Source organism: Candoia aspera, chromosome 1, assembly GCF_035149785.1.
Source record: "Candoia aspera isolate rCanAsp1 chromosome 1, rCanAsp1.hap2, whole genome shotgun sequence".
NCBI lineage: Eukaryota > Metazoa > Chordata > Lepidosauria > Squamata > Boidae > Candoia > Candoia aspera.
The window spans coordinates 182051653-182314892 of NC_086153.1; the positions used below are offsets into that span (position 1 = coordinate 182051653).

General features: G+C 39.7%; 3 protein-coding genes across 5 annotated transcripts; 2 read left to right on the forward strand and 1 right to left on the reverse strand.

Annotated features, from left to right (window-relative positions):
• Positions 1-12099: 12099 nt before the first annotated feature.
• On the forward strand, positions 12100-12957 carry LOC134489315 (testis-specific serine/threonine-protein kinase 6-like). Its single transcript, XM_063291932.1, has one exon. The coding sequence runs from the start codon at positions 12100-12102 to the stop codon at positions 12955-12957; it is 858 nt and encodes a 285-aa protein (XP_063148002.1).
• A 19225-nt stretch (positions 12958-32182) lies between these two features.
• Positions 32183-171411, reverse strand: MYO1B (myosin IB). Of its 3 annotated transcripts, XM_063318052.1 has the most exons (31): positions 171225-171411; positions 149154-149297; positions 129062-129177; positions 102741-102835; positions 100325-100429; positions 91901-91947; positions 87833-87896; positions 76417-76515; positions 76109-76212; positions 74444-74591; positions 73136-73254; positions 72016-72102; positions 71751-71816; positions 68305-68409; positions 65870-65932; positions 63792-63992; positions 63166-63392; positions 59425-59625; positions 58170-58263; positions 56926-57075; positions 56141-56209; positions 54179-54265; positions 53810-53896; positions 48908-48994; positions 46288-46362; positions 45516-45650; positions 42313-42419; positions 38809-38941; positions 38180-38332; positions 37849-37976; positions 32183-33828 (listed from the first exon to the last, which is right to left on the reverse strand). In XM_063318052.1, exons 2-31 carry the CDS (start codon positions 149286-149288, stop codon positions 33705-33707), a joined length of 3411 nt encoding a protein of 1136 aa, XP_063174122.1. In that variant the 5' UTR covers positions 149289-149297; positions 171225-171411; the 3' UTR covers positions 32183-33704. The 3 variants fall into 3 exon arrangements, with proteins under 3 accessions (XP_063174122.1, XP_063174123.1, XP_063174124.1); XM_063318053.1 differs by lacking the exon at positions 53810-53896; XM_063318054.1 differs by lacking the exons at positions 48908-48994; positions 53810-53896.
• A 33507-nt stretch (positions 171412-204918) lies between these two features.
• Positions 204919-253288, forward strand: STAT4 (signal transducer and activator of transcription 4). The gene is made up of 24 exons (XM_063318055.1): positions 204919-204965; positions 210544-210672; positions 211766-211910; positions 214048-214146; positions 216344-216436; positions 220166-220244; positions 221749-221834; positions 223825-223976; positions 225593-225751; positions 225968-226060; positions 228289-228348; positions 230232-230249; positions 230347-230440; positions 232737-232781; positions 233523-233606; positions 235453-235551; positions 236725-236860; positions 237097-237149; positions 244558-244652; positions 245549-245685; positions 245970-246161; positions 249597-249663; positions 249969-250077; positions 253043-253288. Exons 2-24 carry the CDS (start codon positions 210545-210547, stop codon positions 253067-253069), a joined length of 2250 nt encoding a protein of 749 aa, XP_063174125.1. The 5' UTR covers positions 204919-204965; position 210544; the 3' UTR covers positions 253070-253288.
• The last annotated feature ends 9952 nt before the right edge of the window (positions 253289-263240 follow it).

Below are 263240 nucleotides of genomic sequence, written 5' to 3' on the forward strand. Positions count from 1 at the left end.
TGGAACTACAGTATCTATCAGCCTAGGTAATCAAGACCTGAGAGATATAGTCTGCTGATTTGCAGATAAGCCTAAGCACTTAAGAGGAACTCCTCTGGATCAAGTTAAGTGACTGTTTAGGTCCAAATAGTAACCAGCCAGGCTGCTGCTTAATGTTATTTTTTTAATGATACCACTGTCATTTTCAGTAAAGAAAGAACAACAAAGTTGTATATATTACAAAGTTGTATATATTCTTGTTTAAGAATTTGCCATTTTGATCAATGCCAGTTTAGCAGGTGTCAGCAGCTAGCCTACCTTGGCAGGGCTTGGACGCTAAGCAGGGTTGGGCCTGATTGGTCCTTGGACAGGAGAATACTGAAGCCATTAGTGGACTGCTAGGACCACTGAATGGAGCAGAGCTTAATACAGCAACGAAGCACGCAGAAAAAGAATATTATTTTAAATAGCATTAATGAGCACATTAGAGAAATATCTTACACACTTAGCCCACCCAAGCATAAAGAATTACACACTTAGACAAAGTAGGTTCAAAAGTAAGTAAAAAGAGTCTTACTGATTTATTTGGTCCAGTTACATCCATTTCAGTAGAAAATGATGATTCTTTCTTTCCCTAAACTGAATTGACCCTCAGCCCTCATTGCTGCTGAAGGCTGCATGGGGAAAGGGAGAACCTCCTGAATTCTAGGCCCACCGCAGGGCCCAAGACAGAAAGAGCTGCAGCTGCATGCTTGTCCTAATAGTCAGGAACCACGCTGAGACGAGGAATAGGTCTCTAGTGTTTATTACTGCTACATAAGACAGAAAATCCTAACAAACTGAAGAAGCATGGGAAAACCCAGACAGATAAACCCCAAAAGTCAAGTCAGGTCTGTTCTGTGTCTCTTTGAACAGCTGCTTAACTCCTCAGTACTACGCATGCGTTTTCCCCCCTGGACAAGGGCCCCCTCCTGCTCACCATCAGTGCTCATGACAATGCTCCCTTCCAGGATGGTGAAGAAGGAGGAAGAGAGGAATGTGGGAGGGGCAACAAACAGCTTCCTCCAGAAGCACATAGAGAATTTGCATCCTAGAGCAACCTCATCTACATGCTAATGAGGCATGCTGATTTGCTCTGACCTCCAACAAATACAAGGGTAGTCCAGAGTTGTAGGCTAAACTGTGAAGTTGAAAAACAACTGAGCACAAAAGAGTCAGAAAAGTGCATTGATGTATCCATGTAGACCTGAGGAGTTAAATACAACCTTTTATCTTTGTGGATTAGATTGAGATTGAAGTCTAATTAATTTTGCATTCTTTGCAGAAATGTCTATAGGCGTTTTCCATCTACTAGAAATGGAACAGAAGTTCATTGGCAGGTCATGATCCTGACCCGGGGTGTCCACAGCAACATGAGATTTTGTCAAAATGACAACACATATGTTGTGACATCATAATGCAAGCACCGCCCCTTACATAGATGGGTGTAACATTGGGACACAACTATGAAAGGGCTGCATAACACTGCAACACACATTTCATCATTTGCCCTCCATTCTTCCTCCACATGGCCTCAACCCACTGTTGTTGCAAACCACTTTTTATGTTGTTGAAAAAGGGAAGAGCAGGCCATAAACTTACTTAAACAAGTTGGGAAGTTCTAAATGTATGATCCAGGCCCACAAAACCTCTTTATGTTCCATGGATTTCAACTAAAATGACTGTTAATCATTTAAATTATTAATTACTGCTATAATGCCAAATCAGTGAGATTTTTAAAAAATGCTGCCAAGATTATGATCCTTGGGGATGAACAGGCACCTGGTTTCAGAGAACTAAAAGTAAACAGATAAGATACTTTGACAAGTAGGTAAGTGATTTACTGCTAAATGCCTTTGCTGGATCAGCAACAAATCTTTCACAATTGTTAGAATGAGGCAAGACGTTTATTCTGACTGAGTAAGAAAAGTGGAAGCAGAACAAAACTTAGGTCTCCTTTGAGTTGAGCTTGACTCATGGTGACTCCATGGATATGGCCATGTAGGGTTTTTTTGGTAACAATGTGGAAGTAGTTTGCCAACACCTTCTTCCACTTCCTTGTCTGGGAGATAGCCCTGGGTTTCGCAGGTATCCTCCCATCCAAATTTTCCCCATTCCCAGTCCTGCTTAGCTTACAAGCCTTACAAGCCCAAACAAGGTTTAGCCAATTTCGGTTACTCACTAAGACTCCCAAACAGATGCGCTGGTTCATTTTTATGCTAAGAGAATTAAGAACATATGATAAGAAAGCAAAAACTTCCTAATTCTAAGGTCTCAAAACACAGCTAAACAAAACACACATGCACAAACACACACACCAAAAAAAGCTAAGCCCACAATACTTTCAATCATCTTATTTTGAAAAGAAGAAATCTATAATTAAGAAGGTATCTTTCCACCCCCATCCCCCAACCACATGCCTATCATACAAACCACATATTAGAAAAGTGGCAAAGAACATAGCTACTGAACAACGTTCAAAAATCCAGGAAACTACCAGGAGTTGGCTTTTGACAAATTAATTTGTCAGGATAATGTAGTCTTAAAAATGCAGTGGTAAACATGGCATTTGTAGAAGATAAAGCTTAACCCTTTCCATACTTTCTCATTTCCCCCCTGCTAGCAAGCCCCCATAGTTGCTTTCATGTCAGGAAGGATCTCGTATCATTTCAAAATGTGGCAATTAAAAAAAAAAAAAAAAGCTTGGCAGAAAATATATTGGCACTCTTCCCCTACCTTCAGTTGAGTATAGGAGATGTTTTCCCATGTTTGCCTTATAGGGGAATCCCACAGGATTATGACTTTTGTAGATCCCAACTCAGTAATAGAAATGTGTGTCAGCATAAAATCATAGCCCTAAAGACTCTTTCCCGGCAGTTTGGATGAGACCGTTCTCATTCAGTGATTCATTGGTGGTATTTGCACTGCTGTGGTAAAAAACAGGAAAGCGGCTTAGTCACGATAAATCAGTAAAACTCTACATTCAAAGGCTGAGTAAGGTCAATGCAGGGTCATTCCAGTCCAAACTTTCCTAAAAAAAATTGTGCCAAATTGCTGGATTTCTACCAAAATGTGTAAGGAAGGGTTGTCATCAGTTACATTAAACCGGAATTTTATCAACCCCAAATGATGACTGTTTCAGGTTGCGATGACATATACAGCGTTAAGATTTTGATTAAATAGCAGCCTGAGATGTGGGGGTAAGATGGAGGCATTGGATTTTTAGCTTAATATATTATGTGAACACAGCTAAAGACAGGAAAGAATCAAGATGGTTTAAAACTGTCATCAGTGAAACTAATCCATGCTTATTGCAACCTGAAAGGTAAATATAATGTGATGAACAATCATCTAATAAGGCTTTGACTAGAGAGGCAGCCGCAAAACAGTGGTGAAACGTAGGGCTGAGTCACTCAATATTTTATTATTTTCTGCTGAAGCAGTGAATTTGTATCATTTTTCTTCTAGTAAAATCCATAGAATTTAATTGCTTTCTTTGCATATCACAGTATTTTATTCCTCAGCAATTCTGTTTGGTTTATATTCTATGTCACAGGATTTTATTTCTAGATCTATAATCCATATACATATGCATCCCCAAAGTGGAAGAAAAGTATTTTCTACATTTCTCAAATAAGACTAAGGAACGGGGAATTCTGACATTCATGAAAACTAGGGGAAATCCCTCAGATGGATCAATTCTGCCTTCTCAGTAGTGTGATCAAGCTGAAAAATGCACCTTCAAGCTCCTCTGAAGTTTCAGTTGGTAACTATGATTCATGGTAAGCAACTCAAATTAACAATCTGCCCACAAATGTGAATGGCTTTCAATATCTGGCTCATTGCTAAGTTTTCTGTTGTGCTAAAATAAGAGTTTTCCTCCCCTGCAGTTTCTAGCTAGAATCTTCTAACTTGGCATGTTGGAAGTGAATTCTTTCTTCTCTTTTCCCTCTGCTTTGGTTTTAATTATCAGCTTTAGTGAATTTAGTTTACTGTTCCTTCCACGTCTCCAGTCTTTTCCTACCAACCCTTCCCCCTCATATCCCATCATTCACTGAAGCCAGGAAGTTGGATGCCTGCCTCTGCAGAAAAGCGTTTATGACTCAACCACTTCAATAGAAAATCTGGGAGTCTGCTGAATGGAAAGACTCTGTGGGTCTGGCCCTGCTGTGGGTTCGAGATTAGGCAGGACATTCAACATCTTCTCCATTTTCTTCCTGCACAGTTAGGAAGTTCCATTCAACCCTTCTGGTTCCGCACCAGTTACTAGGTTAGGGATGCTGTATCATAATGAGAGAATGAGAGATCCAGTTCCTTGGGTCTGAGAAATCAGGGAAGGTACATCTAACAGCTTGACAGGAATAGTTCAGTCCAGTCATGGCTGGGGTGTTAGAGCCCTATCAGACCAAGGAAATCCTAATTAGCCAACTGGGCAGATTGGATCTTGGAAGGATGATTGCCATCAAGACTTTTTAAATCATAATCCTAATATTCTTGAGCAGAACCCACATGATATTGGTGGTTTACTGCATTTTCTAAGATGAAGTCATGCCAGGTACACGAAAGAGCACGAATGCGATTGCTAAAACAAAGACCCAGCTCACTAGAAAGCTTTGTCATAGCATTTCCTATAGCTTTGGTGGTCAGGGCGGGTTATTCCCAAGCCTATGATTATTTCACTGTTCTGGAAGGTATTTTGAATGTTGGTTCTAGCGACTCACTGGTGAGACAGCTACTAATAGCTTCATTATATTCCAAGGAGTGAGGGGCCACTCTAGCAAAACTTCCAACCAAAGAACTGTTTATTAATGGGGGCATGCAGCACCGTTCCTGATAAGCAAAACATCACTTCCCGTTAGCAGCATCACTTATGGTTTCTGGACTGAACTTCAGTTTCCAAACCATTATTGAATCCAAGCAGCAATTCAACCCATTCACATGTTCACCTGATTCTGATGTATGAGGAACCAGGTTATGGTAACATAGATTTTGTAACAAAACCATTTAATAAAAAATGAGAAGAACCTTTCTAAGACTTAAATCCATGCAGAAGTTCAGCATGCAACCTAACTCTAGAAATATAAGAATCCACCACAGCTCTATCACCCATTTGGACAAACTCCCAAATGTACAACATACCAGAATACGGTACAATTTTTCTAGAGGTCCAAAGGCATCTCCAACAGCAGAGACCTCATTCTGCTTCTGCACTAATGCATTATCCAATCTGTTGGCATTGGAAACTTCAGTTCATGCTGCAGCGTCCAAGACCTTTATCTGACCTACAGTATAAAACGAACAATTATACAAAGATTCTCCAGGCCACCAGGCCATCTGTTTCTCTAGTCTTTACAATGTGAATGTAAATGAAATCAAAATATTTTTGGATTTTTTCCCCCCTGAACTATACTGATATTCATAGTATTATAATCATGAACATGTCTCTATTTCTATGAATCTAGGCTTTGCAAAGAAAATCAATCCCTGTCCTAACAGTGTTAAATTCTGAAGCTGAGCAGAGTTTCTGGGAAGCAGGATGTGTAGTGAGAGACTTCCTATGGGAAACAGACCACCTCTGTGGGCCATAGAAGTGCACAAATCTTTTTTTTAATTGAAAATAATTCACATTTCAAAAGAAAAGAACGGTTTTATTTGGTAAGAAATATGGAGAGGGAGAGCTAAAGAGAGGCCTAAACATTAGAGTAGAATTAGGATAGGGTTAATATAATCAAATCTGCCAGTAAATGGGACATTTTTCTGGCAGACGCTTTATCATTTTAACTGGAGGGGGCTGACAGTCATTCTCACCCATTATCCAGGAGAGACAGGGATAAAAAGGATAATCCAGAGGAATAAAGAGTTCTTCTTTGTTTAGGAATTTGAAGGCTTCTTTCTACCTGTAGGCACTCCACATGGAACAGGGAAAGGGTTGAAAGGAATAGAGACCTGGCACCTGGACGGTAGTCATTTAAAAAATAAATAAATAACTTCAGCTATGCAAAAGACTTCAGCAAAGGATCGTTACCTTGTCGTGGTGCTGGAGCTTGAGCACCTCAATGATGCCATGAGCTAAACCGTGAAGGGCCACCCAAGACGGGAAGGTCATGACAGAGAGGTCAGACTAAATGCGATCCCTGGGGAAGGTAATGGCAACCCACCCCAGTATTCTTGCCGTGAAAACTAAATGGATCAGTACAACCAGAGATATGTCGGTATACCATCGGAAGATGAGACCCCCAGGTCGGAAGATGGTCAAAATGCTACTGGGGAGGAACAGAGGATGAGCTCAACTAGCCCCAGACGTGATGACGCAGCTAGCTCAAAGCCGAAAGGACGGCTAGCGGCCGACGGTGCTGGTGGTGAACGGCGAATCCGATGTTCTAAGGATCAACACACCATCGGAACCTGGAATGTAAGATCTATGAGCCAGGGCAAATTGGATGTGGTTATTGGTGAGATGTCAAGATTAAAGATAGACATTCTGGGCGTCAGTGAACTGAAATGGACTGGAATGGGCCACTTCACATCAAATGACCACCAGATCTACTACTGCGGACAAGAGGACCACAGAAGAAATGGAGTAGCCTTCATAATTAATAGTAAAGTGGCTAAAGCAGTGCTTGGATACAACCCAAAAAATGATAGAATGATCTCAATTCGAATTCAGGGCAAGCCATCTAACATCACAGTGATCCAAATATACGCCCCAACCACAAATGCTGAAGAAGCTGAAGTAGAGCAGTTCTATGAGGATCTGCAGCACCTACTGGACAACACGCCTAAAAGAGATGTTATTTTCATCACAGGAGACTGGAATGCTAAGGTGGGCAGTCAAATGACACCTCGAATTACAGGTAAGTATGGCCTGGGAGAACAAAACGAAGCAGGACACAGGCTGATAGAATTTTGCCAAGACAATTCACTCTGCATAACAAACACTCTCTTCCAACAACCTAAGAGACGGCTTTATACATGGACTTCACCAGATGGAAAACACCGAAATCAGATTGATTACATCCTTTGCAGCCAAAGGTGGCGGACATCTGTACAGTCGGTAAAAACAAGGCCTGGAGCTGACTGTAGTTCAGATCACGAACTTCTTCTTGCACAATTTAGGATCAGACTCAAGAGATTAGGGAAGACCCACAGATCAGCTAGATATGAGCTCACTAATATTCCTAAGGAATATGCAGTGGAGGTGAAGAACAGATTTAAGGGACTGGACTTAGTAGATAGGGTCCCAGAAGAACTCTGGACAGAAGTTGGCAGCATTGTTCAGGAGGCGGCAACAAAATACATCCCAAAGAAAGAGAAAACCAAGAAGGCAAAATGGCTGTCTGCTGAGACACTAGAAGTAGCCCAAGAAAGAAGGAAAGCAAAAGGCAACAGTGATAGGGGGAGATATGCCCAATTAAATGCAAAATTCCAGAGGTTAGCCAGAAGAGATAAGGAATTATTTTTAAACAAGCAATGCGCGGAAGTGGAAGAATACAATAGAATAGGAAGGACAAGAGACCTCTTCCAGAAAATTAGAAACATTGGAGGTAAATTCCAGGCAGAAATGGGTATGATCAAAAACAAAGATGGCAAGGACCTAACAGAAGAAGAAGAGATCAAGAAAAGGTGGCAAGAATATACAGAAGACCTGTATAGGAAGGATAACAATATCGGGGATAGCTTTGACAGTGTGGTCGGTGAGCTAGAGCCAGACATCCTGAAGAGTGAGGTTGAGTGGGCCTTAAGAAGCATTGCTAATAACAAGGCAACAGGAGACGACGGCATCCCAGCTGAACTGTTCAAAATCTTGCAAGATGATGCTGTCAAGGTAATGCATGCTATATGCCAGCAAATTTGGAAAACACAAGAATGGCCATCAGACTGGAAAAAATCAACTTATATCCCCATACCAAAAAAGGGAAACACTAAAGAATGTTCAAACTATCGAACAGTGGCACTCATTTCACATGCCAGTAAGGTAATGCTCAAGATCCTGCAAGGTAGACTTCAGCAGTTCATGGAGCGAGAATTGCCAGACGTACAAGCTGGGTTTAGAAAAGGCAGAGGAACTAGAGACCAAATTGCCAATATCCGCTGGATAATGGAAAAAGCCAGGGAGTTTCAGAAAAACATCTATTTCTGTTTTATTGACTATTCTAAAGCCTTTGACTGTGTGGACCATAACAAATTGTGGCAAGTTCTTAGTGGTATGGGGATACCAAGTCATCTTGTATGCCTCCTGAAGAATCTGTATAACGACCAAGTAGCAACAGTAAGAACAGACCACGGAACAACAGACTGGTTTAAGATTGGGAAAGGAGTACGGCAGGGCTGTATACTCTCACCCTACCTATTCAACTTGTATGCAGAACACATCATGCGACAAGCTGGCCTTGAGGAATCCAAGGCTGGAGTTAAAATTGCTGGAAGAAACATTAACAATCTCAGATATGCAGATGATACCACTTTGATGGCTGAAAGTGAAGAGGAACTGAGGAGCCTTATGATGAAGGTGAAAGAAGAAAGTGCAAAAGCTGGTTTGCAGCTAAACCTCAAAAAAACCAAGATTATGGCAACCAGCTTGATTGATAACTGGCAAATAGAGGGAGAAAATGTAGAAGCAGTGAAAGACTTTGTATTCCTAGGTGCAAAGATTACTGCAGATGCTGACTGCAGTCAGGAAATCAGAAGACGCTTAATCCTTGGAAGAAGAGCAATGACAAATCTCGATAAAATAGTTAAGAGCAGAGACATCACACTGACAACAAAGGCCCGCATAGTTAAAGCAATGGTGTTCCCTGTAGTAACATATGGCTGCGAGAGCTGGACCATAAGGAAGGCTGAGCGAAGGAAGATCGATGCTTTTGAACTGTGGTGTTGGAGGAAAATTCTGAGAGTGCCTTGGACTGCAAGAAGATCCAACCAGTCCATCCTCCAGGAAATAAAGCCAGACTGCTCACTTGAGGGAATGATATTAAAGGCCAAACTGAAATACTTTGGCCACATAATGAGAAGACAGGACACCCTGGAGAAGATGCTGATGCTGGGGAGAGTGGAAGGCAAAAGGAAGAGGGGCCGACCAAGGGCAAGATGGATGGATGATATTCTAGAGGTGACGGACTCGTCCCTGGGGGAGCTGGGGGTGTTGACGACCGACAGGAAGCTCTGGCGTGGGCTGGTCCATGAAGTCACGAAGAGTCGGAAGCGACTAAACGAATAAACAACAACAACATGCAAAAGAATTTGGGAAATCCAGCAGGGTGGAAAGACAATTTACAGCAGCATTGAGTTTTAGGGAATTTCTGAGGACTGAACAAGGAATCTAGAGAGGAAGCAGTCATCTGGCTGTCGCAGAACCATTTGAGGACAGCACCATGGAAGAGGTAGGGCCCTAGATCCTATGTTCAAGGGCAGACAGTATTAATTTAGAATTATATTTTCCAGAAGTTCAGCAGAATCTAGTAAAAAAAACCTGATTCTTTAAATTACTTCTGTGGAAGAAGTCAGCAGTCGTCTCAAGTGATATTGTCAAATGAATCATGTGAAATATTTAACAGTCTACGAGTTATTATGATTTGATCCTTAATATCTAGGGTGATCTTCTTGCATAACTTTTCATATTCTTCTTGCTACAAAACTGCCTCACACTTCCTTGACTTGTTGCAAATAGGGAGCTATTAAGTGGCTTCCCTAAGTTTTTTTTCAAGGAGGAAGTGCTTTGCGTTCAGTTCCCAAAAGGTGTTTCAAAGTGCACAAAAGCACAGTTGTATCACTGTGTCAGACTGCTGCACCTTTTCTCAGAATCATGCAGCCAGCACATCCCCATATAACCTGAATAACTTTTGGGGGGAATTGAATCTGAAGGGCTGCCCAGCATATATGTGTCTGTGTGAGGGAGAGAGAGAGGGAGAGAGAGAACAAACTTAAAACAAAGCTTTCATATGATCATATCTCCTTCGTTTCTTTTGGAGCTGAATTTTCAGTTGTTTAAAGATTTGTGTATACCACTGGAATATTACAGTTAACAATAAGCTCAAAATTCATTCTGCCTGAACTGGTTAGCAAGTCATCAGATTGCATCAGTGCGGATTTTAAGTTGAATAGAGGAAGGCGCTGTATATTGTCACACCAGAGGGCTGTTCTGCATGATGGCACTGCAGTTGCAACAAAGCAGAGCAGCAGTTCTGTCTGCACTGAGACCCGGGGAAAGGAGGGAGGTGGGGTAGGGAACACCGTCTTTGGTGTGGCGGAGGCAGACTCAAAGATCTGTTGTCAGTTCTTTGGTCCCACAGGTGAGATCAGGGCACTGGTTCCATTTTTCTGCCTTTGGCGCCATTCCGTCCTGCCTTTCTCCCCCCACCCCCACCCCCGCATGGCAAGAGGAGCAGGTAAGAGCAACTCACTTCCCCTGTCGCTCCCCACCCCCACCCCCCACTTCTCTTGCCATGGGTAGCAAGCAAAGCAGGGCAGTGGAGGGGAAGGGCATCTTCTCACCTTTCCACCCAGAAGTGCAGGTTACAGAGCTGTTTCTCTCAGGGACAACCACTGCCCCACATGGCTTTGGCACAAAGCTGTGGGGAAGGGCATTTTAAAATGTGTCCAGCCCCTCACACACTTTTAGGGGGAGGGACGTTCATGACTTGCTTCCAACGGTCTTCTGAAAGACCGCTGGCCACATCTCCAACTGACATGTGTCCAACACAGTCGTCTTTTGAAAGACAGGGATGGGTGGGTGTCACATGTTTAAAATGCCCTCCCAAGTTTTGTAACTGCACTGTGTAAAATGCGGGGCAGGCGGATGACTATTTCAGAGGTCAGCAGCCAGCACACCTGCAAGAAAACTGCCCTGGGTTTATTACAGCAGCACTGGAGGAAGAACCAGTGTCAAGCTCTGTTTCTTCCCCTGTGGGAAAGTAAGGTGGGGAAGAGTCCCTTAGGCCACTTGGGGATTTGGGGTGGTGGTGGATCTTTTTGGAGGCAGAACTGGCACTGAAAAGACCAGCTGCCCTTTCTTTTCTCCCCACTTCTGCTGCCACACACCGACTGGCAAGAGGAAGAGGGGAGAGGGTTTTTGGCATGGTGGCATAGCTCTGACTGACTCTCCCACTGCCAAAAGACAAATGGCCCTGGAAACCAGTGGCCAGGGGCATGGCTGCAGTAGCCTCAAGGGACCAGGGCACCGGAGCAGACCACCCTAATGTACCTTGGAATGATCCACTGCAGTCAGATGGCTCGACACACCTTATGCTGGCAGAAGCTGAAAACCACCACTTTGAAGCAGAGCGAGGAAAGGTGAGAGGAGTCTGCACTTGCAGGGGGCCACAGTTGGATCGGGTTGTGCATTCTTGGCTTCAACAAACAGCTAGAGGGGTGTCTTTATGCTAAGTCAAGCAGGACCTGCTCATTCTGGCAGCAGCTCTCTGGTTGCAGAGATTTCCCCGCCATTCTGTTTTTGTGAGGTTTGGGTGGGTTTTTTCTGTTCAATCGTGTGCAATCCTCGGCAACTGCCTGGACCAGTCCCTGCAGTTTTCTTGGCAAGATTTCAGGAGTGGTTTGCCATTGCCTCCTTCCTAGGGTTAAGAGAGAGTGACTGGCCCAAGGTCGCCCAGCCAGCTTTCATGCCTAAGGCAGGACTAGAACTCACGGATTCCTGGTTTCTAGCCCGTTGCCTTAACCACTAGACCAAACTGGCTCTCTTGGGAAAGATAAATATCGATAAATTCAGCATTCCTTCGCTATTCACTCCATTGTCTGAACTCCAGCCCAGGTTTTGTTTTTTTTAAAAAGAAAATCTATTCTAATCCTAGTGATCCCTTAGTTTGGTGCACATTTTTATGGAGAAAGGAAATGAAGAAACTAATATCCCAGCCTTGGCAACCTAAATAAGGAATGAGCCGTGACACCTGCAGCACATCACAATACGTGGGCAAGTTGTATAATGCTCCTGTCTTCAGCCCTCAGTGGGAACATGGGAGGGGGTGAAGAGCAACATCGAGCACACACAATGGGTTAAAGCCTTCAATCCTTGCTTTAATATCTAAGTCCCGGGCAAACCCAGCAGAGCTCTCTAAGGCATCCTGCACCATGTCGAAGAGTTCTGGAGGGGACAGATGGCTAAATGAGCTTGGCTACAAGCTGGGCCAAACGCTGGGGGAGGGCAGCTATTCTAAAGTAAGGGTAGCCACCTCAGCCAAGTACAAAGGCCCATTAGCCATCAAAGTAGTAGATCGACGCCGGGCACCCCCTGACTTTGTACACAAGTTTCTCCCACGAGAGCTCTCCATCTTACGGGCCATTCGTCATCCTAACATTGTACGTGTCTTTGAATTCATTGAAGTTTGCAATGGGAAACTTTATATTGTGATGGAAGCTGCTTCAACTGACTTGCTTCAACTAGTGCAACAATTGGGGAAGCTACCCTGCATCCCAGAAGCTCGAGACATCTTTGTCCAGGTCGTGAGTGCTGTACGTTACTTGCATGACAGAAATTTGGTGCACCGGGACCTTAAATGTGAAAACGTACTGCTCACTGCGGATGGCCGTCGAGCAAAGCTGACCGACTTTGGCTTTGGCAGGGAGTCGCGTGGGTATCCAGACCTGAGCACCACTTACTGCGGCTCCGCTGCCTACGCCTCCCCGGAAGTGCTGCTGGGCATTCCCTATGATCCCAAGAAGTATGATGTGTGGAGCCTGGGAGTAGTACTTTATGTGATGGTTACCGGCTGCATGCCCTTTGATGACAGCCACATCCATAGTATGCCCCGCCGCCAAAAGAAGGGGGTCTTCTATCCAGAGAGTCTCCCTCCCTTACCTGAACCCTGCAAATCCCTTATTGCCCAATTGCTTCAGTTCAGTCCAGCTTCCCGACCTGGAGTAGGGCAAATAGCCAAAAACAGCTGGCTGAAAGGAGGAATCTTAAACAAAGAAGCCTCTTCCAGATAAGTCTGACCTAGGACGACTGAACACAGCTGGAGCTTTGACCTGATAGAGCTGATGCCAGGAAAAAGAACCAGTGCTAATATACTATTGGCAAGGGTGAGCTCCAGAGCAAGCTGGGGTTACAAAGAGGGGAAACAACCCTCCCACAACATTCAGACAACCATTTGGGGTTATGGGAGAAAGATTTTGACACAGCAGTATGAAGTTGAGGGAGACTGAATTCGAGGACTTCCATGATGGTAGAAGGGACAGTGAAATAGTGCTTGGAACAGCACCCCAAACCTTGCACAAATGGGCATCAGTGCAACCTGTGGCGGAAGAAAAGAACTGTGACCCTTGCCAAAAGACTTGGACATCATCACAGAACCTACGCTTGCCAATGTGCAGGAGAGGCAATGAGACTTACAACAACATAGTGTTGTCTGAAGTCTAATGCACAAATAAACCCTGAAGCTTCCATCTGCTGACTTCTGTGTGCTTTTAGTCCTTTGCACACTGGGTTTCTTCCCTTTTATTAGGTATGTATGAGAATTTTGGCCTGTTGAGGATACATATCCCTGACGTCTCTTGTTCTCAAAGGCATCCTCACAGGAGATCCATGAGATGCCAAGGTGAGAGGTAGTGGGCTCAAACAAGGGAAACTCTGATTCAGATCTCAGCTCAGCTTCAAAGCTGGCTCAGTGCCTGTTGAAGTCCCTGCAGAAGTCATATAAATTAACCCTCCCATACTGTAATCAGATTCTTAAAGAGATCATTTTAAACACCAATTGCAGCATGTATGAGCATATGAGAGGAGGGAAGGATTCTGTGTGGCAGTCACATGACTAAAATAGGATATTCCCATCCAGCACAGGCTTGTAGTTTCCAGTATCTTTGGTACTATTAAAACTTTCTTAAGGTCAACTGACTTAAAATAATTATTGTGAAATTAAAAGTTTTGTTGGTATCTTTAAAGAAACAGCAACAAAGAAAATGAGCCAAAGTTGCAAGTCTATGCTCACTTATCTAGGAGGAAGCCCAAGCAAACTTTATGGAACTTAAAGACATATATAGACTTATACTATAAACCTAAGCTTTGCTTTAAAAATAACTTAAAAACAAAATTTAGAACAAGACATCCACAGAGGGCTGAGACTGCAATTCTATATTAAGACAAGTGGCTAGGAGTACAGAATGTTTTTGTTTTATTAGATAGTGGCCCTTTCCCCCCTTGCATTTTAGCATGGCAAAATCACACACACACACACCCCAAAATGCCCAACAACTTTCCCCATCTTATTGCCCTCATCTTGCCCCTGGTCCATGAGAAAATAATCCTGAATTGCCAATAGCTGTATTGGTTTCAGCATAGAATTTCCCCCATAAGCTGTTGCCACTGCTTCAAGGTATGTAAAGCCTGTAATACCTAGTCATCTGCTGTGTTGGAGGTGAGGTCAAGTGATCAGCTGAGGTGTGATCAGAGGTATATTTAGCAATGTTGAAAATGCACATATGCCCCCTCTCTTTTGGCATCTAACCAGCCTCTCTACTGCAGCAATTACATAGTATTTAGGTAGTTTAATCCTAGTAGAACATGTATTAATTTTAAATAATTGTATTTTTATAATTTATAAAAGTTATATTCACAATGCTGTTGGGTTTAAAAAAAAAACAATAGCTAGAGCTGCTGATTGGGCTCATTTGGTCAACCAAAGAAGTGCAATTTGATTTTATTTCTTTCTGACAATATTTTTTTATAAGAAACTTAATTTTAAAAGTCCTATCTTATGCTTAAGTGCAATTGCACCTTAAAAACGCTGTCATTTATATCCAGCCTTTTTTCCCTCCCCACACTCACCTAGCCCCTTAGGTTTTCAGGTAAGTTTCTGTTATTTGGCAGCAACAAAAAAAAAACAGACCTTCTCCGTAGTTTTATTTACTTTGGGTGTCTTTGAGTCAGTGTTGACTCCTGGTGACTGCCTGAACAAGTCCCTGCAGATTTCTTGGCAAGGTTTTTCAGAAGTGGTTTGCCCTTGCCACCTTCCTAGGGCTGAGAGAGCGACTGGCCCAAGGTCACCCAGCTGGCTTCGTGCCCAAGGCGGGACTAGAACTCACAGTCTCCCAGTTGCTAGCCTGATGTCTTAACCACAACACCAAACTGGCTCTCTTCTCTGTAACAGAACCTTATTTATAGAATTATCTCCCTTCTGTAGTATGTTAGGCTCCCACACAGATACTGTAGGTTTTAGACACATTTTGAAAACTTGTTTTTAGATACGTTGACTTTTTTCCTCCTAGGACAACTAAATGCAATGAAGGAGTTGTAAATAAGACATTCAACAATTCGTTTCAAGGAACTGGAAAAAATATTTGTCAGAACTTTACTAGTTGCAGTTGACAAGGGATTTTTGTTCAATATAACCTTTGCATCTAGGCAGAAGGAGAATGCCTCATGTTGGCAGCTGCTTGTTAAATGGACTATAGAGAGAAGGGGATCCACAGACCACACACTGACTAAAGATCCACCTCCACAGTCCCTCTCCCTTCCAGTTATTGTTTGTTACCTGAGTTCTTCCAGAATCTAAGGGAAAATCCCTTTGCTCACACTGCCAGAGTTCTGGAACCACTTCACCCACACTCAACCCCTTTGGCTGCTTGCACTGGGGAGAATAAAACCACCAGGATTATATAAATGAGTACAAAATCATAATTATATGAACATTATCCAGCCAACTGAGCAAAATGTTCCACTAGCAATGAAGCATAGTCTCAAGTCACTCCTGAACAGATGGCTGGCATTTAAACATGCTTAATGATTGCAGGCCCATGCCCTGGGTGTTTAGATCCATTTGTAAGGCATTTTAAGCATGTAGCTAAAAATATACAGTACAGTATAACTTTATCAAATCTGTGTTTCCAAGCAAGTGAATCATAAAGTATACCACTCCAGAAGCTAGGAGAATTATCATTTTTGTTGTGGACATGCCTCATGTCAAAACTTGGATATGGTACTGTATAAGGTGTGAAAAGGTATTTAAGAGCAAAAAAGTAAGCTACAATGAGGAGGAGGGAGACGGGTTTCATGATGGTTGGGCCTGGCCAGTGGCTTTCAGTCATCCAAACCACCTATCTCCACTCATCCAAACACCCAGATCCTTTTGTGAGAATACTGTAGGGAGCTTTAAGCCATTTCCTCTATGGCCTGCCCAATCTAGATCTATCTTTTTGTAATTTTGATTGAAATGCTGATTACAAACTCAGGCCTTCACACCATCCAAGGAGGTCTGCTGCATGGGCCACCACTGCAGTTTCATCTTATTACTTATAGCTGTGTGGGCCTTCTTCTGTGGTTGCACCTTTGCTCTGGAGTTTTCTCCTTCCTGCTATCTATGAAGCCCTTCCTATCCTCTTTTATGCTTATTACAAACCTATTTTTCACCCATAACTTCATTATGGCTCTGCTACCACAACAGGCTTAACACAAACAGTCATAATCCCAGTCAAATCTCCCTACCAGTGGTTTTGGCAACAGACAATCCCACTAACTGGTCAAAACCATGATTTTGGGAATACAAAGACCTTGTGTTCTTTTTCCAGGAAGTGCTCAGTATCCCACAAGCTCTTGTGCCAGGAGAGTTTTGGCAAAGCTTCAGTTTATAACTAGACCTTCCCCATTGGCTAGGTGGGAAGCTGTGGGCGGGGCTCCATCACTGCAGCCAATCAGTGTTTAAGAACAGCTGCATTCTGTGCTGCCTGGCCTTAGCAATGGGTTTATAATGGACTTATTGCAAAACTTTCTCCATATGACTTTTCTCCTTTTTTGTGGGGGGTGGATGGGATGGGATTAGTTACTCAAAACAAATCAACTGACTTAATTTAGGCTAGCGTTTTTCAAGCTTGGCAACTTTAAGATGTGTGGACTTCAACTCCCAGCCAGCATACTGGGGAATTCTGGGAGTTGAAGTCCACACATCTTAAAGTCACAAGTTAGGTATATCCACAACACAATTGTGTGCATGGAGTAAGCTTGACTATTAATGAGTCTGCCTGTGATTGTATTTAATAACCGTGGGGGTAATTGACTGGCATTTGATGTGTTTTTATGTCCCCATAACACCCTGAGCCCATGCCCAGTTAAGTGTGTTGTGCAGACAGAGCTGTGTGAATGCTACGGCTGAGCATTTGTGTGTGTCTGTGCAGCTTCTACAAAGTTTTCTCTTCTAGGCTGCCTAAAACACTGAACAAGAATATTTTTTGCTAGAACTGAAATATTCTGAGAGGGGTTCACCACTCATTTTACAAAAAAGTGACTATCAGGAACCTTTAGATAATCAAATATTCATACTGCCTTGTAAAGGAGAAAAAAGCCAAAATCCATTCTAATAGCTTTGCAATCTATGTTTATGCCAGAAATTAAGAACATTGATGTTTAGCAGATCTTAGTTTCTTATGTATGACTTACAAAATGGTGTAACTCCACAATCATGGGAACTCTTAATAGCCAGTGACTCAGACAAATACTGGAACTGTCTAGGTGGAGAAAACCTCCAAAACAGTTTCTTTCTTTCCTCGGGTCTATGACACTTAACATTTCTTTTCTCATAGTTTTAATGAACTATGGTCCCAGACTCTAAAAGTCAGTTTAACAAAATTGTAGTCCCAAGCTTACAGGTAGCTATAGATCTCACTCTGTTGATTGGTGATAGAGCAACTGCTGGATGGTAGTTGTAGAGAGGCAAAAGACAACACCTGGTGCTGTTGCAAACCAACTTTTGTGAATTCTCAAAATTTCACTTCACTTCCTTCTCCTAGCTGTATCCTTAAAATTTCCCTTCTTAGTTTCAGTCTTTTCCGAATTGTGCATTTCCAGACCATCTTGAGGCTCCAGAGTCCAAAGGAATTGTGCAATTAGCATTCCACAAGAGAATATATTGCAGAAAGCTACAACATCAGTGAGTAACATTGCACCCCTCCTCCTCCTCCTATGACAAGCCTTGCATTGATGGCCACAGGCATTAGAAGCACCCCTTGCAGAGATACCTTAATTTTCCTTTATTTATAAATTCTCTGGAGTATTCATTCCCACCAGACAAGAAGATAGTTCAACTTATTTCAGAGTTAGTGAGCATGGTGAAGTTAATCATGGGACCCCTTAACATCTGAATGCAGCCAAACTGTCTTGAGAGAAAAGCTGCTGCTTCTACACTGATCTTGTTCAGCTGTATTTCCTCCAAAGAAAGGTGTAAAGAAAGTGTGTGGATCAGCTTTTTCATCTACACTCTTAATCCTAGTTGGCCTGCTGACCTAACCTTCCCTTTCACAGTTACCTCAAGAAACACTTCCTACCTCTACAGTAAGTCTTCCTGATTTGCTCTCACCATGACAACTAGTAAGCAACCAATCAAAATGTTTTGTTCTAGAAGTCAGGGCTCTCAAGACTAATTGAATTGCAAATAAGCAAAAAAGACAATGGTTCTGCTACCATTATTTCTCATTGGAGGTGAGAAATGCAGAGATGAGAAGAAGTCTTTGACAATCAGGTGAGTAGTTATGATTCCTCCTGATTCTCAGGGGAATGCACCAAATCCTAAATGGGAGCAATAATAGGATAAATATAAAGGATTTCCACTATTATTTTAACTTTTATGAACCATTCTGAAGCTCTATAGGTGAAAAATAACTTATAAATATTAAAAATAACTCAACAACTGTGCTTATTTACAACCTCTTCCTTGTTGTTTTCTAAATGAAGCATTGAAAGGTGAAAGGTCCCCTGTGCAAGCACCGAGTCATGTCTGACCCTCTGGAGGGATGCTGTTTTTGTGGCACAGAAGCATTATACACAAGGATTGCTGGGGGAGGGGGGATAGTCAATCATGGGGGTGATTGGCACCTTGATGGGGCCAATGATAACACCTTATTCACCATCTTGGACTATACATTTTATATTTTGCAATTTCTATTTATGTATTTCTATTTATATTGTATTTATTCTATTCTATTTTAAATTTAAATTTAATTTAAATTTATGTATTCATATTTATATTTATATTGTATTGTATTCTACTTTAATTTTTGATTTTTAACTGTTTGTAAACCACTCAGTCGTCGTAATACAAGATGGGCAGGGTAGAAATATAATAAATAAATAAATAGATAAGCACACACATGGGTTTAAATGCACCCCTGCATCTCCACACAGCCCTACCAGTAGCAACTCAGCAGTATTCCACTACAGCTTGTTAGAAACTGTTTCTTCATCTCCCAGCTACAAACAGCATTTTTCAGAGATGAATAAAAGTGAGGGTCATCCTGTTTTTGTGGGTATGTCTGCTACATCCCTTGCCTCAGATCCATTTCACAGTCAAGGGAAAGCAGTTTGAACATACTGTTTAAAAGGAAAACAAAGGTTTGTGGGCATGTGGGATCTGCTGGCCTAAAATCAGCAGGCTTGTGAAAATGGTGCCACGGTGAAACAAAGCTTTTTTTTCCCTTGGAATTTGTTGATTCGCTTAGATGGAGGAACAGAGACCAACCAGCAGCACTGATTAAGGCATTTGAATACTCTGCTGTTGAACTGTAAGATGAAGATATTTCCAGCAAGTTCAGCTTCATTTAAAAACATTAAATAGTGAGGACAAAGTGAGGAAAATCCTTTTTTTTCTCTTTCCTAGTGTTTTCCACTGGTGCAGGGTCCACTTTTTTGGACCAATTGAATTTTGATTTGTTGGTTGTGACAGGAATTAACCGACTGGATTGTCACCCAAGCCTGACATTGTGGGCTGAGAGAGAGGGACTGGCCCAAAGTCATACTGGTTTTAAGTTCTCTTCAGGATGCTTTGCAAATGAAATGGGTAGATACAGTGAGTTCTAGTCTCGCCTCAGGAATGAAAGGCGCCTGGGTGACCTTGGGCCAGTCCTCCTCTCTCAGCCCAACTCACCTCACAGGGTTGCTGTTGTGGGGAAAAGAGGAGAGGAAGGAGTATTAGGTATGTTCGCCACTTTGAGTTATTTATAAAAATTATAAAGGCAGGATAGAAAATAAAATAAATAATAATAATAATAATAATAATATACAAATAAGTTGATGTAGGAAAGTCCACAGCACTTTCCATGCTTAATTTCAAAAACTCACATCACTTCTTCAGTGAACAAGGGTGAGTAGTAACAGCCTGCAGACAATCGTTAGAAATGATGCCCATTCATTCTGGAATTCTAGAACAAAGGGGAGGGGTAGAAACCATGGAAGCTGGCAAGACAGGAGCCTGTGGTTCCCATGCTCAAGAGAACTGATGTCAGTGTTGATGGAGTTTTTAAAGGTTAATAAAAGAACTCCAAGCAGCTAACAGCAATCTTGCAGAGTAGAAGCGTGAACCAAAAGAGAACTTGCACATTAAGCTTAATTACGTTCAGAAATAAATTCAGTCTTCACACTGTAGTTAGATGAAGAAAATAGAGATAGCTTACTTTTATCCAGTAGATCTGGATACCGGTAGGTTCATAGTAAAAAGCATTTATCATCACTGGTTCTTTGTAGACACTTTCTATGGAAATAGAAAGTCTGCGCGCAGGTGAGATGGTAGGGGGAGGAGCTGCATTCTGCAGCTCTTCCTGCTTGCATATCTGCCAGAAGGGTAATGGAGATTGTTAATCCCCAAGCCCAAGAAAAAGGAAGTGGAAATCAGGTGACCCATATGACATCCCACAAGCACAGTAGAGATGTGTTTGCTAGAGAGACCCACTTATACTTATGAGACAATGTTCCCTATTAACCACCTCCAGCTTCCTGTTCCTCTCCCATTTCCTCAATTTTAAGTCATTTACATGGGAGTGAGTTAAAAAAAACAGTGAAAAGAAAAAGGACAGAACACTGTTTCACCAATTCACCAATGGACTGGTTAAAAAGCAAAGCCCAGGAACTCTGGACAAAATGGCCACCAAGGCAATAACCAACAGGAAGGGATGTCTCCACCAGAGCACATGCTAGACAGTTGGAGCAGGGGTATTGCCCACAATGAAATGAAGTGCAGCAGACAGATCACACAACATGGAGCTTCCAATAATGGAAACCATTATTTTTGATAAAAAGCAGAAAAGATGGACAGAGATTGCCTTCATGGTGGGCTAGGGGCCAACTGAGGACAATTTTGTGCTTTTATGTCCTTCAGAATTAATAAGTGGGCTGTCTTCATACCAGGGCATGCAGGTCATGCAATTAAGCCCAAGTATAGTGCCATGGAATACAGGATGCATATGTTCATGGACTCCACAAGGTCATGCCCTAAGCTTTTAAAAGTTTCTGAAAGCAATTCACAGTTACAATATTGCCTATGATTGATCCTGGAAAAATGCATGTGCTGAAATCCAGTCCTTTTAGCGGTTAAGAAAAATTAGTGTCTTTCTACAGATAACAGCAGCAAAGTCCTCCAGCCTTGAATATGCTTTTCCCCAGTAGTTTTCCAAAGAATCAAATCACTTTAACATATTTACAGAATGCTAGGTAAGTGGTCAGTGCAGGCACTGGAAAAAGGAAGCATTTCTTCCTGCATCTCAGTTGCTATGCTGTCAAAGTATCCCATATTGCCCTTACCAGATGGATGGCCAACAGAATTTAGAATATATTTGCATTTGCTAATTGGAAAGATTAAAGGATGTACATAATCATTCGTACAACGTTAATTAAGCAAAGCCACCTTTCCCTACAGCTGCATTCATTACTTATATTTGTTAACAGTAATGCAAGTAATCCAAAAACACTTTGGATTACATTTGCCCATCATTTGTTTTAACCTTAGAAAGGAAAAGAAAAGCAAGTAAGCAAACAAGAGCAGTTAAGTGGCTTGGCCCAATCAACTGCCATCTGTTGAGAAGACAGGGAAAGACGGGGTGTGTGGCTAACATTTCAAGAGGATATTCCCCTCAAGGAGCTTGGGAAAGCAGCTGGGGTTAAAAGGACTAGGAGACACATGAGGCTTGATACCCCACTGCATTCTTCTTCCCACAGATGGTAATCTTGGAAGCTTGCTGGCTAATGCTATGAGACTGCTGGAGCGGGTGAGACGAACAGGCAGAAAGCAAAACAAAAAGATTCTTCTCTGCAAACATGCAGCTTTTGAAAATGAATGTTAAAACTTTTTTTTTTTAATGCACAGGACCAGTTTTCCTGGGTCAGGTGGTCAGTTAGTACAAAATGGCACATTTGCCTTTGCTCCCTTCTCCTACCTCTTTCCTACATATGTGAAGCCATTCTGAGTAAGCCCTACACTCCTCCTTTCAAGGGAATTCGGCCATTCTTTGGTTTTACTGGATGGAAGAAGGATTTGATACATCAGGTCAAGGGATGCTTAACAGTACCCAAAGCGTTACTTGCTGGATTTCTTTTAAATCTTTGATGCCCTCTCAAAGCAGCCTTCAAAAAGAAGGGAAAGGGGCTGTGGATAATATAAAGATGATCTGATTTAAAAGTTCTAAGGTAAAAGATGGTCTAGAACTACTTGTCAAACTGCCCTGCTGCTATAGCTGCCTTTCTCAGATGGGTACTTCTACACCAGTGTTTTTCAAACTTGGCAACTTTTAGATGTGTGGATTTCAACTCCCAGAATTCCCCAGCCAGCCTGCTGGCTGGGGAATTCTGGGAAGTGAAGACCTCACATCTTAAAATTGCCATGTTTGAAAAACACTGTTCTACACTGTTTAAATACAGCTTAGGACAACATCAGAAGACCACAGATTCCTCAACTTTGATATATGGAAATGGATTTCAGAAACCAGTGGGAGACACCTGGATCATATAGGTGAGCTGCTTCAGTGACCAAGAGGCATCAGGCCCTCTCCTCAGCACACACCACGCTTGTGGTGTAGTGATTAAGCTTTTGACTAGGAAACTCTGGAGATCATCCTCGGCCATGGAAGCTCACTGAGTGATTTGGGGCCAGTCACTCTCAAAAAGCCCAGCCCTCTTCACAGGGATGTTGTAGTGAAGAAGAATAGGAGGATGCATGCTATACATTGACTTGAGCTCCTGTACAAAGGTAGGATATTAATCTAATGAAATGAATGGATAAATAATTGATTATAGGGGAACTTGAGTCCAAATTATAATTCATAGAAGGGTTGGTACTCAGCAAAATAGAAATGTTTGCTTAATTTGCATAAGGCATGGGGAATTCAGCATTTCTGTAAGCAGGTTTTGATTTATTAGAGCGTATTTTATTGCTTTGCTCTTGGATTAATGCTTTTATTTTATATTATTAATGTTTCAGCACATTTAGGGCAAAGACTTTTGTAACTGAGGCTGTCAGTTGCAAGTTAAAATGTATAAAATCACACCATAAATGTATTTCCAGAAGATTGTGGGAAACTCCTGCTCTAACTAGAAACTGCAATAGAGTAAGTCATAAATAATGTGAATGAAGTTACAAACCATGTTATAAATACACAGTCAGCAACAGTGATTTAAATCCCCTTGTAACTACAAATCTGGCTTCTGCAGCCTAAATGGCTGGTTTTGCTCAGAGAAACAGTTTATGCAGACAATATAAAACAGATGCAATACAGTAGCATCTCCTTTCATTTATCCAATATCCAAAGGACATGTTCTTTTAATTTGGGGGGGGGGGTGAGGGATAAGATTATTTCCCCAATCTGGTGTCCTCAACTTCAATACCAATCTTCCCTAACCAGCATGACCCTGGAAGTTGAAATCCAACACAACGAGAGAACACCTACCGCTGTACCTGTGGCTCCCTCCACCTCCAGATTACTTAACACTGTCAACAAATTCTAAAAGCTTAATAAGATAAGACTTACCTTCCCAGAATCCATGTTGATTTTTCTTCAAGATTTTCCTTCTGTTGCTAGATAACTTTATCTTTCATAATGTTTTCCAACAATTTTGCAGAAATACATTGAGTTAAACTCCTTGTAATTACCTAGATACTCTGCTAAGCTGTCTTAGAGAGATGTTGTATATTTGTGTTAAAAGATCAGTAATTTTGTATTTGAATTCATTTAGAGCATTCAGATGGATGCTACTTAGACTCAAATACTTTTCAATGTTTCAGTATTGCCTCAGATGTAATATCTTATCATTTTCCATCTAGCTCCTCAGACTTCCTTCCTGAAATATAAACAGGAATTTGTTTATTTGCAGTTCTTCTTTACTGCTCTAACAGTCTAATCACTCCAAAATTGGTTCCCCACTTTTTATATATTTATTTGTTGTTGTTTGTTTAGTCGCTTCCGACTCTTCGTGACTTCATGGACCAGCCCACGCCAGAGCTTCCTGTCGGTCGTCAACACCCCCAGCTCCCCCAGGGACAAGTCCGTCACCTCTAGAATATCATCCATCCACCTTGCCCTTGCTCGGCCCCTCTTCCTTTTGCCCTCCACTCTCCCTAGCATCAGCATCTTCTCCAGGGTGTCCTGTCTTCTCATTATGTGGCCAAAGTATTTCAGTTTTGCCTTTAATATCATTCCCTCAAGTGAGCAGTCTGGCTTTATTTCCTGGAGTATGGACTGGTTTGATCTTCTTGCAGTCCAAGGCACTCTCAGAATTTTCCTCCAACACCACAGTTCAAAAGCATCGATCTTCCTTCTCTCAGCCTTCCTTATGGTCCAGCTCTCATAGCCATATGTTACTACGGGGAACACCATTGCTTTAACTATGTGGACCTTTGTTGTCAGTGTGATGTCTCTACTTTTGACTATTTTATTGAGATTTGTCATTGCTCTTCTCCCAAGGATTAAGCGTCTTCTGATTTGCTGACTGCAGTCAGCATCGGCAGTAATCTTCGCACCTAGAAATACAAAGTCTTTCACTGCTTTCATCTGCATATCTGAGATTGTTAATGTTTCCTCCAGTGATTTTAACTCCAGCCTTGGATTCCTCAAGCCCAGCATGTCGCATGATGTGTTCTGCGTACAAGTTGAATAGGTAGGGTGAGAGTATACAGCCCTGCCGTACTCCTTTCCCAATCTTAAACCAGTCAGTTGTTCCGTGGTCTGTTCTTACTGTTGCTACTTGGTCGTTATACAGATTCTTCAGGAGGCAGACAAGATGACTTGGTATCCCCATACCGCTAAGAACTTGCCACAATTTGTTATGGTCCACACAGTCAAAGGCTTTAGAATAGTCAATAAAACAGAAATAGATGTTTTTCTGAAACTCCCTGGCTTTTTCCATTATCCAGCGGATATTGGCAATTTGGTCCCTAGTTCCTCTGCCTTTTCTAAACCCAGCTTGTACATCTGGCAATTCTCGCTCCATGAATTGCTGAAGTCTACCTTGCAGGATCTTGAGCATTACCTTACCGGCATGTGAAATGAGTGCCACTGTTCGATAGTTTGAACACTCTTTAGTGTTTCCCTTTTTTGGTATGGGGATATAAGTTGATTTTTTCCAGTCTGATGGCCATTCTTCTGTTTTCCATATTTGCTGGCATATATGGAGCATTACCTTGACAGCATCATCTTGCAAGATTTTGAACAGTTCAGCTGGGATGCCGTCGTCTCCTGCTGCCTTGTTATTAGCAATGCTTCTCAAGGCCCATTCAACCTCACTCTTCAGGTTGTCTGGCTCTAGCTCACTGACTACACCGTCAAAGCTATCCCCAATATTGTTATCCTTCCTATACAGGTCTTCTGTATATTCTTGCCACCTTTTCTTGATCTCTTCTTCTTCTGTTAGGTCCTTGCCATCTTTGTTTTTGATCATACCCATTTTTGCCTGGAATTTACCTCCGATGTTTCTAATTTTCTGGAAGAGGTCTCTTGTCCTTCCTATTCTATTGTCTTCTTCCACTTCCACGCATTGCTTGTTTAAAAATAATTCCTTATCTCTTCTGGCTAACCTCTGGAATTTTGCATTTAATTGGGCATATCTCCCCCTATCACTGTTGCCTTTTGCTTTCCTTCTTTCTTGGGCTACTTCTAGTGTCTCAGCAGACAGCCATTTTGCCTTCTTGGTTTTCTCTTTCTTTGGGATGTATTTTGTTGCCGCCTCCTGAACAATGTTGCGAACTTCTGTCCATAGTTCTTCCGGGATCCTATCTACTAAAATAACGTCTCTTTTAGGCATGTTATTCAGTAGGTGCTGCAGATCCTCATAGAACTGCTCTACTTCAGCTTCTTCAGCATCTGTGGTTGGGGCGTATATTTGGATCACTGTGATGTTAGATGGCTTGCCCTGAATTCGAATTGAGATCATTCTATCATCTTTTGGATTGTATCCAAGCACTGCTTTAGCCACTTTACTATTAATTATGAAGGCTACTCCATTTCTTCTGTGGTCCTCTTGTCCACAGTAGTAGATCTGGTGGTCATTTGATGTCAAGTGGCCCATTCCAGTCCATTTCAGTTCACTGACGCCCAGAATGTCTATCTTTAATCTTGACATCTCACCAATAACCACATCCAATTTGCCCTGGCTCATAGATCTCACATTCCAGGTTCCAATGGTGTGTTGATCCTTAGAACATCGGATTCGCCATTCACCACCAGCACCGTCGGCCGCTAGCTGTCCTTTCGGCTTTGAGCTAGCTGCGTCATCACATCTCGGGCTAGTTGAACTCATCCTCTGTTCCTCCCCAGTAGCATTTTGACCATCTTCCGACCTGGGGGTCTCATCTTCCGATGGTATACCGACATATCTCTGGTTGTACTGATCCATTTAGTTTTCACGGCAAGAATACTGGGGTGGGTTGCCATTACCTTCCCCAGGGATCGCATTTAGTCTGACCTCTCTGTCATGACCTTCCTGTCTTGGGTGGCCCTTCACGGTTTAGCTCATGGCATCATTGAGGTGCTCAAGCTCCAGCACCACGACAAGGTAACAATCCTTTGTTGAATATATTATATATTAATTTAGTATTAATGTTATTAGTGATATGCTGCTTGGGATCCTTTTACCTGGTTACTTGTACTTCCATTTGGACCAAATTTTCTTTTTCTGAAGGAAACGTTCCTTTCTTGGATAGCCTTTTTGACCTGTCCATTAATGTGCAGGTGACTTCTTAGATTTGATGCTAGCCTTTCAGATTTCTGGTAAATATTCTGTCTCTATTGTGATTAAGTTACATATTTTCAAAGTTTTTGGATAGGCCTGAATTTTCTGTCATTTTTTTCCAGCTTCCTTTTGATCCATTCCCTCATTTCCTCTCTTGAAATAAAATGTTAATTGTATGAGACTTTGGGGCAATTTTTCACTAATATATCACCCTGTGATCTGTAGGCTAAATCAGTTCAACAGTACAATCCCCTTCAGCCTTTTCCTCACAGAAGTGGGTGAATGGAATGTGAACTGGATCTCAGCCTTCTTCATGCCAAAACTTGTCTCTTGTTGTAAAATCAAAGGTGGGAGGAGAAAAAATTTGAGTGATTCATTCAGAGTACCTTGCAAAAGGATTTCTGAAAATATTGGCTAATAGCTATCCAGTTCTAAATAGTGGCTTCAATTAAGCATTGTTCAACCAATATTTTTATTTGTGCATATGTAACTGTACTGCAAATATAGGATACTTCTCCAGTATCCCTGGAGTAGTCAAACAGGCGATGAACTGAAGAGGCTAAACGAATGTGTATGTAAACAAGCAACTGAAGATGAGTAGAGCTTGCAAGAGCAGAGGACCGGCACATTGTGTCAAAAGAAAGTTCAGCAATTTTCCCAGAATGCTGAATTGTGGGAACTTTTGCTTTACCAGTGAATAGTCATGCTATTTTTAACATTTTTATGACACTGTTTGTCACAAGCTGTCTCAGGAGACTATCAACAATCTATTTCAAACAAAAATTCAACCCCACACATTTCTCCACTGGCGATACTGAACATCTGGAGTGAAGGGATACAGTTTCCAGGGATGTCAAGGAACAGAGAGCACCAGTTCATTCCTTGGTTCTGACCTCATAGTTGATTCACATTTGCTTCAGATTTGTCACAGTGGACAACTGAACAGGCTGTGGTGATACTCAGCTTTGACAGAAAGAACCCCTCCTCTAATCCATTAAAAATTGAAGTTTCGTCCCATTCTATTATGTTGCTGAATTCTCAAATGTTTGTAAATGATGCCCCCAATAGTTAGAGCATTCTTTCACCTACCCACTATTGAGTTGATGCACAAATCTGCAGCCGTTTCAGGAGATGATGAAGACTGAATATGGAATCCTTTGCATAAAAAAATATGCTTTTTATCACTGACTTAGTTTGTCCTTGTCAAGCGGCTGAGCTGGAAAAAAGCCCTCAGAAACCAACATTCAATAATATTCACATACCCATTAAAACTGATTTTTTAAAAAAAAACGAAAGCGGCAATAGCACATATATCTCTGCGATTCTTTGAATAGTCTCTCATTCCACTTGGGAGAAAAGTTGTCTATTAAAGGTAAAGAATAAGAACTCCAAATCATTCCCTAATAGGCTGCTGTTATTGTTCACCTCCATTTCTTCCTCCCTATGTCCCTTTTGCACTCTGTGTAATCATTTTATTCAAGGTTACAAGAAGTCTCCGAATAGTGGTGGATAGTGGCTGCTTGTGGAATATGAACATCGATTTATCTGATTGTGCTGCATGAGCATCCGGGTCATTGGAGCGACAAGAAGTAAGAGCAAAAGCAGCTGAGGAAAAGAGGGATGGCGGAATCTCCTTCCCTTCTCCCTGCTGGGGGGCTTGTATCTTTTTAAATACGAAGAGGCAGTGGGATGTTGTGAAAGCCTCAGTTAGAACTGTGGCAATCCAACTTCAAGTCTCCACTCAAGCTGTGGCTGTGGCAGTTGGGAATGAGTCGGGACCAAGGGGAGACAGGTAACATCTGAAAAGAGGCATCTATGGATCTAATTCTTGGAGGATTTCCTTCCAAAGTGTGTAATTACAATAGAGGCTGCCCCTTTGACCCACTGGTTAAGGGAACAGCAATGGTGATGCCCCCGTCTCCCTTTTCAATTTGAGAAATTAAGCTTGAAAGTTAATGGGGAAATTATCTCCCTCCTCACCCAGTTTTCTTGGAAGAGAGGTAACTAATCTTATTTCTGACTTAGTTCATACTGCAAGGGGATACTTTGTTTAGAAACTGTCTGCTCAGGATAAATATAACTTCTGGGGAGCCCCTGCATATTTTCTGTGCTCACATATTTAGACTGCAGTGTGGATATATTCAGAATCTAAGCCACAGATGGAGCTGTTGAACTGCACCACCCAGCATACTTCACTAATCCTTGAACCACTGAAAGTTGTAAGTCAGCAAAATCCCCCAAAGCAAAAATAGAAAGCCTGTTAGGTGCTACAGGAAATGTTTGGCGGCTGTCATTTCTGCCAAAGCTGGTGTTACGAAGTAGTGGTTGAAAAGCATCCAAACTTTTGTACCTGCCAAATTCACCGCTCATGAATAGTAAGTCTGCATCCAGATTTGTAGAACAATGTCATATTTTATTTTGTACTGTGTCAAGGTTGTGCAGGCTTCTGTTCCCCTTCATGTTGTTTCTTCAGCCAGAGCAGAAGCAGTCTGGCAAACGTGCTTTGCAACCATGATCCGTGGTTGTGTTGCATCCGTCTCCTGTAAATGGGAACTGCAGCACTTGAAAATTGTATTGTCGGAGTGCCTCATCAGGAGCAGTAGGAGTGTTGGTAAGAAAAACATTCTGGGTCTCCAACCATATACCCGTAAGGCCAGCTCTTAGAAACAGAAATGGAAAATGAAAAACAGCCAAACAGCATGTCCTGTAATGAGAGTCAGATGGCTGAAGCACAGAGCAGCACTTTAGAATTACATGTCAGAATTTATTGCTCTCAGATCCATAATCCATAGAAGCTCAAACACACTGGACTTCCCACAACAATTGAGGAGATGCTGTGGGAAAAGAGGAGAAATCGTCAGTCGTTTCTGCAGGAATGTGTAATATCTCCCCTCCCATGAGGAAGCCTTTTTTTTCGGTCTAACCTCACAACGCCCGCTGGGCTGTCCCAAGCCACACACTGAAATGGATCAAGCAAATTGTAGCTGATGTGCAGCGGTTGCCTCAGCAGCTGCCAGAAACCCTACTCGCTTCTCCCTCAGAGCCACAGAGGGTAGCTGAGGTCAGCAAAGAAAGAACATGGTGGCGCTAGTCTCTCACACCACATTAACTATGAGGGAGAGGATGTGAGTGGGTTCCTGTGGATCCCCAGAGATCCATTCCTTTTCCCAGTCTTTAGCATTCCACGGATGGGAGAACAAGCAGAAAGACTGTCAGTCTATTCTCTCTCATCATCCCACAAGCCATAGAGCCTCAGCATATATTGTGAGCAGGCCTACTGTATATTCGTGAATGCAGTACAATTTAAAACCTTTAACTCCCCTACACACACACACAAACGCACCAGTCCAGAAGTTACTGCAACATGTGCACTGTCAATTTCCATAGTAATATTGGCACGTTCATCTGTAGTTTGCAGCCTTGATTGGGAACACCCACAATTTCACAATGAGAAACTAGGACATGGTTATGTCAGTGTGCCTTGCATGGTACAATGGCTAAAGGTTCTTAATTTGCCATTATCATATTGGCATTTTCCCTTGTGTGTAAAAATACCATGCTTCTAACAGGAGAAGAATGGTAGATCCTCCATCAATAAAATGGGCATTTAAGGGTGTATGGGTTTGTGGTTATTGAGCCCAGATTTCCACAGACTCTCTGTGTGAATCGGTGTACTTGCAAGGGTCAGGGAATACTTTGAGGGTGCTTTTTGTGTAAATAGAAATGGAGTTAATATTACTTTTCATAGCACCATATTTTGCAAGCAGTTAATTTAAACCATAGTCATTAATTCATATTACTTTTTGTCCTGGCTGTTGTAGGTTTGACTTAGGAAGCAGCACAGGCATTTGCCATAGGGTGATACATCCCACGAATCTGGCAGTTCACTGGCAACGTGGTTACAGGATGGCAGTCCAACTCCTTCTCCAACCTGCCTTCTAAGGAGTCACGGCCTTTGCTACCTTCCCCTCCTGCCCTGATCAACTATGGGGGCCCCTGTTAAACCTTGAGCCTACTGGGTTTAACAAGACCTGGAGGACCTATTGTGAGCCCAGGAATTCTGCCCACCAACTCACCCTGCTCCCCTCAGGCTCAGCCTGGCTAGCAGCTGGCACTGCTGCCTGGCAGCCTGGCTCTTGGTTGCCTGCACCCTCTCTGCACTGGCTGCCAGCGGGCCCCAGCCAATGTGCTGCTCACCACCACTGGGCTTCCTGTCCTATTGGGCCTTACACACTGCCTCAGCTGCTGCAGCTTCAGGCACACTTGGCTAATTGCTGTTTTCTCCTTGGCTTTTCAGCTGCTTAGCTCCAGCTCTATAGCTTAAAGGAAAAAAGCATTTCCAGCTCTCCTCATGAAGAACATTTATTTTACTTTCTCACTCCAGCCCGCACTGATCTACAGAGAAAAAAATTCCTCTTGCCTCTCTCATCTCTCTCTGCTGGGCTATAAATTTCTTTTATCTTTCCCAAAGCCATCAGTATAAGTAGGTGGGACACCTGGGGAAGAGGCAACACATTTCTTTTCAAGACATGCAGGCCCTATCCTCCCCACTTGGTTCTATCCTTTTTTAAGTGTGGTCCATGGCCCATACCCTGTAAACACACATGATATACAAGTGTCATATGTGCCTACAATTTTTGGAGGTTAAGACATCCAGGCTTGCATTCAGTAGGATTTGGCAGTTCCCACTGACAAGGCAGTATACCAGATTTTATATGTTTATATTACATATTGTCATCCTTTCTGATGGATACAATACTAAAACTTACGAAGTGCTTCCTTTATATAAGATGTGGTTGATAGATATATGTTATGGAATGGCATAGGTTCCTGTTTAAATTATTGGGAGGGAAGGTCTGGATAATCATCACAATAGCAAAGAAACTAATCATCTTTGCTTAGAAGATCATTTCCATGTGCCTTTGAGTAGTTTTGAGTACATTGCATCTGTAAATGTCTAAATTCAGCTCTAATGCTAATTTGGAATACAGAAGGTTTTTATTTTTCAGATGGTGGGCTACAACACCTGTCATTGCTGGCCATAGTCCACACTAGCGAAGCCAGATGGCATTTAACAACCTCTGAAAGGCAACTAATTTCAACCAATGACGTAGTGAATGGCTTGTCCAATCCAATCTCATTCCATCAGTAAAAGCCATTTCCACATCAGTAGAAACTCACCACTGCATTCATACCTATAAATCTATGTCTGATAAATAACCTAAGCGAAAATCACAAATAATAATTGCTTCAAAGCTTCTCTTTATTTAAACTTGGGCTGTTTAGCATCACACTCCTTGTGCAGTAACTTCTCCTTGACGGCAAGTTCTTAATCAGTCTGAGAATACAACAGATCTAAAATCATTCTTACATCAACAATATAAAACAGTCACATTCAGCCATCTCCTTTAGCTAATGTCTACTTAAACACCTGAAAACAACATTCCAAAAATCAATACTTTTGGCTAATTCTCCTGGTTTATACAAGTCTTTAAGATGCAACTGGTACTTGGAAAGTTTAGAACGCAGTTCTTGATTGTAAAGTGCTTCTGTGCACATTTACATATCAGGCACACCAACTTATATAAAACCAGTTGAGATATAAAAATATGGTTATTACAAGAGTACCAAATAGCACAATATTACAATTATTTATCATTAACATCAAATGTATGTTTGTCCCCCAAATGATTATTTCCTTCAAAGTGATAACTGTAGTGTAGATCCAGAGAACAAACGTAGCATACTATGAAACTAACTTCAGCCCTTATAACAATGAATACTCAGCATGTCCCAACCACCTTTATTACCTACAGATACTATTATAAATAATTTTCACAAGTTGTATGAAAATTTTATTGCACATGGTACAGCATGTATTCTCACCCTTCATTCAGCAAGTTTAAATTACTTGCCCTCTGTTTTCCCATGCAGACAATGGCATGTTTTGGAATTACACGTAAAGGTTATATTAAAAGTTGGGGTAGGAGGAAGCACACAAAACAGAAACCATGTCTTGGGCTACATGGCTATTGTAAGTCCTTAATATATCTGTTGCCTCCTTAACGGGCTCATGTGGCTTCCTCCTCTTCTAAAGTCATTAAAAGTTTTCAATTTTAAAAAATGCAGTACCATTGGCTTTTCCCCATTGCAAATAAAAAAAAAGCATATGCAGGCATGCTGCATATGTGGTCATACATGTGTTCTGCATTGCAGAATTAGGGTTTCCTGGCCTATGTTCTGTTAAAGATCATATTACACATGGCTTAATGCGATTTGCGATTAACGACGGAACTTTCAGTCTCAGAATTTGTCAGCTGCTCCTATGTTTCTTTTTTATTAATGCTTTGGACTGAGTTTTGCCATGGAAGAAAACCAGGAAGAAAATGACACAGTGATCACCATCAAGCTATTGTGACAACCTATACAGCTGGCAGGGCGGGGTTCTAATTTAAGTTCAAGAATGGCCACAAAAGCCTGTGGGTTTCTAACATGCAGCATTAAGTAATGAAAAAGGAATTACAAAACTTGCCTGTTCCTAATATACCGTCAGAAGCCAAAAAGTGTATATAGCAACCCAAAATTACCATATGAAAACTAAAAATGTGTGCACTGAAGAGGTTAGTTGCATCTTTTAGCGCCGGTTTTCCAAAAAGCTATTCGCCACTGACAGAATGTTCTTCACCATTCCCAAAAAATCCCCCCCCCGTGGATAGAATTGCACCATTGCAAGAATAACGTCCATGTAAGGTGTGGATGTATATTACTATGGTACTGCAACTTCAAGAAGTCTGTTATTTTTTCGCTTGCAAGTGGGGACACTGCCATTTTTCTGGTTGCTTCGTACAAATTTCACACATACTTTGTCTTGTCTGAACTGAACCAGGAACCTAGAGAAGACAAAAATACAGGTGCTGGTTAAGGAATGTAGCCACCACATTTGAGGTGAAACAGCAAAGGAAAAGTAGGCAATGTTAATAGTTGACAAATTCTTTTATATTAGTAACAGCACATTGTGCTACAATACAGGTAGCAATTGCCTCAACTTACAACGGCAACTGGGACCATAATTTCCATCCCTAAGTGATGTGGTCGTAAAGCGCAACCACACTGCTTAGGAATGACAATGCCTGCAGTCCCGGTTGCCACAGTTAACTGAATCCCATGGTCATTAGGCAAAGCAACTTCCTGCCAGCTTCCCATAACCAAAGGCAGTGGGGAAGCTGGCAGGAAGCTGCAAGTCCCAGGCCCATGGGCAGGTAAATGGCTGCTGCCGGGTGCAGGAAGAAGCGAGGGGGTGCAAGGGAGGGTGAGTGAGAGGCATGGGGCTGGTGTGTGAGGGTGGGCTGGGGAGGGTGCGTGAGGGCATAAGGGGGTGCGTGGGAGGCGCTGCAAGGGTCGGGAAGGGTGCACGGCATGTGAGAGTCACGAGTCAGGGAGGGTGGATGAGAGGTACAGTACGGGTGCACGAGGGTGGTGGAGACTTACCCCAGCAACTTGTGATCTTCCCTGTTGGCTTCCCCACTGACTTTCTGGGGAAGCCGGCAGGGAAGGTTGCAAATAGCAGTCATGTGACTGCAGGGTGCTTGGCAACCAGCCATAAGTGTGAACAGGTTGCCAAGCACCAGATCACAATCATGTGACCTGGGGGTGCTGGGACAGCCAGAATTCCTAACCACATTTGTTCAGCACCATCATAACTTGGAATGGTCACTGACCAAATGATCATAGGTTGAGGACTACCTATAGGAGGATTTTTTTGTATACTTTGTTTCCAATTATTTTCCATAAGTCAAAGTGTGGGACACCCCCAAATTTGCCTGCAGTAGGACCAATGCCATTACGCAAAGCAAGGCAGACCAATGATCAGGAATAGTATTAAAGGAATGTAAATCAACTTTTTTAAAAATTTCAAAAAGTAGTAGAAGAGGAGTGGAGGAACATATAAATTTTCTAACGCAGCTATCTAAACACCTGTGGTTTATGTAATACACATCCTATGCCCAACCTGAAAAACACAAATCCTTAAGAAGAAGAAAAAAATAAGAGACATTTTCTTCTGTGATACTGCACAAGAGTGTGTATGTGTGGCTTATGACTCTTCTAAGGTGATGCCTATTTTTTTTTAAATAGTAAGATTTACATTAACTAACTTTCCTTAAAAAGAAAATCATGTCCCTATATAATCAGAGGTTCCTTCTACTGAATACTCCTTTTTAACTTTTTACATAAGCACCCCACCCCCTCTCCATTCATAGGTGGCTTACTTTTGAGAAAACAAGATAGGACTGTAGTCTTTACAAAATTCTAGCAAAAACCATGGAACATTAGAAGCTTGAAGTGCAGATGTTTCCACCTTAGCTCCATCACATCAGAGAAGTCCTCCACCCCACCACCTCTATTCAAGATTGCTGCACTGTCCTTATTTCCATTAGCAACAGAGGAGCAGAGATTTTGGACAGGGCTGCCAGGAGAAAGCCTCACTACTCCTCCTCCTAGTGAATCCAGCTCTAGACTGCTGGTCTCCCACCATCATTAGATCATCAGTTTCCCTTCACCTCAAGTGACCTGCTGTAAGATTGCTGGCCACACATAATCTAGCTTCCGATTTCCCACAGTGACTGACTAAATGCCTCTGAGGAGTGTAGCGTCTCAGCAAATGGTATCTAGAAGCATGCTGCTTAACTCTGGCAATAGTACAGAGTCATCAGAGCTAGTAAGGTAATCACACCATCCTCCTTGGAGTTGTCTCATCTCCACATCTTGCAGTAAGGAATGTCATTGGTTAATTACGGTCTATTTGGAAAAACACCCATGTTCTGCTGATCGTTCTGCTGCTCTAACTCTTTATTTTTGGCTTCTCATTGCAAGGGCTGAAAAAGCAGCATTTTGCTGAATTGTATTGTAGCAGCCACACATGACTGACATTACACTAATCTTTGTCACATCCACCTCTCTATGGAAAGGAGAAAGGGAATATTCTTGGGTAACACACCCATTGTCTTTCTGTACAGGACTTAAATAAAATAAAGCAGGCATTGGAAAAATACAGATATCAAATTCTGCTTCACTTTCATGATTGGACCAAGCCTGGTGTGCAGGAAATTCTACCACGGGTCAAAACCATCAAAAAAATTTGAGTCTCCTGCACATGCAGCGGAACAGTATTTTTCCCAACTTGATAAAAACAATGTTTTAAAATGGAATTTTAAACTACTGTGAGATTTTTAAAATTCTCTCTTCCAAATGCACACCTCCCTCCACCTCCCCAAAATCTATTAGTTGGTATATTCTTCTCTTTAGCATAATGATACATATAATTAAGTTTTACATTTCAGGGACAATTGAAAGTAGCTGCTCCTTAGCTTCTTTTAGTTCCCTCTGCAAAAATGTAACCTGGTGATTCATAAGGTAAGACTTAAATGCATGATCTGAAGGGAGTACATGAAAGTACAGCTATCATTTAACCTAGAGAATGAGCCCTGCTATCTATTTTTTTTTCTTTTGTGATGAATTATATTTATTTATAACCTCTTCCCCTGCACTACTGGCTGAAAACTAAATTAATTCTAGGTCAGGGAACTTGCTAAAGTATTTCTATGTTGCTATGTTTCATCTTTCTCATCTAAAAGGTGAACCATGGACAAAATGGACTATATTCTGCAATATTTCATTTTAGTACATTATTTGCAGTATAATGTTTCAGGCCTTTGAATACAAAAGACATCAAGTGAAATTTAATCAATTAATTTTCCCTTTTCATTATGACATTAGAAACTGGCTGACCCTCTGAATATCATGAGAACTGGCATTTCAGTTCATGCCAAAGTAAGCCAACTAAACATTTGTAGGTCTCAGTATGGTAGAGTACCCTCTGCAAGAAAGTAATTATAGCAATAAATTAGTGAAAAAAATGACAGTGAATTAGGCTCTATTTTAGAAGGATATACACTGTGATTACTTGGAGGGTCTGATTTTATCATCTCTTATTTCAGGCAAATCATTCATGCAATAGAATCAACTATTTTCCACAGATAATGAAGTACTAGGCAACGCATTCAAAAGAGATGCATCATAATGCACGTTAGTGTGAATGAAGCATCTCTCAATGAAACATTTAAGCAGCTGTGTGCTTTGGGAAGCTCACACAGCATGGACAGATAACGATGGACAGCTTTCAAAGCATCATGAAAACCTTCCTATGGATGTAGCTACTGAACCCTTCAAGAAGAGGTGTTTTGCTTGCACTAATATAAAAGGACCTCTTTTGAATGTTGCCAAGATGAATCTGGAGTCAGGAATTTCTAAAGACTCTGTTAGGAAACATGAACGCACAAATATTATGCACATTCTTACAGTATAGACTGCTCTGTTAGTGCAAATTACATGACTAATCAACAAGAGTACCATGTGGGGTAGGCTTTGGATAGTTAGAAGCAGTGGCAGAAAAGGGAATAAAGGGATAAGAAAGTTCCTTTGTAAAAAGAATAGCTTTCCAACAAGGGGTCCCACAACTGATTATTGAATTTACAGAGATAGGCAACCTTTAACTCTCCTCTAAACTCCCATGCTGACAGGGGCTGATGACAGAATCCAAAACACTTGGAAGGCACAAGGTTGCTTATCCTGGTTTTCAGTGCCAATGAGACTAGGTGAGAAATGGGTGTGCAGAACAGGGCTTTCCTTATGTGGTATCTATACTATTTCTACTTCTGTAGCTTCTGCTTCCATGTGTTTTCCCTGACTCTTGTGGTGGCCTGTTTTTAATAGCGGTTATGTTTTCTCATTAAAGATGTTAATTTATTTTCATATTGAATACTCTTGTTACATGATTTCCCTGCTTTGATTTCAAGTTATGTAGAATTTCTTTAAAAACAGAAACTATTTAAATTAGACAAGTCCAAACATACTCATCAGATATTTCAATGCTGAGCTTCTGCTTGGTTTGGCTAAGCATTGTGCGGTAAAGCTTTGTGGCCATTTCAATCAGATGATCACTGCTGAACAGGAAATCACCCTTTCCAGCTGCTCCAGATCCCTGGAAAAGAGAATTAATCAAGGTGTTGGGAACAATTCAAATGGATCGAGCCCCCTGAATGTATGAAAGGTACCCAAATCCTATCCTCCTACTCTGTAAGATTACCACAACCAGTTCTTTATTACTGACACTGTTGATGTTATTTTATTCTTACAATTACCAGTTATTTATTACTGACATTATTGATGTTATTTTATTCCTACCTCTTTGAGATGCACAGCAAAGAAACCATCACTCTGGGAGCTCATGGACACTTTAGTAACATCCCCCAAAGGAACCTCTGACTTGATTTGCCCTGACTTCTGATCAGCAAGTAGGACATTATTTTTTGTGAGCAAGAAAATCCTAGCTGTGCACTGAAAAAGAATGAGAATGATTACTTCTGTGCAAATTCAGAAAACATTAACTACCAATGTATTACTGCCTCTATGCAAACTTCTTTAAGTCAAGGTAACTAAAGAGGAAGATGATATGTTTCAGCAAATAAAGCTGGACTCTTAAGCTTCCTGTGAAATGGGAATAAATTACCTGGGTTACAAGATTATTATAAAGAAATAGTTATCCAGGAACAAGATGAATTATTAAGTGTGATTGATGTTTATGTGTTAAATATTGCACACATGGAATCACCATCCTAAACACACAATAAGATGAAAGAGAATTGCATATAACTTTAGAAATATATTATTAAATGAAATAACCACCTTGGGGGCTGCCAATCAAAACTCAAAGAATACAAGGTAACTCAGAAGGACAAAGCTCTACAGGGTGCTTAAGTTTGGATGAAATATTTTATGTATAGCAATCTTTCCCCACGTAGAAATGATTTTACCTTTCCATTTGCTCTATTAACTTTGTTTACTACTTCAGCAATAATAATTTTTTCTTCAACAGCATCCTTCAGTTTCTTGTACTTGGGGTTCTTACTGATTTCAAGGTAAGCCCCCTGGAAAGGCTGTCCAACGCTTTAAAAGAAGTAAAAGAAACATACATGTAATCAAAACTCAAATACACATGCAATACTCTAGGTCTTCTTGACATATATTAAAACTGCAGATCACTATTTCCTGGTTGGATGGTTGCTAGGTGACCTTTGACTGTTTTCATAAACCTAAACAGGATTAGATGGCAGGCCACAAAGAAATATCATGGCTATAGCTAGCCAGGGAAGTAGGGGTGAACTCAATCAATTCCAAGTGTGGAATCCTTGGTGCTCTCTGAGCTTGATCATTTGCTTGCAGATGTTTCATTACTTGACTGGGTAACATCATCAGTGCTAGTGAGTGTGGTCACTTGTTTATATACAGTAGCTTGCCCTGCATGGAGGTGTGGTTTTCTCCTTGGAACTACCACGAACTATCAAGGAACTACCAAGGAGAAAACCACATCTCCACCAACACTGGTAGATGGAAGAGATGCTGCCTAGGGAACGATCAGATAAAGAGAGGGCATAGCCCACAGCTGTATAACAAGAAGAGAAAGAAACTCAGAAAGGAATTTCCCTGACTTATCAGGCTGTAAAAGAGATGGCAGGAGATTTGTACTTTCAGACTTGCAAGATTGATGTCAGTCTTCCTAGGTAGACCAGAGCAGAAACTTGACGAGATAAGCTAATTCTACTTTATGTAAGGCTACATTAACAGAATCTTGCAAGTCTGAAAGTACAAATCTCCTGCTGTCTCTTTTAAGGCTTGTTAAGTCAGGGAGGTTCCTTTCTGAGTTTCTCTGCCTGTTATGCAGCTGTGGGCTATACCCTCTCTTTTCCTTAGGCAGCATCTCTTCCCCCCATCTCTCAAAGTTATTCCCTCATACTATTACACTATCCTTATCCAACAGTCTAAACTTGAAGTCCAGTATATATAGTGTGTGTGGGTATGGGTGTGTGTATACACACACACACATATGTATATATACAGCCACAGGGTTAAGGACAGCTATTTTATGGTTCTGTTGACAAATACATGACCTTTTAGGTATGCAGTTCAAGAGCTTCTACCAGATGGCCCCCTCTGCCCCTACCACATAGTTTCAGAGAACGCTCGTTAAGAAAACAGACAGTAGTTCAACTACCAGAACCATTAGATGAAACTGAACTTGTAAGCTATCATATTTCTCAGAACAATCATTTCTTAAAAATTGCAAAACTCTTTCTTGTTATCTTTATCAATTAGATAATTTTGTCTTTCAAATGAGGTAAAAGAAATGAGGAATGTTGACAATGGACCTGTTCCTTAAGCAAGATGTACTGTCTGAAGCAAGGAATGTTATCTTGGATATCTGAATACGTGGAGACAAGTTTTTACCTAAGAAACTGATAAGATAAAAACTGCCAGGCACTGTACACAAAGAACTTTAATACAAGACTGGGAAAGACTTGACGAGAATGGGGAGGGCAGGCAATATCTGAACAACTCCTGAATTTTTAAAAAATGAGATTAGTATTTTGTTTTCTTCACCATTATGTTGCACTATTTGCCATTGAAAACCAGTGAGAGAAATGGAAGACAGGGCGAAGATTGGAAAGTGGATGGTGTGGGTTGCTCAGGACTGAGGTTGGAACCATGAAGGTCCATTAGTTGGAAGCAGCTCTTCTAGAGATTCCTGGAAGCCAACTGATGGCAGTGGCTGGAAGCTACAGGCAATAGTAAGAGGAAGATTTGCCAGCCTGGGGATCCAATCAGAAGAGTTGGACTTTAACATCTTTATTCCCTGACTGGGATGCAAGGAATAAATAAGATGGCTCACCCTGTCCCACAGTAGTGCACCAATGGGAGGACTGTATGGGGGGGACGGGAGCGCTGGAGAGAGGGGCACTGGAAGAAGGCTTAGGGAAAATGGAATTGGGTGGCAGTAAGGTGGCTGATGTATGCATGAGATAGTGGATTGGGAGTGTGGTGTTAGGTGAGCTTCAGTGGGCCAGAAGCACGTTGCAGCTTTAAAGCTGGTAATGGTCTTCTTCCTGATGGGTCTTCTGAAAGTGGTTGAAACGCATGAAAAATGCATGATGCCTAGGGCAACAGTGGTGAAAGACAACAAGTAAATATGATTGAGCACTGTTACCTGCCCAAGTTTCAGCCTACAGTGTAGCATTAAGAAGCACATCTACTTCTACAGAATGGCAGTAAGAGCAGTGAAGCATGTACGTCTCTCTTATTTTGTCTACAGATTCCACCTAGTGGCCCTGTTCAGGCTGAGGCTCTTTTGTGGGAAAATGGGTGCAGTAAGATGTCTGCAGGCCACTCGGATGTTTTGGCATGTTTCTTTGTGGATACAGTCACTCATGACTAAAAGCCAAATAGGCAGATGATGCTATTTAGTTGTTTGTTTATCTGACAAATTTATATTGCAATGTTACCTGAGGTTCTTGTGGAACTTGAGGATGTGGATAGGTGCTCTGCTACCTATAGATCAGACCCACACCCCGCCTGCTCCCTTTGGGCGACCAGGTGGGATATGTATTACTAAGAGGTGATTAATGCCTTTCTAAAGGAGAGTGAGATGCCACCTGCCTTGAAAAAAGTGGTTCTGCACCATCTCTCGAAGAGGGTATCCCTCAATCCCGCTGCACTGGAAAATTTCTGCCCAATCTCCAATATTCCCTTTCTGGGGAAAGTTGTTGAGAAGACGGATACTAGAAGAAATTGATTTTCTGGTTCCCTTTCAGTCGGGATTCAAGCCTGGATATGGATGAAAACAGCATTGGTCATCCTGGCGAATGTCCTTAGGACCTGAATGGGGAGAGCTTACCCCTCTTGGTCCTTTTATTCGACCTTTTGGTGGAGATCAATACCATTAACCATGGTATTTTTCTGGACTGCATGAAAGATGTGGGGTTTGGAGGCACTGTTTTATGGTGGGGTTCTGCTCCTACCAGAGTGGGAAGTTTAACATTTTAAAAATGTTAAAATATTAAGGCAGCCTATAGCATCTTCACTCTCTGAACTGAACCTTGTCATTTCTTACCCACTGACATGGGTTTAACTAAGCAAGAGAATCAGATAGAATGATTTTCATATCAAGATGATAGATAAACAACATCCATTTTTAACCTACACAGTACCCATGCTTAGTAATCTTGTTTGTAGGCTTTTCTGTGTGCCTAACCAAGTTAAATGCCAATGTTCCAGACATAAAACCATAGAAGAACTAGGCTATTAGGCCATTAATTAATTTAATACAAATTCTCAAGGAAGGATGTTGATGATCTCTACACTGGTAAAGGCTTGGAACTGGAAGTCTCTGCCAAAAAAGATGAATAGGATTTTCTCACAAATTTCTTCCCAATCTGGACATATTATCTTGCAACCTCAGCAAAGTTACCAGAGTGGTTCATTACCTGGCTGGATATAAAGCTTTTCTGTCCTTGAAAAGTTCACTAGCTTCCAGTTTTTCTTCATAAATGAGCTTCTTCTGGTCTGTAAACTGGTCTCTGTACTTTTTACACTACAAATAAAGCATTGCAAATGAATCACAGAACTCCTTTGAAACTGGCTTGCCCTTTTTACACTACTCAAGCTATATATAGCCCAGGTGTTATTGCAGACATAGCAGTCATCATTATCATCATCATCTCTCAATTTACATTTACTGCAACTGTTTCTCTTCTGAAAGTACATGTAGTCCTTGTTTAGTGACTGCCTTGTTTGGTGACCATTCACAGTTACGATGGTGATGAAAAAGTAACTTTACGACCAATCTTTGCTTTTATGACCCTTGCAGGTCTCTAAAGAAAGGAAAGCTGAGGTAAGATCATAAACACAGTTGTGGTTTCACTTAATGACCGCTTGCTTAATGTCTGAGTTGCCTGTCCCAATTGTGGTCGCTAAGCAAGGACTACCTATATGTTTATCACAAAATTCACTAAGTATTATGATATTAAAAATAATATTTTTATGAATGTTTAAGTACCTCATTTGCTGTTTTAAAACTAATTACTTTAAGATAAGAAGTTTCTTGAGTCAAGTTTGTCTCCTGGTGATTTCACGCTCACTCTCTCTCACACACACACACACATTTTTCTTATATAATTTGATTAAGAATGTTGATTATCATAGTACAATCTAATACAAATTAAACTTAAAGAAAGAGAAGAGAAAGGATAAAAAGTGCAAGGAAAAAGAAAAAACAGAAAGGAAAGAAAAAAGTTAAGAATAAAGAAAGAGAAAAGAAACACTGTATATAAAGAAGTGACTTCCAACCTTCATCACAAGTATAAACAAATTTAGTAACTCTTCACCCTCTTTATCCCATATCCCATTCCTTATCTATAGACAAATCCACAAAGCATCATCTTTTCAGTTCCGGTGTCAGCAGAAAGTCCATAAAGCGTTGCCAGAAGTAACAGCATATCTTGTTTTAACCTTGATCAAATAAACCAACTTTATATTCCTTCCTTTTACTTCCAAGAGGACAACGCCGGCTCTAAGGCTTAGAAACGGAGATGAGCACCGCCCCCTAGAGTCGGACACGACTGGACTTTACGTCAAGGGAAACCTTTACCTTTACTACTTCCAAGAGTCTTAATCTTTAGTTCATTCAAATATTGCTGTAGGATGTGATTTCTCTTCATTTCTTCTTTATACCATTGCACAGAGTTCTTCAAGGCTTTAACAAGCCTCTTTTGTAAATCCAATAGGAAAGAATTGTCACTCTCTTGGGTTATCATTTGTATTTCCCTTTTGAATTTTAAAACATCAGCCAGTTTCCTTTGTAGAGCCAGTGAAACATCCTTTTCCAAGTCATTCTCTTGGCCTGTCACTTGTAAATCTACTTTCAATACCATCTTTATCTTGTCTAAAATTTGTTCTACAGCTGTCATTTCTTCAATAACGTATTTTGGACATAGTCTATCCACAGAAGCAGACATCATTACTGACATTGTTGATATTGTGGCTACTAATTTCTGACTCCATTCTTCAAAGTCTCCTTCAGTATTTTCATTTTTATAATGTTTTGCATTTCATAAGCTTGCATTTTTTCCTCTAACCTAAAATGTTTAGTCCCTTCTATTGTCCAGTTTCTAAATCATGAAATTACTTATCTCTATTATGTCTTCCAAAAATCAAAACAGATCTATTTCCCACCAGAAGCTGTTTGTTCTTTATAATCAATTCCAAAGTCTTATTGTAGGTTTCATTAGTCCAAATTTATCTGGACCCTTAGTCTGTTTATAACTTTCTAAGATCAAAAACTTATTTAGCTTTTTGCTGTTTATTCCAGATTCTTTAAATTCTTAAGCTTATAATTCATTTTTATTTTGTTCAGAGTTGAAGATAAACTCACCCAATGAAGACTTTTAAAACTTGTCATTCCGAAAGTCTCCAATAGTTTTAAAATGCTTAACAGGCAATTTCTGAAAGTGGTTAGATAGTGAGGTTTGCAAACTTAGTGTACCTTAAAAGGCTCCACTGACATTGCAAGTAAGATGGCTAATCCCTTTGTCTCCCAGTGCTCAAACCCACAAAAAACTGCTGTGCTGTGGTCTTCTTGCGAGGAATGGCCATCTGGAGCACATGGGGGTCATCTCCTGTCCTCTCCTTATCCAGAGAGGTTCCAAGGAACCAGTCTACTCACCGGTTCCTTGGTCTTTGCCATGGTCATTGGCTCTGCTTTCACAGAGCTGTCTTCAGTTCGCCATACCTCCCCTGGAAGTCTTATATACACACACTTTTCTTGCCCACATTATGTAAGTATTTTGTCATTATTGCCTTCTGAGATTATTTTTCAACTTCCCAGTCAAACCTAGAATGCGAATTTCCTGGTAGTTTTCTATCTAAATGTTAACCAGGTTGCACCTCAAATTTTTTGAGATCAGCCAAGGTTGGCTAGGTACTGCCACCTGCTGTGACCTGCTGACTTACATCAATATATGATTTTTTAAAAGTAAAATGCGTATGGATATGCTTTGATAAAGTGTATCTTAACTGGAAAATATGAGAATTGGCAAGTGAATTGGTTAATGTTTGATCAGGTACACTTTTCATTTTGGTTCTACCACATGTAGTAATTAAACTGCATAATGTGTACATTTTTCAGTTCATGTATGGGGGAGAGACTGAGTGCAATTCTAGTTTCAACTGATTTGTCTGGGGAATTCCACATTTAACACATTGCACATTCCATACCACAAGTTGGACTTTGCTTGAATTATAGCAAATGGCTCCAGATTTTCGTAAACAGGATTTAATGGTGACCTTGACTTATAACATTGATGAGTATACACAAATGAAGATAAATGTCCCTTTCGTAGAAAGTAAATAACACAAAGGCTACATCTAAACTATAGAATTGTGCCATTTAAAGCAACATCATTGTAGCTATTGGATTCTGTATAATTTGATAAAACAATATTAATAAAAACAGAGTACATGAACATGGTAAGAGATTTTACTTCCTGCATCTTTTATTAGTGATTTTCAGCTTTCATGCTTATAGAAGCTTTTTTTTTTACTACTTTGATTCAAATAAGCTTTTAAGTAGGCGACTAATAAAAGTATCCTCAACTAAAATAAATGATTAATTCCAGAATGATATTATTACCCTCCACAAGTGGAATATCCTCTTCAATTCCTTATGAGTTGAATCCAAAAACAGGTAAGGCCTTGCTGGCCAGTTTTTATCTACTGGTGATAAAGAAGGCATCTTATTCTTCATTTCCAAAAAATATTTTTGCATCTAGGTTTGAAAAAAAAGGGAAAAACAATTTATTTTCTCAAGCAGCCTTCATTTTATCAAACATCTGTAAGGATTAAAACATCTCTTAATGCAGTGACATCTATTTTCAGGCTTTTACAAAAGCTGGAACAAAGATATGGCAGGGAAGTGCTGTGCTAACACTTGTGAGAGGTGTAAAACAATTCTTCCAAATCAGTTTTGAAGGATAAAAATAATATTTGTACCAGGAGAAAAAAATACTCATTTTTGGCAATAGTATCTATCATTTTCATTTGCTCTCTTTACAGAAAATTAACTAAATCAGACCTCATTTGCTGGGCTTCAATTAGAAAGCTTCAGGGGACTTGATTTCTTTATAGACTGAAGGAGGTCACTATAAGTGGCAGATGCAAAAATAAAGGCAGTATAATAGTATTAAAAAACCCTTAAGAGGTAGAGATGTTAAAAGTGAAAGTCATGATAATTATTCAATTATACAAAAGAGTGCCTTTTGCCTGTGGCAAAAACAATTCACTGTTATTTTCTATGTATTGTAAAAATAGTGGAATCTTTCAACCGATTTTTTTTTCTTTTTGCCTATACTGTAAAGTAAAATCTTCATACAACTGTAACAGGGTTATACAAGCAAAATACTTACAATTTTCTGAAGTATAAATTCATAAATTTTCCTTCCAGCGTTGGCTCGGAAGAATTTCCTGTACTCTCTACGAACCTGGGTAAGTTAAAATCTCAGAATAAACAGATAGCTTTTGTGGGGCCCTCTACCCTAGCACACAGACATCAGTACTTTACTGCATTATAAGCAGACACATTTCAGTGGTGTTCTGTAAAGTGGAATTGGACACTCCAGGTTTTTATTCCAGTCTTTTTTATAGCAAGTTATGGTGAACACAGGTCTAGTGGAAATGCAGGTAATTACAACCAATAGTTGTTCAGTACTTTCAGGTTTTTGTGAAGCTATTTCTCTTTGTGAGCTGTACACAAGTGTTCACATGATTGTTTATTTCCCCATATAAAATAAAGAAATAAATCCCTTCATTCTCTTTGTGCAGTTTGTAGGGTGGGGTATAAAGGAACCATCAGTAGAATGGGCATTTACCTCATCTGTAATAGTGTACTGCAAGATTAAAGACATTGTTAAACATGTAAGAAGCATCCGCCTGTTTTTTATTTATTCCATACAGAGGGCCCCAATTTGGACCAAGACCACCACAAAGGGCCAAGAAGGTTTAACCTCCCTTCCCAGTGCTTGTTTCCTAACATTTGCCCCCTTTGGAAGTAATTACAAATGCTTCCTTTGATACTAAAGGAGATTTTTCTCTTCCTAATACAGTTTCTCCCACAACATGATTCTGAAGCAATGTGTGGATTCTTTTTTTAAGAATCTAGACGACATACAATTTGATTTTATACTTACATATTTGGAAAAGGAAACTCTTGGGAAATATATTAGCTGTACCATTCATATAAATCAGGATCTTTTTCAAAATTAAAAAAACCATACATACGCAGTAGAGGCACATTAAAACAGCATTGGATCTAACCTTTGAGAGCTTCGTTATCATAGGGTTAAAGCATTAACATACATCTTCTTTCAATTACAGGCACGTAGAAATTCAGAAGCAATGTTCTTAGTGATTTTGAAATGCAATTGCATCTTTATCTAAATGATACTTCTCACACTCACAACTGTCTTTGAGCATGGAAAGGACACATTTACGTTATGGACTCATGGGCTTTTCTAGAAAGTATTAAGCTTTCAAAAAGAGTTCCTTATCACCTTGATTTGACTTTTCTTTATCAGTAAAAAAAGTAGCAGATATGCTAGAAAGGAGAATCATTTTGTTATTTTCCATACCTTATAATGGGGAAGTTGTTAGCAACAGAACATTATTATACTTGGCACTTGACAGTTCAAATTTCCCATTCATTTCAATATGAGTATATCAGTTTAATGTAATTGAAAACAAACACACATGAGGAGGAAATAAAATGCTAAAGGACAATCTACCTTATAACTGTTGAGGGTTATCTTAAGTATAATTTTAAAAATTATCTTTTCAAAGTTTTAAAAATATTTGAAAACAACTGCTGGGGTCCATAATGAATCTCCTAGTGGCAGGGCAGGGTTTATATATCCAAATACCAAAAAGGCAAAAGAAACAGCAGTTGAGATCACAATGAAAGGGAGAAAACTGAAGTGAAACGATGGTCGGTTCTTGAAAAGGCACAGGTAGAAGCTAAGTTAGATAATTTTTAACCTTTCCAAAGGTTCAATGAAAGCACACAGGTAAGGTTTGGGAAAGCAGTGGTGCTCCATTGTCAAGTACAAACAAGAAATTGTAAGACATGTACGTTTCATTGACAAGAAGCGTGGAGGAGGGGTTCCCTGGGAACATATGGAGGTTGCATTTCTTATTGCTTCAAAAAGATATGGAATGGATAGGTGCAGTTCTTTCAAATATGCAATTGACTTCTAGAAAAGTTTGAATTAGGCTGCAGCAGGAGGTCATTTCAGTCAGATTGTGTTTGGAACAAACAATATCTCACCTGAGTTTCAAACAGTTTCAAAAGGCTTCCATAAAAAGAGTGATGCGTATGTCTTAGTCATCTTTTGTAAGGTTGCATACGTGGAGAATCAAACAAGTCCAACCAATACAGCATGAACAGGGGTGCTTTAACCTAGTAACTTCTAACTTGAACCAACGTATTTTACCTTCTCGGTTCTCTCCAAATATGCTCCCCCCCCCCAAATTAAATGCAGGCACTGGAAAACATACTTTCTTGGGAAAGAAACTCCTGCAGAAATCACTACTATTCACCCCAGATTAATTTGGGGCAGACCCACTTGAAGACATTTGTCAAGTTTTGTGTGATTTAACACAACTAACAACTTTGATAATCATTTAAATACACAGTCCAAACTCCTGAAGAATAAGACCCCAAAATGTCCACATTTAACTTTTTTCCTACTTCATTCCAAAATATGATTAATAAACAGCTTATTCATCTTATTTGAATATATTCAGAATATATTCAGAAATTTGGAGCAATAATGTAGACACATATACATACAACTCATAATGTCTGGTGCAACACACAAGAGCGTTTGGTTTTTAAAAGGCCATGGAAGAAAAATAATTTCCTTACAGATCATGCTTGGTACAGCCCATAGCCCCAGAAGTTTATTATGTGTTAGTAGATGCCACGCTTTACTGAGATTATGATTAACATAAGGGAGTTGTTTAAGAGAGTACCTTTAGTCCAAGCCAGTAAGCCCATATGACTGCAACAGCATGCTTACGCCTAGCTTCCTCCTTCAAGCGTTTCAACTCCCTCCGAGCCTAAAATGTTTAGATAGTGAATCACAGAGACAGCCTGATGCAGAAAGAACAATGATGAGAAAGAAAAGGCTCCCCCTGACAGAACAGCTGACATGGGAAGATGAAAGAGCAATAGGCAACCTATGGAACCAACCCAGCGTGTCAGTGTGAAGATAGGATGGAAAGCGCAGCTGGCCTTCATCACGGCTTCCCCAAGGCACATCTAAAGAATAAGTGGCAGACATTCCCTTGTAATAGCATTCTCATGGGACATCACAAAAGGGTGAACAGTTCTTAACTTTAATGGAAAACCTTTTGCAGAGCCACAGCCCAAAGGGATGTTAATTCAGGCTAAAATATTAAAAACCAGCTTATGTATTCCATTCAGCAATGGCAAGTATCTGAAGGAATCCCAGTTGAGGGCACATATGACCTTCTTTAGTTTTATACTATATTTTGATGTCAATGCATTTTTCTCAAAATGTTTTGGGGCGTGGTCACAAAAGACATGCAAAGGACATCACATCACAGTCATAATAACTTCAGTGTAAAACTGCATTGGAAGATACTTTTTTTTTTAAAGAAAAAAGAAAAGCATTTGTGCTCTCTGTAGGGTTTTCTGTTACTCCTTTTGATGCTTTAGTATTAGTGGAGGACATTCAAACTTCTGGATGCAGACTAACACCGGCAACAATAGCCATTTTAGCAATTTTACCATCATTCTGTATTTACTGCAGACAGAAACATTTTAAAGGTTTGTAGTTTCCATTCACTAAGATTTTAAACAGTCAGATGGTAGAATAAAAGATTGCAGTTGATCATTAATAGGTTTAGGTTGGGGGCCCTCATTTCATATTCAAGGTGTTTAAAATAAAATTTAAAAAGGGCAACAGCCTTGCTAATTGCTATGATTGCAGGGTAGTACAATCCCCAAATAACAAAACATCTTTGTGAATATTCTCACAATAGGGGGTTGGTTGTACCAACTTCCTTTACTTTAGATAACTAATCCTCAAATATTTCAGTCAAATCATCAGTCAGCACAACTGTATGCGTGAAATTCTCATTATCATTAAATGTACCAGCTCGGTCCAAAATAAAGTTATAACGCTAGGTTATTTTAACAATACTTCAGCCATCAGTACAATTTCTAATAAATGTCTCTTCGCAATTCTTTAACTCAAATGTGAAATCCTTATGCTACATATTCTGAAGTATCATCATTGTAACTTCAAATAAAGCAAAGTGTTACATTAAATAATACCTGCAGCAAATTATCAGGCTGCAAATAGCTTTATCTTTCTTAATATTGCCTTTTTGATTCAATAGAAATAGCATTTTATTTCAAACATCATTTTCTATTAGCCCTGTGTGAAGAAAGGTGGATGTACTTTGATGAAGGCGTTTGGGCTCTGGAGGCAATGTGATCTGTTCATTAAAAAGAGGAAGCCACTCAGCTCTTCTCAGCATTCTCTCCCAGTGGCAGCCAAAGGTCATCCAGGTTGGATAGCTCTAGCACACATTTCTTGTTCCAGACCAGCCACCAAAAAGTAAACTTGCAGAGGAGGTGCTGCTCACCTTTTCTACAGTATTGGCCAGAGCCTGTGCAGAGTGTAAGGGCCATTTGGCCCAGAATTGGCTTAGGCACAGACTGCAGTACCGCCTGTGATGCTCAGTGAAGATGTCCAACCCAAAAAACCTTCAGCAGATGCTAAGAGGGCTCCAGGCTAGCCACTCTGGTGCACAACATAGGCAATTCAACAGTATTTATTGAGGCCACTCATCCTGCAAGCCTTTCAACACATGCCAAAGACAATTCAAGCTAGCCACTTCAGCACACACCATGTAGAAGCTGCCCAGCCTGGAAGCCCTTGGCAGTGCTAGAAGAGAAGGTTTCATCAAAGCAAAACATCCCTTTGAAGCTTCAAAGAGCCCTATTCTCTAATACTAAACCACACCTATACAAAGAGCCTGAAAGACAGCTACGTAATTACGGCATGACAAGTGTTTGCCAGTGGTCAGTCCATGTCATTCATTTTCTGAAGATTGGCTATCTTCAGTTGGGTAACAGAATGTCCTTTTGGGGGGGGGAGGGGAATGTTTCACAACTAGTTTTTAGATACTGAAATTTCTGATTTGTAACCATTTATTCCTTTGCAAAAGGATTGGAATATGATCTGAGAATGGAATAATTATATCAGTTGTGATTAGTCCAATTCCACCCAAAATGCTTGCAGTTTACGCATTTGGGATGATAAATAAGGAACACCAATCACAAAGCTGCTACTCTTTAAGGTGCTACAAAGCTCTTCACTGTTTTGCTTCAAGAGATTAACAGGGCACCTTGCAGCAATGGGAACTAAACTCTATTTCAGCATTAGGCAGGAAGGTCGAACATTGCATACGTACTATACTTTTCATTTTGTTATATAATCTTACTGGAAGCCTATTCTACAGGTTGGGAACCTTTAAGGTCTAGGTACTTTTGGACTCCCTGATCTACAGCCATTCTGGCAAAGACTACAAGAAAATTACTAAAGAAACTTCTTGATGACCCATGTTCGCCACCCTATTCTGACATTTGTTACATCGAGTCTTTCTGGAGTTCAAATGTTATTGGTTGCTTCTCTTTCTCCAACTTCCCAGTTAACTGTCATGTGCAATACCCCTCAACAGAAAGTCTTAATAAAGTATTATTTTTAATAAATATTCTATACTGTGAGCCAGATAAAGATGCATATTTGCCTTCCAACCTGCTGGCATGTTGGCTGGAAATTCTGGGAACACTTGTCCACATCAACTGGAGAAAGCCAGTTTGGGAGATACGATTTATCCAGAACTCTATGGATTATAACAGGCCCAGTGTCAGGGTCTGTTATCAGTGAACACCTACAAAGGCTCTCTAGTCTCAGAGCCCCTACAATTAGGTGCTATCCTGGGCCTGGCAACACAGGCAACCTTTTCATTTCAAGCCACACTGTTAGCCTTTTAGAGAAAGCCTTCTGACTGGCAGCAGAACTGCAGTGACAATGACTGTCCCACCAATGAACTTTAAATGAAAATGCCTGGAGTCTTCTACATCAAAGCATGGATCATACCATCACTTAGCAGTATCTCTCCAAAATACAAAATTACTGAAATTTGATACCAATCTGTTATGCCCAGAATGGGAAGTTAAGTGATGTTAGTGAGCATATTACTGAGAAGAGATTGCTATCCTTTTAGTGAGATCCAAATCCAGCCTTGGGCTTACACCCAATTAGTTCAGTGGCTAATGAGTCACTGAGGGAAAGAAACAGCAGTACTCACTGCAAATTCCACAGTATGTATTCATATGGGAGGTCCCAATGGGATAGGATTTTAGCTACCCTTCTCTGCATCCTGAATCCCAGAGCCAGCTTAGTTTACGAAAGAGACTTCAATGTATCATCTGTAAGAACAGCTGACACAGGAATTCCTAATTTTTTTTCAGGGCCATAATTCAATTTTTCATATTAACTGACTACTCTTGGAGAGTCTGAACATACTGTTAAACTGATCTTTTAACACTGATCACTTTTAAAAATATATTTCCTTAAAGGAAAACAGTATTAGTTTTTGAGTGACAAACTATTAGAACTGTAGTCTATGTGCTAGCTGTTGGTATCTCCAGCAAACACAAAATGGTAATATTTTGCTATACTTTGTTTAAAGTAGGCCACTATATCATGGGCTTCAAACTCAATAATGGCAAAATAAGACTCACTTTCTAGCAAATGAACAGGCATACTCTTATTTATAAATTTGCATCAAAACCATACCTAGTTTTCATGGCAGGGAAAAGAGATCTAATATGTTTAACCAAATGATAGTATCTAAAGTTCTCCATCATCCAATACCAACATGCAATCTTTCCATGGTATTCTTGCTAAAAGCAACAATTTACTATGATCAGCTCTGCCCTCATTTCCTATGCACTTCCCCCAAATGTGAGCACAAATCTTGCAATTTTTCCATAGCTAAGTGCACATTCCATGTTACATTGTTTGACTCCAAGTGACTGTCACATGGAGGTGGGGGAAGAACCTCCTGCTCTGGAATTTAACAGACTGCATTTTGTCACTAATTCTACTCTTTGGTTGCAACTTGGTAAATGGGCAGTTGCATACAATCCTTAAGATATGAGCTGATGTACTGTATGTGAAATTTGAAAAAGCTAAATGCCAAGCAGTAGCAGCAAGTTGTGGCCTATACTGGGGATGATTTCAACCATCATTTCCTAACCCTTAACATGACATACTACTTCTTACACTAAGTTGCAAAGTCCTATACTGAAAACCTAATTGGATCTGATAGGCTCATATGCCAGATTGGTCATATTCCCCAGTAATAAATAAATAAATAAAATCATATCCTAGTACTTTGTGTGGGATGAAAAAAAAACCCTTTCTTATGTATTAAGACACAATTAGAAGATAGGGACACTGCTGTGAAATTAATTAATGCAATTACATTTTGTCAAACAGCCTTAGTATAGGAACCTGTACAAATATTATAGCATACTAAAGATAATTTGCTTTGAAACATTTCAGTTGAGTAAAATACATCTTAGAGCCACTAGTCTAATTATTTTCTGGCTTATAAACAAGCAGTTAGTGCTATCTAAAGATCGGCATGCTCAGAATTTGTTAGCAGGGATGGTTTTCAGGTTAAGCAGGCATAAGGTGAGAATAGGGGTTACCAGCAACCAGGTGCTCAAGTTTAGTAGCCTAGTAAAAATGATTATGAATCCTTTTTACTAATGGGTAGGCAATTTGGGTAAGGAAGGGAGGGGCACATGACACTTGCATGTAGTACCTTAAATCCAAGCCAGTAAGCCCAAATAACCGCAATAGCAAGTTTATTCCTAGCCTCCTCCTTCAGCCGCCTCAGTTCCCTTCGCGCCTGTGATGTATTTGAAAATGAATTACAGAACATTTTGAGAGAGAAAAGGCTTGCTTCAATTTCCCAAAGGAATGAGGACGTGAAAGAGAAAGACAACATTTCATACCTTATCAATGTAAAGCCTTTGCCGGCTAGATTGAAATTTGTTAAAACTACAGCTGCAAAAGAGGACAAATCCAAATGCGATAAATTAAGCAGCTGGAAAATCATTTCTCTGGTCTATCTAGACAACCTTTGTACCATGAGGTGATTAGGAAACAAACACTCATCTGCTTTTCTTACCTGAGCTCCGTGCCAATAGGCTGCAATGGTTGTAACAGCTTCCTCACAGCGTTTCTGGTGCTTCAGTTCACGAAGCAGCTTTCGGGCCTGTGAAACAAAACCCCATGCCCCCAAGTTAGCATTTAAATACACACACACACACACACAGAGTTGCACAAGCAATCTTGTCTTGTCAGAAGTGCAGGAACTAGAAAGGGGGTATGAGGATGTATTCACATTTTCACCCCATCTCTCTAAAGTGTCAGAAGTGCAGGAAATGCTTGTGATTAATGCTTCATCACTATTTCATTTAAACCCTCTGACTCGATGCAATTCTTTTTAGTGCTCCAGAATGCAAGGTTTAAAATATTAAAAATGTGCAAAACTTATAAAACTGGAGCTGTGGGAAAAGATGGCTTTTGTTTCCTATGAGCTATGACTAGTACTTGAGTAGGACTGGTGCCTAAAGTAGCTTTTCCAGACTCATCAAATTCTGCTGCTGACATGGAATTTTAAGCCACAACCACTCATGTTTTAAAAACAATAAATAGATGCAAGCAATGCAGATTATACCAAAACTTCAAATGAGAATGGAAAAAAAGGAAAAAAGCAGGTTATTTTAAGCATAATAATTCCAACCACATTCCATAAACTGCATTTTATTTAATTAGTTTTGCACTTAGATTCTTTTGGCACATGAAACTGGAGAGGCTGTGATAGTTATTTAAACACTGAGGCTAGAATTACAATGGACATGACCTAGTTGTATTTCTAAAACCTTGCCATTCCTTGCCTATTTGCAAATCAGCTGTTTTACTTCATTAAAGCACAGAATGACATAGAGGGAACAGGATGAGAACTGGGTGATGTTCAATCTTTCTTCTATCCGCTCATTTTCCTCTATGCAGGGGTTGTGACATGTGGTTATACCACAGAGTAAGGACTGGAGGATACATCTCAAAGGGAATGGGATGGGCAGAGGAGGGAGTCTCTGCTCTATCTCCTCTGCAAATCATCTTATGACTACTTATGACTTCTGTGGAGGAGAGGACTGTGGAGGAGAAGCACTTGCGGTTCACAAAGTGCATGGTGTAGGTCTGACCTAAGAAGCTGCATTTACAATTTAGATGCACTAAGAGGAAAATGAGAGGTATTATATTCCTTTTGTGGGATGGGTGAGGGCCTTCAAGTCAAGCTTGACTCCTAGTGATGGCCTGGACATGTCCATGGACTTTTCCTGGCACCATTTTCAGAGGTGGCTTGCCCATGCCTTCTTCCTAGGGCTGACAGAAAGCTGGTCCAAAGTTACCCATTTAGTTTCTGTGTCTAAGGCAAGACTAGAACCCAGGTTTTCCTGCTCCTAGTTCAGCACCTTAACTGCTAGACCAACTGGTTTTCTTATTTATTTATTTCACCAGGGGCAGAGGGAATGGGGAGGTGGAGCATTCTACAGAAAATAATAGATGTTTCTGGCTTCTGATAAAGTGTAACTGGTTAATATTATGCCTCCATGCTCCCCAGTAACAGAATTTTAGGTTTCTAATTTATTCTTAATTTTAATTACTACCAGGACAATCTTTTTGTAGCCAGGAGATGTACTTTTCTCTAAAGTTGGATTCCAAGGACAGTGTAGGGGATGGCAGTCATGTAGTGACATCCCCTGATGAGCAAAGAAAAATGCTATGGCCAGTTTTGGGGGTGGTAAGTGGACATTTTAAAGCTCAATTCTACCAGAGGCTTAACACACTAATTTTAGGACCTTTTCTTTTAAGCAAAAGTTCATGCTACCAAAAATCAGGAATTTTACACCACATTTCTTCAGTGTTAACTTGAAGTGTGCACTATGGTCAAAAATATGGCTAGGACCTGCATCAGCCCATGGGCTGTCTACTCCTTGACACTGGGGTGCCCCACTCAAACTGCTGTACTAAACTCATACAGGATAAGAAAAGAAAGCATACTGAAGTCATTCTCCAAACTCACTTTCCATCCTCTGATGTAAGACTGTACAATGATGGCAGAACACTTGATCTGCTGGTACTTCTTTTGTTGCTGTTTTAAAAAAATTAAAAGTATGTGCATACAGAAACATGAGTTGAGTTTTAAAATACTGTAATACTAATCAAACTGTGAACATTTTCATTCAATCTCTAAGCTTCAAAGGTTCTATTGTGATGTATATTTTATAGGACTATCCTTGAGACCGCTTACTTCTAAATGAACTTGTTTCTAGAAGCATACTAGTGCAACAAGAGCCCTACATCACCTTGACCATGACCAGGCATGAAGTGCAAATAATTAAATTATGGTCAATAATTACAAGGATTAATAACTAAATAAGGGGCATATAAATCATGCTTTTAATTAACAATGATTTTGTTGTATCTGCAATAAGAGAACATCAGTTTCCCGTTACTTCAACCTTTCTGCTTACAGTCTTAAAAGCTGCTGTTTCCAAACATACTTCCTAGCAATAAGACAACCAAGAAATCTGTTTTTTTATATTTCAAATTTAAAAGTGTTATTTTTAACCACGAAAAAAGCTCTACAGTGAGGTACTCCTTAACTGACTGCCTTATAATTATTAAATTATAACAATGCCTTAGTAAATCTATCAAAATCCAAACCAGAGTATCAAAACTGATGTGCATTTTAACTTTCAATTACTTATTTTATTTCACTGGGCATATTATCACTTCTTTTTTAAATTACTGCCAGCCATGCTGAAGGGACAGAAATAGAGCCTGATAAATGAAATCCCATTTTACCGCATATCTTCTGTACCAGGCGGAAATCACAATCTGACTTTTTTTCATGAGAAGGAAATATGTGCGGCACTTCCAGCCCCTGTAAATTTTTTGGATTAACGTAGCCAAATCCTCAAGCCGTTGTTTTCTTAGATCTTCTAATTTGAAGAGCTATCAAGGTTTGGGGAAAGAGAAAAGGGACAGCAAAATAAAAATCAATACATATTCAAAATATTAGTATCTTGTTCTCCAAAGAAAGCTAGATTGATGTGGTGTCTAAAATATCAAGTTTTGATGTACTAATTCCTTTGCTTCAACTATGAAACTCAATGGATGACTGTGGAATATATGCATTTTTTAGTCTGATCTACTTTAGGCCTGGTTTATGGCAGAGAGAAAGAGAATGGATTCCAGTTTGGTCTAGAGCCAGTTTGGTCTAGTGGTTAAGGTGCTGGGCTAGAAACCAGGAGTCTATGAGTTCTAGACCTGCCGTAGGCATGAAAGCCGTGGGTGACCTTGGGCCAGTCCCTCTCTCTCAGCCCAACCCACCTCACAGGGTTGCTGTTGTGGGGAAAATAGGAGGAGGAAGGAGTATGAGGTATGTTCACCACCTTGAGTTATTTGTAAAAATAATAAAGGCGGGATAAAAAAAAATTAAATGAGTACATAAAAATAAATAAATAAATCCACAATTTCAGACTGTAGATGGAGGAAATCACATTTAAATGTTATAAACTATTATCACTATGGAACAAGCTAGGGTGTAGTTCACTTTCCAATGTGCTAGTTTTTATCTGATTTGGTTTTCAAGGAATCTGAAGATAATACTAAAACAGCTTTCTCTATCCGCAGGTCAAACTGGTAAGATTACCATCCTCTTATTTTGCTGCATATACCTTCTAAAGAGTTGCCATGATGCCAAAACACAGTTCTGGGGAAAAAAATAAGATATAAACTCTCTCCCACTCTCACCCTCACTGTCAATATACATATTTATATATAACATTAATATTGCCACCCATCTCTTCTGAAGTTCAAGTCCAAGTAAATAATGTTTTGAGGAATGTTACTCTATATATTGTTACACTACAATGATAAAAATAATGCTGCTCCATTAACCACTCTCTTGTTTTTTCCTCAAGCTAATTAAGTTTGCCCTTCATTGCTTAAATCAAATTAAAACTCTAGTGTCCTAAATGAAATAAAATAGAGGACAACCTTTATTCAAATACTTTGTCTAAAGTGAGCAATATTACTTCACATACAGTTCTTGGATTGCGGATGAATATTTTTGATCTTCCCAAAGAGTATTCTTCTTCAGGGACTTCCAGCTTATTAAAAAGGACCTCAACTCCAGTTCTAAAAGGCAGATAAAAAGAATGCAAACAACCTTGGTCAAAAAGTAGTCTCTCTTTCATATGCTGAGCTTGCATATTATCCAGAACTTTATGAAAAGAAAGCTTGGCTATATAGACACTTTTAAAAAAAATAAAATTGGACAAAAATGTTTACATCTCAGGTTTTCAGAAAATTGTCCAACACTGAAAATGACAGGCCATTGAATAGATGTTATGGTGATAGTGACTGAGAAGTAGAAGTTTTAGGCCATAATGTTTTCTTGGAAGTCACCTACCACTGCCTTGTTCCAGGATGTTTTTTCAATTTCCCAGCCTAGTCTCCCACCCAAGCACTAATCAGATCCAACCATGTGATTAATGAAGGTTGGCCAAGTGCTACCACCTATATCCAAAATATATGTTTATGTTCTATTGAAAAGTATTTTTAGGGCAGGGTAATATAGGTATAGAGTACAACTGTGGGTAAAAAATATGCAATTTAACACTGAGAAGGGTATCAACAATTACACAAAACACTGGGAAAGATGAGAAAAAAATCCAAAAGGATAATGAAAACCATAATATAAAAATAAGGAAAAAATTGCATTAGAGCATTTTTACATGTCCTTCTTGCCATGCTTTCCACACCCATGTGCAAATAAATTGCCTCAAAAAATGAGGATCCAAGTTCAATTTTGCATACCCCTTTAACCTTTATTAGGTACCTGCATGCAACATGCAAAGCTGTAGTCTGTCCTCTGAAACAATGATGCCACAGTCTTTACTCCAGATGTATTTAGCAATTTACAATACGTAAGAAACAGGCATCAATAAAAAGCTACATAGAGGCCCTCGTTTGGCTCTCATTAGGTCAATGGGAGTATAATGTTGCAAGATCCTTAACTATGCTTGCAGATGGTACTTGGGATGTGTTATTTTGCTTTCTTTGCGCACACTGACTTACTTTCTGCTGAATGTAACCCTGGTTGAATGGTTCTATCATCAGCATCAATAATAATCATGGTTCAAGCCAGCTATACTCAAATCATAGTTTCAGATACTGGTTAAACTGTCATGCCAGAAGGAGTATGCAGTGCCACAGTCCAATCTCAACTGTTTATCCAGAGCTAAGCAATGTATGTCATATCTGTACCAGGATGCATCTATTTCTAGTAATTCTTACCTTGCAGGGCCTCTCCACTGTGGCCATGTCTGTTTGCAAAGCATTTTGTATCTTTCCAGGCAAGGCTCATAAGTTTGACGGAATGCATATCCTGCCCTTCTGACTCGGACATTTTCCAGCAGACCCAAATATCGAACCTGATGGCAAACTAGAGCATCACTGAAGATGTGTGCTGCTTTTTGGTCATTAGGTTTAATACACCTGCAAATAAAAGAGTTAATTGAAAAAGTGCAACACATAGAATGGAAATCTACTGCTCCCACCCATTTGTTAGAAATATTATTTAATTTTTGTTTATTTTATTCAAAACGTTTGTACTGTATAGCAGTCATCTTAAAACCAAACTCTGGGCAACTTACAACTCAACAATAAAAACTATAGATGCAGCTAAAACAAAAACAGTAAAACCAAAACCAGAAAAAAAACAGAAAAACCTGGTGCCTCATCCACACATCACTGATGCAACCCATCATATTTTCCTGCCGCTATGACCTCAGCCTATCCCAGGGCCCAGGGGAAGAGCCAGGTCTTGAATGCTCTTTTGAAGATTAAAGGGTGGGGGTCTGTCAGGTCTCCAGGGGGAGGGTGTTTCATAGAGCAGGGGTGCAACAGAAAAGGCATGCTTTCAAGGACCCACAAGGTGACAATGTTTAAGGAAAGGGACCTGGAGAGTGCCTACCCTAGCCAGAGATGGGCAGATACTCTCAGGGAGAGGCGGTCCCACAGACAACTTGGTCCCCTGTCATGTAGGGCTTTAAAGGTGATAACCACCACCTTGAACTGCACCCGGAAGGAAACTGAGAGCCAGTGCGGCTCATGCAGCAGGGGTGTAACATAGGCAGACCAAGGAGCGTCCAAGAGTGTGAATGCCACTGCATTCTGGACCAGTTGAAACTTCTGGGTGGTCTTCAAGGGCAGCCCCACATAGAGCACATTGTAGTAATCCAAACAGGAAGTGACGAAGGCATGAGTAGTTGTGAGCAAGCCCTCTAGTCCAGGAAAGGGCGCAACTGGCACACAAGACAAATATGTCCGAAGGCTCCCCTAGCCATGGTTGCCACCTGCTTGTTGAGCAGTAGCCATAAGTCTAGGAGGACCCCAAAATGCACACCAGCTCCATCTGGGACTGCCATCCTGTCCAGAGTCAAAGATGGCACCAGATCATGGGGAGCCAAAAACGAAAAGCCACTCCACCTTGCCAGGGTTGAGTTGAAAATAGTTCCTCCCCATCCAGACTCTCACAGCCTCCAGGCACTCGGTCAGCATTGTGACAGCATCACCTGCCTGACCAGAGTACAGATGTATAACTGGGTATCATCAGTGTACTCATGAACCACAGCCCATACCGGCAAATGATCTCACCCAGTGGTTTTATGTAAACATTGAAGAGGAGAGGAGAGAGACCTGAGCCTTGAGGAACCCTGCACTGCAGGGCCTAGGGCCTGGCCTCTCCCCCTACAAACACTGATTGAAACAGGCCACGGAAAAAGGAGGAAAACCACCATAAAACTGTGCCTGCAACTCCCAGCCCCTGAAGCAGACTCAGAAGCATACCATGGTCAATGATATCAAAAGCTGCTGAGAGATCCACAAGGGCCAGGGTGGTTGCACCCATCCGAGCCCTCCAGAGTTCATCTGCAAGAGCAGTCAATGCCATCTCAGTACTGTGCCCCAGCCTGAACTGAAAAGGGTTCAGATAATCCGTTTCATCCATGGCCCTCTGTAGCTGAGTGCCAACCACCCTCTTAGCAACCTTCCTTAAAAAGGGAAGGTTGGAAACTGGGTAAAAGTTGTCTAAAACTAGTGGGTCCAACAGTTTGGTTTACAACCAAAAAAACATTGATTACAGCTTATTCATCTATTTTAGCTTAGAGCCAGAGTTTGACTCTTGATGCTGGTAGCATTTTTCCTCTGAAAAGGGGGAAAAATGAAAAATGTATGGGTTCTGCTTCCTCTTGTGCCACCTGGGAGGTCTAACCCTCTAAAGAGCTAGAGAGGGCTGAAGGAAAAAACCTGACATATACATTCTCCCTAGGCCAGTGAGAGCCTCTGCAGGATCATCAACCTTCCATGGAAATCTCTAGGGGTTATATCTAGATCAAGCTCAGTAAGTTGCACAAATAAATAGCTAAATATACAATTTCCATGAATTTATATGCTTCAACATACAAAATTCTACATAACATTTTCCCAAATATGTTATACAAGAATTTATGTCCTCTACTGGGGAGGATATAGTTGAACACAGATATCCTCTGATCTCTATTATTAGTAGTTTTTTATTCTCTCTAAAATATATTCCATGAGTATAAATTCCTAAATTTGTAATACTGGTTTTTCATGTCAGTGAAGAGACTATAGCGGCCAAGGAAGCATTTTTTTTTTACTGAGCAGATTCACCACTTTAAGTTCAGTACATTTTTCCAAGATTACAATGTTCCATGCTTTCGAAAGAACAGTGGTGTTTAGTTGGTGGTTTTAGGTTTTTCCCAAGTTGAGCTATAACTTCCTTTGATTTAACAAAAAGATGAGTTATAAACTCCTAATGAAACTGCTTAATCTGAAGAAATTAAAGACTATGGACACCCACATTCTGAGCATGTGGGCAATTTAGAGAAATGTATCATTAACTAAGAATTGGAAGAAGACAGTCCTCATATGAAAACATACGGCAACTGTTGATAGGCAAATCTTCAACATTCATGACGTATTTTAACTCAGTGTTTATTTTGATGCACTTCCATTGTGTAAACAATATCACACTTAAGCTTCAACACCAACACTACGCAAATGGCTTTATGTCATGGGCAGGCAATTTTTCTGTGGCCAGGCCACACTTTTTGTGATCACAGTCTTCAGCAGCCTAGAGATTTGCAGGAGCAGGTTAGTGACACGACATTACCTGTGTGGGCAGGGCTAACTTTTTTAATATTATTATTATTTCAGGTGCACTTAAATCTCTTGACAAGTTGCTGTTGAATTTCAGTGCACAATCATGGGACATCCCAGAAACTATCATATAGGTGTTTGAAGCCACACATGGCCCTTGGTTGGCCCAGCCCTAGTTTCTGGATAAATGTGAGCAAATTTTGGCTTATTCAACAAACCACAATCAAGCAAAGCATGGTTCAATGTGATGAGAGACCCAATCTGATATATTATGTTACAGATATGTTCAACATTCAAAAGCATCAGTTGTTATTATATTTAGTTCAAGTCAATGTTAATAAATGTCAAATATTTAAATGGATAAGTGCCACTGTGTTATTAGCTGAATTATAACTACCGTGGGAATAGTTCCATAGCAACAAATTCTGGTGCCACATTTGGCTAGGAAGTAAAAACTTCAGCACAAAAAAAAAGTAACAATTTCAGCACAACAAAAGGATCTAATTAAACACAGAATAAATCATGGTTGCAGTAACTTTACAGTACAGAGCAATTAGAACCATTGATTTATGGTGACTTTTCCCCCTTAATCTTTGGAAAGAAAAGATCAGATAAAACAAATTGGATCTTACTTAGATTATATCCACTTTCTTGAGATACTGTGAATTTTCACTCCAAAAGTCTCTTTTGTAATTTGAAACTGGGACACACAAAAGTTAATTACTTTTCTTCCAATAAAATGATATTCAGCTGATCTAAACAAAAGTCACTCCCTTTCATGCTCTCCTATGGAGTATGAATTGAAGATTACCATTGTTGAAAGCACAATTTACTTCATTTCCTGAACTTTACCTTATGTAATTAGGATTTTTTGTTTGCAAGTTCCTCATCAGCGTTGCCACAGAAGCTTTGAACTGGGAACCTGCTGTTGGTGGCCTCTTTAAATTAATCTTGGCAGGGTTTCCTTCTGGAAACAGTGCTTTAATGAGGGAGTGGCTGGCCTTCCACATAGCTTGGGACAGATCACGGTAAAGCAGGTCGTTATTCTTGTCAACAAACCCTTCTACCTGATACATCACCTAAAACAGCAAACCAAGAGTCTAAATAAGCAAAGGTAATCCATTCTGAGAGGGGGAAGAAACACACCGAGGACAAATTGCTCATGTCACCCAAAACAGTATCTTGTAAATTCAACATTAACTATAATAAAATTCCATCACTTTGAGGCTTTGAGTTCAGTAGTTTGCACCATAAGCAAGGAGAGAAAAGATTTTAAATTGTACCTCTCTCTTCAGGTCTGAAATTGCTGTAATGTTTGAGAAGTATTGGAATGAGAACCACTGAAGGCAATCCATCCATGCATGTTGTTTCTCTCAGGTCTTCCCTATTGTACATGGGATTTGAGCCTTTATCTTTTGGGGGGGGGGTGTCAAAAGCAAACATGTTTTCAAATACCCAAGGCCATTGGAACACATTACCTTGCCAGCATAATGCTGAATTCTGAAGCAACTGTGTGGGAGAGAAGTATCGTTCAAGAATCGTGAACATTTGCTCATCCTGCTCTCAAAGTGCTGGTGAGTAGCACAGACCTGGTTCAATTTTTCTAAGAAGGTCTCATCAGTAACAGCCCCTGGCCGCAGACACTCTTCATCTAGCATAGCTAGGATTCCACTCTGGTTCTGTTGGGTAATGTAACAGTTCATTTTATTATTAGGACATAAATATTCCATCATGTGTTTCAAAAAGTACTTACAGTGGACTGTACTACAATGAAAAAAATTGAATCAGATTTCAGCAAGCCAAATTTCAGTCTTTATGTTGTAGTATACTGATTTAGATCAAGGAAACACGAGGAACAGAATATGAGGAGAAATAACAGTTCCAAATATCACTCACCAGAATACAAGTTAGGAATCGCTATAAGAAAAAGCATATACATGAAACTAAGCTGAAAGATTAAGATTCAAAGCTTCCTGTTCAAACCTGTGAGGTCTCCATTCTACTTCCTCAGCGTGAGAATATCTACCTTTCCCATTCTCCTAAAGACAGTATTTCAGATGTACCATGATAGAGGTGGGTCATAGCTTAGTAAGAGAGCCATACAGTCCTGTCACGTGGAGTTTTAAGCAGAGGATATGCAATGGGAACAGCAACACTGACTCCAGTATGAATAATTCTATCTGACTCTCAAGAAAAAAAACGTTTCCCACTGTTTGAAGCTGATTTTAGGGCTGATTCACACTTAATGAATCAGCTGAGGACCCATTTTCTGCAAGTCTCAAGGGATTCTGAGAACGTGTTTAAGAAACAAGCCCATGGATAAGACTCCTTCGGAGGCAGCTGTTGACTGGCTTGGAGAGATGGAACCCCCTCACATATCTTTCATGCAAAACTAAGGACATGGTTTTAGGAAAACATGGGAACACAACACAAGGAAGCAGTTCAGATGGTATGACCATATAATAATTTATCGTAGCTCTCAAAAAATGAAAAACACAGAATACTCATTGAGGAAAACGACATGGCATAGAACAAAGAGCATCTGAATTTCCCCATTACTCATGTAGTCTTAGAGCCTTTTTTAAAGGATGAACTACTACTGTTGGCAAAGCTGTTTTTCTTGCTACACTGTAATACAGAACACAGGAGAGTTGTGCCTGGAACAATGTATTTACCTTTTTTACCTATTTGTCATAGAATAACCTTATCACACATTGGTTTCTCCAAAAGACCGCACAATTCTCTTTATGGCCATACCTTACTAAATATGCATAAATCATCTGCAGGCCTCGTCCCACAAACATTCACTGAATTCTTTCACACAACATACTAAACTTGGTTTATTGGAAAAACCACAACTGGATGATTCTTACAACTTACTATGCCATAATCCAAATCACAAAGGCTGGGTGTACACAATACACGGCCTCAAACAAGTAACTTTATAGCTGAGTGAGAGGTGACCCAGGCCAGTGTGATTTGTTCTTCTAAGAAAAGTTCAGTGGAGACTATCAGTACAGGGAAAGAGCTGATCCTTTGTCATATGCTAATTAAAGTATTTATCCAGTTTCCACTGTTGCTGAGAACTAATATGACATGAGAAGGTCTGAATAGGTAATAGGAATTGTTTGCACATATATGCTTCAGCTATGTATATCATGCATCGGATGTAAGCGTCCCATTTCCAATGAAATGTTATTCACCAAATAACAGAACAGAAAGCTTTTTAAAAGCAATCTCAAATGCTCAGTAATGACATTATTAACCAAATGGCCCTTCTAACATATAAAGGCAAAACATATCATATTACTTAATGGATCAAGGTTTAATGCCTTGCTTAAAAATTTAGCTGTTTTCTATACCTCTGATGTGTGTTTCCCTTTTTTCCTTTCTATATTTCTTTCCTTTCTTCTTTTTATATATCAAAGTAAATAAAAATAAAAACAATAATATCATTCATTGCCAGCTGACTGAATTTTTGATAAACAGGAAAAAATTAAACACACATACAATAAACTAAAAAGCAGTAGAAAAGAATTTTGATTTGAAGACTTACATTCTCTATAAGATCACAAATTATAGCATTGTTGAAGTATTCAATGTGAGTCCATTCAATACCCTATAAAAATAAAGTTGAAAAGCTGAGAAAAAGAATATGGCCAAAATCATTTTTACCCACAACACAAAAATAAAGGTTTCCCAAGCATGCAAAGCTCTACCAAGTTCAGTAGAACTAACATAACCAAAAGCTGACATATATGTAATACAAATTATTGGGTATCTGTAACTGTGTGGTTCCCCACCACTAAGCAATTCAAAAATCTGAGAAAGCATTAAGTATAACTTTGTATTATATTCCCTGAGTATTCTGTACTTTGGCCACATAATGAGAAGATAGGACACCCTGGAGAAGATGCTGATGCTAGGGAGAGTGGAAGGCAAAAGGAAGAGGGGCCGACCAAGGGCAAGGTGGATGGAATTCTAGAGGTGATGGATTCGACCTTGGGGGAGATGGGGGTGGTGACGACCGACAGGAAGCTCTGGCGTAGACTGATCCATGAAGTCATCCAAAGAGTCAGAAGCAACTGAACGAATAAACAACAAAACCCTTGAGCTAATCTAAAAATAATTTCATAGATACGTGTTCAGTCTGCTTCTCTTTCTTATAGGTGGTACCAGCTCTCCAGACTGGTATGTGTCACTTTTATTCAGCACCCATCAAGGGAGATGGCATGATTTAAGTGTACGTTTCATGGTAGTAAGATGTTTATAGCCAGCAATACATAAACTATACTTACACAGCCATGGAGGACTACTTTAATCAAAGGTAGACAACCTGATGCTCTCCGTATTTTCTGGACTATAAATCCAGACAGTTTAGTCAATGGACAGAGATTCTAAACATGTGGAGGGATACTTATGACTGCCTTACATTGTCTCCTGAATAGTTAATCATGTAGTAAGATTCTTTTAAGGGGACGCGGTGGCGCTGCGGGTTAAACCGCTGAGCTGTCGATCGGAAGGTCGGCGGTTCGAAACTGCGCGGCGGGGTGAGCTCCCGTTGTTAATCCCAGCTCCTGCTCACCTAGCAGTTCGAAAACATGCAAATGTGAGTAGATCAATAGGTACCGCTTCGGCGGGAAGGTAACGGCGTTCCGTGTCGTCATGCTGGCCACATGACCCGGAAGTGTCCTATGGACAACGCCGGCTCTAAGGCTTAGAAACGGAGATGAGCACCGCCCCCTAGAGTCGGACACGACTGGACTTTACATCAAGGGAAACCTTTACCTTTACCTAAGATTCTTTTAAGCACAGGAAGAAGACGGGCAATATTTTACTTCTTTCAAAGACCCATTGCTAAAAATGTCAAACTGCTTGCCTCTGTTCAAGCATGTCTTAGTAAATTAAGTCTTGCCTTAAAATACTTCAGTTTTTCCAAATACTAAGAAAACCACTGCTACAAGTTAAGATTGTAAAGACATTTAAGTTCCCTTTTTCCTCATAAGCATTAGGTGGTCCTGGGACCTGTTCTTCAATTTTAGATTATATGGAATTAAAGGGTTCACAATGAGAAAACTATATAAAGAAAATAGTTACTATCAATAGATAAACCTCTATTTTTATAGCCTTTCTGGGGGAAAAAAGTCACAACGAAAATTATTTTAAAACTTCTGATACAGATTAAGGTGTTTGTATCTCAAAAAAAGACGAGAGTTTTTGTTGTTTTCCAGTCACAATTATTCTTTGGGAGCCTCAGCATTTTGTTAGAAACGCAGAAATTGCTAATGCTGCTAAACCAAACTGAGTGTTCTTGAATAACTGCCAGATGTGTTTTCCATTCCCCAATCTGTGTCAATTTCCCATGCACTTAATTGAAACAGATCCAAATTCCTTCAGTCCAAAGCCTTGGGTCAATAAACACTTGGCACATCTTGGAATGTTTCTAGAGAAATGACTGTTTCACCTCACAAACCCCTGAGATTTTTCTGCCTTTAATCTTCATCTTCAGGAGGACAGATGCTCAGTTTAAATGACACCATCAGGACAGATTACAGTTTGGTGGTAATAATTTTTTGTAACACACATGTCACCAATCAAGTCCTGTGCGATACAGAGCATCACCAAAACACGTTTTATATTACCTGTACGCTATCCTGATGCTCACATCTATGCTTCTGGTCCAATCTCCTGCTTTGCTAATCCTTGGATCTCAGCAACCTTTTTGCCAACTCTTACCATCTTCATTTGTGCCCTTCCAATCATTTATTTTGTTTCAGAGCTAACACTTATAGTTCATTAACAGCTTGTCACTATAATGGCATTAACAGCTTGTCACTATAATGGCATAATTGTGAGGTACAGTTTCATACCTCACAAGACTATCACATCTAGCAAGGAACAACTCTTCCAAAAGTTAATAAAGGCAAATAGAAGAAGCTACTCATGGCAGGACTGAAAAGTGAGAACAGTTACACAGGAGACAGATATTACCTCTCGTATATATTCTTCTTGCTCCTCCTTTAGAGTAAGCTCAATGAAGATCTGCTGCAGTTTCTCATTGCAGTAGTTAATAATAAACTGTTCAAAACTGTTGTCCTACCCAATAAAAGAAAAAATGTATCATTAATCAAACTTGGAAGACTTATACATCAAAAGATTTATAGCCTGCAAGCCTATTTTACTATCTCATGAACTTAGATCATATTTATATATTCTACACATAGGCTGATGGACTTCAGTCATACATATAATCACTTTCTTTTTGGTTCTGGTAACACCACACCACAAGTGAAGATTTAAGCCTTTTTTTACTTGACTCAAGAAAGCAATTTCTCTTAAGAAATTCACTGCAAAAGAAGAAAATACATCTTATGGGTCATAATAAATGAATAAATAACTGCAAATATTATTTTAACTTATATAGCTGCCCATCTCAAATACATGACTCTGGGTGGCTTCACAGCAATTAAAACCACATAAAACAAAAAATAATATCTTTGAACCATATATAAAAAAATATATATAAAAAACATACAACAACAACAGTCAGTAGCCAAGCTATAAAAAGAAGTTCCAACAACAATCAACACCGTACAGCTCCTACCACCCACCCAGATCCTCAAGCCTGATAGCACAACCAAGTCTTTAAGGTCTTTAAGCCAGAAGAATCTTTTTATTATTAATGCAAAGAGTTGCTGAGGCTCCAGATGGCAGCTATGGCCACATCAATTCAATTGTTAACAAGGTTCATAGATAGTAATTTTCAAACTTTTAAGTTAGAAGCACAATTGGAAGAACTGTCACAAAAAAAGAAAACTGAGGCGTACATTTGTCTTCCAAAGTAGATGGACAGATCTGAAAAATACTGATCCCTGCTCCACTCAACCAATAACAACCCCGCCTCGCCTGGGATGGGAAGGGCAACAGCTCTTCCTGGGGGTGGCTGGTGATGTAGAGTTCTCCTGACCAAATGGAAATTTCCCACTTGGATTCCATATTTATATTTATTTATTATTTTAGTATTGTAGGTGTTGATTCGGTGATTTTATGATGTTGAGGTTTTAAGGAGAATTTTAGTGTAAACTGCCCAAAGGGGGAGATGGGCAGTAATAGAAATGTGAATAATAAATAAATAAATAAATTGAAAGGGTTGGGCTACCAGTACATTTTAAACTGCATTATCAGCCAATATTGTATTCAAATTTATAAAGCTATAGGCACTGCTATGACTAACAAGTACGCTTTTACAATGATGTATTTCTTACTTTTTGCTGTTCCTGGATAGTCCAACAAAGAAGTTTCAGCCTTAAAAATTACTAAAAGGTACCCTTAAATTGCTCCTACAATACTACCACCACTACTTGAACTATTATCATTCATTTCATGCATGCACCTCATATTGTCTTTCCTAATATTACTATTCATCTTTACCCTTGCTGAGTATCAGTTTATGAATACTGAACTAAAGTTCAGCAGAATCATTTTGAATTCATTATTGTTATTTCTATCTATTCTATTTACCTGTACTGCCCAACAAATAAAGCATTATATACATTTTAAGTATCATAGGATTTTTCCACTGCTTTCATTTAAATAAAAAGGGATGAAAAGTGTTTGGATGAGAGTCATACAGCTCTTCAACTCTAAATAGCTAAGTCTGAATGCAAGGAACCACCAATGTTTTTTAAAAAGGAACACGAAAGCATTCACACAACAGCAATGAAATAAAACTAATTATTTCTAACATGAGGAACTTATAGTGAATCTAATTAACTTGACATCACCCTACAGAGAACAGCAAGGTACACTGTTGCTTCAAGCTAAGTATATCCCAAGCTAAGTATATACTTAATTTTAAGAGAAAAGAACAGGTAGTCCTTGGGTTACGATGGCAAATGGGACCAGAATTTCTGTCGCTAAGCAATGCGATCATAAACTTCCTTATCTAATTCCTTGTCTCATTCAAGATTTTTTAAACAAAAAAAAAAAAAAACCAGAGCAAATAATCATGCTAACATGCTATTAAAAAGTGAGCACCTTACAACATATTTAAACATACAGGTAGTCCTCACTTAGCGACAACTCGTTCAGTGATCGTTTGAAATTACGATGGTGCTGAATGAGGAGACTTATGACTGGTCCTCAAAGCTGTGGCCATTGCAGTGTCCCTGTGGCTACCTGATCGCCATTTGTGAACTTCATTGCTGGCTTCTGACAAGCAAAGTCAATGCGGAAGCCAGCAGGAAGTCGCAAGTCGTGTCACTTGACATCATGCTTAATGACGTGTGATTCGCTTAATGACCGCAACTGGAACTGCCAGAACTGCCATTGTAAGTTGGCATGATCACGTGAGTTTTTCACTTTATGATCGCATCACTTACTGACAGAGTTGCCAGTCCCAATTATGGTCGTTAACTGAGGACTACCTGTATTTAAAATCCAGCGAATTGCTGAATTATAATCTAGCAATTCCATGCATGATATTTTAGAAACAGAGACAGTTCTTCTTTCACTGAATTTTTTTTTATCTTAAACTATATTTCAAAGTCTTGTTCATTCAACTCTAAATAAAACCATTGTTTTAAAAAAGCAATACTCTATACATTCATAACTATAGATTTCCATAACATTGTTATTACAAACGCCCCAGGTCTATACAGTCATTTTATATTTTACAAATTTTAAGTGCACATCTAATCATGTAAAGCATGAATGTAATAACTCTGTGCTCGACGTAGGTGTACTAATTGGAGAATCGTATTGCAGCTGTGTATTTAGTATGCTTTCAGTAACTACCTTAGTTTTGTCCTTGTATGTAGTAACCCTTGTAAAACAAATATAATCTGTTTTGAATACACACACCTTTCAGCCACAAAAGTCACACAACCCTTATTTGTTCAGAGGTTTACCAAGGAGTGGCTTCTAAACAAACATGATGCATGCAACATATATCTAAATCTACCCAGAGTTATTGAAGAGACAGAGAGATTCTTCAATTTAAAAAATTAATTTGCCAACTAATTAACTCTGTGTGTTACAAAACGTCTTGGCAATAATCTTTCTTTCCAAAAAAAAAAAAAGTAAATAGGACCAAAGGGACACAGCTTATAATGCCAACTAGCTTTAATATATGCCTTAAGTCTACAGTATTTATTTCCAGTTCAAAAATTTTTTTTACACAAACAAAATTACTAGCAGCATCAAGTAAAAACATTTTTGTTTTCTAGTTTAAACTGAATGTATATCTGGTCAAAGTTTAGTGTGTTTGATCTCAGACAGTTTAACCAGCTCCGCTTTACTGAGACTTTTCCCCCTATATTAATTGTTGACATATTGTATGCTGATTTCAAAACCTTTTTAAAGATGCAGGGTACAAATAAGTAAATACATTACTGTCTATTTTGCTAAAAAATTACAGTCTGAAGTAAAGAAAATACCTCAAAAATTTCAAAGCCATAGATGTCCAAAACCCCCATTACTTTCTTCCTTACTTTGGACTGTGCCTGTAGAAAAAGTTGTTTTTTTCATGATTAATAACAGATGGCAGTAAGATAGATAGATAGATAGATAGATAGAACTATAAATTAAAAATACCATTGTATTACATACATATTGTTTATATTAATATGCCAGAAACAGATCACCATTCAGTTTATGCTATGGTTATTCACTGAAATTTTATTGTATTTTGATGAACAATACCTTAATGCTTTCATTGATTCTGGTAACAAGCCAACAAAACAGTCTACTGTAAAGGTTCTTCGCCAGAGCATCCCGAGCATAGTAAGCCTAATAAAAAATAAATAAAAGAATTGAAAACATTTAAGATTGACCAAAATATTTTCTGGCATTGAAATAGCACAATGGCCACTCATGGTCTGCAGATGTGCTTTAGATAAATAACTTAATTTCCCTAAAAGGCCTACATCCAATGTTATTTGGGGAGAGTTCTACCCAATTCTCTTCCTGTACATCTCCTACATCTACTCTGTGGATTCCCCAACCTTTGGAAAAACTTGGGTATGTGTGTATAAAGGGGGATTAAGGAAAGAATTCAGTCTATTAAATGATGCCATTTTGTCAGCAGAGACACCAAATATCACTCAAAATATATTTTAACTTCATTAAATTATTTTATTTAAAAATAATTATTATTTTAATTACATTTTTGCTCCATTTTTTCCCATGATGGAACTGCATAGGGACATCCATAGCATTCTCATGCAAACTCCTATTCACAAACCAATTGGCTTCATAAGATTTCTGTATCAGAATACAGCTCTGGCCCAGTTTTCCAGATAATTATGTGCTATAAGCCAAAATGTGTGCTCTGCATTCGAATCGAATCGAATTATCCATTCAGTCTATCCGACCCTTGGCGATTCCATAAGCCAGCTCTCTCCATGTTTTGCATTACAGAATGCCAAATTCTAGTGCAAAACACATTTACACATGCCATTCCCACATGCAGTCAACAATGTGAGACACACTCATGAATAGGTGATCTGTCCTAATGACACATTTGTATCTGCTACAGTACAGGACTACACAACACAAAAACTTACTAATAATACTAAGCACACAAATGAGTGGAGTGGGTGGGGGTTAAAAATATTACAGCATTCATGAAAAAAAAGTTGAGGAGTAAATTCTGTGATAACAATTAAAGGTTTACAGCACCAGAGGTGCCTCTTCATATTTCCAGTATTAAAATAATGAGGGAAAAAAATAGAAAAGAATACTCACCTAAGTCCTTTTGCAGCACCTGCTACTGAAGGGGGAAAAAAAGAAGAACCCCACTACTGTAATCCTCTGGCATTACCTGAGCTACATTTAAAGTTGTAGATACTTTCTCCTGCTTGGCTTCAACAGTGCGGAAGCTAAAGGCCCTTTCCAGAACTGACTGATCAATGCCTGTCAACTCGCATATTTCTTTAAGTTCTGTGGAAAAGAAGAACCATAACTTGAAGTATACACAGTCTGATGTGAGTTTTATTATACTCTCAAGAGAAAAGTATTTATTCATCTGAATAGTACTTTCTTTTAGTAACTGGATGGGTGAAACACTGAAAGAGACTAAACATCTGCACCTGCCATATTCATTATTTCCTTATTTTGCATCTGCAAATAGCTACATAGAAATAATAAGTATGCATTCAAATATGCAGAATGAAGTCATATTTAACCTTCTACCATGTAGAGGGTGTGTCACCTTCTGTTTACTTAGTGATTCACTGAAACATACAATTTGACCAGGGGTGCTTAACTTTTGCACACAACTGTAGCTTTTACTGATTTCCTTTCTAAAACATATTTTTAAATACCTGCTATGTCATCTAAAATTATCTGTAGTTTTCTTAATATAAGAACTGCCTAGTTTAGCTAGATTCCACCTACCAAGGAAACTGTTTTACCCAAGGATGGAAATACTTTTGAATAAAAATTGAATGCTGTATTTTTAACAAAACATGCTGAATTACTGTTGCTTCATCCCAGCAGTTCTAGATAGAGGACTACATGCAACCTAAAACCTCCAAGGATCTGAAAGAATCTAATCTGAATGTTTTCAATTTCATCCCTTATTCCATTTTAAGACTAGGACTATGGACTATTCAAACTCCATGACTGCAACTTCATCTAGCTTTTCTCCTTCTGCCAACCTGCTTTTGCTTCATTCTCGGGTGCATAAACTGCAGTACCTTCAAGGCTTCTGTATGCTTCCAATATCAGCTACTGCTGAAATTCACTAAACATGTTAAAATTAAATCAGTAATTTTAAGACTGCATAAGGTGGAAAAAAGTCAATGAGGTATAAGAAAAAGTGGTTTTTATTTTGGACATGCTTATCTTCTGCAGACCAAATACAACCCAGAAGACCAAATCCTTCCAATGATCTTGAACAGTTGTACATAAGATTTAAAAAAAAAAAAAAAAAAGTCTGATGAAGCGTTCTGAAGAATTCCAAGCTGACAGAAAAATACCTAGCAAGCATACTGTAATAAGGATTCTGGAATAAAGATTCTGGCATCTACCCTGAAATGAGCAGATTTAGAAACAAGCCAAAATATAAGTAATACTTTAAACCAATGGAGATAAATATTATTCAATTCAACTCTACTATCTGAATTACCATTTTTATCTTTGATTTTACTTTCATCTAATCCATTCATCCGAGATTCAGGTTTAAATTCAATGTTTCCCAGTTTTAAGACAGCAGCAACAATTTGAAAAACTGACTGTGTCTCATGGTCCATAAATCCCACGATCTGCATTGCATTCTAGAAGATAGAAATCATGTTTTATTTATTACACTTTCATCTTTTGCTTCTTCCTGGTAATTTTCTCCCACTACACCCAACTTATTTTATTTTTGCAGCCAACTAAGTACTATTTATTTATTTACATTTCTATATCACTTCCATTAATAAAAACATAAACTGAAACCTTTTATAAGAACAGTACAAAATAAAATCAACAAGATAAACATTATAGCAGAAACAGAATGTAAAAGCAGCAATAAGAAAGTTGAAGATCATGGCAGTATTAACACATTATAAAAAGGTCTTGGGGTATTAAAAATGCCTTTGCCTGGAACTGAAAAGACAATACAGATGGTGCTAGGTACACCTTACTGGACAGAGTGTACCAAGATCAGGGGGCTACCACTGAAAAGCCCTGCTTCCAGTAGTCCCCCACAGCACTTCAGCATGGGAAGGCAAGTGGAACAGACCTTTAGGGTATAAACAGGAACATAAGGGAAGAGGTCTATGGATTATACCAGCTTTTAAAACTCAGGCAAGATTTTATTAGAGAGCTAAGATTCAAATTTACATATCCCAGCTGGCCCAAATGGCTTTCAGCAATCATATTATATTCACACTAGAACCTACAGGTGTTACCTAAAATAATTTTTCATTCACAGTTAAATGCGTTATTTTTTTTTTTAAAAGTGTAGATGTATACAGTATATAAGTACAGATCCCCTCTATATTCAATAAACAACATAGCAACATGTTTTCAACACAAAAATCATTAACGACAACCAAACATTCCTAAGCCGCATGCATTTATTACAATCTAATAACTCTTTTAGCGAATGTTACTTTCATTTAGTATCTGAATAAAATACATGACAATAGGAAGATGTAAAATGCAGCATCCTCAATTGATTTCCATTCTCATGGTTTTATGTTCCTGACCCATGGCATTTCCTACAGGAAATCAACCCTGACTGCTCATTGGAAGGACAGACACTGAAGCTGAAGCTCAAATACTTTGGCCACCTAATGCGAGGAGAGGACTCACTGGAAAAGACCCTGATGCTGGGAAAGACTGAAGGCAAAAGGAGAAGGGGACGGCAGAGGTGAGATGGTTAGATAGCATCACCAATGCAATGAACATGAATTTGAGTAAATTCTGGGAGACAGAGGAGGATAGGAAGGCCTGGCGTGCTGTGGTCCATGGGGTCACGAAGGGTCAGACATGACTTAACAGCAGCAACATGGCATTTCAGCATTAAGGTTCGTAAGAGGGAGATCATTGATTCTGGCTGGCTAGAAAACAGTCATAAGGAACGCTGTAAAAATAAAGGAGGTTGATAGAATCAGAGGTGGAAGGGATCCTGGAGATCATGTATGTTAATCACTGATCGATGCAAGAGTGTGCCATGTCAGTTCTACCTGCAGTTCTCAAATCTGCTTGAATGTCAAACAGGTCTCATCGTTAGCTGCAAGTATAACACTTCAAACTGAGATTAAACCAATACCGAATATAGCAGAAGGGCATGAATTCTTACCTTAACTGTCCTGAAGTTTACAGCATCATCTACTCCATTTACTTTTGCAGAGCCCAGACTCAAGTAGTTGTATCGATTGAAGTCCCTCTCCAGCTTAAGCTTTTCTGTTAAAATGAAAACAGCACATCTCTTTACTGGCAAATCCCCATTACCGCTCTTATTTAGCAGCAAGAATAGTCATTTTTCTATGTGTGGATTTAAATAAAAAGTGCACACTATACTGAAATTAGTTATGCCAACTTAAAGTAACTTATCTAGTTCGATATGCAGTTGTAATTTCAATAAATATTCTCCAAAATCGTACTTACTGAGCAAATCTTCTGATCCTCCAGACAGAATTTGATAGAAAATATGAAAATTTCTTTCACCTCTGGGCTGTTTAACAACACGGGACTTTTCCAAGAGATCTAAAATTATATTAAAATAATTATTTATCCTTTCTATAGTCTTTTTTGTAAGTCACTGTTACAATTCTAGAAGAACATTCAGAGAGGCAAGTAATGCCTGGAACAGGGATCAAACAAATGTACACTAACTTTTAATATCTAATTAATACAATGGATGTTTTGGTTATATATGTTATGTCCTGCCTTTCTCTAAGAAACTCATTAAAAAGTTCCCTATCCCACGGCTACATAACTCACAGCATCCTTGTGAGCTACAGCAGGTTCGCCTGATAGTGACTGAGTTAATGTCACCCTAGTGAACTTCATGCCATAGCAGGGAAATTTAACTTGGCATTCTAAGCCAGACTTCCTCATTCATAGCTAAAAATTATGCATGTTACTCAAACATAGCCAGAAGGCACCAGATTAGAAGACTGCTTTAACCATTATACTGTTTTCACCTTTCTCTGCATGAATTCGTCTATCTGTTAAATAAAACTTCAATTAAACTGGGCACTCAGCTATAAAATGGAGAATGCTTACTTGTGTACTGAGGAAGCCTAAAATCAAAATGAATCTCTACATACCCTACTCTAGCATGAGATAACTCAAATTAATATTAAGACATAAAAAACAATGGGTGTATTAGAATTACAGAATCACATCACAGATAAACTCATGCAATTGCACCAAAAGAGTGCTCATTAATGGCTCCAATTCAGCCTGGAGGAACGTATTTAGTGAAATACAACAGGGCTCTGTCCTGGGCTTTGTACTGCTCATCAGTTTTATCAATTACTTGGGTGAGGGAGTTGAGGGAACACTTATAAAGTTTGCAAATGGCAGAAAGCTGGGAAGGATTGCTAATACTTTAAATGAAAGAGAGAGAATTCAAAAAGTGGACTAAAATCAACAGGATGGAAAATAACGGAGAAATGTAAAGTTCCGCATCTGCGTAGGAAAAGTGTCAGGCATAAGTCAATAGGTTATGAGGCAGTTGATGAAAAGGCAAATGCTATCTCAATGTGCATTTACAGAACCATAAAGTCCAGATAACAGCAAGTAATTGTTCTACTCTACTTGACCTGGTTAGACCACATTTGAAGTACTGCATCCAGTTCTGGGTCCCACAGTTCAAAAAGGACAGCAACAAACTAGAGGAAGTTCAGAGGAAGGCTATCAAGTTGGTGAAGGGTTTGGTAGCTAAGCCCTATGGCGAATCATTAAAAAATCTGGGCAGCCTTTCTCAACCTTTTGACCCTGGAGGAACCCTTGAAATATTTTTCAGGCCTCTGGGAACCCCTGCACATTCAGGCTCAAATATAGGCCACAAGTTACAAAATTATTATATTTGTTTCATGTGTAGGCCTGTAGATTAACAGTGTTCTTAGACTAAAACTAAAGAATGAAACTTATCTCTTTAAATGTAAAGTTGCCTGAATTTGAAATAATTTTTTAAATAAATCTCCCAGGGAACCCTAGTGACCTCTCATGGAACCCTGGGGCGCCACGGGACCCTGGCTGAAAAACCCTGGTTTAGTGTATACAAAAGACAACTAAGGGAAGAGGGTAGGATCAGAATCAGTGGGTTAAAACTACAAGAAGGAGTAAGCTATACATCAAGATGAACTTCCTGACTACACAACAGGTCACACTGCCAAACAATGTGGCAAGTTCTGCTCTAGATGTCTTCAAACAGAAACTGGATGTTCATCTGTCCAAGATGGTCTCGTGAATCCTGTATTAAGTAAAAGTACCTCTACAGACCGTTTCAGCTCTAGTGGAGATATCTAATTTAATAATGTCCAAATCCTCTATAATTATCAGCATGTGAATAAATATACAGATATCAAAGCCTGTTCCAAGTATTTCTGTGGCGTTATTCTATTTCACAATAGAATTTGCCAGAATATGGTTCATTTTCATTTTGCATGTAAATAATGACATTAGATTATTTGGGAAACCCTTCAGGTTTAGCACTACAGCAGTATGTTCTTCGTTGTCACAAATAAGGTTAGGCAGGTGCAAATCTGTACCTAAATCTACATTTGTGTCTTTATCCATTCTTTTTAATTTAGATTTACTAAAAAAAATTACCCCCATAATTAGCATATTGCACAATAAGTGTAAGTTGTCTCCATCAAGCTAGTGCTTCGTGTTACACTTTACAAACATTCAGAACAAACAGAAGAACAATGAAGCGTATTAATATGTCAGTAATTTACCAGCAGCGTTTTGTCTCCATGTCACCTACTGCAATTAGCAAAGCACACACAAGCCTTTCTACAAAGCACACTCAGAATGAAAGCAGCTCTTGTTCTACAAAGCAAAACAAGCAGGACATTCAGAAGACACTATTTGGCAACCTAAAATTAAATGAAGACACTTTCAGATGTGCATTCATGTATGAAGACATGTTTTAAGGGATTCTAAGTATTTCTCAAGCAAAATATTTTAAATCTTTGAATCCACTAGCCAAAACACTGTGCAAGATTTGAGTATAGCATTATATTTTTATACCGCATTTTGACATAAGCAATACACACACACCCTAGAGAGGAAATGATAAAAAAGTTTGGAAACACCATTTTGAGGAATGCATCAAATGCACATAAACACAAACATATACACAACATGAACTGTGACATAACTACTTTATAGAATTATCACAATATCTTTACTAAAAGGAAGATGTCTAATTTTATTTTTAGATGATCCTCTCATTTCCACATCAAGACACACAAAGTAAACACATTATTGTTTAATACAATAATTATGCACAATAAATGTAACAGCCTCCTCATAGCCATGGCTGGCAGCTTGCTTTCCTATAGAGCTTGTTCGGCAATAAATGTCATATAGGGAGAGCACGTGATTTCACTATCACTCAGGTTACAGCTATTCCAGCAGCTCACCACCATCCACATTTTGCCGCTGTCTGCTATTCCACATCCTGAGGCTTCAGAAAGGGAAAAGTAGCAATCACAGCAGCAAAAATAACCAGTCGCAGCTCCTAGCAAAATTGTTATTTCTGTGATTTAAAAAAATAAGCTTTTCGTGACTTACACACCCTATAAAACCAAGTAATGATTTCCACATATCTTGCAGCATGCCAAAACACTTGTCAAACAAATAAGCAGTAACAGAGTGGATGGAGAATAGCTATGGATCTTTACTTTGGTTACCTGAGTATTTTACTTAGAATGAGCTTGACAATTAGGAGCTTTCTCAACAAACATTTAGAAAAAGCTTGGTCTCCCTAGGCTTGTAATTGTATCAGTGATGTGTTGACGGTATTACCTACATGCACTTTACCATCCATCCCCCAGAACTGCTGATTCCAAGTCATGACAGTGAGCTGTTTAGAAATTCTGTCCTATTTCAACAGATCAAAAAAGGGCTTTCCCCTTGGAGAGGGATAACTGCTGCATAAAAAATGTTACAAGGCTGAGAGTTAAACTTTTTAAATACTAGATTGGGACACCTAAATGGTGGCATGCAAACTGTATATTCACAAAGGTCATTTTAGCTTCTAAGCCAGAGGACAATCTTTGAGGAGAAATGTTATTTACAAAGACAGAGTCTTTTGAGTGGAAGGGATCAGCTCACTGTTCAGTTTAGGAACCTATTTTAAAACATCTCTGACACATGACTGTCCAGTCTATGAAGACCTCCAGTGAAGGCAAGGCAATCCCATTGCTTCTATGAGAAACTGGTTCCACTATCAAAAACTGCTCTTACTGTTACAAAGATCTTTTCCCCCAGCCTATTCTTATCTCCTGTTCTCTTAAGATGGCAAAGAACCAGTCTTAGCATTCTTCTGTGTGACACCCTTTCTAATACTTGACAGTGCTATCACATCCCTCCTTAGTCTTTGATCTCAAGGCAAAATATTCTAGTCTCTCTCATAGGAGTTTCTGCCCCTTTAAATGTCTATGCTGCCCTTCTCTGAACCTCTTCCAGTTCATCTGAATCCTTCTTAAATGGGATACCAAGAACTAGCCACAATACTTGAAGTGGGATCTGACCAATGTAAAATAAAGTGAAAACATTATTTGCTATGATTTAGAAACTACGCTTCTGTTAATGCAGGGTCAAAGTGCATTTGGCTGTTTGGCAGTCATATCACACTATTGACTTGCAAGACTTATTTTTCCACAGTGACTATTGCCAAACCAGGTATCTCCCATTCTGTACTTGTGCAATTTTTAAGATGTGTTTATTACATGTATAACTTTGCACTTCTCTGTTAAGCTACTCTCAGCCCATTTCTCTATCCCATCAAGATCATTTTGAATTCTGTTTTGGTCTTCTAGGGATCTCACCCAATTGCATCATCTGCAAATCTTGTCATTCCCTTAACCTCTTCGTATAAGTCTTCAATAAAAATGCTGAGGAATACAATGACCAGGACTTAACTTGCAGCATCATACTTGATACCCCACTCGAGTCTGTTGAGGAACTGTCAATGAGTGCTCTACATTTTTAAAACAACTATGTAGCCACTCTTCTCATGCCACCAGCCCACTCTTAAATACCTTGCCACTCAGAATGCCAAGGAGTACTCTGTCAAAAGCTTTGCTCAACATATATCATGCCTACAGCATTCCCCCAACTTACCGAGTTGCCAATAAAAACGTAATAGACTGACAATCCCCTGCTGAGTTCTGGTAATTACAACATTGTTTTCAGGGTTCTTGCAGATAAATAATTTCATGATCTGCACTTCCTAGACATAGGTGTCTGGCAGACTGCTCTGTAGTTCCTGAATTCTCCTTTGCTCTCTTTTTAAAGATAGATAGATACTGGCTGGCAAATTCTGGGAGTTGAAGTCCACACATCTGAAAATTCCCAAGGTTGAGAAATACTGCTCTAGTCAAATGACACTTCACCTGTTCTCCAGGATTTCTCAAGGACAATATATAAACATTCACCTAATTCATCTGACTTTATTGGTTTTAATTTATTCAAAGGAAATTGATAGAAACATGATCAGAAAATATATAGCTCAAATTCCAATCTTGCCCTTTCATCCTATTCTTCATCGTTGCCTGATGGAGTATCTCTTCTCAACGAAGACGGAGCCAAAGAAAGAGCTGAGTAGATCTGCTTTCTGAATTACTTGTTAGCCTTGCGCTTCACTGAAAAAATGGTGTGTTGATTTTTCTTTTTAGTTTGAGCATACCTGAAGAAACATTTTTCTTATTCTTTGCTAACATCCATTCACTCTGAACTTTAGTTTTGGCACTAAATTCACAATTTTGGTCTCCTGTATCCACATATTTTTCCTTGATGATCTGTCCCTCTTTCTACCTCCTTCATGTGTCTTTGTTTTGTTTTCACATTATCAAAAATGTTTTGTGTGTACTCATATTTGCTTCTTCCCATATATTCACTTTTCCTTTTCACTGGAACATTTGTGGTTGTGCCTTTAGTATTCCCATTTTCAGGAACTCCCATCCATCTTGAAAGGGATCCCTTTTTTCTGCCATGGCACCTTACCAATTATTGCTGTTAGTTTATGAAATCTGCTTTTTTGAAGTCCAAGACTGTCTATTAGCTTTAGTTTTCCTTAAGAACTCTAACATAACTCAAATACTTTTCCTTAATGTTCCTACTTTTTTCACTTCCTTGACTGAGTCTCCCAAGGTGGTTAGCATGAACCCAAGAACATTCTTGTGCTTTCTTCCGCCCTCTGAGGAAGAAAGTTGTCAATTTGTAATGCAACCAAATAATTCATATTTTGAAACTGGGCAACATCTTTTATTTGACATAATTATGCCTTTTAAATATAAATGAAAACTTAACTGAAATATAAAGACAGTAAGTAACAAACCAGCAAAATGCTATTTGTGACTTTTGGAGATTATCAATGAATTATGGACAAAAAACATCACTCTATTAATGGTTACACTGCAGAATTCAGTGTTGGGGATGGAATAATTTTCCTTTCCTTTCTTCAGCCACCCCCACACGTACATGTTAACGCTGCTAAATACAGCACTCTACTTTACATCATAGGAGAGAATTTTAAAACTATTTACGTGCACAGAAAGTATGCACTTAAGGATACCAGAAGGATCAGCTTTAAACATGTCCCTAGCTCAGTGATAAGAATCGAGAAGGAAATGTCCTCTCTCAAAAAATTAAACAGAAGCTGCAGAACTAAACCAGTCTTGGCAACAGTCATGGTTCTGCTATCATGTATGACAAGCCTTCCTTTCTCATATACACAATTGTTCTTTGTGCCCATCATCCTCTACCAGTCTTCCTAGTGATCTCCTCTCATATGGCTACACTATGCAAAAAAAATGCTGCCACAATACTGATGGTTTTTGTTTCATGTGTCTTTCCAATCTACTTGCCAGACAAGCAAAAGGCAGGAAGAAAAGGCCTATGTGACTGGCCCTAAACATTTGGCCAGAAACTCCCTCATGAATGCAGCAACATTGCATTACAGCATGAAAAACTGACTTCTAATGACCTTTGAGTATTGCAAAAACCCAGAGACCTGGGACTTAAAATACTTTACTTAGAAGCCTGCTATGCCCCCTTTCCACTCTGATCCCACACAGGGTTATGTGAGGGTAAGACGTACTTTAGCAGGTATTAAAACATTTTTTATTATTTATTATTTCTAATTGGTTGATTTGTGCTTGATGCTTGATTGGTTGATTGTGCTTGATTGGTTGATGTGGCATGCTTGAAAGTTTACGTTACATACTCATAGGTTGGACTGACAAGAACAGTTTGTGTGCTCGATATTATTTCACTTTTACTTAAATAATTGGACACAGTAAAGAAAAGGTAGTGTACTAGATGCATCACTGATCTGTCTCCTAAGACTGTATTTATTATTTCATTATTCCATCAAGACCTGCAGATTATTGTTACAAAGCTTAATTTGCACAACCAGGGTATATTATTTTATGTCAAGAACCCATCCTAGTCCATACATGTGCTTTTGCTTCTGTTGGCCCTTATCTGTTTTTGTTGAAAACAAACAAACAAACAAATAAACAAAAAAAGCAGTATCTGTTATTCCCTCTATAGATATACACAATAGTGCACAATGAATATCAACATTCTGAATAATCACAGTCAAGGGGATACGTTGTCTCCAGATTGATGCATCCTACCTCTAATAATTTATTCAGTAGACTTGCTTTCTGGCCATTCTATATACTGCTCACTCACATGCCTCCCAAGACTTTGATGCAAACGATTTCCTGAACTATTGTTTGCCATTAAAGTAGTCTCAGATTCTTTTCAGAGCAGTTTTGTTGTTAGGCGGGGGAAAATTAAAACAACAGTTTCCAAAAGTGAACATTTCTAGCATTGCTTTCAGAGAAAATTTCCAGAAAGTAGTTAGAAGTAGGAAACTAGATAATTACTAGATCAAGTGACTGCAGTGCATATGCTTATTTGAAACAAAGATTAGATTAGGCCTAATTCTGGTGAACCCCTAAATACGTCAGCCTTAGAAAATAAGAAATCAAACAAGGAAAACATTTACTTAGACTGTATAAAAGATTTGCAGCAGTAAAGAAACTAAGATGTGTTCCTGTACTGTCTAACTAACAGACCTACCAGTTTTTTTCAGTCACCATGTAAAGGGTCTGTGGCACTGTTACTTTCTCATTTGAACCCTAGAGAAACCTGATGGAAAACTCTTAATTTGAATTCTACAACCAGAATAAGTTCTTGACTGCCTTTGATTTGTCATTAATTACAATCAGTTTAATTTACCACTTAATGGGGCAGTTGTAGTTACGTGTGTATTTGATCACACATAGGTGTCTGATATTACCTAATACTTTCCTTACTACCCCATAATGTCTGCGTGAATGCCACAGCTACAAGCATTTTGCAAAGGAGCTGTGCCATGAGAGATCTCTTTTAGGTCCTCTACCCTATTTTTGATAGTTCAACTGTCCTTATTTTCAAATGTAGTACAAATTAAATTCACATTTGGAAAAAAAGAATGAAGGTACATCATAAGCAAAAAATAAACACCAGCTGCATGATATATTCTAACAATCCAGGAACAGCTATTTTTAACTACTTCCTTTTCTTCCATTGTGCAGGACAGACCATCCCAGCCAACCAGCCTTTTTGTGTGTGCAGGCAACTGAGTTGAAAGTTAAATACAAATGTGCAGTCTGACAAACCACAGACTTCCTTCCATGGTGCGTCTGTCATCCCAAAGGGCTACTGAGAAAAGAAAAATTGAAAACTTAGAATAGATGAATTCTGCCCCCCCAATGCTACCTTTTCTGCAGAGAATTTGAAAAGCACAGAATTGTACTGAAGAGACTTAATTCACCCTTCTAAGCAACCAATTAACTAGTCTGATGTATTTAAAGCTTTTAAATTCACACTGTAGAAAAAATAATTATACACATACACACTTTTTATAATATCGTTATTGCATGGGATCTTTTCAAGAACTGGTGAAGCTGGGGGAGAATTTTATAAAGAGAAAACAAATTTTCCACAAAAGAGCCAAAATATCTAACCACCAAATAAAAATAATTTTTAATGTGTGCATTAGAACATCTTCCCACCAACCCGTTAGGGCACTAATAGGAAAAAGGCTGAAAGATTATTTATTTTACTCTTAAATCACCTGGAACTTTCTTGCCATGCTGTGAGATGTGAAGAAAGAAAATATTTTTCTTGACTTTTAACCATGCAGAAAGGGGATAATGGCAAAGCAAAAGAAAAACATCTGTGGGGCATCTGGTCCAGCATACCACTAATTCTCATGTATTTTTCAATGTTTTGAATAAAATGAAGCTCTGTGACACAGGTGCTGTGCAGAGAGGAGGATTGAGCGATACGATCTAGCAAAAACCCTGCAGCACCGAAGAAGACTGGCATGATAACTTGTTTCCTTTAAAACTGGAATTCAGATTGGGAGACCTTCACTATCATAAATGTGGCTGGTGTGAGTACTTTTACTTGGCCATGGGTTTTGACTTCCAGGAAAGGAGAACAGATAGCAAGACATATTTTATAAGCTCAAAGGACTGTACCAGAAAATCCTACAAAGCATCTCTACTCTTGATATGGTACAGCCATAAATGTACTAATGAAATATTTTTGGATTTCCAAAATCACTAGCAAAAACAACATAATCACATTAGAAAAGAGCAGCAAAATATAAATCCTGCAAAATATCTCTAAGGATCATAAAATAGAAAAGAAATAATAGAGGTGATCAGCAATGAGAAACAACATAAACAATTCTTAGAATATTGTAATACTTTGTATCACCAATAATTACATAATAAAAGATCAGAATTAATGAAAGGACATGGCAGTGGCAGGTGATAACAGATGTTTGACTCTCTTGTTCTGTTGCAGAAGCTGAAAAAAAGTCAAGTTGTTTTCCTGGCCAAACAAACATCATACCAACCAGCAATGCTTGCTTATATTTTAGTGTTTCTAAAAGAGATACAGATGTACTTAATTACAGACTTAAATGGCCATTGGGTTGTAAATATACCCATATTGATTAGAAGGTTTCTAAATAACTATTATGTACATCATTCCATAGTTATTTTCTAGTCTATCATTATGGCACAAATTCAGCAATTCTGCTCAGACAGAATTTTGAACTTTCATAACTCTTTTTCTCTGTGCTGCTACCCTAGAAAGGTCAATGCAAACCTTCGTCATATGGTTGAAATTAATGGCTGGATGGAAGCACAGGAGGGCTAATCTGTAGCTGCCTCAAAGCTTTTTGTATCAGTAAATAAACCAGCAAGCTCTGGATAGTTTATTTTCATTACATTTATATCCATTTATATCCCATGTTTCCTTTACCACAGAAACCAAGATAAAATTTTTGTGGCTTTCCCAACCAGTTTCCAGTCAAGCAATTATTAGATCCCAGATCTGCTTCATATAGTTAGGGAGTTGACAGAGGGTATTTGAGCCATCAAGTCTAATCTCTGTTTAGATGGTTAGTTTGTTGCCACCAAATTGAGCTCAATTCCAGGTAACTATGTGGACAAATGGGTATCATCTTAATTTCTCTTCAGTAATAATTCATAGCGCTTTGAGGACAAGCCAGTAGTTTTTTTTGATCCTATCTATCTATCATCTTCTGTTTCCCTCCTCCCCCATTAACCCTTAATATCTTCAAATATAACTATTTTTTTAGTCCATCATTCACCCACATGTCCAACGTATGTGCTTGCTGATGACTGCCTCCAAGGAACAGTCTGCCTTTACCTGGTCCAGGTCTAGTCCTTCTTGCAGTCCATGATATGTTTACAGACCATCTCCAAATCCATGTTCCAAAGAGATCTATCTTCTTTCTCCTTCTCAGTGCTCAGCTTTCACAGCTGTATATTACTACCAGAAAGATCCTTTCTTTAACTATTAGCCTGAAATGTCCTTATCCTCTATAAGGATCCTTGTCATTGCCTGCTTCTTAGAATTAGTCTATTTATGTTTCTAGCGCACTGTCCATATTTATTTAAGCCCCCAAACCCAAGACTATTTACCCCCTTCACTTCTTCACCATCCAGTGTACATATTTCACTTTCCATGTTTACTTTCGCAGCCTCGTTGCAGTGAAGGAAGAAAAGATCTTATGCTGCTATCTGATCTCTGTTTTTTCTGACGTCTGTTTATTGAGCATATTTCTCTCCATGTATGACTCTATTGTTTCTAAGATCTTAAGCAAAACTCTGAGTGCAAAATTAGTGCAATGGTTCAGTAATTTGCACATTTTCTCCTTACTTACATTTCCCAACTTAAGGAAAGCATTTTTCTGGACTAGGCATAATATTTTATCTTTGACATTATTACAGGGACGAAATTCTAAGATCTCATACAAGAAATGTGTTAGCTCATCTTCACAGAAGAATATGTCCGTAGAATGATACGGATCAATTTAGTTGAACTCAAACCAACATTGAATTCATTTTGTCCATCAATATCATTCATCATACACACACACACGGGCATTTTATATTCCAGGATCCTTTTTTCCCCTTATCATCTACCAAGATTAAGAAAATAACTGGGGAAGAAGAATTTGGAATAACTGGAATTACAAAGGATAAACATCCCAGTCTTCACCTCCTTAGTCTGCTTGAATTGTGAAAAGGGGAAGCCCTTAAGAAGAGCCCTCACAGATCCAACATTTAGTTTTCTACTACTTATTCAAAGATATACTGCATTTTGTCAGTTTTCTATCCTTTTTGCTAATTACAGTTTCAAGCAATTATTTCTAACCTAATAATAGATTGTACTTCCTTTTTAACGACAAAATGGAATCCACAAAATGTGCTCTACAAATGAAACCTTTGACAGAACTTACAATTGCTAATGACTCCTCCAAGTGGATCACCTTTAAAATCAAACTCAATGTCCATATATTTTCCCTGGAAAGAGAATACAAAAAATAAGACTGAAATGGTTCCTTTGATTTACACGCCACATAGCAAGTTCAGTGTTTTGAGACATACATTTAAATGTAAAGAATATTTAATAATATTTAACCATTCTAAATTGTTTTACTTTAAATAGATCACATTGTATAAAGGATGCTCGTTTATCTCACAGCCCATATGAACGATGTCATTAAACTAGTTTTTGTAAGTAGTTTTTAAAAATCCATATTTCTAAGGGTTTCTAAGAACACTTCTGTTGTGCAGGTTTCATACAAATAGCTATACAAACACACACACATGCAGACCAATGATCTAATATGGGATAAGCAAATTGTGTGGATTTTCTTTTCTTAACCATCAGATTATAAAGGCTGTTCTTCAAAATGTTCCTTGCTTTATGGGACTGAAATATGACAGACTTCATACATTCATTACAGTTTTGTATAGGGTTATTGTTGATTTATCAGTGATAATAAGTGGGAAGCCACAAAGCCTGAAATTTTCCAAAGAGATGTTTGGATTTAAACTAAATTTAGGCGTATTGTCTTGAGCTCCTGAATGGATGGGTGGAAGGAGGAAAGAGAACAAAGAGGCAAGCAGCTGGTTCTAAAGCAATCTAGTCCAAATCTGGCTGCTTTTTGACTTGTGAAATCTAGACTTTGGGTCACATCTTTAACATAACCCCTCCATACAGGATCCATCATAGTTACCAGACCAGACAAAAGAAAAATGGTGCAAATAGTACAAAGGGGGGTTCGGTAAAACAGCCATTACCTTAACTTCCAAAATAATGGAATAAAGCCCTGTGCCACTGCTGGTCTCGGCAAATATTGCCAGTCCCTTGCTATTGTTGTTTCTGCTACCAGAAAAAAAAAAGTTTAGCCTTTCTCCTTATGATCCAATTTTTTCACTTCAGAGTTCATTTCAGACAGTTGTTCAACAGCTACTTTAAACAAGAGCAATGGGTATTACTATTTACTGTGATAACAACAATAAAGGCCACATCAGGAAAACCTATCAACAAAGCATAATGCCAATGTGGTTTCTACGGATTTTCAGAACAGCAGAGGCATGCCTTTCATGTGATCTTCAACATTTTCTACTTAAATCAGCCAGTTCAAACTTGTCACATGTTCTGTAAGTAGGACCAACAGTTGTATTTTAGGACTATTATACTGTGCTACGCTCAATTGTGTAGAGGGAAACAGCGAGTCATTTGCTATTTGATTTGGGCTTTGATCTGAACTTTGCTCAGATGGATCAGAGTTGGAGGGAGACTAACCAGCAGCAGAATGTTCAGAAACAACGATGCTGATTTGATTTAAGACAGATGCGGCCCACCTGCCGCCCTTTGCAAGCTATCAGTTCATTGTTATGAGAAAAGCCATTTGTCCCTTCCTGGCAAGCACTGGGAAAGGAAAGGGGGTGCCAGAGAGGAAGAAAAGGTGACCTGACATGTTTCTATTTCTAATGCTGCCCACTATTGGCATATAATTTGAACTCAACAGATTATTTCTTTGGAAAGGTAGCCCACAGCTACAGTACGTACAGAGCAGGAGCAGACAGACTAAGAGAGAGAGAGAGAGAAGTAGGAAAAACAAGGTAACAGACTGTCATTTCAGATAGGGGAGCTTAAGCAGGATGGCCTAGAGCCAGCCCTCGTTATTATTCTTACTGCCCTTAACTTGCTCCATTCAGTGGTCCCAATGGGCAGCGTTGCCTAAAAGGGAGGACCACAGAAAGAGGTGGCTTCTGTTGCTACCCCTTCTTTTTGCTGTTGTAACTGCTTGCAAGAGAAAGAGAAAGTGATCATACAGTAAAGAGGAAGAACAGAGCCAGAGAACATTTGGGGAGAGGGGGTGTCTCAAGAAACACCTGATGATTCTGATCTGCTTTGCTTTCTGATTTCTAACATCAGCCCTGAAAAGAGAATCTTGCATAAAACAGCAAGAAAACACTTTGCGATGACCAGGAGTGGGAACAGGTACAAATACAATGACTGTAATTTGAAAGGGTATTCTAAAGTATGTGAACTGAGTGTAAGCATGCAGGAAAGGTGACAGCCAGTGGTTTCACCCTATCTGGGCTTTCTGTTCCATTGGTTATACAGACCCTCTTGAAGGTCCTGCTGTATACCAAGATAAAGTTATAACTTAAATAAACTTAAATAAAAGCCCCTTTTTTAGGGTCAATGGGCCAATGACAGAAACAACCCTTATATCTCTATGGGACAAAAATAACATGTATGCACACATAGTCCTCAGTTAACAACCACAATTGAGACCAGCAAATCTGTCACTAAGCGGCACGGTAGTTAAGTGAGATATCACATGATCATCATTTGAGATTTCACTGCTGGCTTCTCCATTGACTCTGCTTCTTGGATGCCGGTTGTGCAGTGCACAAATGGTGATCACATGACCTTGCGATGATGCAACTGTCATGCCCTGTCTACCGCAGAGTAAAACACTGACGCTGATTCGTGTGAGAGCAGGTTCAGGTTTATTCCTTGTAGTACAGTTGCGAAAAAAGCTGAGAGTGAGTGGAGCGCGCCGGTGCGGGGTTTAAATACCCCGCGCCGGTCAGCGCCCCCTCACCCTGGGTTACGTCATCCCCCCTTTGTCCTGCATGCTGTCTTGCCGGTAGGTGAAGGGTTGCGAGGCCCCAGCTGGTGCCCCGGGATCGCCCATCATCGGTTTCCTCATTCAGCCGGTGATTGCTGTCAGCTGGGCGATCTCCGTTGCGCTTGTGCTAACAGCTTGGGTGTGCCTCGCAATCCGCTTAGCCTTTGTCTTTTCTTCTTTCTTCTTTGTGAGCTGATGGCTGCTTCCTCCGGCTAGAGTCTGTGGCTGTTGTTGTGCATGCTATGCTTATCTTGAGCCCCTTCCCCTGCTTCCTCGTTATTGTCATGTGTGCCATTGTGCTGATGTCTTCAGCTCAACGGCACTCATGACAGCAACCATCATAAATGCCTGCTGGTTGCAAAGTACCTGGATCTTGATCATGTGACCCTGGGGATGCCGCAACAGTTTTAAGTGTAAGAATCGGCTGTAAAGTTACTTTTCAGTGCCGTTGTAACTTTGAATGGTCACTGAACAGGGCAGTCATTAAGTGAGGACTATCTGTATTAAGAGCAACATAATAAATTATTGTGCCCAGTACCTGACTTTGTAAAAGTGCTCATTTTTGCCACATTCTCTCTCTACACACACACACACACACACACACACACACACACACTCATACACACTATTTCTGTCACATGGCTTTTAGACAACCAACTAAGCCAACAATAATATAAATCTAAATCTAAATTATAATTATGCAGTTAGACAGTCCTAAATTTATCCTACTATTGGTTAAGATGTGATATAGCCCTCTAGTCTCTGTGCTGGTACATTTCTCCAGAAGAATGTCCATCTCAAGCACAAAATACTTCTATGATGTATTTTCATTCACAAAGCACTTTTGTTTCAAGCCTAGTTGTTACAGGTCTTAATAAATAGATATTTTTTTCCCAGTTATATGTATTTGTCATTGTACTCAATCCATTGTCTAACCACATATATTAAACTGATTTTAAGGAATAATATATATGTATTATTTGACATGAGTCCATCACATACATTCAGCTTTCAATATTTAGGGTATACAGTTGCAGCAAGCTCTTCACTCTCTTACCCAAGATATTTCCTAGAATACCGTAACAAAAGTCCTGAAAACAGTTATCTACATCTAAGTATGACAATCTGGCTATGCCACAGTATTGGGTTAGATCCAATATTGCTCAATGAGCAGAAGGAGACCTGCATTTGCATATGGGGTCCCAGAAGAATCTGGGGAAGAACTATACACATGTAATTTCCTTAACAGAAAGACTAAGAACTAATCCATATGGAGCATTAATTCTACATTCCACAGTAGTTCTATCATTTCAGCAATACTGATTAGCCCTCTGACCCAAATTACTTGCTTGTTTTTATTTTGATACTTACAAATCTAGATGAGTTATCGTTTCTTACAGTTTTGGCATTTCCAAAGGCTGGTAGGAAGAAAAAAGAAAATTAAATATATGCCTGATTTACCAGTAAAGCTGAGCATATATTCAAAAATACAGTTATTACTTAAGACCGCGCCAAATGAGTTGGATAATTCAAAGTGAAGCAGTCATAATTTAAAGGCGTTTAATGTAAATGGAAATAAAATAAGTAGGATTTCTAGAGCTGGTGTAATGGTCTAGGTACAGCATTTTATTACAATAAATTAGAATCTCTTCAAGATATGGTAGCCTGCTCATTAATACATAGGCAGTTAACAGTTTGCCATTAGCATATTTTTACCAAAGAAAGAAGTGGATTTGGAGTGCTCAGCTTAGAGGGCCAAAGTAATTCTGTATCTGCACATATAAGTCTAGCCGAGTGTCAGAGTCACAAAGAGAGAGAGGGCATACAGATAAAGGGAGAAGCAGTGACTGGCAGTGCATTAGCAGGCCTACTAGGTTCATACTCAGGGATGCAGCCATAATCCTAGCATGGTTTTGCATGCAAATGTCTCAGTTCAAACTGCAGTAATTCCAAGTGGGAATGGGAAAGGATCCTGTCTGGAAATCTGGAAAGCAGCCACCCATCAATGCAATCAATGCTGAAAGGGATGGGTAAAAGGTCTGATTCAGAGTAAGGCAGTTTTATATGCTCATTAATGCCCCTACAGAGTTGTGCTTCTTAGATATACAATTTCGTGGGAAACTCTGACAGTGACGATGGGTAATTTCCAAATGTCATGCCCAACCACGGTACAACAGTGTATGAACAAATAGTTGATTCCCAACTTTGCTATTTCACCCAGACCATCACATTATGGAATTATGGACTGCATTTTCCCTGCAAACTAGAAAATGAGGAGGTGAATCATGAACAGCTAGAGTGAGTATATGATCATGCTTTTTCATGTAACACTAAGCCATAGTTTGGTGTGATGTCTGAACACTACCGTTCTCTAGTACACTGACCTAATTTCTGATTCACAGGGTTTTTAAAAATGATCACAGTAATCCTTCCTTCAAAAGAACTATAATTAGCCCCAAAGTGAACAAATTACCCTTATTTTTTTCCCATACCATATTCCGTGGAATTAATGTGTTAGGTTACTTCGTGCTAACTATATTAAACAGTGACCTTCTATTCTTATGTGACAAAGAAGTGTGCTGATTTTCCTGCTCATACGTGAACATTCAAATCAACTGGATATTTGAAATGTTATTTCTGCTTCACTAAATTTGGATTTTGAGACTTCCTTGGATGAAAGCACTGAAGCCAAAACACGAAGTGTATGCTGAAATAATTGCTTTAAAAATTTAATACAGTGCAGAATTCACAAGCAATAAATCATCTTCCAGTCTTCAGGCTGCATATCATTAAACATGAGGCTAAAACACTAGGACCATTTATATACGCATGCAGAATCAAATACAAATGGTCTATTATAAGAGTTTAGAGACAAATTCTTCATTTCACCATAAGTTCATTGTTTCCCTATGTTCCTCTACAGTAACTGGAATGCAAAACTCAACAATTGGTAACTTAGGCAAGCAAATACATAGGACATTTTTGTACAATAATTTCATGCAGTGGCAAAAGACAATGCAATCTAAATAAAGTTATGACTAAAGCAAAAACTGCTGCAACTTGTTCTTTAATAAAACAAAGGGGTTCAACTCTTACATGACAAATATTTGGAAACACGAAGATATATATATAACAGTGTTTTTGTTGTTGTTGTTTATTCGTTCAGTCGCTTCCGACTCTTCGTGACTTCATGGACCAGCCCACGCCAGAGCTTCCTGTCAGTCGTCAACACCCCCAGCTCCCCCAGGGACAAGTCCATCACCTCTAGAATATCATCCATCCACCTTGCCCTTGGTCGGCCCCTCTTCCTTTTGCCTTCCACTCTCCCTAGCATCAGCATCTTCTCCAGGGTGTCCTGTCTTCTCATTATGTGGCCAAAGTATTTCAGTTTTGCCTTTAATATCATTCCCTCCAGTGAGCAGTCTGGCTTTATTTCCTGGAGGATGGACTGGTTTGATCTTCTTGCAGTCCGAGGCACCCTCAGAATTTTCCTCCAACACCACAGTTCAAAGCATCGATCTTCCTTCGCTCAGCCTTCCTTATGGTCCAGCTCTCGCAGCCATATGTTACTACGGGGAAAACCATTGCTTTAACTATGCGGACCTTTGTTGTCAGTGTGATGTCTCTGCTCTTGACTATTTTATCGAGATTTGTCATTGCTCTTCTCCCAAGGATTAAGCGCCTTCTGATTTCCTGACTGCAGTCAGCATCTGCAGTAATCTTCGCACCTAGAAATACAAAGTCTTTCACTGCTTCTACATTTTCTCCCTCTATTTGACAGTTCTCAATCAAGCTGGTTGCCATAATCTTGGTTATTTTCAGGTTTAGCTGCAAGCCAGCTTTTGCACTTTCTTCTTTCACCTTCATCATAAGGCTCCTCAGTTCCTCTTCGCTTTCAGCCATCAAAGTGGTATCATCTGCATATCTGAGATTGTTAATGTTTCTTCCAGCGATTTTAACTCCAGCCTTGGATTCCTCAAGCCCAGTATGTCGCATGATGTGTTCTGCGTACAAGTTGAATAGGTAGGGTGAGAGTATACAGCCCTGCCGTACTCCTTTCCCAATCTTAAACCAATCCGTTGTTCCATGGTCTGTTCTTACTGTTGCTACTTGGTCGTTATACAGATTCCTCAGGAGGTAGACGAGATGATTTGGTATCCTCATACCGCTAAGAACTTGCCACAATTTGTTATGGTCCACACAGTCAAAGGCTTTAGAATAGTCAATAAAACAGAAATAGATGTTTTTCTGAAACTCCCTGGCTTTTTCCATTATCCAGCGGATATTGGCACTTTGGTCCCTAGTTCCTCTGCCTTTTCTAAACCCAGCTTGCACATCTGGCAATTCTCGCTCCATGAATTGCTGAAGTCTACCTTGCAGGATCTTGAGCATTACCTTACTGGTATGTGAAATGAGTGCCACTGTTTGATAGTTTGAACATTCTTTAGTGTTTCCCTTTTTTGGTATGGGGATATAAGTTGATTTTTTCCAGTCTGATGGCCATTCTTCTGTTTTCCAAATTTGCTGGCACATAGCATGCATTACCTTGACAGCTATCCCCGATATTGTTATCTTTCCTATACAGGTCTTCTGTATATTCTTGCCACCTTTTCTTGATCTCTTCTTCTTCTGATAGGTCCTTGCCATCTTTGTTTTTGATCATACCTATTTCTACCTGGAATTTACCTCCAATGTTTCTAATTTTCTGGAAGAGGTCTCTTGTCATTCCTATTCTATTGTCTTCTTCCACTTCCGCGCATTGCTTGTTTAAAAATAATTCCTCATCTCTTCTGGCTAACCTCTGGAATTTTGCATGTAATTGGGCATATCTCCCCCTATCACTGTTGCCTTTTGCTTTCCTTCTTTCTTGGGCTACTTCTAGTGTCTCAGCAGACAGCCATTTTGCCTTCTTGGTTTTCTCTTTCTTTGGGATGTATTTTGTTGCCGCCTCCTGAACAATGTTGCGGACTTCTGTCCATAGTTCTTCCGGGACCCTATCTACTAAGTCCAGTCCCTGAAATCTATTCTTCACCTCCACTGCATATTCCTTAGGAATATTAGTGAGCTCATATCTAGCTGATCTGTGGGTCTTCCCTAATCTCTTTAATCTGATCCTAAATTGTGCAAGAAGAAGTTCGTGATCTGAACTACAGTCAGCTCCAGGTCTTGTTTTTACCAACTGTATAGATGTCTGCCACCTTTGGCTGCAAAGGATGTAGTCAATCTGATTTTGGTGTTGTCCATCTGGGGAAGTCCATGTATAAAGCCATCTCTTAGGTTGTTGGAAGAGAGTGTTTGTTATGCAGAGTGAGTTGTCTTGGCAAAATTCTATCAGCCTATGTCCTGCTTCGTTTTGTTCTCCCAGGCCATGCTTACCTGTAATTCCAGGTGTCATTTGACTGCCCACCTTAGCATTCCAGTCTCCCGTGATGAAAATAACATCTCTTTTAGGCGTGTTGTCCAGTAGGTGCTGCAGATCCTCATAGAACTGCTCTACTTCAGCTTCTTCAGTATATGTGGTTGGGGCGTATATCTGGATTACTGTGATGTTAGATGGCTTGCCCTGAATTCGAATTGAGATCATTCTATCGTTTTTTGGATTGTATCCAAGCACTGCTTTAGTCACTTTACTATTAATTATGAAGGCTACTCCATTTCTTCTGTGGTCCTCTTGTCCACAGTAGTAGATCTGGTGGTCATTTGATGTGAAGTGGCCCATTCCAGTCCATTTCAGTTCACTGACGCCCAGAATGTCTATCTTTAACCTTGACATCTCACCAATAACCACATCCAGTTTGCCCTGGCTCATAGATCTTACATTCCAGGTTCCAATGGTGTGTTGATCCTTAGAACATCGGATTCGCCGTTCACCACCAGCACCGTCGGCCGCTAGCCGTCCTTTCGGCTTTGAGCTAGCTGCGTCATCACGTCTGGGGCTAGTTGAACTCATCCTCTGTTCCTCCCCAGTAGCATTTTGACCATCTTCTGACCTGGGGGTCTCATCTTCCGATGGTATACCGACATATCTCTGGTTGTACTGATCCATTTAGTTTTCACGGCAAGAATACTGGGGTGGGTTGCCATTACCTTCCCCAGGGATCGCATTTAGTCTGACCTCTCTGTCATGATCTTCCCATTTTGGGTGGCCCTTCATGGTTTAGCTCATGGCATCATTGAGGTGCTCAAGCTCCAGCACCACGACAAGGTAACGATCCTTTGCTGAAGATAACAGTGTTACTCAAATCAAAATAGAAGGGCAATAGATGTTGTGACACCATTTATTTTCCAGAGGTGAAAATTCCTGCAGCTGACATACTTTTTACCATGAATATTTCAAAGATGTACAATCTCTGCCCTGCAGTACTAGCAAGCAGGAAAGCAGTTTTCTGCACACAGTTCATTTTCATTCCCATCCAATACGGTATGGCAGCGATGGGAACGCCTTGGTATGCCCATGTAACATCTCTGCTTCCTGAGCTGCACTTGCTGCCAGTTTGCTTCTGGGTGCAATTCAAGGTGCTGGTTGCTATCTATAAAGCCCTACATGGCTACCTATAGAGCCGTACATGACATGGTTACTTGAGGGACTTCCTGTCTCCCATGGTATCTGCCTGGCCAGTTCACTCTGGCAGGGCTGGGGCGCTTCAGATTCCTTCGATTAAACAATGCCACCTATTGAGACCCCTGAAGTGGACCTTCTCTGTCACAGTGCCTGCCCTCTGGAATGAGGTTCCTCCTGAGATTCAAATGGCCCCCACCCTACTGCTATTTCGAAGGGCCCTGAAGATGTGGCACTTTGACCCAGCCTTTGGCGAGGATGACTGATGCCCCTTTCTTCCTTTTCCTTGTTCCCATCTGGGTTTGTTTTCTTTCCCATCTTTGTTCTTTTGTCTTGTGCTGTCTTTGTATTGTTCTTTGTTTTTAAATGTTTTTAACAATTGGGAATCAGGCAGCATATACGTTTCATAAATTATTAGATGTAACTTGATGTCTCTCTAATTTAAAAGTTAAAATCATATAAACTGGAAGGTGATAACAGCTTTTTGAGGGCAACGGATAATGGCATTCTACAACTCCATCTCTACCAAACAGCTGATTGACAAAATTTTAGCTTTTAAATATACTTCTTGTGCTGGCAATACCAACTACATTGCTTACTCCACACTGACTGCCAGGATCAGTATTTTCAGTTAGGGCTCTCTTTACAATCTCTTCAATCATCAGTCTTTATATTAGTCTTGCCCCCTTAGCCTATGTATGTATGTATGTATATGTGTGTAAGTGTGTGTGTATCCAAAACCTTCATGTTTGTCATCCAGTAGAAATTACCCTAGAGTTTGAGAACATGATATTGCAAAATCTTTAATAACTTTATTCCTGCACTATACTAAAGGATTGGTAGCCACTTCAAACATAAACCACATAAAAAGCTATGTGAAAAATAGCTTCCCTTTTGGTTTGGCTGATTTTTGACAATGCTGATGAAAACTCACCCCAACTGCTCAGAAGAAAAGATCCCTAAAGAGCAAAGGAAGAATGCAAATTTTAACTACTACAGGAGCTTGCTCTGTAGGACTGCCCTGTTGGAGGGAGCCTAGACATGTCTTAATTCTTAAATGTTTATATGGTATTTTTATATACCATTGTTTGTATTTATCCCAAGCCATTTTGGGAAGCATCTTATCCCAAAAGGTAGGACATAAACAATCTCAATAAATAAATGACAACATGCCTATTCACACTTTACCTAAGTTCAAATGTACATGTTTAATAAGATACATAATTCGCAATACAGCATACAGTACATTTGGAAAGTATTCAGACCCCCTTCATTTTTTTCAATTTTGTTATATTGCAGTCTGATACTACAATCGTTCAAATTCATTTTTTTTCTCATTAATCTACACTCAGTACCCCATAGTGACAAAGTGAAAACAGAATTTTAGAAATGTCTGTAAATTTATTAAAAAGGAAAAACTGAAATATCACATGTATGTAAGTATTCAGACCCTTTGCAACAACACTTGAAATTTAGCTCAGGTGCCTCCCATTTCTCTTGATAGTTGCTGAGCTGTTTCTACACCTTGATTGGAGTCCACCTGTAGTAAATTAAATTGATTGGACATGATTTGGAAAGGCACACACCTCTCTATAGAAGGCCTCACAGCTGACAATGCATACCATATCAGAGCAAAAGCTGTGAGGCCAGAGGAACTGCCTTGCAGAGCTCAGAGACAAGATTACTGCAAGGCACAGATCTGGGGAAGGCTACAAAAAAATTCTGCTGCACTGAAGGTTCCCAAGAGCACAGTGGCCTCCATATTTCTCAAATGGAAGAAGTTTGGCACAACCAGACTCTTCCAAGAGCTGGTCACCTGGCCAAACTGAGCAATCGGGGGAGAAGAGCCTTAGTAAGAGAGGTGACCAAGAACCCGATGGTCACTCTGATTGAGCTCCAGAGATCCTGTGTGGAGATGGGACAAAGTTCCAGAAGGACAACCATCACTGCAGCCCTCCACCGATCTGGGCTTTATGGCAGAGTGGCTAGATGGAAGCCTCTCCTCAGTGCAAATCACACGAAAGCCCACTTGGAGTTTGCAAAACAGCACCTGAAGGACTCTCAGACTGTGAGGAAACAGATTCTCTGGTCTGATGAAACCAAGATTGAACTGTTTGCCCTCAATTCTAAACGTTATGTCTGGAGGCACCGCTCATCACCTGCCCAATACCATCCCAACAGTGAAGCATGGTGGTGCAGGATCATGCTGTGGGAGTGTTTTTCAGCAGCAGGGACTGGGAGACTGGTAAGGGTTAAGGGAAAGCTGAATGGAGCAAAGTACAGAGATATCCTCAATGAAAACCTGTTCCACAGTGCTCAGGACCTCAGACTGGGCCGAAGCTTCACCTTCCAACATGACAACAATCCTAAGCACACAGCCAAGACAACACAGAAATGGCTTAGGGACAACTCTGTGAATGTCCTAGAGTGGCCCAGCCAGAGCCCTGACTTGAACCCTATTGAACATCTCTGGAGAGACCTGAAAATGGCTGTCCACCAACGGTCCCCATCCAACCTGATTGAGCTTGAGAGGATTTGCAAAGAAGAATGGCAGAAAATCCCCCAATCCAGGTGTGCAAAGCTTGTCACGTCATACCGAAAAAGACTTGAGGCTGTAATTGTTGCCAAAGGTGCTTCAACAAAGTACTGAGTAAAGGGTCTGAATACTTGCATACATGTGATATTTCAGTTTTTCCTTTTTAATAAATTTACAGACATTTCTAAAATTCTGTTTTCACTGTCATTATAGGGAACTGAGTGTAGATTAATGAGAAAAAAAATGAATTTGAACAATTGTAGTATCAGGCTGCAACATAACAAAATTGAAAAAAGTGAAGGGGGTCTGAATACTTTCCAAATGCACTGTATGTATTACTCTGCCATTTATTGTTTGCAAGTCTGTTTTTCCATTCCTAGTAGCATTCTAATGGCATTGTATTTCCAAAAGGTAGCAAAATATTCTTTAAGAATGTTATTTGAATACTGCTTTGCATGTTTAAAAGGAAGAAGGAAAAATCATGGCAGAAATTCAGGCTAGGACAAAATACGGCCAACCGTGAATCAGAGAAAGGTAGAATGCAAGCAGGTATGTGGGAATTAAAAATAGCTATAAGTAAGTATGTCCCTATTGTGAATGTTTTGCAGAGCTGAACAATTTATCACGAAGTTTTGCTGTACATTCAAGAATTATTAATAATCTACCAAACATCCATCAATATTAATTACTAGCCTCTTACCTTCAAGCACTGGATTAGACTGTAAAAGTTGTTCTTTTACTTGATTAACTTCTGCTCCCTTGCCACAAACTGCTGCTACATAAGACATGACAAGTTTGCTGGCTTCTATAGGTTATAAAAGAGAGAAAAAATTAGGTATTTTCCACACAAAATAATTTATAATACAAATTCCTGAATGAATCACTCAGGTATACAGTAAAGCACTTCTCAAGTTCATCCTTGTTTTCTACAATTATCTTTGTTTGTTTATTATCTTGGTAACATACAGGTAGTCCTTGAGTTATGACTGCAATTGGGACTGGAATTGCAGTCGCTAAGCAATGCAATCATAAAGCATGACATCACATGACCACATTGCTTCATGACTGCAGTCCAGGCAGTCCTAGTTGTTTGTTTATTTGATTTCTGTATCCGCCCATCTCAGCAAGTGACTCTGGGTGGCTTACAACAATAAAGCCACAGAACAGTTAAAAGACTTACAATTAAAACAATTAAAATACAACATAAATACAAGATAAATATACATGGCTGCCAAGTAAGCAATGTATGGATGTTAATATAACCAAGAGGTGGGACCATCCACATGCTCAAGGCCCCAGGCCTGGGCACAAAGCCAGGTCTTCATGGCCTTACGAAAGGCCAACAGGGTTGGGGACATCCTAATTTCTGGAGGGAGGATGTTCCAGAGGGCAGGCGCTATGGAAGAGAAGGCACGCCTTCTAGTTCCCACCAACTGACACTCCCTGGCTGACGGGACCCGTAACATACCCAACCTGCCAGATCAAATTAGACAGGTAGAAACAGCTGGGAGAAGATGGTCCCTTAGGTAACCTGGTCCCCAAGCCATGAAGGGCTTTAAAGGTGACAACCAGCACCTTGAATTGCACCCAGAAGCACACCAGCAACCAATGCAGCTGACGTAACACTGGTGTTACATGTGTCCAGTATCTGACACCATTTACTATCCATGCAGCTGCATTCTGCACCAGTTGAAGCTTCCGAATGCTCTTCAAGGGCAGCCCCATTACAGTAATCCAGACAGGAGGTCACCAGGGCATGAGTGACTGTGAGCAAAGCCTCTCGGTCTAGGAGTGGGTGCAGCTGGCGCACAACTTGAAGGTGTGCAAAGGCCCTCCTAGCCATGGCTGCCACCTGTTCTTCGAGCGGGAGCCATGAGTCTACGAGGACCCCCAGATTGCGCACCGGGTCCATCTGGGGCAGTGCAACCCCATCCAAGACCAATGATGGAAAAACCTTGTCACCAGAAAGCCCACAAAACCAAAGCCACTCAGTCTTGCTTGGGTTGAGTCGAAGCCCATTGCACCCGATCCAGGCCCTTACAGCCTCCAGGCACTGGGTCAGGACATCCACAGCATCACTCAGGAGGTCTGGGGTAGAGATATAAAGCTGAGTATCATCAGCATATTTATGGTATCTTACCCCAAACTGTCAGATCACCTCCCCCAACAGCCTCATGTAGATGTTAAATAGGAGAGGGGAGAGAACCGAGCCCTTAGGCACCCCACAAAGTAGGGGATGTGGGCTGGACCTCTCCCCACCAGCAACACTGACTGGAACCAACCCTGGAGGAAGGAGGAGAACCAACACAACACTGTGCTGCTCACCCCGAACTCCTGAAGCCGGTCCAGAAGGATACCATGATTGATGGTATCGAAGGCCGCTGAGAAGTCAAGAAAAGCGAGGATGGTCGCACTGTCCCTATCTTGCTCCCACCAGAGGTCATCTAAGGGCCAATCTCTCTCTCTCAGCCCTGGGAAGCAGGCATCAATGGCAAACCACTTCAGAATAACCTTGCCAAGAAAACTCCAGGGACTTGTCCAGGTAGTCACCAGGAGTCAACAATGACTTGAAGGCACACAAGCACAAAAAACCCCAGTATATAGGTACCCAATTTATACTCTTGCACTCTTCTTGGCTGCAGGACTCAACTAGTAAAGCTGGAGAGATAGAAATCCAAGAAGAACCTAAGGTTTACTCACTTACTATCTCTTTCTCTAGAATCCTTCCTAGCATACGCCTCTCTTGCATTGACCTCCTTTTGCCCAGTCCGTTCTTCATATGTTATCAAATTTCTGCACACCTTTAATTGCCAGTTCCCAAGTTGTTATGTTTCCCCAACCACGAACATTGATTCCCACATTGCTGCCAAGATCTCATCTTTCCAGGCCCACATCTACCCTCCATCAGCAGCAGACACTCAGTCATTTGAACAAAGAAGGCTCCACAATCTCAAGTGAAACAGATTTATGACTTGAGTAAGAACAAAGTCTGCTATCTGGAAGTGGGCATTTTAATATGGCTAGTCAAAGTCCTACATTTCCAAGACTGGATTAACAAAAGAACATACATGCTAATATCCTAGAATTAAGAAAAGGTCTAATAATAGATACATTACCTGTTTTCCCAGCTCCACTCTCTCCAGTTATAAGTATACATTGGTCTTTATCCTGGTCTCTCAAAGATCGATATGCTTCATCTGACAGGGCAAAACTATGGAATAAAGTATGACATACTGAGATAACTAGGTCACATCCAGTGGTACTCAAGAAGCACCAAAATGTTTAAATACTTCAACAATTTTTGCTGATAAGCTAATATAAAACTGTACAAATTATAGTGGAACTTTAGTTATTACAAATGAATGTCACCAGCTGCCTGTATTCTTTTCTTACAGACTGCTGGCCATTCATAAATATCTGAAGATGAAACTACAGTTTCTGTACTTTAACTGTAACTCATATACTTCAAATATGCAATGGAGAAGTTGGTTATAGGCTCATATTAAGAAGCTTTTAAGAGAGGATAAGAGTGTCAAAAATCTGAACATATTACCTTTTCACAGAAAAATTTAGATATCAGAAGGCACACTTACCTGTACTCCCGGAGAGCAATATCTCTCATTCAACAAGAAAAATTAGGAGAGGTGACACACAAACACCATTCATACCAACAATCCACCACATCTAGGATATGAAATGGCAGCCACTGCTATTTTTCACTATCAGTTCCAAAAATGGGATAGTACAGATCAGGAAAACTCAAGTTTGCTAGCTGGAATACAATAAAAGCTAATATTGCATGTTATATCTGCAGCTGGAGCAAGCCACCCACACACTATTCTTAGACCTCACTTAGATCACCATTAACACATGCTTCAGTTCTAGAACTCATATGGAATTATACACTAAAATATTTTAAGTAGCAGTAGTTAGTTAGTTAGTTAAATGTATTGGCTGCACAACTCCAGTAAGTTATTAACATGTATGTTTCAGGGCTATGTTGGGATTACTTGGATTTATTCTCCAAGATTTTGTCCAACATGCATGTGATGTTGAGACTTAAGCAGTACTATAACATGAAAGTAATTGTATTTTACACTTACAGTAGAATCTTGGTTAACCAAACTCAAGCAACCTGCACTCTCAAGCAACTGGCAAAAAAATGAAGAAATAACACATTTAATAAAAATTTAAATAAAATCAATTTTTAGCAGAAAGGTAAGTTTAAACTTGGTGCGCCACGCTGCACCAATCTGATCCCCCTCCAGCAGAAAGGCAAGTCCAAACCCACCTTTTAAAAGGTAAGCCCAAACCCACCCGCCCCCACGAGAAAAGGACTGGACCGGCACGACACACCAAGCCCAAACCCACCCCTCTGCCAGAAAGGGATCAGCTGATCCCTCTCTAGCAGAAAAGCAAGTCCAAACTTGGGGCGCCTATTTTTAATAGTAACCCTCAAGCAACCGGACACTGCATTTATCCGGCATCTACCAATCCCCTTGGGTGCTGGTTAACCGAGATTCTACTGTATAAGCATAAAGCCTCTGTATTTGAATATCAAATTCAAATAACTGAATAATTTTAAACATTACACATAACAACACAGAGATTAAAATCAAGCACTGAAGTTGTTGCCTAGTGTTGTAGAAACATCTGCAAGCAAACAACCAACTTCAGAGAGCACCAAGGACTCCACAGGTCAACCCTGAGCTACAGATACTCTCTTCTATTGGTACTAAAATCACAGTCATCTGAACATTTTTTTTTCTTACAAAATAAGAAAGGGATATAAACTATAGTTGAAATTTAAGCTGAGATGGTAAGAAAGGATATTTAAAAGGTCTTCATATATCTTCACTTTTTTTCCCTCTGAAATACCATGAGCACACAACAACCTCTAACATCTCTCATCCTCAGCTAGGAGAATTCCCAAAAATTGTATTTACATTAAGAAACATTCCACATGGGGTGGGGTGGGGAATGTCTACCTGGGAAAGTATTGTAGAAAAAAAACTATAACATTACTAATCATGAAATCAGTACACCTTTCAGATAAGAACTCTTAGCTGTCTTTGGCTCAAAAGGCTAAGCCAAGTTGGATTTAATTAGTTTTTGGATGAATCAGGAAATGCCAGAGCTGTTGTCTAAACAGAAAAAATAAAATAAAATCCCAGAAAAAAACCCAGACAAATCATTTCCAAAAAATAGTATTTAACATTATTTAAAAGTTTAAATAAAAATGCAAGTAAGTATAAATGCTGTAGCTCATACCATTCCCTGGTTTTCAAGTTAACTGCTTTACAAAAATTTCGAAACCACATTTAAAGGGAGTAAAACAGTGTGGACTAAAGATTTAAGAAATTATATCCTTCTTCACTGTCAGCAGCCTTTTATAGTGATCTGAACAACTAGCAACCAAAACCACTGGTGTTTTCGAATGGCATTGTTTATTTGGGAAAATTGGATACAATGCCCAACTTTCTTTACCAATATTCATTTTAGGCTGACCAGAAGCAACATTTAGTTCATATCTATGAACACTGCATCAAATCTGCTGATTCTACACTAAGCAATACCTGTGCATTTTCAACTTGACAGGCTTACGTGCTGCTATAGACTTGTGCTGAAATCATTTATGGACTTTGATTATTGTCCTACACAGTATGCAACCACTCAGTTTTAACTGCACTTACAGACTCCATTAACATAAATGAAGACATTTAATCAGTTCAACACTCTAAGGGAACACAGGTGAATCTTAGCAAAGTTTTATCTGGAGAGAACTATAGTGGCTTAGCGGATATGAACAGGACTATCAGCTCAAATTTCTCTTTCACTTTGTATGTAACATTTGGAAACTGTTCTCATCTCTGATTTTTTTTTTCATTTTCTGACACCACTACTACAAGACTATTATCAAGAACAACTTCATGGGTTCTGTGGAAATGAACTTTGATAAACTTAATTTACTGCTGTAGTAGTCTTAGCTTACCATAAATCTTGCCATAATCAAATCAAAACAGTTAATTACAGCCATAAGGCCAGATTAAATTTTGCCATAAATTTCAATAGTTTCAAACTGTTCTTTAAACTTATTCCAAGAAATAAATTTTAATTTAATTTTTAAATCCAAGTGCATACCTATTCAGCCTTGGAGTGCTCTGAATATCATCTCATCTCATTTTAAGCCTGCATTTGGCCAAAATCTTTTCATTTTGGGCACTTTAGTGTTGTTTTAGAATTATTATTATCTTATTGAAACATCTCTAGTAGTAGTGTTTTGACTTCTTCGTCCCTGTGGTTCAGCAGTAGGTTGAAAACATCTCAGGAGACAAATTTTACAATTTATTTTGGATAACTATCGTTATTACTTCTCACAATGCACGATTACATCAGGCATTGTCCTTAAATGGCCTGGACTAGAATTTCAGCTGATAAAATTTGATTCTACTGTACAGGTTTCTTCCCCCATCCCCTACCCAAGGGAAAGGCTCCATTTGGGTAATCAAGCTGCAGTCTGCTACCTCCATATGCTGTTGAAGCCACACAGAATCCCACTTGGCACGGGCAATCACCTTCTAAAATAATGTCACAATTGGCCTAAGAATGGGAATTGTTCCACTGGCAGAAAGAGAAAAATAGATTCTAAACATTCTGCAAGCAGTTTCTGATAAGCAGCAAATGTGAGTATTCATCTCTAAGTATTAAATGCCTCTGTATTAGAGTAACCCCACTGTAAAGGAGTCATCTGAGTCTGTCACTGCTAACTTCAAAACAACACTAGCTGCCACCACTTTCATCCTTTAATTACCTACACAATCCAAACAAGAGCCTGGTAGAAACTGAGATCTGATGCATGGCTTTTTAAGAAGCCACTCTCACTAATACAAGCATCAATAAAGAAAAAGTGCCAAATGGTATGCTACATTTCATAAGATATATGAAAAGCCCAAGTGTAAAGAGAAGTGAAATCTTGTATACAGAAAAGCTCCTGAACAGAGATCTAAAAAAAAGTGAAAGGTGGTGAGGAATCCTTTGTTTGTTTTTTTAACGGGGCTTCTTCATGGAGCCAACAAAGAATGTCAACACCCCTCTTTAAAATTTACCGATGACTTTAACACATCAAATACACTTCAATAGAATCCAACAGCCTTTTCTGTTATAATCCACTGCACTCCTAAAATGCTATTCCGGAAGCAAAGGGAAATCTTAGATTGAAATCTAACGGGCTTGAGCAATTGCAGTAAAAAAGCAAAAGAATATAATAAACTCCAATACAAGAAAATATTTTGCAGGCATGCACAAAGCTTTTAGGATTTTTCCCCCTAATTTCTTACAACTCTTTGGACTAAATTACATATCTCAAGAATTAATTAATTTATCAATCAATCAAATTTTGCCACCACCCATCTCCCCCAAAAGAACATCATCTGTATTTTCAACCAGTGAGAAGCAGATAGAAAGGAGTGGACTGAATTTCTCAGACACAAACGCTACTACAGGAGAGGCTGAAAAGAAGGACTTACATTTAATCACATTTGCTTTGCATGTTGATGAGAAACCAAGGATCTGAGTAGGCTCCAGTCCACACAAAAATTCCAACTCATCCAGTTGGAGTCATCTGTGCATACCACAGAGCACTAAAACTACATCAACTGCAAACTACTTGAGACAGCCACAACCTTCTTTTCCAGTCTGGAGCTGGTGAGGGGGGAATCACCTCTGCAGCTATATGTTGACAGCACAAACAGCAGAGAAAATCCATGCTGAATACGAGTATCAGGAATTGTAGGATTTTATCCCTTTCCTAATTTCAAACTTGGGTTTACAGAGGGGAAAAGTTTTACCTATTTTATTTAATGACAATTACTGAACACCCATTGGACATTGGACAAAACACCCATTGGACAAAAGAGTCCCTTCCAAAACAACTATAAAAGAATACACCGGCCAAGGTATTGAGCTGGCACTGAAGTCTACCGTCAACCACAGAAGCTCACTAGGTCATTTTGGCCAGTCCCTCTCTCTTAACCCTCTACACCACAGGATTGTTTTTGTGGGAAAAATGAGAGGAAGGAACACTATATATGCCACTTTGAAGGCAAGGCAGAATGTAAGACCAAGAAGCACACAAATAAAAATATGCAATGAAGTACAGAAAAACAAACAAACATAACCACTGAAACCAAACATAAAACACTAAAATCAATCATGCACTAAAATTAAGACCCCAGTAACAGCTCTAGGTCATGTGCCTAATGACAGTTACTGAGAATGCATGTCTTTAGAGTCCTTCAAACAGGAGTTCAGAGATAAGGAATGGCATATCCCATCTACAAGTGAATTCCATTAGAATGGTACTGTCACAAGGAAAAAAAAACCTTGTATCTTTCATGGCTGCCAATTTTATTGATCCTAGAAGCTGATAAAAAAGAAGGGCCTCAGGGCCAGATTAACGGATTAATTATATGGAGTGCAAATGATCCCCAATTTTTTTAATTGTCTCATATTTCTTTATGATTTTTTACTCTCATGAATCAAGATGACCATGCATAGTTTGGATATATTAGTTTCTATTAAATTAGCAGCATCCTGCAGCAGCCTATACCAATAGGCCCAATTCCTCCACAGAACCAAATAGTCAGTGTGTGTAAATCTCATGACAAAATGGCCTAGCAAAGACGAAAGGCCAAACCTTAATTCATCATTCTCCTACCCAGCCAAGATCATGAAGTTGTTCAACCTTGCTGTCATTTGGCTCATTCTCACATCTTAATCAGATATGGCAAGTACACCTCAGACTTCCATGACTGACTTCTTTTGATGTACACAATAAATGAGATTTACATGTCTTTGTCACAGGCAAATCCTTTGAATTTTACAGAGCCAATAATACAGAGCTTTTCTTTCTGCCATTCTAATCCAAAAGCATACTAATTAGTCATTCAAAATTGTACAAAAGGGAAGTTCCATGCCAAAGCACAGCTACAAGGAATACATATATCAACACTCATTCATATCTATTAGCATTAGCAGCCCAAAATCCATGTACAGACCTTTTTATTTATTTCCATGTCAAGACCATTGTACCCTAGGCATACCTTTATCTTCCTTTGCTTCTTAATGAAATCCTAGCTCCTGAAACAAGATCTTAAAGAAGTACCTTCATGTAAATGTTTAATTCATATTAACAGCTCTGTCAGCCATAATCTATCACCCACTCTAATCTTTCCTTCCCTTCCAGCTCTGACACTATTATTTTGAATTTGAAAGTTAAACTTCACGAGAACCTAACAAGATATCATTAGCCTTCAATTCCCATCACGGCATTCTTCTGCTCTTAACATACTATCTTTTGAAGGCCAATATATTTAGTGAAAACTCTTAATTTATAGGGCAGTTAGCTTAATGTCAGTTTGGGGTAAAATGGTAGAAAGTATGGTGAAAGGTGAAAGATCCCCTGTGCAAGCACCGAGTCATATCTGATCCTTTGAGGGGACACCGCTTTCATGACGTTTTCTTGGCAGACTATGGCGGGGTGGTTTGCCATTGCCTTCCCCAGTCATCACCTTCCCCAGCAAGCTGGGTACTCATTTTACCGACCTCAGGAGGATGGAAGGCTGAGTCAACCTGAGCCAGCTACCTGAAAATCCAGCTTCCGCTGGGATCAAACTCGGGTCATGGGGAGAGTTTCGGTTGCAATACTGCCGCCTACCACTCTGCGCCACATGAGGCTCTACTTAAAGTATGGTTAAAGAAAAAAAAATAAGGCATATAGCAAAACAAGCTTAGCTGAAAAGGCAGCAACATGGCTCTGCAAGGATAAGTTGTTTCACTAACTTTCTAGACTTTGGAGCCCTAACAAGCATGTAGACAGGGCTAAACCAAAAGATATGGTATACTTAGGCTTCCCAAAAAACTGTAATATTCTCCTGTGCAAACTCAGTAGCTGTTGCATAAAAGTCATGTGCTCTATAAACAGGGGGGGGGGGGGAGTTTTCATTCAGAAAAATGTTCATAAAGTGAGGTGCTCCAAGGGATCACAGCTGCAACTTGTAGGGTGTAAAAAAGAGTTCAAAAGAATAATGTCATCATGAATGATGCACCTCTCCTTGAAGTATTAAAGCAGCCACATCCTTACATCCTTTGGAAGACTTCTCCTGCTGTTTTGAAAGCTGACTCTAATTGCGTACATTTATAACTCCTTCACTTCAATGAAGTGAAATGACTGTGCACACACACATAGGCACAGATGGCTAGAAACTATGTTCAAAGTAACTACATGAGCCTTCTAAAGGATGCAACGTTTTTAATGCTCTGAGGGGACTGCTTCACTCATGTTAATACACTCTGTATAGCAACCCTTCGGAATGCTTTGCACAGTACTGGTAATACTTTTTAATTGGTATATAAATGATCTGGTGAGAGTGAGATGATCATATCTGCTGATCATACCATGTATAATGTAATAAAATCCAAAGGGAAATATGAAGAGCTTTAAAATGATTTCTTCAAACTGGGTGAACAGGCTGCCTCAAAATGACAAATGCAGTCCTATGTAAGTAAATGCAAAGGTGATGCATACTGGCACAAGAATCCACACTTCCCAAATACACTGATGAGATCTGAGTTGGCAGTGAATGATCTGGAGTCATGATGTCCAATGAAAATGCAAGCACAGTGTGCAGCTGCTGAAAAAATAATCTTTGTTTTAGATTAACTAAAAAGGGAACTGGGAAAAAAATGCTACAGTAATGTTCTTATAAAAATCTTTAGAGATCACACTAGGATTACTGCATAGATTACCGCTCAAAAAAAAACATTTTTAAAAAAGGAGGGGAGAAGGACAATCAAAATCATTACTGTACTGTGTGTTTGTGTTTACTCATTCTGAAAAATACCTAAAGTTTTATTTCCTCTATCATAGTGCCATTCATTATAAATAAGCATGTGAATATTCAGGACTGATGAAAGGAAGTACTTCTTTGTACACCACATAGTTTAACTGTGAAATTAGCTAACATCAGAAATAGTTTTGGCCACCAATATATTGTGTTAAAAAGAAACTTGACAGATTCATGGAACATTGGGCTATCAATGGCAACAACTCCTGATTTTGTTTACTGTCACTGGAACTACAGGCAGCATGCACTAGTTACTAGGGAGCAACAGCGGAAGAGTGTATCATCCAGGTGCCTGGTTTTGTCAGCTTCCTGTACACATCTGGTCGACTGCTACGTGACATAGAATGCTGGATTAGATAGGCCACCGCTTCATTCAGCAAGGTTTTCTTATGTCCTTAACAATAGCCTTTAAGAAGTAGTGAGCCAAGAGACTTTACCTTTTCCTGTAAATTTGGTATTCTAGCCACTAAACAAATTTCTGGATTACAACAGGAGATGAAGAAAATTGTCCTTTATTCTCTTTGACTTGGAATGGATAATATTTGCATTTAACAGCTTCTCATTTTAGTCATCCCTTCATTAATTTCAATACGTTTTATCCATGTCTCCACAGGTCCAATAATACGAAGCTCAGACCATCCCAACTAGCCCCCTGAATCTGCCCAACTCTGTGCCATCTTCCTTCTACTTTTGAGCAGCCTTTTTTCTTCCTCAAACCTGGCATACACTTCTCCATTTCAGTCCTCCATGCTCACTTTACCATTCAAATGCTAGTGATGCATATGCTCCTTCCGTCATTACTCTATATTTGATTATTCTAATCTCTGACTTTGATCTCAATGCTCATTTCGCACTTTACAAAGAAGTGTTAAAAATATTCCTTTTCCTCCCTTAGGCATTTCACTTCCTACTGCTGTGCAATGCGGTTTACCATTAAAGACCTACAAGTGTTCCTCCTAAACACACAAACAGTGAATGTGTGAACAAAATCCTAAAGTAATCAAATCCAGAGTAGAGGTTTGTAGCTATAAATGTTGAATCACATGTCCAGAGCTAATGACATGTTGGGACAGCCCCTATGATCTCATGGCAACCGTATCAATATATAATCCCCTTCATATAGTCAGCATTTATAGCTACAAACCTCAATGACATGCCAGTCTTCTGAGCAACCATATAATTACAGAACCAAATAAATCTTTTGAATTCATCTTACTTAAGACATTCAAACATGTGTTTCAAATTTTGTCACGATTTCAGCAAGACTATTCACTACATTAAAAAAAATGAAAGAATGGCTTGTTGCAAAGTTGTTTCATAAAAGATAAACATATCATGTGTTTTTGCCACATCAATCTTTCCTCCTCAGATAACATGGGATAGCTATTTAAATTACTCAGTGTTGAACAGCCATGTTCTCTTTGCAAAACTTTATTTTAAAGATTCAAATATTTGATCAGCTTTTACTTGTCATTCTCTGCACTCCTCTTTTCAAAAGCTGTGTAGCTCCTAGAAAAAGGAAATAGATATTCATAATTCCAACTCGCCATACTATATAGAGGAATGAAAACAATATGGCAAAGATTTGAGCTAACATCACAAAAAGCATTAGTTCACTCATAATCCCACATTACGCAGTTTTTAAAATCTATTTAGCTACTTAACGTCATTAAGATTTGAAATTTTAAATTTTGAAATGTTTCCCTTCAGCAAAATGTCACTGTTCTGTTTTGCTTTATTCAGATCAAGTTAATTAAAAACCTTTCTTTCAAAATGACCTTCAGAATAAGTATTTGGTCAACTTTCTAATTTTATTCTATAAAAATGAACTCAAGGAAAGAAATAGAAAACTTTATATCTTATCACCTTAATATTTATTTCTTTAAAGCTAAATGTCTCAAGGATCTAGTCTGGTGGTGTGGTTGAGGCACCAGGCTAGAAACTGGGAGTCTGTGTGTTCTAGTCCCACCTTAGGCATGAAGCCAGCTGGGCAACTTTGGGCCAGTCACTCACTATCAGCCCTAGGAAGGAGGCAATGGCAAGCCACTCCTGAAAATTCTTGCCAAGGAAACTGCAGGGACTACTCCAGGCAGTCACCAGGAGTCAACAATTACTCAAAGGCATACGGTCATTGGTAAATGTCTCAGGATGCTTCAGACCAAGTTTTAACATTTGCAAAATAGCCATCAAGGATGCTGTAACTTTTCCATGGACTTAATACCATGCACTCAGCCATAATGTGGTTTGTTTTGGTGTTAGAATAATACACAAATGCAGAATAGCTCAATAAACAATTTTTAGTTTGTTTTAGAACAATTACAGTTTGACACCTTACAGTTATCTTAGTGACTGCTACTGTAATTGGGTGTGCTATGTACGTGGAATTGCATGGTTCATTTCTGCTTTCCTGGTTTATTCATTATTTCTTTTTGTGTTCTGCCCAAGCCTCTAACAAGAAAGAATAGCTAAGAAAGGAAAGGGAAATGAGCCCAGGACTTAGCCAAGCAATGAGTAATAACTCATATGAAAAACTGACTCTGGCTTAGTTCTGATCTAAATTTGTGAAAGCAGCAATTGTTAAACAGTCCATTAATTGTAATTGGAGTACTCAAAGGTATCAAAAGCAAAGGAACTATTTAAAATATATTCCCTAAATATAAACCCAACTACTAATTCATATATACACATATACAATATATTCATATATTTGTGTACATACATATACATATACAATATATTCATATATTTGTGTACATACATATACATATTCACATATATTCATATATATATATATATATTCATGCATATGTTCATATATATATATATATATATATATATATATATATATATTCATGTATGTGTCCATATATGTATGTATGTATGTATGCCAGATGAAAAAAAAGAATTGGATAATAATTTTTCACAGACAGAAAGACTATTATCTGAAATCGAAATATGCCACACTTGTGCTTAAAAGGGTCTATCACATATACACTTTTCTGTTTTTTCTGTGAAATAAAGTAAATTAAAATTTACTTCAAAGCTTCAGTGCATTTTTCAATCTAAAGTTTACATTCTGTAGATAAAAAATGAGATTGTCGTCTTAGCATTTCAATGAGCTTTTTTGCAAGGACCAGGACAGTCTCCAAATGCAACCTTTCCCCCAACTCCCCCCCCCTCGGGCTGCCACTTCACATATTCCCTTCATTAAGCAACCAATTGTGCGATCTGTTCTGGCTGCTCACCCACAGCAGGTGGCATATCCTCGCATACAATGCCCCCACCATCTGGAATACCATCAGCGGCTCCAAGTCTAATTGACTCAAGCTCTTTACAAATCCCACATTAAATAATGTACATGCTTATGATAATAAAGAAGACCAATTTCTATAGCTGAGAATTGGAGGAAAGAGAATCAGCTATCATAATTCATTTTCCCTTTTATCCTAGCCTATCTCATAGAGAGACTTACATTCTACATATGTGCAGCAAAAATGGGATATCTTTTTGCTTCCGTAGGAATTTAGTAATTTTGAAGCACAATCTCAAATGTTTGGAAATGTTTCATTCGCTATTCAATAGTGTATTTTTTTAAAAAAAATGAGAAAAATGAGATTTCATCCTTTATAAAAAAAATGTGGGGACAGGAAAAGATAAAAAAGTAGTGGAATTCAAATCCTTGAGATTCCAAAATATAACTACCACTTTTTTTTAAAAAAACCTTCATAAACATATAAACAGAAAAGTAACAGTGAACCTGCCTTTATTAGCTAACTACTTTAAAATTATGTGTTTCTGATTGATGAACTGGAAGCTCTGATCTAAAAATTTAAGAATAAGTTTTTTAAAAAAATATTCAAAACCCAATTGCAAGGATTTAAAACAAAACTGCAGCAGAGCCTGTTTTACATTCTCCTCCTTTTTCTCCTAAAATAAGCATTTCTAAGATAAGCGTTCCTTACCTCCTCTTAAGGTAGATCTCTATCCATGAAGTCAAAGTTAAAAAGTAAAATGGACTACGCAGTGTGGAGAGGAAAGAAGAATTAAGGATCCAGTAATGAGAAGCACAAATCATCACAGTACAGAGCACAGGTGTTGCCCAAAAGGATCCTACATAATTACTTCTAATTTAGAATGGTTATGTAAGTTCAGGCTTTTCATGGGCTTCCACCACCTCTCTGAAAGTGAAGGAGAGGTGCGCATCTCCAGTATAATAAAGATTAGCTTCCCCCTTGCATTACTTAGCTATTTTCTCCCATAGTGCTTCTTTTGCCATTTAATCTGCTCACTATTTCCTTGTAAAATAAGTCTCAGATTGTACAACTACAAAAGGTAGTAGCAACCACAAAGTCAGATCACAGGTGTTGCCAAAGTACTGCTGCACAGCTAAAATTGTTTATCTGCATTTACTTCTTATGCTCCCCTTAGCAGGCTGGTTAAGAAACAAGCGTCAAACTCCTAAGGGCATAACACTTTACTAGATGTGTAAAAAAAAAGCTGTTGTGATGATTTTTAAAGTGTGTGGGAGGTATTTTAATATACACTGTAAACAACCATGAAACCCGTTGAGCATCACCAGTACAAAACTGTAATAAATACATACATCTGTAATTTGACTGTGATAAACTTAAGTGCATAGTACAGTTCCTCACAGGGAAACTGCTTTGCCTCTGATCATTCTGGTTGTCCTTGTCAATAGCTGAATTTTCCACAGAACCTGCACATTTGGACTTGCTTCACGAGCTTGTAAGCCCTACGTTGTCATACTCTGTACAGGTAGGCATCACTAACAACCACAACTGGAACCGGAATTTCAGTTGCTAAGCAAAAGGGTCATTAAGTGAATGAAGTTAACCATGTGGTTGTTAAGTGAATTGTGCAGTCCCCCATTGATTTTGCTTGCCAGAAGTCGGCTGGGAAGGTCAAAAATGGCAATCACGTGACCCCGGGATGTTGCGATGTCAAAAATGTGAACCGAAGTGCAAGGACAGGTTGTAAGCCATTTTTTTCAGCACCATCGTAAGTCCAAACCATCATTAAACAAATGGTTGTTAAGCAAGGACTACCTGTACTGGATTCACATGGTATAACCAGTTGTAACTGCTGCAGATTCTCAGCCTTAAGATAGATAGCTTAACTGGTTGAAGTGCAAGGCTTAGCAAGAGCTACTTCTGACCAGGACTCCTTCTGAGGATGGAAAAAACTTTAACATCTTTGTTATCAAGTAATTAACCACAAAGAAGGGCAGTTGGAACACTCACAAAAGACTTGAAACAATTAAAAGTAGCATATTCTACTTTCTACATCCATCTTCCCCAACCAGACTCCCTCCAGATGTGTAACATCCAGACAATTTTCAGCTGGTCTTGTCATTAATTGTGACACATCTTTGATTAACAACAGTATGTTTAGAACTGTTGTGTTCCCTAATTAATCAATGGGTTCCCAGAATAAAAGGGATTTTTTAAAAAAAAAGAATGTGATTGTGCCTCACACATAAATTACTCAGAGTCACATGACTGGGTTGATAACAAATATAGTAAATAAAAATAAAAACAAATCCAGATGTCAAACATAATAGCAAGCCAATTGTGAGGCATTACCTCACCTGAATAGTTGGACTTGGCAAAATGAGTTACCTGTCTTGATGCATTTGGCTGTTTCACTTCAGAAAAAGATTTTCATATGTTTGCATCTACCACAAATGAAAGAATGAATGACTAACTAAATAAAGCCTCTTCTTTGATTCAGAAACAAAAAACAATAGCAGGTCATTGCCTCAATTCAGTGATCCCCTCTGCTAGAGAGATTTAATCAAAGCTTTACTGTCTTACAAAAATGTAGTTATTTATTTGACCAATTTCCAGGCTACCTGACTCCAAAACAACTCTAGGCAGCTTCAGAATATTAAAAAAAACTTTATATCTAAAAAGAACCCACACCATTATATATTAAAACATAGCAATTGTCTGAGGGAATAACATGCCATCTCCCAACTAAAGAGTCTGCCTGAAACGTCAGGAGGGGGGGAGACACGGGGGGACAGGATTTTAAAGTCTGCTTGAACGTGGGCAAGGTGGGGTCCAAAATGCAGGTGCAGTGACAGAGAAGGCCCAGAGAAAGATGGGGGGAGGAGCAGTCTCTAGCCTCCAGATTTACTAAGAACTGGCTGCTCTATGGATTTCTTGCTACGGCACTTACTGTTACTTTAATTTATGGCAAAAGGCACTTACGGCAGCAGATGGGTACCATTTGTATGTTTTCCCCTCTGAAAGGGGGTGGGGGTGGGGGAATTAAGCCTTAAGGCAATATAAATGGCACATTTTCAGTGAAAGGGATTGACAGCTGTTCTTAATTGCAACTAGGGACCTCAAAAAATAAATAGCCATTAGGGTTTATTAGCATAAGGGAAGGAGAATGATCAGTGCTCTAGCAAAAGATTTCAGCTTGCCTTTGCCTGATAAATACAGAAAATACTTAACTAAGTACTTCGTTGTTTATTCCTAGACATTTTAACCCCTTTGGGTAGACTTCTTTTCCTTTTTAGCTTCCTATAATGGACTGAACTCATCTATAAATCCACAGAACAGGAACTATTAGAAAAATGTGCTTTTGAAAGTCTTCCTCAACCAGATATCCTCCAAGTGTTGGACTTCAGTTCCCATGTCTCCGGCCAGCATGGCTGTTATGCCAGAGTTGAAAGTCAACATCTTTGGGAGGAGCAAGGCCAGGGAATGTTAATGTAAAAGATTTTTACCCTAAAAACCTAACTTGAATGTAGTTCAGGTTTCAGAAATTAACAAAGAACTCCTGTTCCTTACAAAATGTAGGACCAACTCATATTTTGCTTCTTAAGACAACAGGAACATCTTCAAGCCTTAATTAACTGCCTGAAATCACACTGTATAGAAATTTGCCTGAATGTGCATCAAGGAGAAAATGTGATTATGCCCATCAAAATTATTTGCCTGGGAATGTTCAGTGTAAAGTTGGACTGACAATATATAAATGCTGTCTATATTGGGGGTCCCCAACCTTACAAACATAGTATAAAATTGCACTTTTCCTAGAAACATTTGGAACATCCAGCTACTGGATCAAATCAGTTTTCTGCTAAGACAGTGGACTAATCTTTAATAAAACCTATTCTTTCAGGATTTAAATAATTAGTCTGGTCACTGATGGAGAGTCTGATTCTCGTATAAATAAGTCGATGGAAAAGTTTCTATCAATGTTGTTTACGGCACACATAAGTCAATTGTTGCTGAATATTGGTTGCTGATTAACCAGAAAAATATTGGGTTTCACTATGTAGCCAGTAGCCACAAAAGCAGGCAAGAAGGGGTACTTCTCTCAGGTCTTCTTAAGTTGTGACCCTTTGATAAATGGAGAACTTTTGTACTGAGCCTTTCCTACAGGCTAAACTTGAGTTCCACTGTCTGACCCAGAGGACTTTAGGCTCTAGAAGTTTTAGCAGGCAGACCAATATTAATCTTTTAAAGGCTGGCAGATTTTGTTTAACTTACTTGCACTGAAAGATAGTTTAGCATGGAAGGCTGATAGGTAAACAGTGCACATCTACAGACAAACCTGTAATTGAATTTTCTCCATTAACTTGTTCCTGCGTAAGCATAACAGAACATCAAAGTGACATCCTGAATTTGGTAAAACTGTTTCTACAATGTTGTCATTTGTCCCATACCATGAATGATGTTCAGCTGCCAAATTGTCCCTCAACCGTGCAGCTTGCTGATTTAGCATTTGGACAGCCATTCTCTCTCTTAGTTGATTTCTAGGACTACAGTACCAATTAGTAATGGACATGCTATTTTCTAAACCTGTTTAGAGACATTACATGCTTTACCCACATTTTAGTTTAACTGTGGGGTGAAGAGAACTAACTGAATTTCTTGAAATACTGAATGTTACCATTCATCTTCACTCACAGCTCTGTGAATCTTGGAACATTATAAAACGATTCTTTCACTAAAGCAGATTAACTATTTTCCATGAATACTGAGAAAAAAAAAGAACTAACATACAACAAAGAAGAGCAAACACTGTTAAGTATTTTAAGTAATGAGATATGGGAGAAAGGGAACATAATGAATGTTACATAGCAGTGTGGGCGCTGCACTAATTATTTTAGGTCTATAAACTGAAATAATTTAGGAATATACTTTGCTTTAGATTACAAAAGGATAGGAATATAATAAAACAGAATAAAGCCTAATTCTTAAATCAGCTAATAAAAATATATCAGACAAATCAACAGAAGAAACACTTTCCCAAACAGGTTTTTATTTGCCTTTAAAAGACAGGGTGGCTGTAAGGCATGATTGGGTTTCCTAGAAGCAAATTCCACAAAACCAGGGGAACACAAAGCTTTTGCAACCCTGTATCTTAAAACCAGGTCAATTGGTATGGCCTGAGGAAGGTATAAATGCATACTATCTATTCATCCATCTATAAAACATGCAACTCCCAAAAAATGATGTTGAAATTCTTCACGCATTTGGAGGTGTTTAGACAATCAAGTTCAACAGTGAGCCATATTATACCACTCTGTCGTAACTCAGTTGTGAAGACAAAACAATGAAAGGAGGGAAAAAAATACGTATACTATCCTGAGCTTTCACAACTGGTGCATAATGTGGTAAAACAAATTATGTGTTCAAAATAAAGTTCTACAAAAATAACCAAGGGCATACTTTTTACTGGAGTTATGTCATATGTTCCTTGTTGACACTTCCCATGGGAACTGTTAGGCTCTCCGCCCCACTAAATTAAACAGAAAGCTGGCATAGCGCAAAATAAAGCAACAGTTTCTACCACTGCCTTTATATTAAAATGTCTCTGGACCACAGAGCATTCTAAGATAATTTCTGATAAGACTGAACAAAAGCTATAATTTCCAATAAACTGAAAAGAAACAAAATCTCTCTCTGTGCCTCTCTTTCTTTCTCTCTGTGTATATAAGTAATGTGTATCTGTGTGTAATACTAATTAAGAGTAAAGAAAACAGGAGGGGTGAAACTAGACTGTGACTTTTGCTACTTTAACAAAGGAAGTTTTGCAGTTTTGCTCTCTTAGATGTGCTGATAAGTAATCCTACAAGGCACCCTCACCTTTTAATATCAGTGTATGATTGCTTAAGACAATTACCACAGCAAAAGATATCCAGGAAGAAAGGAAGATAACTTCACCTTTTAGATGGAAGAAACCAGGATGCTATTCTCATTTAACATGGTGCTTTCCAATATCCATCCCCAGATAATTGTTACCCACACTATTTAAATTGCTCAAAAAGAAAAGCTAGGGAGGAAGAAAAGCTTTCCTCCTCTTCAAGCAGAGAAGATTAATATTCTTGACATGCTGCATTTGAAATCATGGCAGAAGGTCAGGAAGTAATACCACCTTGTGATTTATTCTGATTGGACATTTCAATGTACCAAAATTTGTTGATCTCTGGTAGTTGCACATTCCATAATCTCCTACTCTACCAGCAATATGTGTCTTATTACTTTCTTAGCAATTTCTTGGCTTCCTTAAGTGAGATCAGGCAGCTTGGAATCAATCTCAAAATCTAGCTAAAACATGTTGGAAATGTATAATGTGGGACCTTAATAAGTGCTTTATAACAGAATATGATTTCAGTAAGGTGTGCTAATCAAGCCTAGATTTTCACAATGAACTTCAGAAGACCAATGTCTCCTGGTTTTCATCAGTATGGCTCAGATCCCAAAAGTAAGTCTCTCTCTTGGAGATTTTCTGCTGATGTATCTGCTGGTCTGATGGACACATTATTCTAGAATGCTGCTGCACTAGACACTATACAACAAAGCATAGGCAGATAACTGGGATATTCACATGGATATTTTTCAAAATGCATAAAGAAGTTTTCCTTCTATCTAGGCTGTAAAAATTTAGACAAGCACTGAATAGCAGCAAAGAGATACAGAAAACTCTAACTCACTGCTACCATTTAGTGGTCATCCAGAACTCTGCACTGCAGATCTGGTTGCCCTATTTTCTGAGAATGGAATATATGGAATTATTAAAAGAACCAAGCTTGCCAAAAAATTAGCAAGGTGATAATAACAAATGCAAGAAAATAATCTGAGAATCAAAATAAATAGTAAGACCATCAATAAAATATATTTAAATACATCAGAAGGCAGAAGCAGGAATCTAGCAAAAGAAATAGTAGGGTTAATGAAAGATAACAATTTACTAATAAACTGAATGAGTTCTTCATGTAAAAATATAATATTGAACATCAACTCTTAACTGAACCAACTTTTTTAGTAATAGCATATGAAGCAAATTGTGATGACAGAAGTTCACTGATTGAAACCAATCATATTAAAAAAAAAACTGGATCTAGATGGAAGCCACTGGTAAACTCTTAACTCAAACTGAAATTACTAAGTAGCTAATCAAAACACATAATCTGTCCCCAAATCAGCTTTCATAGCAAAAGATGTAAGAATGTAATACAAATTTTTAAAAAGAGCTGCAAGTAATTAGAGATTAGGTAACTTAATATCTGTTCCCTCCCACTGGAAAAAAATAGTGGTAAGCATTGTAGTTAAAATTATTAAGCATATAAAAACATAATTTTTCTTGAAAAAAGAATCAGTATAATCCCATTATGGTCACAGTAACCTTTCAGACTTCTCTGAAAGCATCATTTGCTTTCAGAGTCCCCCGTTGGGGGAGATGGGCGGTGATATAAATTTAAACAATAAATAAATAATAAATAAATTTGTGAAATGGAAATGTTCTAGTAACTTTGGGCCCTCAAAGGGGTTTTGACAGAGTCCCCTACCAAAGTCACATGAGCAAACTTAGCAGTGAAGGAGAAGCAGATGGAGCAAGTTAAGGAACAGGAACAGATAGACAGCACTTGCAGGGGAAAAGTTCCCCTCAGCAGTTCTATACTGAGAAAACAGATGGTTCACAAATGATCTCAAGTTAGGAATAAGCAAGATGATCAGGGACTGCTGATAACACAAACTTATTTCTGTAAAAATGAAAAAAGGAATGCAAGAAACATCAAAGATTGTCTCTTACTTGGGAGAGTGATCCTTACCATGGCAAATACAGTTCAGTATAAATGAGAGCAAAGTGATGCACATTGCAACAAAGAGTCCTAACTTCACATATTCCCTAATGGCATATATATGCTAGCAATTAAAAGACCCTGGGACCATAATGGATAGCCTAATGAAAAGATTAAAAAGATTACTTTAGGAAAGAGATTTAAAATATTTGCGTATTTGTGCAAACTGGGAATTCCAGGTACAGTTCTAGTTACCAGATTTTGTAGGGTTGGGGAAAAATTGGTTTATCAACAACAGAAAAAGTCCTATAAAGAAAATTCATAATTTGGGCACTACGAAGTTTAGATAAAAGTTAGAAAAAGGGGAAGATACAACAGAGATCAATAAAATTATGATGGAACGATTCAGAATAAGAAAAAAGAACTTATTTATTTAGCATAGATTAAACTATGGAACTAGGTCATTGTGGAGAAAAAGTTGTTGAATTAGACTAGTCTTTGCTATGATACATCATAGTCCTACATTCATTTAAAATTATCCACAAGATATGGTTTCCCACTTCAGCAAAGGATCGTTACCTTGTCGTGGTGCTGGAGCTTGAGCACCTCAATGATGCCATGAGCTAAACCGTGAAGGGACACCCAAGACAGGAAGGTCATGACAGAGAGGTCAGACTAAATGCGATCCCTGGGGAAGGTAATGGCAACCCACCCCAGTATTCTTGCCCTGAAAACTAAATGGATCAGTACAACCAGAGATATGTCGGTATACCATTGGAAGAGGAGACCCCCAGGTCGGAAGATGGTCAAAATGCTACTGGGGAGGAACTGAGGATGAGTTCAACTAGCCCCAGACGTGATGACGCAGCTAGCTCAAAGCCGAAAGGACGGTTAGCGGCCGACGGTGCTGGTGGTGAATGGCGAATCCAATGTTCTAAGAATCAACACACCACTGGAACCTGGAATGTAAGATCTATGAGCCAGGGCAAATTGGATGTGGTTATTGGTGAGATGTCAAGATTAAAGATAGACATTTTGGGCGTCAGTGAACTGAAATGGACTGGAATGGGCCACTTCACATCAAATGACCACCAGATCTACTACTGTGGACAAGAGGACCACAGAAGAAATGGAGTAGCCTTCATCATTAATAGTAAAGTGGCTAAAGCAGTGCTTGGATACAATCCAAAAAACGACAGAATGATCTCAATTCGAATTCAGGGCAAGCCATCTAACATCACAGTGATCCAAATATACGCCCCAACCACAAATGCTGAAGAAGCTGAAGTAGAGCAGTTCTATGAGGATCTGCAGCACCTACTGGACAACACGCCTAAAAGAGATGTTATTTTCATCACGGGAGACTGGAATGCTAAGGTGGGCAGTCAAATGACACCTGGAATTACAGGTAAGTATGGCCTGGGAGAACAAAACGAAGCAGAACATAGGCTGATAGAATTTTGCCAAGACAATTCACTCTGCATAACAAACACTCTCTTCCAACAACCTAAGAGACGGCTTTATACATGGACTTCACCAGATGGACAACACCGAAATCAGATTGACTACATCCTTTGCAGCCAAAGGTGGCGGACATCTGTACAGTCGGTAAAAACAAGACCTGGAGCTGACTGTAGTTCAGATCACGAACTTCTTCTTGCACAATTTAGGGTCAGACTAAAGAGATTAGGGAAGACCCACAGATCAGCTAGATATGAGCTCACTAATATTCCTAACGAATATGCAGTGGAGGTGAAGAATAGATTTAAGGGACTGGACTTAGTAGATAGGGTCCCGGAAGAACTATGGACAGAAGTTCGCAGCATTGTTCAGGAGGTGGCAACAAAATACATCCCAAAGAAAGAGAAAACCAAGAAGGCAAAATGGCTGTCTGCTGAGACACTAGAAGTAGCCCAAGAAAGAAGGAAAGCAAAAGGCAACAGTGATAGGGGGAGATATGCCCAATTCAATGCAAAATTCCAGAGGTTAGCCAGAAGAGATAAGGAATTATTTTTAAACAAGCAATGCTCGGAAGTGGAAGAAGACAATAGAATAGGAAGGACAAGAGACCTCTTCCAGAAAATTGGAACCATTGGAGGTAAATTCCAGGCCAAAATGGGTATGATCAAAAACAAAGATGGCAAGGACCTAACAGAAGAAGAAGAGATCAAGAAAAGGTGGCAAGAATATACAGAAGACCTGTATAGGAAGGGTAACAATATCGGGGATAGCTTTGACGGTGTGGTCAGTGAGCTAGAGCCAGACATCCTGAAGAGTGAGGTTGAGTGGGCCTTAAGAAGCATTGCTAATAACAAGGCAGCAGGAGATGACGGCATCCCAGCTGAACTGTTCAAAATCTTGCAAGATGATGCTGTCAAGGTAATGCATGCTATATGCCAGCAAATATGGAAAACACAAGAATGGCCATCAGATTGGAAAAAATCAACTTATATCCCCATACCAAAAAAGGGAAACACTAAAGAATGTTCAAACTATCAAACAGTGGCACTCATTTCACATGCCAGTAAGGTAATGCTCAAGATCCTGCAAGGTAGACTTCAGCAATTCATGGAGCGAGAATTGCCAGATGTACAAGCTGGCTTTAGAAAAGGCAGAGGAACTAGAGACCAAATTGCCAATATCCGCTGGATAATGGAAAAAGCCAGGGAGTTTCAGAAAAACATCTATTTCTGTTTTATTGACTATTCTAAAGCCTTTGACTGTGTGGACCATAACAAATTGTGGCAAGTTCTTAGTGGTATGGGGATACCATCTTGTATGCCTCCTGAAGAATCTGTATAACGACCAAGTAGCAACAGTAAGAACAGACCATGGAACAACGGACTGGTTTAAGATTGGGAAAGGAGTACGGCAGGGCTGTATACTCTCACCCTACCTATTCAACTTGTATGCAGAACACATCATGCGACAAGCTGGGCTTGAGGAATCCAAGGCTGGAGTTAAAATCGCTGGAAGAAACATTAAAAATCTCAGATATGCAGATGATACCACTTTGATGGCTGAAAGCAAAGAGGAACTGAGGAGCCTTATGATGAAGGTGAAAGAAGCAAGTGCAAAAGCTGGCTTGCAGCTAAACCTCAAAAAAACCAAGATTATGGCAACCAGCTTGATTGAGAACTGTCAAATAGAGGGAGAAAATGTAGAAGCAGTGAAAGACTTTGTATTCCTAGGTGCAAAGATTACTGCAGATGCTGACTGCAGTCAGCAAATCAGAAGACGCTTAATTCTTGGGAGAAGAGCAATGACAAATCTCGATAAAATAGTTAAGAGCAGAGACATCACACTGACAACAAAGGCCCGCGTAGTTAAAGCAATGGTGTTCCCCATAGTAACATATGGCTGCGAGAGCTGGACCATAAAGAAGGCTGAGAGAAGGAAGATTGATGCTTTGGAACTGTGGTGTTGGAGGAAAATTCTGAGAGTGCCTTGCACTGCAAGAAGATCAAACCAGTCCATCCTCCAGGAAATAAAGCCAGACTGCTCACTTGAGGGAATGATATTAAAGGCCAAACTGAAATACTTTGGCCACATAATGAGAAGACAGGACACCCTGGAGAAGATGCTGATGCTAGGGAGAGTGGAAGGCAAAAGGAAGAGGGGCCGAGCAAGGGCAAGGAAGATGGATGATATTCTAGAGGTGACGGACTTGTCCCTGGGGGAGCTGGGGGTGTTGACGACCGACAGGAAGCTCTGGCGTGGGCTGGTCCATGAAAGCCTGCCTGAAAATAAATTCTTTTTTTTTTAATTACCATATGGTTCTTAGATAAATGTTAAATTGAAGGCCGATATAAGCATTGAATTCTGAAATTGGAAGGGTCCACAAAGATCATCAATCCAACCCTCTGCAGTATGCAGGGAAACCAATTAAACCCTCCTTTAGAGCTGGTGCTCCAGCTTTTCTTAAAAACTTCCTGAGATGAGAACCCACAACCTCCATAGGCTGACTCTTCCACTGTTATATGGGTCTTACTGTCTGGAAGCTTTTCCTTATGTCTAAATAAGGAATCTATGATAGCTGCAATTTATACCCATTACTTTAGTCCTTGTTCCTGTGGCAGTGAAAAATGGTTCAATATGGCACCCTCTGATATACCTGAACACTGGTATAATGTCTCCTCTCAGTCTTCTTCCCTCCAGATTGAACCTCCCGGGTCCTTGAGCCTGTCCTTACAGGGCATGTCCTCCAGTCCTTGTATCATCTTTGTTGCTGGCTCTGAATATTCTCTGTATCAGTATCCTTCTGGAACTGCCGTGCCCAGAATTATACACAGCACTCAAGGTCTGGTCTTGACAGTACCAAGGAATAATAACTTCACGTGCCAGGGCTACTTCTAATGCAGTGCAGAACTATATAGCCCTTCCAGCAGCTGGCTCACACTTCTGATTCATGTTAGCTTGTGGTCAATGGCTGTACTGACACTCTTCTCCAGTGTAGCACTTCCAGGCCATGAATCCCTCATCTTGTATGTGGGCCTTGTATTCTTCCTCCCTAGCTTTACTTTGTAGAGCCAGTACAATGCTACAATTGTGCGCCTTTTTGTTTGCTTTCTCTGTGTAAGCTGTTTTATATCGTGGATGTCTGCATTCCAACTAGTATTTCATGAGTAAGCTTTCTTCTACTCTCCTACACTCTTCAATCCTCAGAAGCACATTTAGAAAGTATATGTGGACATTCATGTTAGGATGTACTTAATTAGATAAATTTGTTCAGAGCAAAAGTATATTAGTATGTGGCATATTTTCTAGAATGAAAATTCGAACCCATTTTATGGAGCAGTGGAATATTAAGCCACTTGATTAAAAAAATAGAAAACTTTAAAATCAATAGAAATCAGAAAGTTTTTTATTAGAAAAATAAAGAACTTGCATATTTAGAATTATCCTATGGCCTTTCTATATGTAACATGTATAGTTAAGGTTCTCTCTTACATTCTGAGGAAAATAATATAGTTGTTATAACAAGTAAAGCCTTTTGATCAGTCTGAACATTTGCTGCATTGTATTGCTGTCTTTAGGCAAAACATAAATTTTGAAATCACTTCTCATTGCCCCAATGCTCTTTTTAGACCTAAATTTGTTGACAAATGCTCACAGGCAATTGGTTCCATATTTAAAAATAATCTAAGAAATATTTTGAATAAGTATTTTTTCTTACACTCATCCTGGACTTAGAGAGGCACTGTGGAAGATGTCCCCAATGTTAAAGGCTCATTTATCTAGCATGCAAAGATCACTCCCAGGTTGTGGAATCCACTTCCTCTGAAGTCTTCTTGGACTCTCCCCTCTCTTCTGCCAAGCTTTTAATTAAATTTACTGTAGTGTTAATCTGTACTGAGCCTTTTAAACTTTTTGTCTTCTCTGTTTTAATTATTGTTAGTCAACTTGAATAGCCATTTGAGTAAAAAGGTAGGATATAAACTGAATGAATGAAAAAAACAAAGGCTTGGATACTAAGTAGTTTAAGTGACAGGCAGCTTATCCAAGAGACTTTTCCCATGATCCCTACCTTCCCCTGTCATATGTGCCCATAAAAGGCCTCTCTGTGAAGTCCACAATGAGATGGACAGCTGCTAAAAAGGGGGGGGGGAGAAAACTAGTTGCAGCAAAACATCCCACTTTTTATAGTATAGTTTGAATTATAAGCCCACTCCAACAAACATGATTTATTTCAAGTCTAATGTCTGGGTTTTCAGATAATTTAGAACACTCATCAAGAGATTATTGAATAAAGGGGAAGAAAAAAGGAAGGTTGGGGAGGAGGTCATTATAAACAGAGGAAGCAGCTAAAAATGTGATACAAAGAAAGGAGGAAAGGGAGTTTACAGAGCAGAGAAATCACATTCCTTCTTAAAGGAAGAATTACTTGGCAAAACAAACCATCCCCTAAGTTAGTTTTCTACATGGTAGAAAACACTGGGTGTGTAGCATTAAATCTGAATCACTATGCATCCAGATGTGTCTGCTGTAGTCCTAAAAGGGAAATTCAAAGATATCCCATTTGAGCTAAGGTTTTGCCCATGTGGCAAAGGGGCTATTAAAACTGCTAAATTGCTAAACACATTTTATTATATTGCCCATTTTATGCTGGTACATGGTCAAGTTGATAACCTCACAATTTAAGCGAATTTCCTGGTCATGCTGATCAATTTTACTTACAATTGGTACTTTCAGATATTCATGATTCTTGTTACTCTAAATGTAACTAAATTCTGCTACATCATATACAAAATGCACAGCTGACTGGTTGATATGCCTATGTATATATACTCTGTTTTATACTATTGAGTTTTATTATGTACTTCTCTTTGACCGAAATAAAGATAGTGAATTTGATTTTGATATGTTGGCTTAAATGTATGCATTTCCTTCCTGTTGCCTTTAAAGAATAGGGCTTTCCTACTTCACCACCACTTCCTGGTATAATCTCAGTATCTGCTTCTGGAAATGCTATGATATATTGTACAGACAGCTGCAGTTGAAGAGGAAGTTAACAAAAATAATTTTCCCCTCTATACATATGGAGATCCATGTCACTCTCTGGTCCACATCTAGATGGTACAGTATGCAAATAATTGCCATCAAAGCAGAAGATTTTTACTTTTCACAGCTCACTGGAAAACTGGCTATAAGTTAACTAACTGTATATTTACAGTAATGCAGCTTAAATGTTTGTGAACCCTTTTGAATTTTCAATGTTTCTACATAAATATGACCTAAGACATGATCTGGTCTCCATACAAGTCCTAAAACTAGACAAAGAGAACCCAATTAAACAAATGAGTCAAAAACATTATACTTGTTCTTTGATTTGAGAAAAATGATCCAAAGATACACATTTGTGTCTATTTATAACACCTGTCTACCTGCCCAGTTCTACTCCATGCTACTTGCTGGGCAGGAAAATCTGGTCCCTATCCTATCCTATCCTATCCTATCCTATCCTATCCTATCCTATCCTATCCTATCCTATCCATAAGTTTGTTGTTGTTTCCACAGGCCATAACAACATTACACAGAATAAAAAAAAGAATGAAATTAGTAATAATAAGAAAAATATAAAGGAAATGAGTAACAACAACAAAGAAAAGGCATGTAAGATATGAACAATATTGCTATTTTTACCTGGGGGAGTTAGGTGGTAGAACAAGGCATATTTTTCGGTGGCCTATGAAAGAATCTGCTCTATAATCCAATTCTGGTCTGAGATATTACTAGAAAATAACTTTCTTCATCTATAAAAAAAATCACATTCTAAAACTTTAATTGAATAAATATCCAATTTCCTCCCTTGGGGGGGGGGAAGCTGCAAATACACCATATTCTAAGTGCTAATCAAAGGCACAATAGATCAAACACATTCTCCTTCTTACAGGAAACAGCTGTTTCTATCTATAACTTATGTTGTTTAAAGAAGAAAATGGATGGAAAGCTTCAGCCTTATACTTACATGTGAGGTCTGAGTTCATAGAAGTTTCTGTTTCTGTATTCTTCCACTTTCTCTGCTGAATAAATGGGAAGCAATCTGTATGGATTTACTGATATCACGACACTCCCAATATAAGTCTGTAAAAGAGTAGGAAAGTAGAGTTTTAGTAGTAGATCCTGCAAATAATCCTACAAAATATATTAGTAACAGTTAGCTCCACTTATACTATAGCAGTATTAGTTGTTGACACTGTCATAAGTAAATATTTCAATACATTAATTCTAGAGCTAAACATCTCTCACAATGGTTGGATGTTTAAACCATTCCCTTAAGGTCTATAGGTTAAGTGCAGATTAAATTAAACTGAGAGCCAATGTTGTCTAGTGGTTAGGATGTGGGACTAGAAATCAGGAGACTATGAGTTCTACTCTTTCTTTAGGCATGAAAGCAGGCTGGATGACCTTGATCCAACCATTCTCTCTCAGCCCAACCCATCTTACAGGAGGAACATTATGTACACCACCTTGAGTTGTACAAACTAAAGGCAGGATATAAATCTAATACTAGTAATTCCTTCCAAGAACATGGTAGTGTACATAGCTAAACATTCAGCAATGCTGGCTCCAATAGTTTTTCAAAAAGGGTTTCTGTTCCTCCAAAGAAGTTGGTTTGTGATCTGGTCATGAACTGGGGGTTCTTCTGAATCCAGCTGGCCCAGAATACAGTGTTGAGTAACACCACTGCTGAAGGCCCTGTACTGGTTACCAGGTGGTTTCCAGGCTCAATTCAAAATGCTGGTTATTACCTCTATATGGCACAGAACCCCACTATGGACCTATTTTATGCTGGAGCATTGTCCTACTGCTCCACAAACAACTGTGTTCAGCTGTACTTTCAACTTTTTTTTTGTCTTGTACATCTTGGGGATTTTTCCTCCTTATTTAATATGTATTTTGCCTTTGTTTTTGTTTGTTTCTTAGAATATTGTTATTTTTAATCACTCTGTTACATGCTGCTATCCAGACTCGATGGATTGGAGCAAGTTACAAAAACTGAGGCAGGCAGGTTGCACATGCTTTGAAAATCATCCAGGAGAAGCATTTCATAATGCACAGCAATGCTCTTTAAAACTGCCATACATTTTTTAAGGTTTCTGTGCATAAACTGCAACAGTAACAGTCACCTTACAAAAATTGTCCAGCCTGATTCCCTTCAGATTTATTCAATAACGTATACCAACTCGGAAGTATGAGAATTGAGTAACACACTGGGGGGTGGGGGCAACAAGCTTGTCAAGCTGACAGGATGTAAGTCCCTATTCCAAAAAGAACTTCTCACAATTAGCAAAACTAAATGATCTGTTGTTGTTTATTCATTTAGTCACTTCCAACTCGTGACTTCATGGACCAGCCCACGCCAGAGCTTCCTGTCAGTCGTCAACACCCCCAGCTCCCCCAGGGACAAGTCCGTCACCTCTAGAATATCATCCATCCATCTTGCCCTTGGTCAGCCCCTCTTCCTTTTGCCTTCCACTCTCCCTAGCATCAGCATCTTCTCCAGGGTGTCCTGTCTTCTCATTATGTGGCCAAAGTATTTCAGTTTTGCCTTTAATATCATTCCCTCAAGTGAGCAGTCTGGCTTTATTTCCTGGAGGATGGACTGGTTTGATCTTCTTGCAGTCCAAGGCACTCTCAGAATTTTCCTCCAACACCACAGTTCAAAAGCATCTATCTTCCTTCTCTCAGCCTTCCTTATGGTCCAGCTCTCACAGCCATATGTTACTACGGGGAAAACCATTGCTTTAACTATGCGGGCCTTTGTTGTCAGTGTGATGTCTCTGCTCTTGACTATTTTATCAAGATTTGTCATTGCTCTTCTCCCAAGGATTAAGCGTCTTCTGATTTTCTGACTGCAGTCAGCATCTGCAGTAATCTTCGCATCTAGAAATACAAAGTCTTTCACTGCTTCTACATTTTCTCCCTCTATTTGCCAGTTCTCAATCAAGCTGGTTGCCATAATCTTGGTTTTTTTCAGGTTTAGCTACAAGCCAGCTTTGGCAATTTCTTCTTTCACCTTCATCATAAGGCTCCTCAGTTCCTCTTTGCTTTCAGCCATCAAAGTGGTATCATCTGCATATCTGAGATTGTTAATGTTTCTTCCAGCGATTTTAACTCCAGCCTCGGATTCCTCAAGCCCAGCATGTTGCATGATGTGTTCTGCGTACAAGTTGAATAGGTAGGGTGAGAGTATACAGCCCTGCTGTACTCCTTTCCCAATCTTAAACCAGTCCGTTGTTCCGTGGTCTGTTCTTACCATTGCTACTTGGTCATTATACAGATTCCTCAGGAGGTAGACGAGATGATTTGGTATCCCCATACCGCTAAGAACTTGCCACAATTTGTTATGGTCCACACAGTCAAAGGCTTTAGAATAGTCAATAAAACAGAAATAGATGTTTTTCTGAAACTCCCTGGCTTATCCAGCGGATATTGGCAATTTGGTCCTTAGTTCCTCTGCCTTTTCGAAACCCAGCTTGTACATCTGGCAATTCTTGCTCCATGAAGTGCTGAAGTCTACCTTGCAGGATCTTGAGCATTTACCTTACTGGCATGTGAAATGAGTGCCACTGTTCAACAGTTTGAACATTCTTTAGTGTTTCCCTTTTTTGGTATGGGGATATAAGTTGATTTTTTCCAGTCTGATGGCCATTCTTCTGTTTTCCAAATTTGTTGGCATATAGCATGCATTACCTTGACAGTATCATCTTGCACGATTTTAACAGTTCAGCTGGGATGCCGTCATCTCCTGTTGCCTTGTTATTAGCAATGCTTCTTAAGGCCCATTCAACCTCACTCTTCAGGATGTCTGGCTCTAGCTCACTGACTACACCGTCAAAGCTATCCCCGATATTGTCATCCTTCCTATTCAGGTCTTCTGTATATTCTTGCCACCTTTTCTTGATCTCTTCTTCTTCTGATAGGTCCTTGCCATCTTTGTTTTTGATCATACCCATTTTGGCCTGGAATTTACCTCCAATGGTTCCAATTTTCTGGAAGAGGTCTCTTGTCCTTCCTATTCTATTGTCTTCTTCCACTTCCACACATTGCTTGTTTAAAAATAATTCCTTATCTCTTCTGGCTAACCTCTGGAATTTGGCATTTAATTGGGCGTATCTCCCCCTATCACTGTTGCCTTTTGCTTTCCTTCTTTCTTGGGCTACTTCTAGTGTCTCAGCAGACAGCCATTTTGCCTTCTTGGTTTTCTCTTTCTTTGGGATGTATTTTGTTGCCGCCTCCTGAACAATGTTGCGGACTTCTGTCCATAGTTCTTCCAGGACCCTATCTACTAAGTCCAGTCCCTTAAATCTATTCTTCACCTCCACTGCATATTCCTTAGGAATATTAGTGAGCTCATATCTAGCTGATCTGTGGGTCTTCCCTAATCTCTTTAGTCCGATCCTAAATTGTTCAATAAGAAGTTCGTGATCAGAACTACAGTCAGTTCCAGGTCTTGTTTTTACCGACTGCATAGATGTCCGCCACCTTTGGCTGCAAAGGATGTAGTCCATCTGATTTTGGTGTTGTCCATCTGGGGAAGTCCATGTATAAAGCCGTCTCTTAGGTTGCTGGAAGAGAGTGTTTGTTATGCAGAGTGAGTTGTCTTGGCAAAATTCTATCAGCCTATGTCCTGCTTCGTTTTGTTCTCCCAGGCCATGCTTACCTGTAATTCCAGGTGTCATTTGACTGCCCACCTTAGCATTCCAGTCTCCCGTGATGAAAATAACATCTCTTTTAGGCGTGTTGTCCAATAGGTGCTGCAGATCCTCATAGAACTGCTCTACTTCAGCTTCTTCAGCATCTGTGGTTGGGGCGTATATTTGGATCACTGTGATGTTAGATGGCTTGCCCTGAATTCAAATTGAGATCATTCTATCGTTTTTTGGATTGTATCCAAGCACTGCTTTAGCCACTTTACTATTAATTATGAAGGCTACTCCATTTCTTCTGTGGTCCTCTTGTCCACAGCAGTAGATCTGGTGGTCATTTGATGTGAAGTGGCCCATTCCAGTCCATTTCAGTTCACTGACGCCCAGAATGTCTATCTTTAATCTTGACATCTCATCAATAACCACATCCAATTTGCCCTAGCTCATAGATCTTACATTCCAGGTTCCAATGGTGTGTTGATCCTTAGAACATCGGATTCGCCGTTCACCACCAGCACCGTCGGCCACTAGCCGTCCTTTCGGCTTTGAGCTAGCTGCGTCATCACGTCTGGGGCTAGTTGAACTCATCCTCTGTTCCTCCCCAGTAGCATTTTGACCATCTTCCGACCTGGGGACCTCATCTTCCGATGGTATACTGACATATCTCTGGTTGTACTGATCCATTTAGTTTTCACGGCAAGAATACTGGGGTGGGTTGCCATTACCTTCCCCAGGGATAGCATTTGGTCTGACCTCTCTGTCATGACCTTCCCGTCTTGAGTGGCCCTGCACAGTTTAGCTCATGGCATCATTGAGGTGCTCAAGCTCCAGCACCACAAGGTAACGATCCTTTGCTGAAGAATGATCTGACAACACCTTTTTATTCTTATTACATTGCATGCAAAAGGTAGCATGATTTCATTTCTCATTAGTGAAAGGCAAAAGCAAAAGATAGCTGGAGGCAAATGTAGTTGAACTGTTATTTGTTACCATGTAATAAGGAAAAGTTTCAAGAAACAGAAAAATGCTCAAGTGGCCACAGAATAAAAGCCTCATCACTGAAAAGTTCTATGGAGAAAATACTTATCTTTGGACAACAGAAGGGAAAAACTTAGCAAGATGTTAAGTTGAAAGGTCATGTCTAATGAGGATTATAAAAAAAAGTTTTTAATTAAGCTTCTCTGATAATCTGAAAATAAAAAACCAGCTGTTCATCAGGGTACAATCCCAATATACTACATTCTAAAATAGCCCATATATTCAGAGGTCAAAGAACTACGCCTAGACAAGGGGTATAGACATGTGCTCATATTTAAGCCAAAGTATGTCAAGAAGTTACTACTTTGGGTTGGGCACTGCTCAGGACTCCATTTCAAATGGGGATGCCAGTACCCACCCATAGTTCCCAACCTCGGGCCCTTTGGATGCCAGCTATGTGTTCTGAATTTGAAGTCCCAGCACATCCAAAGAGCACCAGGTTGGAAAAAGCTGCCCCACATGTTCACTCCACAAATTGTATTCCTTGCAATGGGGGAAGGGGGATAGGGAAAAAGAATTTTCCCACACAACTTCTTCCTTCCCACCAGGATTCTAATATAAACAAGTACAGATATAAATGACTTAATTCCTTGAGCATGGAATGAGTGTAATTACATTCCACTGATGAAAACAGAACTCCTGGGGTAGCTGAAAGAAAATGCCATGACATCTAAGGAATTAGAATATCCTCTGCTTGTTCTTATACTGCTACTATTTTAGAACTGCACCCCCAAAGATGGGTCTCATGATTAAAGTACAGGAAAGCAGCAGACAATTTGGATTCCATTTCCTGCTTTACCACAGGATTGGTTGTGAGTTTGGACAACTATTTAGGTTCTCTCCATAACAAACACTTGAAACTTAAAGACACAAAGAGTAAAATTGTTCCTTCATTTTACCTATATATAGATAACTTCTGTTACCTAATTATACCTGTTTTCAAAACATGCACTAATAACAAGCCCCTATCTCTTTAAATATACAAAGTCAGTACAAATTAATGTAGAACTCTTTGAAAATAGGAGGAGCAAGGAGTATTAGGTATGCTCACCACCTTGAGTTATTTATAAAAATAATAAAGGCGGGACAGAAAATAATAAATAAATAAATAAAAATTTCACCAGAAAGGAAGATGGTGAGGCTATATGACAGTTACTGTCATGAGTACTGATGGTGAGCAGGAGGGGGCCCCTATCCAGGGGGGAAAACACATGCGTAGTTTAGAGACTTTGAGCTGTCATTCAAAGAAACCCAGAACAGACCCGCCTTGACTTTTGGAGTTTATCTGTCTGGGTTTCCCCATGCTTCTTCAGTTTAGTAGGATTTTCTGTCTACAATAGCATTAATAAAACACTAGAGACTTCTTCCTCATCTCGGCGTGGTTCTTGCTTAGTCAGGACAGTTACTTGTCCAAGAATCTAAGACAACAGAGGTGGGAATCAGAGCACCACCCATGAAAATATAACATCTTCTGAATTTATGCACATACTCGATTAATGCTAGCCATACATTTCTACTCCACACCAAAAACGTACTGTATACCCTTTCTACCCCATCCCCATGTCAATTCCACTCATCCTGTTCCCTTGTGTTGGTAAAACATCCCCCATTTCATTCATCCTTTTCCTGGTTTCCCGACTGCTACCTGTACAAGGCAGTCCACCAGGATAAAGCCTTCCTTTCTTCTTTGGGGCAAAGCGGTTGATAGCACTAGAATGGAGACTAAAGATGACAAGCAGCTGGAAGCCAAAGCTGCACCTTAAATGCGGCTAGACACCCATTCCTTTTGTAATTAAATGTTTATTGTCAGTTAAGAAGTGGACAAGACTGAACTAGCTAGACCAATGGTTTCACTGGGTGTAAGATAATTTCCTATGTTTCTACAATGCTTATGCTAATTTGTGTTGCCCTTTCATGAGTCTGGATTTAACGCTGAAAGGATTTCACAGCTGCAATTTGGATACCTTCAAAGCAGGTACCACAGAGCCTGGGAGAACAGGGAGAAACATGTCTGACTTGATTACGAACATATGGAGTTTGCTTGGTCAAAATTTAGATGAAATGTAGAAGGAGAGGCAAGCATTCATAATAGATGCTGCCTAGAACTGTCACTGGGATTTAAAAAGCAAGCAAAAATGTTTTCTTTTTTCTATTTTCTTTCTTACTTAATCACTATTCCTTCTTATTTTCCTTCTTTTCTAATATTTATTGTGTTTTTATCTTGTTAAAAATTTGTCCAATAAAATTATATTTAAAAAAAGAACTTTTCTTATGGCAAATACCACTTACTTGGGTTTGCTGTTTTTTTTTTTTTGTACTTTTAAAGTACCTTTGTAAACACACTACAATAAAAAATAGTTTTTATTACAGTAACTGAGTCTTTAGGAATTATTAACTAAATCTTACATTGGGTGGTCTGAACTATCCACTTGTAGGTGCATCCACAGAATCCTTATTTAATGCAAGAAGCCCAATAAAAACCTCCTACTGTATTGTTTGCAGTGAGTTAACAACTCCACCAAAGGAGACAAGTTGTCTAAACCAAGTATTTATTTATTGATGAAATGTATACATTGCCAGTTGGATTCTAGGTGGTTTACAATTTACATAATAAAACATAATGATAAAACATATGATAAAATATAACAACAGTATGTAACTTCAATCAAAACTAAAATTTATATGAATGGTTCCAGAATCAGTCCTGGAAAGACCCTTTGGAAAAGCCTGGTCTTTACAGCTTTCTGGAAGGCTACTACCCTGGAAGCTACTGCCCCTCCCCCATCAGAAGATAAGTTTTTCCATAGGGGAGAAGGCCAGGGAATGCCCACCTTCAAGACCCATCCTCTCATACCTCCTGGTAGATGGGAATACTGACCAGACATTCTCTGTCTGTTTGGATTGGGTGGAAAGGTGGTCTCTTACATACCCAGGCCCCAAGACATTTAATGCTATAGTGACCAGCACCTTGAATTACACTTGGGAAACATACTGGTAGCCAATGCAGTTCCCACAATATGACAATATTGAGACTGATCAGTAAACATACGGGCTGCTGCATTTTGGACCAGCTAAATTTGCAAGTCATCTTCAAGTGCAGACACATGCAGAGTAAGTTACAATAATCTAAGTAAGAGATTACAAGAGCATGAATGACTGTCCTTCATGTATCCTGTTCCAGGTAAGCCTGTAACATGTGCATCAGCTGAGCAAAGATCCACCTACACATAGCCTCCCCCTGCTCCTTTACCAGAAACCACAAAGACATGAGGACCCCAGACTGTGAGCCTGTTCTCTCTGGAAGCACAACCCCATTGCAAATCAAAGATAGTATAGTCCTGGTATCAGTAGGCTCCCTAATTAACAGCCTTCCCATTTGCTTGTATCTAGTCTGATTCTCCCCATTCAAATCCTGATAGCCTCCAGGTATCAGGTTAGGTTATCTATTGCATATCCCATTTGACCTGGGATGTAGATGATTGGGTAACATCAGCATATTGATGATATCTCACCCCAGATTGGTGGATGCCTCTCCCAATGGCTTCATGTTGATGTTGAACAGGGTATGAGAGAGGTCTGAGCACCCCAAAGTGAAACATCTGAAGGCCTCGCCATTTCCCATCTGCCACCATCAACTGGACCCACGCACTTACGTAGGAGGGAGCAAAACCACTGTGAAACAGTACTTCAAATTCCCAGCCTTTGCAGATGGTCCAGAAAGATACTTTGATCAACATTACTGAAGGCTGCTGAAAAATTCAGGACGATAAGGACAGTTGCATACCCTCTAACTAAATCCTGCCACGGGTCACCAACACAGTTTCTGTCCCTTGCCCAGGCCTGAATCTGGGCACCATGGGTCCAGATAATCTGTTTCCTCCAGAGTCCTCTGTGACTGTAACCCTACCACCTTCTTTTCAATCTTCCCCAAGGAGGAGAGGTTGGAGAAATAACCAAAGATGCATTGCTCTTGGACTGCCCAATCTTATTTTGCAACTCTCTTAACTGCTGCTCTGTTAATTAATTGCTAATTCATCTTTCTAATATTTTGATACTAACCTTATTTTATTGTATAATGTTATTATGATTTTTTACTTATTTTTAAAAAATAAGTGATACTACACATGGTGACTGTTAATGAATTTACGTTATTGTTAATTGTTCTGTCCTGCACTGCTGTGAACTACAATATGCGTGTTCAGAAAAGGGCAATACATGAGACATAGCTACAGATATAGGTGTAACACTCTTTAGAGGACTCCTAGATGGCCAGGACTTCCTTTAGACTACAGAGAAAGAAACCAATTTCTTAAACCAGCTCCCTGCTTTTTTGTTTTTTTAGAAAAACAGCCTCAAGTTTAGTTTGTTGATCAATATAGCTTCATTCATAAGGCTGAATAACTATGAACATTACTATCAAACAAAACTATACTAGTGTACAGCTCTGGGCAGAACTCAAGAGACACATTGTCATGTTCATCGTTCCAATGGTCTGGGTACATCGTAACGTTTCGCATGTCAATTTCCTGATCCGTGTCTGTCATTTGCTGGGAGGAGAATTTCAGCCGTGCCGGGCTGTAATCTCCTTACTGTTACTGAGGAATGTATGTCTGGGTTATTGCATGTGTTCAAGGTTACTTTCCCAGGCCGATGTGTAACGGTTACCAACACCTGGGAGGGGGTGGTTGCTATGGTGGGGCGAGGGGCGGGATCGGGTTTGAAGCGGGGGGTTTTAGTTTGTATTTGGCGCCCTTTTGGTCATTCTCAGCTTTCTTTGTATTTGCACACTATTCTTTCAATAAATCAGTTTTCATTAAGAACCTGCTTGTGAGGCTGAGTATGTCAGAATAAGGCAACCATTACACACATATTCAAATCTCCACTCAGCAACAAAATCCACTGAGTGACTCTGGACTTTTCTCTAATAGTTTCAAGGATAAAATTAGAAGATGGCATACTATGGAGGTTGCTTTGGGTTCTTGATGTAAATGCAGATTAGAAATGCAACAAATAAATAAATATGAAAACCCTTAATTTCCTTTAATCTGAATTCAGCCTTGTCCCTGTGCACCCATATTTCACAGAGAATTAATCTCCAATTAGTGTGAGGGCTGTAATACTCTCTATAACAATATTTAGAATAATGGAGAAATTGTACATTATTTAATAGATATCTGGCTCAATGCAAGTTAGTAGTTTTATTTTACATTTTTTATCCTCCCCTTTATTACTTTTATAAAGTAATAGGAGAGCATCCATCCTCACTCTCCTTTATCTCTCAGCGGCTTTCAATACCATCGATCATGGTATCCTTTTGGGGCAGCTCAGGGAGTTGGGGGTGGGCAGCGTAGTCTTACGCTGGTTCACCTCCTTCCTCCAGGGCCGGTCCCAATCGGTGTTGATAGGGGAGGAGATGGCCCCTTCTTTGTGGGGTGCCACAGGGATCAGTACTCTCCCCTCTCCTTTTTAACATCTACATGAAACCGCTGGGTGAGAGGATCTGTCTCCATGGGATGAGGTATCATCAGTATGCTGATGATATTCAATTGTATATCTCCATCCTGAGTGAAATAAGTGATGTCGTGACCACCGTCTCTGAGTGTCTGGAGGCTGTGGGGGCCTGGATGGGGAACAACAGGCTTCAACTGAACCCTGGTAAGACCAAGTGGCTGTGGGTTAATGGTTCTTCCGTATCTGGGACATTAACATCTCTGGTTCTGGATGGGGTTGCACTGCCCCAGACAGACTTGGTGCGTAACTTGGGGGTCCTCCTGGACTCATGGCTCCTGCTCAAAGAGCAGGTGGCAGCCATGGCCAGGAGAGCCTTTGTGCAGCTACGTGCTGTGCACCAGTTACGCCCCTTCCTGGACTGGGAGGCCCTTCAGACAGTCACTCATGCCCTTGTTATCTCTCATATAGACTACTGCAATGCGCTCTACATAGGGCTACCCTTGAAAAGTATCTGGAAGCTTCACCTGGTCCAGAATGCAGCTGTGCGAGCTGTTTTTGGTGCCCCTAGAAGGGCACATGTAACACCGCTGCTGCACGAGCTGCATTGGGTACCAGTTTGCTTCCAAGTCCAATTCAAGGTGTTGGTTATCTTTAAAGCCCTACATGGCATGGGGCCAGGTTACCTGAGGGACTGCCTCTTCCCCATTACATCAGCCCGTCCCACCCAATCGTGCAGAGAGGGCATGCTGCAGACCACGTCTCTAAGACAACTTCATTTGGCGGGGTCCAGGAAGCAGGCCTTCTCCGTAGTAGCTCCCGCCCTGTGGAACACGCTGCCCCTGGAGGTGAGATTGGCCCCATCGCTCCTGGCCTTTCGGAGGAGTCTGAAGACCTGGTTCTGCTGCCTCGCTTGGGGTGGAGAGGGGAATAGATCTACATGGGGATGGCTGCTATAGACCACTCCTCCCACACTTGGACTGTTTTAGATTCTTTCACCACTTGGACTTTTTATCTTTACTCTCATTTATATTATTTATTATTGTATTTTTATACTGTATATTTTATTATTGTTGTTTGAATTGATTATTGTAAACCGCCCAGAATCCCCCGATGGGAGGGGACAAATTAGATAAATAAACAAATAAATAAATAGCTCAAGGCGGGGAACATACCTAATACTCCTTCCTCCTCCTATTTTCCCCACAACAACCACCCTGTGAGTTGGGCTGAGAAAGAGGGACTGGCCCAAGGTCACCCAGCCAGCTTTCATGCTTGAGGCAGGACTAGAACAATCAGGCTCCTGGTTTCTAGCCTGGTACCTTAACCACTAGGCCAAACTGGCTCTCATTATATTTGATTTTTATACCAGCTTTGTAATTCTGGTATATAACCGGATACCTACATTTTGCAGAGTATGAAAATTATATGAATAAAATGCAACTAGTTTCAGAATGTGATTCTGTAACTGTTTAGGGGCATTTCCTTCCTTTGTCCCAAAAAAGCACATGGTTCTCAAGAACGTACAACTGTTTCCTGTACTCTTTTTGGTATATTTTAATATACATATGCCTGTAATATACATGCTGAAAAAGCACCATGTGTAAAGCCCTTACATCCCCACCCTAAATATCTGTGACATGGTTATATAATTAAAACTCCAAAGAAAACACTAAAATATCAGACCTTCAATTTCTACTTTTTTTTCTGAACCACAAGCTATTTAACTATAATTTTAAATCCACACCTAGCTATCACCTCAGAGGCAACTGCATATTATATGCAAATATGGGCACTGAACTCCTGACTTTTTCTTTGCATGAAAAACATCCCCAGGAATAGGTAGATGATGGAAGGGAGAAAAAAGCTACTCTCTACACTATTCTAAGAATCTGAAACCACTAAAGGAGGATGAAGGGCAAAGTTGGGGATGATTCTGAGGTCTTAAAAAAAGATCCCCTTCATGTATTATACTTTTGAATGGTTTTGTGATGGGAAAATAGAGCTACGCCATGGCCTCAGGTCTATCACTACATAACTGCCAACCCCACTGTTCCAAACGTTGAGCACAGAAGTCTGAAAGAACCACTTCAATGTGTGAACTTTGGTAAAGGATCTATCCTCAGACATTCATGCTCAATGCAAACTCCACAGCTGCTTTAATTACAAAATATATAGAACTTCATACACAACATAGCATTTGCTCCTTCTAGCTTCAAGGTGCACATGTAAATACTAGGACTGCCAAGTTTATGGACTTTGTTTCTCAATAATCCATTACTGCATACTCTTTCTCTGACCTGGAGCTACAAAAAGAGGGAGCAAGAGACTGAAGTAAAAGGGAAAACCAATACAGAAAGAACAGAATCAGCTAGTAATTTACTACAGGTAGTCCTAGCTTGCCAACTGATTGTTCAGTGACCATTCAAAGTTATGATGGCACTGAAAAAGGAGATTTACAACCAGTCCTCGAAATTGCAGTCATCACAGCATCCCCATTGTCACATGATTGCAATTTGGGCGCTTGGCAACTGGCGCACATTTATAACCATCGCAGTGTCCCATGGTCACATGATCGCTATTTGTGACCTTCAGAGCCAGCTTCCGACAAGCAAAATCAGTCAGGAAGCTGGCAGGAAGTCTCAAGTCATGCTTACGTGATGTTACATTTAACAACTGTGGGTGATTCACTTAACAGCCACAGCCAGAATTAATGTCATAATCAGTGTCGTCATGTGACATTTCACTTTACGACTGGGAGTTGCCGGTCCCAATTGCAGTCAGTAAGTCAGGACTACCTGTAGTAAGAACTCAAAGGCTAGACTCAAACTACATCGATAAAACTACTGGAGCCTTCAAGAAGTAGTATGTAAACTGACAGAGATAGAGACAAACAGAGACAGAGATATAAGCCTTCAAGTCTGTGTTGACTTCTGGTGACTGCTGGACTAGTCCCTGCAGTTTTCTTGTGGGCTGGCCTCAATTGTGTCATTTTTTAAATTATTATTCATTGCTTTTATTTTGTTTGATTTTGTACTAGTTTTAATCCTACAATAGCCACGTAGAGTTGCAATGTGAGTTGGGCAGCCATATAAATTGATTAAACAAACAAATAAAACTATTACTGGACCATCAGCCTTTCAGCCAGTTAATGGATGATGTTTAATGAAACTTGCACATCACAATATTTATTTAATTTCTGATACTCCCCCCTAGAGGAAGACCCACAGCGATGCAAAGAAGCAATAAACAACCCTATGTTAAAATGATCTATCGTAAGCCAAGATGATAAGACATTAACGTTACAGTGTTTAGCTGTACAAAATTCATACCAAATTTAGTCTTGTGACCTGAACATGCTACCTTCCAAATGTCTAAATGAAAAAGCATTATCTCAAATTGTTCTTTGAAACTAGATAGCACAAGGATCAGGAAAAAAACCCTTCAAAAGAATATTACTACCAAAAAGTCATTATCCTAATCACCACACTTCAATTTATAGTTGGGATTACAAAACTGACTTGTGCCTTCCAACTGGGCTGAACTACAGTTCTCATAACAACCAAGCTGGAGTACATAGATCCAGACAGCATTTTCTTTGCCTGCACAAGAGTAAAATTCTCCATGTGCTGCTTAATCATTGTCCCAGTTGTGTGCCTTCAAATGAATATGACAAAATTCTCATTTAAATGTGGACATGAGGAGTGTGGCTAGGGGATAAGTCCTTTCCCTCTGCAAACATGGTCCCCACGATTTCCAGGATAACTTCTGAAAAAAGCTTAGGTCTCTTCATTTATGAGAATCCAGGCACAGCTTATCCTGACTTCTCTGCCAGCATGCACTTGCAAGTAGACCTTCAAAATAGGCCTGGTACATGTGGATCTGGCAAACGTGCTTATGTCATGCCACTGTTGGTTACTGAGAGTTTCAGGCAGCTGTATCAGAGTCCAAAAATACAAATCTTATCACCTTTATCTACTGCTGAAATAGCTTTCAATTTTTTTTGTTCCATCACTGAATGCTCAATGCCCTCCAATGTAATAGTTTTATTTGATCAGAAATAAATGGTTAAAAAGATAATAGCTTCTTAAACCAGCTTTAATCGCTATTTTACTTTAGGATTGTTGTACATTGGTTAGGGTTAGGATTGATTCAGTATGAAAGCTAAGCCATACTGCTCCTCTCCCACCCCACTCGATACACATTACTCAATCCTGTACTATGGAATAGGCAATTTGTTAATGTTTGTTTAATTCTCTTGCTCATTTTTCCAGTGTTAAGCTGCTTCAGTCCATTTCCACATCAAACTACAGTTTTGTGCTCATTTCTTGTATGAAATGTATTTTTTACTAAGATCTTCCCTAATGTGTATATATTTGGAAGTACCATTTCCTCATGTAAATATTGTTTTGCAGTTTTTCTGAACTATAACATACTATTTCCATCAATACCTGTGAGTACCTTTATCTAATACATACACATTATGTCTACCCCATTTAATTCAAGAACTGTACAGCAAAACGTTTGAAGTATAGGTGCATTCTAATCTGTATATTGATTGCATTACATTTCTCCCCAACCCCCTCTATATTATGTTATTTTTACTGAAACAAACTGATTACAGAATAAAGCTGATCAATAGCAAAGGAAGGAAAGGCGTGCTTTGGATGAGTCAAACCACCCCAAGGAAAAAGTTATAAATTAGATTATACCAAGAAGCTTAGTCTATAAACAAATTAAAAATGCAATTCACCTTCATCTGTTTAAACTACAATTCCTAACTATTATATTTGTTAACAACGTATTTTTTTGATTTTATGAATACAATCTTAAAAAGTACACAAGTGTTGGTACTCTATTTCTAAAGAACTTTAAAGTGGCAATTAAGTAATATCAGTTTTCCCTAAATAGTACTCTTCAGATTTATGGGGCTACAATTCCATGACACCTCACCAAGACCCTGTAGTCAAATAAATAAACAAACATTATTTATTTATTTATTTATTTATTTATTTATATCTATCTATCTATCGATCTATCTATCTAATTTATCCCCGCCTATCTCCTCCCATTGGAGGCCTCTGGGCAGTTTACAACAATCGATTAAAACCATCACAATAATACAAAAAGTAAAATACACTAAAAAATACTATAAATAGAAATAAAGAATAAAGAATAAAAAATCTGAATTGGACACAGCTACCTTATACCATTAAAAAGCAGGAGGGAAAGCGGACTAACTGAATCAAAGAAAAGAACAAGAAAATCAAACCCAGGATAAACATTTCATGATTTGGAACATTAATTATATCATGTAAGGCCGACTGTTCATGTTGGGCTTGATTCCAGGTAAGTGAATGCAGTATTTGTGCCAAGTGCTCTGACAGATGTTGTAAAAATTAAATACAATTTAGAGATGCACATTCAGAATTTCCAATCAACAGAATCCATCTTAGTGCCAGAAATACAAGAACATCTCTACCAGCTTTAAAAACACTATGAATCCTTGAAAGGTGAGGTGATGAAAAGGAAACACTCTTAAACTGCAAGAACACTAGAGTCTCTTTCTCTTTTATTAACCCATGTACCATTCCTTGCCCAAGTTGGATTTTAACATTCAGATGAGACTGAAAAGCAGTTTGATTGTTTACATAGTTGGTGATGGATAGAAGAAAAGTGGCCAGAACCAATCGTGTTCACTGAAAAATTATGGTCCTTAGCCACTACACACATGCATAGAGGGCTTCTGTTCTAATCTTTTTTTTTTTTAAGGAAACTTTGGAGTAAGTGGTAGTAAGGAATATTTTCTATGTAGTAAAGTTCTGTTTTCATGAAGCAGAACAGAACTGCCATGAATTCATAGGGCCCTGATAAAGCCATCTAAGCAAGGAGTGTTTCAATACTTGAAACTTCAAGCCTTTTCAATTAAACAAAATGTGTTTACCAATATTTTCATGAGCTATAACTTACGTGGGACTGCAGGGAGGAGTTGAGAGAAATATATTCAGTGAAAGAGGGAAACAAAAGAAGATAGCAATAATAAAATTTACATTGCAAAGATGCTCTTGAGTTGAGTTCAGCTCTTGATGACTGCATCCATGCAGCTTTCGTTGCAGTGGTTTTTCCCGGATTTGTTTACAACTTTCCAGTCAATGCCATTAAATTTATAGGATTAATTAGAAAATAAAAATCACAAATCAGGTAGTGAATATTTAGTGTGGCACCTCACTGAAAAAGCTATTATGTTTATATTGGCAATCAAACAACATGTCTAAATACCATCAAGGATTTTGTTTTAATCTTGGCAATCCTACCCTGAGAACATGAGTTAACATTATACTTAAGGACAACCAGATCATTTGGTTCCTTTGTCATTTACTTTTTCTGTTCAAGAGTTGAAGATAGGAATTTAAATACTTGTTTGAAAATTTAAGGAAAGAAAAACAAGGTACTGAACAAAACTTTTCATCATAATAACATTCACTGCTCTCTGGAAGGCAAATGATTCCTAAAATAATGCCAAAAATCATACCTGTGATTTTGCTAAAACAAGCACAATAGCTAATCTTCCTGTCCCAGTGTTCCCCAAACAACATGAAGGTATTCCACAAGCTGGTCCTAAGATACTTTTTGTGGGGTTTGGATTCACAGTTTCACCACCCTAAAAAGTATCTTTATTTTTAAATAAGACACGTTGAAAGATATCGGAGATTCACATAGAAAAAATTGGGGGGGGAAAGGGTTTTAAGTGAAAGAGATATAATGTTTAATTACCTTTTCCTTCATACTTACTTCTGTGAAAGAGAATTTTCTACACTCTTGCAACCATGGCCAAATTTTGAAACAGGCTAAATGTTATACCTATAAGATTTTCTCCAGATACTGAAGAAATATGCCATCATATATAATCTCATACATCCTGTTAAGATTTATAACTGATGTATCATACGTAAGAACACAAGCAGTGCCCTGCTGGATGGGACCCCTGGCCCATCTGGGCCAGCTGTCTATTCTCACAGCAGCCAACCAACTGCACAAGGAAGCCCTCTAGTCTCCCAGCAGATGGCCTTCAGAGGCAGTCACACTCCCATCAAGGCTAATAAACACTGAACCCCATGGCTTCCATGAATTGGTCCAACCCTTTTTTGAAGCCAGCCAAGCTGATAGCCAACACCACATCTTGTGAAAGTGAATTCCAAAGCTGAATTAAGCTTTGTGTATTTTTTTTTCCTTTTTTCTGTCCTGATTCTTCCAGGATTCAATGTCATTGGGTGACCTCTGGTTTTAGTATTTTGGGAAGAAGAAAATAGCTTCTCCTTGTCCATGTTACCCACACCACGCATAATTTTGTATGCCTCAATTATGTCCTCTCTCATCCTGTTCCTTTCTAGACTAACCAGCCCCAAATATTGCAACCGTTCCTCATAGGGAAGCTGCTCCAGCCTCTTGATCATCTTAGCTGCCCTCCTCTGAACCTTCTCTAGCTCTTTTATAGCCTTTTTGAGGTGCAGTGGCCAGAAATGCACAGAATATTCCAGATGCAGTTGCACCACTGATGTATAAGGGTCTTATGATATTGACCTATTTTCAGTACAGTTTCTTATCCTTTATATGCTGTTGCCCTTTTTTTACAGCAGATGCACACTGTACTGACATCTTGACTGAACTGTTTACCATTACTCCAAGATCTTTTTCCTCATCACTCACTGCTAGCTCTGAGCCCATTAGTTTGTAAAATGTTGTATGGGAACACAAAGAGTATGTTTTGTTTCAATATTTTTTGTCCTTCTTTAAAGGAACATTCATGGATCTTCCACATACAGTATAATATATATTTATATTGTTTGATGATCCACGGTCTTGCATAGTTTACTAAACACTGCTCTAGGAAGTTTGACAAGCACCTATCTTCGTGAAAGAATGTGTATAAAAATAACAATAGTGGAAACTATTGGAATACCTTCCTCCAAAACCAAAAACTGAGCAAGGCATTAGGTGTATCACTCAAATCTGTCCATAGAAGGGAATCCCAACATATCTGAAATCCATTTCACACACTGGCAAACCACAATCAAAGCCACCTGCTAGGTGTATACCTAAGACAGGTAGGTGAAAACACTACAGTCAATAGACAGCCAGTTTGGTCTAGTGGTTAAGGTGCTGGGCTAGAAACCAGAAGTCTGTGAGTTCTAGTCCTGCCTTAGGCAAGAAAGCCAGCTGGGTGACCTTGGGCCAGTCACTTTCTCTCAGCCCAACTCGGTGCAAGGACTAGCCTCCTCAAGGTGCACCCCAGGCAACATGACTTGTCACAGCTAAATAGTCTACACATTTGGCTGCTGGACCTCACAAGGATTTCCCAGCAAGAAAAAGCAGCATGAACACCGAACTGCTATGCCATATGATTAAAAAAAAAAAAAACTACAGTCAATACATTCCATTTTATGCTCTCTTAACATCACAACAGTAATTACCAAATAATTATATTAAAGTCTTCAAAATGTTTTTTCTGTTTTCTTGATTCCATTTTATCTGACCAACATAGGTTATGAGCATATTTATCTATGGGCAAACATGCATTTTAATTTAGTGTTATATCAGTTTTGACAAAGTAATCTGCCTTGCCTATGGCACCATTACGGTAAATCTCAAGTCAACAGTAAAAAACAAACAGTAACCTCGGCAATTACAAAAGGCCAACTTGGTTTTAGAAAATACTGCTGACTTCCCAGGTCTTTGATATATTTGTAGAAGCATAACGTTTTTTACAATCCTCCTTTATTAGTAAGCAATCCTTTCAACCACACGAATGAAGTTTTGAAAACCAAATGAAGTATAGCATATAACTCCCATAATTCTCTTATAAGCAGGAGAACAAGCAATTTTGAGAATGTAATCTGGGTTAATGTTAATGCCTTTTCAGTGGATGGCTATAAACTCCAAACCCAGGGTGAAAGAACAGAAGGTAGTTAATTGTAGAGAAGTGAAGGGTGGAGAGAGGCACACTATCCCCAAACCAAGAAAGACTATAATAATATTGAGACATGGGAGATTTTTCTTTTAACCAAAGAAAGCATACCATTTAAAAGGATTTTATGCTGCAACCTCTCTTTGGCAAGTCTAAACAATAGCTTTTTATTTTAAGGGGGTTAAGCGCATTCTGGAGAGGGAAGCCATTCTGTCGTTTGCATTAAGGCAGCAGATGAAGTTCCAAAGAACTTCAAAAGAAAAAGGGGAAATGCTGGATTCACAAATCATGTTGAACTAGAACTGACAATGTGATTTGCTCAGTAAATCATAATTGGCTGAGCATGCGTAATATGCTAAGCAAAACCATGATTTAGAAACACAATGCACTAAACAGAAGAACCTCTCAAACAACATTGTGGCTTCACGTGACATGCTAATCCCAGATGAGAACTGCTCAATAGACTTTCAAGAAACAACAGCATCTTTTTATCCCTATACAAGTTTAATAATAAAGTCAACTATGAAACTTCACGAGTAAAAGATATTTACTTTTAAATGGAATCCTAAACTATCCTTTTTCTCCCGCAATTATTCCCACCTTGGATCTTCCTTTGCTTCTGTCCCTAGGTTTCCTAATCTCAGCTTTACCCATTCTCTTTTACAACCTCACGAGCCATATGTCACTATTAATACTTTTACTAAGACAGAGCAAGGGAAATTTATATCAGTTTAAAATTAGATTGTTAGATTACTCAATCTATCACAGCTGTTAAATAAATCCACTGTTATGCATATAATTATATATTTCACATTTAGTAATCTTACAAGATTTTTGTATTTCACTGGGGAAAAAAATCATGTTTCATATATCAATCTAGAATTTTATATCCATGCCTTTGTGTGAAATGCCTCCCATAGAAACTAACATATGGAAATTATTTATAGCATACTTACATATATTTCACTGTGATCAAAGCGTTGTCTGAGATTGCCGATAAACGTTTCCTCAGAAAGGGGCTCCAGAAGCACCATATCTCCAACCCCAATCATATTGTCAAGAAGAGATGTCTTCACCTCCATTTTTGCCATTTTTCTCTACTACAGAAAAAAAGCAAAAGGGGGAGATTAACATTTAATATAACATTCAGATTACCACAATGGAAGAATGAAGACCTACAATGGTTATTTCTAGCACACAAGAAAACAGGAAAAAAGCATTTGGAAAAAGATCATTCATAGTAGGAATAAGAATAAGAATAATACACAGAACAGAAACGCTCAAGCGGATAGCTTTCAAGGTCAGAAAGCAACTGTTTCCACTGCCTGCTTTTACTATATGGAAATTATGAAAAAGCTGTTAGGAAAGTTCAAAGCACCATTCAAATTTGGATTTCCTTGCTTCTATAAGTTCTTATTTGCAAGAATTGCAGTAGGTCTCATAAGGAAAGTCAGCCTAACAACAACTAGCTTTGAAGAACTGAGTCAGGACCCCTGAAATAACGGAATAACATTTATACAAATGTTATTTACGGAATAACATTTATACAACTTGCTGACAAGTTCAAACTCTACATAGCATCTTATAAACTGCAGATCTATACCCATGACAATTATTTTCTTGAAGACTATATGCCTATAGCGCAAGCACTGACTGGCAAGTTCAGAACTATCTGTGAAATTCTGTCTTGGTGCACATAGTGCTTTTTTGGCCCCTCATTTTATGGTTGCAAGTACAATTCAGTAAGATAGTGAGATAGTAAAGGCAATAATTAGAAGAATTCAATCCAGGATTGTAAATGAATTCCTAAACATTCCTCGCTTTCTTTGACCATATCTGGCTACATTCTTCATTTGTAACCCATACCTTTCAAGTGTTTCTAGCCATTTGATTAATATGATCAACTAATGTTTTACAAACCTGCTATAATGTACCACTAATAATAATTAAAAATATTTATTGAATGATAAACAAGAACCACAAAAAGGAATAAATCAATCTTCTATCAGTATTAGTGCTCAGTGTTTAGGGAGTACTATTGTACTGGCTAAACCTATAATCTTACCCAGAAAGGGTAAATTAAGAAGGGATCTTAATTTCAGAAAAGACTGCATACATTAACTCACAGTAAAAACAACTTTTGAGTATATATTGTTGAACTTTAAATATGAATTTAATCTGTCCTGAGGAACTAAACTTTTTCAGGAAAAGAAAACACCACATAACTTAAGTTAATCTTGCTCATAGAAATCAATAGTATGTCATCTAAACTTGAAAAAAAAGACTTATTTTTCTGAGGAATACAATTCTAGTACATTCACTTGTGGCTTACATACTTAGCTCCTCAGGTTTTACCATTCTAAATCACAATCTACCTACCTAAACGTATCATTGTTAAAGAATTTGGAGAGTAGCTTTAGCCAAACGTAGCTTCCTTTCTTATGCTAACATTATTCAATTACAAATCTAAGATAAATGCATCAAACAATATCTAAAGCACAAACAGACAAGCTTATGAGTCAAACTGTCTGGAGCTCTGCCTATGGCAATATGCATATAAGAGGATAAGAACAGCACTCGTGGGTTAGATCAAAAGTCTACCTCAATGAAGCATTGTTCTCTCTGTTGTGGCCAACCAGATACTATCTAAATGTCCACAAGCTGACCTAAGGACAACAGAATTCTCCACTCTTGCTCCCATCAACAGGTATACTGACATACTGCCTCTACAGAAGTGGGCACTACTGAGATCCAAAGCAGGAAAAGTGCCTGAAACACATGTGGTCACACTCATTGTGGCAGCAGGCAATGCCTTGAAGAACCTGGGCAGCTTTCTATCTTTGCCACCTTGTTGCTGCCCCTGTAACTCAAACATGGATTCTCCTGAGATGGAATGTTTTGCACATTCCTGTACTTCCCTCTTAAATTTCTCTAACTTACCTTCAGAGTGATTCACCTAGATGCCATCAACCTATTTTGTGTCAACAAGTTCTGTAGTTTAATTGGCCCGTGTATAAAGAATTATTTCTTTGTCCTAAATCTCAGATTCATTAAGATTGAATGACTCAGGCTTTAGAATTATAAGCAAGCGGATAAATTGCTTTCTACTTGTTATTTTCCCTGTGTGATGCATAATACTGTAATGGTATCCTTCCCAAACATCTCTAATGGGTTTCCTTTACTCATAACCCTTTGGCTGGACAGAAAAACATATGGCAGGGGTTACTTCCTGTACCTTGATTCCTCCTAAAACAATGAATTTCAATGACCCCACCCCACAAATAAAAATAAACAAACAAAATGCTGTGGTCAGTGGTTGATTTCGATAGATGGCTAGAACCACAGGTTTGTCATATCTCAAAAGTCCCAACGGGCTTGCTACACCCTTTGCCAGTTGTTACAGTTACACACATACAATCTGTGAAACCTGCACATGCTGTAGGCCTTCAAAGCTGCAGCCCCATCTGAACTTGCTCCCTGTCCAGGCAGAATGGTGCAAATTATGACAACAATCCAGCTTTGGAGATGCACACATCTGGCTTGCACACACAGAGATGGTTCACTGCGAGGCCAGGACAAAAAAATAAATGTTTTGAGAGAAAAGCCCTCCACAGGAGCAGTTCTAGTTTCTCTCCCAGGACACTGCAGCTCTGGGGAGGGAGTTACAAGGCGACTGAGCTACAAAGGTAAAATAAAGGTGTAGATCAATGGTCATCTTCCACTGGACCCTCACTGGTGACCGGCACGAGCACGCAAGTTGCCTTTCTACTGCTGCCTGCCCTTTCCTGAAGGACCAGTATCATCCTGTTGGTGCTTTTCTATTGTCGTGGTAAAACCACACATGGGCACTTGGCACAGACCCACTGAGATCTGAGCCAGAGCAGGTGCTGTGCAGTGCAAGAGGAAAGCACGCAAGAAACAACCAGGCAATTCCAAAGAAAATGGTATTGAGGGTGGGGACAGAACTGCAAAGAACTGTAAAATGACTCCACAGAGAGAAAATGGAAAGGGGACTACGGAATGGGAGAGGGGAAGAATTAAGAGGCAACTCCGAGTGGGGGGGGGGAGGTAGACAAAAGAAGGAAGGCCAATTGCAAATACGTGAACTAATTCACATTCCAGGCTAAATACAAGTGAACAGTAGATCCCATATTTCTTTTTCCTTTCTTTTGGCCACCTTCCCCTTTTCTCTTCTTGGTTTGCCTTGTAACAATTTCACTGAGCTTCAATCCAGTGTCAGCATCAATCCCACACAGCACAAAGCAGTGGGCAAAGCTTGCAGGGTACTGAGCTGAAAGTGAGTCTGGAGAGCCACCAGTGAATGCAGCTATCAAGGCTCAGAAGGCCCTCTTTACATACCTCTTCACCCATCCCAGCTATTCCAGGTCAAGCACCAAAACTTCAAGGAAACAAGTATGTTCTCTGAGAGTCAGAAGCTTAGTGTACCAGATACACATTTTCAGCAGACAGCAGCTAAACGTGTAGCATTCTGTGCTCCTGGTGGCCCCTACATGACTGCTAACATTTTGTTGTATAATCAAAAAGTAAAAAATTAACCATATTTCCAAACAGAACCTCTGAGAAAGCATTATTTTCTCCATGATGCTGACCTAGCCGTATTTTTAGCTGTTCCTCCAATTCAGCTTCAGAAAAATCAACAAATTGTTAGACTACATATAATTTGCAGAAATATTCAATCTTAAAACATAATCTGAATCTTATTTTACACTTCTAAAGAACTCTCCACAAATCTGCCCTTACAAAATCTATAATATTCACATCTCAGAAGTGTGTCAATTTTTCAGTGAGAGATAGGCATGTTTGCTGGGGTAAAACCAGAGTCTTATTGCACCTTAAAGACTATATTTATTACTGTTTATATTTACAATACATTGATTCTTCATCAGGTACCTGAGTATTATCCTGACACAGAGATAAGATATACACCTGTATAAATTAGTCAACAAGGAAGCCATCCCTCTGGTTCTGTTCAGTAATAATCATGTATGTGCATGCCCTAAAATCACTTTTATCAGGATAATGTGAGTACAACTGTTCACAGTTTTGAGGAGGGATCCTGAGGGCACTTCAAAGTGCTTCAGTTAATGCTCTGCACAGGTCTAGTATTTATGGAAACACACTGTAGTGCAGGAAAAGAATAATGAAATGCCAACTAGAGGGAAGTGAAATACAGGAGTAATTAGGTTCATACATTTTAGTAAAGGTAAAGGTTTCCCTTGACATTAAGTCCAGTCGTGTCCGACTCTAGGGGGCGGTGCTCATCTCCGTTTCAAAGCCGAAGAGCCAGCGTTTGTCCGTAGACACTTCCGTGGTCATGTGGCCGGCATGACTACACAGAATGCCATTACCTGCCCGCCGAAGTGGTACCTATTAATCTACTCACATTTGCATGTTTTCGAACTGCTAGGTTGGCAGGAACTGGGACTAGCAACGGGAGCTCACCCCGTCACGCAGATTCGAACCGCCAACCTTCCGGTCGGCAAGCTCAGCAGCTCAGCGGTTTAACCCGCAGCACCACCGCGTCCCTTCATACATTTTACTAAGACATTTTGTTTGATTTTGGCTTGGTATTTTGCGTGAACCCAGCTATCATGGTTTGCAAACCATGGTTTGTGGCTCAGTGCAACTTGTGTACACAACCAACTGAAACTTCCTCAATAAGCAACCATAAGTTAGCAAAATATGACGCTGGCCATTCACAAAAGATTTTTTGGCGTGATACAGACTTTTGGGCATTGATGAGACAATAGTTCTCATGTGATAACTGATTCTTTTAGTGAATCCTAGATGTCCTTCGCAATGAAAAATACAGCATGTACAGCACAGAAAAACACCGTATTGACAAATTATGGCACAGCACAGGCATCAATTCATAATTTTGTTCCATGCACGCACTCAGTGGGAGTAAAACAGGAGTAATTTACTCGGATTCAACCCACAATTAGTAAATGTAAAATAAAAAAAATGTGTTCCCCCAACACACATCTGCCTGGACCAGGACAAAATATTTTGTGCTATATATCTTGTTTGTTTCTATTAATGACACACTAAATAGATTTAGTACTGCAAGCCACAAGTATCCAAAGAATATGGAAGCCAACAATATATGTTTCATATTTTTCTCCTGGATTTATATTTTCACAAACTATGCTTCCTAGTAGTGGGAACACTATATAATGTTTATTTGGATGCTGCTTTTCTTCAATAAAATTCTGCCTCACAATATGTCAGAACCACAGCAATTAAGATGAGCCAGTGTTATACCCATTCCCTGTGCAAAGTATGTGAAAGTGCATGTTAGCACAAATGAAGACTTTCACTTTGAACTGTTAAAGGTTCTAGGTCCTTTGCAAGGCTTAGAAGGATTCTTCAGAAGTTGTCCCTGCCAAAATAGCCCAGTAGCGGAGGGCCTCTTACACTGAAGTTATCCCTCATGGGTTTTAGCTCTAGGAGATCTGAAGTACTGGCCTGGTCTTAAATTGGCCTCTTCTTGCCCACAAAAGATAATTAAAAGAGTAAAAGGTTGAATGTATTAAGGGCCATTATAACCTTATTTACTATGGGCTTAAAAGGAACTATTTAATACATACTGACATTTCTAAAACCCAGCCGCAGAGAAGGACAACCCAATATTCAATACACACTCTGCTCAGAGGACCACAATTTTACAAAACTGTACTCCAGAGATGGACTGCCTTGCCTCTGTATGAGTCATATTTAACATTTTTAAGGGATGAGGATCACAAGGGCTTTAGAATCATATTCCATTCATGAGAGAGGCTGGGTTTTGGGTTGGTTATGTAAGCTAACACTATAGTTTACATATTTCCTAGACTGTCCATTATTTTTCAGTAATCTGGGTCAATGGTGGATTTAAGGGCCACAAAAAGGAGACTTATGGATGCTCAGGTTGTTATGATGCCAAAGATACAAACTGCAGCAGAAATTTGGTCTGTTGCATATGACATCCATTGCATCGTGCTCCAGTAAGTTGAGGTTTCACTACAATATAGTTCCATTTTATTCTGCTTTGGTCAGACCCCATTTTAAGTAATGTAACCAGTACTGGACACCATATTTTAAGAAAAATTCAGAGAAACTGAAAAAAGTTCAGAGAAATTAAATCTTATGAAGAGAGACTAATTGTTGTATGTTTAGACATAATACCTCAAAGGATTTCATACAGAAGCTGAACTTGTGTTGCCTGTTGTTCAACTGCAGGACACAGAATAACGGATTCCAACTGAATATTAGAAAAAGCTTCCTAACGTTAGATGTGTTCAAGTGTAGGCAATACGGCCATCTCTCTGGAACTGTTTAACCTGGATTCCTGCGACGATGAGGGGGTTGCACTTGATGGCCTTATGGATCCCTTCTAATTCTAGGGCTCTACAATTCCATGTGCATGTTTTTTATATTAACACTGCAGTAGGTATTCATTCTGACTTGGTATTCATTTGACAGCATCGGCCAATTATGTGCCAGGTTACTGCTGTAGTTCGACCTCACAGTATCCCCTTTAGACGTAGGTATAACTTTAAAAAAGCCAACTGGCCTAAATTTCAGAGATTATTGGACAGTGTTGTTACTCAATTAATGCCTAAACCGAGCTCCTACGATAAATTTGAGGTCGTTAAAAAATGCTCTCGGTTATCGATCCCACAGTGTTGTAAAACCAACTATATCCAAGGCCTTACAGCTGAGACAAAGGACAAATTGCAGAAATATCTAGCTCTTTTTGACGTTGATCCTATGGCAGAAGACACAGTGAATGCAGGCCAGCAACTAATTAATTCCATAGCTGAAGCTAAGAGAGAAACCTGGATTAAATTAACAGAGGAACTAGACATGAGTATAAGTAGCCACAAAGTGTGGAGACCATTGAGTCACCTGAATAATGATCCAACTTGCTCTAGGGACTATGCCAACATGATAGCAGACCAAATAGCCAGCCAGCTCCTTAAGAACGGTAATTCAGATCAAATGCCTCCAAAATATAAGATTAGAATCAACAGAAGTGAGGAGGATGAAACAACTAACTTATTATCCCCTTTTACTATGGAAGAGGTGAGAGATGCTATAAGGAAGTGTAGACCACAGAAAGCTGCCAGCTTGGATGATATCCTTATTGAGCAAAAGAACATTTTGAGCAGAAAGCAAGACAGTGGCTACTAGAAATGTTTAATGATTGTTTGGAACAATGTAAGATTCCTGGTGTCTGGCGAAAGGCTAAGGTTATAGCAGTTCTAAAACCAGGTAAAGAAACCAACAATCCTAAGAACTACCATCCAATTTCTCTCCTGTCCCATACCTATAAAATCTTTGAAAGAATGATACAAAATCGCCTCACTGTAGCTTGCTCATATCGCAGCAGGCTGGATTTCATCCCCCAAAAAGCTGTACCGCACAAATCCTTAACTCAGTACACTGAAGACAGATTTCAAAAAGGCAGCATAAGAGGAATTGTATTTATAGATCTTACGGCTGCATATGATACCATCAATCTCAGAAGACTGAAGCAGAAAGTATATGATATGGCTAAAGATTTTAAACTTACAATCATCATCAGGAACCTGCTTCAGAACCGTAGGTTTTTCAGGGAGTCCCAGGGAAGACAAAGTAGGTGGAGGAATCAGGGAATGGCTTACCACAGGGTAGTGTATTGGCCCCAACCCTTTTCAATATTAACACCAATGATCAGCCGCTTCCTGCAGACACTAACAACTATATAACACTGATGATCGAGCAATGGCTGTACAGGGAAAAACATTTGAGGAGGTAGAACAACACCTAACTGAAGCCCTGGAAGAGCTGGATCGATACTATTGTGATAACCAGTTAAGGCCAAACCCAGCAAAAACTCAGGTACTGTATGTGCCTTCCATCTTCGCAATAAGCAGGCTGCTAGGAAGCTGCAAATTACATGGAAAGGAGTGTTATTGGAGCATTGCTACAACCCGAAATACTTAGGGATTACTTTAGACAGGGCCCTAACATACAAACAGCACTGTATCAATACTAAATTGTAGGTCAGTGGAAGAAACAACATTCTCAGAAAACTAACGAGCTCTACTTGGGGTGCCAAACCAAGGGTCCTTAAAATAACAGCATTAGCCCTTTGCTACTTGGCAGGCAAATACGCCTGCCCAGTCTGGTATAAATCAGCACATGCTGGGAAGGTAGACATTGCTTTGAATGAAACTAGCAGAAGTATTACCGGATGTTTGAAACCTACCTCTCTAGATAAGATCTACCACCTAGCCGGCATTGCTCCGCCTGCTGTTTGTAGAGAAGCAGCAGCAAATAGAGGCTTAAATCATCAATATCCAAACAACATCCTCTTTATGGCCTACAACCAGCTCCTCAGAGACTGAAATCTAGGAAAAGTTTCCTTAGGTCGATGGAAGATTTCGATGAATTCAAAAGTAGAGTGGACCTATGGAAAGCTACCAAGAACCAACACTGGATGGAACCAGCGGAGGAGCTGGCACCTGGGTTCGGCAAAAGCTGGGAAGTATGGAAATCACTGAATAGACCGCGCACAAGCATAACAAGAGCCAGAGATACTCTGAACAAATGGGGCTATCCGGTGGCCTCTGCCCTTTGTGACTGTGGAGACATGCAGACAACACACACATGTACAGCTGTCCTCTGTGCCCTGATCAATGCTCATTTGAGGACCTCATGACGGCATGACAGAACACAATTAAAGTTGCCAGTTTCTGGGCAAGATCTGTTTAACTTTTATATATTTTAACTTTTATATCTTATAGTTAAATTCTATGTTTTACAGTATGCCTTATTTTAATCCTGATGCTTCTGACATGAATAAAAAATTTTTTTTTGACGATTGAACTTTTAACGTTTTGGTAGATCAAAAGGTCTCTTGCCCTCCCCAAAGAAGCATTTCATGTCAGTGGATGAGTCCAGTCAAATCAGATTGCCAGATGGCTTCACCCTTAACAGAAGAATGTTCTGACCTTTTTCAATATACTGGCAAGAAAAACGTTGTAGGCAAAGTGCTTTTCAATATTATTGAAAATGTAACATTATGTTAACATTCACAATACAATGGTCTTTTGGGTCTCTTTGAATTTGACTAGAAAAATTCAAGAACTACCACAGCATCTCTCCAGCAATGTTAAGACCAGGACAGATTTGAGGGAATGCATCCATACTTTTAACATCAGTGCATAACACAGCTGTGCAAGGAAGTTTCCTTAAGAGGCTGAGGAAAAGCTAACCTGATCAGTCATCAAATGAGAACTGGGTATCAGATCAATGCATATGCACTGCTTTTCTTTAAGCCCCATTAAGCCAAATCAGTATCATAATGGAAGAGTTTTTGTTAGAACGCAAACCAAAACAAAAATACAAGCACAGGCATCAACATTCAGGAATGTGTTCAGGAACATCTTCTGAATGCTAATTTAAAGCAGATTCATCCTTTTAGTGGCTACAAATCATGTAGATAAAACATTCCCCCTGCTTTATCTCCTACTGAGTAAGCGTGAAAACCATTTTCATCAGATACAATACACATGCCTGCAAATATTAAAAGTACAACTTCAATTCTCAACATTTGAGAATTTCTATAAATAGATTCTTTTTAAGCCTACCACCATACAATGGCTACACTTAAACAATATCACAATGAATCACAGCAACGTTTTAGCTCATCTGCTCAGTTCTCTCCTCTTACAAAACTGCGAGATGGTGCCCCAAAGTTTAAGTTACCATTTTAAGATTAAAGCTAAATGACAATCTAGTTTTTGATCTGTATTTGAAAGGTTGCATTTACATTCCTGTTGCAGAATAGAAGTACATATGCCCTCTTAAATGAGACACCACCACAACCCCGGGGATCTGTGGGACTCCCATGCTGACGGCATTCTGGAAAGCCTTGAAAGTGTGGCTGTTCACCCAAGTCTCAGGATTGGATGGATGTGGTCTCCCACTCACATATGTTTTTTTGCATACATCTTACATTGCATATTTTATCTTGTATTTTGTGTATTGTTTTGCTTTAGATTTTAGGTTTTAAATTGTGAGCCGCCCATAGCTGCTTTGAGCTAGGCGGCCCCTAAATCTAAATAAATAAAGGATGGCTTATTTTAGGGGTCATAATTTAAAGTGACTAGTAAGACATGGACTGGGGAAGACATGAGCTGTACACCAGTATGACATTTCAGCCAATCTTTACCCATAAGTTATAGCATTTCTTAGGTCAGACCTCATTCCTACAAGATAATACAACATTCGATACTGAGATAACAACCCAATGTCTGTATGAGATTTTTCTTTGCATAGACAGTTCTCTGTCTCAGATGAAAATAATAAATAAATGTCTGTTCTGATACACAGCAGACATTACTGCATACATTCTATCTATACTGGTCAGGGGCTGTAATATGGTATTCTATTCTATTCATACAGCCTATTAAAAGAACTCAGAAATGTATAAAAATTAGAGATTACACAGACACTTAATTATGTTAACAAACCCTTGGCAGATCCTGCCTGTGTTTGCATGACACACTGAATTACAAACAAAATTTTAGCCCAGTGTATTCATTTGTAAACAAAGGCCTTATGGTTTATTTTTGATTCAATGTCTGTGTGAAAGGTGAAAGGTCCCCTGTGCAAGCACGGAGTCATGTCTGACGCTTTGGGGGAACGCCGCTTTCACAACGTTTTCTTGGCAGACTATAGAGCCATTGCCTTCCCCAGCCGTCACCTTCCCCAGCAAGCTGGTACTCATTTTACCAACCCTGGAAGGATGGAAGGCTGAGTCGACCTGAGCCGGCTACCCAGAGAGAATCCAGCTTCCGCTGAGATCGAACCCGGGTCGTGGGGAGAGTTTCGGTTGCAATGCTGCCACTTACCGCTCTGCGCCACACAAGGCTCCCTATGTCTGTACAAACCCCAAAACATGGATTAATCAAGTAAACCATGATTTGGGTAACCATAAAGTAAGGTTATGTATGAAAACAGACACTGACTAATCCCAAAATTAAACCAGGTCAGATTAACAGCACGCTTTGTAAAATTCAGTCATAACATATTAAAAGTTGTTTTCTCGTATCTCACTAATTCATGATCAACTGAACTCAAATGATCACAAAATATACTAAATTCATAGGGATAGTTTGTATTTACAATTAAGCCATATAATTACTATTTAAAATACAGTATCAGCTGATACCTGTTCCATGAGTATTTGACTAGCCTTCCCAAATAAACAAACAATAGGGCACTATCAAAAGCAATACTAGTTGAACTATGTTTATAAGATGAAAAGTCAAGGAAGCCCAATTCATATTACTTGATAATACTAAAAAGGAGAAAGGATAGAGAGACATTAAGCTATGACAAATGCAATCTACAAGTCAGAACACGTCGTCTGAAACACATAATTGACTATACCCCTTCTTTCTCCTGTTTCACATTAGATGTATATGGGGCAAATGTAATCGTTTCCAAAGAAAGACAACAGCCTCATTTAAACAGCTCACCGGCTAGTCACAGACAATCAGGAATTGTGTGCAATGAGTGAACAGACTGGTGGAGGATTACATTCCTCTTTTTGCTGTTAGGATAGTAGAAACCCTTTTAAAAAATTAAAATAGAATTACCCTGTAGAGAGTTAGAAGACTACAGGAATCAGGATCCTCCTCTTCTGCAAGTAACACGAATAACTTCCAAAAAGGCTAGTCACATCATTGGTTTATATACAACACTGAAAACATTTATCATGCAGATACATTCATCAAAAGCCTGGAACTGGCTTCAGTTCCTGCCACATATAGGTAGCCTTCAACTTACGATCACAATTGGGACCAGAATTTCCATCGCTAAGCGATGAGGTCATAAAGCACAATGTCACATGACTGCATTCACAGTCCTGGTTGCTGTTGCAACCCCAAGATGTGCGGGTTGGTAAGCAGCAAGAAAACATAAAAATGGAGCAGGAAACATTTGGTGAAGAATTGTTGAAATGGTATGTTCAGCAATGTTTCTTTATTTGTCGAATTTTATTACCACCCATCTCCCCCCCAAAGGAGGGACTCTGGGCAGTTTACAGAAACAAAATTTAAAATTCAATGTCAATATAAATACAATAATAAATAGACAATAAAAATATAAAATATAATAAAATCCAGATGGCTAAAAGTTGTGTTTAAGTCAGTGAGTATAAAAGATCGTCCTAGGGCGCTAGCCAACCCCACAAATGGCTGTTCCCCATTAAGATGAAGGGCCAGTAAATCTTAGGTGATGCAGTTTAGGCCTGTCTCACATACCAGTCAAATATAGAAGTGGTGCTGAAATAGTACCTCTGTCATTTAATTTAAATCCTTCTTTCACTCCTTCAAGTTTCATTTATTGCCAGTTCATAATGCTTTCTTTTTAAGCCTGTTTGTTCCTTCATCCACACCAAGAAAACAGGACAACTATACTAATTTGGTTAGGCTTTGACTCCTTTAATCAAAGACAGAGAGAAGCACCTTTTCCTAAAGAAAATTCCCCACATTTTTTTTTAAATACAATTTCCCCCATCATCAGTAAGCAAGGAACCTTTTAGATTATAAGCATACGGACCCATGATTTGGGAAAAGCTGTTCTAGCCAGAATTTTAATTTTTTAAAAAAATAAATTTTAAAAGAAGCAGTAACTACGTAATGAATCTCATCTATGTAAATGAGCTGGTCCACTTCCAAAAGAAGAAAAGCATTTGCTACAAATTGATACCTGAATGGTCAATTCTAGATTCTCATGATTTCTGGTTTCTGGTATTCCTATTTAAGCTACAAAAACTATTCCACAAGTTATCACAAGAGATGATCATCTCTAGGAAAAGCAACACTAAGAGGGCAGACAGGAGAGTAGTGATAAAAGTCAGGTTGGCCTTTTGTCACACAATAAAATGTTCAGATTGAGCATCCAGATCTAAGATTTCCCATAATAATAAGGCTTTATAAGAAGTTGCTCACTCCTTTATTAATAGCAAGATACAAAGCACTGACTGCAACAGTGCCTGAAGACCAATATCTGAGAATGGAAAATTGAGGTAGTTGGGAAGTTCAGTTAAAATCTCACCAGAAATTAGGCATTAGTCAATCTGCACAAAGACACAACTAACGCTCAGTGGCCAATGGAAATGTAGCATCTTGTACCCCACTTATTTAATATTCTACTTGTGACTCAAAAGCATTCTTTCCTATTCAGTTCTACATATTTCATGGATGGCATTTCAATTTTAGCAGTTCCTCAAATGTTTGAAAATGGAATAAATTCAAATATCTGCTGCTAACACAAGATGTCTGAACTAATGAGTCAACCCCACATGGCATAGGAGTCAAATGGTTGACACTCAACTGTCATACTATCACCAGGCCAAGAATAAGTATTCAAAGGAAATATTCATAAGGAGAGTGGGTAGAAATGAAATAAAACTTCAGCATGATAAATTGACAATATAAGATCACAGTGCTATTTCTTATCTCACTTTTCTTCCAGGTATCGGAATGACAGCTAGGACTTGGTCAATGACTTTCAAATTGCAGGCTTAAAAGCTCCACACATCCCTATAGCAATTTTGCATGTGTTGATTAGCAAACAAAGGTGTAAGATCATATTGGTCTTATATATAGGTAACTAGCTACCACTTGCTTCTGCTATCTGAAGCTCATAACTGAATTATCTAGTCTAAGTCATAAGTCCCAGGTCAGTAACTACGTTGTCTCCGTCATTGTTATTCCTACTCCTGCAACTGGTATTTCTATACAATTACCATAAGCGACTTTTAAAACTGTTTAAGAGAACATGCAAAAGTGACTCCTAAATTCTGTAGTGCATAAAACTTGCCATGATTGTAGCAAAATGGCCAGTCCAGTTAGGAGATTCAGAAGGACAGAATATCCCACCTCCCATTATTTTTATGTGAACAGCTGCACTGTGTGCAAGATGAAAAATGAGGAACCCTTAATTGCTAAGAGCAACTTAGTCCTAGGGCTGTGTAGTGCTTCAGATCTGATTCCCAAAAGGGGCACTGGAACTCGCAGGGGCATGTACAAAGCATCTGTTTGCAACTCTAAGAACAGCTGCCTTTTTTTTTTTTTTAAGAGATGCAGAGAGAAGCTAAGTGTGAAACCCAAAGCAGCTTTTTAAAATCAAACTCAAAGTGCTGCACATCCCTGATTATGTGCCATCAAGTCAGTGTCAGCTCCTGGAAACCACATGGATAGATTTTTTTCCATGGCGATTTGTCCCTAACTTGGCGCTTCAGGTCTTCCAATTCACTTCTCTTAGTCCCAAAAGGAGAAGTGGGGTATTTCTATCTGGACTGGAAAAAAGTGTTTTGGATTAGTTTGCTTCAGCTTTCATCTGAAAATCTGAAGGTCTTCAGTCTGGGTAAAGAATGATGTTCTCCTTTCTCTCCCCAACCTCCACCTGTTGAGCTGAATGGTCTGACAGAGAAGATACTCACCTTGCCTTGAATGGAAGTATGGTTCTCCATACAATCCAGTACTTTGCTCAGATTATATGGAGGAGTATATTTAGATCAGATTATAGAGGAATGTACATATATCTAACTCTGTGTGAGTACACAGAGTTTAATATATCCAAGCTGTATGCAGGCAGGCAGGCAGAATAGTGAACAGGGCTGGAGGTACAGCTCTGTCCTCTACCTAGTTTGAAGCCCTCCAAAAACTCAAATGAACACTTGAAGAGGGATTAAAAGAATGTCCGAAATATTCCATCAAAATATTTAAGTGCTTTTTCCCCACAAGGTGTCCAAAGCAAAAGCATTAGCTAAATCAGATGAGAGAAAGCAGCACTGCCATTTTTATAATTAATATGGCAATTTTAGTAACTTCTAATATCCCTCCATTTGTCTCTTTTGTTAAAACCTAAAACACAAGGATGAACTTTAAGCAATAATGGAGAAATTGGATATAAAGACAGTCTGCATAGAAGATGCACTTGTGTCATAATAAAATTGTAACTATCTTAGACACAGCACACAATAAGAGACCAATTTAACTTCTCAGACAATAGGATCAAATAGCATGTACAAAAACAATTACTTGAAACATAAAATTGATTGACTGTGCACTTTTCTTAAATTCACTGTAACTAAACACTTTGCTGGGGCAATGTCTCTAAAATTGTAAAGCTAGAAATAAACTTGAAAGCCATCTAGTAGAAATCATGGTTTCCAGGATCCCACCTTTCCTGAAAAATTATTTCATCCCGATTGTAATTATGAAAGCAAAAAACATGGAACATTATAGTGGCCCATGACAGAAATACTCGCAGAATAAGGAATTAAAGTTAACATCTATGGTGAAATACTCATGTGAATGCTTAGGAATACTCAAGTAAATGACAGGGTCATTGTTTTAAAAGAGATGGGAGGGGGGGAATGTGGTACTGCAAAATGAAATTCCAGCTTCACCTTTATTTTTAAAAAATGCCCTTGGGGCCAAATGGGCCCCATAAAAAGGGAAGGAGATTGCAGCCCAGTGCTTTATTTAGAAGTGTCCTCATATGTCCAGGAAAAAAAACTTACATGACAGCTATTCCTGTCCATTTTGCAAGAGTTTTTACAATATGCTTTTAAAAGTCAAAATGTAATCTGGATCTTCTTTAATATTTTACTAACAGTTTGAAGAAAGAGGATGAAGGAATGACTTTTTGCAGATGAAAATTGCAGATGACACAAAACTGAATGGAACAGCGAATATATTAGAAAACAGAAATAAAATTCAAAACAAACATATTAGGCCACAGAAATAGGCTGAAAGCAACAGAATGAAATTTTACCAAGACAAATGCAAAGTTTTTAACTTAGGAGCAAAAGTCAAATGCAGGATACCTGGCTAATGAAAAAGAACTTGGAATAGTAGTCAACCACAAATCAGAGTCAGTAGCGTGATCCAATTACCAAGACAGATGGTTCTCTTTCTTGGATGTTTTAGGGGAAGGCTGAACAGTAATGCTTAAATTTAGATTCCAGCGCTGAACAAAGTGTTGGACTTGATAACCTAAAGGTCTCATTCCAAGCCTTTGATACTATGAAGAGGACACAATACCTTCCTCGTTGCAGATGTTGTTTCAGGAGATAGTTTTTCATATGACATAATAAGAGCCACTATCCCAGAACAAAAGCTAATCCATAATATTTAGAGTAAAATCACATCACAAAGTTAATCTGGAGGAGCTGAGGCTAAAACCAAAGCATAGAATATTAACTGCTCTTTCCTATAAAATAAATCAGTTGTTAAGGCAATCAGTTATAAAACATATAGTTTGCAGAATGTATTTACACATCAAGATCTTTCCATCCTTCCCATGATACTGTGATTGGAGTGACCAATAAGAAATGTTTGACAAGGATCACTCTTTGCAACTATCTTTTTATATATTGCATATAAAAGGATAATTGCAAAGAATGTAGATAAAGCAGGCAACCAAAGGTTAAGATTCAAAGAAGCAAAGAAACTACAGAGTGATTCTGGTGTATAGAAAACAGTGTCGGAAGTGGGTAAACAGGAGTAAGAATGTGCTTAAAGCTGAGTGAATGAAATTAAAAACAAAAGGGGTGAAATTGTTTAGGTAAAACTGAAGTGAGAGAATACTGGGAAGGAGTCCATCAGGGATTTGTATAGGAACGATCATGACAAGTCAAAGATTAGAATTGAAATGGATATATAAATGTTTGCGGAAAAAAAAATCATAAATCCTATGAGAATGTTGGAAATGGAAAGAATGCAAGTATAGACAGTGTAATTGGAGAAATGTTAAAACATGGATGTGTTTTGTTTACAGTGTGGTTGTGCAACTTGTTTAAGACTATACCTTTGCCTGGTCATTGGAAGAATGGTGCTATTATTCTCCTATACAAAAGTAGCAGAACTGAATGCAGAAAGCTAAGAGGGAATAGTTTGTCAGTTGAGCCTGGGAAAGTGTCAGGCAAAATTCTGACTGAAAGATTATGAAAAGTGACAATGAGCAAACTTTGGAAAGTGCAAAGAGGCTTTCTGCTGGGTAGGGAATATATAGACCAGATTTTTGCTGTTTAGCAGGTAAGTGAGAAATGGATGAATGTGAGAAAGTAAGTATACTATATGATTGTTGATTTAGAGAAAGCATCTGATAAAGTGAATGGCTTCAATTGCAGAATACTTTGTATAAGCATGGAGTTGAAGGTTGTGCTGAATATGATAAGAGTGGCATAATAATGGGTATAAAGCAAGGGTGAAAATAAAAGCCTAGTAAATGCTTCAACATCAGCCAGGAAGTACAATAAGGATATGTAATGTCCTTTGGTTGTTTAATGTATTTATGGATAAGTACCTTACAAACATGTGTGATATTAGAAATGTGTTATTTGGGGATTTGAGAACATGCATATTTTTGTATTCAGATAATGCTGTGCTTTTAATTCAGAATCCAAATAGTTATATGAAAGTGAGAGTTGACTTATGACAGGAGAAACATAAAAGTTGAATGCAATGGAATGCAATTGAAATGGGGGGTACTTGAGAAGTATGCATGATAAAACATAAAGATATAGGATCAAGAATGAATGGCCACTGAATTAATCTGAATTAAATTTAATTAAGTTTAATTAATTGAATTAAACTGCAATGGTATGTGGGAAAGACCTTGGGTGACATGGCAAAGAGATGCTGCCTAGGGAATGATTAGATAAGAGACAGCATAGCCCGCAGCTGCATAGTGGGGAGAACAAGAGGCTCAGAAGGTATCCTCCTTAATTTCTCAGGCTGTAAAAGAGACAGCAGGAAAATTGTACTTTCAGATTTGCAAGAATCTGTTAATTAATGAAGTAGAATTATCTGATCTGGTCATGTTTCCTATCTGGGCTACCTGGCAAGGCTGACATAAGCAATGACTGGCCAGTACAAAAATATATATTGAAGTGGTCTGATCATAAAGTGAGAATGAATGAGAATCAAATCACAGAGCAAATATATGAAGGCAGATTGAATGGTGAAAGAGAAAGAGAAAGACTGAGAAAATTGTGGCTGGATGGTATAGATGAGATCTTCAAAAAGAGAAAGGTGATAATTTTAAGGAACAAAAAGCAGTGTACGAATTGGTGTATGAACATTGCAGAAGCAATAATGGTTTGCAGGAATAGAAAAAATATGGATAGGCATAATGAGCTATTTGGTATGAACTAGATTTAGCTAGCTTGCTTGCTTATTTACTTATTTAATTTATATGGCTGCCCAACTTGCAAATGTGACTCTAGGCAGCTGACAACATGTCAGAACAATTATAAAAATTCCCTTCTCACCCCCCCTATGGGTGGTGTGTCTTCCTCAACCTCAGGTCCTCCACCAGAGGCCTGGGAGTTTAAGGGTTCTACACAGTATCTTTGCTGTTCCGAGCACTGCACTCTTCTGGACAGAGAGCTCCCAGATTTTATATAATCTGTGTGTGTGTGTGTGCGCACATACGCATGAAATTTTAAAAACCTACAATGGTCACCAAGTATAAGCCCAAACAAAACAATTAACAGAGACGTCTCAACAGGCCATCTAACCTCCTGACTCCCAGGCCCTGGAGCACATCCAGGTCTTCAAAGCTTTACGAAGGGTCAGAAGGGTCAGGGTCAATCTAATCTGATATTTCATGCCTTAATTCTTCTGAGTTACTGTATCTTATTCTTTTTCTCTGCTTTGCATAAAGTTGCTTACCTCAAAATGGAGTAATATAATGGCTACATATTTATGTATATTGTATATGTTAGTATGTTCTGGCATGTTCTGGCAGCTCTTCTTTATAAATGCATCTAATTACCCAACTTGCATTAGGTAATGAAGTAACACAAATCAAATATTTCATACATAACTTCACAACTCATTTTCCTTTAAAACTAGGGTAGGCAACTTGCAGCTTCCAATCCCATTTTTGTAGCCTTTTGAACCCTTCTCCCATATCACAGTTCTGATAAACAGAAGATTTATTTATCAATGAAGATTGGTGGGAAAGCAAATAAGATATATTTTGTAATCCACAATGTAGACTTAACATGCTTTTAAAACAAAATCTGGAAATTTTAGCCCTACCTATTCATGACATTATAGCATCCTCCCACCCACTCTTGGCCAGCCACCTCCTACCCCTCAAAAAATCTTTGAAAACTAATGTCTGGACAGTAACGTTTCTTTTTTACACTGTTTGTTACAAGAATATCTCAGTGCATATTAAACCATACTACAGCTTGATTATCACTGGGTCATCAGTTTTGAAGTATTAAATGTTTGAAGTGTAGGAGCTTCTCATACAGAGTATACAAAAGACAGTAGGATAAAATTCCATTTATTACAATCAGTTTAACTGTAATTTTCAGCACAACTACAAAGGAACAAGCTCTACTGAAGTCAGTGGCACATACTTCTAAGCGTACTGGTTTAACCTATAAAACCTAGGAGGTGTATTCAATGATCTGCAGCCAGCTAAAATACTTTTCACCAAAAAAAAAGTGTTGCTGTTCAAATTGCTGCTATAAAGTAGGAGCTCTATCCCAAAAAAGCAAAGAAGATGCCGTGGAGATCCGCCATACAGATGTTGAGATCCTGGGCTTAGACCAAGGAGATGCTGGTTCAAATTCTCCCTCAACCGGGCAGCTTACTGATTTAGCATTTGGACAGCCACTCTCTCTCAGCCCAACCCACCTTACAGTTGTGGTGAGACGGAATAGCGGAGACCATTCTACAAATCACCTTTACAATGACAAATAAATACACCTTCTCTTGATTACTTTATTTTCCCTGTTCTACAACTTCTCCCTATATTAATAAACTGAAAAGTTTTATTATTGTCTTATTCACTTCCCAGAGATGTCTGCAGCATTCCGAGCTTGAGACATTGGTGCAGAAGATTTCAATCCATGAATTTCCACTAAGCTATTGAGGACAAAAATATGCCAACTGGATGAAATTAAAAAAAACAAAACAGGCATACCGTATAGGGCTCCAAGGAGAAAATATTTAAAGGAGGTATTGCAGATCATGATTAGACATGGTTGGTAAACAAACTGCTTATAAATCATTTGGCAGCCTTCCTATAACAAAGACTAGTCTTTAGGGAAATCTCCTTAAAATGAAGAGTAGTTGATTCTCTCATAGGAGGGCAGAATGGAATAAATGACAACAGAGATGTGTTAACAGATGGGCAAGTAAGTTCTGACTTAATTGCAAGCCTGCCTTAATCTTTTAAATTCTTCTATAGAAGGAAAAGAGAGAGAGAGAGCTCTTGAAAAATAATCCTATGACAGTGTTACATACTACACAACTGACGAACAATGACCCCTCAATTGCTTTTCCCACAGACATCCCCTCACATCTGGGCTACCAACCCTTTCTCAGGTAATGAATAGTACTGATCCTCTCCCAGTGGACCATGTAAAAAAGCATTCTGGGCTTTAGAGGTGTCTGTATATCCGAATACAGTGAAGACGGCAATAGGAAGAAATAATATATTTGCTTTCTTAAGGACAGAAGGTTGAACTTTCTTCCAGAAGTTCAACTTCTGTCCTTAAGAAAGCAAATATAGGTAGAAAAGCAGGTAAGCTTTTTGTCACAACTGCACCCCTGTTCAAGGAAAAGCTTCAAGAAGCCACTGTGAACAGCTATTTAGTGAATGAAGTTTCTGTTCGCAAAGAAGTTGATAATCACAGTTAAAAACAGAGGCAGAATACAGAGTCCGCCAGCAGCAACTTTATTAATTGCCATGTTGCAGCTCAGCCACTAAGCAGAGAACTTGTTGCAATTAAATTGTTACCTCTGGATTTCAAACAAAACAAATCCCCAATAAAGCACAGATATCCTGAATAAAGCAACTCTAAAGATCAAAAATTGGATGCACACCCTAAGTCGCTTCAGGGCTTAACAGACTGAAATCTGAAATCCTAGAATCTGGTTTCAATCCCTCTGCATGCACCGTGCACACACAAAAGGACAGAAACACATACACACACTAACATACAGAGTCCTTGAGACTAAACAAAGACCAGGCAGGCAAGAGAGGAAGGACACCAGAGAACTAATCCAAATCCAACTTTCCCTGGAAAAAATCAAACAGCTTTCAACCTTTCTTACACAAAAGTGTATACCCTTGCTACATGTTTCTTCACCAGCCTCATTTAAACACTCAAGAAATCTTTATTTATTTATTTATCTGTTTATCTATCAATCAAATTTTACCACTGTCCATCTCCCCCGCAAAAGAGGGACTCTGGGCAGTTTTGCACCCTAAATTGTCCCTTCAGATCTTACCTGCTCTTCCAACTTCCCAACCACCCACCTCTTCCCTATCATCTAATATGCTCAGCCCCTCTCTCTCCTTTCCCCTCCAATTGTTTATTCCCATTCTCTGTCCTGATCCCATCCTGAATTCCTGAACCCCGTTCTTCAGCCCCGCATATTTTTATGTCGCTCCATCTCCTGCTTCCTGTCTGTAACCAGCTTAATTGTCGTCCATGCGCCAGTCCTCTTCCTCCCCTCCAAGTTCCAGGACAACCCCTTTTTCCCGGCTTCTGCAAAGTCGACCCCCTCGTTATTCCAAACGTCCCTGCCTAAATCAATGCAGCTTTCAGCCTCCTTTGCCAGCGCTGCCTCTTAGCAAGACTTTTAACCCAGAAGCCTCCGAGGACACCGTCCCTGCTCCTCCCCCCCCCCCCACTTCTGGAGCCAAATCTCAGCTCTCTGGCCACTGGCTTCCCGAAATCCCCCAGTTCCCACCCCAAAGCCCCTCTCTGTCCATCACCATCCGCAGTGCCCGCTCTCACAGCCCCCCTCCCCAGCACCTCTTTCAGCAGCCAGCAAAGCAAGCCGCAGGCAGCCCTGCAATCGGAGCACCTGAAGGCAAGAGAGCCAAGAAAAGCTGGATGGGGTAACCGCGGGACCGCCCACCACAAAAGCAACTCCGCTGAGGACAAGGAGCCCAAGCGGGACGGCGCCTCTCCGCACCTTTCTCTTTCTAGGCAGTCCCCGCCTCCGTCCAGATGCGCCTCCCGGCCCCCCAAGCGGGAAAAAGCGGGGCACCTCCTGGGGCTGCCCAACTCCAGCCAGCGCTCTCGCCCTCTGTAGCGCAAGGACGCTCCCGCTCAGGCTGGAGCTCGTCCGGCTTTTTCCTCCGAAAAGCAGTCCGCGCTCGAGCAGCTCAGCCTGCTACAAGGACGGCCACGCCCCGCCCCGCCTCACAGAAGCAGGGGGCGGGGCAGTGACCTCGCGGCAGGGAGTCGCCCGGTTCGGGGCGGGGCTGCGACGCCACCGCCTTTACCCCACACCTCCGCTGCGGCAGGCGAGGATCGCGCGAAGGGGAGGCGAGCGTCCCCTAGCGGCGCCCTCGAGTAGCCGCTACCTTTCTGCGCGCGAAAGTTTTGATGCGGCGAGGCGAGGCGCGAGCAACGCATTCAACAAGGTGGACGGGCAGATGGTTGAGTTCCGGAAGTACCCAGTCCGCCCTTCATGCCCCTTCGTAGCGTAGCCTTGCAAGGCCACTTGTCTGGGGATCAGGGGTGAGGAGGTCCAACATTTAGGGCATCAGGCTAGGAAAGGCTGCGTTCTCAATTCAGTGGGGCTTAATTCTAAATGGGAGTAGAATATCGCTTTTATGTTTAATGGACCTCTTTTTTTTTTTTTAATTGACCGTATTTAAATATTTAGGTTTATTGTGATAGTTTTAATTAAGATTGTTCCTATTATCTTTTAAACTGTCTAGGTTCCTCTGGAAGGAATACTGGCATAGTACTGTATTGAAGTAACTGCATAATAGTGTAAATAACTGTTGTGTGTGTACCTTCGAGTTAGCAACTGCCTAGACTAGTCCCTGCAGTTTTCTTGGCAAGTTTTTTTGGAAGTGGTGTGCCATTGCCTGCTGAGAGAGAATGACTGGCCCAAGGTCACCCAGGTGGCTTTAGGCAGGACTAAAATTCACAATCTACACCAAACTGGCTCTCTCAAAGAACTCTGTTGTGATTAAATAGTAAGAGAAAGATACTACGATTCTCATTTCTGTATATAATGTGCCTTGAGAATTTAAGAAGAGCAATGCTGGATCAGAGCAAAAGTCTGCATTTTGTTCTCATGGTGGCCAACCTGATGTTTATAGCACTGTGGATTATATTACATTCTGGAAAGATGGAACATAAAGTCAATAAAGAAATAAATAAGGCTTCCAATAAGAAATGAGTACAACAGGGCCCTTCCCATACCTTCCCTAACATGCTACTTCTAAAAACAGTTAAGAACAACTTTTTACATGTTTTGTAAACCACTGTGATAACTTTGTATTGATTTGGCCATATAGAAATGGTATAAATGAAGAAATGCCACTATTAGCAGTCATGATCCATGCATATAGGAATGAGACCTTGTACTGGCTAAGGATATAATCTAAGCCTTGGGAAAAAGGAAGAAAATCCTCTGGAAACTACCAAAGGATGCTAACTTGGTTTTATTTGTACTAAAGTGTTTGCTGGCAATAGGGAGACCAACCCACCTCAGCCACCAATTCTCAGCCCAACCTACCTCACAGGGTTGTTGTAGGGGAAAAACATGTTTCTCTTCATGGTATCTACAAAGATGGTTCAACATTTATTTGAAAATGGAGTTGCTATCTTCATTCATAATGTATGAAACCCTCCCCTCATCCTCTCACTAACCTGAATAATGTTTACCTCAAAAATGCTACGTTTTGTTTAAAACATGCTAGTACATGTTTATGTGAAAAAGGTTTGCTTTAAACAGGGATCATGAAATGGGAAGACAGAGGGATGAGGACTCCAACTTTTTCCGAGCAAAATCTTCTCCTGAGAAGCTGCAATTAGCCATATGCCTAAGAATGATTTTTATTTTTATTTTATCCATTCAATCTTGTCTGATTCTCAGAGACTTCCTGGACAAGTCCCTACAGTTTTCTTGGCAAAGTGGTTTGCCATTGCCTCCTTCCCAGGGCTGAGAGAGAATGACTGGATCAAAGTCACCAAGCTGGTTTCATGCCTAAGGCAGGACTAGAACTCATGGTCTCCTGGTTTCTAGCTTGATGCCTTAAACCACTACACCAGACTGATTCTCTAGGTCTTAAGAACCAACTTCAAATAAAACAGAATAACATTTTGTGATAATAATCTCTCTCCCATTAACTGGGGAAGGAAGGAATATGTTTTGGGGGGGCTGGGGGGGGCTGGGAAAAAGTCTGCTCCCTTGGTGACAAACACTGGCTCAGCCCAAGTTAGTGCTCATTATTGGGACATAACTCTTGATTTGGGCTAAGAGGAAGACTGTATCTTCAGTGGCAAACTGAAGACTGGCCCAAGGTCACCCAGCTGGCTTCGTACCTAAGGCAGGCTTAGAACTCACAGCCTCCTGGTTTCTAGCCCGGTGCCTTTAACCACTAGACAAAGCTGGCTCTGGGAGAATGATAAACAGGTGTATTTAATTGCTCATTTGCAAGAGAGATTATCAGTGACCATTTCTATGCCTATCAATTCATCAGACCTATTCTGGTATTTTCAGCTAAAGCCAAGTGGACATTGTGCAGAAAAGTGAATGTCTTGCACATATAGACAGAGGCATCATCAAGAAAAGTTTCAAGTGCAGCGCTTTGTGCAGATCCGTTTCAACTGATGCCTGATAGAAAATTTTGAGCAACATTCCACAACAGTAATGCTCAGAAACACAAAACGAGTTTTTTATGAACAGAGAGGGTCCTAGCCATGTAAGCAGCACTACTTCAGTTATCATATTGTGTGACAAAAAGAAGTTTCCCAAGAACTGAAATCTGTGGATAGGCAGCTGTTTAAGGCACAACCCTGACACATTAATACTGCAATTCTATGCATGTCAAAGGGACTACTGAAACAGCAATCTTGAGGATATAAGAAAAGTCCTGCTGAATGAGGCCATAGCTGTCTCCTCCAGCATTGTTTACATTGTTTATTCGTTTAGTCGCTTCTGACTCTTCGTGACTTCATGGACCAGCCCACGCCAGAGCTTCCTGTCGGTCATCAACACCCCCAGCTCCCCCAGGGACAAGTCCATCACCTCTAGAATATCATCCATCCACCTTGCCCTTGGTCGGCCCCTCTTCCTTTTGCCTTCCACTCTCCCTAGCATCAGCATCTTCTCCAGGGTGTCCTATCTCATTATCTGGCCAAAGTATTTCAGTTTTGCCTTTAATATAATTCCCTCAAGTGAGCAGTCTGGCTTTATTTCCCGGAGGATGGACTGGTTGGATCTTCTTGCAGTGCAAGGCACTCTCAGAATTTTCCTCCAATACCACAGTTCAAAAGCATCGATCTTCCTTCTCTCAGCCTTCCTTATGGTCCAGCTCTCACAGCCATATGTTACTATGGGGAACACCATTGCTTTAACTATGCGGGCCTTTGTTGTCAGTGTGATGTCTCTGCTCTTAACTATTTTATTGAGATTTGTCATTGCTCTTCTCCCAAGGCTTAAGCGTCTTCTGATTTCCTGACTGCAGTCAGCATCTGCAGTAATCTTCGCACCTAGAAATACAAAGGCTTTCACTGCTTCTACATTTTCTCCCTCTATTTGACAGTTATCAATCAAGCTGGTGGCCATGATCTTGGTTTTTTTTTCAGGTTTAGCTGCAAGCCAGCTTTGGCACTTTCTTCTTTCACCTTCATCATAAGGCTCCTCAGTTCCTCTTCGCTTTCAGCCATCGAAGTGGTATCATCTGCATATCTGAGATTGTTAATGTTTCTTCCAGCGATTTTAACTCCAGCCTTGGATTCCTCAAGCCCAGCATGTTGCATGATGTGTTCTGCGTACAAGTTGAATAGGTAGGGTGAGAGTATACAGCCCTGCTGTACTCCTTTCCCAATCTTAAACCAGTCCGTTGTTCCGTGGTCTGTTCTTACTGTTGCTACTTGGTCGTTATACAGATTCCTCAGGAGGTAGACAAGATGATTTGGTATCCCCACACCACTAAGAACTTGCCACAATTTGTTATGGTCCACGCAGTCAAAGGCTTTAGAATAGTCAATAAAACAGAAATAGATGTTTTTCTGAAACTCCCTGGCTTTTTCCATTATCCAGCGGATATTGGCAATTGGTCCCTAGTTCCTCTGCCTTTTCTAAAGCCAGCTTGTACATCTGGCAATTCTCGCTCCATGAATTGCTGAAGTCTACCTTGCAGGATCTTGAGCATTACCTTACCGGCATGTGAAATGAGTGCCACTGTTCGATAGTTTGAACATTCTTTAGTGTTTCCCTTTTTTGGTATGGGGATATAAGTTGATTTTTTCCAGTCTGATGGTCATTCTTGTGTTTTCCATATTTGCTGGCATATAGCCTGCATTACCTTGACAGCATCATCTTGCAAGATTTTGAACAGTTCAGCTGGGATGCCATCGTCTCCTGCTGCCTTGTTATTAGCAATGCTTCTTAAGGCCCATTCAACCTCACTCTTCAGGATGTCTGGCTCTAGCTCACTGACCACACCGTCAAAGCTATCCCCGATATTGTTATCCTTTCTATACAGGTCTTCTGTATATTCTTGCCACCTTTTCTTGATCTCTTCTTCTTCTGTTAGGTCCTTGCCATCTTTGTTTTTGATCATACCCATTTTGGCCTGGAATTTACCTCCGATGTTTCTAATTTTCTGGAAGAGGTCTCTTGTCCTTCCTATTCTATTGTCTTCTTCCACTTCCACACATTGCTTGTTTAAAAATAATTCCTTATCTCTTCTGGCTAACCTCTGGAATTTTGCATTGAATTGGGCATATCTCCCCCTATCACTGTTGCCTTTTGCTTTCCTTCTTTCTTGGGCTACTTCTAGTGTCTCAGCAGACAGCCATTTTACCTTCTTGGTTTTCTCTTTCTTTGGGATGTATTTTGTTGCCGCCTCCTGAACAATGTTGCGAACTTCTGTCCAGAGTTCTTCCGGGACCCTATCTACTAAGTCCAGTCCCTTAAATCGATTCTTCACCTCCACTGCATATTCCTTAGGAATATTAGTGAGCTCATATCTAGCTGATCTGTGGGTCTTCCCTAATCTCTTTACTCTGACCCTAAATTGTGCAAGAAGAAGTTCGTGATCTGAACTACAGTCAGCTCCAGGTCTTGTTTTTACCGACTGTATAGATGTCCGCCACCTTTGGCTGCAAAGGATGTAGTCAATCTGATTTCAGTGTTGTCCATCTGGGGAAGTCCATGCATAAAGCCATCTCTTAAGTTGTTGGAAGAGAGTGTTTGTTATGCAGAGTGAGTTGTCTTGGCAAAATTCTATCAGCCTATGTTCTGCTTCGTTTTGTTCTCCCAGGCCATGCTTACCTGTAATTCCAGGTGTCATTTGACTGCCCACCTTAGCATTCCAGTCTCCTGTGATGAAAATAACATCTCTTTTAGGTGTGTTGTCCAGTAGGTGCTGCAGATCCTCATAGAACTGCTCTACTTCAGCTTCTTCAGCATCTGTGGTTGGGGCGTATATTTGGATCACTGTGATGTTAGATGGCTTGCCCTGAATTTGAATTGAGATCATTCTATCGTTTTTTGGATTGTATCCAAGCACTGCTTTAGCCACTTTACTATTAGTTATGAAGGCTACTCCATTTCTTCTGTGGTCCACAGTAGTAGATCTGGTGGTCATGTGATGTGAAGTGGCCCATTCCAGTCCATTTCAGTTCACTGACGCCCAAAATGTCTATCTTTAATCTTGACATCTCACCAATAACCACATCCAATTTGCCTTGGCTCATAGATCTTACATTCCAGGTTCCAATGGTGTGTTGATCCTTAGAACATCGGATTCGCCGTTCACCACCAGCACCGTCGGCCGCTAGCCGTCCTTTCGGCTTTGAGCTAGCTGCGTCATCACGTCTGGGGCTAGTTGAACTCATCCTCTGTTCCTCCCCAGTAGCATTTTGACCATCTTCCGACCTGGGGGCCTCATCTTCCGATGGTATCCCGACATATCTCTGGTTGTACTGATCCATTTAGTTTTCACGGCAAGAATACTGGGGTGGGTTGCCATTACCTTCCCCAGGGATCGCATTTAGTCTGACCTCTCTGTCATGACCTTCCCGTCTTGAGTGGCCCTTCACGGTTTAGCTCATGGCATCATTGAGGTGCTCAAGCTCCAGCACCACGACAAGGTAACGATCCTTTGCTGAAGATTGTTTACATTATATTTTAAAATAAAATTTGATTTTTTATTTATTTATTTTATTTATATTTCAAATTTCCATCACTGCCCATCTCCCCCCAAAAGGGGGGACTCTGGGCGGTTTACAATCAAAGTTAAAACACATAAATTACAATATAAATACTGTATAAAATAAAATAAATATACAGTGGAAAATATAAAATCCAGCAGCGAAGATCTTGTTTGTTGGGGAAAGATCTATAATAGCCACCCCCAAGATGAACTGGTGCCCCTCCCACCCCAAGCAAGGTGGCAGAACCAGGTTTTTAGGTTCTTCGGAACCTTTTGTACATTTTGTGAAATTGGCCTGTCTCTCGAAGAGGGAGGAAAGGGCTAAACCCTCTAGTCACCTTGCCTCTATACTATACAGCCAGGAGGCCACATTATGGAAATTATTTCACTTTTCCCTTTTAATTGCCAGAAATACAGTGCAGGTTACAATTGCTCTATCTCACATAGACTGGTTATGGGGTGGACAGCAGATGAAGTGACTCTTAGAAGGTATGTGGGGGCAGCAGGTATTAGCAAGCTGCTGCCCCAAAACTGGAGGCAGAGCCAAGGTATAATGACCCATAGGGCTTCCACAAGTTTAAGACATCTTGCCTTCTGCCCTATGGGCTAAGCTATTCATTTACATCAACCAATGTTGTTTAGTCAAGAAAATGGGAAAGCAAATTATAGCATAACATATTGAAATCCAAGATTTTGATTATAAATTCCTTTATATTTCAGCCATCTCTCTTGTTACTAAACAATCTGTTATTTAGGTCACAAGATTTTCTATCAACAATCATTTCTTTTAAATGGGATTTTAAAAATATAAAAACAAACCTTGGAGCTATATTGATTCATGACAGTAGGGATCCAGAAGTATTATAACAGTATAATACTTTTATTAAAAGCAACTTAAGAAACAGCAAGCTTTCAGCCTCTGAGAACTATACTCCTGAATTTAAGAGGTGTCATTTTAGCACTGAACAAAGGACCAGTTCTGTGTTCTGTTTCTGATTTCCCAGGGGCCATGCAACTTTTTCAGGAAGCCTATAAGAAAGACATTCCAGCTGCAGTTCTCCCAAACTATTGTTACCAGCAAGTGGTATCTAGGTAAGTCAAGGGTGGATGGTCAAGAAACAAAATCCTTTTGCCGCATGATGGGAAAGATCCTGTCAACGCTTTGCAAAATTCTCAAGACTGAGTACAAGAGGCTCCATGCAAGTTATTCAACTTGACCAAGCCACTTAAAATCAGATTTCAAACTTGTATGAATTCCCCATTTGAAATACAAAACACAAATGACCTTTTTAATGAATCCCTTTGCAAAATATGCATCAGTAAGCTGATGTTCTATAATCTACCACTGCATATAATTAATACAATTTGTGTGTGTGTGACTTCAAGTGGTTTTTGACTCCTGGCAACTACCTGGATTAGTCCCTGAAGTTTTCCTGGCAAGGTTTCGGAAGTGGTTTGTCACTGTATGCTTCTTAGGGCTGAGAGTGACTGGCCCAGGCATGCTGGCTGGGGAATTCTGGGAGTTGAAGTCCACACATCTTCAAGTTGCCAAGGTTGAGAAACATTGTATTAGGTCATCTAGGGGAAAATATTCCTAGTGCCCCATCATCAGGAAATAAAGGGCTAAAGCAAGGAGGCCCTGCTTTTTGGTAGCAAGACCAATCCTTTGGAGCAGCCTCAAGCTGGTACCATCCCTGGGTGCTTTCAGGAAGATGTTGAAGATGGTGTTGTTTCAAAGAGCTTTTTAACCTGTTCAGTGCAGCTTTTTGTTGTTGTTCTTATTTCACTGTTGTGAAGCTTTGCTTTATGTTTTTAAGCTTATCACAGATGTAGCCACTGAGAGTTGAGCTGATTGTGGCGAGATACAAATGCAGTAAACTAAGTCAAAATTAAAATGCCAATTCTAGTTCTATCATGTTCAACATGAGGGGCCTTCTCCACAGGGACATACAGATTCATACACTCAGATTGCACAAGCAATAGCATCTTTTTAAAAATTCAGAATTGTGTTTCTTTTAAAAACAACATTGGCTTGTTTTTTCTGGAAGCAACTTTAGAGGCAAAGAGTGGAAATGTGAAAATGTGTATTTTAAAAAACATTAAAATTCAGCTCTATTTTGACAGATGGAAAACCTTAACAAGAGCTGCTATTGGAGAAGGTAGTTGAAGACTGCCATATTATGCAACGGGGAGAAAGTAATGGAACTTGATTCTGAATCAAGTTCTGTAGGGAAAATTCAAAGCTGTCTACAAAAACTTTTATTTTTTTGCAGTTTTTTGTACGTTGCACTGATTGTGGTATGATTCTTTTATTTGTTTCTGTTTCTTGCTTTGCCGTGCATTGCCCAGCATCATATGACTGGGGCAAATAACAAATATTGTGAATAGACAGGCAGACAGATATACATACAGTGCTTGTTCGTCATATTCTGAATTAGGGATTTGTATGTAAGACAAAATACAACAGTGCAGCAAAAACATTAATTAAAAGAGAAAGAAAACTAAAGTCAGTTTACAATCCATAGTATACTGTGGATGTATACTAGCAGGAGAAATTGGATGTATAATTTGTATGGCCAATGACAGGGACAAATTGAATGCACCTGTATCTGAGTAAAATATTATCAAAAGCTTAGTGATCTTTCACACAGGAGATAGATATTATGTCCCTCATATAACTGTTTTAAAACTGAGGCAATTGCTGAGTGACTATACATAACTCTAGTGTCTCAAATTCTGTTAGCCTACTGCTTGAGAATATTTAGGTACATGCTTGTAGTAAAATGAACTGGAAATGACTGGTTTAAGCAGTAGTCTATTAAGAGGGAACCCCACCTCCATTATAGAATCAAAGAAAAGGAGGAGAAAGAGCAAATTCTCCCTGGCTGTGTTCCCATTCCACTGTTATGCATGGTTAACTGAAATATAATTTGCTCTGGGGTTCACATCATAACTAAACCATAAACTAATGCATGCTGGCTAGGGAATTCTGGGAGTTGAAGTCCACACATTTTAAACCTGCTGAGGTTGGGAAACACTATGCTAGACTAACATTGGTTGAACAGTTTGATGTTCAATGTGTCATGCAAACACAGCCATTAACAGCTGCAATCATCCAGTAGAACTGTAATTTGATTTACCCCCAATTAAATATAAAGTTGCTCGTAATTTTTTTCTAGAATTCTTTGTATTTTTCCTTGCTTTCAGTCTGTTAGCTTTTACTGTTTTAAACATAAATAAACAACTCCCATCCTGTGGAAGATTCTGTGGCTTGATTTCTGTCTTGTAGATTTCCCCATTACTTTTTGACCATATGTATTGTGCTTGAAGATGAAAACAGAAAAGGTGTTTCTACCCCCTCTTGAAATAATGTGAAAATAAGGAGTAGTTGCAGTAAAATGTCTTGAGTGGATCTTGAGTGTAACTTGTTATTTATAATATTGGAAGGCTTCCAAAATCACCAGAAGGTTATATATGTCACAAATACAACTTTGCATCTGCTTAAGGAAGCCATTACTAATTTATGGGCACTATTTAGAGCAGTGTTTCTCAACCTTAGAGCTGGCTGGGGAATTCTGGGAGCTGAAGTCCACATATCTTAAAGCTGCTAAGGTTGAGAAACACTGGCTTAGAGTATTGGCAATGGCTCAAAGTGCTAGAGAATTTAGGTCCCAGGCACTTTAGAGATGGTTTCTCCCATCCCAGTTTGCCCGCATCCTGACCAGCCCCTTTCTGTATTCCTGCTGTGATAGAATTATAGTCGATGGAGGCAAAAGAAAAAGTGTTCAGCTCACACCAAAATGTCAGAACTCCCTGTCATTCACCTATTTATTGTCTTATTTAGGAAGGTATTTTTTTACAAGGACTGAAAAAATTACAGATGTTTTATCTATTGCATCTGTGTTTACCATATATTCCCTTTTTTCTTTGTAAATTTCATTTTTTAAATGATGTTACCTTGTATTGGTTTAACTGTATCAGCCACCAGGGGTGGTGCCGAAGCACTTAGAAAAGCAAGATTGAAATAACGTGTATTATTTTTTATTTCCGTCACAGCTCATTTGATTCCTTTTGAGTCCTTTTCAGTGGAAAGGAAATGCTGCTGCCTTATTTGCCATTAGTCAAAACCTGAAGTTGATAAGTAATCAGATGTCTGTTGAGTGAGTCAGATGTGGTAACTTCCCACAGTTGCAGAAATTCTGGGAAGGTAGAAAGATAAAGGGGATACTTTATAGCCTGCCAAAGAAGAATGAATTGAGCAAATAACTAGCAAGTAGATGGATAGATTATTTTCTATCCAGTTCATGCTGGTGATGAACTGAGGCAGGGAAATGAAAAGCTTGTCTACAAACAGCTATTCCTAACTGAAGAAGACTGACTACTGTAAAAGTGGGTGTGTATCACCCTTCTGCATACATGCCCACGATTGATGTTACATTACCTGGAAGCACGTCAGTTTCATAATTTATCCATCAGGGTCATCAGGGTGAATTAGAATCATACACAGTAATGTACTTCATAGTACATATAGATAAGCCAGGGACATTAGGAAGACTAGCTAGAAATCATCTATCTTTCTTTACCTCCTTTTTATTGCCTTTTCAAAAGATGTTGCTGCAGTTCAGACACTTGGGTTAGAGTGACCTAAGGAGCATTACCCAAGGGAGGTGGGTTCTGTTTCTCAGAGTACCAAGAGGTACCAAACATAATAACTGAGCTTGCATAAATGCAATAAACTTTAGATACAGTGGTTATCAGAGTTAAAGATTGCAACCAGCATACATGTTAAAATAAATAAAAAAACCTTAGCTAAAACATTCACTTATACCTGAGAGAAAACCAGAGTTTTTGAAACAGTGGAATCCTCTTCGTTTCACTGGAGTTCCTCCTAGCTGCATTGTCAATTAAACACTCCAGAGCCTTTCTTCCTTAGCTCCTTTTCCTAACCCTCGTACCATCTTGTTACTCCTTTTCTTTTCCCAGGAAATGTACTCCCGTTACAAACAACAAAGGAACTTTTTGACCAGAAAAGAAGGGGTTGGGGGGGGAAGCTATTACTCCCTAAAAAGGTTGTATATTTGGTATGTCTGAGCTGGCAATTTGGTATCTAGTCTAAGGGGCTGGAAGCATGGGCATCTGGGGTGGGGGGCACAAAGGGATCAAATAGACATACATTGTGATGTTGTGATGCAAGCTCGATCTCTTGTGCACTTACAGTGTATTATGGCATTGCATGCAAGTATGTAAGGGGTGTAATTTACATTATGATATCACAATACACATCATTTTGATTAAACTTCCTGTTTCTGGCTGGGAGGCAGTGAATGTAGGGAAAGAAATGGTCCATTCGCTACAACATTGTTCCTGTTTTTCTGTGGCATAATATGCTGTGCAAATCCAGTTGACTTCAGTGCATTGTGGAATCCAGAGTTTGGGCTAATCCATTAACCAGGTTAAGCATGTCACAATGTATGAATCTATACTTCTAAAAAGGAATGGAATCCTACAAATTATACTAAAGAAAATGAGACCTAGGAATATTTCTTGCAGTACAAAGTGATTTCCTAATTTTGAAAACAGTTGATGTATATACATACATACAGTACATACAGTGTGTGTGTGTGTGTGTGTGTGTGTGTATACTGTGTGTGTGTGTATATATATATAAATATATAAATTTCGCATCATTTTCTCATATTGCTATTATCTGAATACATAAAGAAAGTTGGAGACATTTCTGCAATTAGTAGGTAGCTTTGTACAGTGGAGAGAATGGAGAGAGAAACATTAAAGTTAGGAATGTAACTTTTGTAAGAAAGTATTGCAGAATTGTTATATTTATATATTCACTTTTTTGTTTGGGAATAGTACCCAATAAGAATTACAGCTAAAACAATACATAGAACAGTCAATTAAAAATGAAATTAAAAAATGCAGAATAAAAATATAAATGGAAGATGATGAAAATATATGAATTCCAGGTGTGAGCCTGAGAAAAGTTGTAGGTATTTTAATTAATTACAGAAGGATGCTATTCTTTTGTACAAATCTGGCTTTCAGTTTTTATTTCTGTCAAATATTTCTTAATAGAATATATTTGTGCATACAAATGTATTTTTGTACAAGTATTGAATGTGGGCAGTGCCCTTTTTTATCCCTGGCTGAAGAATCTGATTATGTGCCACTGTCTGGTGCCTGGCTACTGACTGGCAAAATGACTGGATACATGTAGGTCTTTTTTTGAATAAGTTATTCCTCTATAAGGCTTTAATGTCTTGTGGAGTTTTACACACACAGTATGTATTCTTAATATAAAAATATTTCCTATAGATTATTTTACTCAGATATGAAGATATTACAAGTGAACATAAATTTTGTTGCTATAATTCAGTTATAGAGGGTACCACAATTAGAAGTCTTTGAGAGCAAAAAAGCTAACAAAGCCTGAGTCAAGTCTACCTGTTCTTGTCCATCCACTTCATTTATTTATTTATTTAATATCTCACCGCAGCTCAAAGCAGCATGTATGTCACACTTCTCCATTTTTCTCACCGCAACCCTGGGAGGGAGGTTGAACTTCCCTGATTGATTATATATTTACAGTAATCAGAATTATCAGGTGCATCTTAAAATCATCTTCTAAATTGCATCTAAGAATGGTTTAGAATGTTCCCATTTCTCTTTATGATGATATACATAACTAAGATACAGTTACAGTATATATTTTTCTTTTGTTACTTCCTCTCATTTTTTCTCTTATTTTTCCTCACTCCTTATCGAATCCCTTAATCACTTGGTCCATTTTTTTTCCATTCCAAAAAGCTTCCTTTCTTTGTCTGTGTTGGAATTTCATGTCAGAGACTTCAGTGAGGAAGCTTTTTAATAGTAACATACCTGGATTTATTTGGTTTCTCACACTCATAATAACTTAGTTTTCTTTTTTTTGACAATTCAATAAAATAAGAGGTTAAAAGCACATATATTTGGTTTTATAACGTAAATGTTGGGCATCTCTTGACCCATATCAAATGTAGCAGCACCCCAATTAGGATACATTTAAAAAGATATATAAAAGTTCCAAGGATGGCATAAGGGTACAAATTCACATAGATCTTAAAATGTACATAGAAGTACAGGATTTAAAAATGCTGAATTAGCACTGAGCTACAGCTGAGCCATCTGCTTTTTTAACTATCCTTCATACCAACGGACCATGATATATTACTATAATCTGCATTAGTTTTAACACCAAGCTACCAGCTTTATAGCCTGGCACTTACATCCAGGGCTTCTAGCTTCCTCATGGATCAGGTTCAAAATATGCATCCAACAGCAATGCAGACTCAGTCTTGTCTTGCTGCATGACTGATCAAAAGAGTCAGAAGCACCCATTACCCAGGCATTATTATAAAGGAGAAGTTGTAATCTTTCAGAATTATCAGGTGCATCTTAAAATCATCTTCTAAATGGTTTAGAATGTTCCCATTTCTCTTTAAGATGATGTACATAACTAAGATACAGTTATATATTTTTCTTTTTGTTATTTCATTCTTTCTCTTATTTTTCCTTATTATTGATAGGCTTTGACTTCATTAATAGTAAAATAAAAAAACACTAAAAAAGGGCCTACATTATTTAGCCCCAAAAATATAACAACAGTCCCAGGATATGCAGTCACTCAGAATTAAAAACTGTGTTATCTGAAAGGACAATGTTAGATATGAAATCTCAAATGCCTTGGGGAACAGAAATGCCTTAGCCTGATACCAGGAAAGCAGCTTTATATAAGGATGAAGCACACACTGCTATGGAGACTCTTCTGCTAAGCTTCATTTAGGAGGGACATTATAAGTGGGCCTCCAAAGATGGCTTTCATGTCTAGGCAGGTACATGTGAGAAGAGGCATTCCATTATCTACTCTCCTGACAAGCCATTCAGATTTTTAAAAATCAGTACTGATATTTTGAATTGAGCTTGGTAGAGGACTGGTAGGCAGTGCAATTAATGATACCCAAAAATCTTATTGACCAGTTCCTGTTAACAAGTGAATAATCATGCAAACTAAGCATTCATCGGAGGGACGCGGTGGCGCTGCGGGTTAAACCGCTGAGCTGCTGATCGGAAGGTCGGCGGTTCGAAACCGCGCGGCGGGGTGAGCTCCCGTTGCTCGTCCCAGCTCCTGCTCACCTAGTAGTTCAAAAACATGCAAATGTGAGTAGATCAATAGGTACCGCTTCGGCGTGAAGGTAACGGCGTTCCGTGTCGTCATGCTGGCCACATGACCCGGAAGTGTCTATGACAACGCCGGCTCCAAGGCTTAGAAACGGAGATGAGCACCGCCCCCTAGAGTCGGACACGACTGGACTTTACGTCAAGGGAAACCTTTACCTTTACCTTAAGCATTCATCATTAGTTTGTGTTCTGTTCCAGTGCAGTGCTATAGAACTTGTTTAGTTAAGAAATGACTATAAGATTTAGTTTCATTGCAGTTTTAAGTAGAGGCTTACACCATGTCCTCTGTCAGAGAAATGACTCTTTTCTTCTTTAGAAAATGTTTTACTACAAATATTAGTTGGTTCGGTAAATCTGTTTGCTTTATTGATCCAGTGGATTTTGCTCTTGAATTTTATCAGGAAACTCATTCAAAGGACCAACGGTTATTAGAAGATTAAATGGTTGGGGAAATATAATAATCTTTCTTCATGAATGAATAACTTCAAAACAATACCCTCCCTTGCTCCCACAAGGTATTTTTAGCTCATGGTAGGTCAACCTCCTTACCATTATTCTTTCTGACATTGTTGATACATTTGCCAACATCAGAATTTTAGTGGTTTACAAAAAGCCCTTTCAGAGATTTCCATTTTCCTGCCAAACTGGTTGGAACCTTCAGATCAAATGGATTGCCCTAAAGAGTTATCCAGTCGTGGTTGACAAGACGATTATTAAACCAGTTGGAATTATTTGAAAAGATCATTTACTTGAGTTATCAGGGTTAAATGGTATTATTAATAGACTTAACGAAAGATGGTCAGGTGGATTTTGGAATCCTCAGGAGAACACTGGCTTCTAACAGTGATACTGGTCTGTTTTGGTTGTAATTCTGCACAATAGCTTGTTTTCCATAGTGTCTTGTTCAAGGACAACTTAATGCTATTATATAACACATGAAGCAGTACAAAGCAGTTACAGTGCAAGTTACCAGAGGCTGTAAATCATGTCAAACTTCGTGTCACACATGATTAACTCACTGACTCTAAAATGATCCAAGAAAATTTGCATTGTGGTGTGCTAGCAAGTTGAATATTGTTTAGTTGTCAGCCACATGAGAGAACATCTCTGTGTTTTCAGGTTTCACTGGACATGAACTCAAAGGATATCCACATCACATCTACCTTGCCTCTGGATGGCAGTGAGCTTTCCTGAGATGGCTTGGATTCTACTTCTTTCATATACCTGTTTTTCCCATGCTCCCTAGTATCATGCCCCCAATAAAATGTCAGAATATAGTCACTTGAAGATACTTGCTGATCTACTGCAAACTACCTAGAGATCTCCCAAGGGTCATAATTTTCTGAGTAGGATTCCTCGGAGTCAATCAGTCCCATCTCCTCTGCACCAGATGAGCTAAGCCCAGCACAGGGCTCATGTCAGAACCTATCCTTACTATTCCAGGAAAAGCCTCTGCATAGGACACTGATCCAAATTCACTGTTATAACAACCCTGCCCTTGAGAATGACCATGCTGTTAGAGCAAATACAAGAGAGGAGAAAGGGAGCAAAAGGCTTGATGACAAGCTAGAGCACCTTGGGAATTGTTGGAATTATCAGGGATCAACTCAGCATTGTCTCATAAGCATAAGGAGGTCGCTCTAGCAAATCGCATCTCTATTGTGCTTGTGGGATGTCACGTGGGTCGCCTGATTTCCACTTCCTCTCCTTCTTGGGCTTGGGGATTAACAGGCTCCATTACCCTTCGGGCAGACATGCAAGCAGGGGGGCTGCAGAATGTAGCTCCTCGCCCTTTTCTATTCCACATAGAAAGTGTCTACAAAAGAACCAGTGATGATTAAGTGCTTTCTACCATGAATCTACTTGTATCCAGATCTACTGAAAAAAGTAAGCTTTCTCAATTTTTCTTCATCTAACTACAGTGTGAAGAGTGAATTCTTTTCTGAACGCAATTAAGCTTAATGTGCAAGTTCTCTTATTTGGTTCATGCTTCTACTCTGCAAGATTGCTGTTTGCTGCTTGGAGTTCTTTTATTAACCTTTAAAAACTCCATCAGGAATAAGGGCCTATGTGACAGTAGCTCAATAGATCAAAAGCTAGAATAGGGTTACTAAGCACCAGTGGCTTAATGCCCCTGGGTCACTGTTGTTGATGGAAGTTGAAGTGAGGGCTCTTGTTCATGCTCTGTTTATGAGCTACCCAGGAGTACCTGACTGAACACAGAGACCCCCACAACAACCCCGTGAGGAAGATTCAGCTTTTATGGCCAAGAATGGACTTGACATTGGGCCTCCCTAGTTGTAGTCAACACTTAACCATCCACCTGCCCCTGTATACATACCTGATGTTTTAAAAATTAATAACAATGAGAGTTGAATTGGGTAGACTGAGACCTGCTTGAAATACACTCCAGTAACTTGATATGTTCCACTGTGTTGCTTGAGGCTAAAAAAGAGGCTTCAACTACGAATCATGGAACATGGAGCAAAAGTGCATCTCTCTTTAGCGAGGCCCCAACTACTATTACTTTCTCTTGAGTTATCAATCCACTGATGCTAAAACCTATAGCAGCACTGCAGGAGAATTCTTCCCACTCTTCTATGGAAATAATATATGTACTGTAATTGTTTGTACAGTTTAACATCAAAGCAGCGCAAGACTAGCAGAGTGCATTAATTCTGGGGAGCCCATCCCAGGCAAAACTTTAAAGAATTTTGTCTAAAAATTTCAAGATGTGGTTTATGATTTCTTTCTCACGTACATGAAAGGTCCTTCAGATGGAGCCAGCAGACACACGTTCCAGTCCTCTGAGCGGCTACCCATAGCCACATCTTGGGGCAATGAAATTAAGGCTAGTAAATAGCAGCTCTCAACCACAGCTGGAATTTCTTTAGGAAATGTATTCCTTGCCTATATGTTAATGAACAGTTATTTTTTAAGTTTCAGAGAGAGATGAAGAAAAGTTGTATTATTTACTGGTATTTATTTCCTAAAAGTAACAAGTGGATTTCCTAAAAGTAGGACTAATGTTAGCATCCACTCTAGGGGTGGGAATGCTAGAAACCATAGTCTGATGTCTTCATCTATTTTTTAGGGTTTTTTTTAACATAGTGCCATGAAGAAAAGCACTGACCCAATCAGCCACTGCTATCTGCATTCCACCTGCCTCTCCTGTATTACGCCAACGCTTAAGTCATTCAAACCACACTCTATTTGAGAAGTGCTTTTCTATGGATCAAGCTTGCCAGATTGTGCTTGTTCTTTCTTGCATTTGCAATGCTTGTAATGTTTGGTATATTGCTTCAAAGTAAGGCTTTGTTCCTCTGATTTTATCTAGAATGCACAACATCAAATTGCATTAAAAAAAAAACTTGAAAGTTAATTGGAGGGAGTCCACTTTTGTAGCTGCTATCCAAGCAAACACTGGACCATGAAACCAATCTCTATTAGCAGAATGCCTTTAACCCAAAGGAGAATGGGAAGGTGAAAGAAGAAAAAGATGGGTGCAAAAAAAAATGTATTTCCCACTGAACATACAAAGGCAGAAAGCACTGTTTCTATTTATGGTCAATTGGTTGCTCACCACTATATGTATCTCAACAAGATGCAGCACAATCAGCATTTTAATAAACACTGACCAAAATTTATTAACACTTTGAACAATATTTGGATAGTAATCAATCTAAGCTTTCCCAAGGCAGCTTGCTTTAATATGCTGATTTTATACATGGCATATACATTTAAGAATGTACCTGTTAGAACAAGCAAAACCCCAAATTTAAATCTAATAGCATTCGCAGGATTGTTACATTCACAACAGTTTAGGTTGCAATTGTTCTGTGTGTTGTGAATGTTCTATTGCTTTATATTATCAAATGTTGTATATATGTGCTTGATAACAACCAGCAGCACCTGCTAAGTTTAGTGCTAATCAAATGAAATTTGGGCAAAATTGAGCAGTTTAATAATTCTACTGAATACATATACTTGTAATTACATGTATTTTGGGCAGTGGAAACATATATTTGTGGAATTTTATTGTTTTGTGTTTTGTTTGTTTAAAAAAATCAGTTTTTCTTGCCATCAATCTTGTATCTGTATTGACTGGGTGATTTGAATATCAATCTTAATCAACAAATGGCATAATTTGCAAATTCAGTCTTTATCAACAAATGGCATTTGGTTTCAATTTCAGAGTCTATCTTTTGGATATGAGTTTTGTATATATAAGACTGAGAAAAGTGTGTTGCTATGATGAAGTGTGATCTTTATTTTTTATGTATTTATTGATCTAATTTATCCCCGCCCATCTCCTCCCATCAGAGGACTCTGGGCGGTTTACAACGATCGATTAAAACCATCACAATAAATACAAAAAGTAAAATACAGTAAAAAATAATATAAATAGAAATAAAAAAAATAAAGAATCCAAGTGGTGAAGAATCTAAAACAGTCCAAGTGTGGGAGGAGTGGTCTATAGCAGCCATCCCCATGTAGCTCTATTCCCCTCTCTTCCCCAAGCGAGGCGGCAGAACCAGGTCTTCAGACTCCACCAAAAGGCCAGGAGCGATGGGGCCAATCTCACCTCCGGGGGCAGCATGTTCTACAGGGTGGGAGCTACTGCGGAGAAGGCCTGCTTCCTGGACCCTGCCAGATGAAATTCTTTTACAGACGGGGTCCGTAGCATGGCCTCTCTGCATGATCAGGTGGGACGGGTTGATGTAATGGGGAAGAGGTGGTCCCTCAGGTAACCTGGCCCCATGCCATGTAGGGCTTTAAAGGTGATAACCAACACCTTGAATTGGACCCAGAAGCAAACTGGTACCCAATGCAGCTCACGCAGCAGTGGTGTTACATGTGCCCTTCTGGGGGCACCAAAAACAGCTTGCGCAGCTGCATTCTGGACCAGCTGAAGTTTCCGGATACTTTTCAAGGGTAGCCCCATGTAGACCGTATTGCAATAGTCTATATGAGAGATAACAAGGGCATGAGTGACTGTTCGAAGGGCCTCCCGGTCCAGGAAGGGGTGTAACTGGTGCACAGCACGTAGCTGCACAAAGGCTCTCCTGGCCACAGCTTCCACCTGCTCTTTGAGCAGGAGCCATGAGTCCAGGAGGACCCCCAAGTTACACACCAGGTCTGTCTGGGGCAGTGCAACCCCATCCAGAACCAGAGATGTTAATGTCCCGGATACAGAAGAACCATTAACCCACAGCCACTCGGTCTTACCAGGGTTCAGTTGAAGCCTATTGTTCCCCATCCAGGCCCCCACAGCCCCCAGACACTCGGAGAGGATGGTCACGGCATCACTTATTTCACCCAGGATGGAGATATACAATTGAATATCATCAGCATACTGATGATACCTCATCCCATGGTGACGGATGATCTCGCCCAGCGGTTTCATGTAGATGTTAAAAAGGAGAGGGGAGAGTACTGATCCCTGCGGCACTCCACAAAGAAGGGGCTGCGAGGCCGATCTCTCCTCCCCTATCAACACTGACTGGGATTGGCCCTGGAGGAAGGAGGTGAACCAGCGTAAGACTACGCCACCCACCCCCAACTCCCTGAGCTGTCCCAAAAGGATACCATGGTCGATGGTATTGAAGGCCCCTGAGAGATCAAGGAGAGCGAGGATGGATGCACTGCCTCCATCCCACTCCCGCCAGAGATCATCCATAAGTGCGACCAATGCTGTTTCCGTCCCATAACCGGGCCTGAAACCTGACTGAAAGGGGTCTAGATAATCTGTTTCCTCCAGGACCCTTTGGAGCTGCAAAGCCACCACTTTCTCAACCACCTTCCCCAGAAAGGGGAGGTGGGAGACTGGACGAAAATTGTCCAGAACAGGGTCCAGCGATGGCTTCTTGAGGAGGGGGTGTACCAACGCCTCTTTAAAGGCCACTGGAAACACCCCCTCTCCCAAGGATGTATTAACCATCGCATGGACCCAACCACATGTCACCTCCCGGCCTGCTTTTACTAGCCAGGAGGGACACGGGTCTAGATGGCATGTGGTGGCATTTACTTAAGATCTTGAATTCTTAATATCTGGTAATGGGCATCATTTGTGAGGAAGTTGGTATTTACCAGAAGTTGAACTTACCTATCTAATGACAAATAAGGGCATATTCTTTACAATATGTTAAGTACCTTTTTTTTCCAGGTCAGAGTTAGATCCAAGCTGATTTTAATAAACACAGTGAGTTAACCTATTGTGTCATTGCTCCTTATAAATGACTGGCCACCCATTGTGCAATCTTGCATCAGGATGCAGGATTTTTTAAAATTACAACTGACATAATTTTTGAATAAGCTCCAAATCTTAGACATTTTGAAGATTTCACCATCATGGTCTCATGCAAGAGCACCAAGGTTTCACAAGATTTGGTAATCTCACGAAGTGTTTTCTTCTATAAAATTTGCATCCTGAGGTTCTGAGGATGCAGGTATTTTGGCACCTGTTGTCAAGAGACATGCTGTTGGTTTCCACTGTAGATTTTTGCTCCAAATATCTTGAATCAGCAAGAAAGCTCTGTGGTATAACTTAATTTAGGACTACCATCTCTGGCTTGTATAATTCTGGACACCCACTAGATGGCAGCAGAAAGATACAAATGTGTTTGTAGTTTTGTTGCCATTTAGTGGATGTTTGGTTTTATGCAACCCAGATAACCCCACTGTAGGAGTAAAAGGGTAGGCCAGGGACTAAAATGGAATCGCCTATGACTGGAAGAATGACTCCTAGGTTTAAAAGTGTTGATCTGAAATTGGAATTACAGCTCTTGACATTGGTGTAACTGATCAGAGGAGAATGGTGGCCTCTGAGATGAGAATGATGGCTTTTAGCTGCACAGGAAAGGGAGAGGACAACTGTCTCTGTCTGTGAAGAGAACAGCTGACTCAAGTATCACAAGAGAATAAGGATTATTCATTCCATCCAAAGCAGCTTTCTTGGGCTCTCTTAAATTAAGGCATAACTGAAGGCCATTTTCTGACTCTGCTTGTCATCCCAGTTGATCAGAATGGGAACTGCAACTTTAAGAATTGATAACTGAGTTGGTTTTTTTCGTGTCTCTGACACAGGGGAAAATTTTCCATTTCCTCCAACACTCACAATTGCAAGAGAAAAAGGGAAATTCTGTCATCATACCACCCTGCAGACTCAATGCCTTCCCCAATAATTATTGCTAAAGAATTGGGTAAAGTTTTCATGGAGAAAATCTGTGTGTCTGTCTATCTATCTATTTGGTCACTAAGAGATGATAAGTTGATGGCACAATATCAATCAATTGGGTGAACTTTCTTTTAAAACTAAAATTAAGATTAAATTTAAAAAACCTTCAGATAACTGTAAGATAAGAATATGCAGGCAATTTTCACTCATGCTTTAGAAGCCAAGACACTGCAATTTAAATTCATGCTACGTATGCTGAAAAGATTTTGTTCAGTCCGATATACTCGAGTGGCTTAATAGATCAGAAACTATTCATTCACAGTTTGCCTTGACCCTTCAGCTTGATATTGTATTGAAGAGGGATCGATCCATGGAGACATTTAATAGATGCAGCTTCACAAATCACCTAACAGAGAGGTACCTGGTGTATCTGTGCTTGATAGATCTCTGCAAAAGGTAGTATTTCCTCAAAATTCCACAGCCACAAGTTAGTGCACAATTATTTGTTCAACTACCATTTTGTTCCCTCCTTTAAAATTTAAGTGAATCGAAAGCACACACTGCTAATGTAAACAAATCTCAGTTGCATTACACTGCAGGTCTTTTTCAGGTCAAAAAGATCCCTAAAAATCTTTTCAGTTTAATTTTTGTTCTGGTGGGGGATGAGACAGTGGGAGAAATCTATTAATCTTTATTAGGCAAGTTCAGTTTAAAATATTTTGTAGTAGAGGAATTGACAAGCAATAGTTTAACATTCAGAAAAATATTTGATTTTTCTTGCTTCTGAAATATATGAATCACAACTGAGTGATTACATTAGCAGGATGAAGCATGTGTTTCTGAATACAATGATACCATCTGGCATAGCTGATAGACACAGCATACACATGTTTTTGTATAATGCTATTATTTTAGAGAAACTATATTTAGTAACATTAAAACTTCCATTAACAAATGAGAGAATGTATCCCAAATACTGCTGCTTTACCAATTCCCCACCCCGCAAAACACACAGTAAACACCAATCACCATAACAGAGAAGCAATTGCAATTGTTAAAATTGCATGTTAAACCCAGTCTTTTGACTTCTTTCCTGATCAGAATTCCAAGCACCACGGTATATATGATGAAATTGAGCACAGCTCTTGGGGATGGGACAAATGGGGGAAATAACCTTTCTGAAACCTGGCATCTCCTAGAATTCCTTTTTTAAAAAATATAATTTTATTGAAAAAAAATTAACAAGATAAAAACAATACAAATATTAGAAAAGAAATAAAGAAAATAAGGAAAAAATAGTGAATAAGTAAGAAAGAAAACAGAGAGAGAAGAAAGAGAAAGGAAGGAAGGAAGGAAGGAAGGAAGGAAGGAAGGAAGGAAGGAAGGAAGGAAGGAAGGAAGGAAGGAAGGAAGGGGCTTCTGATCTTTTTGACAGTGGTTATAAATGCATTTATATTTTACCCTCTCTCTCTAAGTTTACATCATAATTTCCCTTTTTTCCATAAGCTATCCTTTCTAATCTTCAAATCCAAAAATTACATGTTCATTCTTTTTCAGCAAAAAGTCCATAAGGGGTTTCCCATCGCTGATAAATATAGTTGTTGATCTTTCTCTAGCCAAATAAGTTGATTTTGCCAACTCTGCTAGTTCTGTCATCTTCACCAATCATTCCTCCATTGTGGGTATTTCAGAGTCTTTCCATTTTTGCACATATAATAGTCTCACATCAGCATCCCCCAGAATTCCTATCTAGCTGGTCCTACATGAAGCCATTAGTGGACAGCTAGGACCACTGAATGGAGCAGAGCTTAACACAGCGAAAGATGAGCACAGAAAAAAGAATATTATCTAAAATAGCATTAATGAGCACATTAGAGAAATATAGCTTATTTATCTTACACACTTAGCCCACCCAAGCATAAAGAATTACACACTTAGATAAAGTAGGTTCATAAGTAAGTAAAAAGAGTCTTACTGATTTATTTGGTCCAGTTATATCCATTCAGAAGAAAAATGATGATTCTTGTTCTTCTTTCTTTTCTCTAAACTGAATTGACCCTCAGCCCTCATTGCTGCTGAAGGCTGCATGCAGAAAGGGGGAACCTCCTGACTCTAGGCCCAAGCATGTGGCTCAGAGATGGAAAGAGCAGCCGCATGGTGCTTCATTCCCAGATGATGAAGAAGGAGGAAGTGAGGAATGTGGGAGGGGCAACAAACAGCATCTTCCAGAAGCACATAGAGAATTTGCATCCTAGAGCGAACTCATCCACATGCTAATGAGGCATGCTGATTTGCTGGGACCTCCAACACTACATTCCTTTACAGTTAATTTACATTGTTCTGTTTATGGGGCTCCTTCATATAAATGATCTTCAGTGGCTCCTCCATAATACCAAAGTACAATATCTTTCCTTCCTTCTTGCTCCTTCTCCTTCCTCTTCATCTCCTCATTTCCAGCTTTCCCTCATCGAATTTCTAACATTCTCCAGTTGTTCTCACAACACTACTAAACAATTACCTTACAGAACAGAAACCCAGTTCTATTGGCATTCTTGATTTCCACAGCAAATCGTGAGCAACATGGATCACAATATATATTTTTAAAATATCCTAATTATGTATGAAATTACAGGTTAAAGACAAAGCAGTGGGGATAGGCAAGGGTTTCCTCATAAAATATGACATTTTAGAAGGCTTTATGGAACATGTAACAGTTATTGACAGAAAATATCTAAGGGTGCCCAATCAAGTATGGGATACTATCTTAAAAGATGAGAGCTATAATGTTAAAGAACTAAGACACACAGACAAAAGAATAACAAAAAGGTAAAAGTGTGTGTGTGTATGTGTGTGTGTGTATAAAAATAAAAATAAGGGGGGGAAATCCAAAAAAAGAAAGATAGAACAAAATCTAAAAAAGAAACCAAAAATCCACTAGGACTCCTGGATGAGGCATACTGGAATTATAGCACAGAAGCCGCACCTTCAAACCACATCAATCTATCGTCCTCTAGTAAGCAGAAAAATAAAAATAAATATTAAAAAGAATTGTTGTTGTTTATTCGTTTAGTCGCTTCCAACTCTTCGTGACTTCATGGACCAGCCCACGCCAGAGCTTCCTGTCGGTCGTCAACACCCCCAGCTCCCCCAGGGATGAGTCCGTCACCTCTAGAATATCATCCATCCATCTTGCCCTTGGTCGGCCCCTCTTCCTTTTGCCTTCCACTCTCCCTAGCATCAGCATCTTCTCCAGGGTGTCCTGTCTTCTCATTATGTGGCCAAAGTATTTCAGTTTTGCCTTGAATATCATTCCCTCAAGTGAGCAGTCTGGCTTTATTTCCTGGAGGATGGACTGGTTGGATATTCTTGCAGTCCAAGGGACTCTCAGAATTTTCCTCCAACACCACAGTTCAAAAGCATCGATCTTCCTTCGCTCAGCCTTCCTTATGGTCCAGCTCTCGCAGCCATATGTTACTACAGGGAACACCATTGCTTTAACTATGCGGACCTTTGTTGTCAGTGTGATGTCTCTGCTCTTAACTATTTTATCGAGATTTGTCATTGCTCTTCTCCCAAGGATTAAGCGTCTTCTGATTTCCTGACTGCAGTCAGCATCTGCAGTAATCTTTGCACCTAGGAATACAAAGTCTTTCACTGCTTCTACATTTTCTCCCTCTATTTGCCAGTTATCAATCAAGCTGGTTGCCATAATCTTGATTTTTTTGAGGTTTAGCTGCAAGCCAGCTTTTGCACTTTCTTCTTTCACCTTCATCATAAGGCTCCTCAGTTCCTCTTCACTTTCAGCCATCAAAGTGGTATCATCTGCATATCTGAGATTGTTAATGTTTCTTCCAGAGATTTTAACTCCAGCCTTGGATTCCTCAAGCCCAGCTTGTCGCATGATGTGTTCTGCATACAAGTTGAATAGGTAGGGTGAGAGTATACAGCCCTGCCGTACTCCTTTCCCAATCTTAAACCAGTCCGTTGTTCTGTGGTCTGTTCTTACTGTTGCTACTTGGTCGTTATACAGATTCTTCAGGAGGCATACAAGATGGTATCCCCATACCGCTAAGAACTTGCCACAATTTGTTATGGTCCACACAGTCAAAGGCTTTAGAATAGTCAATAAAACAGAAATAGATGTTTTTCTGAAACTCCCTGGCTTTTTCCATTATCCAGCGGATATTGGCAATTTGGTCTCTAGTTCCTCTGCCTTTTCTAAACCCAGCTTGCGCATCTGGCAATTCTCGCTCCATGAATTGCTGAAGTCTACCTTGCAGGATCTTGAGCATTACCTTACCGGCATGTGAAATGAGTGCCACTGTTCGATAGTTTGAACATTCTTTAGTGTTCCCCTTTTTTGGTATGGGGATATAAGTTGATTTTTTCCAATCTGATGGCCATTCTTGTGTTTTCCAAATTTGCTGGCATATAGCATGCATTGCTTCTGCAACAACAAATTTATCAGCAACAGCTTAGCCACAAAAGTTTTTCATGCCAATATCCAAAAATCTCTGGGAAAAAAGATTGTTTCCCCTTTCTTTAGATGGCAAAGAAGCTTTAGTGAACAGCTTTTGCTACTGAACTATCCCTCGAAGGTAGATATGGAACTTTTTTTCAGCCGTGTCCATGGGGGTGTAGTTATAATCTGCATGATGGAGGGTGGGGTGCCATCACCGAAGCCCTGCCCTTTTGTATATGCACCAAAGTCACATACATATACAAAAGGGGTATGTGTTTCAGTCCCAATTCCATACTCACAATCTTGTAACTGCAATTTTGACCCTGTCCCTGTGATACTCATGACTCACTCTTGTCTTGGTATCACAGAAAAGCTAGAACAAATAAAGCAAGTCCCTTTCCTAGACAAACTAGTACTTTTAATATACTGTGTCTTGGATTTGGTTATTCATTAGTGTTGGGAAAGACCAGCACTATTATCTCCATCCATGTGTTGTTGGGCTTTCCTTTCTAAAATCACAAGATGGAGTAAGCTCTCAGAGAAGAGAGTTTGGTACTCCAAAGTATTCTATGACATGGTCTGCTCATGCAGATGCATGTGAACCTGCAGCATTTCCAACTACTGGCACTTGTAATCAGTTTGAAAGCTCTCCTGTGTTTGCCCTTCAGTAGGAACTAGCATGGAAAGAAATGAGTGGATTGGATGAACTTTCCTTAATATGCCAGATTTTTGTTTACAGACTTTCTAAGAGAACATTAAAAAACAACTGAACATTAAACAATATTGCTGTATCATTTCAGCCTGCCATCTGAAATGATATAGCAATCCAGTCAATCTTCATAGTTCTCCCCCTTTTTCTGAATGGAGTAAATAAAATGGGTTTGATTCAAGGTTTGGCTTCATAGTTCATATTTTGCTTGGACGTTAGTTCATTTCTGATACCATAAAATTGACAGCTATGTGCTTCTTATAATGAATGCTTCAATAGGAGGAATCAACGGTCTATTAGAGTAGTCCTCGGATATGACAATGTCTCTAAATTGATTATCATACTGTCACATTGGTTTATAAGTTGTGACTTTTATTGTTTTGCTTGCACTGCCCTTAGGTGTAAGTGCATAGCATATAAAATATTGTTTCTACTGTTACTATAATAAGCAGTGGTTTGCACTCCACTAGTAATACACAGACTTCTAAGTGGGACATGACTGCCCTCCCCAAATTCCAAATGAGCCTACATGAGATAAAAGGGAAGACCAGAACACATAAGCAGAACTGTGAGTCTTCAGTCAGATCCAATGAAGCAAAAGAACTGAACATCTCAGTACAAGATGCCCAGTCTGACAGGTTAGGTCTTAAGAATTTTTGTCTCTCTGTGTGTGCCTTCAAGTCAGCGTTGACTCCTGGTGACTGCCTAGACTAGTCCCTGCAGTTTTCTTTCCAAGGTTTTTCAGAAGTGGTTTGCCATTGCCTCCTTCCTAGGGCTGAGAAAGAGTGACTGGATCAAAGTCACCAAGCTGGTTTCGTGCCTAAGGCAGGACTAGAACTCATGGTCTCCTGCTTTCTAGCTTGATGCCTTAAACCACTACACCAAACTGATTCTCTAGGTCTTAAGAATCAACTTCAAATAAAGCAGAATAACATTTTGTGATAATAATCTCTCTCCCATTAACTGGGGAAGGAAGGAATATGTTTTGGGGGGGTTGGGGGGGGCTGAGAAAAAGGCTGCTGCCTTGGTGACAAACACTGGCTCAGCCCAAGTTAGTGCTAAGAGGAAGACTGTATCTACAGTGGCAAACGCTTCCAGCCCGTTAACTTGGTCATTATTTTACAGTTACGGCAGTGTTGTCAACAGTATTTTTGCAGTCTTTAATGTCATTAGAACTTACTGTAACTCATAAATATAAAAAAAAAATCCCTATAAACATATACATCCTTAGAAAAGAGGATGGGGGGTTCGGGATCCAGGTTCTTTGACAGAGTGATTGGGAGAAATTAATATAGAATCTACTGTGTGGTGTTAGAGTAATGGCGCTGTGAGCCCTCTGCTGGTAATTTGTGTTCATAGCAAGCTCAACAGAGTAAAAAATATATATATTTAAAAAACAATAATCTGCAGCTTTCATTCTAACCTATTCTATTCCTTGTCAAGTCAGTTCCCTGTCTCACATATTCACATCAACATGTAACATGCTTATGTTCATTTTATTCATAAAATGCAACAAGATATTATTACTTTTGAACTTTTTAAATAGTTACCATACCTATATCTAACTACCAAAAAGGATACAGTATAAGGATAAAAATTGTTAGTATAATTTACCATGGGTACTAAAAGATACCTATTTCTTCCAAAGCATTTAATTAGCAGCAGCTTGGTTCACAGCATAGTCTTAAACGGCGGCTTCAAACCATTGTTTCCATTTTTCTTTACCATTGTTACATTCTTCAGATTAACCAGGGACCAAGAAGAGACTTTGCTTCACTGCTCTCTATTCCAAATTCTAATTTTGAAGTTCTTTCCATGCTATGCAGGGCTGTGGATTTCTAATAATGGTTCAGACTGCCATCAATGTCATTATCACTGATAACAACCTTCATCTCTTGGGACACATTAACCCAGGGCACATGGAATTTTGTTCTACCAGAGAGATCCCTCAGCTAGCTATGAAGCATATGACCAGAAACCCTGAGAATATTTAATGGATATGATGCTTTCTCCTACCATGAGTCGTAAGCTCTTTGAGTCCAAGTAACCCACAAATGTAGATAATCATATAAGGATAAGTACTTCCTTATTTGGGATTAACTTGATATTCACTAAGAATGCCACCAAGTGAAGGGGAAATCAGTCTGGCAATCCAAGACTTTCTAGTGGGGGAACAGGTAGGACCTCTAGCCATCTCACCACACCACTAGTCTTCTGGTGACTTAATCTCTCTTTCGTTCTCTGCCCAACCCTCTTGAGAGCAGCACTTTTGGGGGGGTTACCTAACTGTGGCATGACCATGCCTCCATAACTACTCCCCCCCACCTTCTCCTCATGAGATTGCCTTTGTCTCATCCCCAACCCACAACTGAGGCAGCTTAAAGATGTCCTTATCTGCTCCCATTTTAAACTAGAATTTCCCTTTTCTCCCCACACAATCTGCATAATGCCTGACCAATGTTTTCCATAGTGCTTGCAGGTCTTACACAGGTTCCTTATAAACATAGGTTTGCCATTCTTGTGAAAGAGCACTAGGTCTGTTTTTAAACTTTTTCTTGAGAGAGAGCTAGTCCTATATAACTCAGAAGGAAAGAAAGCTAGGCTCTGCCAGTTCATCATCAAGTGTTGCTAGTTCTGTTACCATTAGGTGTAAAACAGGCTTTGCACGGTTTCTAGTGGTAAGAGTTATGCAGGACTATATTTTAAACTGTTTTTATTACTTCAGTAAGATGAATGGCATCATACTGCATATTCCTTTCAAGTTTCAGTGGCATCACCAGTATTACCAGCCATGAGATCAAAACTGGGTTTCTTGGTCACTTGGTGCCAGATAGACTATTCTCTTGTAGCACTTGTTGAATAAAGCTTGCTCTTTATTGCCCTTCTGTTTTCATCTTATTCCTTCTTCATGCCTGTTACCTATCAGCCAGTCTGTTTTGGAACAGGGGTTTAATACTCCCTCACAAGAATGCTAGACTTGTGTTCAGAAATAATCTGGCTCATTGGTCACAGGCATGGAGGAGAGGTTGCACTGCACGAGGCACTCCCTCTCATTTCACCATATGAAGGCCTTCATAACTCCAACATGTTAATTAGCCAACTTGATACGTGGTTTAACCAACCATTCTAAGTGGCCGTAGACCATCATTCTTTCAGAAGAGCACTAGATCCATGATCAGAAATGGCAAATTGTTCATAAGCGCAGATGAGGGATTTGTAATCAGCTGTGAGAATGACCTTGGGAGACAGGAGGAAGAGCTGCAGACAGGGCAATGGTCTGACAAGAGATGTCTCAGCTTGCAGAAGGAATGGAAGTGGAGAAAGTGTCTCAGCAGGAACCCTCCCTAGTTCTCTGGAAAGTTAAGGTGGGGAGGGGGAAAGTGCTTTCAGCCTTGCAAGATTCTGTTCCTGTAACTGTATAATAAAGGCAGTGTTAGTACTCATGGTTCTGGTTTCCCATCTGGATGACCTTGAAGGGCTGACAGGATTGCACCAAATGAGCTGTTGATGGCAGCATATTTTTCTGTTGGTTCAAAAACCAATAAATAGCCCTTGAATCTGGCTATCTGGAAGACACCTTGCTCCTCTTCTCTCAGATATCAGATGACCCATACAGTATAAGGAAAGATGCAGTTCTCTTCCAGGCCTTGGCAAGCATATAAACTAAGTCAAGTTAAGCAAGGTCCAAAGTATAATAATTCAATTTCTCCACAACCTGCTACACAATTAATTTCCCACAGAGCCCACCTATACTTTACACAGTAAACTCAACCCATGTCTCCCAAATTAGCATCACCAACAAATGCTTTTTATTTCAAGGATAACTACAGCAAGAAAGATTTAATTACCTTTGCTATTACACTGCATCCAGACTCAGACTAACAACAAAGCAAGAATAGCTCAGTTAAGGTAGGAGTTTACCATGGTTAATGTATTTAGAAATTGCTGGGAGTACAAAAAGTGACCTCAAGAAAGGAGGAGGAACCTTGAGAAGGATGACACAATTTGAAAGACTTATACAGAATCAAGGCCATCTACTGAGATAGATAGAACAAATTTTAAAAAATTGCATGATAAAATGGATACAAAACCTCAAAAAAAGTAATTACAGTGGAACAATGAGACGAACTATGGAAAAAATCAATAAAATTTACTCCAAGCTATAATTTGAGGGAAAATTGGTTACAGATGGTATATAATTCCATCAGTGATTACCAAGATGGACAAATCATATAATAATAAATGTTGGAAATGGCAAAATAAAGAAGGAACATTTTATCACATGTGATGGTCATGTAAAACAGCTCAAAAGTATTGGAAGGAAATACACTAAAACATTCAGATTTATTTTAAAAATAAAATCTGAATTGAAACCACAAATATTTTTATTAGGAATAATTCTAGGCAGCATAAACCAAAAATATCACAATTTACTAAGATATATGCTGACAGAGGCATGAACAAATCTAGCACACGTTGGGAAAGGGAAACTTTGCCAACAATACAAGAATGGGAGACCACAATTAGAGAATATGCAGCAAAACTGACTGCATATATTCATAATAGAAGTTCAACCAAGTTTAAGCAAGAATTATTCCATTATATCCGACATATTACACAACAAACAACTTTAGATGTTTGGAATATGTTTTAGGAAAAGAGTTAAGATACTAATTAAAAATAACGAAACCATTTAAACAGATACAAGCAATAAACTTCAGTGTTTAATGTCAAAGCCTGTTTAAATAACAGTGGTTGGGAGAAAATAGAAGGGATGGGGAGAATGTATTATTGAAAGTTCCTCTTCACAATATTTTTTATTATGCTTTATTTTTTACCCTACTTTTTGAATCTTTATTCTTCTGTGGCTTCTGGTTAAGCTTATGCAACGATCAGAAAAAAATAATAAAAATTAACAAAAAACTTTGTGTTCCTACTCTAAAACATAGAGACCCTGTTCCTGTTGAATCATACAAAGCCTCTAAATTATTTTTAAAAGGACACGTTGCCACAAAATGTCCTACTGATTGTGCTGAATTATGTTATCCTGGAATATGTCAAAGCAAACTATACAAGAAAAATGGCTAAGTCTGTTATAGTGGTATGTGCTGCCTATTATGTAATGCAGCTTGATGCCTGTGAGCTACATACACCATACCAAATTCCAGCTCTAGAAGAATCTGTTTTGAATATCAAGTTGAGTAAAAGACTAAGAGTTATTGCTATTTCATTTTTATGCTATTTTTTCTCTCAAAATTGCCCAGAGCAACACAATTATATAGTACCTGAACAAACATTCTGCTTTTGAACCCAAGAATGTGGAAAAGATAGGGAAGGAAAAGTTTAAGCACTCTTCTTCCAGAGCCAGTCCTACCATGCAGTGCAGGGAGTTAGCCCTAGGCCCTAGCTCATCTGGTCCACAAAGTTCAGCTGACAGTCGACTGAGCTTCTGTGCCTAGACAGGGAAAGGGGTATGATTTGGTTTCCTGCTTGTCTGGTTGAAGGGCATCTTCCCAGCGTTGCTTGGCCATTTCCAAAAGAGCCTTAGAGCGTGGTTCCTTGAGGGTATCAAATATCTTCCCCTCACTCAGTAGCCACAACAGGCCTCTCTCCACCCAGGGAGGGGAGGGCTCCTCGCTGCTGCTGTTGTTTATTCGTTTAGTCGCTTCTGACTCTTCGTGACTTCATGGACCAGCCCACGCCAGAGCTTCCTGTCAGTTGTCAACACCGCCAACTCCCCCAGGGACGAGTCCGTCACCTCTAAAATATTCAATTTGCCTTGGCTCATAGATCTTACATTCTAGGTTCCAATGGTGTGTTGATCCTTAGAACATCGGATTCACTGTTCACCACCAGCACTGTCAGCCGCTAGCCGTCCTTTCGGCTTTGAGCTAGCTGCATCCTCACATCTGGGGCTAGTTGAACTCATCCTCTGTTCCTCCCCAATAGCATTTTGACCATCTTCCGACCTGGGGGTCTCATCTTCCCATGGCATACCAACATATCTCTGGTTGTATTGATCCATTTAGTTTTCACGGCAAGAATACTGGGGTGGGTTGCCATTACCTTCCCCAGGGATCGCATTTAGTTTGACCTCTCTCATCCTCTGTTCCTCCCCAGTAGCATTTTGACCATCTTCCGACCTGGGGGCCTCATCTTCCGATGGTATACCGACATATCTCTGGTTGTACTGATCCATTTAGTTTTCACGGCAAGAATACTGGGGTGGGTTGCCATTACCTTCCCCAGGGATCACATTTAGTCTGACCTCTCTGTCATGACCTTCCTGTCTTGGGTGGCCCTTCATGGTTTAGCTCATGGCATCATTGAGGTGCTCAAGCTCCAGTACCACAACAAGGTAACGATCCTTTGCTGAAGCCTCGCTGCTGAGAGGTACAATTTTCAGAGCGGCCTTGAACCCAGAGTAGCATTTCCCACCTCTTCCAGCAATCTGAGGAGGGTATAACTTGGAGACGGGAGAAGCAAGCTTGGAAGGGCAGCGGGGCTGTCTCCTAGGTCACTGTGTGTCCTATCAGCCTGCACGCTGCCGCACCGGGGAAACCCGGACGCGGAGTGTGCGTGCGCGGGGAACGCGTGGCAGATGAGAACAAGAGCCCCAGAAGCGCCAGAGGAAGTAGCGCCTCAACGCAACAGAGACTCCGGCAAAGGCTGAAGGGAACTCCCCTCTCTTCTCCCGCCTCGCGCGCTCTTCTCCCCCTCCCCCTCCCCCTCCCGCTTCCTCCCGTCGGTGACGTTGCCCGCAGGAAAGTTCCCCGAATCGAGGGGCGCGCCCACCTTGACGAACTGAAGCTTCTGCGGCTGGCGACGCACCGCACCTGAGCCACAACTGAGTGAAGGGGCCGGGAGAGGCGAGGACGAGAGGCTCTCTACCACCCCTTTGGGAGCGCGCAACCTGGCGCAGTCGGTGCAGCGGAGTTAATTCCCAGGTAAAGCAGGGGAGGCGGGGGAAAATCTTGCAAAGGAGAGGCGGACATCTCAGACTGAAGCCAAGCCAAGCGCACGGCTGGGAGGAAATCGGCGTTCTCATCCACACATGCATTCGTTCAGTTTCTCCGTTGCCTGAGCACTACAAAATCCATGCAGTAAGCCAGTCGTCTGCCAAGGCTGGAGTTTAGTATTCTTCAAGGTAATTTGTTCTGCTGTGGACCGTTTTGTCTCCATTTTCTAAAACCAGCAGGTAGTTTGTAGTGCAATCCTAAACATGGTTATTCAGAAATAATTATCCCACGTTCAATGGGATTTAATTTCTAGTTAGGCTTTCGGTGTTCCTTGGGAATCAACTCTATAAAAAGCAAAGTGTGGGACTTATTTCCGGCAGATTTCAGATGTGTTGGGCTGCAGCTCCACCATCCACAGTTAGCTTAGCCCATGCTAGGGGAGCCAGATCTAGTTGGAGGTTAGAATTGTAGCATGCCTGAATTGGAAAGCTTCTTATGGGTTATCTGGTCCAAACTCAGCACAGCGCAGGAATCCGCTAAATCATCCCCAACAGGTGACCTTCTAATCCATTTTCTAAAACCTGCTGAAAGACGTGGCACCGCTGTTTTGGACAGACTGATCCATTGATTAACAGCTGTTACTGTCAAAAAATCTCTGCTAATCTTCATCCTGAGTGTCCTTCTTTTTCATTTCAACTCACTGGACTCTGTCCTATACTTGGTCCACCCTGCTTTGCACAGGAGCAACAACCCTTTCAATACTTACAGACCCCTATCATATCTCCTTTTTAAAAAATATTTTACAAGCTAAACTTGTAGCTCTTTTAACTGTGCCTGATAAGACTTCGTTTTCAGTCTCCTTACCATCTTGGTATCTCTCATTTGAACCCATTCCAGTTTCTCCAGGTCCCTTTTAACTTGTGACGCCCAGTGCTGGAAGCAGTATTTTAAGTGAGGTCTAACTTGTGTAGCATACATAAAATTACTACACTGTATGATTCGGATGCACTGTGAGCCAGTTTGGTGTAGTGGTTAAGGCGCCAGGCTAGAAACCAGGATACCATGAATTCTAGTCCTGCCTTAGGCACAAAGTCAGCTGGGACCCTCTCAGCCCTAGGAAGGAGGCAATGGCAAACCACTCCTGAAAATCTTGCCAAGAAATCTACAGGGACTTGTCCAGGTAGTCCCTCAAAGGCACAAAAAAAAAAAAAAATAGTCTGTCCTAATAGTCAGTTTGCTGAATTGTGCTTCTCTCTTTCATGAGATGCCATGTTTTAACTGATAGTAGTTGATGGAGTGGAGAGGGGGAATTGGTTGCATGTCACTCTTAAAACTAACATTGCAACATTGTCTTCTAATCTTGGCAAAAACCATTTCGGTACATATTTTAACAGAGTTGCACATCCTCACAGTTATAATGACAGTTGTTTTTGTGAACGGCTTGGTTCACTATCGGATATGCCATAATCAAAATGATTTGTTTAGAAAAACATCAAGCTTCTCCTTGTAATACGTTTGTCCTGTGCAGAGTAGTGTAAAACAATCAAAAGTATTAACTATATGATTTTTAAAAAATTAAGGCTGTGATTCTGTGTATGCTCATCTGGGACTAAATCCCACTGATTTTAGTAGAGTTTTCTTCTATATAGCTTGGTTTACTTTTGTACAGGGCATGTCAAATATTCATGTGATTTTATGCATGCTTTACTCCAAAGTAATATATGCAGTATTTAGACGGGCGTATTCAGTAAACGTGTTCATAACTGCAGCTTTGTTGCTTGGCCAGTAGTTTGCATGTATTTTCTTATAGATAAAATAATACTGTAGTACTTTTCTAAATTATTCTTTGTAGATTATTTGTGTGTGGGTGTGGATGTATGTATGTCAGTCAGAGATGATACAGATTCGTCTAGAGTTTCTATAAGTACGCTTATTAAAATATTAAGCTTAAAGCAACTAATTAATTGAAGATTCCTTTTTAGTTTTAAGTTTTAAACTCCTTACTGGGCCATGAGATTTGTAATCACAATGAATGAAAACTATAGCCATACTATGTTAATCCATATAATTTTCACAATGATTCAGCCAGCCCAAGTAGCAAACTGAGAGTCCATCAAATGCTGCAGTGGATTGTGCAGCCTTGTCCAATTCTGCATATATCAACAAAAACCAAGTTACCTGAGTTAACAGACCTAAAAAAAAAGCTACAGAATGTGGGTTGTCAAATATAGAGAGGTGTTTAACTGGGTAAATGACTAAAAGGAAATTTGTGAAAGTTTCCTATCCTTTGTAGCTATCTGCTCTTCTCCAAAATCTCGCTGGAGTGGTTGGAGAATTGCCCCAAATCTTACAGATCTCTATCTTATGGAAGTGTAGTATCAGAAAAGGAGGGAAGGAAACTTACATCCTTAATTTAGAATGTTAAAAAGCTTCCATACGGCATTTAGATTGGACAGTCTCTGCTTAATTCACAAGACATTTGCAGAGGTTCTGTCCTAATAGTCAGGAACCACACTGAGACAAGGAATAAGTCTCTAGTGTTTTATTACTGCTACATTAGACAGAAAATCCTAACAAACTGAAGAAGCATGAGAAAACCCATACAGATAAACCCCAAAACTCAAGGTGGGTCTGTTCTGTGTCTCTTTGAATGGCTGCTCAACTCCTCACTACTACGCATGCGTTTTCCCCCCTGGATAGGGGCCCCCTCCTGCTCACCATCAGTGCTCATGACAGGGTCCAACTATGCTAATATCCAGTTCCTCCAATAATTCTTTTACCCTTTTATTTTACCAAGAAATCTTTATATATATATTTGTAAATCATACACACACATGCATACATACCCTTCTCATGGTATGTGTCTTCCTCAACCTTGGGTCCTCTATCAGAGGCCTGGGAGTTTGAGGGTTCTGCGCAGTCTCTTAGCTGTTCCTAGCATTGCACTCTTCTGGACAGAGAGCTCTGAGGTTGTTCCTGGGATCTGTTGGAACCACTCTCCCAGCTTGGGGGTCACAGCCCCAAGTGCCCCTACCACCACTGGAACCACTTTGGCCTTCACTTTCCACATCCTCTCTAGTTCCTCCTGGATGGATGGATATATCCTAACATGATCTTGGCCATGGATATAGTTCGCCAGACTTCACCAGTGATCTGGTTGCTGATGTGGTTGGGGATTAGGATCTGTCCAGCTGTTCTAGTGTTAACGTAGTACTTTTATCTTGAAGCAGGGAACAAGTCATGGCAGTTTTCCTGAGAGTGAAATCTGATATGCTTCACTGGTGCCACAGTCTGGTGATCCCTAGGGGTCAGATCATCCTGGTACCTGCCAGCTACTTTTAGAACTGCCCTTCCTGTTCCTAAAGTGGCCAATGGGTACCAGAATGATCTGACTCCTAGGGATCATTGTGGCAGGAGAAAGTGGGGAGAGATAACTTTTTCACTGCCAGATCACTGTGTCACCAATTCCATTGTATGCCCCATGCAAACCTCCCTCCCACCATAAACCTGAATCCTACTGTATGCTGGTCATCTGTTCAATCAGGCTATATTCAGGGCCACAACTATGGTCTGTGTCACCCGGGGCAAACATGGATTCCACTCCCATTTTGGTGCCCCCCCCAGCATGGCGCCTGGGGCACATGCCCCGGTTGCCCCCCCCCCCAGTTGCGGCCCTCGCTATATTTACATATGGGTTTAATGTTCTTTCACTAAATTCTGTGAAAAAATAGCCCAAGAGCAGCTGACAGACGGGGTGGCATATACTGCAGTGAAAATTTATTCATTCATTTAGAAAATTTAAATGGTCACCCATCATAAATAAATGTGTGACATGGTTTGTTTATTTATTTATTAGATTTTTATTCTGCCTTTATTTTTGGCCAACTCAAGGCAGTGTACATACCTAATGTTCCTGCCTTCTACTTTCCCCACAACAACAACCCTGTGACATGGGTTGTGGGAGAGAGAGTGACTGACCCAAAGTCACCTAGCTAGCTTTCATGCCTAAGGGAGGACTAGAACTCATTTAGTGAATTCACCTGTGTTACAGGTCTTTGCATAAAGGCTGGATGGTTGTCTGTCAGAAATGCCCTGGTGCATCTTGCACTGAACCTTCCAGCATTTAAGATTCTGTGATCCTAAGTTTCCTTTCTATATTTACCAACAACTGCATTTAAAATTGTTAAAAATAATATTAGAGAGCCAGTTTGGTATGGTGGTTAAGGCATCAGGCTAGAAACCAGGAGACCGTGAGTTCTAGTCCTGCCTTAGCCACAAAGCCAGCTGGGTGACCTTGGGCCAGTCCCTCTCTCTCAGCCCTACGAAGGAGGCAATGGCAAACCAGTTCTGAAATTTTGCCAAGAAAGACAACTCCAGGGAGCTGCTAGGAGTCAACACTGACTCAAAGGTATAAAAAAACCCAAACCAAAATAGAACAAAAACACCAATATTGATGTTTCAGAATGCTGTTGCTTTTTGAAATCTGTCTTTTGAATAGTATTTAAGTGTGAGTCATGTGGATAATTTGGAGGGTTGGTGGCAGACAAATGGTTTAAATAAATAAATATTCTGCATTAGCAGAATTGTAAAAATATGGTAACGAGAGAGAGGAAAGCATTTCTGGGGGGTAAAATTGAGATAATGGAATTGCGCCATGCAAAAGCCAGATGCCCTCTGTCAAGACCAATGCTCACTCCCATTTCTTTATAATGTGCCCTTCTTTGCTCTCACCTGCAGCAGCCAGGAGGAGTTGGAGGTAAGGAAATGTATGCCCTGAAGATAGAAGAAAAATTGTAGTACTCACTGTAGACAAATCGGGGAACATTAGCTGACAGCCACATAGGATGTGAGGTTGATGAAACAAAAAACAAAGATAATCAAACAATGCCAACTGAATTTCATTAACATTCTGACTAGTAACTAGTAATGTTTTCCAATACTAAATGTGGGATTTCTGCAAGAAAACTCCAAAGTGTGCCTCAGAAACATTTTATGCAGTCTGCATAAAATGAAGCACTACTGATGCTTCAGGGAATTTTATACTACTGTTTTTTCTTCAAGAAAAAGAGGGAAAAAGAAAGCATGTTTACCAGCCTGCACCAAGTTTTGAAGCATTTGAACAACACACATGCTGTTTTTAAATGTGAAACAATGCTTGCAGAATGATAAAGTAATCAAAGTAGAGAACTTAAGCAGAGTCAATGGACTGTTACTATCTGTCAGACTGTAGCAGGAGATATATCCGTAACACTTACAGCGCCACAATGAAACTGTCTCAACAATTAATCACAGTTTCTTAATTTCAAAGTAGTAGGCTATGTTCATTCAACAGTATAACTCCATAATACAAATAAAACTTGGACTAAATATGAACAAGCTGCATGTTACAAGTTTTGCACATATTGTTTATCTCTAACCAGCAAGTTTCATCCATCTGGAAAAGGAGAGTTTTTCTTAGCCAGCAATTTTGCAAATCATATTGGCCAGCTATTCCAGGAATTGGAATCCAACGTATTTGAAGGATGTCATGTTTCTTATCTCAAAAAGCAAGCTTATCTCTTTTTAGCATGTCTCAGTGGAATCAAGTGCAGCAGTTGGAACACAGTTTTTTAGAGCAGATAGACCAGATTTATGATGACATCTTTCCCATGGAAGTTCGACACCTTTTAGCACACTGGATTGAAAGCCAGGACTGGTAAGTTCAGACACCCTTCCTCTGTTATGCACTGAGTGTTAGGGGACTGCTGAATAAGCAGATACAGACTGCATTATATTTATCACTGCATACAGATACAGCTTCCATCAGGAGGAATAAACCTCTTCTTGGGAATACGGTTAGGCCATTATCCAAATAAAGATAGAATATTGTCGTGTTTTGAATCACAGTCTGTGGCTGTACATGTTTTAAGCAGCATTAATGGGAAACATTCAATAGACGTGAACAAATCATGTAAAATATGCAGTATCAATAGTATGATAACTTTGCATAATGTCATATTTAACAAGCCTACTCCATCGAACATAATTTGGAAAATATATCTCAAAATATGATAATATCTTTATGAATAATTAGTGCTCTCTCTCTCTCTCTTTTTTTTGTTTGTTTGTTATAACCATTTTGTTACCTACAAGTTCAGTCAGTAAGTTAACTGATCAGATGCATGGAATAATGCCATTCTATTGCGATTATTCTCTTTGATATTGAAGGATGTATGGAAATGAATGTATATATGCCAAACTTTAAAATGTCCTGTTTAATAAAATATACCATAAGGACTTTTTAAAGGAAACTTAAGATAATCCTTTCTATAAACACAGCTGGACCCAGATTCAAAACTCTAAACCTATATATTACACCTGAGCAATTGTTGTTAATTAATTCCAATGATTAATTTGGAATTAATTCTCTCCTCTTTCTTCACTCCCTGCACACACAGAAGACCGTATATTGATAATATCCTCACATTTGTGGTCAGGTTTTACTTTCATAAGCAGTATATCAGGTTTTCCATTTAATTTTAGGGCTACATTTCTGATAACATTTAACTGGAGTTTTAAAGCTGAAAAGAGCTTTTTGAAAAGTAAACTGAGAATTTTATTAGCTCTTTCCATCCTGTATTTACCCAATTATATTACATACAGAATGTTTTCTTCAGATAAAACAACCTGTATGACCAACTTGTCGGCCACCATTTGGAGCCTAATTTTTCTCTTGAACAAATGATTTTGAAGCAACCACTATTCTTCATATATATGTGCTTTGTTCTCATCTGTTTTCCGTTGCAAAGGGAGACTGCATACAGCAATGAGTCCACTGCAGCTATGCTGTTGCACAACTTATTCATAAAACTGGATGAGCATTTAGAGCGTGTTTCTCAAGAAAAGAATCTCCTCTTGATACATAACCTAAAGAAAATCAGGAAAGTTCTTCAGGTGAGTTTAAGAAAGAGTTGCAAAGAAATCCCTTTCACTAACTGTGGAGTCAGTTCTGTTGTATAGGGTGTTATGTAAGGATATCTGTACCAACCACAGCATAGGAATGAACGGATGCCTTGATTTTAAACATTTGATCCCAACAACGCACTGGATTTTAGACTTTTTCTTTTCAGCATAAAACTTTATAATCAAACACAGGGCCGCAGCTGGGGGGGGGGGGGCAAGCGGGGCATGTGCCCTGGGTGCTGCGCTGGGGGGGGTGTCAAAATGAGTGCTGGGGCGCCGAAATGGGCGCGGAATCCATGTTTGCCCAGGTGACACAGTCCCTAGTTGCAGGCCTGATCAAATGTGGGTATAAAGAGAAACCAAATTACATCCCAGATAAGTGGCTGAGAAAAACTTTTCTCCTGAATGTAGAAAAGATACTAAGACAGACATGTAAAAAAACTATAGCATAGGCATCCTTTGGGGGGAGGGGGTGGGGGGAGAAAGTAACACCAACTGCCTCATAATGCGGTTTAGTATTCACTATAATCGGCAAATTACATAATTTGCATAATATATGCAATAATGTCATGATGTGCTTCTACCAAATGCCTATGGGTAAAGCAGCATTTAATAATAAGGCAACCTACATGGTTCAGTTTCAAAACAGGGTTTTATTGAGGGAGACTTACATTTTGAAATGTAAAGAACATGCATGATTTCTGAAACTATGCATCCTTCATTATTAACAGAGTATATATTATAATATGATATCAACACTATAATGTGGTGTATTGAGTGTGAAATTGGAATGAATGCTATACAATAAATGTCAGTGACCAAGACAAAAACTGATAAAAAGGAACTAATAAATGCTGTTAGAATATTGAAACATGGTAAAGCTGCAGGTGTAGTTGTAGTGTAGCTGGATGTGATTTGTTTATGAAGTGGCTGTGGAACCTTTTAAATGTGTGTGAAGACTGACTTTGTCGGACAATTGGAAAAATGCCATTATTGTTCCCCTATACAAAGGTTGCAGAAGACTTCAGAAAGATTGCAGACACAAACCCAGAAAACTACAGGGGGAGTTTGTTTGATAACTAAGCCTAGGAAAGTGTCTGGCAGAATTCTGATCGAAAGGGTATGAAGTAACAATGAGCAAAATTTGGGAACAGGAGTATGACTTTGTGCTGGGCACGGGTTGCACAGATAAGATGTTTAGGCTAATTATTTATTCAGAAATATGTGCATTTACCATGATGTGCAAAATCAGTTTCTCTCTGGTGTGCCTGAAACTTTTTCAGCATTACATTTCTTCTTCATAACTTAGAGGCCAAAACTAAAAGCCATAATTCTTAATCTTAAATACATGAGGACAATTCATGCTGTTCTGCTGGGGATCAATAGCGGTTAGCCTCGATGGCAGCAGGATTGCTGCTGGGAGACTAGTGGGCTTGCATAGTTGGTTGGCCACTGTGAGAACAGCCTGATGGACTAGATGGACCAGGGGTCCGATCCAGCAGGGCACCACCTATGTTCTTACATTAAAGAAGATATTCTGTGCCTGTCAGACCTTTCTGTTAATCAAGCTCTGATGTGGGAGAATTGGTGGAGAGGAAGATTAGGAAAAAAGAGGATGAAAGAAAACATACAGTATATAAAGAAGATTTAAAGGAAAGCCAGAAATTAACATCTCATTTATGCACACAACAGTCACCCAAGATTATTGGTGAAATGTCCCAGCAGTACTCTCTTAAAGGAATTAATACCTTGTGAGCTGCATGTAAGCGTTTTATGAAAGACTAACTCAGTGGGTGAAACATATTGCAGCGTGCAGATAAAACTTCAGATGTTGAATGTCTGTCTACCTTTTGCTAGAGAACCAAATACAAGTTTGAGAGAAACAATTCAGATGAAGTAGAGAAAGTAAAGAAGTGATAGAGAAGATATGATAAAGATATGGGTAAACGGAGAGATATTATGATTTGTATAATTGGCTTCATATCTGCAATCAAATATATTGCATAGTTATCAAGAGTGGACCTGAATTTTCTGTAATGCGTGCATGGCTGTTCTACTGTATGTGGCCAACTTTTGCTGCAAGGCATGGATTCGATCTTTCTTATGTTCCTATAACCTTGTTTTTCAGGCAAAATATCAAAGTAATCCTCTACATATAGCACTGGTTGTTTCAAACTGTTTAAGAGAAGAAAGAAGAGTATTGGCTTCAGCCAGTATGCCTGTACAGGTAATTTTGTATTTGTGCTGAATACATTTGTTTAAAAATAATAACACAGAGGCAAGAATCTGAGAAAGGATTTGTTGCATGTAAGACTGTAGTGAGATTTAAGGACACAAAATTCTCTGCTACAGGGAAGCTCTTCATTTTGGTCAAGCCAAGCTAAAGTGTATAATTGTAAGCTCTTCATTCTGCTCAAGCTAAGTATATAATTATAAGATTCACAGACACCCAATAGTTGCTATTTATTAAAAGTGTGAGATGTTTTATTTATTTACTTATCAATTTGTATGCCACCTCAATCACTAGAGTAATGCTAGGTGGGTTTTACACCTGTGTAGATCCCTCAAAACAATGTAAACATTTAAAAAAGGCAATAAAATCAAAAAAAACAAAATCAAGAAAGCAGAGTATTATTGTGAACAAGCCAAACTGGAATTCAGATGCATCAGAAACCTTACGTGGTGGGGAAAAAAACAATATGGTCTAAAATTTGTTAGTGTTATATCTTGCCTGTTCTGCTCAATGCTGCACTGGTCAGGCTGCACTTGAAATGCTGTGTCCAGTTTTGGTTGCCACAATACAAGAAGGATGCTAAGGAACTGGAAAGAGAAAATATGGGCAAGGAATGGGAGATATCTATGCAATAGATAGACTGAAGCTTCATGGAATTCTTTATGTATTCTCTGTATCCATTTTTTTCACTTTTCTCATTTGAAAGATGAGAAGATGCTTTGCATTGCTGTTCTTCATTTTAAGTTCTTCCTTTGCAAGTGAATTCTGTACTATGCAAAGGTCTCAGGATCTTAAATATGCCTTGATTTGCGATTGATCCCTCATCATTATTTTTAAAACTTTCCTTTGGGTTTAGATCACAATTTAGATCACAATTAATATACCTGTGACATTCCAATTATCTCTATTTACCAGGGATATTTTTTGTAACCAATTCCCTCATCTGTGTTTTGCCTTTGAAAAGGCTGAACAAATTGAACAAAATAGTAGTTGGGTAACAAGATTTTTCTGAAGGTTAATTACCCTAAATCAAAGAGGCTACCAGAAGTCTGAAGATACGTGATCTTCTGGGAGATCTTTGTGCACTGCAGTTCTTAAACTAGGCAAAATTGGTGGAATGGATTTGCTTTAACCTTCATGCTTGCCGACAACTGCAAATGGATTTTTCAGAGGCGTGAAAGTTCCACACTTCTCACTAAGGATTAGATTGGCTGAATTTGTTTACCATTTGAATGTCATAATCAGAATGGTTACACAGGGGTCAGGGTGGCATAGCATATATTCTCAGTTCAGATGTTTTGCATATTTGGACAAAAACAACTGTTAATGAAATAGCACCTGTAAGAAGGAGACATGCTGATTGCAAACTTTCATTGTATTAGATGAATATTCTAACATCCAGAATATTCTGAACCAGGCAATCCAGAAGTCTATCGTTTAAGTAGAAGAAAATAGATATTTGACCCAAGAATTTTGGATGACTCCCACAAGTAATGTATGAAACAAGTTCAGCTGATCTCCACAACAAAATAAAGGTTTCAAATAGTCAGAGCAGGCACAATCCCACAATTCTAAATAGTGGTTTTACAGTCATGAGATTTTAAAATGTTTTGTTATATTGTCTGTGGAATCTGGATATTTATCTGATAGGTCAAGGGCTATTTTTTATTTTACTGTCTTTGCTTTGGGGGAACTTCCAGAAGCAACGCTTTGACCATGCTCTAGAAATGATAGTCTTGGAATTTGTAGAGATACATAATTGTTCTCAAATAAATTCCATCTCATGAGAAATAAGGTAGTTGATGATTTGTGTGCCTTTTCCCTTAGTACGTTCTTTCTCTTTACGGTTTTCCCATGGAAGTGATGCCAGATAACTTGCATGAGTAAAACATTGTAAGCAGCAGAAACAGTTAAAAAAAGAAAGAAAACTATTCAACACAACAGAAAAAAAGGCCCTGATTAATCAGTTAATTTTTAATTTAAACTGATCAAAGTTCATATGTGGTTCATGGGGTGAAATCCAGATTTAGCTATGCTGAGAATAGTCAGCTAAAATAACTGGGGTCTATTACCAAAGGCTAATTGGCCTTATTGGATTTAGTCAGTCTCCTCTCAGTAAAACTTGCCATTAAATACTCTGTGCTAAGTGGGATAGTATTAATAAGCTGATCTGTATTTTCTTTTTCCCTAGGGACCTCTAGAAAAGTCACTACAAAACTACTTGGGTTCAGAAAGACACAGAAAAATTGAGCTCAAGGTGTCTGAAATTAAGAACAGTACACAGGCAAGTTGTTATTATAGTTTGCCGCCATACATCAAAGTTCCAACATTGGGGTCCCAATAAATCTTATAGGGCTTAACTATGATGATAATTTGAAATGAGATCCACAGGTACAGAAGAATGAGATGATAACATGATGGAAACTGGACTGTTGCCCTTTAGAGGTACAAGTGAGGCATGCCTCATTTGAATGTTCCCATTCAGAGCTATGACCTGAGAACAATGATATTAAAATATCAGGGGTAAAAGTTTTCACTGCAGCTATATCCAGAACCTCGGAATGCCATCCACTAATTCTGCTGCATGTGTTTGTGATGCTCCTGGGAGCTGGCAAATGAATCCAAGGCTAGGAAGGGCTTCTTTGGAATTATGAATGCCTGCAGAATCCTTCTAAATATGCAATATTTACCTTTAATTATACAGTATTTACCTATAAGTATACAGTAAGGTATTACCTTTAATACCGTACTGTATACTTATGGTTGTCGCTATCAGATCCTGCTTTATAGCAGGAAAAAAGGTGTATAATTGTTGGATAATGCTTTGCATGTTCACCAAGTATTTTCAGGAGATATCACCAGGGGTGGAAAGTGATTGTGGAATGAATTTACAGTAGCAATCACTCTTGTGTCTATTCCTGTGCATTAGCTAACAGCATTAGCTCCCTCTCCAGGAATAAAAGTTCAGTTATTTATCAAGGGTGTACCATGGACTACAATGGGGGTTGATAAAGTGTCTGACCAGAGATTTTTAAAATCTGACTGTTCTTTCATGGAATCCAAAAAGGAAAAAAAAGCGATATAATTTCTACAGCGATCAGTGAGATAGATGTTCCTTTTCTGTCTTCAATGTCTGCTTTCTCCATACTTCTGGGGGTCCAAATTGTCAAGGAAAGGAAAACACTACATCTATTCAAAAGAAATAACAGTGGTAACAGTTGTATTATTCAAATTTCTGATAATTGTCCATTAAATAAATAATGTATCCCTGAATTTAGTTGACTAACCTGTTAATTTTTAATTTAAACTGATCAAAGTTCCTATGTGGTTCATGGGGTGAAATTCAGATTTAGCCAATAATGACTAGGATTTGTTACCAATGACTAATTGGCCTCATCGAATTCAGCTGGTCTCCTCTCAGTAAAATTAGATTTTTCCCATGAGTTGTACCTTTGGATCAAAAGCAAAAGAGAAATTAAGACTGCAGTCCAGTGCTTGCTTATCCAAGCATAAGCACCAGTGAACAAATTGGGGCTTGCTTCTGGACAGACATGCATAGTGTCATGTTCCCCGTTGCAAGGCATCCATGCATCACAACGGGGAACATGCCTTTCAGGAAGGAGGAGGGATAATCCTAATCCTTTAAACACTTAAACACTAAAAGCAATCACAAGGACAAAGGAGGCACACCTTTGCCCGGACCAGAGGAGCCATCAACATATCGGAGGAACTTCCACACATTACCCCGGGGGACGCACCTGCACCAGACAAGGAAAGGAGACAAAGGAAACCAGCGGTGATCACCCTAATCGCCCATCAACAGACCAGTATCGCTTCCAGATCGCCCATCAAGGATCCGAATCCAGCTTGTGGGACAATAGGGGGTGGAGGGGGACAAGGTCCGCCACGTGGGTATATACGGGGTACCCCGCAACCACACCCACATTCCCATCTTTTTGTGTGCGTGCACTCTGTACTCAATAAATGGAAATCCTTAGCCCCATCTAAGTGAGTCCATGCCTTATTGGGAAACAAGGCACCCGTTACATAAAGACGGGAATCGAAAAAAAAAAATTCCGCCAGCACCAATCCAGATCTGATCTGTGAGGGACCCGAGTTGGTGATGGACAGAATCAACCGACAGAGCGGCGGCGACCCAAGGACCGGTGACAGGTCACCCGGCTCCACGGAATGAGCGATTGGCAGGACCCATACACCCCGACACCGTGAAGTCCGGGTAGGTTCAGGATCGAGCTCGGAGGAGGAGACCGGGAGGAGTGGGACTCTCGAAGCCACGAGAGAGTCGCAAGGTGAGTGGGTCACCCTGGACGAGACGGCGGGATCCCTGCTCAGAGTGTTCGGGCCGTCGAAAGAGGCGAGAGAGCACCGGTTCACGACAACCCCAGGAGCTGAGGGAAGGCGGCGGAGCGGATGGCCCGCGGACGGCTCCCAAGCTGATGAGCGGCTCAGCACAGTGGAATCGAGGCTGGAGTCGATAGAACAGCTGCTCCTGAGGTTGGCGATCGGGTGGGAAGCCCGAGGGAGAGGTGAGCCAGAACCAGGCTCCAGAGGCGCGTCACCCCCCCCCCAACCTCCGGGACGAGACATCTGGGGTGGGGACGGAGGTGGCAAGAAGAGGACGCGGAACCAGGCAGAGGTTTTCACGGCGCAGCCAAACTTCAAAGTGGGAGATAGGGTCTACCTCTCCACTAAGTTCATCAAGTTTCCGCAGCCCTCGAAGAAACTGGCACCCAAATTCATTGGTCCGTTCCCAACCATAGAAATTATCAACCCAGTGACTTTCAAGTTGGAGCTACCACACAACTTGAGACGCATACATCCAGTGTTCCATTGTGCCCTACTGAAACCGGTCACCTCTTCAAAGTGGCACAATGAACCCCCCCCCGCCCATCATGATAGATGGACAGCAACATTTCAAAATTGAGGAGGTACTAGACTCCAGACGGCTAAGGGGCACCTTACAGTACCTCGTCCGTTGGAAACATTTCCCCCACCCTGAGTGGGTGCAAGTGCGAGAGGTCTCTGCACAGCGGCTTGTCAAACGCTTCCACAAAGCATACCCTGACAAACCGGCACCTTAGTGTTTTTTGGGGGGGGCAGTATGTCATGTTCCCCATTGCAAGGCATCCATGCATCATAACGGGGAACATGCCTTTCAGGAAGGAGGAGGGATAATCCTAATCCTTTAAGCACTCAAACACTAAAAGCAATCACAAGGACAAAGGAGGCACACCTTTGCCCGGACCAGAGGAGCCATCAACATATCGGAGAAACTTCCACACATTACCCCGGGGGACGCACCTGCACCAGACAAGGAAAGGAGACAAAGGAAACCAGCGGTGATCACCCTAATCGCCCATCAACAGACCGGTATCGCTTCCAGATCGCCCATCAAGGATCCGGATCCAGCTTGTGGGACAATAGGGGGTGGAGGAGGACAAGGTCCAACACGCGGGTATATACGGGGTACCCCGCAACCACGCCTGCATTCCCGTCTTTTTGCGTGCGTGCACTCTGTACTCAATAAATGGAAATCCTTAGCCCCATCTAAGTGAGTCCGTGCCTTATTGGGAAACGAGGCACCCGTTACACATAGGGTGCACTATACATCTTGTAGCCTTCGTAATAAACATGTGATACAGCAGGATACACTTAGTGTAATACGCCACAGTTTACTTAACAGTGTTTTGCTGAATAAACTAAACTTGGTTGAGTTCACACAACATGCTAAGCCATAAACCAAGGGCTATAAATTAAAAAAAAAAAAAACTTGAATTCACAGAATATGCTGGGTAAAAATCAGTCCACTCTTTGTCTTAGTATAATTTGTCATCCCAGCTACATTTCCTACCAAGGAAGCAGACAATAATTATGGAAGTTCCATTTCATTCAGGAGGAACTGAAGCTTCTGAAGGAGTATTACTATTGTTTGCTATATGCTATGGACGATATTAGATTTACTCACTACTAAATGCATTTAATCTGAAAACAGCTGACAGAACAAGACGTCAAATATTTAGAAGATTTGCAAGAGGAGTTTGACTTCAGATTTAAAACTATGCAGAGCATAGGTAAGCTTTCTCACACAATGCTATGAAAGAAAAATGTTGGTTTTAAATCTTGCATATGTGTAAAAATTGGCTGTTCTATACCTAGGCTATAGGTGTTCATTGAACATTTTTTCTATCTTCTTTTTGGAGTAAGGGGCAGGATTTGGCCAAGACTCATACTACTTCTGATGCATACTACCTTCATAGTAAATTCCAAGTAAAGTGGAAGCCTAACATCTTAGCCTAAATGTATTCTTTAGGGCAGGTAGCAAGGTCCAGCAAGGTATCACTCCAGCTAAGACTATGCTTCTCTGCTTTTTGACTGGAAATAAGCGTCCCTGAAGTTTGTAGTATTTATTTATGTGTGAAGATACACCTTCATTTTCTATCAATTTAATCTTTAAGAGACTGTGGCTGTAATACTTTCCATGGGTAATTCCTTATTTTTTTAAGTGAAAGGAACTCCAGAATGTTGCAGTCAGACCAACAGGGGAAGGAAGATTCTTTAATTATTGTTGGCATTTTTTTTGATATTCTGTGTTTTTAGGGTCATTGTTGTTTGTTTTAGAATTGCTACCTAAAACTAAAGCATAATCTGCATCCTGTAGACCTGTGGATTTCCCCTCTTCTCTTCTCATCCCTCATGTGGGAGGGAAAATCAGGGGTAGTTTTTAATGGGATTCTGTATTTATGAATTTAACAGCAGTTATATACTGCCCCAATATAAAAGATTCTGGACTGTGCACACAAATGGCTAGAAGGGAAAATGTGAATTTCCAGCTGTAACAACCCTAAGTTGTTTTTTAATTTAAGTGAAATGGCTGGAAAATACATGGTTATTTATGAGTTCAGTGTAGTTTGTTTTTTTACTATGGATGGTTCAATCCCAACTAAAGCTAATGAATTGTTAACAATAAACAGCAATGTGTTCATTTCTCTGAATCACCCTATTTAAACTGGAGACAGACCTCCTTCCCTATTTGCATGCTCCGAAATGCATACAGCCTAGGAGAACCATAATAGATTTTGTTCCTTCAGAAATTCAACTATGGGAGAAAAAGGACTTTGTACAGAAGAGGTCCTTAACAATTTTCTCATTAAGGTCTTCTTATTCAAAAGTGTCCTCTCCAACATGGTTTTTTCCTCACTGAGGAAAAGAGGCAGGACTCCTAGACTGAAAAACAGCTGGAGGCTATTATTATTTGAAAAAGGCATTTAATTTTAAAATCCCTAAACTAAACTACATATTCAGAATAATTTGGAAGGACATTAACTTTGATTTATGCTCACTCCTTTTTTAAAAATAAGACGTAACACATTAGATAGCATACCATAATGCATTTATAAACTTAATTAGAAGTACATGTTTATGTTTATCTAACATTGGTTGCAGGTAAAGTAAAAATGTAATAAGAAAAAGAGAATGTCAAACATGCTACTTTAAAACTATTTGCATATGTTACTTTGAGGGGTTTCCCTACTCCTATGCTATATATATATATATTCTTTTTGCATATTCTTTTAGAACAGAATGACAAAAACAGGGCTGTCATGAAGCAGGAGATGCTGATGTTGCAGGAAATGCTCAATACCATAGACTACAAGAGAAAGGTTGGTTCCGTTGTTCGTCATTTATATAGTTTGCTGAACTTAAAGGCACTATGGAAGGTCCTTTTTCTAGTTACTTATTAAGTAAGAGGTAGTTTCAAATCAATAAAAAAGCCAATACAACTAGTTCATAGAACTGGACTGTGGTTTTAAGAACTTGTTATTGGCCTTTCGTTAATTTATCTTTGAAAATTCAAGAAAAGATCATGAACTTTGTTCCCTCTCTTTCTGATACACAGAAATATCCAAAGATGTTATCCTCATACGAGACGCTAAGGGGACTCCCAGTAAGAACTGAGCATGCTCAAATTCTCTCATAGAGGAACAGGGGTGGGGGGAGAGGGAGGACCATAGCAGAAGTTTCTGCACAACACTGAAACAAAGCCTCATTTATTGCCACCTAATAGCCAATACCATCATGTCAACATTTAGATATACACATACATTGCAATATATTGTAGTTTGATAGCTATTCTACAACAAATCTTGAACAAGAACACATACATTAAATGTTCAATTGCTATACAAAGTAACTAGAGGATTCAAAAGATACAGAATTACTAAACACTTCAGAACTAGAGGTCAAACTTTTTTTGGCTGGGGACTATTTTCCTAAAATTATTTTTGGTCTTCAAAGGCTGTAGGAGGGATATAGTGATCACCAGGTCATGTTGCTACAATGGGCATAGCTGCAGTTTTTAGCCTGGTTGAAACTATTTTCAAGGATGGGGCAAGGATATTTTGCAGAAGATAGATACGGTGATCCTGTCAGAGTTTAATCCACCTCTTCCACTGCTTAAACATGAAAAGAAAAGAAAAAAAATTGCTGCTGAATTTCAACAGCCTGATGCTGGAGTGCTAATTAGATTTCCCAAATATTTAGTTCTTCTAAATGTTTTGTTCAGCAATGCCAAAATCATTGTTTTGAAATCTTCAACATATATTTGCTCTGAAAGCTTAGGCCGAGATTTTGTTCAGGCTAAAGATTTTTAAAAATATATATGTATGTATATTTTAAAATGTGTGTGCATGTGCATTTCAAGCATTTAATACAGGTAGCAGTCAATTTTAGACATTATGAACAAAATGTCCCCTGATCTTTCTTACTTTCAACATTTATTTATCTATTTATCTTCTATCCCACCTTTATTATTTTTATAAATAACTCAAAGCAGCGAACATACCTAATACTCCTTCCTCCTATTTGCTGAACAGAAGGACACAGTTGGTGAATGAGCATGTCAGTTAAAGTTGGAAGTCAGTTGTTTCAAAAGATTAGGTGATGAGTATCAAGGTACTCAGGAAATGAGTTGTATGCAATACAGCAAACCAGTTTGGCAAGTTAAAAACTCAAAACTTCAGATGATAGGGTTATCTGGAGAGAGCAACAGCCAACTCTCTCCCCCACCCATAGAGAGCAAAACAGACAAGACCCCTCCCCCATCACCCTAACCCAAGGCCTGAGTAAAGAGCCGTGCTTTAGAGGCCAGGAAGGTGGGAACCATGTGAATCTCTGGGTTCAGTTAGTATCTCAGCAATGTTTGTGGTGAATGGTCTGATTGAGCAGCACTTCCTGACTTGTTTATTTGTTGTTTATGTAATAAGAAAAAGGCCCTCTATGTTCCAACCTGGGCTAAAGGCATCACATACAGATCTGTAGAAGGCTGATTGACTTGTCTCTCCCTGTATGTGTCTAGTTTACAAAGCAGTAGTAGCAGAAACAATACTGCAGAAGCAGCTTCAGTCTGTGGCTGCTCTTTCGCCCAGCTTGCTTTCTTAGAAGACTAATGGCTGCTTAAACTAGCCATTGGTGTGCTTTGGATTGCATGCTGGATGGTGATGAATTAGCCAAAAGCAAACCATGTGTATAGATTAAGCCAAACTACCTCATAGCTCAGGGTGTTATACAAACCACATCACTGTTTCCCTGAGACTCACTTCTGAATTCTCTCTTACTATTTCTAACTAGTGGTACCTATCCTGTTCCTTATAGGAAGTTCTCAGTAAAATGGCACAAGTAGTAAGGGAGGCTGATGCCTTGGTGAATAACATATTAATAGAAGAATTATTGGATTGGAAGAGACGGCAACAAATTGCTTGCATTGGAGGCCCCCTACACAGTGGGCTTGATCAGCTGCAAAACTGGTAAAGTGTTAACACTGGTTTCTGTGTAAAGAGCAACAGGAAGTGTGATGCTGTGTGGCTGCTGCCTTTCCCATCCAGTTTACACAATAAAAACTTCTTCTGAGATATTAACAGAAATTATTGTTAAGCAATTTCTAAGAATCAGAAGAGTCAGAAACAGATCATTTTAAGAGGCATTAATTATTGCCAAGTACCTCTTTTCAATAGGATTGTTTCAGTGAAAGTAAAGGAGGCAGCAGCTGAATCATATACATGTTTTCACACCAAACTGGGGAACCACTGTGAGGTTGTTAGCCAATTGTGAAATATTTGGTAGCCCAGCCTCAGCAAGCAGCATACTTTCTAATGGGGAGGGGAAGGGACCTGAATTTGTACCTCATGTTATGGAAAGTTCTCCAAACATGACAAAAGTAGTTTTCTTCCATATATCCAAAAGAAATCCACTGAATTAATTCAATGACTGCCCAATTCAACTTTGGGTGGCGTACAATTTAAAAACAGCAGTTACAAAAAAATTACGGTGATGCAGAATAACAACAACAACAACAACAACAACAACAATAATAATACTTCATAGGCAAGTTCAGGTTTAAAGACCCCACCATCCAGGTAAGCTCAAGGACTGGGAGAAAAATCCAGAGACTCCAGAGGGCAGGAGGAACAACAGAGAAAGCGTATTTCCTGGGTCCCATCAGATGACATGTTTTAATCATGGGACCAGAGCATGCCATTTTAAGGAACAAGCATGCTGTTTGTTCCTTGCTATCTCTGAAATTGGAATGCGAACCTCTCACCAATCACAATGCAGATTTCTATTTCCAGGCTATATTTGTAGTTCCACACTGTGGTTTCAGTGCTAGCTGGATAGACAACACTTCTGTGATGATCTCTTCCATCTGGATTATACAGTGTTGGGACTGCCTTGGGAAATACATCTGACCGGCAGACATAGACATTTCTGGATTTTTAACTCTGCTTAGGCAAGAATGCCTACTTTTTACATTTTCATTTATTCACTTCAATACTAAGTGTTTCAAAATATTAATATTACACAGTTAAAGCACATATGCACATATAAATTAAAGCTTCCTATAATGCTATCGGTTGATCTTCATAATCTCATTAGGTCTTCAGAATAAAAACAAGTCTCTTCTTGAAGTCTCTGATGGGGAAAGACTGCTGTAGAAGAACTTGAGTTAGGACTTCAGCAGATCTGACTTTCTTTCAGAATTGTGCCTGTGATAAAACATAGAATTAAGGCTATTTTCATTTGAGGCGCAGAATTACTGGACCTAAGTTGCAATGAATATTTTTCTAAGCATACCTGGGAAAGCAAGTCTAGTTTTATCATTAGGCACAAGAAGATTTCTAACTCAGTAGCTGATTTCCATGTCATGAAAGAGCTGCAAATTTGTTTGCTTTTTAACTCATTTTTTCATACCAGGAAGGAAATAGGTACTTGTGGTATTCTCTGTGGCAGGTGTCAAAATAACAAAGTTGACCTTGAAATGAAGTAGCTTTTCATTAGGAGAGGTGGGTGCCATTAAGTGACGAAATGTTCTGAGTTAGCCCCAAGTCAGAGTTTAATGACTTGAACCTTTTTTGTGTTTGTTTAGCTTCACATTGTTGGCTGAGAGTCTTTTTCAAATAAGAAGGCAATTGGAGAAGCTGAATGAACTTTTGATTAAACTCACATATGAAGGAGACCCCATTCCATTACAAAGACCTCACTTGTTGGAAAGGATAAACTTTTTACTGTACAGTCTTTTCCAAAGGTACATAAGTTAGTTTTCATCTTCAACTGAAACTGTATTGAAAACTATTATTTAACATTCTTTCATCTCAGCCATGGAGATATTTAATTGTGCAAGAAATTTCTGAAAACTGGGTTGGAAAGAGCCATGGCATCTTGAAGAAATGGAGCTGTTAGTTTTACAATATTTCACCAGGATTTTTTGTGAAGTGCAGATACTTACTCCCTTTCTCATTAGTTCATTTATAGTTGAGAGACAGCCTTCCATGCCAACTCATCCTCAGAGGCCTTTGGTTCTTAAAACGATGATACAGTTTACTGTTAAACTTCGGTGAGTAAAGGGTGTTGCTTGCCATGTTTTTGATCACATTAGTGTCCTAGTACATCTCTTAAAACTTGTCATGTGCACTTGACCAAATTCTTAAACAGGTACACAAGCCTTCCGTTGGCTTTTGTTCTACAGTTTGCTCTCAGAAGGAAAATGTTTATAGATAACTCTTAAGCCTCTAAATGATGTCTTCTATGCAAAGTCTCAGGAACTTAAAGTTACAACTTGAGTCTTTCAGGCAATCAGAATCAGTTCCCCTCTTGCTTTAACTAATATCATTTTTCCCTGCTGTATTCCATTTCTGTACTTTTCTACTTGTTGGCATGCATTTGCATTTTCGTCAGCACCCATTTTTAAGATTAGCAACATTCATGTTAGAATCCCATTTCTGTCCACAACCAGGGTGGGATGGGGGGTGAGGGAGAGAGAATCAGTTAAAATTTTCAGGGTGGCCCCTCTGGCTATAATAATTAGTTATCTTAACAGTGCCTCCATGTGTAAGTCCTGTTTTAATACAGTAACTGTTCTGGGTTCAGGGGAGCTGTCAGGATCCCTTCTAGTTCCTATACAGTTTACTCTAAAGAAGCCTGCTACCAAGTCTCCATCCAGTAGGGGGACTCTACAGAGGATTTTTCCCTCCCTTTCAGGGCATCCTGTGAGGGAAAAAATTAATCTTTAGTAGATTAACTTGACTACTTGTATTAAAAAACAAGCACCCTACAGATACAGAGACAATATCCCACAGAGACAAGAATAACATTAAGCAGTAGTAAGCTATTGAACTCAGTGGGATCAGTGTCCTCGTGTCCTGTGGAGAGGCTTGCTCCAAGCTAGCAGTTCCTCCACAATAGAGTGAATGGTCTTTTTAAAGGTCCAGCGCACTTGGAAAGCACAGTATGTAAAGTGATCCAGCTCTCTCCCCTCACTTGCAAAACTGCCTATAGCAGCTCTCTCTGCAAAAGCCTCCTGTAGATGTTTTCCTGATTCTCTTTTTCATGGCTGCTTAATCCCTCTTCCTCAGTTGGATCTCCAACCCATCTGGATCCAGTGCACTTCTCCACTCAGCTCTTCAAGCCACAAGCCTCCCCCAAACAAGCCCACTGAACAATTTATTCAGGAATGAAACTTCCAGCTTCTCTCTGTCCATGTTGACCAAATGCCAACAGATGCTCCTGTATCCTTTGCAACCTCCAAATAGCCCCTTTCCCCCTTATGAGCTGCAGGGAGTGACGTCCCAGCTGGGCAAAATGTTGCAGGAAAAAAAACATTCTCTCTCTCTCTCTCTTGGTAGCTTTGAGTTAGTGTTGACTCCTGGTGAGTGCTGGGACTAGTTCCTGCAGTTTTCTTGGCAAGGATTTTCAGAAATGTCGCCCTTGCCTTCTTCTTCCTAGGGCTGAGAGAGGGACTGGCCCAAGGTCACCCTGCCGGCTTTCATGCCAAAGACAGGACTAGAACTCTTAGTCTCCTGGTTTCTAGCCCGTTGCCTTAACCACTAGACCAAACTGGCTCTCTTCTACCTCTTGCTTACTTACAAGGACTCTTTCAGTCTCCATTAACGTAAAACTTTTCCCTTACTCCTTTTATTTTCTTAGGCTGTCTCTTTTTGGGCTAAGTAAGCTGGGTCTTTTCCCCCCTACCCATTGCTCCCCAGCCTCTATTTCTTCTCCTTTCCTCTCTCCCCACTGCACTTGTGTGTTTCTGTCTGGGTCTTTCATCCACTACTCCATAGCTTTTTGTGCATTTCTGTAACTCTTCTGAGTTTTATTTTTTGCCTCTCTAGTCCTTGGGAGAGACTCCCCTGCCACCTAGAGATCCCCAGTAATTACTTCCTTACTGACTTCAGGCTGTGAGCCAGCAGCCACCAGTTGTTTATCTCTCCCTGATTCTCTTAGCACCTCTGAGGATTCTGTTTCCTCTGCTTTGACTTCTTCCACTTACAGATCTCCACAACTAGAACCCTAGCATCCAAATTAACTTCTTTACTTTTTGTGACAACCTCCTGGTACTTTGCACCAACTTTAACCTCTTTCCTTATTTCTCAACTCTGCTGCAACCAGCTAGGTTGCATATACTTGGTAGCAGGTCCGCCAGTAACATCGTGAATTTGGTTGGCATTATATACATAGACTGCCCAATTTGCTTTCAATGTTAGAAGATTGCCATATTGCTGAGGCATTGTTTGTGGAGAAAGGTATTTTCTCATATTAAATTCTACACTTCTAACTTTCTAGGCTGCTTATTAAAGTGCCTGAGCTGAACTACCAGATGAAAGTGAAAGCTACTATTGACAAGTACGTAACATTAAAAAAATTATTTCAGGCCATTACAATATTTAGTAAAATTTCCCAAGATATTTTGAAGATGTTTGACACTTATTAAATCCATTTGAGCTAGAATTGCTTCAGATTTTTAAATGATCAGAATGACATTTTTCTCTCATTTCAATTTATATTTAACAAACCATAATTAAAGCAAACCATGGTTTAGCACTGAATGCAAATCCAATATTTCTATATCTCGCTCTCCAAATTGCTTCAAACCTCTAATGTTGCTCTGTGCCTGAAATATTTTCTTCAGAGCCCACTGGTGGTCTTTTCTTGCCGAAGAGTGGATGGAAAGATGAATTGCTAATGTGACTTATCATGCATCTACATGCATGATAAGGGAGTGATAGAAATGCAGTCGGATGGCATTATTTATTTTTTTATTTTTTGTTTTATCATTACAATCAAACAATTCTCAGTGGTTAACCCAATATAGAAAAAGAAGTTTAAAACATCCATGGTAGGAATAAAATCAGCATAAAATCAAAACATGATAAAGAATAAAGAACATGATTAATAAAAGAACAACTGAACACATGAATATAGGTAGCAACTGAATCATCAGCTCTACAGCAGGATTACTCATGAAAGTCTTTCCACTGCTTTGAGTCAAAGTTGTTGTTCCACAACAAAACCAGACAGTTTTGACTGAGGTTCTCTTTGTGTTGTTTATTGTGTGAACCTGAAACTCAGGGATGTCAGCATTCTAGAGCATAAAGTTGAAAAGCAAAATAATGCCCTTGAAGTACACCCCAGATAGGTTCTTAGATTTCATACAAGAAGTTGATGACAGGTTTTAGTCAGAGTTACGATTATTGTAATAACTATAGTATGAAGTTATGAAACTGTGGTGGTTTTAGAAAACTTAAAGATGCAATATTTGAATAAACTTCCACAGCTTAATTTTGATCTTGAATCTGAGGCAACTAGCTAAGAGTTAAACAGTGGTAATGGCATGGGCATTACTATGCGAAGTATTTAGAGCTGTACTGTAAATATGGCTTTACAGTCTTATTCTGCCTTCAATGCTTTTCAATATCTGAAGGAAAACATTGGGAAAGATCATTGTATGATTTGGAATTGGGTGCTATCAGAATGCTGATGACCCACAAATACCTTGAACTTGGGCAGGAGATACTCGTTATGAGGGGGCACAGTTCCAAGGTTCTGTTCTGCATAGAGTTACATTCTCCCAGGAGGAACAAAACTACTGATTGGGGAGGGCTTCTAGACTGAGGCTTCTCTGATTCCCCAAATTGAGGCACTGACCCAGAGTACCTTTTATCAGTGTCAAGTTCATGCCCCAGGAATTTTCCTCTTAGAAATACAGAGTTCTGGTATTATCTTTAAAACACTATATGGCTTAGAACTTAGTTCCTTGAGAGAATATCTTCTTCTATTTGAGTCTGTCCCATCTCCAACAACTGCCTGAAGAGGCTTGTCTTACGCTTGCCATAGGCTCATCTCTTAATAGCTCAGGACTGTGTCTTTTCTGAAGCCACCCCAACCATACACTCCCTGTTCATTGAGATGACTGATATCTCTGTTGGCTTTTTAAAAGGCTTTAAAAGCACAGTTTCTTCAACAGGATTTTATTTTATTATTATTTTATTTTATTTTATTTGTACTTTAAAAATGTACTTTAAAGCACATTTTTTCAATTGGTGAAGATTTCTTTTTAATGTATTTGTTTTAACTTATATTATATGTTATTATTGGAAACCACCAAGAGATTTCAGTAGCTGGCATATAACAAGTTTAGGAAATCATTCAGATTATTAAGAAAGACTTTATGTATATTTGAAAACTTGCACAAGATTAACTTGTTTTGTCTATTTTTTTAAACCCAGGAATGCCTCTACTGCAAGGTAAGAAAATTTAAAGGATGGAGCTTTAAAAATAAACACACATTGCTTCATACTATTTTGCCTGCGGCTCTGAACCTTATCGGGATATGTTTTCTAGCAACCGAAGATTTGTTCTGTGTGGGACTCATATAAAAGCAATGAACATGGATGAGTCTGCAAATGGGAGCCTTTCAGTGGAATTTCGACATTTGGTAAATCAATACTTTTTTTTCTTTTGGCACAGGAATTGGAAACCCTTGCTTGCTTCTCAGCATTTGTGGATATGGCATTCCTGTTAATTGTGTACAGAGTTTCCTTTGAACTTGGCGTAACTTAATTAGAAGCTGTATGGTGACTGACTCCCTGCCACTGCTAATTAGGTTCAAGCTACACCTGACGACTAAATGCATGTTTGCATCTAACTTTCATAGGTCTCTAGCATTAGCTGGGGGATGGGTGTGGGTAATTAATAAGATCAGAGCACTCTTTTCTTAGAGTCAACACCACTGGAGGAATTCCCTCAAAAACAAATCTCTCTCAGAAAGAGAAAAACATGTTCCGATTCCTTCAGTTATCACCTCCTGCCATTCATGTGGTTTTATTGTTATTTTTAAAAGTAAATATAAAAGATATATGAATTTAATTGTCAAGTGTAGGTTGGCCCTTGCTAACCAGGAAGGAATGAATATTTCTCTAAAAAGGCATTTCCATCCAACATACGCATTCTTTGTTATCTTTGTGTTTGGCATGTGTGGAATTGTAACTTCTCTAGAGATTTTGAAGCAGTGAGGAAAAACAGTTCTTTTTTCCTTTTTGGGAAAAAATAGAGAAAAATGGAAATATATGTAAAATATACTTAACCTATATTTTAATACCCTTTATAGATATAAATGCATAAGTGGGTGTTACGGCCAATGTCTACCTCTGTTTCAGAGCCTTAAGACTTGAGGGAGGGCAGGAGGAAATCCACCAACTTGTTTATTATATTGTTAGAATATAATAAATCTACTCTATATACACTTCTATCTCACATTTACTCAGAAGACCAGTTGTTATGAACAATTAACATTTTATTCAATAATATTATGTGATGAGACAATCCAGGACATGATGAGTTTGGGTTTTTTAGAGAAGTATGTCAACAAAGATGACATACTTCATACTGCAAGAAGATCAAACCAGTCCATCCTCCAGGAAATAAAGCCAGACTGCTCACTTGAGGGAATTATATTAAAGGCAAAACTGAAATACTTTGGCCACATAATGAGAAGACAGGACGCCCTGGAGAAGATGCTGATGCTAGGGAGAGTGGAGGGCAAAAGGAAGAGGGGCTGACCAAGGGCAAGATGGATGGATGATATTCTAGAGGTGACGGACTCGTCCCTGGGGGAGCTGGGGGTGTTGATGACCGACAGGAAGCTCTGGCGTGGGCTGGTCCATGAAGTCACGAAGAGTCGGAAGCGACTAAACGAATAAACAACATGTCAACAAAACTCCTCCTGTGTACTTAATTATGGAATTACTATTTGGCTTGTCACAAGGAGTTTCAAGACTTTCTCTTCACTTTTATTTTAGCTATATGTACTATCTCCTTTTTTTTTCTCTCTCTCTCTTTTACTCTGCCCAAGTGTCAAGTACTTCTGTCTCTGTCCCACCCTACCCTTAGCTTTCTAGCCGCTGCCTTCATAAGGAAGTGGTCAGTTAATTTTTTACTTACGTTCTAGCAGAACAACAATTGGCCATCTCATCACACTCTTTTTTCTCCAGTTTTTGGAAACAACAACAATAAAATGGGAAAAAACCACTCCCTCTCCCTCCCCATTTTTCCATTTATTTTGTATATTCTCACACTATATGAAGCACGTTGCTTTAAACTTCTGTTTCAGCTAGGAATGGGTTGCACTTTGCAGGCCCCAGATACTTGGTTGGGAGATGCAGAAAGGGCTCCCTTTGAAAGAAGGACCTCTTTCCATGAACTTTCCCTGGGTCAGCCCAACAAAGTTCAGGTGCTATGGATTTTTATTGAGTTGTTCCAAGTACTGAGTCATGCAAGATAGTATCTATGGAGAGTTATTCTTTCTGCACTTAAATGAAGCATAACTCTGAACATAGAACTGGATGTAGAATATTCCAGCATGAGATCTCCCTGTGTTATTAGCTTGTTAGTAGTAGTATTTTACTGGAAATTAAGGACAAATACCTATATATGGGAGGGGAAGAGAGGGGAGTGTATATAAACATTGTAAAATAATTGAATAAAAACAAGCAGACAAATAAATTGAGAAACATGGCAAAACATAGTATGGGAATTGTTGGAGTAGAAGTAGAAGTAGCTGGGTTGAGCCACTTGAAAGCAATGAAATACATCAATTTCAGAAAAGTTATCCATCAATAGCCCATATCATGTTACTTTAATATTTACTGGTGAATATTGAATCTCATCATTAACCATTTCTGTAAATAAACGTTTTGCATATTAATGTTGGTCTTACTTTTTAATTCTTTTAGCAACCAAAAGAAATGAAAGCAAGTGGTACAAACAAGGGAAACGAGGTAGGAAGAAATAATGGTCTGGGCTGTGTTTGCAGCACAATTCCACTGACTTCTGTTAGATGGAAGAAAATAATACTACAGTATTTGAAACATAAATGTTAATCCATCCTAAGGCCTATTAACTAAGAGGGAACTACCTAAAATGGATAAATTGATTCCAGGCACATATAATGGCACAAAGGTTTATAATTTGTTATAATGTATTATTTGTTCAAAGACAGATAAATCTGTCTTAATGGTGAACATCCTGAACACCTAAACTCAGAAAAAAGTCTGTTTTTTGAGAGAAAAGATGTATAAATGGAGCCTAAGAATCAGGCTGACATATTTTTAAATAGCAGGCAAATTATATAAGAAAGTTATCGCTAAACTTTTATGTTCAATTCATTTTTTCCCATTTAAGTTTAATAGAAAATTGGCTTTGGGGCTCCCTCTTCTGGTCTTTTTTGTCATCTGAGATTTACCAAATGAAAATACAAAGTAATATCTGTAATATGCAAATCTGAATTTGAAATTAATACATAACAATGTGCAATGTACTATTGTGCTCAACATGATTTCCACTTATGTGATCTGAGGATATGAACAAGATTTTTGTAATTTTGCAGGCTGTGAGCTGCCCTGACCCATTATGTTTTAGCAAAGATACTGTAATACTGTAAATATCACAAGGCAGCTGTACTCTTAATTCTTAACACTCCCAATCAATGTCATTTCAAAACTTTTTTTTCCTCTTTTCAGATTCCTCAGGTGGTAACTGAAGAACTGCATTCTATCACTTTTGAAACACAGATCTGCTTATATGGGCTGACCATAGACTTGGAGGTAAGCATTTTTTGACCAGGCTGAATGAATGGAAAAACACTTGATTTACAAATAATGCACACTACTCGCTAGCAGATTGTAGTAATGGGTGTGGACTATATTCAGCTCATCAAATTGGACTGCTTTGAAGACATCCTGTGGCTCTCAAGTAACCAATAATGTAATCTGGGCTTTCACTTTTAAAAGGTAGAAAAAGAGCCTAACCTAACTGCAAATAATCGCTACTTTTGTAAAAAATCTGTACTTTATGATCTAATTCAATGAAGTTCTGAGAAAAAGGGGTGACATAAAGAACTGAGTGTTTGAGAGGTTTGGCTTTGAATAACAATTTACTAGGGGGTGTCTAATCACTATGCTTTTTAAAAGAGATATTGAATTCTATATAATTATTTGTTCTGGGCATAGCTGAACCCTGATTCTTGACTGTTGGTCAATAGAATGATGTAAGTGTGACCAATTTTATCCTATTGATTTCAGTGGGCAACTCTGCCTGTATCAGGATCTGACCGAAGTCAGCTAAGCAAAAATGGATTCATAATTAGTTATACTTTGGGCAGGTAAAAATTACATACACACTCTCTTTTTTTCTGATTAGAGATGAAACATATGAACCATTATTTCTAAAATTCTTAGAAAACATTGCCTATTACCATTGTCACAAAATATTAGCTCAGATGTGTCATTGATCTAATTCTATGAAGTTCTTAGGGGCCGCGGTGGCTCAGTGGTTAAGACGCTGAGTCAGAGGACCATTAAGGTTGGCAGCTCTGCAGTTCAAAACCTGAGAGTGCAAGCCATGTGATGGAGTGAGCTCCCATCAACTTGTCCCAACTCCTGCTAACCTAGCTGTTTGAAAGCATGCAAATGCAAGTAGATAAATAGGTACCACTTTGGTGGGAAAATAACAGGGACATGAAAGGAGCCCCCCTGGGTGTCCCCCAGGCAACAGTGACGTCAACGGCAAATCCTTTCAATACAGAAGTGCCTTGGTAGGTGCTTCTGATACACATAAAAAAATGAAATTCTTTATAATGTAGATAAGTTGTTAAATAGTATTACTATAATGATTAATACTGCATTACCATAAAATCCTCGACTTTGTCTGCTACAATTTCATTGCAAAATAATGAATAATGTTACATTTGGCAACAGTGTGATGCATGAACAGGTAAGTATCTGTTTTAGATGCCTGAGAATACATATTATGAAAATATTTCTTTTTTGGAGCCAGTATAGGAAGGATTATAGAATAGCTTGAAGAGATCTTAGATGGTTCTCATTTCTTGTTTTTTACATGTATAACTTCTGATATGAACTGATCTAGATTTTCTGCTAGGAATGTCTGTTTGAAAACCAGCTGCTGATGGGTTGAAGAGTTCAGTAAGAACTATGCGCTCTGTGCAAAGACTTGCTCCTTCAACTAAGTTTGCCTGCTGAATAAACTGTCCCTTTGCTGCTTCTTTCTCATCTGCCATTTTTAAAAAAAATCAAACTTAAATAGGTAACTGAAAATTATATTAGTTGTGAGTGCTCAGCACAAAAGCAATCTCATTTGCATACATTAACATTTACCTAATTTATTTAGAATGTAGAATTTGCTTATGAGGTAGATTAGCCTACACTCTGCCTAATCCCTTAGGTATAGCCCAGTAGAGAAAGCTGAGTTCCAAGAATATTAAATCTGGGAGAGCATGTTCTCAGCATGACTTTTTGATTGCACTCCTTTCTAACATTACAATACTTCCTGTAATGCCTTTGTTGTAAAACTGCGACCTACTCCCCATTCACTTACCCCTTGCTGTACACTGTGTCTGCGCTGACTTTCTTCATCTATCTTTCTCATCAGACCAGCTCTTTACCAGTGGTGATGATTTCTAATGTCAGCCAATTGCCTAATGCTTGGGCTTCTGTTATTTGGTACAACTTGTCAACAAGTGAGCTCCAGGTACGTTTTGCATAGCCAATTATCTTTTTCACAAGTTGGGTATAAAAGCACGTAGGACTTCTCAGGCTTCTTTCCTGTGATATATCTCGATGATGATGATAATCAGCCCGGGAATGATTCAGAGAGTCCAAGAGCAGAATTCTGCTCCGAAGGATGCTCTGTCAGAAGAAAAGAAGGAGAGGGGAGGGAAGCAATTGTCTCGAGTCTTCTCCATCTTCCCTCTGCAGCTTCAAACACCAGTTTCATCCAAGCAATTTAAACAACTTTTCTTTTAGGGCAGAGGGGCTGCAGGAGAAAAGATATATATATGCCCTCTGCTAATTTGCTTCCTGAGGAACCTTCCCTGGGCCTGAGTCTCTAACTATTCCATTTACAAAATCTGCATGCATGTTTATGCCCCACATTTTCAAAATAGGTGCATTTTAATACATAGTTTGCTTATCTCTTTATGTACGTGTTCATTTATACTCATTATTACCGCATGCCCTTTTCTCTAATGTGGGTATTTTTGTAGGCTACTTTTTGACTGAAACACACCCTTTAGAGAAGTGCAAATGCTCTAATTGTCTCTTGGTTTTTCTAACTTATAAAATGAAAATATGAATATAAAGACGTTTAGAAAAAGCACACGTTCCCATATTTTAGGGCTGTAAAGAATAGCTGGTAAAGCAATTGGTTCAGTATTGCATACTTCATATCTGAAGTTAGTAAAGCAAAATAGAAATCAGTACACCCAGTACAAAAAGAACTATGGACTTAAAAGCCCACTTGCATAGAAACAAGGATATTTAGCATTTTACAGGAAAACTGAATCCTTGCTGGTCAAACCCAGCTGATTATAACTGACTTTTTGCCTCTGAAAAGACTCAATGATTTTCTCATTTCTGAAGTGCAAAACATCTCCGTATTATTTGAAACCTACTAAGATCCCTGTTTTCTTGAGGTTACTGTATATGTTCTTGACATTTTTCTTCCAGAGTCTCCAAAAAATGAAGTCCTTAAGGCTTTTAACTTTATTAAAAAGCTTTGAATTTTCACAATATTTAAAGATAATTATTATTCCTTGCATTTCTACCTCTGTCTTTGGGCCTTCAGAGTCTCCCAGCAGCTTACAGTAATACATAAAAACCGGAAGTGGGGCTAACCAAATTCTGTATTAATTTTTATTTGCAGAACTTGGCTTTCTTTAATAATCCAATCCCCGTCACTTTGAGTCAGCTCTTAGAAGTCCTGAGCTGGCAGTTTTCATCATATGTTGGCCGTGGACTGAATTCAGATCAACTTGGTATGCTGGCAGAAAAGCTAACAGGTAAGAACTGAGAACATGCTTTGCTTTGTCAGACTAATGAAGCTTGTATACAATTTCCCATCCACTGTTTGACATGGATATGAGAGTTTCAACTACAGTAGTAGAAAAGAGTCTTTGGTTTGAAGGTCCAGTTAAGAAAACAGGATTGTCTTTTTAAACAATCATGGCTTTATTTGAAAACAAGTAATTTTTTTGGAAAGCTGTCACCCTCACTTTTTGTTTCCATTATATTTTAGGGCAACAGATTACTTCCAGTGATCATCAGCTTTCATGGTCAAAGTTCTGTAAGGTATATTATTTATTTATTTATTATTTAAATGTATATATTAATGTCATGAATATACTTCACTTTCAAAAGGTTACTTTCCTACTTGTTTATGTTCATACATCACCTTGATCCTGCCGTATCACCAGACATTTCTGTAAGGTTCTTTCTATTCTTTGTCTCAAGTAAATGTAGCCGTCATGTGAGACTTCTGTAAGTAACCTTCCTGTTAAAAATGCAGTCTCCCTATTGCAAATAAAATGGCTAGTGGGACTGCCTTGTTTCACTGGTGAAAGGATGGCCATACTATTTGTAAAAAAACCCACTTGTTAAGTCTACAAAGCAAAGGAGAGCTTTTAAATGCATTAACCATGTTTTAGGGAGGGAACAGTGGAAAAGTTAAGTCTGACACTGTTTATATCTTTTCTTTTAAAAAATACTGGAAATGCCTGTAGAAAACATATTCACAAAACAGTGTGATCACTTGAGCAAAACTAGTAGAGGAATCACTGAATAGGCATTGATAGTGCATTTTTCTTGTTTCCTTCTAATTTCCTGCTTATCTAAGATGGAGCCCAGTTTCATTAACTGAACTTGGGTCTCGGAAGAATGTTATAGGACTGAGGTAAAGACTAGGATCCTGTTCCTACTGGCAGGAAAATATTGTGGATGGAATTCTGCTTGTTTGATGTTCCTGTTCTTGGAGATAAGTGGTGGGGAGGTGGCTTTCTGTCAGATTCTCAAGCCCCATGTAGGTGGCAAACCAAGGAAAGAAGAACCATGTGGACTTCAGGAAGGTGTCCTTCATGCAAGTCTGAGGTAAAAATAGAATCTTAAAAACTGTAAAAGTAAATTCCCAGCCAGAGGTAAAGTGAGTTAATTAAGACATAGACTTTTTCTTCCTACAGCTTTCACATCTGAACTGCAAATGCCTAGTTTCAAATAATGCTAGAATATAATCATTTTTATGTTAATTTTGCATAGTACATGAAACAGATTTTTATTTATTTATTTATTTCTCATATTTCTACACTGCCCATCTCGCAAGTGATTCTGGGCGGTTTACAATTTAGTTAAAATAACAAGAGATTAAAAACATAAAAACAAATACATCATAAAAATATAAATATGAAATATAAAATATATAAAATATTTAAAATTTATATAAAATATAAATTCCTCGTAGCTGCATCACAGCACCAACCACCCACGATTGGCTATCCCCCTCCCACCCCAAGCAAGGTGGCAAAGCCAAGTTTTCACTCCCTTTCAGAAGGCCAGGAGAGTGGGGGCCTGCCTCACCTCTGGGGGTAATGTGTTCCACAGGGTGGGGGCCACGGCAGAGAAAGCCCTCTTCCTGGACCCTGCCAATCAACAATCTTTCATGGACGGGGTCCGTAACATGCCCTCTGCCTGACCGGGTAGGACAGGTTGATGCAATGGGGGTGAGGCGGTCCTTCAGGTAACTTGGACCCATGCTATGTAGGGCTTTAAAGGTGATATCCAACACCTTGAATTGCTCCCGGAAGCAAACTGGCACCCAATGCAGCTTGTGCAGCAAAGTTGTTACATGTGTCATCTTTGTGGTTCCTAAAACTGATCGCACGGCTGCATTCTGGACCAGCTGTAGCTTCCGGATGCTCTTCAAGGGTAGCTCCATGTAGAGTGCATTGCAGTAGTCTATATGGGAGATGACTAGGGCATGAGTGACTGACCGGAGGACCTCCTGATCCAGGAAGGGGCATAGCTGGTGCACAACACGAAGTTGGGCAAAGGCTCCCCTGGCCACAGCTGCTACCTGTTCTTTGAGCAGGAGTTGTGAGTCCAGGAGAACCTGCAGGTTCCGTACCAGATCTGTCTGGGGCAGTGCAACCCTATCCAGAGCCAAAGATGGTAAATTCCTGGATGCTAAGGAGTCCCCAACCCACAGCCATTCCGTCTTACCAGGGTTCAGCTGAAGCCAGTTGTTCCCCCATCCAGACCCCTATAGTCTCCAGGCACTAAGAGAGGGTGGTCACAGCATCACTTACTTCACCCGGGATGGAGAAGTATAATTAGGTATCATCAGCATATTGATGATACCTCATCCCGTGGCAACGGATGATCTCACCCAGAGGTTTCATGTAGATGTTAAAAAGGAGTGGAGAGAGTACCAAACCCTGCGGCACCCCGCAAAGGAGGGGTCATGGGCCAGATCTCTCACTATCAACACCGATTGGGACCGGCCCCAGCAGAAGAAGGTGAACCAGTGCAAAACCACGCCACCCACCCCCAACTCCCTGAGCCGACCCAAAAGGATACCATGGTCAATGGTATCGAAAGCCACTGAGAGGTCAATAAGAGCAAGGATGGATGCATTGCCCCCATCCTGCTCCTGCCAGAGATCATCCAAAAGTGCAACCAATGCTGTTTCCATCCCATAACGAGGCCTGAAACCTGACTGAAAAGGGTCCAGATAATCCGTTTCATCCAGGATCCTTTGGAGCTGCAACACCACCACTTTGTCAACCACCTTCCCTAAAAAGGGGATGTGGGAGACTGGACGAAAATTGTCCAGTACGATGGGATCCAGCGATGGTTGCTTGAGGAGGGGGTGTACCAGCACCTCTTTAAAGGTTGTTGGAAGCAGTCCCTCCCTCAAGGATGAATTCACCATCGCCTGGACCCACCCACATGTCACCTCCCAAGCTGCCTTCACCAGCCAGGAGGGGCAGGGATCTAATTGGCAAGTAGTGGCATTACAGTCCGGAGGATCCTGTCTACTTCCTCGGGCCCAACAGGATCAAACTGTTCCCAGATAACCAGGTAAGTATGTTCCTCAGGTATCTCCACAGGCCATGCCCCACACTTGGCATCTAACTTAGTACGAAGCTGAGCAATTTTATCCTCCAGATGCTTGGAAGACTCCTCTGCATGGCCCTGTAAGTGGGTTACTGGACCCACCTTCACCAATAGTGATCAGGTGATCTTAAACAAGGCCGCTGGGTGGCATTCTGCGGATGCAATAAAAGTGGAGAAATATTGACATTTCGCTGCTCTTACTGCCACAAGGTAGGCCTTAATAGCGGCTCTAGCTTGTGTTCGGTCGGATTCTGTCCTTGTCTTCCTCCAGCGGCACTCTAGATGTCTCTTAATCCTCTTCAGAACCCTTAGCTCCTCTGTAAACCACGGGGAGTGTTAGGTTCAATGGGACAAGAGAGTTCACACGGGCACGATCCTGTCCAAGGCCCCAGCTGCCTCCTTATTCCAGGCGGTAGCCAGGGCCTCCACTGGACCATGCATCAGATCCTCATGTATAGCCCCAAGCTCCCTTTGGAACCTCATCGGGTCCATCAGCCACCAGGGGCAGACCAATTGAATCTCAAGGCCACCAGGGCATGGTCTGACCATGACAAAGGGGACAGATTTAACTCTCCCCTCAGATCACATTGCCACTGCTCTGATAAGAAAACCTAGTTCAGAGTGAGGCCACTGTCCCGAGGTGGGTCCCGAATAATCTGGGACAGGCCCATGGCCACCATGGTGGCCATGAACTCCCAAGCTGCCTCTGAGCATGACCCAGGGATGGTAGGTTGAAGTCCCCCAGAACCATAAGCCTGGAGAACTCAACCTCCAACCCTGAGACAGCCTCCAACAGCTCGGGCAGGGAGGCTGCTACATGGCAGGGAGGCTGGTATAGTAGCAACACTCCCAACTGCTCTTGGGAACCCAACTTCAAGAACAGGGTCTCACAACCAGCCACTTGTGGAGCAGCGCCCCTGAAGGCCACCAGACATTCCCCGATGACAACAGCCACCCCTCCTCCCCTGCCCTGGGATCTCGGCTGATGCCATACCGTAAACCCAGCTGGGCACATTTCTGAGAGGGCTATCCCCCTTCAGGGCCCAGCCAGGTCTCGGTAATACATACCAGGTCTGCCCCCTCCTCAGTGATCAAATCACATATAAGGGGGGCCTTGTTGTTAAGTGACCTGGAGTTCAAGAGCAACAGCTGAAAGCCAGGGCCTCCATGGGTCTGCTGTCCAGGGCCTGGGTCTGAGTGCAGAGGGCCAGAACATGCTACCAGTACCAAATACCAGGGGCATCTTTCCTAAAGATGGCCTGCCCTCTGACTCCCACCATAACACCCCTGCCCTGCTACCACCTGAATGGAATAGCCCACCCTAAATCCCCCAGAGCTCCTATTTCTATTTCCCACCAATCCCGCCCTCCGGGTTCCCTGGTTAGGGACCCCCCATCCAACCATACAACAACAGGCACACCAAAGAATCACAAGGTGGTGGTGAGTTTCCCAGCACTTCAGTTCCTGCTCTCAGCGCTGCGGGAACCCAACTATCACCCCCACATCTACCGTGCCCCTTTCACCGGCCTCTCTCACTAGCCGGCAGGGGGCACCCCACCCACTTCTCTTCCCTGACTCTCACACCAGGGAGGGAAGATCCCACTCATCACACTGGAGGGACCCTGGCAGGGTGCTCAACTCCTTGCTCCAGGGGGCTCACTGGCCCACTCAGGTCTTCACTTCAAGGTCCCGTCCACCATGGTGCTTGGCTCCTTATTCTGGGTCTCCCCCAAGACCACCATCCGGTAAAGTGTGTGAGGAGGGGTCTTCAGGCGCCAAACAGGCATCCCCTTTAACCTGTGTACAAATTACTAACCTGTGCTTAGGGTATAAAGAGAGCCAGTTTGGTCTAGTGGTTAAGGCAATGGACGAGAAACCAGGAGACCGAGAGTTCTAGTCCCACCTTAGGCATGAAAGCCAGCTGGGCGACCTTGGGCCAGTCCCTCTCTCAGCCCAACCCACCTCACAGGGCTGTTGTTGTGGGGAAAATAGGAAGAGGAAGGAGTATTAGGTATGTTCGCTGCCTTGAGTTATCTATAAAAATAATAAAGGCAGGATAGAAAATATATACATACATAAATAAATAAAAATGCATATGAGAAATCAGCACTATGCAACTACTTCGCAGTTAGATATGCCCATACCACCTCAAACCCATGAAAAGTAGAGCTACAAATAAATAAATAATATATCTCACTATCATTATTTTCTGTACTATGTGAAGCAACCAGTGTTTGGATGCCACCTTTAATCAACCTACTGATTATTTATCAGTGATTTCTGTTTTGGGGAATAACTACCATTTGGTCTATATTTGGATGATGCATCGACAGTAGTATTAAGGATGTGCTAGGGCCACTTCATATGTTTATATCTATGCATACATCTACAGTACATTTGGTAGTGATTAACTTAGAGTTATGTGTTTTAAATCCTACCATCTCCCAAATTTAATGAATGTTTGAAAGGTTGCCACATTTTTTTAAAAAACTGGTGTATTTGGGGGTAGGGTTTAGATATGTTTTGTTTTAGTACATTTAATATTAATCTGTGAATCAATTTGGTGTATAGCACACAAATATATTGGCCACCTAACTCCAGTAGGCTCTCACATAATATAAAAAGATAAAGGAGTTAAATATGTCAAAGATGACCAAAATCAGACAGGAACCAAAAAGAAACAGACCTATACAACCCAAAGGGGTCTTCAGTCATGTTTTCTGTTTGAAAAAATGCTAATGAAGAAAAATTCAGCTTTCTGTAGAGGTGAAGTTTCTTAGTTCCAGAGCTGGCTTGACCACTTTGGTATCTGCCAGGATTGTAGAGCCTATCAGTGATGCCTGCCTTCAGACACTCCCTCTTTAAAATGTCTTTCTTCTGTGCCATTCTTAATTCATACTGGCAGATTTGGGAGGCAAAATTTCATTGTGAACAATCTCTGATGTAGAACTTTTTAAAGGCATTATTTGAAAACCTCCAGTTGTCTAATACTGCTTCAGATAGCTGTTGCCACCATGGCCAAGAAGTAAGTCCTCAACAGCTCCCTGAAGTTCATCCCGCTATTTTTCAATTATTTGTAGATCAAAAATGTAGAAAATTAACTTTTTAAAAATCTTGATGATTAATTGAAAAATGCTTACGCATATGCAAAATGGGGCGTGGATCTCTGTTCATTTATTAGAAAAGGAGTGAACTCACTGAGCAAGTAAATAGAGAAAGCTAGTAGGAGTTTACCATGAGGTTTCGACAGAAGAAGGAGAGGGGGTAACCAGAGAATCTGAGGGATGTGGAGTCCTTGGTGGACTCTGAGCTTGGTTGTTTGCTTGCAGACATTTCATTACCCAACGATCTGGGGGATTGTTTTTGTACTGTAAGAGATGAAAAGATTATTTTCTGTATAGCTGCTGATTGCAAGTGGTGGGTTCTGTATAGCTGCTGATTGGAAGAAAACTGATTATCCAGTGAGGGTGGCTGAGTAACTGCTTCCTGCCAAGTAAACAGGTACTATAAAAAGAATATAAGGTAGCCACATTTCAGGTAGTGAACTGGAAAGCAAATAAGGATTTCTTTGCTAGGACACCTTTTTGAGTTCCTAACAGACTTTCCCTCTAAGCTTTATACTTTGCAATGGTGATCCACAGTACTTGTAGCATTTTCGTCTTTGTACCTGAAAACAACCTGGTATGTATTTGTAGGAAACACAGGTTTGCAGCAGTCCTTAGAGCAGCAAATAACCAACACTATAGCTGAAAAGAAAGAACAAACGCTTATCAGTTAAAAAGAAGGAAGCGCTATGGCAGAAACTGACAATGAAAGTAACTCCCTATAAGGAAGTTAGTCAAACAATGGAGAAAGCACAGTGGATGAGAGTAACAACCAAAAGTTAGAGCCCTAGAAGATATCCTGCACCAGTGGCACTCAGAAACTGTTTTTAGGCTTGCAGCTGAAGCAGGCTCTGAATGTTCAGGAGAAGAAAAACAGGTGCTCTGGAATGGAAGACAGGATGATAGACCTCTGAAGAACAAAAGAGGAGAATTACAATGGGTCCTCAAAGTTGTGACCTTTGCAGCATCCGTGTGGTCACATGATTGATTTGGGCGCTTGGCAAGTAGCACACATTTACGATGGTCGCAGCATCCTGCAGTCATGTGATTGCCATGTTCGACTTTCATAGCTGGCTTCTGACAAGCAAAGTCAATGGGGAAGCCAGCAGGAAGTCACAAGTCAGAGTTATATGATGTCACACTTAACAACCCACAAGGATTCACTTAATGACCTCAGTGGAACTGACATTGTAAGTAGGCGCGGTCACGTGACATTTCACTTTATAATTGTGTCACTTAGCAACAGCATTGCCAGTCCCAACTGCGGTTGGTAAGTGAGGACTACCAGTACTCATCAATGGTTCCTCATTAGATGGAAAATGGCACTGAGTGGAGTACCAGTCCTGGGTGCTTTACTCTTCAATGTTTTTATAAATGACTTGAATGATGAGTGCTTATTGGTATGTTACTTAAATATATTGCTTCATTTATACTACTTTAATTTATGTATTAGATTTCTGTGTGTACCCAATTTGTTTTATAAACAGGAACACTTGCCTGGTAAATCATTTACATTTTGGGCGTGGCTTGAAGCAATCTTGGATCTGATTAAAAAGCACATTCTTCCTCTTTGGATTGATGGGTAAGCAGCATTTTTGCAGTGAGTAAATTAGCCCTGCTGAAAGCTTTGCTTGTGCTTTTTTCCTTTTTAAGTACAATTGATATTCAGCAAAGCCATAATTACATTTCAGCGGAAGAATTAAGCAGATGCACAAACAAGGGGAGGTGACGTAGGGAGAAATTAGTTGGCTGAGAGAACATAAGTTCTGGTTCTCTTATATTTATCCAATTTGTACTTAGTGTTCCAACTGTAAGAATTGTGGTACTGTGATTGGGATCCCAAATTTGATATCTTTGATATTTTGCTGCAGAAATAATTCAGATGAAATGATATATGGCACTCAGTTCCACTACTTTTTGCTTGCACAGTCAAGGTAGAGGATAAAGACTGACCATACTAAATCAATTGCTATACGCATGTATCTTATTTTTATAGGTTTTTAACAGATGCATTGTGGATGGTGTGACCAAAATGCTTAATTGAATCATTGAAGATTGGGTCCCATAAGCGTGTGATTGGGAAGAGCCATAATTATTTATCTCCCAATTTTATTTATGTATTTTTTTAAAAGAGGTTCAGGAGATATTAAATGATGGGAAATGCAGTGGCAGGGAAGGGATATTGGGGACGGGGTTTATAGCTTCCTGGATATATATTGCTTCTTTGAAGCTTTTATTCTATCTGCAGGAAGAAGCAGATTCTCCTTCAAGTTAAATTGAATCTTGTGACTTCATGCACATATCCATGCAGGTTTTTCAGCAGCAATGGAGAAGCGGTTTTTCACTGCTTCTTCTGGGATGTTGTTGTTGTTGTTGTTGTTGTTGTTTTAACCTCCCACTGTAGCCTGCAACCCTGGAAATTTTCCCAGGTGAATTCTACAGTCCGCATAAAGTTGTAATTTCACGTCCTGTTTGCAGGTGTATTATGGGTTTTGTGAACAAAGGGAAGGAACGGGCTTTGCTGAAAGACAAGAAACCTGGAACGTTTTTACTGAGGTTTAGTGAAAGCAATTTAGGAGGGATCACGTTTACCTGGGTATCCCAGTCTGAAAATGGTAAGTTCTGTATAGCCAAAATGGATAACACTTCGCTTTATCCTGATCTTCTCTTTATGTCTCCTTAAATTCCCTTTGTGGACAGGTACAAAAGAAGGGTGCTCCTTTGATTTGTTATGCTGAATTACTGATGCTCATTTCAGTTTTGCAGCAGTTGTAGATTTCTGTGTTGTGCTTTGTCCTTTGTTTCTTTACAAAATCTGCAAACCTATCTTACTAATCTTATTATAATATATTCTTACATTAATCTCATTATAAATCTGCCCTTTTATTAACCTTCACAGGGGAAGTGAAGTTTCACTCTGTTGAACCTTACAACAAAGGCCGCTTAACTGCCCTGCCGCTGGCGGACATTTTAAGAGATTACAAAGTCATTACGACGGATGACATTCCTGAGAACCCACTGCAGTACCTTTATCCCAACATCCCCAAAGACAAAGCCTTTGGAAAGCACTACAGCTCTCAGCCTAATGAAGGTCAGAAATTATTCTGAATGTCTTCCCTTTTCTAAGGTTTCTCCTGCCCCATTCTGAAATAAAAACACTGAAGATGTGAGGGCCAAAGGTGAATGCTTTTATATGTTTTTAATTTTAAAATAAGTGATAGTTTTACAATACATCCTGCCATTTTCATTTTTTCCTAGCAGCACCAGGGACAGTTTGCAATCAAAATAGTTATAGATACGAACATACCATCTAAAACCCTATAGAACATTTTCTCTTAGGAGAGGCAATTCAGCAAAGAGTAGAAGTCTACAAAAGAGTTTTTAGCGGACAGAGACTCCAGTGAGATGCACCCCTCAGAAACGCATTACTCGTACACACAGCTTGATTGATTTTGGTGTAGCGTAAAATGTAAACCCAAGCATTGTAGTTGGTAAATGCATGATGTATGGCTTAATGTTATTTGTGAGTCAGGCCAGTATGGTTTCTTCAAAAATAAATCATGAGTTAGTGTGATGTTTGAACCGAGTAGAAGAAATATCAACAGGGTGCTATAAATCTCTTGGGAAGAGGTTCTGTCTGGTTGATATTACAGAGGAGTCCCTGTTCCCATATTCTAAATAACCCCTTTTCTGATGGTACCAGGTTCCAAAAAAGATCCACTCTGGATGATCTAGTGGATAGATAGGCTTCTGAGGGCTGTACAAGGTAGTCCTCCTTTAACGACTAAAATTGAGACTGGGATTTCAGTTGCTAAGTGAAGAGGTCATTAAGCAAATCCAACCTGATTTTATGACCTTTTTGCAGTGGTCATTAAGCGAATCACTGTGGTCGTTAAGCGAACCCATGGTTGTTAAACAAATCTTGCACTTCCCCATTGATTTTGCTTGCTAGAAGCAGGCCAGGAAGGTCAAAAATGGCAAACACATGACCATGGGATGCTGTGACGGTCATAAATGCAAACCAAATCATGATCATGAACCAAAGCGCCCAAATCGTGATCACGTGACTGTGACGATGCTGCAACAGTCATAAGTGTGAGCACCAGTTGTAAGTTGGTTTTTCTCAGCACCATCATAAGTCTGAACCGTCACTATACAAATGGTCATTAAGTGAGGACTATCTGTAAGCGTATTACTGTACCGGAATTAGGTTAAATAATAAAAGCAGTTGAAGATATAAAGTATTTGCATATACTTCTAAACTTATATTTGTAAGATAAGACCTATTTAGTCATGGGTTTACTCTCGATATAGGATTGAAGCCTTAAACTCCAAAAATCCTATAACTATGTTATTAGTGTATAGTCGTAGCAAAATTTTTAAAAAGGACAAATTATATATATGCATTTGCTAAACTGACTATCCTCAGGCTTTTGAAAATGAAAAGTTGATTCAAAAGGTAATTTTGAATGTAAGGGCAGCAGGAGAAAAGGTGACATTTTATCTTTCCCACCGTAAGGAGGAAAGCAGCTTGGGGTTGGACACTTTTGAATAGAGAAATACAGTGGGGAAAAGATTGAAACAATCCCAACCTTGCTTAACTGCATACTATGTAGCCAAAATTAATTTTTAGCTTTGCTATAACCATTATTACTTGTTAATGGGAAAATCTGGGGAAACCTGTGATCCACGTGAACAGGTATGAAAAGTCTTTTAACAAAACGTGGAAAAGAAGGAATTAATTATTTCTGCAGTATAATAATTATTGCTGAAGATTTGAATTCTGAAACAGTGAAAAGAATAGCTATCTCTATATATTATTATGTTTAATACGTAGTTAATATGCAGGGTGTCCCAGAAGTATTAGGGCAGTCAAAATTTGGCAATAAACCAGAAAATTTTTATTTTATTTAAAAAACTTAACTATGTATGTACAGGAGATGGTGGTGATGATGATGATGATGAAATATAATGAAAGCTGAATGAGAAAACTCAGCATTATAGTAAATGCTGGTTATGCAAAGAGTAGAAAGAGACTGTTGAACACCTGGTATATGGATGTAAGAAGATTGTGTGCTCCAAATATTTGAAAAAACATAATAAAGTAGCCACTTTGGTTCATTGGAATCTTAGTAAGAATTATAACTTACCAGAAATAAAGAACACTGAAAAATTGGTTGAGAACAAAGAGGTTAAAATTCTGTGGAACTTCCAGTCTCATAAACATTTAGTCCATAATTCACTAGACATGACTGTGGTTACAAGGAAACAAATAAAGATAATTGACATTGCAGTAGCTGAAATTAGAAGGGTCTCTGAGGAAAAATGAGAAAGAATGGACAAATAGGATTGAGCAAATGTAGAAAAAGAAAGTAGTAGTAGTGGTGGGTGCACCTGGCACCATGCCAAAAGATCTGAAAAAGCACTCAGACACAGTAGGAATGGACAGAATCTCATAAATTACAGCAATGAAACAGGTCATACTTTACAACAACACCTTATCTTGGGAAGGATCCGATAGTCAGAAGAAAAAAACAATCCAGTCAGAACAATCTGATAGGCTGTGTGTAAATAGTAATTATAATACTTCTGGGACACCCATAGTATAGCTTTTAACCTTTGCCTTTAAATCTCCAAATTCTTTTTGGAAGAAGAACTGGAGTTCCACAAGTTAAAAGACTGAGAAAAATAGCTTCTTCCAAGAAACCCTGAGGCTGACTCAGTGGCATCCTAATTCTTCAATTCTTGAGTTGTGGAGTGTCCAGCTTCTGATTCTGAGATGGAAGCAGAGCCATCAGCTTGTCCTTAGGAGTAAAGTATGAGTGCTAGATGAAATAGTTTCTGTGTAAGAGATCAAAAACAAAACTCTTGGGGATAAGTTTAGGCCCTCCTCATGAGTAAGAATTCTTAAAAGTCTTCTCTACAGCTGAATCTGGAGGGGCATCTGAGAGCTCAAGCTTTAGCGTAACTTCATTTCTGGAAAGCTCCTTTCTGGAGCAATGTCTGCTTTCCCGCTAGTCATACCTTATTCTTGCAATATTCCTATCGCCTTGTGTACTTTAGCCCTTACAGATATTTTGGGCCTTGTTCCTGGAACAATGTGGCCAAGACTAGCCTCTAGCTCCTACTTCTTATTCATCAATCAGCCTGAATAGAAAGCAGCTTTTACAGAACAGTCCATCCATCCTGTAATCCAGAATTGCCAACTTTTGACTGGTAATGACTTTCTGGGGACCTAGGTCAAGGTCTTTTATGCTACTTCGGATACCTAAACTTTTCAACTAGAAATACTATGGATTAAATTTAAGGATCCCTGCATTCAAAACAGCTTCTGCCTATAAACTATGGTCCCTCCCCAGCCTCCTTCACTTGCAGTAATCAGTAAAAAAAACAAAAAAACAAAAATTTGAGCTAAAACAATTTAAGCTAAATGTGTGACGTGAAGTGACATCCTCCCACATACCCAAAACCTCCTACACTTCTTGGTCTTGATCCAGGTTTAATGTGTGTAATATTTTATATTTAGTGCCAAGACCTACAGAAGGAGGAACCAAAGGTTATGTCCCTTCTGTCTTTATTCCAGTCTCCAAAATGTGAGTAATCATTCTACTTGTTTCAGTTCTTATTTCCTGAAGTACTTAATGCAGGAAACCTGGTAAACTTATTCTTTGAGATGTTAAAACTCACTGATAAATCCAAACTCTGTATTTTGAAACATTAAAAAAATAATAATAATTTGGGTGTTTGAGAGCAAGGGGATGATGGTATGAACAGACTTTAGGAAAGGCACTGCAGACATCTGAGAACTATTATGACTACTTCTGTTCCTCTTCTTGAATAAGGTGTTACAAATTATATCATGTTTCACTCACTAAGCATAATTGTCTGTTTTTTTAAGTCTGAATAATTCCACAGATCCACCTTCTCCATCGGATCTTCTTCCCATGTCACCAAGCGTTTATGCTGTTTTGAGAGAACACTTAAGCCCTACTGTAATGGAGACTGCGGTACGTTGCAGGTTTTATTTTTATTTTATTTTACTTACAAGCAGATGCTGAACAAATGAATGTTTGATTCATGAGAAATAATAAGCTACCTGAATTATCGGCACTAATTGTTATCACTGTCAGATAAAAGAATGTTGATTTGCTACAGGCTGCTATTTCTTTAGTTAGCTCTTCGATGCATTGCTAAGCCTTTGCTGCTGGGAATATCTTTATTGGAGGAACGATAGCAACATGAATACACAGAATTGTTTGACATTCATAATTGTCATCAGACTTAAAAGAGTCAGTCCATGAAGTTGAATTGCTGATAGGAACAAACCTGTCTGCAACTCTAACCTAGAAGGTCCTGGAAGGCAGGAGAAGGTGGGAAAGGGTTAGTTACAGCGCACCACATACATACACTTGGTTGGATTTATGCACAGCCTCTTGGAACATAACCTGCTCATAAGTAGAGGACTGTCAGTCCTTGGGTTATGACCACTCATTCAGTGACCATTCAAAGTTACAATGGTGCTGAACGAGGGGGACTTATGACCGGTCCTCAGAGTTCTGGCCATTGCAGCATCCCCATGGTCACGTGATTGCAATCTGGGAATTCAGTACCTAGCTCTCGATTACAACGTCGCAGTGAGCCATGGTCACGCGATCGCAATTTCTGACATTCCCTGTCATTAAAAGCAGTTGCTCCCACTGCTTTTTTGCCTTCCTGTGCTCTGTAGTGCCTACCGCATAACACCTGCCTGCATGGCACCCCCATGGCAACTTCACACACTCCATAGCGCCTGCCCACGGCACCCCCTGCCTTCTGTAGCACTTGCCCACAGCACCATCTGCCCACCTATAGCTCTCACCTGCAGCTCTCACCCACTGGCCTGCTTGCCTGGGACTCCCGCCTTTTTCCCGCTTAATGACCCACACAGTCCTAGGCAACAGCAGCAACTGGGACTGACGGGATTGCCATAAGCAAGCAATGCGGTCATGTGACATTGTGCTTTACGACTGCATCACTTAGTGAAAGAAATTCTGGTCCCAATTGTCATCGTAACCAGAGGACTAACTGACGATCACTCGTTCAGCAACTGTTTAAAGTTACAATGGGGCTGAATGAGAAGGACTTATGAGTGGTCCACGAAGTTGTGGTTGTCACAGCATCCCTGCAGTCACATGATCGTGATTTGGACACTTGGCAACCAGCTCGCAATTATGATGGTTGCAGCATCCCACAGTTATGTGCAGTTACATAAAAGCAAAGTCAGTGGGGATGTCAGCAGCAAGTCGCAAATCACTCCTATTTCCACCACTTTTTCTCCCTAGGAGCTCCTGCCTGTGGCACTTGCCCACCCTCAATAGCACCTGCCTGTGGCAACCACCAGCCCACCATAGTGCCCACCAGGCTGCTTGTCTGGGACTCCTGCCTCTTCCCACATCATGGGCATGTGAGGTCCTTGCTTAATGTTCCATGTGGTCCTTGGCTTGTGATGGCAACCAGGACTGTGGGATTGCTGTCACTAAGTGATGTGGTCACATGATGTTGCACTTTATGACTGCATTGCTTAGCGATGGAAATTCCAGCCCCAATTCTGTTGTAACCAAGGACTTCCTAATAAAACAAATGAAAATGGCATGGACATAATTATTCTTATCCCTAATCTAGTATTTTGTAGTACACGATTTTTAGACAATAACTTCCATCAAGTATTTTCTGTAGCTCTGAATAAGATTTCTACACTTATCAACTGGCAATTTGTCCCACTCTTCTTGAACAAACTGCTCTGCTTGTCTTAGGTTCCTTCTCCCAACTGTGAGTTTCAGCACTTTCCATAGATGTTCTGTTGGATTCAGAACAGAACTCTTAGCAGGCCACTTCAGAATAGTCCAACGTTTGCTTCCCAACCATTCTTCAGTTTTCTTAGATGTCTAGTTTGGATCATTATCCTGCCTGAGGACCCATGACCTGTGACTGAGACAGAGCTTTCTAACACTGGGCATTGTGTTCCACTCCAGAATGCCTTGATCATCTTCTGGTTTCCTTGTGCCCTGCTCAGATTCAAGGCACCCAGTGCTAAAGGCAGCAAAGCAACCCTGTAACATTAGAGAGCCTCCTCCATGTTTCACAGTAGGGATGGTGTTCCTTTCTTTAAAAGCATCATTTTTTCTTCTGTGAACATAGAGCTGCTGTGACTTACCAAAAAGCTCTAATTTTGTTTCATTCTCCCAGGACTGTGGCTTGTCAACATGCATTTTAGCAAACTCCTTTTTTGTGTCTGTCTTTCAAGAGTGGGTTCTTCCTGGATCTTCTACCATGGAGGCCACTTTCAGTCAGACAGCGACAGATGGTAAACTTAATATTGTTGTACTTTGATCTTGAAGGTCAGCCAGGATCTGTTCTGAGGTTTTCCTTGGTTCTTTTTCCCACCATTCAAACTATCCTTCTGTTCAAACTAGGGTCAAGTTTCCTCTTGCAGCCACATCCAGGGGGGTTGGCTACAGTCCCATGGACCTTAAACTTCTTGATAATATTGGCAGCCATGGTCACAGGAACATGAAGTTCTTTGGAGATGGTTTTGTACCCTTTCCCTCTGCCATGCTTGGCTATTACCTTCTTCCCTTCCTCCCCAGACAACTCTCTGCTTTTCTTTCTCTTGTCCATGTTCACTGTACTGCACACAATGACACCAAATGCCTATTTTTTCCATTCAAATAGGTTGAGTGACTGATAGGAGATTGAAGACAGCTGTGATACTAATTAAAGTAAATAGCCTGCTTGAGAGATCACTAAAATCCAATAATGTCTTTTAACTTCTAAGGAGTACCAATAATTATATCCATTTTCCTTTGTTGTATTATTTATAAGAATATGTTGAATCATATTGGCATTTTAATTATTTTCAAGAAGCTGTAGTACATGTTGCATTTTAAAATAAATCTATTAATTCCAACAAACCTGTATTTTGTTCTCTTGTAGTTGAATTCTCCATATGCAGCTGACTGACATTCAGATACTGAAGATTTTAAAATGCAGATAAACAGTTTGTGCGTATGAATATGTGTTTCTAAGAGAATGCTCTTAATTCCCTTGTATTGTAAATATATTTTTCCAGAAGATATACAGAATTCTCATCTTGGCTGTAACTTTTTTAATCAGTTGCTTAAACAGATATTTGATTTGGTTCAGATAATGGTTTGACATGGTCAGGGCTGCAACTAGGGTCTGTGTCACCCGGGGCAAACATGGATTCCGCGCCCATTTTGGCGCCCCCCCCAGCACTCATTTTGGCACCTCCCCAGCGCTCACTTTGGCACCCCACAAGCGCAGCGCCCGGGGTACGTGCCCCGGTTGCCCCCCCTAGTTGCGGCCCTGGACATGGCTAGAATAAACTGTGACTTCATATACTTTTCAAACTTTCATTGATATAATTAGGCTGAGTTCACACATCACACAAACCCTAATGTTGTTAATTTAATCTGGTTTATCATGTTGTGTATATATTGATATAATTGTATAAACCATAACTTGCGGTCAATTTTGTTCAATGGACCTATCCACTTGCGGCTTATTCAACAAATCAGTTAAGCTATCCTTGGTTTCCAGAGTTTAGACATTAAAAATATTAATTTATTCAAAACTGAAAATAAAAACATTATTTCATGTGTAAAGGATAGGAAGTATGACGCACAAGTCTGAGGTTTGTTGTGATTTGTTAACTGCAGGATGGAATAACCTTAATGCAATACTTACATCATTTATTCTGTACAGATATGATATAATGGAAAATAATGCTGGGATTTCTCCTGTAGTTTTGCTGCTCCTTTCCCTCAAAACTCTTAAAAGTCCTGCATTTCAATGTTCGTTGGTTTTTAAAATATTTACCAAATATTCACCCTAATAGTTTAGGTCAGATGCTTATTCCAATCCACACACATCAACAAAGATGATGCTTTTTCAATCAATATATCCTAATTTTTGTGATAGTTCAATGTGCTTTTACACCAAATTGTTCACATGGGAGAATGTTTAAGACAATATACTGTAGAAATACAGCCATCAGTGTGACTGAAAGTGAAACACACAAAAAAATATTGTGGACTTTTATTTAAAGCCAGTTTACAGTAATAACAAAATATAATTGACAGACAGCTGAAATCCAGAACAGCCCCTGGATTATCTAATTCCCCCCAAATGTGATGCTCCAAATCAGGGAATGAAATGCTTCTCAGTATTTTAAATATGTATAGCACGCTACATAATTATTCTGTATTTTTCCGATTATATTGCATAAGACTCTGATTTTATATAAACATTTTGTAATTTTATTTATTGAGTTATTTATTTGCTTACTTACTTAAACTGTTTATAGGTCTCTCCAATCCACCAATTCTTACAATTCCCCAATACATAATTGGGATTAAAACCATACAGTCACTGTAAAAAATTGGAATCACATAATGCTCCTATGGAACCAGGAATCATGGTTAAAAACTTAAAAACAATAATAAGAAGAGATCCACTCTCCTGACCAAGAGGCAGTTATAACAAACCAGCCTCTCTGACTTGATGGAACAATCCAGTTTTCACCAGTTATTTAACAACCAGGGGAAAGAAGCCAATTGCACAATGGGAGGAATGCTGTTCCAGAGGATGGGGGGAGGGAGTGGCAACTTGTAGATGTGTTCACATGGCCCTAGAAGTACTGATCTCTAATTGAGGAGACGTGATGACCCCACCCATTGGATTTAATTGGGCAGGCAGGTGTTACTCGGAAAGGCAAGCACCTCTTCTGCCAAGTGTCCAAGCAGTGATCAGGTGCCCAGACAATTGGTTCTTTTAGATCCCAAGACAATAAGCACACCAGTGAATAAAGAGATTTTAAACTCTATTATAAACCTAAGCAAACAAATTTAAACAGAAACAGAGTTTAGGTAGATTAAACAGAAGCATAAAAAGCATAGCAGAAAGAAAGAAAAATCATTACATACTAAGCAAGTTGATACTCAAACTCACATAGGCTGTCAGGAGCCCCTTAATAAAGACAGCGGAGATACCCCAGGGCAGCTCTATCTATCTATCTATCTATCTATCTATCTATCTATCTATCTATCTATCTATCTATCCAGCCTTTATTATTTTTATAAATAACTCAAGGCAGTGAACATACCTAATACGCCTTCCTCCTCCTATTTTCCCCACAACAACAACCCTGTGAGGTGGGTTGGGCTGAGAGAGAGGGACTGGCCCAAGGTCACCCAACCAGCTTTCATGCCTGAGGTGGGACTAGAATTCATGGTCTCCTGGTTTCTTAAACTTACATGACCTTAACCACTAGACCAAACTGGCTCCACAGCACCCAGCGCGCAGGTCTGTGCAGAAGCTCCCAGACCGGAGGCAATCCTCAGGTTTTTATCAGTCTGGCCCTGCGACCTCGTGACCCTGTTTCCATGGTACCAAGGCTGCAGGATCTGACCTTGATTGGATAGTTCCCAGAGTCTGGAGCACCTGTTTAATCCAAGAGCCTGGGAAACTATATAGATAAGCTAATGCTTAACAATCTTGGGGTTTTCTCTCCCCCCGCCCCTGCCATTTCAAACAGAAATAAAAAACAGGCCAGTGAAACATTAGTTTAACTCAAAATAAACTCTAAGCTTCTTCATGTGAAGGAGAAAAATCAAAATATGTCACTTAAACTCCTCAAAATAACAATGGCTTTCCATGTTGCCACTACAGTACCCAGCCTCCAAACCACAAAGGTCTTTAAAGATGATAACCAGCAACGTGAATTGCACCCAGAAGCTAACTGGCAACTAGTATAGCTCTTGGAGTAGAGGCATTACATGGGTGCTTCAAGGTGCACCCATCATTGCACAATCTGCTGCATGCTCATCCAGCAGTAGCTTCCAAATGCTCTCTGAGCACCCCCACCCCCCATGAGGAGCATGCTGCAATAGTTCAATGAAGAGGTCACTAGGCATGAGTGACAATGAGTAATGCCTGGCATTCCTGGAAATGTTGCAATTGGTGCACAAGATGGAGCCCTACAAAGACCCTGTTGGCCACAGCTGTCCTCTGTTTCTCAAGCAGGAACTGGGAGTCCAAGAGGGTCTCCAAACTGCAAACTGGTTCTATCTATGGGAATGTAACCTCTCCAGGGTTAATGATGGAGCCTCACTGGAAACAGTAGGCCCTCAAATCCAAAGCTACTCTGCTTGGAGGAACTGAATCTAACCTGTTCCTCCTCAGATAGCCTTCAGGCACCTGGGCAGCACTTTGAAAATATCACTTACTCAGCCAAGGGTCAAGATGTACAGTTGGGTATCAGCAGTGTACTGATGAAACCTGACCCCATTGCTGATGGATGATTTTGCCCAGCATTTTCACAGAGATGTCGAAGAGGAGCGGGGAGGGAGACAATCTGGGGACAATCTGTCTCCCCCATGACTGAAACTGTCCTTTTGGGAAGAAAGACCACCACTATGACACAGTACTACCCTCACCCACCAAACCCTCAGAGATGGTTCAAATACGTATCATGATCCATGGTATCGAAAGCCATTGAGAAATCAAACAGAACAGGGCAATAATTATCCAGTGTATCTGAGTCAAGTTACCTCTATTGGGACTTCTGGGGAAGCAATGGTGGACTGAATACGGCCTTGCTTTTAGCAGAGCCGACAACCACGGCAGAACAAGGAGCCGACAAATTGGCACCTTGAAATTCCTCTCCGGATAAAGGGGAGGACCTGGGATTGCCCACAGTGCTTCAGACAGATGCTCCCCACAATAGCAGTCGCTGGCGGGTTTTAGAGCTCTGGGAGCTGAGGGAAAGTCAGCTTTGCCCAAGCTGTGGTTCGGAGCCTTCAAAGGGACACTGGGTTCACCCACTTCCTCTCTTAATCCCATCTGGAAATGGCTTGTAAATTGCTTTTTGGATACTAAGAATCTTAAGAGGGACAAGTTTCATTACACGGGGTGATTCTCCTTCAATCCTCAGCAAAAAGCTTCATGTAAGTTTAAGAACTAAGAAAAAAAATATTCAGAAATAAGCAGCAAAAGGGTGATTAGAACATTGATTTTGGAAAGTTATAAACAGATGAAGAGGCCAGATTGTCTGGAAATAAGATTTTGAAACTAATTATAAGAATCCCTGTGGGTTGTTTAAAATCCTATTAAAAATATACAAAGATTTTGAATCTATGCGTAAGAAATGTTGGGAATTGTGAAAATATGTTGTGGATTAGAGAAGAACTTGGTAAGAGGACATCTTGAAGGCTGGTTACTAAAGGTAACCAGAAAGAACTAAAGATTATAATTTTTAAATTTTATTTATTATTAAATTTATACACTGCCCATCTCACTATAAAAGTGACTAATTAAAGGAGAAGATGCACTAACACAGAATGGAGAAAATTATTTTAACTCTGGAATTCAAGGATATTTGACGACAATGTTCCCAGAACCTTCTCTTAAAATTATCTGCTACTATAAAAAAGGGTTTAAAAGAGGAGATAGAAGATACAACTGAGAATCAGGTTGTTTTGGATATGGATTTTAATATGACAGGCTACAAGAATGATATTGACAAAGATGTTACACAGGACTTACAAATGAAACCAGCTGTTATTTTAATAACGAAAAGAGACATGCAAACAATAAATCAGAAGAGTGACTTGGATGTGTGGATTTCAACTCAGAAGAGTGACTTGGATAATTTTCTTAATTTGGACTTACAAAAGAGGTATGTTATACTTCTGAAGGTGTTCCTGAGAAAAGAGAATGAAAAGAAATTAGCTTTTGGGACACTACGTGAAAGGAATAAACATCAAGACTTTTAAAAGCAAAAAGAAGGATTATAAAGTTGATTTATTCTATCAAAGCTAAAAAAAAATTTTTCTGGTAGCTTTTAATGGGTTTTTCTTGACCTAGACATGATGATGAGGCTTTAAAGACTTGTTTATATAAGATATGGGAAGAAGAGGGTTTTTTTTTGTATTTTCAGAGAAAATTGTTAAGTACTGAGTAAAGGAAAGGAATATGAAATTGATTTATTTGTTTAAAATTTATTGTTATTTCTGGTAACTCTTAATGGACTTTCGTTGATTAAGATTGAATGATGAGGCTTTATTATTTGCTAATAGATAAAAGATGAGATATGGGATGAAGAGATTTTTGGTTAAAACGTTAGAGAAAGTGGTAAGTTACTGAAATTGTACTTGTCTTGATGAAGGGAGAAGTCATTTCTTCAGGTTTTTTTTTTTTTTACTTTTTTCCCTTCCCTTTCCCTTCCCCCTTTTTTTCTCTGCACTTTTTATTATTTTTTTCTTAGTTTATATTAGTTTTTTATATTTTTAAACTTCAGTAAAAAATATTTTTTTAAAAAGTTACCTGTTGGAACTCCTTCCAGTTTTTGCCATATGAAACAGATGGCAATCAGACTTTGTATTTAAGACCCTTGTATTGTATTTTTAACAGGCCAGAAACGTATAGTCCAATACAATTCTGGCCTTTTTAAAATACGAGTATCTAGTAATATATAGTAAAGTGGCTCTGACATCTGAATGTATTGTGATGGGAGAAAGAAACCATTATGGGATGGCAGCAATAACTGAGATCATAGTAAGGTTTCTATAGCATTCTTCAGCATGTGACCCCTGAACCTACCTACTTGTAGCTCCCAGGACACTTTCTAATTACAGGTGAACTTGGGTTTCTTAACATTTTAAGAAATGCTATAGTGCAAGCTTAGCTGTCCTTTTTACAAAGGAAGAAAATCCCAATCCTCCCCCCTCCCCTGAGCAGCTCACCCCTTTGAGCCTTTCTCCTCCCCACTGTGCTTCCCTAACTCTCAAGTGCAGCTACCACAATAATTCAGGCCAAGGGAATCTTTACTTGACTTCATCCCAGGCCATTTTACTAGTCATTGCAGAGGCTGCCTTTGTGAGATAACCCAGATGGGTTGAGGGGTGAAGAAGTACAGAAGGAGAGGCAACCATATCATCTATGCCACTCTGCAAGCTCTCTGCCAGGGGAATCCTCTGAATTTTGCCACTGCTGTGATAAAACCCACCAACTTCACACAGGATTTTTTTGATCAGGACATTGTTTAGTGCAGTTCGGTGTTAACAATTATGACTTCCCTACAAAAGCAGCAGCAGCAACAAAAAAAAAGATGAATTTCCTCTCAAAAACCTTCATGGAGTCTAAAGTGGGAAGGAATGCATAAGGGGGAAGGTGTTGGCCTTTTTGACATGACTATGACTTTATGAAAATGCGTAAAAGTTACAGCACGGATGTTTCAAGTTCACAGTTTCCATCTAAACACAAAATGTTGCTGAAGCTGATTTACTGAGATTTTAAAATAGGGCTGAAGCTAGTTTAAAGCACTCTGCAGTGTGCCAGGCATCTGGCATTTCAGGCAGGGAGAAAAAAGAACAGCAGCTATTTCTCTTTACCATCAATTCACAAAAATCCATTTTATTTGCCTCCTAGAAATTTTTGAGATGAACTGTACCAAATGTTACAATACAAATACCGCAATGTATTATTTTGGTTCTAAACTTTATTATTATAAAAACAGTAAGGTTAAGGTACAGCAAAACTGACAGCGTTCTAAGATCTCATTGTATAATACAACTATTGACTGTAAAAATAAAAATTTACTTCTCTTACATGATGCTGGCAAAGTTTTAAATGTTGAGAAAGCAAAATTGGCTGAGTTTAGCATTGTTTCAAGTGGATCGGATTGTGTTTTCCCGTTTTTTCATTCTTACCGTGCTTCTTGAAAATCCCTTCTTTTAGCTATGATCAGCAATATGGGAGAGCCCTTTCACAGAAATCACCTGGACCAACTGCTTATAAGCAGCAGCAGCCTGCAAGGAAGCGCTGTCCCCCTTGCTTTTGCTGCCAAGGTCATCACCCTCAAAAGAATCCCCGCTTTCAGGCATTCCCATAAAAGCTGTTTTCATAAACTCTGATTACAAAGAAAAGTATTTCAATACATGCCACTGGCTTGTTTCCAGAAGTATTTGTCAGGTATCTTCTGTTGGCAGATTGCTGGGAAAGCCTTTGGCCCAGGAGAGATCAGAAAAGTCACACACACCAGGCATTTCTATAAAAATAATTTATTTACAGAAAGCGAAACAAAAGCAAAACATATTTAAAAGTCTTGGGCTCTCAGTGAGAGCAGCTTGACTTTCTACATGTCTGCACAGAAAAAAACAAACAAACTGAAACAAGTCCGGGCAAGTTTCTCCCCCCCAGGTGATGCAACCATTAACACGTGAAAAGGAGACAATTAAATTCAACCTTTTCACCTGGCCAAAATGATTAGTTACCATAGCAACCTTAATCTGTAGCAGGAAACATTAACATCTTCAGAGAACTGTGGCAGCACAGTAGGTAATAACGAAAGTGGTAAACTAGGAAAGTCCCAAATGCTAATTGCTTCTGAGCAATAACTTTAAACTTTTATGTCAGATAAGCTATTTTCTCTAAGGCCACTCCAGGTGGGGGTGCAGAGTTGCTTGCATTAGTGGGCCTTCTCTCCATCAGACCATCAAGGGTGAACCCCAGCTTTCTTCTACTGCACTGTCCAACAGAGAACTTCTGCTCCAAGCAGAAATGGGAGCGCTCACCCTGGTACTGCATGGCTGTGCTTTATGCTCTTTGGAGAATGCCTGGTTAACCCCACCACTTGGTTCCCATTATTCCAACGCAGTGGTTGAATAGCAGAATTGGTCAAGGGTCCCACATATGTAAAATTCCAAGCTTGGTGGTCTCCAAGAAATGACAGCAGTGTTATGTTTTTACAGAGGAGGGAGGAGTCTCCCCCTCCCCCAGTGTGAAACTGAGGGGGTAAGTTGAGGCACATATTGGCTAACAGATGAGCACTGACTAAGTGGGACATATCTCTGCTCCTCTGTTAGCCAGGAAGGTCATGTGCTGATGGGTGGCTGGTTCTCTATGAGCACTGTGGCATCCTGGCATCTCTCCTGACCTAGAAAGAGCTAAAACAGTCCAGACAATCCATGTTTTAATTGTGAAACTTAAGTGTTAGTTACAGAAAAGCTGGCCATCTGACATGCCCTTAGAAGCATCCCTCCAGTATACAATATGACAGCCTTGGATTGACATACCTATCTCCTCCCAGCTAGTAGAGCCAGTGGTCAGGCTGACTGGGAATTATGAGAACTGTAGTCCAACGTATCTGGAGGGGCTGGTTGGAGGAAACTACATTGCAGAGACATACCATAAGTGGGATGTGAGACCCCATTTCCCTTTACTGGGAGTAAAGATCAGCAAATGGAACCACTTTGAGTTACTCAGGATACAGTAAGGGAAGAATGCAAGCTCTTCCCATTCCCAGAGGCACTCTCTTATGGCATTTGGGGTAAGAAAGACATACACTACTTACCACTTTTGAGAGACCTGAATTTGCCATTGGTAAACTGGGAACTTTCTTGAAATCTTAGTGTGCCATATGTTTGGCATTATTGTATGGGTATTTACTAATGACTTCATGTTTGTTATAGTGAGTCCTTTATTGTATTCACTTGAGCAAAGAGATGGCAGAAAAGCAGGGTAAAAGTGTATGCATAAATAAAATGCTGACCTACCTGTAGGGATGACTAACACAATATACATGTATATGAGCTTTCTACTAATGCTCAGAGTTGGTTCTGATTAAAGGGAAAATCTAGACTTTGGCCTTGCAAATCCTTCAGATCTGCTGCTGGTATGGAAACTTACCATCTGATTAAGTACCAAAAGGAAGCTGATAATTTAGATACATACAACATCGCTTTAAGGCCCTGCATTCATGTGTTAAGTTTCGTTTTGCTTTAAATCACTTACTGGCAACAAGCATACCACTAGAGGAAATGCAAGATACACATTCTAAACAAATACCAAAGGATTTGGAGAGCATATAACGCTGTTATTTAAAAGTCCAGAGCTTTTAGATGTCCCAATTGGTGAGCAAAAAGCAATCACGCGCTCAGGCTCTCACGTTGCTTGTTACCGTGCTTCATATATGCCGGAGGGGGAACCCTTAACCAAGAGGATGGAGCACATCCCTTCGAAAGCCTGATGCCACCGCTTGTGGTCAAGCAGACAAGGCAAATGAAAACGCGTCTTCATCTCATTTACCAATTTTCCGTGGACTTCCAAATTCGCCGTCCTGCTGTTATTTGATTCGCCGGGTCTTACGCACCCTTGTTGGGATTTTTAGTTTTAGGAAAAATTGGAAATATTTGTAAAGCAAAATATTTTCTTCTGCCAAAAGAAAAAAACACACACACACGCAGAACCAAGCTCCTCCCCTCCCTCCAGAGGCTTGTTAACTTTCGGTTTCGTTGCACCCGACTGCTTTCCTAGACCAGGCGCCGTTTCCGAGAAAACACGTGGCTGGGCTGTTCCGGGAATAGCTCTCCCCTCCCGCCAGTGCGGGACCTGGGAAGGCTGCCCCGCGGTGCGTTACAAAAGCCTTATGAAGCGCTGCTCTGGACCCTTTCCTGGGTGCTCCTCCCAGTTCGGGCGAGGAATAAAAAGTAAAAACGAAAATGTTTATCTTGGCATAAATATATCTGGGGAAGGAGGGAAAACAAAGTTGCCGGCGCCGCCATATTTCGCTTTTCTTCAGAGAAATACTGTGCTGCGCAGGTAAGAAAGAAGAGGAAGGAAGGAAAACTGGTTTGTAAAACGGAGAACCAGGTCACAGTAGATGCCAATCAACCTTCCTCCAGCAGGCAAGGGGGACAGAACAACCTGCCATCAGCCTGGCGATGGGTGTTGTAGTCCAAGGCGCCGGGCCGGTGTAGATGACATTGGCACAGTCCTTGGACCGGTCCGTGAAAGGTGAAAGCAAATTACACAAAGAGATTTTACACGGATCATTTTTCACCTTGGTGTTGCTGCACTGCAATTAGGCAGAGTTCTGGTTTGATTCTATGCACGCTTGCTATGAGGGCCTGAGAGAACTTAAAACACTTGTTGGTCAAAGTACGAATTAGAAGATTTTTGTGCAACGGGTTTGGTTTGGTTTTGTGTGTGGCTGATTTGGGTTGGTTAAAGAAACCACAGGGCAGCATGACCGTAGCTGGAGATGTTTTCTTCTGGCAGCAACTTCCTGCCTGTGACCTAGATGAGAGTCAGTCTCTGTATCGACTGAGTT

Excerpts from the sequence above, each read along its gene's own strand:
- STAT4 (XM_063318055.1), top strand. The coding sequence starts at position 210,545 with ATGTCTCAGTGGAATCAAGTGCAGCAGTTGGAACACAGTTTTTTAGAG. Across the intron at positions 214,147-216,343 it reads CAGCCAGTATGCCTGTACAG|GGACCTCTAGAAAAGTCACT; the intron begins GTAATTTTGTAT and ends CTTTTTCCCTAG. Across the intron at positions 221,835-223,824 it reads CCATAGACTACAAGAGAAAG|GAAGTTCTCAGTAAAATGGC; the intron begins GTTGGTTCCGTT and ends TGTTCCTTATAG.
- MYO1B (XM_063318052.1), bottom strand. The coding sequence starts at position 149,288 with ATGGCAAAAATGGAGGTGAAGACATCTCTTCTTGACAATATGATTGGG. Across the intron at positions 59,626-63,165 it reads AAAAATCCTAATTACATAAG|GTGTATTAAACCTAATGACC; the intron begins GTAAAGTTCAGG and ends TTTTATTTGCAG. Across the intron at positions 45,651-46,287 it reads AATTTATACTTCAGAAAATT|ATGCAAAAATATTTTTTGGA; the intron begins GTAAGTATTTTG and ends TTTCAAACCTAG.
- LOC134489315 (XM_063291932.1), top strand. The coding sequence starts at position 12,100 with ATGTCGAAGAGTTCTGGAGGGGACAGATGGCTAAATGAGCTTGGCTAC.